General features: G+C 53.2%; 2 protein-coding genes across 2 annotated transcripts; both read right to left on the bottom strand.

The window, feature by feature from the left end:
* Positions 1-39,887: 39,887 nt before the first annotated feature.
* ASS1 (argininosuccinate synthase 1) lies at positions 39,888-91,951 on the bottom strand. The gene is made up of 15 exons (XM_027556579.1): positions 91,847-91,951; positions 84,070-84,179; positions 81,846-81,914; positions 80,348-80,536; positions 74,113-74,169; positions 72,086-72,160; positions 68,836-68,906; positions 68,593-68,623; positions 63,491-63,581; positions 60,745-60,829; positions 60,172-60,236; positions 51,034-51,165; positions 45,763-45,919; positions 41,348-41,413; positions 39,888-40,173 (listed from the first exon to the last, which is right to left on the bottom strand). Exons 2-15 carry the CDS (start codon positions 84,172-84,174, stop codon positions 40,128-40,130), a joined length of 1,239 nt encoding a protein of 412 aa, XP_027412380.1. The 5' UTR covers positions 84,175-84,179; positions 91,847-91,951; the 3' UTR covers positions 39,888-40,127.
* A 12,507-nt stretch (positions 91,952-104,458) lies between these two features.
* On the bottom strand, positions 104,459-281,371 carry HMCN2 (hemicentin 2). The gene is made up of 98 exons (XM_027556578.1): positions 280,981-281,371; positions 257,829-257,899; positions 256,051-256,209; positions 255,098-255,220; positions 245,738-245,909; positions 244,984-245,090; positions 243,745-243,865; positions 241,046-241,309; positions 237,801-237,945; positions 237,149-237,270; positions 234,932-235,204; positions 233,918-234,059; positions 233,356-233,483; positions 232,163-232,276; positions 229,413-229,562; positions 219,444-219,632; positions 217,756-217,851; positions 217,340-217,467; positions 215,412-215,556; positions 211,824-211,936; positions 211,541-211,700; positions 210,345-210,510; positions 199,222-199,349; positions 196,368-196,622; positions 195,589-195,675; positions 190,808-191,002; positions 189,745-189,875; positions 189,275-189,422; positions 188,782-188,908; positions 187,626-187,780; positions 186,401-186,679; positions 184,436-184,717; positions 183,650-183,758; positions 183,257-183,426; positions 180,776-180,930; positions 180,227-180,323; positions 179,063-179,158; positions 177,402-177,578; positions 176,200-176,357; positions 175,054-175,177; positions 174,231-174,406; positions 172,898-172,994; positions 172,574-172,693; positions 169,964-170,125; positions 168,774-169,055; positions 167,456-167,623; positions 165,827-165,940; positions 165,325-165,411; positions 161,472-161,663; positions 159,538-159,711; positions 159,316-159,429; positions 158,663-158,805; positions 158,149-158,299; positions 156,308-156,526; positions 153,743-153,856; positions 152,937-153,124; positions 151,640-151,736; positions 150,738-150,899; positions 150,434-150,547; positions 149,460-149,662; positions 148,682-148,763; positions 146,819-146,950; positions 143,723-143,866; positions 143,471-143,630; positions 143,257-143,381; positions 142,218-142,401; positions 139,274-139,371; positions 138,470-138,736; positions 137,524-137,714; positions 136,985-137,066; positions 136,754-136,890; positions 136,008-136,149; positions 135,777-135,921; positions 134,867-134,994; positions 133,868-134,024; positions 132,920-133,041; positions 132,164-132,328; positions 130,783-130,890; positions 130,431-130,565; positions 129,934-130,068; positions 129,181-129,371; positions 127,278-127,491; positions 126,233-126,367; positions 124,868-125,058; positions 123,233-123,314; positions 119,142-119,411; positions 115,060-115,209; positions 113,144-113,281; positions 112,903-113,024; positions 112,311-112,548; positions 112,115-112,177; positions 111,880-112,002; positions 111,093-111,227; positions 109,536-109,664; positions 108,673-108,990; positions 107,426-107,545; positions 106,497-106,623; positions 104,459-105,289 (listed from the first exon to the last, which is right to left on the bottom strand). The coding sequence occupies exons 1-98, from the start codon at positions 281,234-281,236 to the stop codon at positions 104,944-104,946; spliced, it is 15,225 nt and encodes a 5,074-aa protein (XP_027412379.1). The 5' UTR covers positions 281,237-281,371; the 3' UTR covers positions 104,459-104,943.
* Between the last annotated feature and the right edge of the window lie 3,686 nt (positions 281,372-285,057).

The raw sequence follows: 285,057 nt of genomic DNA, 5'->3' as shown, positions 1-285,057 counted from the left end.
AGCTCACGCTGGGAGCCTGGGTGGACCAAAGAGGAGGAGAGGAGACTGAGAAGCAGAGGCCTGGCCCTCCACTTTATCCACCACCATCCTCATCTTGGTCCCAAGGTGGCTGCTTCTCTGTCTGTGTTTGCACATCAGGTTCTCCGTGAGGGCTGTTAACCAAGGGGGCGGCAGAGGAAGGGGACCCTGGAGCTGCTAGACTGTGTCTTCCTCCGACAGACTCTGGGTGGGGCCCATGAGGAACAGGCCAATTTGTGAGCCCCAGAACCCACTGGTGAGTAAGGCAGGCCCGGCTCTGGAGCGCTGGTGCTCGGGGAGGAGATTCAAGGGAGTGGGAGAGAAAGACGCCTCACCCGCTCAGTGCTTCCTCTGTAACCAGGGTGCGCATTTAACAAAGCTCAAGCCAAGATGCAAATCCAAACTGCAGTGAGGAATTGCCTCACACACTGATCAGAATGCCCATCATTAAAAAGTCTACGGATAACAGATACTGGAGTGGTTGTGGAGAAAAAGGAATCCTACACCGTGTTTGTGGGAATGTCAACTGGTGCAGTCACCATGAAAAACAACGTGGGAGTTCCTCAAAAAACTAAACATACAGTTGCTGTATGGTCCTGCAATCTCACTCCTCCAAATGTATCGAGACATAACTAGAATCCGAAAAGATCTATGTACCTCAATGTTCATGGCGGTGTTATTTACAATAGCCAAGACATGGAAACACCCTAAATGTTCATCGACAAAACAATGGATAAAGAAGATGTGCTGTACATACATACATATGTAGACACACACACACACGCAGTGGAGTATTAGTCATAAAAAGAATGAAATAATAGCATTTGCAGCAATATGGAAGGACTTAGAGATTATCATACTAAGCGAAGTGGTCAGAAAGAGAAAGCCAAATACCATATATCACTCGTATGTGGAATCTAACATACGGCACAAATCAACATCTACAAAACAGAAATAGAACCATTGGCATACAGAACAGATGGCTGGTTGCCAAGGGGGAGGGTGTTGGGGAAGAGATGGAGTGGGAGGTTGGGGTTAGCAGACGTAGGCTTTTATGTATAGAATGGATAAACAATGTGGTCCTACTGTGTAACACAGGGAACTATACTCAATATCCTATGGTAAACTATAGTCAACAAGAATGCATCTCTACATATAACTGAATCACTTTGCAGTACAACAGAAATTAACACAACAGTGTTAAGTATAGTTAAAAACTGTACTTCAGTTTTGAAAAATTGAGGGCTTCCCTGATGGCTCAGTGGTAAAGAATCATCTGCTAATGCAGGAGAGACATGGGTTTGGTCCTTGATCCAGGAAGATCCCACATGTCATGGAGCAACCAAGCTTGTGCATCCCCACTATGAAGCCTGTGCTCTAGAGCCTGAGAGCTGCAACTCCTGAGCCCACGAGCTGCAATTCCTGAAGCCCTCACACCCTAGAGGCTGTGCTCCGCAACAAGAGAAGCCGCCGCAATGAGAAGCCTTCACGCTGCAACTAGAGAGCAGTCCCCACTTGCCACAACTAGAGAAAAAAGACCCGTGGAGCTCCGAAGGCCCAGCACAGCCAAAACTGATAAACAAATAAATAAATACAATTACTTCGTTGTTCAGTCGCCAAGTCGTGTCAGACTCTTCGTGACCCTGGGGACATAAAGCTCGTCCCATCTCACCCCCCTTGCTGCTTAAAATGCTCTCATGCCCTCTCCCCACCCCCCACCTCCACTCCCCAGATATTGTCCAAGATTCTGCAGGATCTGGCCTTGCTGTACCACAACCCCACCCTTACAAACTCCCAGCACCCGCCTTGCTGAATCACACGCACATCTCAGAACATGTTGTTTCACGCTCTCCACTCATATTAGTTTGCCGCGGCTGCTGTCATAAAGTACCCCAAGCTGGGTGGCTTCACCAGCAGCAATTTACAGGCTCTCAGATCCCGAGTCTGGAAGTCTGAGATCAAGGTGTCCACAGGGCTGGCTCCTTCTGAGCGCTGTGATGCCGAACCTGTTCTCTGCCTCTCCCAGCTGGTGGTTTGCTGGCAAGCGTGATGTTCTTAGGCTGGTAGGAGCCTCCATCTAATCTCTGCCTTCATATTCACATGGCGTCTTCTCCCTGTGTGTCTGTCTGGATCATATAGGATGAGGGTCCCCTCCGATTCCGGGGTAGCCTTACCTTAACTAATCCCACCTGCCAGGACGTTATTCCTAAATAAGGTCGTATTCTGAAGAACTAGGGGTTAGGACTTTGGCTTATGAATTTGGGGTGGCAACTCAACTCTTTAAAAAAAACTTTTTATTTTGTATTGGAGAAATTCTGAAAGAGATGGGAATACCAGACCACCTGATCTGCCTCTTGAGAAATCTGTATGCAGGTCAGGAAGCAACAGTTAGAACTGGACATGGAACAACAGACTGGTTCCAAATAGGAAAAAGAGTACGTCAAGGCTGTATATTGTCACCCTGCTTATTTAACTTATATGCAGAGTACATCATGAGAAACGCTGGACTGGAAGAAACACAAGCCAGAATCAAGATTGCCGGGAGAAATATCAATCACCTCAGATATGCAGATGACACCACCCTTATGGCAGAAAGTGAAGAGGAACTCAAAAGCTCTTGATGAAAGTGAAAGTGGAGAGTGAAAAAGTTGGCTTAAAGCTCAACATTCAGAAAATGAAGATCATGGCATCTGGTCCCATCACTTCATGGGAGATAGATGGGGAAACAGTGGAAACAGTGTCAGACTTCATTTTTCGGGGCTCCAAAATCACTGCAGATGGTGACTGCAGCCATGAAATTAAAAGATGCTTACTCCTTGGAAGGAAAGTTATGACCAACCTAGATAGCATATTCAAAAGCAGAGACATTCCTTTGCCAACAAAGGTTCGTCTAGTCAAGGCTATGGTTTTTCCTGTGGTCATGTATGGATGTGAAAGTTGGACTGTGAAGAAAGCTGAGCGCCGAAGAATTGATGCTTTTGAACTGTGGTGTTGGAGAAGACTCTTCAGAGTCCCTTGGACTGCAAGGGATCCAAGCAGTCCATTCTGAAGGAGATCAGCCCTGGGATTTCTTTGGAAGGAATGATGCTGAGGCTGAAACTCCAGTACTTTGGCCACCTCATGCGAAGAGTTGACTCATTGGAAAAGACTCTGATGCTGGGAGGGATTGGGGTCAGGAGGAGAAGGGGACGACAGAGGATGAGATGGCTGGATGGCATCACTGACTCGATGGACGTGAGTCTGAGTGAACTCCGGGAGTTGGTGATGGACAGGGAGGCCAGGCGTGCTGCGATTCATGGGGTCGTAAAGAGTGGAACACGACTGAGCGACTGAACTGAACTGAACTGATACAGATACATGTAGCCATTCTCCCCAAACCCCCCACCCATCCAGGCTGCCGCATAACACTGAGCAGAGCTCCTTGTGCTATACAGTAGGTCCTTGTGGGTTATCCATTTTAAGTATAGCAGTGTGACCATCTATTCCCCAAACTCCCTAACTGTACCTTCTCCCTGTCCTGTCCCCCGGCAACCGTAAGTTTGTTTTCTAAGTCTGAGAGTCTGTTTCTGAAGTTCATTTGTATCACTGCGCACAATTCATCTCTTACCACTAGACTTTGCCCATGCTGTTCCCTCTGTCTGGAATGCCCCTCCCTAGCTCATCTGGCAGGCTGGTTCCATTTGCTTCCAAACATGGCCTCAAGCGTGGCTCCTTGGCGAAGGCTTCACAGTAGCTGAGCTGGAAGCGGTCCGCCCCGTGCTGTGCCTCACTGTCCACACGGCCGCCAGCGAGGACATCAGAGGCTCTGTACCATCCTGCTCTTGACCTGACTCCCCCAGACTGTCATTTCCTCCAGGGTAAGGATTGTGCCTGCTGACCTTCAGGTGTCCAGCACCCTGGCAGGATGGGCACAGAGGAGGAGACCCTGGCTCAAAGCCCACTGAATTAATGCACACATCAAGAGGGAAATAAAGACGAGAGAAAAGATGAGAGAGATGGAAAAAAGTGGCTGCTGCTAAGTCGCTTCAGTCGTGTCCGACTCTGTGCGACCCCACAGACGGCAGCCCACCAGGCTCCCCCGGTCCCTGGGATTTTCCAGGCAACAACATTGGAGTGCGTTGCCATTTCCTTCTCCAATGCATGAAAGTGAAAAGTGAAAGTGAAGTTGCTCAGTTGTGTCCGACTCTTTGCGACCCCATGGACTGCAGCCAACCAGGCTCCTCCGTCCATGGGATTTTCCAGGCAAGAGTGGAAGTGGGTCAAATCAGGTCACCTGTCCCCTCGGGCCCCTCTGAGACCCTGAGAGCTTCCCGTGGTTCTGATAGAACCTCAAGAATCAGTGTGGTGTTTGAGGTCTGAATTTTCTCAAGTGGCTGGTTGGGATCAGGGTTGGGGGGTTGCCTAGAAGACAGTGATGGGGGCCTAAGGTGGTAGAGGTGGGGAGGTGCATGGGGGAGGGGTGGGAGGGAGGCTGGAAACCTACCAGGCCAGGCCCCACTTCTGCCAGAAGCAAACCACAATCCTTAAACACTCCTCAAACAAATTTATGATGTCAATCTGGTTTTGAAATAGTAACAATAATGATAAATAAAAAGAGTGAGCGGATGCAAGAAGGAGGGAACGGGGGATTCAGCCAGGCCCCTCCCCCGGGGACACCGAGGGGGGAAGAGCACATGGAAAAAATTGAAATTAGTTGTGACAGCTGAAATTCTCTGCTCTGCAGACGACATTTGACAGGGTACTTAAAAAAAATAATAAGAAAAGGGAAAGTGGATTGGGCTGCTAGGGGAAGGGGGAGGTGGGGGATTTCAAGTGACACAAGACGCATAATTCAAGCTTCTTAGATTGCAAAAGCTCTTCTTACCTAAGGGGCCTGCTGCCTTTATTTTTATCCAAATGGCTCAATTACCGCAAAGCCCCACAGAGAAAATTACGGATGTTTGCCTCTATTTTTCTCCTCTTGTCTCGACAACTGTAGATATTTTGTTTTCCTTCTTTCTCTCGCGCTTTCTCTCTCGCTCTCTTTTTTTTTCTCCAGTGGTCGGGGTTGAAGAGAGAAGCGGGGGTGTTCAGATGGGCTAAGGGGCTGGAGATTTTTGAAATTGCTCCTCCAAGCCTGCCTCTCTCTCTCACACACACACCCCACAGTCTGAGGCCACACCACAGCTGGTCTTTGTGTGTGGCCATTTTGACATCCGTCCTTCCCACCTTTGACCGAGTCCTTACTGCTCCCTGATCCTCCCTGGGCTTCTCTCCCTCCTTGGCCTCCTACCCACCGCGGGTACCAGCAGCTTCCTTGGGCCTCTCGGCTGCCCCGTGGGCACCCTGCCTTGCAGGTCCCCTCTTAACTCAGCTATTTCCAGACCCTGCAATAGACACACGGAGGCGCCGAGGTGCCCATTTTCCAACCTTCTTATTGGGTCTCCATTTGTCATTTTTGGAATTGGCGCATCAGGGAGCCAGGCCTGGAGGCTGCAATGCTCCCACCTGTCTGCTCTGAGCCCTAGAACCTGCTGCCAGCTCCAAAAAGCTCTCTCTGGGGCTCTGGGAGGTCCAAAGGCTGATATCCGAGCATATGGCCCAGGATCCTGTGGGGCAGGGGGTGCATATGGGGGATTGTAGCTCTCATTTGACCTGTCACTTGCCTGGGGGCCTGTGCCTCCCTCTCCAGCTCACTTCCCCAGCCTTAGTTGCTCCATGGCATGTGGGCCATCCTCATCAAGGACTCAGCTTCCCCTCACTCATATCTCCCTTCCCTGGTCTGGCCCCTGCCACCAAACCAGGACCATCCCTTTCCTTGACCCTCTTCTGGTTCTTTGACCTTGGGATAAGCCCTTCATTGGCCTGGCTTAGGGATAAAAACCTCTCACCCTCCCCTCCCTGCAAAAGCCCTGCTTCCCTCCAGCTTCATCACAGTCTCTCCTTCCCTCCCTGTGCTTTTCTGCCCTGGGCCTTTGCAGCTGTGTCTCCTTCCACCTGGCTTGCTCCCTGCTCATCTCTCTTCACTCATCTAACTCACACTCAGCCTCAAGAACCCCTGAAATGTTACCTCCTCCAGGAGCCTTCCCAGCTTACTCCTGTCTGCCATCAGGGTCAGGATTAGGGTTAGGGTTAGGGGCCCTGCTCAGATCTCTCTGTAACCATGTGGGAGTGACTCAGAAAATCCTGAACAGCAGCATGGACCAATCAGATGGGCCCTGGCCACAGTCCTGTAGCAGGGACATGGAGGCCCCAGGCGGGCAGCCTTTTACCCTTTAGTTGAAGGGCTTGGTGAAGCACGTGGGTTCCAGGGAAGGGAAATGGACACAGAATTGTCCCCATAGGTCAGCCACCATTCCTGCCAGTGGCCGTCAGCTTGTCTGTCCCTGTCCAACATGGCTGTCCACCCACTGGTCATTCTTGGTTTGACATCCACCACCTCCACCTCCATGAGATATAAATCGGGTGAAAACAGCTCATGCTCCCTGTTGCACCTGCAGGTGTTGGATAAATACTGGGTTGGCCAAAAAGTTCATCCAAGTTTTTCCATAAGATGTCATGGAAAACCTGAACAAACTTTTTGGCCATTCCAATAGCTGTTGATGTACGGAAAAGTCATCGGGACCAGTCCCCTTCTGGGGACCCCTGATTTCTGTGCCCATCATTCCCCTCCTACGCTTGCCTGTGGGCGGCCAACACATGAGCCAGTCCAAGCGGAACAGGACATGGTGGGACACGCGACATTGTGGTTGTACTTCAAAGTCAGAGGACCTGGATGCAAATTTCAGCCTCAGAGCTCTCTCTGTTTGGGCGCCCTTGGGCAACTGATTGACCCTCTGTGCCCTCACATGTAAATGGGCAGGGAAATGGTACTGTGTGTAAGTTACTTAACACTTTGTGCTGGCTTATAACATTTGATGATTGCATGCAGGCTAAATCGTTTCAGTCATGTCTAACTCTTTGCGACCCCAAGGATTGTAGCCCACCAGGCTTCTCTGTCCATGGGATTCTCTAGGCAAGAATACTGGAGTGGGTTGCCATGCCCTTCTCCAGGGGATCCTCCCAATCCAGGGATCAAACCTACGTCTCTTATGTCTTCTGCACTGGCAGGCAGGTTCTTTACCAATGGTGCCACCTGGGAAGCCCATTTTGATAACTGGATTAGCTTATTTCTTATTTTTTAATCCTCTTGTCTTCCATAATCAGGAGGGATTCCTGGCTGATTCTTGCTTCTCTCTCCAGTCCACCATCTGCTTCTCTATTCACTTGGCGCGTATTTACTCTGTGTCTGTTACTTCCTGGGTGTGAAGACACAGCAGTGAGCAAGTAGAGTGAAAAGTCTGCCACTAGCAGTTGTGGTCCACGAGCACCCATCACGTGTGGGATCTGGGCTGTTGGCTTCACGCAATGTTTCATTGACTCCTCTCTGTGTCTCTTGATGGTAGAACCTATGATTGCTCCCATTTTATCGCTGGAGAAACTGAGGCTCAGAGCTTGAGCAATTTACCCAAGATAGATAATCATCTATCAGATGAGACACATCAATGTGTCAGAATTGAGATTTGAACTTAAACCCTTCTGAAGCCAAATCCTGAACTTTCCTCCACTCATCTGATTGAGCCACTCCTGAATGTATAATCCTCTGTGGCCTCCATACTCCTAAACTTGGCCCAAGTGTCCAGCCAGGCCTGACCCCTGCCTTTATCTTCTCCCTCAAGTCTCTCCTGTCCCCTTTGAACTCCTTCACTCTGGCTGGATACCTCCCTCCAGCCACACTGATCGTTCAGCTCCCCACACAGACCTATGGCTCTCTTACCTCCTAGCCTTTGCACATGCTGTTCCCTACACCCAAGAACACCCTTCCCCTCTGCTTGGCTGGTTAACATTCCTTCTCCTCCACGTCCCAGTCAGACCTAACCTCCTCAGGGATGCTCTCCTCTTCCCCCTGAGGCTTTATTTATTTTTGGCTGTGCTGTGTCTTTGTCGCTGCTCTGACTTCCTCTAAGTTGCAACAAGCAGAGGCTACTCTCAGTTGCGGTGTGGGGGCTGCTCGTTGTGGTGGCTTCTCTCGTTGCAGAACTTGAGCTCCAGGGCGAGAGGGCTTTAGTAGTTGTGGTTCTTGGGCTCTACAGCACAGGCCAGTGGTTGTGGCACACAGGCTTAGTTGCTCCAAGGCATGTGAGTGCTGGAGAAGGAAGACTCTCGAGAGTCCCTTGGACAGCAAGGAAATCAAACCAGTCAATCCTAAAGGAAATCAACCCTGACTATTCAGTGGAAGGACTGATGCTGAAGCTGAAGCTCTGATATCCTGGCCACCTGATGCAAAGAGCCAACTCATTGGAAAAGACCATGATGTTGGGAAAGACTGAGGGCAGGAGGAGAAGGGGGTGACAGAGGATGAGATGGTTGGATGGCATCACAGACTCAACAGACTTGAGTTTGAGCAAACTCCGGGAGACAGTGAAGGACAGGGAAGCCTGGTGTGCTGCAGTCCATGGGGGCTGCAGAGTCGGACACGACTGAGTGAGCACCAACAACAATAACAACGATATGTGATCTTTCCGAATCAGGGATTGAACTCATTATCTCCTGCATTGGCAGGCAGATTCTTTACCACTGAGCCACCAGGGAAGCCCTTCCTGAGACTGTCATACTAACTGGCTAATCCTCTGACTCGCCTGTGTGTTCCCGAGGTCAGGGTCATTTGTTTGCCTTTGTCAAAGTTGTATCCTGAGGTCATAGCACAGGGCCTATCTGGCACACAAGAGGAACTCAACAATATTTGCTGAATCCACAAATCGATGAAAACTTGCAGAAGCCACTCTCCCGGCCTCCTCTTCTCACCCAGATACTGCAAAAGTCAGCTGTAACATAAACACAGGGGATATTTTTCATGAGAGATGAAAACGGCAATTGTTAACAGACTTACTGACCGTATATAAACTTGATGTATCTGGGGAACAGGACTGAACTTGAGCATTCCACTAGAATAAGGGTTTGAATAATTTTTTCCCCTTTAGAAAAGTAGATGTGGGACTTCCTGGTAGGCCAGTGGTTAAGAATCCACGTGCCAATGCAGGGAACACGGGTTCGATCCCTGATATGGGGAGAGCCCACCTGCTGCTGAGAAACAGAGCCTGTGTGCCACAGCTACTGAAGCCTGGATGCTCTAGAGACCGTGATCTGCAACAAGAGAAACCCCCACAATAGAAGCCTACACACCACAACTAAAGAGTGGCCCCCACTTGCTGTAACTAGAGAAAGCCCACGCGCAGCAATGAGGACACAGCATGACCCAAAGAAGCAATGAATAAATAAAAAAAGAAGATGTGGACAACCCGGGAAAGATTGATGAGCTCCCTCTTGGAGAGAATATTCCATAAAGGTGTGCCCGTGTTGACACCCTTTGTAGGGAGTCCAGTGCTGAGAGGCAGAGGCTCCTGCAGAGGGGAGCACAGTCCCTGATCGTGGTGCCCAGGTGGGTTACCACCGAGCTCCATCCAGCATCCCTGCCTTTCGCCAGGCAACCTGCTGCAGGGTCAGACTTGCTGGAACCACTGTGCCAAACCACGTAGCCAACTTCTTGGGTTGGGGCTGGTTGAGACTTCCAGCGGGGCCCCAAGACATCAGAGGGTGTCAGGAGGTGACTTGCATAGGAGAGGAAAAAGAAAGTGGGGGACTTTGGGGCTGAGGATGAAGAGCAGAAGTGTGGGGGCAGCAAGGGCTTCTCTGGGACCCAACCCCCCAGCCCAACTATCTCCAGGAAAGGCCACAAAATCCACAGATGCTGGTGTGAGCGACTACAGCGCGGAGCTGAGGACAAGACCAGGGCTGCTCCTTTGGGACTGATGTGAGGGAAGGTGGACCCCCAGAGACAGAGCAGAAGGACCCCTCATGTGACCTGCAGCGCAGACATTCGGGCCAGCCTCCAGTGCCCCCATTCTGGGATTGGAAGTGATGGCCCACCATCAAAGGCAGGGAGGCGCCCGTAGACACCCACAGGGTCACCGCAGAGCTGGGGCACACAATTGGGAAGGAGGGACAGCAGAGGTGTCTCCACATGGAGCCCAGGTGTGGAGTCACCGGGTTCTCCCAGAGGCTGGGTGGTCCAGAACTAGGGTGGCGGGGGAGGGGCCCGCTGGGCCGCTGGGGTCTCCGCTTGCAGGTCCCGGGCCTTCCCATGGAGGAGTCAGGAGTCAGAGGGTGAGCACGAGGCCAGACTAGACCCCAGCTCCGAGTGGTCCACCTTCCTTCCCCTTCCGTCCAGCACAACCTCCATCCTTCCTCCTTCTTAGAAATGCTGCCTGGCCGACCTGAGGAGGTGGGTGCCCAGCCTCAGGTGGGCACTCATGGCTGCTGCCAGCCCACCACCCTGACTTCTGCTGGCCATGAGTGCAGACGCTGGGGTCACAGGCCTTGGGTTCGAGTCCTGCCTCCACTGTGGAGTTGCTGTGTGTCTTTGGCAACTGACCTCACTGCTGAGCCTCAGTTATTCCACCTGTAAAATGGGTGGTTCTGAGGATTCAGAGGGACGCGGTATGAGGGGTGCTTGTCACAGAGCAAGTGCTGGGGACTGGGGACTCGCGGTGGTTTATTGGGGTTATTTTTCCCCTCTGGGAGGCTCTGTCCCAGGCAGCCACTGCCCAAATCAAGACTGGACATCCAGGAGACTTCCCTGGTGGTCCAGTGGTTAAGACTCTTCGCTCCAATGCAGGGAGCCCAGATCAAGGAATTAGATCTCATACACTGCAACTGAGAGCCCTCATGCCATAACTGAGACCCAGAACAGCCAAATAAATACATATTAAAAAAAAAAAAACACAAAAAACAAAAAACAGTGGGCATCTGCCCTGAAGACAAGCTACAGGGGATAAATTTACATCTGGCTTGTGGCCACAGGCACAGATCAAGTTCAAGGTCAAGGGGCAAAATCTCCAGACCCAGAGAGGGGCACTTGTGCCCGTTACAGGCAGAGCCAGGACGAGGGTCCAAGGATCCTGACCCCAGTCCTAAGACACGGCATCCCTAAGACTGGAGCTCCTGAACACACCCTCTCTAGGGCCTGGGGCAGGGAGGGTTAAGGGTGGGGCTCAACCAAGGTTTTTGAAGAACAAACAAACCATAAAAATCTGGTCCTGTCACTCCCAGCTGAAAACATCCTGCAGCCTGCTGGAGCGATTTCAGACATGTTTGCTGCAGAACCCTTCAAAAGGAACTTTACACTGAAAATCTAAACTCATGACCAATGAAAGCACAGCTTCGCTACCCGAGACCAGGGGTGGGGGCTGGGGCCACCTCCCTTTGGTTCATCTTCTTCCCGGTTCCTGGGGCACCTCTGAGGAAGCGCTAGAATTCCAGGGAGCTGTTTGAATCAAGTTCAAGTTCAAATGCCTGAGCACAGTGTATAAGGCATTCACGGTTCAGGCTTACGCGCTCCCCACTCACCTCACCTCCCAGCCTTCCCCATGTGCATCCTGCAACGATCAGAACGGCCCATGGTTCTCCTGCCACGACTGCCTCGCACCTTTGACCAGCCCTACACGCGGTCCCCTCTACTTTCAATTCTTCCCACCTGTTTCCTGTTTGTCTCACTTCTATGCACCCTTCAGAACTCACCAAGCATCACCTCCTCCAGGGAGCCTTCCCGGGGCCCTGTACACGATGGCACTCTCCTTCTGGTCCTGCACATGCCTTGCTGAGAGCATTTATCACTTGCCTTGTACTGTTTCTGGGTTGTGCCAGGAGGCGGTCTGGTGTAGGAGCTCAGAGCTGGCCCAGGAGCCTCAGAAACTTGGATTCAAATCCTGACTCTCAGCTCATCTGCTGTGGTTCCTTGGGTAAGTGTCCTAACCTGTCTGAACTCAGTTTTCTCATGTGCCAAGTGGGAGTAACAACGACAGCCACATCCCATGGCAGACAGGAGGAGCAGATGAGCTAGAGTGGGCAGAGAGTGTGGCCTGGTGCACATGTGCTCAGTCCACGTGGATTGAGCTGAAGGGCAGCCACCCTTCCTGCAGGCGCCCAGGGAGTCCTTGTTGCTATTGTTTAGTCACTTGGTCATGCCCGACTCTTTGCGACCCCATGGACTGTGGCCCCCAGGCTCCTCTGTCCGTGAGATTTTCCAGGCAAGAATACTGCAGTGGGTTGCCATTTCCTTCTCCAAGGGATCTTCCCAACCCAGGGATCAAACCTGCATCTCTTGCATTGTCAGGTGGATTTTTTACCACTGAGCCACCGGGGAACCTGGGGAATCCTACTCGGAAATAGTAGATGCTAGGGGTGGGGCCACAGTGAGACAGAAGCTGTGGATCTGCCCTCACGGAACTGACAGTCCAGGCAAGGCAGCAGAAGTCTAGACTCGAGGCAATGAAATAATGCAACACCCGTTAATCACAGGCTGAGAGGGTTGAGTCCAACTTGGCTGGAGCATGAGTCTTGGCCCAAAACAGACGCTTCATAAATGCTGAAATGAAAAGAGTTGAGTTCAACGGAAGGAAAAAGTACCTAGTCTAGAGAGCATGTGTGGGGAGCAAGAACTTGAGAGGGGCCTTAGGGGGTGTGTGCTGAAGCCAGGGAGTCCAGGCAGGGCTGGGGGGCAGGTGGGGAGCACCCCAGCTTTATTCCAACTCTGTTACAAAGGACTCGAGGCTGCTCCAAAATCATCCCGTTGTTTCTCTCTTCCCTCTGCCTTTCTGTATTGTCTGGATGTTTTTCCTTGAGCATGTGTTACAGAAAAAGCAATTAAGTTATTTTCATTTGCAAGATTTTTTTTCCCCTGAAATCACATGCACCAAGGACAGTTCAAGTTTTCAAAGCAAAAATAGAGGAGGCATCAGGAGCGATGATGAAGGGGGCGGTGATTATACCAGGAACCTGGAAAGAATGAGTTATTTTGACCAATGGTTCATTTTGACTTTGAGCTTCCAAAGACAAGGCCCAAAGGGAAACCGGCAGAAGTGGAAGATGGGGTGATAATAATAGCCAGCTCCTTGCAGTGCAGAAAGGCAGCTGAAAGAAGCAGGGAATATACAGCGGCTCCAGTTTGCTAGGCACTTCATGGAAGCCTTGAGCCTTGCTGAATCTAGCCTATGGCCTCCTGGGGTGGGTGCCACCTCCATCGTCACTGTGCAGATGAGAGAACTGAATTTTGGAGAATCCAGCATCCCATCTGATGTCCAGGAGCAGTAAGCTGCTAAAAGTGGAGATGCTCAGACCGGAGCCCACACCCTCCGGGAAAGCTGCAGGTGGAGGCTGCAACCTGGACCGGTGGACTGGGCGATCCCCACACGCAGGCACAGTGGGGGAAGGACCGGCCATCCGCACGCCCCTGGGCCTGACAGCTGCAAGCCAGCTTCTGGGCCTCCTAATGGAGTCCTGATACAGTGCATGGCAGTGACAGTTGAGCCCAGAGATAGCAGGGTGCGTCATGTCTGTCTGACAGAAGGGACAGGTCACCAGCAACCCTGTAATCCTCTGATTTCTGCAAGGCTGCTGCACTTAACCCCTGCCTCTCCAGACTGGGCAGTGGCCACACCAGCCAGTGGCCAGTGAGTTGGGGGTCCTGAGAATCCAGAGCGGGAATACTGGCTCCTCCTTCTTCCCATCCCCAGGAGGACCTTTCACTCCCACTGCCCTTCCAGTGCTTGCTCGGGCATTTGGAGCAGAAGGAGAGAGCCCTGTCTCTGCCCTCAACCCCTACCTCCCAACTCCTTCTCCACCTGGAGGTCAATCAGGGTCTTTGAAAAAGAGAAATTTCATGAGAATGTCTTGCTGCCCTCATCCCTTCAGTGACTCCCCATTGACCTCAGGATAAAGTCAAGCTCCTTATGGTGTCCTGCAGGCTCCCTCCAGTCCAGCTCTTGCCATTTCTCCAGCCTTTCCCTGGACTCCTTTCTGGTCCTCCAGTTCAGCCTTGCCTCAGGGCCTTGCATATACCATTCCCACCAATGCCGACTGTGATCCTGCCCTGCTTCACCTCTGCCCTCACGGTGTGCCGGCTCAGCTTTCATCCTTCGGGTCTCAGCTTAATTTGCTTGATTTCCTGAGACTGGGTCAGGGTGCTGTGTAACCAGCAGCCCCAGTCATTCAGACCGTGATTCTCTGAGATCCACACAGGCACCACCTCCGTGAATTCTCGCAGCATCCGTGAAGGCTAGGCATTGCAACCATCCTGTTTTCTCCACCAGGAAGGTAATGCTCTGAGAGACTGGGGCTACAGGTCACACGGCCAGTCTGGAGCAGAGTCATGATTCGAACCCAGGTCTGTCCGAGGCCCTGGAGTGCTCCTCCAGGCAGACTTTGGGAGCTGGAAGCCACCTTAGATGACACAGTCCAAAACCCTCCAGGGACGGATGTGGAAACTGAGTCCTAGAGAAGGGTGATGACCCTCTGCCACCCCAGGGGTCCCCTAGCAAATTGGTGGGGAGCTGGGAGAGCACCCTGGCCCAGGCCTGTATTCTTCTCTGTCCCCCATCCAATGAGCCTTGCCACGTCTCTCCTAGAGGGAGCCTCTGGGGGCAGCAGCAGAGAAGGGAAGCGATGCCCCGGCTAGGCACCCTTCCCCAGAAGCTAGACTGGAAGCAAAGAGGCTTCTCAGAGAGGTGCCCTGCTCACTCCTCCCCCAACCCTGCGGGCAGCTGCTTAGCACAATTAGCCAACAAGTGGCTGTTTTGTGGAGTTACTGCTGATGTGTTTTAAGTGGCTTTCTGAGTGGGAAATGTTTAGTAGGAGAGTCAGGCAGACAAAAGGAGAGCGAATGCATTAGGTTTTATCGGTCTGTTTTGCACACATCTGACATCACTCTTTGAAGCAAGTTCTCTTTAGCCCTGGGAGCATGATAAAGAGACAAGAGGGAGAGAGTGCAGACAGGCAGACACACTCGCTCGCTTGCGCACGCACCCGTCCTCCTCCGAGTGGAGGCATAATGGCCGGAGACATTGGAGCGAACTGTCCGACAGATGGGGCCCGCCCTGCTCCGGAGGAGAGGCTGGGGGTGGCAGAGACAGTCTTCAGGTGAAACAGAATAACTGAATTAGCCAACCATTGTGCGCTGAGACGGTAATGCGTCTGCCGCTTCCTAATGGCCACCCAGTTGCTAGAGAACGAAACCTCTTCTGATCACGCAGCCGGTCCAAGGACAGAAGTCACCGCCTCACTGCCGAGAGATGGCAGAGGAGGGAGCGGGGAGGAGGGAGCCCTCCTTCCCCGGGCAGGGGCTGGGACAAAGGGTCCACCTCCTGGCCACTTCATTGATGAGGCTTCTGCTCTACTTTGCTGAGAAGTAGAGAGCAAAGAAGTAGGTACCTGTGTGGGCGATGCTGGAGTCGGGAACTGGGGTCCCGAGATCAGGAAGGCATGCGGCAGATAGGCTATTGACACAAGGGTAGGCAGTGAGGTATAGTCTGGAGTTAAAGCTGCTTTCCTTAACCTCAGTTCAATGCAGGCATCTTTATTACTCCCCCTTTCTCCCAGGTCTTGTTTCTTAAAAGGAGAGGATTTGATTTTACCCGTTGTCCATCTATTCATCATCCATCCAACCACCTACCTGTCCATCCATCCATCCAGATGGACAGTCGTTCCTTGAATAAGTATTTTTGTTCAATAAAGGTTAAAGACATTTTCCTTTCCTCTGCGTACATCTCTGAGGACTGAGGTTACATACACTTTCTTACCATCATTCCTTTTTCATGGTGAGTTCTTTCCCTGGAAACCCTCATCTTTCTATATTTGTTTATTGACATTTTATCTACTTTCAAAGCCCATTTTGCATGCTAGCTCCTGGGTGGGGCTTTTTCAGATTCACTTGTCTCTATCTGAGTTATAAATCATTTAGTAAGTATGTTTTGAGCCCTGATTCAGGGTCAGGCATGCTGCTAGGGGCTGGGAATATTGAGTGAATGAGAAGCTTATAGGTTAGCAGAGGGCAGATGATGATTTAAAATCCCAGATAATTATTAATTACAGTTGTGATGTGCTATGTGGAGGAGCTGCATGGGCTGTAGGGCATCTTGGTGGGGGATCAGGAAGGCTGCCTGGAGGAAGAGAACCTGTGGGGAGGGCTGGAGGGGTGGGTCAGGAGGAGAGGCATGGGGGACACTGAGAGCCTCAGGTGGGCAGAGAGAGGAGGAAAGGAGATGTCTGGGCAGCAGAAGAGTAGTGAGAAGGCTCTGAGGAGAGAGAGAGAGCCCTGAGGAGTGGGAGGGGACACACTGGGGGCCAGTGAGCCCATGTGAGCCTGGGCACAGGGGTGAGACCAGAAGGGGCCTGATTCTCCAAGCCTCAATGGTAAATACTGGAGTTGACAGAGGGGAGGATGAAGGGAGGTGCCAAGGACAGTCCTTGGCCAGGAGGAACTGGGCATGGAGGGGAACCCAGTCTGGACTGGGAACCTATTGGGCTGGCCTATTGACCTATTGATAGAGGAGAAGGATGCTCTTTTTTACCAGAAGCAAGGATTTCATTCAACTCACTGATACCTTCCTGCTTCCCCGGTCCTTCACCCGACCCCCAGTCCTCTCTTCTGGGCCGTCTTCTGCTCTGTCCATTCCCGCCAGCCCTGGTCAGAAGCTGGAGGACGGGAAAGGCATCGTATGAACAAGAAGACTGAGAGACTGACTTGCAGAGCAGGCAGGTTTGGACCCCCCCACCCCGCCCCTGCCACTGCTTAAAGTTCCTTAAGTTGGATAAACCATCTTCAAGGGGCCCCCGGAGAAAGACTGTGCCTCCCACAATGTTTCCTGCAGGATCACTTTCAGCAGAGAGGATGACTTCTCCCTTGAGTAAAAGATAGACTTTCTTTTTTTGCTCTTTATTTTTAAATTTACTTTTAATTGGAGGCCAATTGCTTTACAGTGTTGTGTTGGTTTCTGTTGTACAACAGTGTAAATCAGTCATAAGTGTACATATATCCCTTCCCTCCTAAATCTCTTTTTTTTTCCCCGCAGACAGCAGGGACTACTCTTGGTTGCGGTGCGTGGGCTCTAGGTGCATGGGCTTCAGTAGTTGTGGCCCGTGGCCTTTGTTAGTTGCTCTGGCGCACGTGGGATCTTCCAGGATCAAGGATGGAACATGTGTCCCTGAACTGATGCTTATCCACTGCACTACCAGAGAAGTCCAAGCCTCTTTTTTCTCTTTCTCATTACAGTAGTAATATGTTCTTGCTGGAAAAAAAAAAAAAAGTTGAGTCACAGAACTCAACAGACACAGAACCTTGGCCCCCCCTTGGCTCCGCCCTTCCCCCCACCCCCACGCCCAGTCCATCAGCTCATCTTGCTGTCTCCACCTTCAGAATCAATCCTGACTCCAACACCGGCCACCCCCTCCATCCTGCTGCCTGATCCAAGCCCCCTCATGGATCTTGCAGACCCGGCAGTAGCATCCTAATGGTCTCCAGATTGAGCCCCGGCCTCAGGCTCTTCACTCAGCGGTCACTGGAGACTGTGCCTTTGAGGGCAGTGGTGCAGCGAGGAACCACGACGCATCTCTGCCTAAAAGCCTCTGGTGCCTTTTGTCTCACTCAGAGCAAAAGCCAAAGTCCTCATGTCTGTCCACAATATGCTATGTGACCTGCCCTCCATCTCTCCTCTCTCCACCTGCCTTCCTCCCCTTCTGTCCTCTATACCTCCCTTCCCACTAGCAGCTTCCTCGCTGCTCCTTGAACCCATGACCGCACCCTCACCTCAGGGCCTTTGCACCTGCTGCTTTGAGCATCCCTCCCCTGCCTCCTCCATCTGGAGGTCTAGCTCAGGTTGCTCTCCAAATGTCACCACTTCAGAAAGTCTTCCCTCCCAGCCTTGTTTAACAGTAACCCCTTCCTGGGATGAAGGGAGAGGGAAATGGGGAGTTCTTGTTAATGGGCGTAGAGTTTCAGCTTAACAAGATGAAAACAAGCTTAACAAGTTCTGGAGGTGGATGGTGGTGACAGTTGCATGAAAATGTGAAATGCCACCAATCTCTACACTTAAAAATACGAAGAAGGCCATAAAAAAGGAAAAGGATAGTGCCATTTGCAGAGACGTGGATGGACTTGGAGATTGTCATGCAGAGTGAAGTAAGTCAGAAAGAGAAAAGCAAATATCGTATAACTCATATCATATAGCTTATATGTGAAACCTAGAAAAAAGATCCAGAAGCCCATGATGTTAATGGGGTCTCTCCTTTCTGGCTGGACCAGAACTGCCAACCTCTCCCAGCACTGCTGGATTTCAGTGTCTGTTCCACTCCCCACCCCATAGCAGCTGCTCTCTGGAAGGACTCAGGCAGTCTTGTCCTGAGCTTGTACAGCCCAGATCACTTGCTTAGAAACCCATTACTGCCCAGCAACATCTACTCCAGCCCCACAGATTCCAGCTGCTTTAGCAGTTCCGCATTTTGACCTTTCCCTCCCCAGCTCAGGGGAATGGCTGTATTCAGCTTGCACCCCAGGTCTGTGGTATGTGGTTGGGGCCCTGCCTCCCAAGGCTGAGTGAGTGTGGAGCTTACCTCACAGGTTTCCCTTCTCCCAGGAATTTCAGCCTTGCACTTCCTGAAAATAGCAGCCTCATAAATTTGGTCCAGGGCTACCCAGGTGGCTAATCAGTAAAGAATTCGCCTGCTGATGCAGGAGATGCATGTTTGATCGCTGGGTGGGGAAGATCCTCTGGAGAAGAAAATGGCAACCCACTCCACTTTTCTTGCCTGGAGAATCCCATGGCCAGAGGAGTCTGGCGGGCCACAGTTCCTGGGATCCCAAGAGTGACATGACTTAGCGACTAGACAACAACTACATATTTGATCCTGTTTTACAGATATTTATGGTGGGAGGGCTAGCTGATACCCATTACTCCACCATGGCCAGTAGCAGATGATTGCTAGCAGTGTTATTCGTTTGCTTCTTAAATATAATTTTTATTTTGGAATAATTTTAGCTCCATGGAAAGGTTGCAAAATAGTACAGAGAGCTCCTCCATATCCTTCACCCACTCCCCCTGGAGTTAGCATTTTATATGCAACCATGACACATTTGTCAAAACTAAGAAATTGTTGTTAGTCCAATATTATTAAACTACAGACGTAGATCTGATTTTTACCAGTTTTCCCATTAATGTCCTTTTACTACTGTTCTAGAATCCAGTCCAGAATCCTACACGCTGGTGGCTCTGTGTGAAGAGCAAACACCTGGGAACGACAGAAATAGCCCTATCAACAGAACTTGGGCGGATAAATCATGGTACAGTCATGTAACGAAATATTATGCAACGAGATGTGGGACAAATGCACACAAACGACTATGACTCAACCATTAAGAAGAAGGAAATAATGCCATCTGCAGCAACATGGATGGGCCTCGAGAGTGTCACACTGAGTGAAGAGAGCCAGACGGGAGTTGGAAAAACAAATATCGTACGGTGTAGCTTATGAGGACTCGAAAAGGATTATGCAAATGAACTTATTTACAAAACGGAAACATACTCACGGACTTAGAGACCTAACTTATGGTTACCAGACTGGAAGGGTGGGAGGAAGGGATAGTGAGTTAGGGATAGAGAGGGAGAAGGGAGTTTGGGATTTCCATATACACATATATCAACAAGAAGGACCTACCATATAGCACAGATGAACTTGGTTCAATATTATGTAGCAACCTAAGTGGGGAAAGAATTTGAAAAAAATATATCTATACATATGTCTGACTCACTTTGCTGTACACCTGAAACTAACGCAGCGTTGTTAATCAACTATACTCCAATATAAAATAAAAAGTTAACAGAGAAAAAGGTACTATGGTAAGAGTGAAAAGAAAGAAATTATTATACAGGCAACTACATGGATAAATACCGTAGACACAGGGTTGAGTAAAAGGAGCCTGACACAAAGAGATGCTGATTCCATTAAGGCAAAGTTCTACTTCATGATGATAGAGGTCAGAACAGTCATTACCATCTTTGGCAGACAGACCCCAGGATGACCCCTGGGGTTTACTCCTGTACAATCCTTTCCCCTCGTTTGTGGGTGGGACCAGTGGTTTGCTTTTAGCCAGTAGACTATGACAAAGGGGGAGGACTTTTGTGGATGAGGTTAAGGTCCCAAATCAGTTGGATGTCGAGTTCCTTTTAAGGGTGGGCCAGACTTAATCAGGGGAAAGCCTTAGGAGGAGAGATTCTCCTGCCGGCTGGAAGAAGCAAGCTTCTGTGGTGTGAACTGCCTGCGCGAGGCCACGTGGCAAAAGCAGCCAAAGCTGATGGCCAGGAAGAACACAGGGACCTCGGCCCTATGGCTGCGAGGAGCTGAAGGCTGCCAACAACCATGAGGTCTTGGAAGACAGCCCTGGGATCCAGAGAGGAAATGCAGCCTGGCTTGACACCCTGATTGCAGCTGCGGGAGACCTTGAGCAGAGGACCATGAAGCCATGTCCATTCCTGACCCACAGAGACCACGAGATCACAAATGGATGTTGTAAGTTTGTGGTCATTTGTTATGCTGTGATAGGTACCTAATATGCCCTTGGAAGGATAGTGACTGGGAGAGGGTATAAGGGGCCTTCCAGGATACTGGACATGTTCTATATCTGGATTTGGGTAGTAGTTATACAGGTGTACTAAGTAGTAAAAATTCATCAAGTCCACTTAAGATTTGTGCAATTTACCATATGTAAAGTGAAAGAAAGTGAAAGTCGTTCAGTTGTGTCCGACTCTTTGCGACCCCATGGACTATACAGTCCATAGAATTCTCCAGGCCAGAGTACTGGAGGGGGTAGCCTTTCCCTTCTCCAGGGGATCTTCCCAGCCCAGAGATTGAACCCAGGTCTCCCACATTGCAGGTGGATTCTTTACCAGCTGAGCCACAAGGGAAACCCAAGAATATTGGAGTGGGTAGCCTATCCCTTCTCCAGTGGATAGCCTATCCCTTCTCCAGTGGATCTTCCCGACATAGAATCAAACCAAGGTCTCCTGCATTGCAGGCAGATTCTTTACCATGTGTAACTTACACTTAAATTAAAAAAATTTCATTGGTGAGCACAGTGGATGACTAGCCTTGGTTTTCTCTCTCTCCCTCCACCCACCCAACACCTTCTTTTATCTATCCAGTACTCAGAACCACCAAGCCTCCTCCAAGTGTCAGACATCCCCTCTCCTATCTCCCTGTTAGTCACTGCTTGCAGAAAAATCTCACTTACTCAGGTGCCATTTAGAGAGCAGAGGTGGAAGCTCTTTTCAAGTGACCATCTTTCCAAAAATTTAAATTGAAACATGTCACCCTTCATCCGAATCCTCTAGTAGCACGAGACCCTGAGTGATTGGGGTCCTGCCCAACCTACCCCCTGCCACCAACTGGGCCTACCCCGGTCTCACTGCTTCCAGGACCACTCTCCTGCCTCTTGCAGATGGAATCTATTTTGTTTTTCTTCTTTGTTTGGCTGCGCCACGTTTGCAGCTTGCAAGATCTTAGTTTCCCAATCAGGGATGAACTCCAGGGCAGTGAAAATGCTGAGTCCTACCACTGGATTGCCAGGGAATTCCCTACTTTGTGTTTCTTTAAATAAATAGCTATGTGCTGTTCTGAAGTTACTTCAAATACTTTTGGACACAGGTAGGGTATCCTCCCCGCTTCCCCCAACCCCCCTCTTCCCTCCCTTCTATGTTCATCTTTAGGCTCTTTATTCCGGGTAAAGATCTTAACGTGTACACATGTCGCCCCTCCCAACCTCCTTATTTAACTTTATGAGACCAGCACCTCTCATACCTTAACATGTATGCAAATCAGCTGAGGACCTGGTTAAAATACAAATTCTGATTAGGACATCCTAGGGAAATGTGCCCCTAATTCTGTTTTCTAGTAAGTTCCTAGGTGACCCTTTTGGTCCCTGAACTCTGCTTCATGTAGGGGGTTGGAGAACCACTTCCTGCTGGTCCTGCTGCTGGATGTAAGGGTCCCATGATGACTGAGGAAAATTTGGCCTCCTGGGCCTCCAACTTTTGGTGACCCTCCTCCTGAAATAAGCCGCTGTTTTCTCTCGGGGAGTGAGGAGTCTGAACACAGGCTGGCTTGATGCCTCTGGCTTCTGTCCTTGGAGGGCTGTTTTAGCTGAGACAGAAGACTGTCCTTGGGTCTGACTTCTATATGTAGAGTCAAGAGTGGGGAACTCCATGCCGGTGGCACTTGGATCCATTGTGGTCTGATTCGAAGGTTTTAGGAGAGACAAGCTTGGCCTTCTGAAGTGCCAGTGACACCCCAAATGCCAGCACAGCCACCTTTGCCCACAGGAGATGGCAGAAGTGCTGAGCAGGGAGAGGAAAAATCAGAGACCTCTTTGAACTTGGTCTGTGACCTTGAGGAGCCCTCTGAGCCTCAGTTTCCCCATCTGAAACCTAGGTGGCTGGACTCAGCCATCCCCAGCTCTTAAAGGCTCGTGCCTGAAACACTTTGGTGGACACGCCTGGGGTTGTCCTGCGCCCACACGTGCACGGAGACCTCAGCTCAGTGGCTGTCATGGTGGGGTTTCCGGGGTGGGGGTAGTCCCTCTCTGCTGTCCTAACTGAGCCACTTGGGGCTGTTTTCCACAGCACCATTGATCCAACTAAACCAGGGAGATACATTACATCTCCTCCCGAGGTCAGGGGTTGGGCAGCCCAGCTGGTAAATCGCCCAGGGGCAGTGTTTTAAAGCCCTGCTCCATGTTTTGGCTCCTTGGGACCTAGCTTGGGAGCAGTGAGGCTTGGGGGAGGTTGCTGAAGTTTGATATGGCTTTGGGGACTGGCAGGGGCAAAGGGCTCCAGCCAAGGGAGGGACAAATAGATCGATGGGAAACTGCCATGACCTCATGACCTCAGAGATGGCTTCAAACCATGTTCTTAACATGCCCTAGTAAATCTGGGGGTGGGTCTACGTTCCCTGGGGACAGTAGGGAGTACGAGGACAGGGGCAAGGGGTAGGAGAGGCAGGAGATGCTAGGGATGCTTAGACAATGGCCCAAGTGGCTAGATGCCCAGCCTCCTCGGGCAGCCCGGCCTTGTCTGCTCTCCTTTGTCCCGTACAATGGGGGCACAGCACTTTACAGTTTGCACAGAATTCTCCACGCCCTGTCCTTGCTACAGCAGACTCCAAGGGGTGGGGGGAACATGGCCCCATCTGACCATGGGGAAACTGGGCTCAGAAGGGGCTCAGCTTCCTGGTCGTAGAGCTTTTAAGGAACTGCGAAGGGGCCAGTTTGGGGGACAAAATACAAAGGCGTCTGGACAGGTGGGGGTGAGGCTCCAGAGGCTGCTGAGGACCAACTTCACTCCTTAAGGAACCACAGGAGGGTGTCAGCAGTGGGGAGGGAAGGGGCACGGCATGACGCGCTTATTGCTTTGAAAAGCTCTCAACGAGTGGGTGTGGAGAAGGCTTGCATGGGCCTCTGGCGCTGGCGTGATGGACGACGGGGCTTGAACTTCTCTCCCGGCCCCCACCATCTTCCTAGGTAGTCGCACCGAAGTTGCCGGAGTGTGACAGACCTGAGTCCCATCTCTGCCCTTGGCTTGTTCCATGGATGTGGGCAAGTGACTTCACCTTACAGTTTCCCCAGCTTTACGAGCGTGCAAGGTTTAACAGCACCTGGGGCGGAGCATTGAGGATGGCTGCTGTTATCACCCCATTTCCCCTTCCAGCGGCCTCAGTGGTCCTCCCCGGGATGCCTCAGAGCTCCTGGCCTTGGACTGTAAAGACATCACACCTGCAGGTCCCTGGTGGCCACACGATGGGCTGTGAGCACAGATGCCATGCAGAACAAGGGGGCTTCTGCCCCTCTGCTTCCCGGTGGTGATAGCTTACGGTGAACGTTGTCGGATTCTTCATCTCCAAAGAAGATTTAGCTTCGGGACCAGGGACCAGGCTTGATCACGCAAGAGCTTCTGTGTAGCAGAGTTTTATTAAAGGATAAAGAGGGCCAGAGAAAGCCTGTGACACAGACATCAGATGGGGACAGAGAGTGCCCCCCCTTGCCAGTGTTAGCAAGCGAGTTACATACTTTATAAATTGGTTATGACGATAAGTCGAAAGAATGTCTCAAGGTTGTAAAGATTTTACCAGACCCACTCCCATAATTTACATTTTAAGATATTAGGACTAGTCAGAAGGTTTCCGGGAAGGAGAAACTGTCCTCAAGCAGGATACAATGTTGCTATATAATGGTTAGTACAGAGTTTCAACTGAGTTGTTTGCTGTATAATCATCAGTTCCCAGCTTAAAGAAAAAAACATTTTATGTGACTAAGACTAAGGAATGTAGAGGGAAAAAAGGCATTTGTCCTTTCCTCCTCTTAGAGAACTCCAGACCCCTCTCTCCTCCTCAGGGACCCCAGGCTTCTTATCAGCCTGCCTAGGAATTGACTCTCTCAGCAGCACTAACTGTCCTTGCTGGACCCTGCAGCCCCCCCGGGTGAGGTGCATCTGGAGGCCAGTGGGCGCCGGTTTCAGCCTGGGCTTTGCTACAACTGGCTCTGCATTGCATCGCCTTTCTGTACCTCAGTTTCCCCACCGGTACAATGACTGGTGTTTCCTCAAAGCAACAGGCCCAGTCAGTCACCCACAAGGTAAGTAAGGATTTTGCATGTAGTTACATCAGACCCCATTGTGATAAATATACTCTCCTTATAATTCTCTTCCATTTCTCTCAGTATGTCAGGGAGACTTGGGTTGGTGTTGATTTGTCTTCAGTGCCTTAAAAAAAAAACTTTTCATTTTATATTGTAGTAGAGTTGATTAACAATGCCATGAAAATGTTGGGTGTACAGGAAAGTGATCCAATTACACATATACATGTATTGATTCTTTTCCAAATTATTTCCCCATTTAGGTTGTTATATAATACTGAGCAGGGTTCCCTGCATATACAGTAGGTTCTTATTGGTTATCCATTTTAAATATTGCAATGTGTACATGTCAATCCTACAAACGCCCTACTATCCCTGCCACCATAATCATAAGTTGGTTCTCTAGGTCTGTGAATCTATTTCTGTTTTGTAAATAATTTCATTTGCATCATTTTTCAGATTCTGCATGTACGTGATATCACTGGTATTTGTCTCTGTCTGGCTTACTTCACTCAGTATGAGAATTTCTAGGTCCATCTATATTGTATTGCTGCAAATGGCATTATTCATTCTTTTTAATGGCTGAGTAATATTCCATTGAACATAGGCTTAGCGCCTTTTGAAGCTTTGCTAAACTCACTTTTAAAAAATGTTTGAGTATTAAAGCTTTTATTAAAAATGTGATAAAATACACAAAACACAATTTACCATCTTAACTAATTAAGTGTACAGTTTGGTGGTGCTAATGATCTCACTTTTTGTCAGAGAGAACAGAGTCCCTTAAAGATGAACTGCTGCTGCTGCTGCTGCTGCTAAGTTGCTTCAGTCGTGTCTGACTCTGTGCAACCCGATAGATGGCAGCCCACCAGGCTCCCCTGTCCCTGGGATTCTCCAGGCAAGAACACTGGACTGGGTTGCCATTTCCTTCTCCAATGCATGAAAGTGAAAGGGAAGTCACTCAGTCGTGTCCGACTCTTTGCGACCCTATGGACTGCAGCCTACCAGGCTCCTCCATCCATGGGATTTTCCAGGCAAGAGTGCTGGAGTAGGGTGCCATTGCCTTCTCCTAAAGAAGAGCTAGTAAGTAGATAATAGCAGTAAGTGGGTCCCTGCAGGAGGATGACCAGGTGTCCTCCTGATTCTTCTACCTGGTGTGTCCACAGATGGAGCTGACGTGTGGCTTCTCCACCCCACTGCTGTCGTCTGGCGAGCAGACCCAGCTCAGCTGGGAGGCACGGCACTCAGGGCCTGGGCTGTGGCCTCAGACATTCTTGGGTTCAGATCCTGGCTCTGCTTCTCCCCAGCTGGGTCCCTTTAGGCAGAGTCTAACCTCTCTGCCTAAAGAGGTTGCATCCATATCTATAAAATGGGACTGCCCTCCCCTGCACAAAGGTGTGGACCTCAGAGGTAAACCCAGGGAGGAATGTCATGGACATCATGACCATGGTGAATATTAACTGGGGCTAAGCAGGGATGGACAGAGATGCTGCTGGAGGAACTTCTTTCTTGTTCTCATCCTCACCTCCAGCCCGCCAAAGGGTGGCTTAGGGCATAGGCCTTTCTTTCTCTTTAAAACATATTTTATTTAGTATTTGGTTTTGGCTGTGTTGGGTCTTCTCTGCTGTGCAGGCTTTTCTCTGGTTGCGGTGAGTGACGGCTGCTTTCTCGTTGTGGTGCGCAGGCTTCTCATTGCCGTGGCTTCTCTTGTTGCACAGCACAGGCTCTAGGCATGCGGGCTTCAGGAGCTGCGGTTCCTGGACTAGAGCGCAGGCTCAGTAGTTGTGGCACACAGACTTAGTTGCTCCGTCGCACGTGCGATCTTCCCGGATCAGAGATGGAACCCACGTCCCCTGCATTAGCAGGCAAATTCTTTATGAGTCACCAGCGTGCACAGGTCTTTCCTGAAGCTCCTTTTCATTTGGAAGGCTGCCCTCCCCGATGGTCTGCTTCCACCCTGATGCTTCCCAGGATCAGAGAAAGGGAGTGGGGATCTGGGTACAGGCGGCTCAGCCTTACCTGCCTCCCTCCTCCCAAAGGGCAGGGGCTGCACAAAGGGCCATGTCACTGACCAGTGCCATGGAGGGAGCAAATTGCAGGGGTGGGGAGGGGGGACCGGCATGCCTGAGGAGTCCGCTTGTCCCCCTCTGGGGCGGGGCTTTGACAGGCTGTACCCTCCCAGGGCAGTTGTCAGTCCCTGGCCTCTTTCTGCATCTGCGGCCCCAGGAGTCAGGCCTGAGGCTGCTGCCCGGCCCGTGTGCCAGCCTTGGCCGCCCGCTTCCCAGGAACCTGCCCCGGGACACAGATAAAGCCGCCTTTCAGAGCTCCGTTCAGGCTGCTGCAGAGGGCTTAGGGCAGAGTGCTGGGGTCCTCCGAGCTGTCACACAAAGCCGCCTTGTTGGGAAGGCTCAGACAGAGCAGGGACCGTGCCCCCCCTCCCGCCCCCCATCCAGGGAGACGCTGCCCCTAAGGGCACATGGGGCCAACATGCTCCCAAGGGCAGGGCAACCAGCCTCCTGAGTCCTGGACGCAGGAGGGAAGGGAGGATGGGGCTAAGGGGCTCGGATCTCTGAGAGCAGGACTCTTGGGTTTGGGGATGCTCTTCTCAACCATGCGAGCCACCCATTGTTCTGGATGCTGTTAGAGCAAACCCAGGGGCCATGGAGCCCTGGGCCACCCGGCTGCACCCACCTCCTCGGCCCTCATTCCTTCACTCCTGAACCCACTCAGCCCTTTCAGATGCTTGAACCTCCAGGGTACGTGCTGTTCCCTCTGCCTGGAATGCCCTTCCCTGAAATTCTCACATGGCCGCCCCTGCTCGTTGTCCTCGGAGGCAGCTCGGACCACTGTCCAACATGATGGCTCAGCAGTAAAGAATCTGCCTGCATTGCAGGAGATGCAGGTTCGAGCCCTGGGTCATGAAGATCCTCTGGAGAAGGAAATGGCAACCCACGCCAGTGTTCTTGCCTGGAGAATCCCATGGACAGAGGAGGCTGGCCGGCAACCGTCCATGGGGTTGCCGAGAGTTGGACATGACTTAACAACTAAACCACCACCAGCACCGTTCCTCTGGGACAAGGAGGTAGGGGGTGTCTTCAGGTATGTCCTTGGCACCTAGAATAATGCAGAGCCCCTAGGACATGGGGAATAAATAGTCATCGAATAAAAGCAGCAGCCCATCGAATAAAACAAAAAGCCTTGTTTCTGACTTACCTTACTTACCATGTGATATCACACACTAGAATCTAAACTATGACCCAAATGAACCTACCTTCGAAACAGAAACAGTCCCAGACCTGGACAGCAGACTTGCGGTTATCGAGGGGTGAGGGTGGACGAGGGGAAAATGGGTGTTTGGGGTTAGGAGACGCCAACAGTTACAAATAGGATGGGTAAACGGCAGCGTCCTCCTGTGTAGTGCAGGGAACTAGATTCAATAACTGGGGATGAAGCATAATGGGAAAGAATATTAAAAAAGTATGTATGTATGTGTATAACTGAGTCACTTTGCCATGCAGCAGAAATTAAAGCAGCATTGTAAATCAGTTACACTTCGATACAGATTCTTTTTTAAAAGAAACGAGGAAGCAATCGTATTCCCCCAAGAGGGATCACCTGGCGAGTGGAGGCAGTGCCCAGCGTGGAGCCCACCTGTGTTTATTTCCAAAGCTTTCCTGGGGCCTCACAGTCTCTTACCCACTGCTGTAAGAGGGTCACCCTTGGGTCACTCCCACCCTGAGAAAGGGGTGGACCCCTACGCCTGTCTCATCACCCCCACCCCAACCTCTGAGTGGTGCCGAAGGACTAGGGGCTGCCTTGGCTGCAGCCATGGTGGGGACATCTGTCTTCACGATCAGGGCCTGGCAGGAGCAGGGCGAGGCCCCAGGGAAGAACGCTGAGAACAAACGGAGACTGGAGCCGGCCTGTCCTGTGCGCCATGGACATAAATAAACGATCACACCAGGCATAAACAGCCGGGCTGGGAGTTCTGGAGTCCGCATGGCGATTTCTCAAACCTCAGGCAGGAGTCGGGTCAGCTGGGGTCCCAGATGGGAAGACCTCCTGTGTTGCAGCCGCTTCATTACCGTCTTAACTGAGTGGCCGGCTGGGTCCCTGGGAGCCCCGGTGGGGGTGACTAATGTCGTGATTAGTCCCAATTGGTGCCTGTGCCCACCCCGGAGTCAGGGTGTGGGGGGAGGAGCCCAGGAGGAAGCAAGTGTGTGGTGGGGTGCTGGTGGAGTTACCATCATTAATAATAACAGAACGAGGACTTCCCTGACGCCCCAGCGGTCAAGACGCCAGGCTTCCACTGCAGGGGGGCGCGGGTTTGATCCCTGGAAGCGGAACTAAGATCCCGCTTGCTTCGCAGAATGGCCGAAAAATAGAAGGTAGTAATAATAATAGAACGTGCAAGCACATTGAATTGCTTCAGTTGTGTCCGAGTCTGTGCGACCCCATGGACTGTAGCCCATCAGGCTCCTCTGTCCATGGGATTCTCCAGGCAAGGATACTGGAGTGGGTTGCCATGCCCTCCTCCAGTGGATTTTCCCAACTCAGGGATCGAACCCTCGTCTCTTAACGTCTACCTGCACTGTCAGATGGTTTTTTTTTTTTTTTTTATTCCACTGGTGCTACCTGGAACGGAGAAGGCAATGGCAACCCACTCCAGTACTCTTGCCTGGAGAATCCCAGGGACGGGGGAGCCTGGTGGGCTACTGTCTCTGCGGTCACACAGAGTCGGACACGACTGAAGTGACTTAGCAGCAGCAGCAGCAGCTACCTGGAAAGCCCAATAATAATAGAACACCAGTTCTCATTTCTTGGACAGTTACCAGGGGCCTGCCCTGTTTTAAGCTAAGTGTATTATTTATTCCTCAGGCCAGCCTCAAACAGTAAGTACGATTATTGGGCCCATTTTACAGATGCGGAAACTGAGACTCAGAGAGATGAAGTAATTAGCTCCAAATCCAGGTCCACCTGAGTTCTAACTGGAGTTTGCAACCACTGTGCCCTCCACTGTCACCATGGGTCTGCCGGGAGCACTCCAGGGCCCTGGAACCTCTGTCCCTCTTCCTCAGGGAGGCTGGTAAGCATGGCCAGTGCAGCTGAGTCTGCAGAGTCCTGGTTAAACACACAGGCACTCGGCCCCTCCCAATCCGATGGAGGCAAGGTGGGAAATGAGGAACCATCACAGAGCCCATTTTACCAGGCCTCCCCTTCGGTAGATGCAATTGGCCTCTGTCTCTCCAGGCCTATGGTTTTCAAATTTCAGCAAGCATCAGAATCACCCAGGTGGCTTGTAAAACAGACAAGAAGGGCCCAACTTAGGAATCCGCCTATTTATCAAGAAACATTGCACCCCCTGTGGCAAAACACAGCTCCAACATTTCAAAAATCAACAACAAAATGAGCCTGGAGTCCTTTCTCGCCTGGGCTCATCTGGAACTCAGACAAATGGGCTGGAACCACGTCTAAAGTTCTGATCTGACCTCACTGAGATTTCCTGGCTGTCACCCGCAGGGACCCTGGAGCTACATGGAGAGGATGCTGGAGTGGCTTTCACAGCTTCAGGAGCTGTAAAAAGGACATTTGAAAAGAAAGGGAGGAAAAACAAAAGAAAAGAAAGGGAGGGACTTCACCTTCCAATGTACAGGATATGGGTTCAATCCCTGGCCCCGGAACCAAGATCCCACTGGCCAGAAAATCAGAACACAAACAACAGAAGTAACATTGTAACAGATTCAATAAAGATTTTAAAAATGGTCCACATTTTAAAAAAAATCTTAAAAAAAAAAGAGAACCCAGAGGTTGTGAAATCCAAGTCCTTTGTTTTACATTTGGGGAAACTGAGACCCTCAAAAGGTTAAGGAATCTGACTAAGTCCACCCAGCAACTGAGTGGCAGAGTCAATTCAACAGCTTTCTAGGACATCAAGCTGCTTGAGGCAACAAGCGTCTAGGACTACACCCCTCACCAACCCCCTGCCCCCCAGAGGGTACTAACCTTCTGCCGAGTTCCCGCTGATGCAGGTGAAGCTGCTGATGTTAAAATTAAGATCAGTTGCTGGGTGGACTTGGATTCCTTAATCTTTTGGGGCCTCAATTTCCCCCAAACGTAAAACAAAGGGCTTGGATTTCACAACCTCTGGGTTCCCTTTCTTTTTTTTTTTTTAAAGATTTTAAAAAAAATCTTTATTGAATTTGTTACAATGTTACTTCTGTTGTTTATGTTCTGATTTTCTGGCCATGAGGCATGTGGGATCTTAGTTCCCTGACCAGGGATTGAATCCACACCCCTTGCCTTGGAAGGTGAAGAAAGGGAGGGACTTCCCTGGTGGTCTAGTGGTTAGGACTTCTTAGTCCCTCCCTTTCTTTTCAAATGCCCTTTTTACAGCTTGTGAGTCTGTGAAAGCCACTCCAGCATCTGTGTTAGCTGGGCTCTGTGTTAGCTGGGCTGATATTTTCCAGGACCTGGCATGGCGCCTGGAATATAGAAGCTGCTCAGTTAATGTTTTTGAAACGTGCCCTTGAAGGTCATCCACAGCTGTGGGCGAAACAGACACAGCCCTTATTTTCATGGGGCTTACAGCCTATCAGACCTCTGTGGCTTGTGAGCCAGGGTAAGGAAGGTGGGGTAGTGGCTCCTCTTCTCCAGGGGAGGAGGCCGATTCTCTTCCTCCTCACCCCTCTATACCAAGACCTTGGCTTCAGTGATCTAAGGTCAGATGGGGAATGAGATGTGTAAAGCAGGGGGAAGCATGAGACATTGGGGAGCGGTAGCGACTATGGCCAACAGTGATGGCATTTGAATCTTATTTATTCTTTTTAAGAAGCATTGAGCCAGACAGTGGAAAACCCTGACATACCTAAAGGCCAAGTATGGCCCAAGGCTGTAGTTAGCCGTGGCCAGTGTGTCGTGTAGTACTGGATCAGGAGTCTAAAGACCAGAATCTATTTCTGGCCCTTGGCTGACTGACTGAGTCACCCTGGGTGAATCACTGGCTTCGGTCTCCCCAGATGTGCCCAGAAAAACAGGATTAGGGTCACCTTCGAGGCGTGCCAGGAAGCTGCCGGGAAACCAGGACAGATGCCAGCAGGCAGCGAGGCCGCTGTGGCTTTAAAAGTGCCTGGACGGCCCCGGGCGGCAGCAGCCAGTGAGCAGCGGCAAGGCCACCTGCAGAGCCCACCACAGCTGGGAAGATTAGTCTCTTCCACTAGACAACACCCATTACCATGTTCCAATAGCCATCACTTCCGCTAGGAGGGCTACAGATGAGATATCGATTGCACTGACCCCAGGAGAGCCCTTTCCCCAGCCTGAGACGCGTGCAGATCAGCTCGGCGCCTGGCTGGCGGCTGCCAGGGCCTTGCTGCCTCCTCCCTGTAGCCGCCCCGGTGCTCGGGATCCAGGGGAAGCCAACTGTGGCCCCACCAGGTGGGCTGGTTTGGGCTGTGGCCATGGCCTGAGCTCCATGGGCTCTTGGCTTTCAGGAAAGGGAGTAGGGAAGGGTGCAGTTCACGTGAGCAAAGGTGTGAAGGTGGGAAAGGACAGTCAGCAGAGAGTCTCGAGCGTAAGGTCTGGCTGGGGTCCCGGGGAGTGGGAGAAGCAGGGGGCCAGGCTGCGGGCGGGGGCGGGTGCCTGATGCCGCCATTTGGGCAGGCAGTGCCAGCTTTGGGACCAGGCGTGATGCGACCCTGATCTCCTTTGCTCTTTGAGGGTCCAGCCTCCGCTCCAGGCAGTCTGGCCTGCTGGCAGCTTCTGTTGTCTGTTCCTCCTCCCTCTGTTTGGGCACTGGAGCACCAGAAGTGGAAAAAGGGATGCCCTCCATCCGGGTCCCAGAGGTGGCTTGGTGAGGGCAGAAGCGGTGTCCTGCCCCCTCCCTGCCCAGCCCGCCATGCTGTGCCCCCTCCCCAGAATGGGGCAGGGAGCATGGTGCACTGGGAGCTGGAATGTCCCAGGAGAAATCAGCTGAGAGTCACAGGCAGGTGCAGCCTCCTTCACCCAGTCACCCATTCTTGGAATCCTGCGGGGCAGGAACCAATCACAACGCGGAGCTCTTATCGGACAAGCAAGATGCCCTCGCTGACCCCCGGTCATCCAGGGACGCTGTGGTAGGGGCAGCCCAGGTGGCTTGAAGCTTTCTTATTTGCCCAACATGCCCCCATATATTTTGAAAAGAAGGAAGGTGGGCTTCCCTGGTGACTCAGTGGTAAAGAATCCGCCTCCCAATGCAGGAGACACAGGTTCGATCCCTGATCCAGGAAGATCCCACATGCTGCGGACCAACTAAGCCCACAGCACAACTACAGAGCCTGTGCTTTGGAGCCCAGGAGCTGCAACTCCCGAAGCCCTCACACCTAGACCCCGTGCTCTGCGACAGGAGAAGCCACTGCAATGAGAAGCTCGTGCACCATATCTAGAGAGCAGCCCACGCAGCAGCAAAGACCCAGAACAGCCAAAAATAAATACATAAATAAATATTTTTTAAAAAGAAGGCAGGCATTCTTCTTTCCTTTTTTTTAACCCTATGGTTTCCACCCATCTCATCATGGAAGGCTTCTAGTGCACTGGGAAGATTGCATAGCTTTATCTGGGTGATGGTTACACAGGTCAATACATAGGGAGAAATTTATCAAGCTGTCCATCTCAGATATATGCACTTCTGTGTGTGTGCATGTCTATGCATGTCTACACATGTGTATGTGTACATATAAATGTGCACATGTATAACATTTATATCGGAGAAGGCAATGGCAACCCACTCCAGTACTCTTGCCTGGAAGCACCATTTAAAAAACATTTTTTTTTAATTTTTAAAAATAATTGTATCTATCTATTTTTGGCCGCGCTGGGCCCTCGTTGCTGATGGGCTTTCTCTAGTTGTGGTAAACGGGGGCTTCTCTTCCTTGTGCTGGCTTCTCTTGTCGCAGAGCACAGGCTCTAGGTGTGTGGGCTTCAGGAGTCACAGCGCGTAGGCTCAGTAACTGTGGCCTATGGGCTCTAGAGCACAGGCTTAGTTACTCCAAGTCACGTGGGATCTTCCCGGATCAGAGATCAAACCCGTGTCCGCGGCAGACGGATTCTTTACCACTGAGCCACCAGGGAAGCCCCGGGTGGGTACTACTGTTACCCTGCTCTTATAACCGAGGATACTGATGCCAGTAAGAAATACTAAAGAAGTCACCCCAGGTCCCTAGTTAGGAAGTGGCAGAGGCAAGATCTGAACTCAGATCTGTGCAGCCTCATTCCCCTCCGCACCCTTCTCTCACTCTGATGGTTGTGGTGCCCCCACAGCACGAAGGAGAAAAAGAAAGGGTCTTCTGAGCTGATCACCCAGGGCATGCATGAAGGGCAGCTTTTATTTGCTTTGACCAGATTCCATGATGCTGCAGTGCCTCTGCGTGGAGCGGTGACTGACCAGGCTCCAACCCTGATGGCCCACTGGGTCCATCAATACCCCAGGGAAAAGGGCCCATTAAGATCCTATCCTACAGGGTCTTCCCGGATGGGCCAGTGGCCGAATCCGCCTTCCAATGCAGGGGATGTGGGTTCTATCCCTGGTCGGGAAACTAAGATCCTGCATGTTATGGGGCCACTAAGACCAGGCACTCAGCACACTGAGTCCACAAGCTCTGGATAATAGAAATTGAACAAAACACAAGGGAGAACTATTTTCAGACATTCGACAATGGGGAGTCCAGTACTGCGAAAAAAGAACGAACAAGGTGAGACCTACTATTGCCGAGCTTTGTGCCTGAATATAATCCCCAAACTGCAGAATGGAGAGGAGAGGCAAAGAGTCTAGTGAGCTTGCTAGGAAGGCAGATGGGGTTTGAGGGAGACCAGGACAATTAGAAATTATGGGGCTACTCCTCATCTCCCAGAGAAGAGGGAGCTACTGAGGGAGAGAACTTGGCCATCTGCATAGAGTTCAGCTGAGACTTGGGCAAGTGCAAATCTCTGGATGCTGAGAAAGATTGAAGGCAGAAGGAGAAGGGGACAGCAGAGAATGAGATGGTTAGAGCGCATCACCAACTCAATGGACGTGAATCTAAGCAAACCCTGAGAGATTGTAGAGGACAGAGGAGACTATCGTGCCACAGTCCGTGGGGTCGTAAAGAGTCGAACACAACTTATTGACAACAACAAATCTCCCCAAGTACAGCGTGAAATCCCATGAGCATACATAAGAACAATTTTCAAGGGAAAGAAAAATTACCAGGAATCTCATAAAGGACTGGAAACTGTTTGCTTCCTCCAGCTAGAGAGGAGAGACCTCACTGAATACAAGTCATCAAGTAAGAACCCTAGAAAGACTACACCTTAGAAGCAGAGCTAAATTATCTCTAGAACAAAAACTAGAGCTGCCCTAAAAGAACCTAAAAACAAATCTTTGAAGGCTCAAACTAATCTGCACGCGTGCGGGCTAAGTTGCTTCAGTCACGTCCAGCTCTTTGTGACCCTATGGGATTCTCCAGGCTAGAATACCAGAGTGGGTTGCTGTGCCCTCCGCCAGGCAAGCTAATCTATAAGTAACTAAACTGCCTTCTCTAAAGAAGTCTGATACTCTTCAAGGGAATACAAGAGAATCTGACTAGGCAAGGCTACAATGCCCAGTGTCAATATTTTTAAATTATGAGCTATACAAAGAGGTAGAAAAATCCCATAGTTAAGAGAAAAATCAGTCAATAGGAGCAGACCAAGCAGTGACAGGAAAGAGAGTATTAACAGAAAGGACATTAACACGGCCATTATGAATTTGTTCCGTATGTTCAAGGGGGTAAAGGAAAACATAAGTTTGATGCAGAGAGAAACTGGATATAAAAATGACTGCTGTACGGATGAAAAAAAAACCCTGAAGTGAAAAAATACACTTGATGAGATGAATAGCAGATTTGAGAGTATAGAAGAAAGATCAATGAACTTGAAAACACAGCAGCAGACACTGCACAAAATGAAGTTCAGAGAGAAAACAGACTAAACAAGAAGAAGAATGCCCCGGGTCTCAGAGATTAGGGAGCGATTCAAATGGTCTATGATATGTATAATTAGAGACCCAGAAAGGAGAAGGAGGGTAGACAAACCAATTTGCAGAAAAAATCTGCAAACATTCCAAATTTGATAAAAATCCACAGGGTCAACTCAATGAATGCCAAGTTGAATAAGCATAAGAAAATCATAACAAGGCCTATCGTAATCAAATTGCTGAAAATCAGCAGAAAAGAGAAAGCCGGAAAAGTGGGAAAGTGTAAAGAGGAACAACAACAGCAAAAAGCTTTTGGTTACTTTGATCAAGAATAAGGGAGGGGATTTCCCTGGTGGTTCAGTGGTTAAGAATCCGCTTTCTAATGCAGGGGACATGGGTTTGATCCCTAGTCAGGGAACTAAGATTCCACATGCCATGTGGCATTTAAGCCCACATGTTCTAGAGCCTGCGCCCCACAACTAGAGAGAAGCCCATACAGAAGATCCAACACAGCCATAAAAAATTAAACATTAAAAACAAGAAGGGAGGACAGTCTACTGTGTACTGGGTGCTATGCTAGACCCCTGAGCCCTACTAATACTTACTAATGCTCTGCTCTTATCTGTGACTCTGTTCTACAAGTAAAAATAAATGTTAACATATGTGGTAAGTAAAAATTCTCTGCGTGTCTCAGCAATCCCTGAAAAAATAAAAATAAAAAGAATATGGACAGACACAAGTCACCAAGGTAAGTAAAGAGGAACATTACTATCGATCCTATAGACAGTTAAGGGTAACAAGAAAATACCTCGAAAAGGTTTAATACCAATAAAATTAACAATCTAAATGGAATGGGCAAATTCCTCAAAAGATATGAATTACCCAAAGTTGATCAAAGAGACAAATGGATGACAGCAGTGCGTGCGTGTGCTAAGTCACTTCAGTCGTGTCTGACTCTTTGCAACCCTATGGACTGCAGCCTGCCAAGCTCCTGTCCATGGGATTCTCCAGGCCAGGAATACTGGAATGGGTTGCCATGCCCTCCTCCAGGCGATCTTCCCAACCCAGAGATCGAACCAGCATCTCTTACGTCTCCTACACTGGCAGGTGGATTCTTTACCACTAGCATCACCTGGGAAGCCCATGACATGAGTAAACCCAATATAAATCATAGAAACTGAATTTATACCTTAAAAGCATCCAACCAAAAACCACTTCATGGCAAATAGATGGGGAAACAGTGGAAAGAGTGGCTGACTTTATTCTTCTGGGCTCCAAAATCACTGCAGATGGTGATTGCAGCCATGAAATTAAAAGATGCTTACTCCTTGGAAGGAAAGTTATGACCAACCTAGACAGTATATTCAAAAGCAGAGATATTACTTTGCCAACAAAGGTCTGTCTAGTCAAGGCTGTGGTTTTTCCAGTGGTCATGTATGGATGTGAGAGTTGGACTATAAAGAAAGCTGAGCACAGAAGAATTGATGCTTTTGGACTGCGGTGTTGGAGAAGACTCTTGAGTCCCTTGGACTGCAAGGAGATCCAACCAGTCCATCCTAAAGCAGATCAGTCCTGGGTGTTCATTGGAAGGACTGATGTTGAAACTGAAACTCCAATACTTTGGCTACCTGATGCAAAGAGCTAACTCATTTGAAAAGACCCTGATGCTAGGAAAGATTGAGAGCAGGAGGAGAGGGGGATGACAGAGGATGAGATGGTTGGATGGCATCAGTGACTCAATGGACATGGGTTTGGGTGGACTTTGGGTGGACTCCATTGGCGATGGACAGGGAGGCCTGCCATACTTCGGTTTACGGGGTCTCAAAGAGTCGGACACGCTGAGTGACTGAACTGACCTGAAATGAAAAAACATTCTAGGCCTGGATGGCTTCCCTGGTGAATGCTATAAAATATTTATAAAGAAATATTACCACTCTTACACAAGGATAAATAGAAAACACACACCTTTGTTATTTTTTAATCTTTTAAAAATGATATTTGACTATCTAAAGAAAAATAGCAACATATTGTGGGCCTTTGTAGAAGCAACGCATATGACAACAAAAGCACAAAGTGAAATGTTTCTAAGATGGTATACTTTTATAACATCCTTACATTACACATGAGATGGTATAACATTCATGAAGGTAGACTAGATAAGCTAAAGATATATGAACATTGTAAACCCTAGAGAACTCACTTTAAAAAAGGCAAAAGGTTTAGCTAATAATAAGCCAACTACTAAAAATGTTCAATTCAATCCAACAAAAGGCAGGATAAAAATTTAGAACGGAAAAAAAGAAATCTACAAATGAGAAAGTGGGCTTCCCTAGTGGCTCAGCGATAAAGAATCCGCCTGCCAATGCAGGAGCCTCAAGTTTGATCCGTGGGTCAGGACAATCCCCTGGAGAAGGAAATGGCACCCCACTCCAGTATTCTTACCTGGGAAACCCCATGGATTGAGGAGGCTGGTGGGCTACAGTCCACCAGGGTGCAAAAGAGTCAGACACGACTTAGTGACCGAACAACAGTATAAATGAGGAAAGGTTAAATAAGTTATGGATTAATGATATAATGAAATGTTATGCAGTGGTTGAAATAATTTGAGTTTTTGATGTAGAAAACTATGATATAAAGTTAAAATTAGGTAAAATACTTGCTTTTAAAATACTTTTAACCTAAATAACTCTACAAAATATTTAATCATAGAAAAATATGACTGTGAAGAAATACACTAAGTATAAGCAGTGTTTATAATTCAGTGGTGAGATGATTGGTGATAGTTATTTCTACAAGGTTTTTTAAAGTAAGACGCAGCCCAATGATGATTAAGGATATAAACACACAAGATTTTGGGGTCAGCCAGGCCAGGGTTCGGTTCCTGGCTCTGTCACTTGCTAACTGACTGAACGTTGCCAGATCAACTTCTCTGCATCTCAATTGCCTCCTCTGCCAAACACACTTAAAAGCATTTACCTCAGTGCCATTTGGGCTTCCCTGGTGACTCAGATGGTAAAGAGTCTGCCTACAATGTGGGAGACCCAGGTTCAATCCCTGGGCCAGGAAAATCTGGAGAAGGAAATGGCAGTCCACTCCGGAATTCTTGCCTGGAAAATCCCATGGATGGAGGAGCCTGGCAGGCTACAGTCGATGGGGTAGCCAAGAGTTGGACACGGCTGAGCAACTAACACACATACAGTGTCATTTTGAATTTTTAATGAGATAAGGTGAATAAAGTGTGTAGCCAAGTGTCTGGCACAAAGCTAAGATTCATTGAGGAATTCATTTGTAACTTTCATAAAAAGAGTAAAAAGTTTTAAAGACAAATTTTCTTTTGAAAGAAACCCTCATTAACAAAAGCACTGGGGGTAGAGGTCAGAACCAGGACAGGGTTCAGAACAACCAGCACTCAAACCTTCCCAGTATCTCACCAGTTTAACTAAGTTCTAAATAGTAATCAGTTGTGAGAAAAACAGTGTCTCAGAGAATCCAAGTTAAGAAATGCCACCAGCTCCCACCATACCTACCAGAGCATTGTGGTATCTGGGATTCTGTATCTGGGGTTCTAAACCAGAGATTCTTGCTTCCCCTCACCTCCCTCTTGCTTCCTTTTCCCTCTCTGCTGGTCCAAGCACAGGGCATCCCACCATGTTTAAATTCACTCCTCACTTCTGGCCGTTTCCCCAGGCCCAATCCCTGGGACTGAGATTCTGATTGGCTCAGCTCTAGTCAGGTGTCCAGCCATGGTCCAATCAAATCTGATCAAGGTGGGTAGAGTCCAGTACAAACATGGCGGCTTTGGGTTCCTGGTTTGGGGAAGAAGGATGGAGGGAACCTTGCAGGCTAGATGGACTATCCGCCCCCAACCCCACCTCCAAACCACCGCCAAATTGTCTGCAGCTGTCCTCTCTGCTCAAGCTTTTCTTCTTACTCAAGTTCTTCCTCCTCCATGATGTAGACTACTCAAGGCCACCCAGCCATGTTAGGGGGGAAACCTGCTGTGGCCGGTCATGGCCACCGTTCCCAGGAGTTCATTGTTGGCTGTGGGCTGGACTGCCCCCAGCTTTGTCACTTAAGCTCTCCTGGGTTTCCCTGGCATGTGCCACAGGGCCACAGTTGCTAACAAATTGCCAGGCTACTGGGCTAGAGTCTGACCGGGGTGGTCTCTTCTGGATTCCATGGTTTTTGCTAAAGAGAGGGGTCAGTTCTTCCAGGTAAATGGGTTCTCTGGCAAAACGTGGCCTTCGGCAGCACTTTAGTCAGAAAACACAAAGGTTGGTCTAAGAAAAGCATGATCTGCCACACACACACACACACACACACACACACACACACACACATTCTTACCCCTCTCTCTGCAGAAATAAAGAAACAAAAGACTAATGTATAATTTTTTTTTAATTCTCCTCACTGCAGCCCCCCGCTCCCCGCCCCATCCCTCCGTCTGTGGACCACTTCTGTGGGCTACAGGGGACTATTGGAACAAAGCTGAGGCCTGGCACCCCCACTACGCTGCCAGACCCAGAGAACAAGTCACAATCACAAATTATCACAACAATTAGCAGCTACACTTGGGAGATGGGTAAAGTGAGGCGGCCCAGCTCTGCATTGTCAGCTGGTCTATTTGGCGGTGACCTTGTTCTGGAGGCGATGATATTCCTTCAGCCTGTAAACCAGATTCAAAACAAAGGAAAATGTAAATTAACAATAACAACATGCACTCAGTTCAATTAATTCAGGCAGAGCCGGGGTGGCGGGGGGCAGCTGTTTGTTAAGACGTGTGTGAAGTTCTCTTTTTATTCTCCCTCTCTCCTCTCCTGCCCTGGCCCCTCCTGCCCTCCAATCAGGATAATGTAATTAATTTATCTTAGGGGGAAAACATTGCTTGTCATTGTTGCAGACAAAGCGTTTAACTGGCGATGGGAGAAGTGAAGAGGCCATTATGAAAACCCAGTGTGTTTGGAGCCATTTGAAAGGGTTAGAGTCATAAAACACAGGGTGAAGGAGCCGGGGAGGTGGAGGTGACGGCCTGCCTGGATTCGATGTCTCTCCCGGTCTTGGCTCCAGGGACGGGAGGCTGGCTCTGGGAGAAAGTGGGTCTGTGCTGAGGGCACATTATCAGGGAAAGGAAAAAGACTCGTGCCTTCTTTTTGACCCCGTTCCCCCAGGAGAAGGAAGCTAGTGATTAAGAACCCAGAGCCTGATAGACCGGTTGCCAGGCACCGTGCCCTTCCTGGGCACCAGGGTCTGGGTGGAGTGCTTGATTTCCATGGCCTGGACTTGAACTTCCACCACACCTGTGAGGCAGGTATGGTTAACACCCCTACTAGTGATTTCCAGAGGTTTGGAAAGGGTCTGAACCCAAACTGCAGAACCAGGACTTGAACCCAGGTCTGAGTGGCCTCAGTTGGTGTGTATCACGCACCCTGGGCCATGGAGATCCGTGTCTCCAGTTAGACCTGCATGGGGATGAGAAGGCAGGAGTTGGTGACCTTCTGTGGCTCCTTTCTACCTCTTGGCTGTCTCCCTTGCTAAGCTGCTCGGGAAAGGGGCTCCTGGTGGAGTCCCTGTGGTTGGAGAGGATGGGAGTGAGTGTCAGAGGCAACTCAGAAACCCGGAACTCAAGTGCCCGGGACTCTGTTGCCCTTGGCTGTCAGCAAGTGTGCCTTCCGGTCCTGCGGAGGCTGGGTCCAGAGCAGGCACTGAGGATGCTGTGGTTGAGGGACAGGAAGGTGGGGCTTGTCTAGGGCACAGCAGTGGTCAGAACACTGAGGTCCCTTCAGAGCTGGCTCCCCACACCTGGAAGGTCTGAGGGCCCATCAGGGGCCAGGGCTTCTCACCTGAGGGAATTGATGTTGATGAAACCAGTGGCATCAACCGGCTCGTAGTCTCCCTGCACGTTCATGCTGCAAAAGAGTGGGAGCTCGTCAGCATCCGGGGGACCCCAGCCTCACAGACACCCAGGTGTTTCCTGTGTGGATCCAACCCTGCCTGCACTCTGGCTCTTCACTGTTTTCCTTCCGGTTCGGGGAGCCCTACCCTGTCCCGGGGCTGGAGAGCAGGGAGCCACAACCCTGCCATGCAGATGGGCGGGCTGGGTCCTGGCCCTGCCAGTGCCAGCCGGGTGAACTCCTGCCACCAACCAGAGCACTGCACCCGTACCCTCAGGACACGCATCGGAGCCACCTCTGCCCTCAGGGTGTCCAGGAGGAGCTGATGATGTTCAGCGGTCTGAAGGCCTGGGAGGCCGAGGTTACACACCAAACAGCCTCAGACATGCGTGACGGTGTCCCACAAGCTGCAGGGAGGCCCCAGCCTTCAAGATTTGCCCACGAAGCCTTTTTGACCTTGTCTGCCCAGTGAGTGAGACTGAGTCTAATCCATCTTCAAACCTGGGCACCCACCCCATGCCAGCTGGTCGTGAAAAAGGCACCGTCAGCTCCCATTGCCCTCAGCAGAACAGATTTTTTTTTGTCCCCATATACAGTTTCCATCGATTCAACAGCCTTCCTCTTTTGATTGTTCTCGCTTAGCTGCCCTTCGGAACCCTTCGCAACCACAGTCGTTCAGATCCGGTCACCTGGTTGTGCATCCTGGCTCCACCCCCAGCACAGACCTTAGGGCAAATGTTTTTGCTTTTTGAGTTCCAGTCTTTCATTTGTGAAACAGGACCTTCATCGTTACCATTTGTTGTCATCGTTGTTTAGTCGCTCAGTCATGTCCGACTCTTTCTCGACCCCATTGTAGCCCTCCAGGCTCCTCGATCCACAGGATTTCCCAGGCAAGAATACTGGAGTGAGTCGCCATTTCTCCTCCAGGGGATCTTCCGGACCCGGGGATCGAACCCCACATCTCCAGCATTGCAGGCAGATTCTTTCCTGCTGAGCCAGCAGGGAAGCCCCTCCAGCATTGTCACGGGCTCCACATAAAATGATGTAGCTGGCATCTGGTAAGCACTCAGTGCCACTAACATCATTCATTCACCTGTTCATTTACTCAGGTATTTATTAAGCACCTACTACCCGCCAGGCACCGAGCCAGATGCTGAGGAAACAAGGACCTGGCAGGAGCAGCTCCCACGTGGAGGGGCGGCGGGTGCAGACATAAGCAATCAATCACCCACCTGCCCTCGATAATTTACTGGCTGTGATCCGCTCTTTGAGGACAAGTTCAGAGTGTTGTGGCCTCACATCTGACTCCACCAGGCCACCCTCTGAATCCCCCCAGGGGAAGGGGTCCCTCCTGTTTCTCACGGGGCCCCTGTTGCATCCTGCCCTGAATTAGCCCCTTGTCTTCATGTCTGCAGAACTCTAGCCTCAGGATAAAGTGGTCTCAAGGTTCTCACTGACAAGGAGGTGGCCTGCCCCCTCAGAACCCTTCTCCAGAGAGGTAAGATGGAGGGGGGGGTGGTGGGGGTTTGAGGGGTGGGGGGAGCTAAGGGGATCTGCTGTTTTTCCCAGACCCCGAGGCTGTGCCTTTGACTGGCTCTTTGTGGACTGTGGGCTTGTACTGTGGGCTTGTAGAGCATCAGGGGAGGTTAAAAAAAAAAAAAAAAATCATTGTAAACTGGAGTCTCTGCACCCGGCTGCACTGTGGCTTGTCGGGACGCGGGCTCTGGGCCTCCCCCCACTATGCCCTCGCCCTGACCTTCACGGGACCTTGAAGCTGGCACATGGAACTCCCACGCTCCCTCCTTTTCACCTCCACCGGCTCCTCTAGGGCTCAGGTGGCCAAAGTCACCAGGAGCCGATTAACAGGAAGCGGAAAAGATTCTAGGGGGCTGCTGCTTGGGACCCTTCCCTGGGCAGGGAGAGGCTGGACCAAACTAAAGCATCGGCCTCCTGGAATGGCTTTTACAGATGTTGCTGGGGTGATAAAGCTTAACACGAGCCCTTCCTGAGCCACCCACCCCCGGCCCCCACCAACCATCGAACAGACTTTGGACACCTGGCCTCACTCCTGCTCTCCAAGTTGCCTTGCCCCTTTGGAAGAGTCCCTGTATTCAGCCCAGGGAGAAAGCAGGGCCGGATCCTGTTCCCCTTCTCCCTGGCTGGCCAGCCATCTCTCATGAGTCAAAACAAACTCTCCCACCCTCTTCCCCCAGACTGGCCCTTCAGACCACCCCGGCAGTCCCTGCCAAAGAGAAGCCCACCTCTGGGACAAACCTGTCCCACCAGACTGCCTAAGAGTCCCCGAGGTGTTTCTCGGGAACTGAAAAACCTCTCTTAAAATACTGAAGTTTGGGTGGTGTGGTGGTGGGGGGGTGCACTGTGGAAAAAAGAGTTTACAATGAATTTTTTTTTTTTTACCTCCCCTGACGGTCTACAGAAAACCTCTGTGCTTTTATTTTTGTTCATTCGAGTGGCTCTGACCTGCTCTGTAATTACGTTACTTTCTACCTACTGTGCCGCGGCATTTCCAGTTCTGCTACCTCTAGGGGCTTCCTCGCCAGTCCCTGTGACGCTGTCACTCAAGGGCTTTCAAGTCAGCGATGTAGAAATCAGAAAGAAAAGGGAAATGGTCGGAGACACAGTGAGAATAAATGCTCCTGCTTTTCTCTCTTTTTTTCCCCTTTCCCTTTTTACTTTATTCATTTAATCTCCCCGAGTGAGACTGTAAGGCTTAATGAAGGGTTGGACAGATTATTAGAGGCTGTAGATTTGGAGGGGGAGGGAAGAAAGAGCCAGAGAGAGAAAGAGAGAAGATAATTTGACATTTACCCCGACTGATCTAAACTGATTCGGTTATATTTATGGCTTATAAAGTGTTTAGAAAGATTGAAGGGGGGGAGAGAAGTGCAACATGGCAAAGAGAACAGAGAGAGAAAAATAATATTGACTGCCAAACAAAACTCGTACTTTAATTCCTGACTGCCTTCCGGGAGGGGCCACACAGGGCCTGGGCCTTGCATCAGGTGGGGTTGCCTGTCCCCACCTCTTGTTTGACCAGGTGACCTCCAAAGGGGCCACTTGGCTCCATGGTCAAGGCCAGTCTCTCATTCAAGATGCAAACACAGGTACAGCTAATAGGCACCTGCTAAAGAATCTGCCTGCAGTGTGGGAGACCCAGGTTCGATCCCTGGGTCAGGAAGATCCCCTGGAGAAGAGAATGGCAACCCACTACAGTATTCTGGCTTGGAGAATTCCATGGACAGAGGAGCCTATTGGGCTACAGTTCATGGGGTCACAAGAGTCAGACTCAGCGACTAACCCTTTCACACTTTCACCTTTGACCCAGCCTGCCAGGGCTCCCCAACCTCTCCCACAGCCATTCAGCTCCCTCACCCTGACCCATCGCGGGAGGCAGCTCTTCAAGGCTCCCTCCTGGCTCCCTCTCACCCAACTCTGTTGTTCCCCTTGGCAGTCTCCTCTTGGCCTTACCACCCAATGTCTTCAGCCTATGTTTCTCCTTAACTCTAGCCCTGTGTGTCCAACCGCCAACTATAGTTCTCCTGGCCCAAATCTCAAAGAAAACTAACCCTCAAGATGTCCAAATCCCAATGCGTGATTTTCTCCCATTCTCTCAACTCAGTCATTGCCATCAAAGTCTACCCAGCGGCTCATGCTGGAAAGCCTGGGGTGGTTCTGAACTTTTCCATCTCTCTCCCCATCCAAGCCCTTTTAATTCCACCTCCTAAATATCTGCCAAATCCATCTGCTGATCTCTATTCCCAGATCCAGCAGACTGGTCCAAGCCTCCAGCAGGTCCCACTGGGAGGCCTGTGTCCATCCCTGCCAGCTCCCACCTCGCTTAAATCCAGAGCAGCCAGAGAGGACCAAAGCCACAGTCCTTTACAATCTGGCTCCAGGGCCCTCCCACCCTGGAGTTCTTCTTGTGCCATGTTCTGGGTTCTTCCATGACTTGGACTCTCTGCACAGGACAGTCTCTCTGGAAATGCTCCGGCCCTGCCTCTCCCCCTGGTACACTCCTTTCTTTCAGAGACCAGCTCAGAGATGACTTCCACAGGGACGCGTCTCCCCACCCGCGTTATTATACCCAGCCCAGGTATCCTATATCTCTGGGTGGTCCAGCACCAGCTTCCCTAATCCTACACTCGGATGATCCTCTGACTGGGGCTTTCTCCCCATCTAGCCTGTAAGTTCCACGAGGACAGAGGTGGTGTGAATGCTCTTCGGGACTGTCTCCTCCACACCTTGCACATGCTTGGGAGCATCCTTGCTGAGAAAGACAGTGAGAGGAGATGCTGCACCCGAGGGTCTGTGCCCAGCTGGGGGCAGGGGTGGGAGGCACCTACCTCACGAGCTCCTCATTGTAGAGGGACAGTGGGGACTCCCGGCCAAGGATGTACACCTGGCCCTTGAAGACGGACACCTGCACTTTCCCTTCCACGCGCTCCTGGGACTTGGCAATGCAGTGGCGGACAAATTCACACTCGGGGCTGTGCCAGAAACCTGTGGGGAGGAAGAAACAAGGGTGCCAGTGAGGCCCGCTGTGTTGCTGCCCCAGGATGTGGACGGAACTGGATCCACATGGGGCCCCGTCGTGGCAGACGTGAGCCTGGGAGGGAGGCAGTCCTGTATCTGTGTTGTTCAGTGCGGAGTCCCGGCTCAGTGTGCACTTGTAAATGACCACACTGAGGAGCAAGCCCAGCTGCCCAGTCCTGTGACCTTGTAGGGTTCTGTCCCAACCCCTGCTACAATGCAGTCACCTCTCAAGGGTCAGGAGGAGGGGTTTTAACCTACTGCTTCATGCCACAGATATTCAGGGAGCTCCAGAGGTCAGGTGCTGGGGAGACAGCGGTGAAGAGACCCCCATCTTTTGCCCATGGGGGCTCAGTCTTCTCAGGGCAGCGGACTGATAAATTAGGCAGAAGACCTCAAGTAGGACTCAGATATATGTCACCGAGTGATGGGGGTGCCCAGCTGGGTGGTGGGTTTGGGGTCAGCAAGACCAGGTGTGTGGGGCCTTCACCTCTCTGTGCCTGTTCCCCCATCTGCTAAGGGGGAATGACCCTACCTTCCCCCACTCCCAGGGCCAGCAGGCTTATTGTGTGGAGGCCATGGACTCAGGACTGCTGTGAACACTGGGCCAAGAGCCAGGCAGAGCCCCACCCCTCAGGATGGGCAGACCCCTTTGAAAAAAGTGCCCTGTCTTTGACCAGGGATCTAACCCATGCCCCCTGCATTGGAAGCTTGGAGTCTCAACCGCTGGACCACTAGGGAAGTTCCTGGACTAGCTCTTTGAATCCTCCCAAAGAGTCTTAGTCTTGGGGCTAAATTTCTCTTAGCTTCTCTCTTTTCTGTGCGAGGAAGTTAAGCTCAAGGACTTGAGACTTTTCCCCGATCACACAGGCTGCAGTGGTGGGGGCTGGACCTGACCTCAGTGGGCCCGAGTTCTAACAACTCTGCCTTGTATGATTGTCTTGCAGCTTTGCCGTCTGTACCTAAAACAGGCCCGAGGTGCCTGAGAAACGCATTGCACCCCCTCCTCCCGCCCCGAATCCCTCAGGCCGGGGAGGGCTGTGTGTTCAGTCCCGTCTTCCCAGGGTCTGGACAGTGGCTCCTCTCAGTCTCTGCCGAGGGCAGGGGGGCCATGATCGGGGTTGGGGGAGGGACAGGGCGAGGGGTAGGATTTCTCTGAAACGGAGCTGGAAAGGTGAGCCCACCTGGGCAGCTGCGGGGCCAGATGGTGTGTGATCTCCTGCCCTGATAAAGGGTCAGGTCAGCCCCAGGTCTGTGGCTATTGTTGGAGACTCAGGCCTCCGGGGGCACCTGCTGAGGCTGTCCGTGGGAATGGGGAGCAGGCCCTCCCTGTGATGGGTCCTTGCAGACTTCAGGGAGGGCCGGGCAGGGAGAGAAGGGGTTGGGTCCTCCCTCTCCTATGCTCACCTCCAGCTCCACCTTGGCAGGCCGTGTGGCCTCTGTGCTGTACGTAGTCTCCTTGTTTGCACAGTGAGGTGCTACCAACCACTCTCTAGGGGCTGTGGGGATTCAGTGAGCACTTCTGCTTTTGAGATCTGAATGTGGCCTCTGCCGGTCCTCACTGTATCCAGGGCGACAGACACCCGAGAAGGAGAGAACCTTTCCAAACCACACAGCACGGTCCGGAGTGCTCCTGCCTGTAGCCCAGACTCCCGTGGGAGGGGACACTGAGGGCCATGCACCCCTCCCTACCCCGTGCCCCAGTGGCTCGGCCATCTTTCTAAGTCAGGGTAACTAGCCCATTAGGTTCACAGGTTGGAAGAGAGGAAGCGATGTAGCCAGATAAGGGGGCAGAGAACCCAGTAGGAGCTCCTGGGCTTTTATCTCAGGTCTCCCCCGCTGCCTCCACAGGGGTCTTGCGCTCAGGTTTCTCTTCTCAGCAGACCCAACCCAGGGTGGGGGTACAGTGAGCCCTGAGAACTGCCCTGGGGAGACCCTGAGTGTCCCAGGCTGGGGGTGCATGGTGGGTGGGGCTGAGCCAAACTCTGTGTTAATTAGGATGACAATCCTCTGTGTATTATACCCATTTTACTGTCGAAGAAACTGAGGTGAGGGGAGAGGTGACCTACACCCCCTAAATGGAGGGGCCCTGAAGCTGGGGTCCTGCCAGGATGACCCTGCGGGGTGAGGCCCATGCCTGGTCCTGGAGGGAGGGTGCCTGTGCAAACTTCATACAGCCACATTAGGAAATTTGAGAATGGCGTGAGAGGAAAGACAGTGGTCACAGAAGCTGGGGCAGCTGGGAGTGGGCCCGAGACAGAAGGGCTTTCTTGGGCCTCAGTCTCCCCGGGCCCTGAGACCACAGTGGCTCCAAGAAAGCCAAGTGCCAGAGCAGAATGATAGATCTTCAGGGGGAGCTAGACAGAACAGAAGGGATCTGGCCCAGTGCCCCTATCTTACAGGAGAGGAAACTGAGGCTGAGGGAGGAGACAGATTCAAGATCTACCCAGCCAGAGGCAAAGCCTTGTTCTCCTATGTTCACATTCGGAGACCACGTCAGGCACTCTCCTAGAGGCTTTGCCAATATCTATGCAATGCATATGTGCTAAGTTGCTTCAGTCGTGTCCGACTCTTTGCAACCCTATGGGCTGTACTCCACCAAGATTCTCTGTCCATGGGATTCTCCAGGCAAGAATATTGGAGTGGGTTGCCATTTCCTTCTCCACGGGATCTTTCCAACCCAGGGATCAAACCTGTGTCTCTTGTATCTCTGACATTGGCAGGCGGGTTCTTTACCACTCATGCTACCTGGGAAGCCCATATCTATGTATTGAGTCCTCACTGTAAGACAGGCAGCCTCATCTCCACTCTTCAGAGGAAGAAACCGAGGCACAGGGGGCTTAAGGAACATGCTGAAGCTGAACCCCACTCTCTAACATTTATGCATCCCTAATGAGAGAAATCCTATCACACAGCCCTTCGGAGCTGTTGAGGGAACAGGCTGGTGCCGAATGCCAACCTTGACATCTATGGGGGCCTGGACATCAGAGGCACCTGGCTGAACTTAATAACAACTACCTGGCAGGAGCCTCCACTCTGAGGTTTCATTTCCTTTGAAACCTAATCACTGTAACCTTTGGGGATTTAGGGGGCTCAGTGGGTGACAGCAAGGACTCAACACAGGCAGCCCAGTGCAGAGGCACCAGCCCCTCAGCTGGGGGCCAACCTGTGCCCCAGACACCCAGGGTGGGCCTGTACACGCCAGTGCCCCTTGGTCACCCCTCGCAAATGGGCTCAGCCCACCTTCCCATCCCCCAGCATCTACTGAAGTGGCCGAGAACTTGGCCTCTGAAGCCAGCTTGTCCTGGGCTCCAAGCCACGGCTCAGCAGCTCTGAAACCTTGGACAAGCATTTTCATCTCACCTCTGTGCAGCTGAGATTAGGTAATACCCGGTTCAGGGCTGGGCAGCAAGAGTCGGCAGCCAATCTTGTGTGGGGAGCCTGGCAGCCTGGTCCCCGCTCAGCCCCACGGACGCCCCAGAAGCAGCCTCGGCCAGGTGCTGTCCCCCATCACAGCCTGCCACAGCTTAATGACTCTCCCACTTTGTAACCAAAATCCACCTTTCAGCATGGAAACCCCACTGAGCACAAGAGTCTGCAGGAGACAATGGTATTTAAACACCTGTCTGTACCTGGGAAGAGGGGGGCCCTGGGGTTTCAAAGCTGCTGGGAACAATGGGAGGGAAAAATAATGCCAGCCAATAACCACCATGTCGCCCTGAAACCCCGTGATGAGTTATAGCTATTCCAAGGTTTCAGAGGAAGTGAAACCTCCAAGTGGAGGACCAGTGGAAGAGGTGAGACTTATACCAGGCTGCTGCTATGAATATTAACTTTCCCGAGGTCCTTCTGACATCTAGGCTCCCAGAGAACGGCAGGCCATCCTCCCAACAGCTGAGAGGGTCTGTTATGACGTGATTTCTCAAATTAGGGAGATGTGACTGTTATAGAATAGGGTCAGCCCTTTCTAGAAAGGGCCAGATAGTAAATATTTTAGGCTCTATGGGCCATGTAGCTTCCCTAGCTACTACTCAGCTATGCCAGAGCCGTTCCAAAGTGGCCACAGACAGCAACATGGACACAAATGAGCAAGGAGGTGCCAAAAAAACTATTTGTTGGTGTTTAGTTGTGAAGTCATGTCTGACTCTTTTGTGATACCATAGATTGTAGCCTGCCAGGCTCCTCTGTCCATGGGATTTTCAAGGCAAGAATACTGGAATGGGTGGGCCATTTCCTTCTCCAAAAAACTATTTATGGATGCTGAAATTTGAATTTCTTATGATTTTCATATTAAATGAAATACATATTACTTAAAAAAAAATTTCCTCAACCACTGAAAAATGTAAAAATTGGTCTTAGTCTATGGGCTGAACAAAAACAGGCAACAGGTTGGATCTGCTCACTCCTGTTACAATGTCTGGGATGGATCTGGAGTCAGGAGGCCTGGTCAGATGGCAGATGAGGCATGGAAACTCAGTCTCCTCACCTGTGAAATGGGTATGTGTGGCCCTGGTGGCTTCTGAGTGGGGATCTGGCCCATGTAGTGCTCAGACCCTATTCTTGGTCAAGGTAGGCTTTCTCTGGCTTGAGGCAATTCATGGAGTGGCTCTGGGTTCTGCCTGGAGACAGGCTGACCTGAAGTCCAGCCCAACTTGGCCACTTCCAGTTGGGTAATGCTCTATAAGTTCCCTTTGCCCGGAGCCTTGGTTTCTGGCTGCAGCTCTCTTAGGAACTTGGGGGAGGGGGCCCTCCGGGATGGCTCGTGTCCCCACATGGTGCCAGGTACCCGGCACATGCTGAATGAAACTTGGCAGGATGCTGCCCTGGCCCCCTCTGCAGTCCCATGGGCTGCAGGCAGCAGAGCAGCGAGACGCCCCCGGGGAACTGGCGCGCTTCCCTCAAGACCTCATGAACAAGGCAGGTCCCACAGTCCCCTCCTCGCTCCTTGCCTCCTGCCCTCTCTCCAGCCCTTTCAACCTGCATCTTCCAGGCTCTAGCGCAGGTGGCAGTGGGTAAGTTGGGACTGGAGGAGGAGGGTGCCCCTGGGTCAGGGAGGGGAGGCAGCCCCTGCAGGCTCTACGCACCCGTGTAGACCAGCTCGGCGAATTTCAAGCCGAGGCCTTGCTTGATTTTGCGCACTTCCCGGTCCATGGTGAAGGCCTCGATGTCTAAATGAGCGTGGTAAAGGATCGTCCCCGCTGGGGTCTCGTAGATACCTAGCCATTTTTCCAGGCAGGGGGAAGAGAAGAAAAAAAGAGAGAAACGCATGAAACCCAAACTGTCAGCCAATGACAAAAAAAAAAATAATAATAATGACTCGTCTGACAGGAGACAAGCCGGTCGGACCCATTCACTCCCAGCTTGCTGCAAAATGCATCTGCCATTATGTTCACGCTGGGGCCACGACAGTCCACTCTGCGGCTTGCGGAGAAAATGTCTAGATGCCCCCCTTTGCAGAGGCCCTCAGATGCTGGAAAATGACAGGGTTTCAGAGCCGTTCCCCCCTCCTCCCCAACTCATGCCCACCGGCCCGCAGCTGAAAACCTGTAATTAAACCGATTCTGCTGGAGCCCAGGGCCCTGAACGTCCCTTCCTGCCTTCCCCTAGGGAGCCAGGGGAGGGGACGGCTGTTCACACACATGCACACGCGTGGACACGTGTGCACACACATGCCAGTTTCGGCTGGCGGCTCCCCTGCAGCCTCGTCTTTGCTGAGAAATCCTCGCCACCTTGGTCAACTCGGGGCTGACCCCACTGTACCGATGGGGAAACTGAGCCTCCTGGGGGGAGGGACGTAGCTGGAGTGGAGCTGGGGACGGTCCCTGAGTGGTGCTGTCTGCTTCCCTGTGGACCAGCAGGTGATGAGACCACACCTGGAAGGTCGCGGGAAGACGGTCTTGACCAGCGTCCTCCCCATCATCTCTGGCCTGAATCTTCCATCTGCTAAACAACCTGCTTGGACCACACCACCTCCTCGTGACAAGGGGGCTCCTGGCCCTGCGCTGAGTGTGGCCCTGGGAGGGAGATCTGATGAGTGGGCACCATCCTAGGTTTGGGGACACTGAGGCACCAAGAGGTGGAATTGGCCCCGGCAATCCTGGCAGTGTAGCCCCATGAGTCAAGTTCGGGTGAGCACCTTGGATAAACCTGCCTTGTGTCTGCTGTCCTGATGAAGCGGTCATAACCCTCCCCGACGAACGCCACCCCCAAAAGTCCCTTTCTTCCCACCAAATAGTGTTATGGCGTTAAAGGGACAGAGTTTTGGTTTTCCTCAAAATTTACGTGGTCATCTTTCCACAGGAGGGATTCATACGCCCACGTTCATGGCAGCATTATGCACAAGAACCAAAAGGTGGACGCAATCAGAATGCCCAACAATAGATGGATGGATAAACAGAAGAGATATTTCCATAGTGAAACATTCAGCCTTAAAAGGAAGTCCTGATACATGCGAAGACAGGATACATGGAAATCAACCAGAGACAAATCACCAAGAGACAAATACTGTGTCATCCTGCTCACGTGAGGTTCCTAAGAGTCCAGTTCATAGAAACCAAATGGAAAGCTGGGTGCCAGGGGCTGGGGAGGGGGAGAGGGGAGCTGGTGTTTAACAGGGCCTCGCTTTGAGAAGACGAAAGAGTTCTGGAGATGCAGGCTGGTGCTCACACAGCAACATGAATGTTGTCCTTAATACTACTGAACAGGACCCTCAAAACAGTTTAAATGGTAAGCTTTATGTTTTGTGTTTGTTGTTGTTCAGTTGCTAAGTCATATCCAACTCTTTGCAAACCCATGGACTGCAGCATGCCCGACTTCCCTGTCCTTCACCATCTCCTGGAGTTTGCTCAAATTCATGTTCATTGAGTCGGTGATGCTATCTAACCATCTCATCCTTTGCTGCCCCCTTCTTTTGCCTTCAGTCTTTCCCAGCATCAGGATTTTTTCCCAATGTTTTGTATATTTTACCACAATTTAAAAATGCTTAAAAACAAAAAAACCAAAAACCAGAAAGGAAGAGATTGTTTAAACTCTGAAGTCCATAGGGGACATGACCAAGGTTGTGTCTGATGTAAGTAGCCAGAAATTTTCTCCTCTGAGAACTTCTCTGGTCTTTAATCTAAGTCTGGGAATCCATAGAAATGTCAGGGCCCATAACGATGGCCTGTATTTTCCTAACTCAGCTGCAAACTCAGGATTCAAACATCCTTAGGCGGAAACTCAACATATACAATTAAAGACGAGGTCCAGCTGTGGGGAGCAGAAGTCCCCCTGCAAACCCTGGACTCCACAAGCGGTCCTTAAAAATCCTGATTTGGCACAACACACCCATTTCACAGATGGGGAGACTGAGACCTGCCTCTGAGTTTTCCATCTCTGCACTTGGTTGCCTCTTAGGCCTTTTGCAAAGTGATCCAGTGCTCACCAAGCATGAAAGGGACACCCAAATCTGAGGTGCTGTGGCCAAGAAAGAGTGTTCCCAAGGCTCTGAGGTGTTCCAGAGTGGAAAAGAGCCTGTCTATGGGGAAGCGGGTCTCTTATCTGCAAACCCCCCACATCCTGGGGTTCGGGGACATGCGCAGAGAGGCAAGGCGTTGCTAGGACACGCTGGTCCTGTTTCACTCGTGTGCCTGCAGCTCTTGGGCCACTTCTGCTGTCCTGAATCAGTTGTGGGGGTAAACACAGCTGTTTCCCCGGTAGGAAAACACCACCATCCCTCAGTTCACGCAGCAGGCCCAAGCCCTCGACTCCCCGGGGAGCGCCTCAGGCCCTCACCACCCCTCATCATGACTCTCATAAACACAGTTCAAACCGGCTCTGTCATCCGCGTCCACAAACTGCCTCAGAGACACAACCCCGAAGGAGCTTAGAAGGGCTGACGAGGTGGGAGACAGGTGGGTGGCTGAGAAAACGACAGCGTGAGACTGGGGACACTGGACACAGAACGCCTGTGAAAAGCAGACAAGCACTCAGCACAGGCTCTGGGCTGGCGCCTTCTGGGGACAGTTGTTCAGTCGCTCAGTCATGTCTGACTCTTGGTGACCCCACGGACTGCAGCACGCCAGGCTTCCCTGTCCTTCACCATCGCCCGGGGTTTGCTCAAATTCATGTCTGTTGATTTGGGGACACTAGGGAGCCATAAACAAGTGGCTTCCGATGACCCCAGGCCACTGAGAAAGGCCTGATGTTTACAGCAGTCTGTTTACAATGTTAGAGGGCTGCAGAGTTTTTGGAAACATCTACTTCCAAAAAAAAATAAAAAAGACAGAAATAACCACAAGGTAAAAGGGGCAAGCTTTCAGTTTTTCTAGAAACTTTATCACCAAGAGTCACCAACAGCAAGATAATGGCAAAGCCTTATTTGTCTTCTCATTCTAGCAACTCAATATATATATCTAGCAACTCAATATATATTTACTATATACCGGGCTTCCCAGGTGGCTCAGGGGTAAAGAATCTGCCTGACAATGCAGGAGACGTAAGAGACACAGGTTCGATCCCTGGGTAGGGCTGATCCCCTGGAGGAGGAAATGGCAACCCACCCCAGCATCCTTGCCTGGGAAATACCATGGACAGAGGAGCCTGGTGGGCTATAGTCCGTGGGGTCCCAAAGAGTCAATCAGGTCCCAAAGAGTCAGAACTGAACTCTACATACTAGGAACTCAGTATTTACTGGACTAGAAATGGGCCTTCTAATTCTTCCTGATTGTTACTTTTGCCACATTTTGGAAAAACCCAGAAACTTTCAAAGCCCGTTCTTACACACACAGTCACAACGGCAGGCCAAGGGCAGGAGCTGCCCTCATCTTTAGCCCCTGGGGAACCCAGCTGCCTCCTTGCTCTCCTGTCCACACCCGGCCAGCTGAGTCCAAGCTGTATTCGTAGATCAGGAGTGCGGCCCAGAAGTCCCTCTCAACTTATACCTTTACAGTTGTTCAGCGCAAGTCACTTCTGCTGTGTGACCTCGGGCTGCCTCAGCCCCCTCTGTGGCCTAGGCAACCTGCCTGTAAGAGGAGAAGGTGGCAAGTGTCGACTGCTCTTTTGCCTAAGTCCCACTGAGACGCGCCTGAAGGTGAGCACCCAGACACAATGGCCCTGGTGCGCATGCGGTTTCATTTCTGGAACGCTGTAGCCAGCTCCCTAGCATCACCTCCCCACAGTCCAGAGACGAAACAGGACCAGTCGCTGGCAGGGTGAGAGGACATCCATGCTTTCCATCAAGGAAGAGCTATGACTTGTCCTAGCCCTCGACCCCCGTTGTTATTTAGTCACTCAGTCGTGTCTGACTCCTTGTGACACCATGGACTGTAGCCCGCCAGCCTCCTCTGTCCATGGGATTCTCCAGGCAAGAATACTGGAGTGGGTTGCTGTTTCCTTCTCCGGGGGGTGGGGGGGGGTGTCTTCCCAGCCTGGGGATTGAACCCGCATCTCCTGCATTGGAGACCAGTTCTTTACCACTGAGTCACCTGGGAAGCCCCTGTCCCCCACCACCACCCCCAAACTGCGCCATCAGAGCTGTCCCCAGGAAAAGAACAGAGAGTGTCTGGTGGACAGTCACCCACCGCTGAGCCCTCAGGACCAGCCACACGACCGTCAGCCCTCCGAGGGCGCTGCGGGAGGAGTCATAGGCGAGAAGAGAAGCCGCAGCCGTGAAACACACCAGCACAATTAATATTCCCGTTCCTTGCCTTAGAAGGTGTTAAAGTTAATTGTGACTGATCAAAAAGCTTGTTTGCAGGTTGCTGTTGTCGTGTGTGCGTGTGTGTGTGTGTGTGTGTCTTAAAGCTTTCCTTCTCCTCTCCACAGGGGTAGGGGGTACAGATGATTTCTGTGTATTTCTTCTGGGGAAAAAAATGACTTAAAAAAAAAAACCCAGTGACAGAATCCTGATGCTTAAAGACTATGGATTTGGGGCTTTTGACAGTCGGCATACAAACCACTGCGCAAAAAGAAGGAGGAAATGACAGCTGAGTCTCGGTGTCGCTGGGGAAGAGACAACAGACATCTTCCGAGTGACACGCACAGCGGATTCAAGTGTCTATTTTCATCTCCCCGTGTTTACAGGAAAAAGACAGAGGTGTCAGCGGTTCTCTGCGGAGCGGCTTCAATCACACCATAATTACTGCCGAGGAGCGGGTGGGGAAGAAGGGCGAGGAGCTGGGGGGCGGCCGGGGTGGGGGGAGAGTGGACCGAGGAGGAAGAGGTGGGAACCAAAACAGCTGCAGCCGCTTAAATTTTTCTCATCTGTTTTCCCGAGGCTGCCAGGTTAGCCCAGAAATTGAGCAATTTGGCAGAACTGAGTGGGATCGGCCAACTCGGTCGGAGGTTCGGGTGGGGGGCGGTGGGAGGGCAGAGGTGGAGGTTAAGGCACCTGGACCACTGCCTCTGGTCGTTTGGGTAAGCAGTGTCCAGAGGAAGGGATTCAGAAAGGCCAGGGGAGGGGAGCTGGGCTGGAGCCCAAGAGCTCCCCACTTAGATCCCATGGCCAAGAAGAGAGGCAGTTGCCATGGTGATGGGGAGGCAAGTCCCTGTGGGTTGCTAGCCTTCCTCTATGCTCACGGTGCCCCGCGGGCCCTACCCTGGGAATCAGGGTGGGCCTCTGATGCTGGCCACTCCGGGCTTCTGGGAATGCGAACACCTTTGCCTCACAAGTCTCCCTCCAATCTGGAATGTTCAGTCTGAGCGGAGACTCTGGGAGGTCTGGAGAGGCGGGCGGCAACTCGTAAGTCTTTCTTCGCCAGAAAGTGATGGAGTAAGGAGGAAGTGAGAGAGGAGGGGAGGATGCGAGAGAGATGGGAAGGAGTGAGGAAGATGGAAGAGAGTGGAAGGGAGGAGTGGAGGGGAGAACAGAAGGCAGGTGAGGAGGCGAGTGCGGAGGGAGTCACCGAGGGAAGCGGCAGAGGCGAGACCCATGGGGCCGGGCTGGGGGGAGAAGGTGAGGGACGAACCAGCGCCAGCTCCTTCTCAGCTTCCCTCCTGCCTGCCTCGCCCCCCTTCTCCTCCCCACTGATTTCATTTACTTCACTTAATTAGCCCCCCTCCAGAGTTAAAAAGATAATGTGATAATGACGATGTGAACAGCCACAATACAGCGAAAGCTACTCCATCTGCGGCTTCCCCAGCCCCCGGCCTGCTGACCCCATGGCCCCAAGTGCCACTAACCTGGCCACCCCAGACCTGATACATTAGCACTGCCAGCTTCCTACCCACCCACCCTCCCCCAACCCGGCAAAAAAAAAAAAAAAAGCCTTTAACCAATTTCAACTCTAAACTTTGTAAAATCAATACAAATGACATTTCCCCCTTGTACATCAACCTACGAACAATAGCACCTTCCTGCTCTGCCCTCCATATAATTGACAATTAACAGCTTTTCCCCTGACCGTAGACCTAATAAAAGTCTCGTGGGCGAACCGACGATGTCTTCCTCTATTGCCCCTCTTTCTTTCTCACAGTGACTTATTGGGAGTGGAGAAATAAAAAACAAGACCTCCCCCTAAAATTAAGAAGCAACTTTCTTTTCTCACTCCCCAAGTCAGAAAACAGGCAAGGTAGAACTTGCAGAGAGAGAGAAGGTGAGATCCTCTAGCATGCCCACCTTTGCCGGTGGGAGTTGCAGAGCCGGAAAGCAACTTGTCTGAGGATACACAGCAAGCAACTCTCAGGCTAAATGCTATGCTTTTAGAGAAAGCCCCTCAAAGGTGCACACGCAGTGCTTGCGCAGAGTGAGGGCTATGCTCCAGGAATCTTCACCTCAGGTGGATGGTAAGAAGCAAGGGAGTTGGAACTGAGCGCTAACCTCATGGCTCCAACCTTCAAAGTTCAATCTGGGAACAGGTAGGAAGCCTACCTCCAGGCACGGCACCCACTATAGGTCAACACAGAGGTGTTCAATCTGCCCAACAACCCATTTCATGGATGAAGCCTCTCTGAAGAGGCTACGTTGCTTTCCGAAGGGTGATGGAGCCAAGGCAGGCAGTCGAGTCTGGTGCCCAAGCCTGGCCCCTGACACCCGCCCTTCCATGCGCCTCTGCCAGGCCTCCAGGAGGCCGGCCAGCCTCACACCTAAACCACCACCCATCTGGCCACTTGGGGCTGCTCCTGCCACTCACACTGGAAGGCTCCCACTCCTTTCTATCCCACCTTCTTCTACCAGGTAAAGTCTATCCTTCTGCCACCTCTTTCAGGATGCGTTCCCAGAATAGTCCAGTCCACTTGGGTGCCATTTCACAGAGTGATCTCAGGCGATCTGTCCATCGTCAGCACTGTTGATTTACATCCACAATCAGTGATGCCTGCCTTGGACAGAGAAGGGACACGATCGTGGTGCAGACTGGACAGTTCCCAGAGGGCAAAGGCCGCCTTGACCCTTTCAGCATCCCTATGGGACTGCTGCATTCAAGAAGCTCTTCCACTGGGCCAGTTCCTGCTAACATACATGGGCTAGAACCCGGATCTACCCCAGTGCAGAGTTCAAGCCCTCAGCCCTCCACCCCATGCCTCTCTGGGACTCGACATTAGTCCTGATCCTACCACCAACGTGGCTGTGATTTTGAGCCTTGGTTTCCCCGCCTATAAAGCAAGGGCGCTGGGCTCTGGCTCGCCGAGGTCCCTCCGGAGTCTGCCTCAGATAATTTGCGTTGTGCTGCCTCCCAAGGGCAAAGTGAGACAAAAGGACGTTTAATCAGATGTTGGTATAGGTAAGACACAAAGGTAAGAGAGGGTACAAGGGAGCAGCTAATTAGTAATATTGTTCTCCACAAGGTCTTCTGAGACTTTCAATTAGGTTGTTTTTCACAGTAATAGTCTTGTCAAGGAGGGAAAAAAAACACACACAGGAGGCAAAGCCACGTTGCTTCCTTCTTCCCCTTTTGAGATAAATTCAAACAGGTCAGAACCAGAATGATCCAACTCCTGTTCCAACGCCTGCCACATTGCACCTGCAGAAACTGAGCTACCAAGTCCAAGGTCATCAGCCAGGAGCTGTGAACCTGAACTCCATGTGAGAGCCCTGGCATCCTGCCTCAAGGACCAATGCCCTGACCTGAAATCTGCCATCAGTTCTCTTTGGATTTTAGAGTCTCAGTGAAAAACATCCCGAGGGACAAAGAGCCATGACCTTGGCCTGGTTTTCTTTAGCTGTGCCGTCTTTTTAAATTGACCTTAGCAAAGCGAGCTGAACACCTGCTCACACAAGGGACCTTAATCCCACCACCGGTACTCTTAACGGCTGGCTTGCCCCTCCCTCATGGAAGTCAGAAGCACGCACATCACTTCATCACGGGGGACATGAGATCTCCTCAAACGGGATGGGGGTTGGGTGCAGTCGAGACGACCCGATGAGGGACCGAGAGGGAACCATGGGCTCTGCACCTGCTTGGGGACCAGCCTCACCTCCTTCCAGGCCCAGCCAGAGGTGGATATGGGCCGGGCAGCCACTCAGCACCAAGGCAGAGCCCCACCCCAGCATCATGCAAAAAGTCCAGTCCTAAAGGAAATCAACTCTGAATATACATTGGAAGGACTGATGCTGAAGCTGAAGCTCCAGTACTTTGGCCACCTGATGTGAAGAATCCACCCACTGGGAAAGACCCTGATGCTGGGAAAGACTGAAGGCAGGAGGAGAAGGCGGCAACAGAGGATGAGATGGTTGGATGGCATCATCAACTCAACAGACATGAGTTTGAGCAAGCTCTGGGAGATGGTGAAGGACAGAGAAACCTGGTGTGCTGCAGTCCATGGGGTTGCAAAGAGCCAGACACAACTTAGCGACCGAACAACGACCATGTCATGCTCATGTCATGAGACAGGCCCTCAGGCCCTGACTGGCTCATAGCGCCCACCCCTGGCGAGATTCCCACCCTGCCGGGCCCTCTGGCCTCCTCAATGTCACCTTAATGACCACGAAATCGGCCCTACGTGGCCTGCCTCTAAGCCTGGCTGACCCGCCGCCCAGGGCATTGGAGTGCCTGACCTCCGGGCCCTGGGCCCGCCTCCTCTCTCCTCTGTACCTCTCCCTGCTCTGGGGACAGCTCTTCTCCTGATGCCATCAGAAATCAGTGGCCAAGTGTTCCTCATCCCCACTTCACATAAGGGAAACTGTCTGGCAGGGTGAAAGGACTTGCCCAAAGTCAGCCTGGGAGTAGCAACGCTGGAACATGATGGTGGGTGTCAGGGGCCTCTGGGAGCCGAGCCATGCCCCCAGGGGTGGCGACCAGACTTACCCCGGGACTTCATCCCGATGAAGCGGTTTTCCACGATGTCGATGCGGCCCACGCCGTGCTTGCCACTGTGAGAAGAACCATCTGGTCACTGGGGGCCATGTGCAGGGCGTCAGGATTCAAGACTCAGAGGACATCTGAGCCGGGTGAGTTGTCCAACCACCCATTGTACAGGTGGGGCAACTGAGGCCCAAGGAGGGAAGGGATTGCCTGGGACGCACAGCGAGCTCAGTGTGCAACTTCCGTCACCCCCACCTGGGCCTGGCCTGGCGTGGCACCCAGCCTTCCCCACTGCTCAGCTGTCCTTCTAGCCTGGTCCCCAACCCAGCTGAGACCTGGAAAGGCTCAACTGGACCATCCCCGGGGGCAGAAGATGCTCTGGGGTTGTTCCCTTCTAAGGCCCAGGGCCACCGGGACTCTTGTACAGAAGCAAAGGGCCCTACGCCTATAGGGCTGGTGCCAGGGCTGACTGCAGGACGCGGGCCTGTCCTCCTCGGCCCCTAAGGCTCGGGCCGGGGCCACCAGCCACAGCGGTCCAAGCAGGGGCTGGCCAGTGTGTTCCCAGCAGACACTCACGCGACTTCATTCAGGTACAGGAAAAGCTCCAAGGCTGTGCTGTGGGTGGTGCCATCCCCGACGTTGGTCACCTTCACGGGGACCCCTAGGGCAAGAGGAGAGGGCAGGGGGCCCATGGTCGGAGCTCAGCGGAGGAGTCTGTGGCTGCCACTCCACCCTCCCCCTCCGCCCGCAACGCCTTAAATGGATGTGACAGATATGGACTCCAAATGACTCCTTGAGAAGCCCAGTGCAGGTTGAGGCCTGCTGGGGAGAGAGAAGGGGCGAGAAAGCCCCCCAGAATGAAAGGGAAAATGCAATAAAAACGCTCTCCCCCACCCTTCCCATTCTCTCTGCCCCTTTTGCATTTAGGGGCTGTGAAATTGGAACCAGGCCCTGAACTAATTGAATTTCACGCTCCGCCATTGTCTTACGATGGAGGACCTTCTGTCCCACCAGTTACCGGGGGGCCCGCCTGGCCGAGGTGTGGCTGAACTCACACACACACACACACACACACACACACGGCCCCCTGCCGCGTCTGTCAGGCAGACCCCCACGCCCCGACCCCGCACCCCAGATCGGGGTGAGAAGATGCCTGTTTCAGCCGGCGAGCTTTTGGAGGCGCCCGTGAATTCTGAGAAGTCGGGTCTGGGGCGGCAGGAGGAAGGTGACCGCTCGGGAGGGAAGTCAAGGGGGTGGCGGGAGGGGGGCGGTGGGTGGGTTCGGGGTTGACTTTGAATAGCAAGGGGCACTTTCTCGAGCAGTGTGAAATGAGCAATAAATGTATTAGCGGCCTAACAAGAGAGCTGTAACAGTGACAAAGAAAAGCTGTTCAAAGTTGGCGGCTAATCTCCCACCCATCTGCCCAGCTCATTACCATGGAGCCAGCGATCGGATGCCAATCAGGCCTCAATAGCGGCTTTCGAGTCTTTATTAGCCGGGCGCCGCTTGGAGGGGCTTCGCTCAGGGGCTGTCAGCCTGGCCATTCTTAACCCCCATTTCCAGGGGTTTTATAACTTGGTTGTAAATTGCTATTAAATGTAAGTCTGCCCAATAATGAACCTTAAGCCCCTCTGCCCACCGCCCCGCCCCCACCCGCCTCTCCCCTCTCAATTCTCTCCCTCCGGTCCTATTGTCGTCCTTGCAGGGCCTTGGATGAGGCCTGCCCCCAGAGACGAGCAGACATTGCTGCTGCCGCCGCCGGAGAAAGCCTCTTAGCCTTTAAAATAGTTAATAATTAGATTAAAACTTCAAATAAATTAACTAGAGAGTGAATGGGGAGTCGTCAGGGAGGGTTCCTCCGTCTACTTTTTTTTTTCTAGACAGTCCCCAAATCATTAAAATGGATCACGTTTCTTCTCGGGCTCAGCCCTTGGGGCTGGCCTATCTATTCCTAGAGGAAAAGGGGCCCAGAGCTGGTGTCCAGCGTGCAGGACCGTCTGTGGCCTCCGGCTTACCTCCCACCCTCACCGCTCTCCCCGGCTCCAGGGGATCTGTGAGGGGTGGGGTGCGGCCTGGGTGTACCCCTCATCTTCTCAGAGATGATGCTCAGAGGCCCCACATCCGCACGGCCCTGGGTCACAGAGGGTGGGCATAAGACGGACTCAGTGCTCCAGCTGACCTTAAGGGCCTTAGACTTTAAGGGCTTTTGGTCCCCAGGGGGCCTGACACTCAAGTGTCTGAACTGATGGCAGAGGTGGGGCCAGAACGATGAAAACGCCCATTGGCGCAGCCAGGCCCTTGAGAAAGGCCAGGAGGCCAATGATTAAAGTACCACCATGCTCAAGCACCTATGAGCATCATTTCTGTGGCCTGTTTTACAGGTGAACAAGCCTGAGACCCAAGGTCACACTAGCAGGGGGGAGCTGGGATCTGTCTCTGAGTCCCTCTCCTTCGGCCCCATCCCTGCCTGTGGCTGGAAGGACCAGCCTCCCTGCCTGGAGTCGCCCCCTTCTTGGCTCCTCCAGCTCCTGCCCAGCGCCACTTCCTCCAGGAAGTCTCTCCGATTTCTGCAGCCTCCTGGAAAAGTCCTCTCCTTGGACATCCTGAGCCCTCACCCTGAAGCAGGTCCTGCTCCTTCCATTACCCAGCATGTCTTGCCTTCCCCTCTGTCTTCCAAGGCAAGGTGGGGGTGGGGAGGGTGTCTCTCATGCCAGGCTCAAGGCCGGGCTCTCAGGCCAGGCCAGCAAACATTCATGTTGGTTGCAGAGAAGATGAGGAGGAAATCAGAACACAAGCGAGTGTGGCAGCAGCTTTGAACCCAGGGTGGGGAGGTAGGGAGATGCACCAGGCAGCTAGCTTAGGAGTAGCTGTGGGGTCAGAGGGGACCCCCAAGGCTGGCTGTCCTACTGGGTGAGCACCTCCTTGGTGACCACTCCTGCACCAGATACACCCCATCCAGATCTCACTCTGTACCGTGAAAACACAAGGCAACGAGTGCTTTTATTCCCAGTTTACAGATGAGGAAACTGAGGCCCAGAAAAGTGGAGTGACTTCGCCAGAATGCTTCCTCCAGACCTGGTGTCCACCCACCAGAGGACAGCCGCTGGGGTGTTTTCCTCCCAAATCTGAAGGCTTCCATGGATCATGCCATCCGGGGAGGGGGTAGCTGGGAACATTTGAAGACCCCATCTGAAGCCTGGCTTCCGGGAAACACAGGAGGAATACAGAAGGCTCATGCCCAGGGGGCTCCCAGGCAAGGAGGGGCAAGGAGCCAGGGCCCCAAAAGTCCACTACGTGGAGTCCTGACTGGGCAGGCACCTACCTTTCTTGAACTCGATCTCGAGCATGTCCGGGCTGTTGGGGGCTTTGGCCGGGTCCTGGGTCTTTGTGTAGAGGCCTGGAGGCGCTTGGTTCTGATAAGACAGAAAGAGGTTGGAGGACAGTGTGTCTGAGCCGAGCTGTGCCAGGTCAGTCTCTTGCAGCCCTCTCCAGAGCCAGGGTCCTGCTGGCACTTGCCATCGGCTGGCCAGTCCAGCCAGCAGGCCGGCCTCCCAGCCCCCCTACCTGGAGCCAGCCCCACTTGCCAGGGGCCTGGGAAACAAAGGGCTCGAGAAATCAGACAATTTTTCCCCTCAACTTGATCTCATCTTTTTCTTCGACGCCCCCACAGCTGGAGGTGGAATAGCAGGAGGAGCCAGTCAGGCAGGAAAAGCGTGACTTTGGGGGAGTGAGGCACTAGGTGGGCTTCCCGGGAGCGGGCGTGGGCACACCCGCGCTCTCTCTCTCTCTCCTCGGCACCGGGAATTGGGGTTTATTCTGCACTGACCGCAAAGCTAATGACTGTGCCTGACCCCAGCAGGTGCTCCGGCAAGGAGAGCCGTCCCTGGGGTCCCCGAGGTTAATACACACAGGGAGAAAAGAGAAGAGTGAAGCAAAAACCCATTTGAAAACACATCAACCTTTATGTATATTTTTTCTTGGGCGTGTTGGAAATTGGGCCTCTTTCTCGACTCGATGCGGTGGTGGAGGGGCGGCTGGCTGCCTGGAACTCCCTAGGTCCCCGCCCCACCCCCACCCCTGCAGGCTGCGGCTTGGACCCTTGCCATGATGAGGCCAGGGGGGCTCTTGGGCCTGACTGCTCAAGTCTGTCCCGTGGGCATCCCAGGGCCCAGCTGTTGTCCACCTGCTGACATCCTGGGAAGTGCAGTCCCTTCAATCCCTGGCTGTCAAAAGCCTGCAAGCATTCCCATGTCACTTTGCATCTGCAGTTCCCTTTGCGTTTTCTGCAGCCCTGGTGGGTGAGGTCAAGAACTGTTTCCCCACCTCCTGAGGAAGAACTAGAGGCGGACAGGGACTGTTGGGGCTGTGACGTAGGCTGTGTGGGGGTGGCGGAGACCACATGGCCCAGGGCAGGAAACCCATGAGGCCTTGAACAGTGATGTGATAGATTTCAGAGTGGTGGAAAACACCCCAGAGCCGGGAGTCGAGATGTCAGGCTGTGACAAGTTGCTTTGCCTCTTTGAGCCTCAGTTTTCTCATCTGTAAAATGGGTGGGGAGGGGGAATGATACCTGCTTTTGACTGCCTTGGGCTTCCCTGGCGGCTCAGACAATAAATCTGCCTGCAGTGTGGGAGAACCAGGTTTGATCCCTCAACTGGGAAGATCCAATGGAGAAGGGAATGGCTACCCACTCTAGTACTCTTGCCTGGAGAATCCCACAGAGGGAGGAGCCTGGCAGGCTACCAGACACAACTGAGTGACTAACACTTTCTTTTGACTGCCTTACAATTTAAATACATAGACAGTTTCTATTTCTTACTGGACATGAAAGTCATCCAAGAAGGTGCCAACTAGGGCCTGGTGCCCTGCAGGTGACAGGATGACTGGAACAGCCTCCTGGTGACACCTGCCTCGGAGAAGAGCTGCTCAGGTGGGGCAGAGAGGTGGGGCCACCGGGACCCCTGAGGTCACTCCCTGCGGTTAGGATGACCAACCATCCTGGCTCCAAACTCGGAGACCCTCCCCCCACCACCCAGTCCTGGGCAAACAGGGACAGTGATCCTTCTAGCTTTACTCCTGGGCTCAGATGGGACTGGGAATAAAGCCCTCGTGCCTTCAAAGCTCCTCCGAGGCCAGCTGCCATCCCTTCCCGTTTCCCCTTAGCGGGCAGGAGCAGGGACCCAGAACAGACCTCCAAGACAGACCCAAGGAGGGGTGGGGGGCCTCCTTGAGGACCTCCAGCCTGATGGCTCCATGGACCAGGTTGAAAAACCAAGGCCAAAGAAGCCGCCTGTCCCCATCACGCCGCCCCGCCACTGGCCACCCCCCACCCCCACCCCTGGTGTGGGAGTCAGACTGAGGACTCTAGAACCCCCGTCCAGTGCTGTTTCCCGCCCCCACCCGCTCCATGAGAGACAGCACGAGGGATACGGTCAGAGACGTGCCCGGCTCCCCAGACCTAACCAACCGCCACCTTCCCTGGGACCAGGGCTATCCTCGGCCAAAAGGCAAAGTGAAACCAGGGCTTGGGGCCTTTGGGTGACCAACAGGACTTCACAGGTCCTTCCCCACCTGCCGGGGGCTCCTCGCTGACTGTCCAGCCCGGGTTGAACTCCGAGCTGCCTGCCAGGGCTGAGACCCCAGCCCCTCCATCTGAACTCGCCTGCCTCCCACCTCCACCCGCACTGGGTCTTCAGACTCGGACCTGGGGCTTGTCACTTTCTCCTGCCGCACTGGCCGCGAGCACTTAACCGGCCGCGAACACCGCGAGAATGGGACAGGATGAGAGTGCGTTCGGGAGGAGAGGGGAGGTAGGAAGACCAGGCGGGTCCAGCATCCCCACTCTCTTTGCAGTGGGAAGCAGGACACCCTGACAGCACCGATTAAATAAAATAACTAAATAGAAATAAAGTGACATTTGCTTTGCATTCCGAGGTGGTGGCTCACGCCTGCCTTCTTTTTACTCTGCCTTCCTAAAAGCCCAGTTCAAATGACAAATAGTTTGTTGCTGAGTATCAATACCACCTATTTATCCATCCCAGCGGGAGGGCTCACTTCCAATGTCATCTTGGGTTGTGGGGGGGTGGGGGTGTTGGGGGAGGGAAGAGAGTGAAGGAAAAAAAAAGGAGAGAGAGAGTTGGTGGGGAGGGAGGGGGGATGGGGAGAGGGCGAAAGAAAGCATGAAACAGGGCTGAGAAGGAGAAATTGGAAGCAAATGGCCCATGAAGTAAACCATGATGTAGAGGCATGATCGATGCGGCAAATGGTTTATTCATCCATCAGATATGGCGGGCCGGCGACTGAATGAACTCTTTCACTGTGGGCCGTATGAAGTTAAAGCAAGTAAATTTCTATCTTTCTTCGCATTAGCTGCCTCATTGCCCTTCAATCAGCCCTCATGGAGGCAGAAAATGGCTCCACCATCTGCCTTCAAACCCTCCCCTCGGCAGGTCTCAGGCTTTTTTTGGAGCGGGGGGTTGGGGAGGGAGGGGGCCACTGGTTCCCTGAGCTCGGTCTCCCCAGTGCCTCCAGAGGGGGCCAGGGCTGCCCAGCGTGCAGAGTTCCTCCCCTGTGGGGAGTAGCACCTACCTGGGGCCCTGGGACCTACTGGTGGCAAGGGGCTGCCCTGGCCGCCACCTGCAGCAGGGCAGCCTGGGAAAGCGGAGCTGGAGTGGGCCAGCCCCTGGGTCCCTCGGCCTGGCCCTGCACGTCTCAGCAGGAGTGTGGTCTCCCTACTTCCCCTGGGAGGGCAGAGCAGAGCATCCACTCCTGAGGGAACCTCATCTCCTTCCTCCCCCAAAAAATCTTAGCCGGCCGGAGGAGGGAGAGTGGGACCCCTGGTTCCACGGCTGAGGCCTTGGGCCCTGTGCCAGGACAGGCCAAGGGCTTTCACATCCCAGGAGGCAGGTATTGCCTTGTCCAGCTGTTTGCTTAAGAAGCCAGAGGCTCAGAGATGTTGGGTAGCTTGCCCAAGGTTGCACAGCCATAGAAGCAAAGCCAAGATTCAGACCCAGATCTCTGGGAATGCACTCACCTTCCCACTTGACTAGTGGGTAGAATCCTGAAAAATACACTGGCTAGCACTTCCTTGTCCATGCACTGGCCTCATTAGAAAGGAGGCCTGAGAGGGGAAGGGACCTGCACCCTGCAGTGAGGTAAGAGCGTCATCATAGGCCACAAGAGGAGCCGCTGGGCTCTGTTCAGCCTCCCCGAGCCCCCTGGGCGCTGACTGACTGGCTAATTAGGGGTGGCTGGCCTGAGTGTCGTGGGGTCAGCCAAGCATGAACTGGAAAAGCCTGTGACCAGCAGGCAGCGGCCTTGTGGGGCCATCAGCCCCCAGGGGACGAGGGTGTGGGCTCTGCTGAGTGACACGGCTGGGCTGAGGGCCGAGCGGGTGGGGAGGGGAGGTGTGCGGGCCATTGGGAACCAGAGGCTGCCGGGAGGGCGGGTCATTCCTCTGGGCCTCAGTTTCTTCCCCCAGGACATGAGGAGGTTCAGAGCCGAGGAGAATACAGACCCCAGGCTTGGTTCCAGAAACAGCCCCTGGTACAGGTTAGGTTATCACCAACACCCATCCAGAGGGCCCGGTCCCCACGGGGAGCTCTCCCCAGGACCAGGCTCACTCCACCCTCGCCCAAACCATCCTCTCCAGCTGGCCTTCCTAGATCCTGTGCCCCCCAGCACCCCCCCGCCCTGGCCCAGCTGCACAAGGGCCCCTGCCCACCCCCAGCCCACCCCACCCCCAAATCAGCCAGGGAGTGGAGGCAATCCCTGGGGGGACAAAGAGATTTTTTTTTTTCTTTCTTCCCAGGATAGAGTTCATCCTGCCTCCCCCATCTCCCACGGTGGGTAGGGGGAGACACAAAGGAACCCCTCCACCCCTCCAAAAGAGAGAAAAACCTTAACTTCAAACAGGGCCCCGAGGTCCAGCGGGAGGCAGCTGGGGAGGCTGGGGACCCGGGACCAAGGCGGGCGGGCTGGCGGGTACGAAGCCCAGGCCCAGACAAACGGGTCCTGAGGCTCCGATCTGTGCCACCTCCCCCTGTGGCAGCAGCCGAGGCAGCCCAAGAGCTGGTGGGCACAGACTGGGCCCTCCCACAAGTGTCTCATCTGCCTAATTGCTTCTTTATTGTCTCACAATCGCACTCTCCGTTCCCTGAAATATTTCCTTCCCCTATTCATCGTGGCAGCAATTAAGAAAAAAAAGAGCGCCAGGGAGGGGGGAGGATCTGAAAAAACGCAGTGAGGAGTGGGCAGGCGACAGGGAGCCCAGTGGGGAGGGTCGGGGAACACAGGCAGGGCTCAGCCCCAGCCCCATGCTCGGCCCCCCGTGAAATTTCAAATTAGGCTACAAACACACCAGACCGCGTCGGCACGGAGCAGCCACCACCAAAAGACAGTGGGCTCGGGGGAACGGGGGATTACCTTGGGGTTCTCCAGGATTCCAGCCTCGTAGCTACAGGGGAGAAAGAAGGAAGACAGAGGAGGGGAGTCAGTGTGGGAGGAGCAGAGGGACACACCAAGAGGCGGTCTGCCCTCCCTGAGGTCGCTGGGCTCCGTCCATGAGGGTGGGGACCACAGGTCGGTGGGTCACCACTCCAACATGACCCAGACGGGTGGGTGCTCACCGAGGCCTGGCAGAGCGGTGGACAGGCAGGTCCGTCTTACCTGATATGCATCAGGTTCTCGTCCATGCTCCACGGGTTCTTGGGGGTGACTGGGACAGGGATTCCATGTTGCTGCAGATAAGAGGTTAAGACAACACAGGTAAGACAGTGTTGGCACGAGGCAGCTTGAGGGACACGAGGGTCAGACCTGCTTGCCTCAGTTTCCTTTCAAAGTCAAGGCACCCCCAAACTCTGGCTCCCAGGCCAACAAGACCCTGGACCGCCCCCTGCCCCCACGTCTCCTTCTCCCCACCCCAGGCTGGCCTGGGGAGTCATGGCCCCATTTCTGAACACGCCCAGGCAGAGACTCTAAGACCTAGTGTCTGAGACGCTGTGGAGTGCATGCTGACCTTGGAGGTTTCTTCCAGAAGATTCTGAGTCCACACTTCAGGTGCTGAGGGTCTCCCAGCACCGTCCGTGGACTGCCACCCTATGAGCTGGGCGGTGGAATGGACCCAGCTTTCATTGTGGATTTCAACCAAGGCACGTGCACCCACGGGGGTGCTTAATGCTCACCCAAGGAAGCAAGAGGTGCCCACGAGAGCCTCTGGTTCAGGACACTTGTTCCCAGGGTGTGGCTGGGCACTTCCTGGGCCCACGTCTCCCCTGCTGCCTGTGGTTACCACGTACACCACCCTGCAGCCCTGCAGAGGAGTAACCCTCCGTCTGATGACGCTTTGCTTCCCAAATGATCCAATTCTTTGTTTAGGGGGAGACCCCCTGGAGACCCTGGGCCTGAAAGGCTGTGGGTGACACGTTGAAGGTCTTTTGTATTAAAGACATATTTGCTCCCTGAGCTGTCCCTTGCCACCCAGGCTGACACCTGGTTGGATCCAACACAGTATACCATCCTGCTCGCTTCTCCCGGGTTTACCGAGTACAGAAGACAGTTAAGCCAGCCTAGCCCAGCCCCTCTAAACTAGCAAGACTTCCGCTCTGCCTCCTAGGCCCCCCTTTTCAGCACCTCGCCCAGGTGGCTCCCACCTGTCTCCACTAGCAGTACCCCGTCTTTCCGACAGCTCTCTGCCCTGGCTCAGCTCATACCCACAACTAAGATTCTAGAGGCTTCCTCCAGGGACCTGCTGTTTCCTTCACCACCACCTTAAAATTTCAAAATAAATTAGGTTAAACCTTCTGGATATTTTTCCAGCTTTACCATGACACTTTGTTTTTAAAGCAACAGCCCACATCCACTCAAAAACCTGCACCCTCTTCAGTGGAGACCACACGGGCGAGTGGAGCACTTCACTTCGCGGCTGATCAATGTCGGGGGCTGCTTGCCGCCCACAGAGGTGCCCAGAGTCAAATCCACGTGATCGCCCTGTGCTGTCTCCAGGCAGAGGAGGCCCGGTGTGGGGACCATGACCCTGTCTGTGCCAACTGGGCTGAAATCCCTGCAGAGGAGACTCCCCGGGCAGGGGGCTGGGAAAGCCAGTGGGCAGGTTCCTTGGAGGCTTTCTTCTGCGGGGTGGTTTGGAAACACCCTGGCCTTTTCTCTCTCCCACTGGGGCTCTGCTGGAGCAAGGAGAGAAGAACAGGACGGGCAGCCCTTCCTCGGCAGGGAGATACACACGAATGCCAAACACAGGCCCTCAACCAAAGAGGCTTGTTTCCCCTCCCTTCTCTGTCCGGAGCTCCCCGCCAACACACACACCCACGCCCCGGAAACTCTGGACGCAACTGACAACAGAAAACAAAACCGCCTTTCGCGTGTACACAGACGATGCCCCGCTTTCCGGACCCGACCTTGCGTGTTGGCTTTAAAAGAATTACGGTGACAGTGATAAGGATGGGGTGATTCTGAGCGGTCTTCGCGTTGGATGATGGATTTGGGTGGGGGGAGATGGAAAGTGATACAAATGCATGTTTGCCACGAGTCTCCCTATAACACCTTGCGGCCTGGGCGACTTAACGGATCTCGAAAGCGGGGGTTTTTCAAAGCCCCATTGATTTTTGTCTCAGCTGAAGCAGCTGCGTGGCTCTGAGTTTTGGACAGTCTGGCTGCTGCTCAATTATTCCGGTCACTCCCGGGTGCAGAGACACTGCCATCATTCTAGAACGTGGTCAGATTTTTCAGAGCTCAATTCTGATACCAGCCTCTGAGGGAGGCTCAGTGGTGGCGACCCAGACTCTCTCGCCAGGGCAAACTTTCCTGTTTAAAAGGTTATTTGAGACAGAAGCTGAGCCAAGAGCCTTGGGACAAACAATGACTTCAGAAATTCTGGCAAAACCCAGGAGCTGCTTCTGCTCGGGAGCTTCTCAGAAACGAAGAACAGTGTTACGGGTCAGCCCTTTCTCCAACCACGACTGCTGGCGTGAGAACGGGGATGGGCCGGGGCTCCAGATTCATTATTCTTCAAGATAAAACGTGCTTCAGATTCTGTATATCCTCAAGGAGACCAAGGAGAGGAAGAAAGCCTCTAACCCCGTTCCCTTAATAGCTCTGCTATTTGAAAATTTGTTTGGCAACATATGGGCTTGCTCTTGTAAACTCCCCTTTTAATAATAAAACAACAGATGGTCGAGGAGATCTTTCCTCCAAGCTCTCCAGGTCTTAATGGGATGCTGGCAGTAGGGGCAGGGCTGGGTCCCCGCCGCGTCCCCTGCCACGCGGCACCTTGGCTGCAGCAAGAGCTCACAGCCAGCCCCAGCGACTGCTATTTAAAAACCCGAGCAATTTTCTGGTGCGTGCACCAGGTTGCTTTCCCCTGTCTGATTGATTGAGGCTGTTTGTCAAGCGCTGCCATCGAGTCGCTAAAAAGAAAGGTACCCTGGGGAGTGGCTAAGGATCTTGATGCAAAACTTCTAATCTGTTTTATTGCAACTTGTACTTCAAAAAGGGCTGGTGCTGCAGAAGTCTTTGTCTGCTTCTGGCCCTCGGAGCACTTACCTGCTTCTGCGAAAGCACCGGGGACAATTAGTCAGGTAATTAGGGGCAGAGAACAGCCTCGCTCACAGGCCCCGTCTGAGTGACACACACTGCAGAGGTGGCAATCTGAATGGGAAGTGGAGGGGCACCAGTGCCCTCCCGCTGGGTGGACTGGGGCGGGGTGACCTGAGAGATGCTCAGTCCTGGCGAGGACCACAGTTAGTTCTGTGGGGCCGGCCCAGGGAATAGGTGCTGGGGGAGGGCACCAGGGCTGAGGTTTGGTCCCCAGGCGTGGGTACCAGCCCCATCCTTGAGCCTTTGGAGGGACGTGCCTGGGGGGGCAGTTGACGAGGGCCGGGGTGATGGTGGAGTCCGGCCTTACCTTCGCATACTCCATCAGATCGTTGCGGCCCTGGAAGCGGTTATAGAACTCGGGCATCCTCCAGGGAGCGATGACCTGGACACGAGACAAGGAGTCAGGCCTGCTGATTCCTCCAGGCGCTGAAGCTGCAGAGCCCACCTCTCTGATAAGGGGCCTGAGGGTCCACCGGTGACCTGGGTGGGGGGTCTGTGTAGCCCACGGGAAGGGCTTTGGGCAGGGGACCCCATTGGGCAGGGGAAGGACGTGGCCTGCTACCCCAGAAGGTGGCTTGGGAGAAAGCTTGAGTTCCACGGCAGAATGGCTGGGTGTCCCCAGGCAGGTCCCTATCCTTCTGGATCTCGGTCTCCCCAACTGAGACACGAGGGTTTGAACCAGACAAGCCTCAGGTTTCCTGATGCACCCCTGTCCAGAGGTCCAGAACCGCCCCCACTCCTGGTGACTAAAGCCACCCAGCCTGGCCTTCCAGGGGCTCAAGCACATCCTCCGACCCACCCCTCCTGCCACCCTCCCACCCCTAGGGCTGTTCTGGGTCGGGGAAAGGAGGGGAATTGGAGCCTGATTGGAGGCACAGAACTCATCCTACCAGCCTGGGGGTGGGGGGATGGTCAGGGACAGGTCCCCCAAGAAGAGCCCCCACTCAGCCTTGGACTCAGCCAGGCCTCTGCTCAACTGGGGGTGGGGAGGTGTCATCTAGATGGAGAAGCTGGTTTGATTTCTAGGCTGGGGGTGCCGGTGGGGCTGGGGTGACTGCGCCCCCCCACCCCAAGTCCTGGAATGAGCAGAGCCTGGGCGGACCACCCTCTGGCCTCATCCTGGTTCCCAGAGACCTGGCGCCCCATCACCAAGCCCCATTCCACCCCTGGGCTTAGCTTCTGCAGACAAAGACCCAGAAACCAGACACCCTGGCCCCCCAAGTTGCTGTGGGAACAGAGAGTGGGGGTCAGGCCAGAGCCCAGGCCCACACGCCTGCAGCTTTAACAGGCAGCTACTGTCTGGGGGGCTTCTCTGCCTCCTGGTGTTTGGGGTCAAAGCAGATCACTAGAGCTTATTACTGCTCACCTCCGGGCCACTCTTACCCCCTAAGCAGCTGCTGGCTGGTCGGTTAAAGGGGCAGAGAAAGAGGTTCCACTTAAAAGAAAAAAAAATGAAAGCCCTGAGGGCCCCTGCAGACTTGGGAAGGGCACATCTTTTGTAGCTTTAGCCAGAAGTGGCCGCAAAGAAGCTTGGAGCCACGCCCACCCACATTGTCCAAAATGGGAGCCAGGGGCCACACGTGGCCACGGAGGCCCGAACTGTGACTGGTCCCGGTTGTAAGTGGAGAGCACACAGCGGGTCTTAAAGACTTCGTACCGAAAGAATGTAAAATATTTCAACATCGATAACATGTTGAATGATACCATTTTGGATATATAGGGTTCAATAAACATGTCATTAAAATGACGTCACCTGTCGTTTTTCATCTTGGTTTTTTGACGGGGCCACTAGAAAAATTGAAATAATCACCCTGAGACTTGTGTCTGCAGCGCGCAGTGTAGTTCTGTTGTGGGCTTTGTTCACTAGACGCCCAGAGGCCTGGGCCTGGTTTTCCCCATCCCAGGAAGGAATCCAAGAACCCGGGGTCAGGGTTCAGGCAGCCGGGGAGGAGGGGGCCTGAGCTGGTGGCCCCCCGCAGGGGTGGAGGGTTGTGAGCAGCCCTGAAATCAGCCCAGAACGGTCCTAGTCCACACATGGGAAGGCAGGGCTGGACCCACAAGGATGCTGCTGGAAGGGCAGCCTTGTCTTTCTGTCCGGTGCCTGACCTACCCAGGCGCCGGGGGCAGCCTCTCCGGGAAGGATGAACGGTCAGGGACAGAGTGCTGTCCCCTGCGGCTGGAGTAAGTGAAGGGAGTGTCCCATGGAAGAAGGGCACCACCCGCCACAAGGCCCCTGTCTGGGGAACCTCCCAGGGAGCCCCGCTCCCTGCTCTCCCCACCCTGGGCCTCAGCCACCAGCACCCACCCTTTCAGGGGAGAGAAGCAACATCCTACCTTGATCTGTGGGGCCAGCGAGTAGCAGGTGAGCTCAAACCGGATCTGGTCGTTCCCCTGAAACATACAACGGGGATTTCAGGAGCCACAGAATGGGGACTGGTTGGGAGGGTTCAGGGGAGAGGCAGTGCTGGGCGACCTTCGACGGTGCCCCCTGGGTGCTCCTGTCTCCGCACAGGCTCTCCCCTCCTGAACTGGGTGCTACAAACCTGTCTAAAAGATGAACACTGGGCTTTCTTGGAGCGGGCTTTCTGCCCTGGACTCGAACCCGGGTCTCCCTGAGTGCAGAGCCGAGCTGTGCGGGCACACGAGTGTGCAGGATGTGTATGCACAAGATGCCCATGTGACAGTGAGTACTGAGTTGCGACGATCAGGACCTCTGTGTGCGCTGGTGTGAGGGTGCGTCCGTGGCAGGTAGGGGATGTAGGCAGGGGCTGAAGGCCACAGCGTGCATAGGCATGGGTGGGTGTGTGCCTGGGACGCGACAGGGCACGCACATGGGTCATCATGTATGCCCGCTCTTTGGCAGGGTTGGGGGGCGCATACACCTGCTGGGCTGGAGGCCTGGCTCCGATGATACCTCAGGCAGCCTCCTCGAGGTTGCCACGCCTCAGCCTCTTCCTGCCTGGCCTCACCAGCCCTGAGATCAAGCTCATTTCCGGGGGTTTCATGGCGTTGTGTCCACTGAACTGGGAGCCCCCTCTCCTCTGTGAGCCTTGGGTGTCTCATCTATGCAGTGACTGTTTGGTAGAGGGGTTGGATGCGGATGACCACCGAGGCCCTTTGCTTCTCTGCACAAACGGGTCCGGAGGTAGGAGGGGCTTGTCCAAGGGCACAGAGCCCAGCCCAAGTCGGGGCACGGGGCCCCACTGCCCCATCCCCCTCGGGTGAGTGGTCCACGCCCTCTCAGGCAGGAGGAGAGGGCCCAGCCCGCCAGCCCTGGAGACAATGGCTTCCAGCCACCCGCCTGCCCCCCATCAACTCGGCGGCCTGGAGGGAGGCTTAAGCGCTGTGGAAATAACAGAGGGACCTCTCGCCTACTGTGAAAACTGCACGGGCGCAGCCAGGCAGCGGCAGGAATAACATGTTATTTTCCAGAGTCTTGTCAGGCGACGCGGAAATACTGGTTTCAGCCCCTCTCCTCGGAGCCAGGAGCCGAGGCTGCTCCTCTCTGATCGCTCCCCAGGCCCATGGGCCGCGCCAGACCAGCCGTCCCCATTGGCCTCCGTCCGGTCCCTCCAGTGAGGGCCTACTATGTGCTGGCTTTCCCACGGGAGAGCCACCTGGCACCAGCGGGGGGTTTCTAACCCTGTTTTGCAGATGAGGCGATTCAGGCTCAGAGAGATGGAGCCGCTTGTCCAGGGACACACAGCCAGAAGGCACCAATCCCACTCTGACAGCTCACTGTCAGGTCATGGGGCTGAGCTCCATACACAACTCCACAAATCCTTACACAGCAGCGCCCCATTATTATCCCCATCTCAGAGGATGGCGTTACCGACTCAATGGATGTGAATTTGAGCAAACTCGGGGAGAGAGTGAAGGACAGGGAAGCCTGGCGTGCTGCGGTCCATGGGGTTGCAAACAGACACAATTGAGCGACCGAACATCGAATAACAACATGGATGGGAAACTGAGGCACAGGTGGTAATGCCCGCCCAAGGCCCAGTGGGCTGCACAGTTCCTGGAGCAGCGGCGGTGGTACTTGATTAGAGGCAGGCTTACTTTAGACTCGTAAAGCATATGGTCTAGTGTTGCATATCATGGTGATTATTCCTCCAGGGCTTCAGGTTTCCCCAGCACAATGGTGGCTTGTGCTTCCCTGGACCGGCATGTCGGGCTGGGGTCTGCCTAACAGGATCGCCATGGGGACACCCATCTGTTCCTGAGCCAGATGCCCTCGCAGGAGCCAGAGTTGAAAACTCTGTCCCAGACAGGCTCCAAGACCTGTCCGGTCCTTCCCCTCCCTGACTCCAGGACCCCCAGCCCCAGGGAGGCCCTGGCAGGTTCCAGGGGGCCAAGGGGGGATGTGTATCACGTCCTGCACACCCGCCATGTGTCCACGTGCACACACACGTGTACAATGCAGGTGCTGTGCCCTCGGGGACCGCACGGGGCCCTCCCATCTGCTCCCGAACGAGCCACACAGATGGCGCTGTCTACACAACTGCTGCCCACGGCCCTCCGGCTCCTATTCCCAGGCCCCTCTTCCAAAACCAGGGGAGGGAGGGAGGAGGCTCGGGAAGGGCCACCCCAGCTCCCGTGCAGTCCCCGAAGGGCTGTGAAGGGGCGGGCCCCAGCCCTCTCTGCACCAGGTGCCACCTCGGGCCTCTGGGTCTTTGCACAAGCTCTTCCTGCAGCCTGGGGTGCCCCTCCTGCTTGACATCACTGCTGACTCCTGTTCCCTCTGACGCCTCAGGGCCACCATTACCCCTTGCTGGATTAGTCCCTGATACGAGCTTCTGAGGTGGCACTGGTGATAAAGAACCCGCCCGCCAATACAAGAGATGCAGGTTCGATCCCCGGGTCGGGAAGATCCCCTGGACGTGAGCATGGCAACCCACTCCAGTATTCCTGCCTGGAGAATTCCACAGACAGAGGAGCCTGGCGGGCTGCGGTCCATGGGGTCACAGAGTCGGACACGACTGAACTGGCTTTGTCCATATGGACATCCCAGGGCATGGAGGAAAGCCTGTGCTGGGTAAGGGTTCAGTGGGTGGAATCAGTGAGCCAGTGCAAGAGACAGGCTGGAATGAGGGCCCGAGGCCCTGGGTCTCTCCACTGCCCAACTTGCAGAAAGTTCGGCTCAAGTGTCCCATGTGGATCTGACTCTGGGTTGCCAGCCTTCCGCAGGCTGCCTCGCTCACTCTGGATGCTCATCTCATGTGTTCAAGTCACTGATGCCCCCGTCCCGGGGGGTGGCAAACAGACCACCAGCTCCTGCAGGTGGGTGGCCCCTCTCTCCCCAGCAACCCCATCTCGCGCCTGGCATCCTCTGGAACCCTCCAGGCCTCCCTGCTCCTTCCCTGTAGCTTCCCTCTTGTAGGCAGCTATCTTCAGAGGCTGCTGGGGGCTTTCCCAGGTCATGTAAACAAGGGGAAGCCAAGGCATGGGAGTAAGTCATGCCCATCAACCCCCAGAAGAGATGGGAGTTGTTGGGGTGGAGGGCAGACAGGGACCCCCCGTCCCCTGTGGCCTTCCTGCTGCTGCTCTTGGAGCCCCCCAGTGATGTTTAAAATCTGTCTCTCTAATGGACACTGAACTGCAGGACTGTCTCCAGATCTCCAGAGACCACAAAACTACTGCAGACAGTATTCTTCTCAGAACCCAAGCCCTGCAGGACCAGAGAGGGAAACAGAGGTTCCCTGCAGGGTCAGCCCAGGAAGGCCTGAAACATGAGCCTCTGGTGCCCTCTTGTGTCCAAATGGAGCAAAGCACACAAGTGCTGGCAGCTGTTTCCACCTGTGGGCTTACGTGCTCAATTATGTCTGGCTCTTTGCAACCCCACCCACTGTAGCCCACCAGGCTCCTCTGTCCATGTGATTTCCCAGGCAATACTGGAGTGGGTTGCCATGTCCCCCTTCAGTAGCGTCTGACTCTTTGTGACCCTATGGACTGTACCCCGCCAGACTAGCTCACAGGTAGCTGGGAATGGCTTCCCAGGTGGCATAGTGGTAAAGAGTTCATCTGCCAACCTCGTCCCCAACACGTAACACTTCCAGACCCTGCCACCATGGCACCATTGAACTTAGGAAAGTTGGAAATGCCACAGACTCTCTTAAAATGAAATTGGCCTTATTTTAAAAATAATGAACCTAAGCTGCTTTGATGGGCTTTCCTGGTGTCTCAGTGGTAAAGAATTCATCTGCAGTGCAGGAGCCCTGGGTTGTTTGATCCCTGGGTCAGGAAGATCCCCTGGAGGAGGAAATGGCAATCCACTGCAGTATTTCTTGCCTGGAGAATCTCCGTGGACAGAGGAGCCTGGCGCGCACCCCACCCTTCACAGATACGCACACAAGCTTGCTGACTGAGCACCAGGCGAACGAGTGAGCTTCCAGACACACGAGCCGGTGCCGCCTGGTGGAGTGGCTGTTCGGCAAGACCACCCCCAAACGGCGCCTCGTCCATCATAATCTGAGTGTGACTCATTGTCACACTGAGCCAGGGGCTGCCCCCTCCACCCTGCACTGCCTCAGGTGGGGGGCTGCATCCAGTCTGGATGTGTGTGCTGGAGCACCCCATCCCTGTTGGCGGGGTGTCCGCTGAGAGCTCAAGAGTCTCCAGTGTGTGCGTGTGTTGGTCGCTCAGTCATGTCGCTCAGTCGACCCCATGGACTGTAGCCTGCCAGGCTCCTCTGTCCATAGGATTCTCCAGGCAAGAATACTGGAGTGGGTTGCCATTTCCTTCTCCAGGAGATCTTCCTGAAACCTGGATCTCCTGCATTGCAGGCGGACGCTTTACCACCTGAGCTACTAGGGAAGCCCCAGAGTCTCCAGTAACACCGCCCAAAGGCCGCTGGCATGGTTAGGAATTTTGTGTCTTGAGTCTGCCACCTGCGGGATGGAGTGCTGAGGGCTTTTCCTGTTTTATACCCCTAGGGTCCCCCTTCTGTCTGCCCTCCTGCACACAAGGGCTGGAAGGAGAAGGTGTATCTCAGATTGAACTATGTCCCCACAAAAGGTAGAAAAAAGAAAGAAAAAAATATGGTGAAGCCCTAACCGCCCCCCACCCCCACCCTCAGCCATTCAGAACGGGACCTTATTTGGAAATAGAGTCTTACGAACATCATCCAGTTAAGATGAGGTCATTAGGGTGGGTATGACTGGTGTCCTGGGATAAAGGAGAAATTTGGACACAGAACCAGACATGCAAGGGGAAGACAAATGTGAAGATGCCCAAGGAGATGGCGCGTGGACATGGAGGCCTGGGGTGGTGCACCCACAAGCCAAGGATGCCAGGGGAGAGCCTGGAACCCTTTCCTAGCACCTTCAGGGCGCCAACACCTTGGTTTTGGACTTCTGGCCTCCAGAGAGGCTCCATTCCTGGTGTTTACACCTCACAGTCTATAATGCAGTCGCCCTGGAAACGAAGACAGGGCCTCCTCTCCACTTTGCAAGTGAAGAAACTGAGGCTCAGCAAAGGCAGGGGCCTTACTCAAGGTCACACAGCTGGGACTCAAGCCCTCTGGGAATGGGTGGCCTCCTGTCCACCGCATTGCACAGTGACTCCCGCTGTGACCTTGGCCAGATGTCCACCTCAGAACATATCCTGCTGTTCAGTGGGATATTATGTGCTGAGCTCACACTGGAATACTTCTGTCTTCTGTGTGATGACGTCACAGACTGGACACACAGTAGGTTCGTTTCTTTCCATCTGCTTTCAGTTTCTCGAGATAGATGGCTTAGTGAATTTTATCTTTTAAATTCAACCTTGAAGTTTTCAAAATCAGATCTATGCAACACGTTATTAAGAGGGATTTCCCTGGTGGTTAAGAATCCACCTGGCAATGCAGGGGACTCGGGTTCCATCCCTGGTTGGGGAACTAAGATCCCACATGCCACAGCCAACTAAGCCCTTGCTCTGCAATGAAGACCCAGCGCAGCCAAAAAAACCAAACACAACAGAGACATCTATTCCATTCCTGCCCCTTCCACTCACTGTGGAGAGTTTTCACTGAACTTTCCAGTATTTCTTTCTTATGCAAAATGTAGTATATGGCATCATGCAGCTGTGCACCTTGCCCTTTTTCGCTTACCATGTGCATTCTGGGTGATCACGCTCGTTCCTTTTCATGACTACATTGCATAGCATTGTGTTATTTATGCAGCCAATCCCCTATGTATGGATATTTGATGGTTTTTCATCTTTTAAAATAGTTTTGAAATACATAATACTGGGCGTGAAAAAAGAAAAAGATGAGCCTGAGCCTCAGAGGCAGATTTGCAAAAATGGGGTGACACGGCTTCCACCACAGCGGGAACATGGGAGACACACTTGGGTCGCAGAGTGGAGCTGTCCCTGACTCGCTGCTGGAAATATTCCTCTTAGAGTGGACGGGCCGGTGTGTGCACATAGTCCCCTTAGTCGTGCTGGGCGGGCCAGTCTGTCCACGGCACAGCAGACTGTTCTGGGCGGGAACCAACGATTGTCCGAGGACCGCCCATCAGGCCCCGCTGCCCACTTCCCCCTGGCAACCCCCCTCCTCACCCTCTCCAGCCACACATGCTGGCCTCACCTTTCCTGTGGCGCCGTGAGACACATACTTGGCTCCTTCTCGCTGGGCGATCTCCACCTGCTTGCGGGCGATGCAGGGCCTGGCGAGAGAGGTGCCCAGGAGGTATCGGTCCTCGTACAGTGCGCTGGACTGGATGGCCGGCCAGATGAACTCCTCCACAAACTCTTTGCTGATGTCCTCAATGAACACCTGTGGGAGAGCAGCCCATGGGAGGGAGCCTTGGCAAGGACAGGGCACCGTCAGAAGACAGAGTCTCCGATGGCCTGTGTCTAAGGCAGACGCAGCTAACAGGGTGGTCTTGAAAATGCAGTAGAAGACAATTCACTTTTGTTAAATCTCGATTCTTGAGTGCATGCTATGTCACTTCAGCTGTGTCCGACTCTGTGACCCTATAGACTATAGCCCACCAGGCTCCGCTGTCCATGGGATTTTGCAGGCAAGAATCCTAAAGTGGGTTGCTATGCCCTCCTCCAGAGTCTTCCTGACCCAGGGATTGAACCTGCGTCTCCTGTGTCTCTTGCATCGCTGGTGGATTCTTTACCACTGAGCCACTGATGAAGCCCCAACTCTTGAATACAAAATATGATAAACACACACGAAGCATTTCTGCTGCATGCCCAAGTGAGTTGCTAGCTAAATTAGCCACTCTTCTCATAAACCATCATTCATACTTGACTGAAGGACTGACAGGCAAAACAAGATCAATCAGACTTGGGTTTTTGGCCACGATTTGCATAAAAATGAAGTGACCCTGTCACTTCAAGGAAAACTGAGTATTTGTTGCCAGTGATAAAACTCAAGCTTTCCAGCAAATAAACTAGAATTATGGAAAACTTGTATCTGACACTGTGAACTTGACAGCTTCCTAATACTTCTGATGTGAGTTTTATTGCACTTCACAGATACTGTGTTTCCTTCGTACTGTGAGCTTACATGAGCAGGGACCATGATGGCCATGTTCATCTGATGGCCCGCTCACTGATACTGTTGAGTGGATGGAAGGATGGGAGGGTGGACAGGTAGATGGATGAGGGGTGCACAGGTGAATGGATGGATGAGGAAGAGGTAGACAGATGGGGAGGTGGGATGGGGAGGTGATTGGGTGCAAGAGAGGCTAGGAGAAACTAGAAGATGGTTCACACAGCAAAGTGAAAGTCGCTCAGTCGTGTCCAACTCTTTGTGACCCCAGGGACTATACAGTCCATGGAATTCTCCAGGCCAGAACACTGGAGTGGGTAGCCTTTCCCTTCTCCAGGGGATCTTTCCAACCCAGGAATTGAACCCAGGTCTCCTGCATTGCAGGCAGATTCTTTACCAGCTGAGCTATAAGAGAAGTTCTCACACCAACAGCGGAAGGAATTGACCTCACACTCTTGGAAGCAAGAGGACCAACTGGAAGGGGCGTAGGAGGCAAGGAGCTCTGGGACAGGGACCCCCACAGCTGACCCCAACGTGTCAGATCCCATTTCCAGCCCCAAACCCTGCCCACACTTGGTACCTTTTTGGCCCCGAGCTTCAGCGCCTTCTTCCTGGCTTCCTCAAAGTCTTCCTTCTGGCCGATGTTGGCCTGACGAGCAGAAGCAGAGAGGACCCATCAGCCCAGGGGCAGAAAGAAGAGCTGAGAAGAATGTCACCGCCACCTCGCCCCACCACCCGAGGTTGAGTCCTGGGCAGGTGTCTTTCACACACAACCGTCTTCAGATGATTTCTTTGGATGGCTGAGGTCACGTAGGAAGGAGAAAGGACAAGAACCAGGGTCTGGGGATGCTGTACTCCTTGGAGCTGCCTGAGGCTCTGGAAAGCAGTTTCAAGGAGCTGGACAGGCTGAATCTGGGCCTGTGCACCTGGGCTGTGGGGTTGCAACATTCACTGTCACTGCACTGAAGGTCTAAAGCTGCCTTTGAACCCATCAATCTTTTCCCGAAATTCCCCCAAAGCCAGTACAAAGGTTGGCTTGTCAGCAGCTGCCAGATTCCCTGCTTACTGCCCCAGCCAAGTGCAGCAACTTGATTGCCCCGGGCACCAGAGCCGGCGGGAAGCAGAGGCCCAGGCTAGGAGCGCCCAGCTGTCCCCCTGCTGGAGCCCGACCTCTGGTTCCGACAGCCCCATCTAGACACAGTCATGTTTTCTGCTGGCTACACTGTGGCCTCCTGCCCAGACCTTGACCCTGGATTCTGCTCAGCAGATTCCAGAGTGTTCCCAGAGTCCAGCTGCAGGTGCTTTTTCTGAGGCCACTCAGCTTTTAAATCTGCCTGGTGATAGTCTGGGATCCGGACCACCCATTGGTGCTGCCATGGCTCAAAGCACACACTCCAGGCTCTTTGCATTCACTCAAAGTCACCGCTTGCTCTCAGCAGGGGGCTGTGGGCCAGACACCTCCCCTCCCTGGGCCTCACCCTCACCCTCCACTTGAGTGGCGTGGGGTCGGCACTGTTACCAGTGGTAGACTGACTTTAACTGCAAACCATTCTTGACAAGAACAAACTTCTCCTGTCCAGTGCCCCCTCCTCATTTCCTCTGGGAACAGAACCTTCTCTCCTGGGACCTCTTTCTACAGGGATGCTTATGAGTGCTAAGTCACTTCAGAGACCACGTGGACTGTAGCCCGCCAGGCTCCTCTGTCTGTGGCGTTCTCCAGGCAAGAACACTGGAGTGGGTTACCATTTCCTTCTCCAGGGGATCTTCCCAACCAAGGGATCGAACCTTCATCTCTTACATCTCCTGCACTGGCAGGCAAGTTCTTTACCACTGTGCCACCTGGGAAGCCCACACACAAGGATGGATGAGAGCAGGTGTTTGCTGCTCACTATAGGGACAAGCCTCCAAGGGAGCACCATACTGACAAATGAGTGGTGAGCAGGCACTCGGGCCAGTGAATGAGTGTTCCCTTGGCCTTTCCATCAGAGCCTCTGGGGAAAGCTTTCCTTTCTCTCAGAAGACTAGGGGATGATGAGAGCCTTGCCTGCCCTGTGGAGAGGCCAAGAATGACACCAAGCCGAGATGGAGGCAAATCTGGATAAGCACCTGGATTCAGCCTTGCCTGAAGCCATCTTACCCTGGCCTTCTTGGTTATATGAAAAACTGATTTATGTTGGTTTTCTTTTTTTTTTGGTTTTGTTTGGCTTAAGCTGGATTTCTAGAATTTGCCAGTCTTATGGAGAAAGACTCAGAGGTTATGTCCAGGTTTATCAGAAGTGAAGCTGGTTTGATTGGGCATATCTGCTGTGGACCCTGGATGGGGGAGTGGCATCTTAGTTAATCTATTACCTGTGGCCTGTGGCCTATTTGCTGTTCCAGAATTAGGTGATCTCCAATCATCTACCTTAGCCCATGTAGGAGCCTAGATCTTTGCTGAATTACTGAGGGCTGCAGGAAAGGGGAAGTTTCTGTGACTTTCCATGGTCTTCAGCAGACCCGAGCCAAGCCCTTGGTCCCTCCCTGGACAGGCTGGCTTAGCAGCTCCACCACACTCACTCCTGGCGCCCCCACTCCCGCTTCAGCGAGTGCACGGAGAGCCAGCCTCCTTTATGCTCTGGGGGGCACATCTCAGACCTGGGGGACATCAAAGGAGCTCACTTAACAGATAGAAAGATACAGTAAACAAGAATTTATCTACAGATTAAGACAGGCTTGGGTGAGGGGGCAGGCTTGGATTAGTAACAGCGGGCAGGTAGGCAGCAGGGCCAACAGGTAGAAAGACAGACACGCCGGGCGCCCCTCACCAGGTAGGCAATGACGTCATAGCCTTGCTCCTTCAGCCACACGAGGATGCAGGAGGTGTCCAGGCCCCCACTGTAGGCCAGAACCACGGAGCCTTTGCCGGACATCGTGACTGGAGGGAGACGAGAAGGAATGTGAGTGACCCAGAGGCAGCCCCCCACACCCCGCCTGCCAGCCCCTCCCAGCAGCTCCCTCCTGGCCTCAGGCACCCTTATCCCCCAGACAAGCCACCATGGGGTTCAGAACAGGATGTTCAGCTGTCATCAGGTCATCAGCATGAGGAGCTGACCCTTCATGCAGCCACACCTCTTTCACCCCCCTGCCCATCCCCACAGACCATGCTGGGGCTTGGCAGGGGGAGGCATGTAGCCAATCTCCCACCAGCCGGAGAAGAAGACAAAAGACTGAGCTGCTGGGACCGAGGTCAGGATGCCAAGGTCGCAGTGTCAGGAGACGGGAGGGGCCGTCTCCTGAGTCTCAGGCAGCCCACACATCTCCTTGCTAAGCTGGGCCAGGGCAGGGCATGGCCCTGGGAGCCTCATACAGATCACCCAGCACCCCTACTCTGACCCCAGGAAGTGGGAGTCATGCCTGCCGCTGGGGAGGCAGAACTGAAGCTCGGAGAGGTAAATGGCTAGCTCGAGGTTGCAGAGCACACGTCTGTGTCTGGCTCCAGAACCTCAGCTCTTCCCAGGAGGCAGGGCGCCCTCTCGGCTCTATGGGGGACAGGATGCTGGGGGCAGAGCCCTGCCCCCACCAGACCTCTTCCACCTGGGCCCAGTGAACCTTCACACAAAGGGGTTTTTGGCTCTTTTCAAATGCAATTTCCTCTGAGAGGGGAAACACAAGCCCTGCACCCCCAACACCTCAGAGAACTCAACTCCAGAAAGATTAGTTGGGAGGAGCTTGGAGACCTTCCTCTCCCTGTGCAGAGGGGGATCCAAGGCCCAGAAACTGTCTGTCCCTGTGTGCTCAGTTGCGTCTGACTCTTTGCGACCCCGTGGCCTGTTGTCTGCCAGGCTTCTCTGTCCATGAGATTCTCCAGGCAAGATTACTAGAGTGGGTTGCCATTTCCTATTCCAGGGTATCTTCCCAACCCAGGGATCGAACCCACGTCTCTTGCGTCTCCTGCGATGGCAGGTGGGTTCTTTACCACTAGAGCCACCTGGGAAGCCCATAACTCGTAACTCCGAGGCCCAGAGGGAGAAAGTAACTGGGTGTACAGATGACAGATCTGTCCTTCCCAGCAGGACGGTGTGTTCTCCCACCAATCTCTCCCTCTCCTCAGCTAAACCGAAGTTTCCAGAAGGTACCAAGGCCTCCTCACTCCTTGCCTTTGCAGCCTCTGTTCCTTCAGTCCAGAAGCCCCTCCCAGAAGCCTCAGGCTACATTCGGGCTTGCCCTGCTTCCCTTGCACTCTCCATGAGCATAGATGCTGTTATGTGCCCACTTTGCTGAAGAGGAGATTGAGGGTCAGAGAGGCAGGGTCACTTGCTTGAGGTCCTACGGTCAGCAGATGGCAGGGCTAGATTTGGATCCAGGCCATCTGGTTCTAGCCTCTGTGGACACGGTCCCAGCTTCCTGCACTTACAGGGAGCGTGCTTGTTTCTGGTGGGAGTATTTACACTAGAGACTGACCAAGGTCAGGGTCCTTAATAGATGCTATTGGGAAAAACTGTGGATACCTCTGCTTTGATCCACGTAAGCCCAGAAGGGGTGTCACCTTGCTTCCAAGGATGCAGGCTCCTGCATCCTGAAGGGGCCTGGAGGTTTGGCAGCAAAGCGGTCACCCAGCCCTCTGCGGCAGAACACAGCCCAACTGAGGGGCAAGAGCATTCATCCTATGAACTGCAGCAGCTGCTGCTTAGTTACGAAGTCTTTGCAACCCCACAGACTGTAGCTCACCAGGCTCCTCTGTCCATTGGATTTCCCAGGCAAGAATACTGGAGAGGGCTGCTATTTCCTGCTCCAGGGGATCTTCCTGACCCAGGGATCGAACTTGCGTCTCATGCATTGGTAGGCGGATTCTTTACCGTCTGAACCACGGGAAGCCCTATGCCATATGCAGTCCTGGCATCTCACCAGACCGCCCACCAGCCAGTCCCAGGGCTCACATGTCCTTCCTGCCCCTAGGACTAGGAAGGGGAAATATCTCACAAACAGTGAGGTTGGAGGCAGTTCTGATGGATAAATATCCAAGACTCCCCCTTCAGTGGGCATTCATTCAACCACCTGCCAGGCAGTCCCAGGCAGGGTAGGGCCAGCAGATGTGCCCATGGCAACCGTAGCCAGGCAACAGGCCATCTGGGAGGGAGGGAGGCAGGAAGGACTCAAGGTAGGAAATGCCTGAGGTTGAAAGAGTAGATTGTCGCTTCCAGACACCTTTCTTGGCCCAGTGGCTGGGTGACAGCAGAGGCCGTGAACCCAGCGTACCCAGCCCCTGGACGCCCCTTTGGGCAGCCTCGCTGAGCAGGGAGACTCAGGACCCCCAGAGCCACCTAGCTCCTAGTTGTGTGCCTGTGTGTGCTGGGGCTGCTTGGGGTGAGGAGAGTAATGTTGCATTATTTGTACAGCTCTATTGAGATATAGCTAACCATAAACTGCATATAGCTAAAAGTGTGCAATTTAGTAAGTTTTGGTGTGTCTACACCCATGAAATCACCACCACAATCAAGATAATGGACGTATTTGTTATAAGTGACAGCCTGCATTTGTTTCATCCCCATTTTAGAGATAGGGAAACTGAGGCTTGGGTTAAAGAACTTGCTCAAGACCTCATTTGACTGCTAAGTGGCAGAGCCCAGATTCAAACTCAAGTCAGCTAGACTCAAAAGTACAAGGCTACCCTCTCTGGGGTGGGGTGGGGGAGGGCATGGATCCCTGGGACAAGGTGTGGGGTCTGGGAAGCTGCTGGTGGCCCAGACAACCCAGAGTGACAGGGAGAGCTGATGTGAGCCCAAAACTCACCCAGCTTCTAGGGGTCACCCCCACTTTGCCAACCCCCAAAGGCCCTGGAGCCAGAGGATGGGCCCTGGAGTAGGGGAGGGGCGGCTCCATGGAGGCAGACCACCTGTGACTGTCTGGTTCTGCCTCAGTGACTGTCCCCCCGCACCGTGCCCTGCGAGTGTGGCCCATCACAGCACAGTCACGATGCACTCTGCCCCCGCCACCCACTGTGAGCTCTGTGGAGACAAGGACCATCTCTCAGTGGCTGGCAGGTGGCAAGCACTCAGAACAAGGCTGCTGATTTTGCTATCTGGAGGCCTGCTCCTCACCTATAAAAATAGAGGGTTAAAATCCCCTCCACGTCTGGAATTCCGTGCACGCTGTCATCTGGAAACTCTCATCCGGAAACTCGTGAACCTCTTCTGCTGGCCAGGCCACAGGCGGAGGGCCTCAGCCTCCGGGTCTGAACCTCGTGATGGAATGTGTGCACCCTGGAGCGTGTGCCTGCAGGCAGGGATGTGTGTGTATGTGTGCACAAGTGTGCCTGCATTTCCCCAGGAGCATGTACCTGAGACTGCATGCGTGTACCTCTGTCTACACACACACACACACACACACACACACGTGTGTGTGTGGCATGTTTGGGCCTGCATGTGTACAAGATTAGCAGGGCAGGTGGGCTGAGAACATGATGCAATCTGACACTGGCTTTGCTCTTGCCTTCCTGCTGAAGCTCTCCCCTTCCCCCACCAGCAAGGTCCCGGCAGCCTGCTTGCTGCAGAAACTAAAGGAAGCCAAGCAAGCAAGGAGGCCTCGGTTTAGGGGAGGAGGAGTGGAAGAGACTAGGGCAGAGAGCAATGGCGGGTTCTCCAGACCTGGAGTCCAGGAGCTGAGAGCAAGAACAGCCCATCCCCCCACGGAGCAACTGTGAATTTGATAAGATTCAGAGAGGAGCCCAGAGCCCAGAGCTGGGCACCACGCCTCTGCCCACTGAACTCTCCTACCACTGACGGGCAAGCCCCTCACTCTCCAAGCCTCAGTATCACCATCAGCACAACCACCTGAAAGTCCTTCTGGTTCTGACACCCCAGGACACAGGGCTTCCTGCCTGAGGACTCAGCCATCCTCCCAGCTCTGGCCTCGCAGTTGCCCCAACCTCCAGGGAGGGCACAGGGTAGGTGCCCCAGCTCCCAGGCACACGACCTCTGCTGAGAACACTCATGCCCCTGGTTTTCGGGGCCAGTCTGGCCAATCGGCTGCCAAAGAGGGACACCTGGGAAGGGAAGAAGGGGGTCTCGTTCCAAGATGCCTGCCAGCCTGACCTCAGTTGGCAAGGCAGTGGACATTCTCCAGGGCTCCAGCCAGAACCATCCTGCCAGCTCCCAGTGAACGAGCCTGGCCAGCCAGGGCAGCTGCTCAGAGCTAGGAACATTCATGTGGCTCTGCAGCATCAGAGCTAGGATGACAAGAGCAGTTACTATGTTTAGTGCCACACGGGATCATTTCAAGGTGGGGCTATTATTACCACCTGTTTACAGATGATGAGCTGGGGCTCAGAAAAATTATAAGACTTGCCCAGGTCTCAAGCTAGCAGATGGCAGTGCTGGGGGATGGAAACCTACGCCGTCTGCAGACCACCTGCTCTTTGCTGCTCTCTGTCCTATACGCTCTGGCCTCAAGGGGACCACAGACTGTCTTCTCTTCACTTTACTTGTCTGTTGTTTAGACACTCAGTTCCTTCTCCAGGGGATCTTCCCGACCCAGGGATCAAACCCATGTATCCTGCCTTGAGCCACCTGGGAAGCCCATGAATCACCACCAATCACCAATTTTCTTTCTCTGTATGTTGTGGCTACAGCCACCTGACTCTTCCTCAGGAACCCCTCCCTCACATTCTAACTCAGTTGAGCTGGGTTCTCTAGTTTTTAAAAACGTTTAAAAAATATTTTTGGTTCTACCTAAGCCATAGAATTCTCTCTGACTTAGGGGTTTGCTCATTTCAGGATTGCAACTTGAACCATTTGGCTGGCTGCCGTCATTCATGTCTGATAGAGCCAGGCTGCAATTCCACACTTTGACCAGGAGGTGCCGCTATCAGGATTCAGCCTGAATGTTCGGTTGATAAATTCAGCTCATTTCATCTACAGACTTGGTGAGGCACAGAGAACTATTTCTGTATCTGATGGATGAGTTGAGAGCATTGCGGGTGCTCTAGGCTACATACGGAGCTGGCTGTCAGCTGCAAATTCCTGGGGCCTGAGGATCGATTCAGGAATGCTGGGCTTTCTTGGGAAGACCACCAGCGCTCCAGCAAACTTCTTCCACCAGGGAAGAGGGGTCACCGGGGAATGCCTTGACTTAGCAAGATTGAAACTCCAGTTTTGATAAGAATGTCTGGAGGCGGGAGGTAGGAAGATTAAGGAGACCTCACCAGGCCCTGGTGACAGGCACTCACTCAAACCCTCTCCGAACAGCATTTGGTTATGGAGCAAAGGTGAGTTCATTCATTTGTTTATTCTGCTCTGTCAAAATGCCTTTGGGTACCTGGCCTATCTCAAGTCAGGGGAGGGCATCTGCCACACAAGGAGCCAAAGTCTGGAAGATCAACTTTGCCCAAAGTGTTTCAGCAGAAAATCAGGGCCTTAGACCCTGAATCCCAGAGAGGTTATCTCCCTCCACGTGGATGCCCACAGGCAAGGCTCTCACTTTAGAGGCTGTGTGTTCAGCGTTCCTTCAGATGAAGGCATCTGGCAGTCCTGGCTTGCCTCCCAGGACTCACAGGACCAAGATGAGATGGGGTGCTAGGAAAGCCCTTGCATAGCAGGTGAGTCTGGGATCGCCCCCCACCCCCAAGTCAGGTTCCTGGGGCCCTGGGCCCAAGTTACCATCCCAGCCAAGGGACCACACAAGCCCAGGGGAAGCAGGCAGCTGATGGGAGCACAGGTGGGTACTCAGGGGAGCTCAAGAGTGTGCTAAATGGGGGTCTCTCTCCTTTACCCACCCCAGGCCTGGCCTGGGATCTAGGTGCTCAGTGGGCAGGATTCACCAACTCACTCTCGAGCACTCAACAGAGCTGGTATTACTTGGCATAACCGAGCAGGACTCAACAGAGCTGGTATTACTTGGCATAACCGAGCAGCTGGCTCCACCTGGGGCAGCCCCCACCGCTACAGTCTCCCTCCCCCACCAGAACCTAAGATAGGAGGGCAGGGACCCCCACTCCTGAGCCCCTAGCATGGGAGCACCAAGTGGGTCACTCCCCAGACAGTGAGCAAATGGACCCAGGACCTGCTCTCAACAGTATGCACCCTCCTAATTTTGGGGGGCTACCCTGGGACATGTGGGCGGACTTCCCAGGTGTCGCTAGTGGTAAAGAACCTGCCTGTCAATGCTGGAGACCTAAGAGGGTCAGGAAGATCCCTTGACGGAGGGCATAGCCACACACCTCAGTATTCTTGCCTGGAGAATCCTGTGGACAGAGGAGCCTGGCAGACTGTGAGTCCACAGTGTCCCAAAGAGTTGGACACAACTGAATCTACTTAGCAGGCACGCAGTGGAAGCAGGGAGTCTCAGGCACTGGACTTCCAGGGATGTCCCCTAACAGTACACATCCTGTTACTGTTCCCTGAGCCCTAAACCCGTGTCAGCCGAGACGAACGGAGAAACTGAAGCTTGGGAAGCTGCGAGGCTGACCCAAAGCCTCACCCAGTCGTGGGGTTGTGCCTGCCTTCAGGGCTGGGTCTGCAGGGGCCCAGAAACCGGCCCTCTCCTGTCCCTCGTCTGGGCGTGGAGGGGAGGGATCGAAGCCCAGGACCTATTTGATCCATCCCTGGGGAAAGGACAGGTTTGTTCCTGCCCGGGAGGAGCAGCCAGACGGCGCTGTCGGGAGCAGACGCCCCCACTTCGCAGAGAGGAACACTGAGGTGGTGGTCGGATGGGGGGGGGGGGCACTGAGGTCACGGGACCTCCTCAGGAAGAGCTCTGGCGGGCTGGGAGAGGAGTTTCCTCCATTTCAGACTTTCCTTCCCTGGAGGGCGCAGCCGCCCAAGGGGCCAAAGGCAACAGCCACCAGGACGGCTGACATTTCCTGCCGAGCGGCCCCTCCCACAGTCCGGTGCCAGCCGGAAACCGGGCACCGCGGCCGGCGAGGCGGCCGACCCCACCGGCCGGAGAATGCAAAGCCCTTTCAGAAGGCAGAGGCGGGCGACCGATCGCCCCCAACCCCGCACCTGCGGAAGAAGGAGCCCAGCCACACCCGAGGCCCCCCGGGGCGGGCTGCCTGGAGCCCCCGAGCCCACCCGCTCGGGGAAACTGAGGCGGGGCTGTGGGAGGGGCCAAGATGCCCAAGCCCCCGGGGCGCGCGCGAGGGGCCCGAGGTGAGGCTGGCACTCTGGTTCTAATTGAGACAGAGACGGCGGTCAGAGCGGGGGCAAACAAGATCGGAAACCGCACCCCCCCAACACCCTCCGGGTTCCCGAGGTTCTCCATTTGTGGGGTTCGCGGCATAAAGGAAATTGGATCAGAGAAGGAAGAAGATCCAGAAAGGACCTCGGCCCGCAAAGGCGACAAGTAACCCGACCTGCTCCCCAGCACCCCCCCGCCCCGGACTCACGCCCTGGTCCCATCCCCGCGGCCCCAGGGAGCCAGGAATCCTGTCGTCCGGCGTTTAAGCAACAGGAGTCGGGGCGTCCGCCCCCTTCCCTCCGGTCCGGGTCCGAACCGGGGTCTGGGCGGGGGGCGCGCGGTCCGCTCCGCCTCCTCCGCTGGTCCTCGGAGGGATCCGGGCAGAGGGCGACCTAGGCTGGGGAGTGGGAAGGCGGGGGGCCTCCTTACCGGGTGACCAGCGGCGGCAGCAGTCGGCGGAGCAGGGCGGGTTTCGGCGCGCATCCCGGGTTATAAGCTCGGGGCCGGGGGGCAGGGCCCGGGGGGTGGTGGCCGGGGGACAAGGCGGGGGACCGTGCGCGCAGGCCCCGCCCCTGGGCCCGGCCCCCTCGAGAAGCCGCTCAGCGTTCGCGGCCACCTGCGGCCGGGGCGGGGCCAGGCGCTTCCTTCCCTCCTCGCTCCTCCCCCTTCCCTCCTCCCCCCTTCCCTCCTCCCCCCATTCCCACCTCCCAGCCCACTCCTCCTCCCGACAGGTCCCCCGTCCTAGCCGGAGGCTCTGACCGTTCCCGGCCCGCGGGCTCGCGGCTCCCCTGGGTGCGGCAGTGGCTGGAACCCGCGCAATGGACAGGGTGACAACCCCTCCTGCCAGACTTGCCGCCTGGTCAGTGGGGAACGCAAAGAGCTTCGTCGTGGTTGTGGAATTAAAAAAAAAAAAAAAATCCCTTAGGCTCATGAGTTTCAGGCCCATTTTTGCCCAGTGGAGGCCTTGCTGCTAAGTCGCTTCAGTCGTGTCCGACTCTGTGCAACCCCATACATGGCAGCCCACCAGGCTCCCGCATCCGTGGGATTCTCCAGGCAAGAACACTGGAGTGGGTTGCCATTTCCTTTTCCAGTGCGTGAAAGTGAAAAGTGAAAGTGAAGTCGCTTAGTGGTGACCGACTCTTAGCGACCCCATGGTCTGCAGCCTACCAGGCTTCTCTGTCCATGAGATTTTCCAGACAAGATTACTGGAGTGGGGTGCCATTGCCTTCTCCCCGCGGCCTTGCTACAGACCCACAATTCCCTCCCTTCCCTCCACTCCAGCCCCCAGCGAGCCCACTGTATTGGTGAGAAAACAGGCGGAGGGATGGTCCTAGAAGGTCCTAGCTTCATCCTTCAGTCCAGGGTGGGTCCCTGGCTGTCTCCCCAGAGCCTGGCACCTGACCCGAGCGCACCCAGTAAAGAGTGGATAAAAAAAGACTGGCTCGCTGCTAACCCATTAAGCAGAAGGGAAAATTGAGGTGCACAGACGCGAAGCTTCTTGCTTGCAAAATAAACTGGCCTTCAGAAGGTTCTGTGTCAGGAGTTTCTCAGCCTGGTTTTATAGGCCCTGAAGCATTAATCACTGGAACCGCAACCCAATAAAACAGCGGGTCCCAACCTGTCAAAGGCAACGCCTGGGTTAGGACTGACCCCCAGAGGGCAGCTTCCCAAGTCCTCCCTGCCTTGGACCCTTCTAGGGGTGGGAACCCTGAGGCAGCTGTGCTGGGTTAGCCATTCAGTTGTCTTGGAAAAGAGGTAGGGTGGGGAGGGGGAGGTCATGGTAAGGAGGTTGCCCTGTCCCAGACCCCTTCCTGCAAATAAGAAGCAGTCAGAAAAGGGGAGCCTTGGCAGAGAGGGGTGAAGGCTTAGTCACTCTCAGCTCCTCGGCTCGCTGGTCCCCTACCCACCGCCCCACACTCCAATCAGGTCACCCAGGCACATCAGCCAGTTGAGTAGCTGTGAGTCCTTCAGGAGGGCGGAAGCATCAAACCAACTTACTAGCAGAGCTGCAGCTCTCTGTACACCCTCAGCCTCTGGTACCCAAATCCCACACGTGGCTGTACGTGAGTTCTGTGGGGCTAGGCAACTGGGGTGAGTTCTGTGGGGCTAGGCAACTGGGGTGACTTGAGTCACTTCCTGCAGGAAGACAAGTGGTGGAGTTCTGTGGGGCTAGGCAACTGGGGTGACTTGAGTCACTTCCTGCAGGAAGACAAGTGGTGGCTGGGTCCCCTTAGCCCGTTCACAGGGCCACCTCTGGGCCTCACAGAGCCTCTGGCCACAAAACAACACACCCTCAGGGCTCATGCAGCCTTGGGCGGTTCCTCCCCCCTGCAGCCTTGGTTCCTCACTTGTACTGCCTCCCAGACCAGGGACCGAACCCATGTCCCCTGTAGTGGAAGTGCAGAGCCCTAATCACTGGATCACCAGGGAGTTCCCTCTGGCCTGTCTTTACGTCTCCATCCTCTGACTTTGTGCTCCATCCTTGTTTCTTCCTCTAAGATGTCACTGCCCCTCAAGAAAATTGGGGTGGGGGCGTGGATGGATGGGGGCCCCCCTCTGTGGAGCTATTACAGAAGAAGTGGAGGGGAAACTGAGGCAGCCAGATCTAATGTTCTCCCAAACTCTTCAGAGTCATAGTGGCCCCAGAGAGAAGCCCCAATCCCCGGCCCTTAGGAAGAGGGTGGGGTGGGAGCTGAGCCCCTCCAGTCTAGGATGGATGGGTGGGGGGGAATGGGGGTAGAAGAGAAAATAAGGTTAACAGTCCTGAGGACGTCTGGGTAGACTTGGGACATAACCACAACCCTCGTGGTTCTCACTAGATGCTTTTTAAATCTTTGATTGACTTTTGTATTTGGCCGAATACAACTAAGACTTTAGTTGCAGCACACGGCATCTTTGTTGCAGTACACGGGCTTCTCTCGAGGTGTGGCACGCAGGCTTAGTTGCCTGGCGCCACGTGGGTTCTTAGTTCCCTGACCAGAGATCGAACCTGCGTCCCCTGCATTGCAAGGCAGATTCCTAACCACTGAACCTCCAGGGAAAGTGAAAAGTGAAAGTGAAAGTCGTTCAGTCGTGTCTGACTCTTTGCGACCCCACGGACTGTACAGTCCATGGAATTCTCCAGGCCAGAATACTGGAGTGGGTAGCCTTTCCCTCCTCCAGGGCATCTTCCCCACCCGGGGATCAAACCCAGGTCTCCTGCATTGCAGTCCCCCTTTAAAAAAAAAATTAGCTAAGCACTTTTTTATGCTTACATTCACTTGGTTTTCATCCTATATGAAGTCACTTTTATTGTCATCCTCATTTTACAGACAGGAACCTGCAGCTCCGAGTGTGATATCTTCCCCAAGGCTACACAGCATGTGAGTGGCAGAGCAGAACTGGAATCTGGGGTCTGTAGCTCTGGCCCAAACCCTCTGCTCTAGCTCAGGCTTAAGTTGAGTTGATAGAGGAGCCAGAGTCTTGGTCCCAGGGCTGTGGGGACGTTTACTCCTGCTGCAGAACCAGCTGCAGCCCAGGGCACTGTCCCTTCCTGATGAATAGGCAGGGTGCTGTGAGGAGGGGTGAGGTCACAGCCCTCTGCGAGGAAAAGAGAGGCCCGACTGCTAGCAGGGGCCCTGCCCTTGGAGCACTGGGTGGATGGCTGCAGAGGCACAGATCAAGGTGAGAATAGACTGAGCTTGGACGGCTCATTTTCCCGTGTTGTTCTAGCAACATTAGTTGAAGAATTTCCTTTCCCTATCAAATTGTGTTTAGCACCTTTGTTGAAAATTAACTGACTGTATAAATGTTGCCCGATTTCTGGATTCCTTCTGTGCCACTCCTCTATTTATGTACATCCATGCCAATACCATACCATCTTGATTGCTACAAGTTTACAGTAAGACTCCAAGTCAGATAATATAGATCTTCCAATTTTGTTTCAAAACTGTTTTGACTGTTCCAGGTCCTTTGCGTTTCCATTCAAATAGTAGAAACAGTTTGTCTGTTTAGGTAAAAAGCCTGCTTGGATTATTGTTGGGGATTTGCAATAAATCTGTTTATCAGCTAGGGGAGAATGGACATCTTAACAATATAGAGTTTTTCAATGCATGATCATGGTATAGCTCTCCATTTATTTATATCTCTGTACATTCTCCAACATTAAAAAAAACCTTAAAACTGTTTATTCAGAAATATTTGTGGTTGTTATACTTTGGCCACCTCATGCGAAGAGTTGACTCATTGGAAAAGACTCTGATGCTGGGAGGGATTGGGGGCAAGAGGAGAAGGGGACGACAGAGGATGAGATGGCTGGATGGCATCACTGACTCGATGGACGTGAGTCTCAGTGAACTCCGAAAGTTAGTGATGGACAGGGAGGCCTGGCGTGCTACAATTCATGGGGTTGCAAAGAGTCAGACGCGACTGAGCGACTGATCTGATCTGATCTGATACGAGCAAAGAAGGAGAAACTCAGGCCAGTCTACAATTTGAGATGATATTCACTTGTGGTGAATCAAGTTTTTGTTTTAAACCAGAAGTGTATCTCTGAGATAATGTTGAAATACACTGAGTCACAAAACAGTTCCTTTATTTGATGTGATATCTCAGTTGAGAATCTTTTAAGGATATAGACCAGTAGGACCCAGAGCTAGAAGACCTGAAGTTTCCCTTCTGAATGTCTTTTCGTGTGTTTGTTGACTATCTGCATGTCTTCTTTGCAGAAATGTCTGTTTAGATCTTCCACCCATTTTTTGATTAGGCTGTTTGTGTTTTTTTGTTATTGAGCTGCATGAGCTGTTTGCATTAGTCCCTTGTCAGTTGTTTTGTTTGCAGATATTTTCTCCCGTTGTTCTGAGGCTTTTCTTTTCATCTTGTTATGGTTTCCTTTGCTGTGCAAAAGCTTTTAAGTTTAATTAGGTCCCATTTGTTTATTTTTGCTTTTATTTTCATTACTCTAGGCAGTGGATCAAAAAAGATACCGCTGTGACTTATGCCATTATGTATTCCTCTAAGAGTTTTATGATATCTGGCCTTACATTTAGGTCTTTAATCCATTTTGAGTTCATTTTTGTGTGTGGTGTTAGGAAATGTTCTAATTTCATTCTTTTACATGTAGCTGTCCAGTTTTCCCAGCACCACTTATTGAAGAGACTGTATTTTCCCCATTGTACATTCTTGCCTCCTTGGTCAGAGATTAGGTGGCCATAAGTGTATGCGTTCATCTCTGGACTTTCTACCCTGTTCCACTGATCTATATTTCTGTCAATCACAACTACAATGAGGTGTCATCTCACACTGAAAAACCTACAAACAATGAATGCTGGAGAGAGTGTGGAGAAAAGGGAATCCTCCTACACTGTTGATGGGAATGTAAATTGTTACAGCCTTCCCTGGTAGCTCAGCTGGTAAAGAATCCACCTGCAATGCAGGAGATCCTGATTCAGTTCCAGGGTTGGGAAGATCCTCTAGAGGAGGGCATGGCAATCCACCCCAGTATTCTTGCCTGGAGAATCCCCACAGACAGAGGAGCCTGGAGGGCTACAGTCCATGGGGTTGCAAAGAGTCGGACACGGCTGAACAACTAAGCAACTAAGCATAGCACATCTACTATGGACAACAATGTGGACGTTCCTTAAAAAGCTAAAAATAGAGCCATCGTATGACCCAATCATTCCACCCCTGGGCATATATCCAGATAAAACCAGAATTCGAAAGGATGCACGCACTCCGACGTTCATTGCAGCACTATTTACAGTAACCAGGACATGGAAGCAACCTAAATGTCCATCGACAGAAAAATGGATAAAGAAGATGTGGTACATATATACAATGGAATATTACTCAGCCACAAAAAGGAACGAAATAGTGGCATTTGCAGAGACGTGGATGGATCTAGAGATTGTCATACAGAATGAAGTAGGTCAGAAAAACAAATATTGTTAATATCACTTACATGTGGAATCTAGAAAAATGGTATGGATGAACTTATCTGCAAAGCAGAAATCGAGTCGCAGATGTAGAGAACAAACTTATGGTTACTAAGGGGAAGTGAGGGGTGGGATGAATTTGGAGGGGGGTGGGATGAATTGGGAGATTAGGATTGCCATATATACATATATACAATGCATATATGTGCCATATATACACATTGCAGGCGGATTCTTTACCAACTGAGCCACAAAGGAAGCCCAAGAATATTGGAGTGGGTAGCCTATTCCTTCTCCAGCAGATCTTCCTGACCCAGGAATCGAACCGGGGTCTCCTGCATTGAAGGTGAATTTTTTACCAACTGAGCTATCAGGGAAGCCCCCATATATACACTGCTGCTGCTGCTAAGTATATACACTACTATGTATAAAATTGGAGGAGGCAATGGCAACCCACTCCAGTACTCTTGCCTGGAAAATCCCATGGATGGAGGAGTCTGGTGGGCTGCAGTCCATGGGGTCGCTAAGTTGGACATGACTGAGCGACTTCACTTTCACCTTTCACTTTCATGCATTGGAGAAAGAAATAGCAACCCACTCCAGTGTTCTTGCCTGGAGAATCCCAGGAACGGTGGAACCTGGTGGGCTGCCGTCTATGGGGTCGCACAGAGTTGGACACGACTGAAGAGACTTAGCAGCAGCAGCAGCATGTATAAAATAGATAACTAATGAGAACCTACTGTATAGCACAGGGAACTCTACTCAATGCTCTGTGTTGACCTAAATGGGAAGGAAATCTAAAAAAAGAGCTAAATGTATACACATAACTGATTCACTTCGCTGTACAGCAGGAACTAACACAACATAGTAAAGCAACTGTATTCCAATAAAATTAATTTAAAATAAAAAGGATCCCTGCTGCTGATGGACTAGGTGAGTGTGGACATGCTCCATTTGGGAAAGAATATGTGGCTATCATGAGGAGCAGCTGGAATCTGGAGGAGGAGACAGAGCTTCTCAGGGCCACAGGTATGGCTGCTCCAGAGCCCAGCTCTGAGATGGATATTTTATTGGGCACCTTGGATAACTTGCCAGGTGGAAGTCTATTCTCAGGCAAATGCCCAAGTCTTTCATTTAGAGAAGAGTAATGCCTGACAGGTTGGGGCATCTCTGATGGGTGGTACAAAAGTCCTCATTTTCAACCGGAGTGCCAACAGATCCATCTTGACTCAGATGTCTGGGCATGTTTTATAGTTTTTAGTGTGTGGGTCTTGCTTCTTTCATTAAATTTGTTTCTAAGTATTTTAAGGTTTTTGATACTATTGTAAGTGATATTTAAAATTTTATTTTCCAATTGATTGTTGCTAATGTATAGAAATACAACTGATTTTTGTATATTGGATTTGCCTCCTGCAACCTTGCTAAATTTGCTGATTAATTTTGGTAGACTTTTGTAAATACCTTAGGGTTTTCTATGTGGACAATAATGTTGACTGTGAACAGAGACAGTTGTACTTCTCCCCTGTGTTATCTTTGTGCCTTTTTTTCTTGCTTTATTCCAACGGTGAGGACCCTAGTACAGTGTTGAATAGAATTGATCTGAGTTGATATCCTTCACTTGTTGATGATCTTTGGGGATCATTCATTCAGTCATTCACCATTGAGTATGATGTTAGTTGTAGTTTTTTATTAGGTGAAGAAATTCACTTTTCTGTTTTTGTCATGAGTAGGTATTGAATTTTGTCAAATGTTTTTTTCTGCATCTATTGAGATGATCATATAATTTTCTCTTTATTCTGTAAATGTGGTAAATTACATTGATTTTCAGATGTTAAAGCAACCTTGCATTCCCCAAATAATTCTATTAATATCCCGATAAAGTTTATTTTTAAGAAAAAAAATACTAATGGATTAAAATGATTTCTAAAAAGACTCTGATGGTCCCCCATCCCTCTTAGGATAAAATCTAGCACCCTATACTTCCTTTTCTGCCCTCACCCACACACTCCAGCAGCACTGGCCTGCTTTAGGTGTCTTCAATATACCAAGCTGTTCCTTGTCTTATTGTCTTTGCACACACACACTGTTCGTTGGGGCTGCTTCTCTGACCCTTCCCTTCCTCCCACCAGTTGGTCCCTTGTCATATGCCGCCTCTCACGTTGGTACCTAGTAGACACCTAAAGTCCCCAGTGACAAAATGCAGGAGCATGAGGGCTCTGATCTCTTCTCCCCCTCCCCACTGCTGGTTTTATTTCCCCCCCCCCAATATTTATTTATTTGTCTGGCTGCATCTGGTCTTAGCTGTGGCACTCAGATCTTCATTGCATCATGTGAGATCTTTCATTGTGGTGCACAGACTCTCTAGTTGTGACGCACAGACTCCTCTAGCTGTGACACACAGACTCCTCTAGTTGTGACACACAGACTCTCTAGTTGTGGCTCGGGTTCAGTAGCCTCACAGCATGTAGGATATTAGTGTCCCAACCAGGGATCAAAACCGAGTCCTCTGCATTGCCAGGTGGATTCTTAAGCCCTGGACCCCCAGCGCAGTCCCCTCACTGCTGTTGTCTTAGATCACCATCCCTTTGCACCTGTACCTCTGCAGGAGACACCTCACCTGTCTTCCTGCCTATGCTCACTGCACCTTCCACATTGCAGCCAAGGTGGCTTTTCTAAGGGTCAGCTCTGACTGTTGAGGTCCATTGTCTGAACTCATGCTTAATGGCACGCTCAATGGACGTGATCTTGTTAAATCCCCCGAGAAGCTATGAAAACAGATGCAGCTTGTGACTGTAGAGTAGGTCCTTCTTGCCCCCCATCTCTCCTCTGAGATGGGAGAGCTCTGCATGTGCAGTTCATGGAGGGGCCTGAGTATGTAGAGACCCCAGCCCTGCACTCTGCGACGATCTCATGGTTGGCACCAGAAGCTACTTTGCTGCCGTCCGGATCTGGGCACTGGCCCCAGGAACAGGGAGTGCCCTCTGGGCTGGACCCCGGGTTGCCTGTCCCCGCCTAGAGGGAACACGGAGTCCGGAGTGGATTCTTGGAAAAGCTGCATCAGGGAGTTTAATGAGTGACCTGCAGGGCTGTTTTCCACCCCTGATGGTTTAGAACAGCCTCAGAGGTCAAGCAGCAGCAGGAGGCTGGGCAGCTGGATGTGGCTTTGGCCAATGGCAGCGGCAGCTGGAAAAGCAGAGTGGAAAACACCCCTCTGGGGCCAGCTGAGCTCCCTTGGGAGGCACCTCCTCCCCTTGGCGATCATTCTGCGGATGAGGGTGGAGTGGGAAGCACCGGACTCAGCATCACAGCCTGGATTCCAGGCCAAGTCTGCCCCTGGCTGGGGTAGACTTGGAGCAATCGCTCCCTCTCACCTGCCTCTGTTCCTGAGCTTCAGGGTAGGGGATAGGAGATGGGGGTGGGAGGAGGTCAACGGAACACACCCTGCTGTGGCAGCTCCTGCGGTCTGGAGCTGCTGATGTCTCTCCTCTTCATCCTGCTTCTGGCCAGCCCTCTCCTTCCCACCCGCCTTCCTCGGAGGCTGGAGGCAGGGGAGCCTGGAGGCTGCGCTGAGTCCTTCTCTTCCCCTGTGTGCTGTGTGAGCTTGGCCGAGTGGCTCACCTTCTCTGAGCCCCCCCTTCCCTCATCTGTGAAATAGACATACTACTTTTTTTTTTTTTTTCAATCTCTGGAGTTCCTGGGAGAATTAAATAAACTCAGGTCTATAGGGCACTGAACAGTCAACAAATACTTTGACAAACACGAAGGGCCGGTGTGAGTCTGGGGAGAGGAGGCGGGAGAGAGCAGCAGTTCTCACCACTCAATGCCACGTCCCCAGGATCGACCCTTTCATGAGCGGCCAAGTCCCTGACTCCATAAAACATTAACAGCTCAGCAAAGGGCAGGGCTTAAGTTGTGACCCGTGGCCCCTAGGGTTGCACAAAAAAAAGGTTGTTCAGTCCAAGGATAGTCTTTACAGGTGGGCCCTGGACAAAGCGGGTATGAGGAGGAACTGGGAAGCTCCTCCCTCCTTTCTTCCCTCATCCCTGGACTCTCTCACCAACCCGGCCTCAAATTCCACCATTGGCAACTTCTGTGCTTTAAGCCAGCAATTGGTAAACTATGGTTCCTATTTGTTCTCATGAAGCCTGCAGGCTAAGAATGGTTTTTGCATTTGTAAACAGCTTAAAAAAAAAAAAAAGACTGTTCTGTAACACATGAAAATTGCGTGAACTTTAAAACCTAGACAGTATATTAAAAAGCAGAGATGTTGCCAACAAAGGTCTGTCTAGTCAAAGCTATGTTTTTTTCCAATAGTCATGTATGGGTGTGAGAGTTGGACTATAAAGAAAGCTGAGCGCCCAAGAATGGATGCTTTTGAACTGTGGTGTTGGAGAAGACTCTTGAGAGTCCCTTGGACTGCAAGGAGCTAACCAGTCCATCCTAAAGGAAATCAGTCCTGAATATTCATTGGAAGGACTGATGCTGAAGCTGAAACTCCAATACTTTGGCCACCTGATGCGAAGAACTGATTCATTTGAAAAGACCCTGATGCTGGGAAAGACTGAAGGCAGGAGGAGAAGGGGACAACAGAGGATGAGATGGTTGGATGGCATCACTGAATGAATGAACATGAGTTTGGGTGGACTCCGGGAGTTGGTGATGGACAGGGAAGCCTAGCATGCTGCAGTCCATGGGGTCACAAAGAGTCAGACACGACTGAGCGACTGAACTGAACCGAAGTTAAAACACAAATGAAGTGTTATTGGAAGCCAGTCACTCCTTCTCTGTGTGTTGACTGTGACTGCATTTGCAGGGCAATGGCCAGGGGAGAAGTTTAATGTTTTCCCCAAAGCCAAAATGATTCACTATTTGGTCCTTTATAGAAGATGCTCACAGACCCCCAGTTCAAGAGAAAATGAAGGATTAGTTGCTCAGTTGTGTCTGACTCTTTGCGATCCCACAGACTGTGTATGCCAGGCTCCTCTGTACATGGAACTCTCCTGGCAAGAATACTGGAGTAGGTGGTATTCTTCTCCAGGGCATCTTCCCGACCAAGGGATCGAACCCAGGTCTCCTGCATTACAGGCCGATTCTTTACCATCTTCAGCCACCAGAGAAGCCTGGTTCAAAAGAAACAAACTTTGAAATTGGGAGTACCCTGGGGAAGATTCATTTGGGGCTGTTGGTGGGAGTCCCAATCTAACCACTAACCAGTCACCTATCAGGCAAGGGACTAGGCCCTGTTCCCTCCGAGTGTCCTTTTCTCCACCTATAAAATGCACGTAGAGACTCCTCTGTTCACCCCAGCCTGGCTGGAAGGGCTCTGTTTATGAAGTCTTATCTCCATACATCCCTTAGTGGGAAATAACTCTGCTTTTCTTGTTGCCCAGATGAGAGGCTGGGGGTGCTAAGGAGGAGGTCAGTGTCACACTGACCAAAGGGAGCTGGGACAAAGGACCAGAAGCACATGGAAGAGAAATGGCCTCTTTCTGCCAGAGGCTGTGTTTAGGGGCAGCTGGCACAGAGCGATCACTGAGGCAGGGGGCTGCGGGCAGCCCAGGCAGGAGGGCAGGGATGGGGGGAGCTCGAGGAACAGTATTGCTGGGCTTCTGACAAATCCTCTCCCAGCTTACTGGAGACAGGTCCATACAAACACAGACATTCCAATCGTGTCCCTCACCAGCTTACCCTGTCGAAGCCAAGACCCCTACAGGGGCCCCACAGGCCCCCAGAGTCTGCCTGACCCTCTTTGGTTTCTGATCATACTCCACAGCCCCCCACCCCTCCTCCCGCCGAGCTGCCGCATCCTTCTACCTGGGGTGGGGGGACACCCTGGTATTTGTCGTTCCCTCTGCCAGAATGCCCTTCTGCCGACTTCTGCACGGCTGTCTCCCTCACCTTCCTTGGGTCTCTGCTCCAATGCCACCTACTCAGTGAGGCCTACCCTGACGGCCTGTTAAAAATTGCCCCCTGAACCCCCACCGTCCCAGCTGAGTTCTTCTCCCCAGCACCCTCGCTAACTGACAAATACACGTTTCACTCACTTCCTTGCCGTCTATAAACCTTTGCCATGAGAACATAAGCTTCACGAGCACAGGAATTTTACGTTCACTGTCTGGCACATAAGTAGGACCTAATGACTCTCTAGTGGATGATGAAATGATCAAATGGCATTAATTCATTAAATACGTCGACTTAAAAGTATTTACAACCTAAAAGTTGAGAATTATGTTTTATTCAGTGGCAACCCTTGGGACTTCAAGCCTGGGAGGCAGCATCTCAAGTTAGCCTGAGAAAACTGCTTGGAGGAGGCGAGGGTAGGAGCCAGGTTATACAGAAGTTTTGCAACAGAGGGCAGGTATGCTGCTGCTGCTAAGTCGCTTCAGTCGTGTCCGACTCTGTGTGACCCCATAGACGGCAGCCCACTAGGCTCCTCTGTCCCTGGGATTCTCCAGGCAAGAATACTGGAGTGGGTTGCCATTTCCTTCTCCAATGCATGAAAGTGAAAAGTGAAAGTGAAGTCGCTCAGTCGTGCCCGACTCTTAGTGACCCCATGGACTGCAGCCCATCAGGGGGATGCCATTGCCTTATTACTGTTAAAGGAAACCAGATGTCCCAAGTTAAGGAATGGAGTGTTTTCTACGTATGGGAGGATGCAAGGCTCACTGAACTCAGTCCTTTCATAGGCACCTCAGCCACCCGGGGTCAGTTTCCTGTGCTTCCTTGGGGCTCGCCAGCTCACACTGGAGGGCTGCCATCACTGATTGCGACATCCTTGTTTAATGATATGGCAGAAATATTCCATTCCTCAAATACAGTTAGCAATTATTTTTAATTAAGAATTACTCTTTGCTACCAGGGATAGCTGCTGTCTGTGTGATATATCTCCTTCTTCATTTAATTATCCCCACAGCCCTGGGTTGTGGGCACTCTCATATTTTCGTATTTTTGGCTGAGGACACTGCGCCCAGGGCCACCCTATCCGTAAGGAGCCTGGGCTCCATTGACGGGGAGGGCCGCGTTAGCTCCATCTCACCAGGGGACTGAACCACCAGGACCTAAAGGGTGGTGGTCTCCCTCCCAAAGCCCCTCCTTACCAAAGCAACATAACTGGAGGAAGAAGCCAAAGTGGTAAACACAGACGTTTTTATGGTTTCCATACACACACCCGGTTCAGGATGACAATGCCAGGTATGGGGGGTGACAGCGGCTGCGGCCCCCGCTCCCCTCAAGCATCTCAGGGCGCTGTGTCCCCGCCCGGGGTCCCCTGCGGCTTGCGGAAAGCCCGCAGAAGCCCGCCAGGCTTCATTTACCCAAGCCTGCCTGCTGTCTTCGCCACCTAAGGACAGCGTCTGTCACCTCCCTGCTGGGCTCCACCCCCACGGCGGAGGAAGCTAGGCGAGCTCGGATTCTCGCTGTCCTGGGGTCAAGGCTGCCGCGCCGAGGCGTGTTTGCTGAAGGTCTCGCTGACGCACGGGGACAGGAGAAGATGACGTCGCTTGCCACGGCTGGGTGGCATGGGCAAGGGCACCACCTGGGTGGCGGGGGGGCGGGGGCGGGGTCCAGTCCTCTCTGGCCCCCATCCCCGGAGGTCGCTGCCCCTGCCCGCGGCCCTCAGTAGGGGTAGGGGGACACGGCGATGAGCAGGACGAAGACGCTCTGGTGGCGCGGCGCTGCGGCGCGCACGGTGAGCCGGTAGAGGCCGGCGCGGGTGAGCGCGCGGCGGGTGTAGATGGCGCCATGTCCGGCGCGCAGCGGGCGCAGCGCGAAGGGGCTGCGCGGGTCGGGCTCGAGCACGCTGAGCTCCGTGCGGTTGGCGGGGATGCCGGCCTCGGAGAAGGCGGCCAGGCGGGCCACGTCGTGGAGGGCGCGCACGCCCAGGGGCAGCGGCAGCAGCTTGTACTGCAGCGTGGACGGGCCGCCCGAACTGCAGTCCTGTGAGCAGCGCCGGAAGCACGTCCTGCGGGACAGACAGACCGACCGACTCCGGTTTGCCATCCGCGTGCCCGGCCGCCCGCATAAAGCAGACTCCACCCCCAACTCCCGCAGTTCAGCTGTGAGCTGCCCGACCACCACCTCGCGCGCCCCATGCCTCTACAAGCGTCACTGTCAGCCCATTTTAGAGAGCAGCAAACTGAGGCCTCAGGAAGCCAGAGACCTGCCCTTTCCCACCCGAACAGGTCCCCCATCAGTGATAAGCCCTCTAGGCACTCCGGAACCCCAGAACTGGCTTTGGATTTGCAGCAGGGTAAGGGGGGCTTCTCTTGTAGCTCAGTTGGTAAAGAATCTGCCCGCAATGCGGGAGACCGGGGTTTGATCCCTGGCTGGGGAATATCCCCTGGAGAAGAAAATGACAACCCACTCCAGTATTCTTGTCTAGAGAAACCCATGGACAGAGGAGCCTGGTGGGCTACGGTCCATGGGCTCGCAAGGAGTTGGACACGACTTAGCAACTAAACCATCACCACCACCAAGGGGGTTCAACCTTGCCAAGGGTGCCCCCCTCCCCCCACCACCGGCTCCAAGCCTCAGCCTAGGCTTCGTGATTAATAGAGCCCCCGGCAGGTCGCCACCCAAAATCCTTGCCCTGACAGCTGCATCTCTTGCCAGCCAAGGTCCCTTCGTCTGTGCATCTTTATGAGTATCTGTAGCCACAGTGAGAGACCTGGAGGAAATGTGTTTCGTGTTTGTGTGGCTGTGTGTGAGTCCTCAGGTTTTGCCTGTGGTTCTGGGTGGAGTTTATGCGCCTGCGCATGTGTTCCTGTGTCCGCTTTCCTGAATGGACTCACGTGTTCCCATGTGTCCCTGTGTGTCCATCGCCCAGCACCCCTGCCTCCCAGTTCTCTCCCGGCTCTGGCCTCTCCCTGCGCTCCGTGCTTAGCGGACGCAGCGCTGTGCAGGAAACGATAACCGTTCAAGTGAGTTCACATCCCAAATAGCTGCAGGAAAAGTGTTTTCCTTGATGGCATGTTGCCCTTGAGCTCAGGAGCCCCGCCCAGGAGTTCTGGCAGGGTTGACCCTCTGGCCCTTCGAGGACCTCTGGCCCGAGACAGGGCCTTCCTGGAGAAGGAGGAGTCGGGCTCTCCAGGAGCCAGAGTGTCCCGCTGCCCAGCTCTTAGCAGACCATCTGCCCACACCCCCCAACCCCCAACCAGCTCAGCCCTTACCCGGGGCTGGAGCCCTGCCGGTAGGTGGCGGGACACGGCGTGTCCACACACTGGTAGCTGCCACGGGTGTTGAAGCACATCTGGCTGGGCCCGCACTCGATGCCGTCCTCCTCACACTCGTTGATGTCTGGGCAGGCAGGTGGGTGAGGAGAGCAGGGTGAAGACATGGGGCAAAGGAGAAAGAGCCCAAGGCAGGAGCCAGGGAGGCGTGGAGGGGAGGGGTGGGTTAGGTGGGAGAGCGATGCCCTCAGAGGACAGCAAGGTGGGTAGCCCCTTGCCTGGTCCCCAGCTGACACTGTGACAGCCCAGCTGGCAGGCCCCTGGCACCTCCCCTTTTCCCCAGGTGGGCACTCTGGGGACCGCTGAGCCTGGAGCTGGCGTAAAGAGGCTGAGGGAGACAATTGCCTTAGGACCCCGAGAGGCCACGGCCGGTGATCCTTCTCTGCCCCCCATCCCCGTGGGAGCCCCACCCTCTCAGAGGCCATTCGGTGACCCCCACAATAGAGTGAGGCACGAAGACTAGAAGCAGCAGCTTGACCCACTGCAGAGCACCTTAGGGGAAATGTGCTGGCCTAGGGCTTAGAGGGCTTCCCTTCTACTCCCAGCAGCCGCCGCCTTGCTGAGCATGGGCTCTGTGGCCACCCTCCTCATCCAGACATTTATTGGAGGGGCCGTGTGAGCCCCACCTCGCCAGGAGGCCAATACACAGAGAGGTGAAGCGAGTTGTCCAGGGACACACGCCCAGCTATGTTCAGAGCCTGTCCACAACAATTTCTTAGCTCCCGCTGGGATTGTGGGTGCTGCTCTGGCTCTGGCCACCTGGGTGGGGGAGGGCAGCACGTACCCCCTCCCTGCCCCTCCATCACAGGAGATGGTTGAGAGGGGACTGGAGAGAGCAGACTGGGTGAGAGACGCCCCTTCCTGCTCACCCTGGCAGTTCTTCCCGCTGGGGAGGAGGCGGTAGCCTGCAGGGCAGAGGCACTGGTAGCTGCCCTCTGTGTTTCGGCAGGCGTGTTGGCACAGGTTTCTCACGCGGCACTCGTCCAGGTCTGGCCCCGGGGCGGGGTAGGGGTTGCGAGCAGAGAAACACTGAGTCACAAATACCCAGGTGGCCGCACGCCTGCCCATCGCCAGGCTCGGGACAAGTCAGGGAGATCCCCTGCTTAGGCACCAGGGATTTCTCCCTGCCATGCCCCTTTCCTGGTGGCCCAGACAGTAAAGCGTCCGCCTACAGTGCGGGAGACCCAGGTTCAGTCCCTGGGTCCAGAAGATCTCCTGGAGAAGGAAATGGCAACCTACTCCAGTATTCTTGCCTGGAAAGTCCCATGGATGGAGGAGCCTGGTAGACTACAGTCCATGGGATTGCAAAGAGTCGGACATGACTAAGCGACTTCACTTTCATGCCCCACCCAACCCTGGATGGGGAGGTTGGGAGAGTCCCTGGGCTCCATGTGCACCAAGCCATGGGGTGGGTGTCGGGGGCAGATAGCGCTCCCAGGACAGACGGTTCTGTCCAGGCAGTGATGCTGAAATACACCTGCCTTCCATGCCTTCCCCTGTCTGCAGCCCAGCGCCAACCTGCCTCCACACAAGGGCCCTCGACCCGCATGACTCTGTAGCACTCCCCAGTCCCTGTTGACCTTCTCAGGTCAACCTGGACCATTCTCCTTCCCTCCCTGACCGCTTCACCTCTGCGCACCGGAGGAGAGTTCCTCCAAGTGGGTTCCTGGGAACACTTGCCTTCCCTCTGGGTAATGCGAACGTGAAAGTCACTCAGTCGTGTCTGACTCTTTGCGACCCCATGGACTGTATAGAAATTCTCCAGGCTGGAATACTGGAGTGGGTAGCCTTTCCCTTCTCCAGGGGATCTTCCCAACCCAGGGGTCGAACCCAGGTCTCCTATATTGCAGGCAGATTCTTTACCGGCTGAGCCACAAGCGGTAAAGAAGTCCTGCAGTCAAAGGTTTGGAAAACACTCCACCCACTTTGGAAGCCCCCTGCCCACTGGCACAGCCGGGGTTCCGAGAAACCATGTAGTGAGGAGGCAGCCGTCTGCCTGCATCGCCATCCTACTTGCCTGCACCCTGGGTTTCTGAACACGGGCGTGGTGCCCACACGCCCAGCCCGGGGGCCTGAGTCAGCACAGCGGGGTGTGTCCCGCGGGGTTCATTCTTACCTGTGCAGACGCCGTTCTGCCGGATGAAGCCGGGCGGGCACCAGGCCCGGCCCATGCTCAGGGCTCTGGGGCCCGGTCGGAGGGAGACCCAGGCGTGGTAGGACCCTCTGGGCTTGGGGCCACGGGCCTGCAGCCAGGCCACCAGGGGGTCCCGGTGGCTGACGGTGGTCACGTTTGGTCCACTGCGCTCCAGTGGGGTGCAAGTCTTGCCATCGCGGAGGAGAGTCTGGCCCGGTGGGCACAGGCAGCGGTAGCCGCCCTGGAGGTTGTGGCACTGGTAGGCGCAGGGCCCGGGCAGCTGCAGGCACTCGTTGATATCTGGAGGGGAGCAGGGCCAGGCCAGGCACCCAGGCGGCTCAGAGTTGTGCTGCTCCGCCTGGCTCTGGCCATCTCTCTTGCCCTCCAGCCTTTCCCAGAATCCAGCTGCCTCGACCCCTGCACACCAGCCTGCCACCAAGCCCTCCCTCTCCGCACCCCCAACCTCCTCTCCCCTTCCAGGATCTAGTGCTCCAAGAGGTTCCCATGTCCCCCAGCCCCGAGCCCCAGACCCCACGGTCCCTTAATGGGTCCCTCAACACTCCTCCCTTCGGCCCCCAGGCTCATTCTTGGCAAAGCTTCTCTGAGACCCACCCGCCTCTCACCACCCTCCTCCCACTCCTAGGCCCCCAGGGAAGGTGACCTTGCTGGGCAGGGGGTAGGAAACAGCAGGCGAAGCACAGATCAGGCGTGTGCTGGTTGCACACTTGGTTTTGGCTCCTATTTCTATTCACTGAACTCAAGTGTCATCCTTGTTATGATGGCTCCCTGCCTGTGAGCTGGGGGTGCCGACCAGGGTCCCAGCGAGGGGGTGGCTCTCCCCGTACCTAGGCAGGGCAGGCCGGGGTCCTGGACCTGGTAGCCCCTGGGGCAGCCGCAGCGGTGCCCGCCTGGGATGTTCTCACAAGTCTGGTTGTAGTGACACTCATCTGTCTGCTCCAGACACTCGTCCACATCTGGAAAGGAAGGAGCAAGGGTGGGCCGGGTTGTGGGGCAGGGGGACGGTTGCTGAGCCCAGAGCCCCTCTCCCAGGACACATCACGCCTCTTAACATCTGGGCCTCATCCCTGTCTCCTTCTTCAACTTCAGTGCCAGCTGGTGGAATGCCAGCCTTTGCAACCACTACGTTTAATTATACCAGGTTTGGAGGGTAAGAAGGGTCTGGGTTCAAAGGAAGGAAGGGGCTTAAAAGGTGGGCTTTGGAGGCACGGGGCTTCCCTGGTGGCTCCGACAGTGAAGAATCTGCCTGCAATGCAGGAGACCCAGGTTCCATCCCTGGGTAGGGAAGATCCCCTGGAGAAAGCGATGGCAACCCACTCCAGTATTTTCACCTGGGAAATCCCATTGCCTGGCGGGCCGGCTACAGTCCATGGGGGTCATAAAGAGTCAGACACGACTGAGTGGCTTAACGCTTTTGGACGCAGAGCCCCAAGTTTGGACTGAACTCTGCCATGTTTCTTGATCCTTGAGTCAGGAACATCCCTTCCCTGAGCCTCAGTTTCCTCATCTGTAAAAAGGGGTCACGACAGGACTGTTTCATGGAGTCACGGGGAGAAAACTGGCTCATGCACATGAAGGGTTTAGGACCCTGGTGTATGGGCAGAGCTCAAAATATGGTGAGAAAGAAGGAAGGGAGTGCAGGAAGAAGACAGGAGGCAGAGAAGTCCTACGAACAGTCACTGAAATGGAGTGACTGCCTCTTCTGAGTCCAAACTGATCATACTCTCCCCACTCACCGATGGCCTCTCTCGGAGAAACCAGAAAGAAAGTGAAGTCGTTCAGTCGTGTCTGACTCCGCGGCCCCATGGACTGTAGGCCCCATTTTCCAGGCAAGGGTACTGGAGTGGGTTGCCATTTCCTTCTCCAGGGGATCTTCCTGACCCAGGGTCGAACCTGGGTCTCCAGCATTGCAGGCAGATGCGTTTACCGTCTGAGCCACCAGGGAAGCCCAAGGACCCAGCATTATGAAAGCCTAGAATGCTAGGGCAGGAAGGACCCTAGAAGTCACATATCCAGGGCTGGCACCTAGGTTTCATCTCGAAGGGCAGCTGCAGTAGTCACTGAAGCTGGAGAAGCTGTGTTAAGGATGCAGAGGCTGGACCACGACCCATGAGGGGAGATGGTAGCAGAGGTAGCCTGTGTTTGCCATCCCTGACCTGCCCCCTCTTTGTCAGGCAGACAAACCTGGGGCCCAGAAAGGAGAAGGGTACTTGCCAAGGGTACGCGGACCTCCTGTGCCCAGCTCAGGCTTCCTCCCCAGCCTCCCTGGGCTCCAGCTTCCCTGAAGGCCCAGCGTCCCAGTGACACACGACAGGCCCTCTGCTGCGCCCTGGCAACGACTGGGCTCCCAGGAGCAGGACAGTTCAGCCCCCTGGCCTTATCACCTTCACAACTGGCTCCATCGGCGGCCACCCGGAAGCCAGGCCTGCAGTCGGGCAGGCAGTGGTAGGACCCCAGCAGGTTCACGCAGCGCTGATCCTCTTGGCAGAGGTCGGCCTCCCACGCACACTCGTCCACATCTGGGGGCGGGGGGCGCATGAACGCTTGTCCCCAGGCCCAGCCCACCCACACAGGCTTTGTCCCCCCGGGCCCAGACGCCCCTGGCACGAGGGTCCCTGCCCCTCCTGCTAGCACTGGCCATCATCTCAACACCCCTGGGAGCACAGAGCCCACCCCAAGGGGCCCTGGGCCTTGGCCTGGGGCGTCTGAAGTGAGGCTGCAGACAGTGCCCTTTGGGTGCCCCAAAGCAGACACCCGGCAGTGCCAGGCCCCACTGGTGGGATAGAAGACACAGGCGGGGCATCAGTGTCTAGACCGCAGCTCACGGTCAGCTTTGTCATCCAGCAACTTCGATAAGAGGGGGGCAAGTAGAACAAGAGGGAACAGGTGGGTGCCAGCTCACTTCCAGTTGACCAGAAATGCCTGCTGAGGGCCAGGAAGGCTTCTCAGGGCATGTATATCTTTGAGGAACCCCTTCACCCCCAAGTACTTGAGCCTCCCTGCTCCGAGGCCCTCAAAACAGCAAGTTCTCTGTGATAAGAGGGCATTGGAACCCCTCAGCTCACGTTCCCTGAGGGGTGTGCCCCCTGGCCCAGGGTCCAAGCCCGGAATCTCCCTGCGCGCATCTGGGCCAGGTCCCCAGCGAGCCTCTTCCCCTCGGGGGCCGCTCACCTCTGCAGGTCCTTTCGTCCCTGGCCAGGGCGAAGCCAACCGGGCAGGAGCAGGAGAAGCGGCCAGGTGCATTGTGGCAGGAGTGGGAGCAGGGCCGGGGGCTGTCGGAGCACTCGTCCCTGTCTGCGGGGAGGGGAGGGGTCTGACGGTCCGTGCTCCCAGGCCCTCCCGCCAGCTTGCCCCTCCTAGGCCAGGAGACCTCCCTCGTCCGTGCCAGGGAGGGGAGGGTGCTCACCCACACAGAACTCTCCCTGGGCGTCCAGCTCAAAGCCCTCCGGGCAGCCAACCTCATTCTCTTCTGCAAGGCAAAGGGGACAGGCCTTGAGTTCACGTGGGCCCCAGGGCCCAAGGGGCCTGGTGAGAGATGGCCCAGGCTCATCTGGGGGCCCTGGCTGGGGCCGTGGGAGCTGGGGAGACTGACAGGGCCTCACCAGCTTGCAGAGCCGTGGAGAGCTGGAAGTGCAGGGCCTCGGCCTCGGGGTCGAAGGCCGAGCTGATAGCGGAGGCCCGCAGGTGCTGCACCAGCTGGGGCTGGGGGCCCTGGGCCGCGCTGTACCGGATGCTGTGGTTGCAGCGCAGGAACGAGCGGAGGCTATCCTGCAGGAAGCTCTGCGTGGAGCCCACGAAGAGCCGGCCGGGCCCCGTCTGCACATACCGCTCCTGGAAGTCCTGGGCGGGGTGGGGGGTGGGGGGACAAGGACATCAGGGTACCAACTTCCAAGGGGTGAGGGACCCTCAGTCCCCAACTGGGGGGCGTGGGCCTTTCAGCTCTGCTTCCAACCAGCTGGGCTCCCTCGGGCTCTCGGGGAAGCTGGACCCAGAGCATCTTCCCACTGGGGGGCTGGTCCTCCCCTAAGTCCAGCCAGGCCAGGCTCAGCCCCTGCTGGGGGTCCAGGAAGGAAAGTGGCTTGGCTGCTTGTGGGTGACAGTGGTGGGGGTGAGGGGCATAGGGACAGGACCTCCCACTCTCTCTCACCCACCCCACCTGCACACCCCAGGGCTCGCCCCGCTCCCCCCTACAACCTGCACTTGCAGATCTGCATCCGCTAGGCTCTCGGGGACGATGCCATTGACCACCACATCGAGGAGCAGGAGGCCGTTGGGATCCAGGCCCCGGGCCACCTGGGTCATAGTGAGCAGCTCCCCTGCAACCCACCCAACCCCCCAAGGCTGGAGTCACCGTGGGGGAGAGGCCCAGGGCTCAGACCTCAGCCCCACCCGGCCCACCTCCGGGAAGACCACCCCCACCCAGCACCCCGCTTACCTGTGGCAAATTCCACATGTGACTCCTGCTGGAAGCTGCCACCCGTCAGGGAGTGGCCGTTAAGGGCGTCTCCACTCTCTCCAGCCAGGGCCCAGTAGATGGGGGCGATGGTGACCACGAGCACCCGCATCAGAGGCCCTGGATGGGGGTGGACACACAGGCTGGATCCTAAGGGCAGCTGCTCTCCCGCTCAAGGTCTCTCTGTGGCTCCCTATTGCCCCAGTAGGAGAGATCGGTCCCTTCCCCCCACCGCCCAGGCCCAGCTTTGTGATTACCTGGGCCAGAACCTGGGAAGTGGTGAAGACAATATCTACTACATGGACTAATTGTGAAAATTAGCAAAATATATTTATGCAGAGAAGTCTATTTAGTATTCAATTGAATTCAATAAATACTCAGGGCTACTGGGTCACCACAGAGCCCAGAACAGTATAGACCATCACTGTATACATGCCGGACCAAGTTGAAAATTAACCAGGTCTCCTAACTTGTAGACACCTTCCATAAGAGCCTGGGAGACACAGGATTTTTCTAAACCACTGACTTGGAAAAAGGAGCCAAAAAAAAAAAAATTCCTGGACAAGGATTCACAGATCTCTTATGAAGCTCAGCCTCCTCTTGGGGCAGGAGGGATCTGGGACTGGGGGAAGGGGGAACCCTGCTGGCTTAGGGCCAGGGATGGTCCAGCTTCTCGGCCAAACTGCTGGCTCAGAAGAGGCGCAAGAGGGCTGATGTTCACGGGAGCTAGCTGGACCCCCCTGCCTGGGAGCAGAACCTTCTTGGCCTCTTTGTCTCTGCTTCCACTAAACAGAGCCTGAGCGCCTGGCCTGGAGCCAGAGGCTTCTCCATAGCTCCTGCTCCTGCAGCTGGAAGAAAAGCAGCTGCATCTGGGCTGTGTCTCACTCGCTCTCTACTGACAGCAAGCAGCCTGGAGTGACCCCCTGCAGCTCCGCCCTATTCCCCCCAGCCAGGGCTGACACAGTCTGTGGTCAAGGGCAGTGCTGGAGGGGCTGCTTGTAGCAAAACCCCTTTCAGCACGACCCTCTCCCCGCTCTGGACCCCCATGAGGGGATGTAGGAGCCCCTGGGCTGGGTGAGATGGTAGGGTCTGTTACAGCAGCGTTTATAATGTCTCTCCAGAACATTCCATCTGCGTGCATGTGTGCTAAGTTGCTTTAGTCATGTCCCACTCTTTGTGACCCTATGGACTGTAACCCGCCAGCCTCCCCTGTCTGTGGGATTTCCCAGGCAAGAATGCTGGAGTGGGTTGCCATGCCCTCCTCCAGGGGATCTTCCCGACCCAGGGATAGAACCTGCGTCTCTTACATCTCCTGCACTGGAAGGTGGGGTCTTCGCACTAGCACCACCTGGGAAGCCCATCTGCTTAGAACACACCACTTTATGAATCTGTTTGTGAGTGGACATTTCTTGATTCTCCAGGCCTTCTAGATAATTTTATTCTCTACGTTCCCCATGTCTGTCCCCTCCATCCTGAATCCCTCACTTCTTACTGATGATCCCTCGGCTTCCCTGGCAGCTCTTGCCTTAACAGTGGAGAAAACCTCCCACGGCAATCAATGGGGGCAAAAAGGCACGATCTGACCCTGCATTCATATAAACCTGGTCATTTCACACTCTGTCAGGCTGATTTTTTAAAAAAATATATCTGGCTGCTCCAGGTCTTAGTTGCAGCATCCAGGATCTAGTTCCCTGACCAGGGATCCAACCCCGGCCCCCTGCATTGGGGGCGTAGAGTGTTAGCCACTGGGCCACCAGGCAAGTCCCCCTTGGGCTGATTTTAAATGCAGTTTATTTTGTTTGGTTGGGGGCTGTGGGGTGGGAAGGAAGTGGTCCCCACCTCCACCTACTTTGGTTTGGATTCAGCTGGAGTCAGAGGGTCTTCTGGCCCCCACTTACCCACACTTGTGGGGATGTGGCTGATGCTGCTGTGGATTGTGGGGACCCCGGAACGTGCCTCCTGTTGCACGCTGGTGTTGAGGACGGCTGCACCAAATTTCTGGCCGTTGATCACCCCGATCATGCTGCCCCGGCTCCCCCGGGGCTCTCCTGTGAGGAAGGAAGAGAACGAGAGGGACACTATCCGCCTCTGTGCCCTCAAGGCTACGCAGGTGCTGTTGTCCATTTTCCTGAAGGAGTAACCTGAGGCTCAGAGAGAGGCAGGGACTTGCTCAAGGACACACAGCTCGTGGGTGATGAATTCGACACCTAGGGGGTCCTGGCTTCGAGAGAGACGGGGGGCATTTAAGAGGAAGCCCTTGCAGAGATGGTTCCAGCTTCTCATTCCAACACCTTCTTGAAAAGCTGGGCAAGTCAGGCTCCCATGCCACACTGGAGTTGGTTCCTCTATAAAATGAAGAGGTGGGACCACAGATGTGCCAAATACCTGTTGGGTTCTAAAATGCCAGGTGATGGGGGGTGGTGGCTGGCACACCGGAGGAGCCAGGGTGGAGAGGCAGGGCACCGAGCCAGGAACTAGATGCCACCACCGGAACGCCTCCCATTCCATCAGTGTAGTCCTGGCTCCAGCCACCCTGCCGCTGGCCCCGCTGGGGTGGGCTGGGTTTCTAGCAGCCGCCAGGCAGTCTGCTGGCAGACGCTCTTGAACACTAATCAAATGGACGGTACGGGCACAGGGGGGTGCTTCCTCTGCCTAATGGGCCAGCTGTCTCGTCTGGACAGATGGCATTCCAGGGGGCAAGAGAACAGAAGCTAGTCTGACTCTCCACTCACCAGCCCTCAGGGGAAATTAACAAGAAATTGCCAATGATCTGTCGAAAAAATAACATAAAACACTCAACTGCCAAGATCCTAAGTGGGTAAATCAGGGGGCTGGTTGATTTTGGATTCCAGGAAGCAGTGCCATTGCCTGCTGGGGTTTGATGAGATTTGATGCCCATCTGGGATGTCTCCTGTCAATATCTGCAGCTCTGGGGTTTATCGGGGGAATAGGGAAAGGCCATGAACCTAACCCTGGCCTTGTAATAAGGGGGCAAGGAAGGAACTGGGAGCAGCAGGTAAAACGGCAGCACTATGGCCCTGGCAGCTGTAGAAGGGGACAGAAACTGGAGGCCAGGGATGACAAGCCACTGTCAACTTCCTCAGATGCGGGGTGACTCAGCAGCTTCTTGTCCCCCACAAGGCCAGGATGCTCCCCCCATCCTGGAGAGGGGTAGTGGGCCTCAAAGCCTTTGGACATCTTTTACCTAGCAATGTCTCCTGAAGGAGTGTATCCTGTAGAAATATTCAGGCCAGCACACAGAGATGTGTACTACAGGATGGTTTTCAGAGGGGAAACTGGAAAAGAAAAACCTGTTGCTTGTTTAATGAAGCCAACAGCAATTATGTTTTAAAAAATGTTCCTGTGGGACTTCCCTGGTGGTCCTGGGGTTAAGACTCAGCACTCCCAACTCAGGCAGCATGGGTTCAATCCCTGATCAAGGAAGATCTCACTGCCGTGTGGTGCAGCCAAAAAAATTGTTTTCTATTACAAATGAAAATGTTCCTATGAAATGATATGAAACCATCACAGGTGTGGACTAGGCTTACTGTCACGGAATATTGTCTGTAATAGAGTAAGAAAGATGGCAGTTTGTAAACACAACTTGTACATTTGAACACATTTGTAAAAAGAAAAAAAATGTATATCTTTACATTCAGAGAAAAGGGTACAAATATACACCCCTAATAATTACCTGAGCTATTTCTGATAACTGAATTATCAGAGATAACTGATCACTATTTTTATCTTCATGGATTTAAAAAAAATTTTCTGGCCTTTCTACAGTTAACATATATGAGTTAATATAATAATAAAAATTAGTTGTTTCCATCAAAAAAGTAAGGAAGCTGTTATGGATTGAACTGTGTCCTCCTAAAAAGATGTGTTGAAGTCTTAATCCTCAGTACCTGAGCGTGTGACCTTATTTGAAGATAGGGTCTGTACAGAGGTAACCAAGTTAACATGAGGTCAGGAAAGTAGGCCCTAATCTGATATGCTGCTGCTGCTAAGTCGCTTCAGTCGTGTCCGACCCTGTGCTACCCCATAGACAGCAGCCCACCCGGCTCATCCGTCCCTGGGATTCTCCAGTCAAGAACACTGGAGTGGGTTGCTATTTCCTTCTCCAATGCATGAAAGTGAAAAGTGAAAGTGAAGTTGATCAGTCATGTCCGACTCTTTGCGACCCCAGGGACTGCAGCCTACCAGGCTCCTCAGTCCATGGGATTTTTCCAGGCAAGAGTACCGGAGTGGGGTTCCATTGCCTTCTCTGAATCTGATAGGACTGGGATCCTTATATAAAGGAGAATTTTAAGACAGACATGAGCACAGGAGGAATGACATGTGATCATAGAGGCAGAGACCAAAGTGATGCTTCTACAACCAAGGGGGTCTAAAGACTGTCACCAGGGACTTCTCTGCTGATCCAGTGGATAAAACTCTGCACTGCCTTTGTGGGGGCCTTGGGTTTGATCCCTGGTCAAGGAATAAGATACTGCAGGCCATGTGATGTGGCCAAAAAATCAAAATCAAAATAAAGACTGCCAGCAAACTACCAGAAGCTAGAGGAGAGGGCTGGATAGATTCTCTGTTACAGATTTTAGAGGCAACCAACCATGCTGACACCTTGATCTTAGATTTCCACCCTCCTGTGAGATCATACATTTCTGTTGCTTCAGGCCGCCCAGTTTGTGCTATTTTGTTATAGCACATTCAGGAAACTAACCCAGAGGCCATGTGAAGAGCTCTGTGGTTGGGGTGGGAGCTTTTCAACAGGACAGGGTAAGAACTGAAATAAAGGGAAGGTCTGCTCAGACCTGCAGTTGCTCTAGAGACAGCATCTGTGGCTGGGTGTCAGAGAACCACTGGGTTTTCAGAACTGCATGTGTCTGTGTTCCATCCCCTGCAGGAGATGAGGAGACCAAAAAGGCCAGAAAGAGTCCCACTGTTGGTTGGCAGTGGGTTTTGAGTGGGTTTTCAAGTGGTCAAGTGTCGATTCCCAATCAAGTCAGTGAGGAGGTGCTGCATGGAGAGGTGCTCTGTGGAGAAGGAATCTGATGTTGTGGGTGGTGATAGATTAGTGATGTCTGCCATGGACAGGGACAGAGCTACAGAGCCACAAATATGGAGTATTTCCTACAGATGCACAGAAAGAATATATTTTGTGACTTTCTTTTATGCAATCTCAGTCATTTTAGTGCAGTTTCTCAGCATAGTCCTTTACCAAATTTTAAAGTTTGATCTGACCTAAAGGAAACATAAGCTGACTGAGGAGACCTGAGATGTCAGGGTTTAGTTACAGCAGGAGGTAGCATCCATTACTGACCACCTACCACGGCCAGGCAGAGCTTGGAGCAACTCTAATTCACAGACTTCACCACAACCCCCAAGGTGGGCACCATGGACACCCTTGCTTTACTCTGCCACATTATAGGATCGTGTGTGCCCAAAGGGGCTTTCCAGGTGGCTCAATGGATAAAGAACCCGCCTGGCAATGCAGGAGATGCAGGCAGACGCAGGTTCGATCCCCGGGTCGGGAAGAATCCCCTGGAAGAGGGCATGACAACCCACTCCAGTATTCTTGCCTGGAGAATCCCCATGGACAGAGAAGCCTGGTGGGTTACAGTCCATAGAATCACAAGATACAACTGAAGCGACTGAGCACGCACATGTTCAATCCTTTGTGTCCAATCAAAGCACACCAGTGAGTGCCAGTTAAGCTGGAAGGGCTAGGATCCAAGACGAGCGGCAAACACCCAGCATTTCAGAGCCTCAGTTTCTCCAAGTGTAAAGGGTAGGGTAGACAAGATGACCATTAAGGCCCTCTGAGCTGGTTCATTCTAAGTCTGTGACTCCAGGCAAAAAGAAGAGTCAGGGAGCTGACAGGATATTGATCCAAGAGCCCCCCAAGCAACACACAGATCCCCATCAGGCAAGGGATCCCACCCCCATCCATGAAGACCTGGGCAGGGGTGCCCCATACCTCTCACGACCAGGAACGCCCGGGCTGTGGCAGAGCCCAGGAGGTTGTGAGCAACGCACTCATATGGGCCCGCATCTCTGGCCTCCACTCGCTCCAGCCACAGGCTCCCGTCTGGCAGGGTCTGGAGCCGCTGGCTGGCCCGCACGGGCTGGCCCGCTCGCAGCCACTCCATCGTGGGCGCCGGCTCTCCGGAGGCCTGGCACCGCAGGGCCACAGAATCCCCAGATCTCACTGTCACGTCCTGGGGCTTCACCTGGAACACCGGGGCACCTGCAGGAGGCCCAGGACAGCTTTCAGGAACATTTCAGTATTTTTGCACACAGGCTCAGCGCGCAGATATTGAAGGTTCAGTTCTAGACCATGGCAACAAAGCAAGGATCACAATAAAACAAATCACGTGAACCTTTTGGTTTCCTAGTGCATACAGAAAGTATGTTTAGGGAATTTCCTGGCAGTTCAGTGGTTAAGACTCCACACTTCCACTGCAGGGGGCACGGGTTTGATCCTTGGTCAGAGAATTTAAGGTCCCGCATGCCATGTGATGTGGACAAAAAAAAATAAGAAGGAAAAAAAAGTTTACACTATATACTGTAGTCTTAAGTGTGCAATAGCATTATGCCAAAAAGTACAATCTATATATCTTAATTTCAAAATAATTGATGACTAAAAATGCTGACCATCATCTGAGCCTTCAGTGAGTCACAATCTTTTTGGTGGGAGAGTTTGAACTAGTTCGAGAATCATCATAATGTGACCCAGAGATACTAAGTGAGCCAATGCTGTTGGGAAAGTGGTGCCAGCAGACTTGCTCGACGCAGGGCTGCCACAAGCCTTCAGTTTGTAAAAAATGCAGTATTGGCAATGTGCAATAAAGTGGAGCACAATAAAACGAGGTGTGCCTGTATTCAAGTGGCCGGTATTCATTCAGACAGACTAGAAAACACGGAGGCAAAGCACCCTCCCACTCTAATACTCGTTTCGGAGTATTTCCTTCTTGACAGTGTTTCCTGATGAGAATGTGCTCAGATCGCCCTTCTTTCTCTTTCTTCTTCCTTAATTCTATAACAGATCATAAGGACCTTTCCTGGCATTCAATATGCGTCTTTAGTGACCACTTGGTGTTCCTGTGTGGGCAGGTTACAATTTGCTGAACCGGGTCCCTATTAGAGGACATTGAGCTTGTTCCCAGCGAAGCCCTGCCATCTGCTAGAAGTGCCTCTGCTTGACACCAGGGTACACGGCAGACGTGGACTCTCTCACCCACAGGTGAGTGGTTCTCACGAGTCACGCCCTGATCCTCAGGTTTCTCCTCTGAAAATAATCATTCCTGTCTACTCACTACTACGGACCCCCTAGAGCGGCTAGAATGAAAAGGATGGAGAATGCCCAGTGCTGGTGAGGCCCAGCCAAACTCTCACCCTGCAGGGGGAGAAGCTGTCATCACCACGGAAACCGTTTGCCAGCGTATTTGTTTCCCGTGGCTGCTGAAACAAATGGCCACAGACTGAATGGTTTAAAACAGCAAAAATTTGTTCTCACACAGTTCTGGAGGCCAGGAATCCCAGGTTAATTGTTTCAGGGCTCCATGTGAGGAGCTGTTCCTTGCCTCTTACAGCTTTCGGGGGGCTTCTGGCAATCAGTGGCTTGAATCCCGTAGCTGAATCACTGCACCATCTACCTCCATCTTAACATCTTATTCCCTCCTCTTGCTTCCTCCCTGTGTGTGTGTGTGTGTGTGTGTGTGTATGTGTGTGTGTCTCTCTCTAATGCCCCTTTGCTTCTCTCTTACAAGAACACTTGCTAGCATTCAGAGCTCACCAAGATGATTCAAGACAACCTCCTTATCTCAAGATCCTTAACTTAATTGCATCTGCAAAGATTCTTTTTCCAAGTAAGATAATATTACATGGGAAAAGGATCCGACCAAGAAGAGATACGTGTATATGTATAACTGAATCACTTTGCTATACATCTGAAATGAACATAGCACTATCAATCAACTATATTCCAATATAAAATAAAAAGTAAATTAAAAAAATAAGAATCACAGGTACTGGAGACTAGGATGTGGCCGCATCTTCGGGAGCCACGTGTAGTCTCCCGCAGCCAGCACGGCAATTCCACTCCCGCGTGTGAATTTTCTCACTTGAAAACCTGTGGGGACTTCCCTGGAGGTCCAGTGGTTAAGACTCCATGCCTCCAGTGTGGTGTGGGTTCGATCCCTGGTCAGGGAGCTAGGATCCCACATGCCACGCAGTGAGGATAGGAAAAAATTGTGTAAAAACCATATAACATAAAATTTACCATCTTGCTCATTGCTAAGGACACAGTTCAGTCGTGTTGAGTGTATTTGCATTTCGTGCAACTGTCACCACCGTTCACCCCCAGAACTTTTTCATTTTGCCAAACCGACACTCTGTATCCATTAAACACTAAATCCACATTTCCTGCACCCAGCCCTTGGCCCCCACCGTCTTACTACCCGTTTCTATGAATCTGATTACTCTAGGGATCTCATACAATTAGAATTACATAGTATCTGTCTCTTGGTGACTGGCTCATTTAACGTAACGTCCTCCAGGTTCCCCCATGCCATAGCATGTGACAGAGCTTCCTTCTTTTTCAAGGGTGGGGCATTTTTAATGTGAATGGGTGGATTTTATGGCATATAAATTGTGTGTCAATAAAGCTATATTTTTTTAAAAGGCAAAGCTCTGGACAGTGATTCCCTTGGGAGGGGGGTAGAGCCCGGAAGGTGGCGTGATGGGGGGAGGGTCTGGGAGCTGACACTGCTCTGGTTCTGGATCGTGTGACGAACATTCACTGAGCTGTGCTCTTGCAACATGTGCCCTCCTCCTTGTGTGTTAATCTTCACACAAGAGTTTCATTAAAAATCCCTATTTATTTCTGTTTTGTAAATACATTCATTTGTACCATATTTTTCTGATTCCACATATAAGCAGTACCATATGGTATTGTCTTTCTCTAATTTACTTCATTCACTATGACAAGCTCTAGGTCCATTCATGCTGCAAATGGCATTATTTCATTCCAGAGTTGGGGGGAGGGGCAAACTGAGAGATGGGGATTGACGTATACACACTGCTGCTGCTGCTGCTGCTGCTAAGTCGCTTCAGTCGTGTCTGTGCAACTCCATAGATGGCAGCCCACCAGGCTTCCCCATCCCTGGGATTCTCCAGGCAAGAACACTGGAGTGGGTTGCCATTTCCTTCTCCAATGCATGAAAGTGAAAAGTGAAAGTGAAGTCGCTCAGTCGTGTCCGACTCTAGCCACCCCATGGACTGCAGCCTACCAGATTCCTCCGTCCATGGGATTTTCTAGGCAAAAGTACTGGAGTGGGGTGCCATTGCCTTCTGCACATATACACACTACTACATGTGAAATAGATAACTAACAGGGACCTATTGCATAGCAAAGGGCACTCCATACTCCATGTGGGATGACCTACATGGGAAAAGAATCTTAAAAAAGAGTGGATATATGTGTATGCATGACTGTTCCACTTTACTGTACAGCAGAAACTAACACAACATTATACTAGTAAATCAACTATACTCCAATAAAAACTTTTAAAATTCCTATTTAGACTGTTTCATAAGGTTATTTTGAGGCTCACAAGGTGCTTTGTTAGTTATAAGCTGCTTGGCAAATGTAGGAGCTGTCATGATCATCTTGGTGACAGTTTTGAGTTCTTCTTTTTAACTTTTTATTTATTTGGCTGTGCCTTGCAGCATGTGGGATCTTCATTGCCCAGCCAGGGATCAAACCCATACCCCCTGCATTGGAAGCGTGGAGACTTAACTAGCGGACCACCAGGGAAGTCCCTTGAGTTCTGCATAACAGGTTCCCCCAGGCCTGGCTGCTGGGTACCCAGGACTCACCAGCCTCTGATTCCCATCCCATGTTGCAGAGACAATTCATGGGACTTCAACTGTGTGTTCTGAGTAAATATTCAGACTGGCCTTCCTGTCCCATCAGACAGCCACAGCCTCAGCACAGCTGCCCCCTGAGGACTCCCGTCACCTAGTGCCCCCCGCCCAGGGCCCAGGACATGTGGGCCGGAGACTCACTCTGCAGCGCAAGGACCACCACTTTCTCCACCGCGCCCAGCTCATTCTCTGCCAGGCACTGGTACTGTCCTGCGTCGTCCATCTGCAGGCAGGCACAGGAGGGGGCATGGAGTTCAGGAGAGGAGGGCGAGGGTGGTGGGGAGCATCTGGGGACAGCTGGACACAGGAAGGGGCCCCTGGAGCAAGGCCCACCTAACCGGGAAGGAGCTGAGAGCCCAAACCAGCCAGGGGCCCACGCATTCCATCAGCTGGGCAGACGTGGCCGCTATGCTGTAGAATCCAGAGAGGAAACCCCTGCCCTTTCATACTTGCAGCTTAAGGGTGGTGGCGGTTCATGGCTCTAAGTAGAGCCATATGCTGCCAAAGCATGCTTGAGATCCACCTCTTCTAAATTACGTACATTAAAGTATTATGACACCACAGCACATTATTAGGGATGCCTTTTTAAAAAAAAAAGTTTGGGCAACACTGAGTTAGAAAGAACAGGTTTCTGAACTGCAGGCTCCTTGGGTGCACAGCTGCAAGACTTCCGGGGTAGGAGGGAGGGTTTGCAGCACTTCCTGGCCCTGGTGAAAGGGAAGACTTCGTCCTAGGATATCCATGACCACGGCAATGAGGCAACTCGGGAAGAATGCTGGCTCAGATTCACTTCCGAGGGGCAGTACCGCCATGAGATGGAGCTATGGGCAGCCAAGGCCAGGGTCCACACCCAGAAGATCATATCCGGGAGGCCACTCCCAAGGGACTCTAAGCGGGAGGCATGGCATGCAATTAAGAGTGCCGAGTTGGGCGTCAGTCCAAGATGAGACTGGCTCTGGCTCCCCTGCTTAGCACCTTGAACCCATTACTAGAGCATGACCATGTCTCTGGAGACTCAGTTTCCTCATCTCTAAAATGGGGATGATAGGATCGTTGTAAGCATCAAATGAGATCACACTTACTAAGTGGAGGCACAGTGCCTGGCCCCACAATGTAAATATGCAGGTCACGGAAGCCCTGTCGCTGCTACTGTAGCTGTCTTGATACCAGTCTGAGACAGGCTCCCAAATGAGTGAGATCAAGGACCTCTAAAGTGAGTCCATGACAGCCCCGAACTGTGGGTTTCTGCGCAGCCACTGGGACTTGGGACACAGAAGCGAAGGTGAGCAAGCAGAGACTGCCTCTGAGCTCGAGGTTTTGGAAACATCGTGGAATAGGAATCAGGCTACCTGGGGTGGGGTCTTGACTCAGGTGCTTATTGACTGGGAGCCTTTCTGACCCCAGTGTCTTCATCTGTAAAACGGGGCACTCTTATCTGCTTACTCTGCTCCACGGGGTGGTTGTCAATTATATGTATTAGCATTACCGAGGGGCCAGTCACTAGCAGATACCTGGTGTGGGTCATCTCACTGCACATCTATGAGGTGGGACGATTATTAGCCCCATTAAATGGATAAGGTGATTGAGGTGCAGAGAAGTGAAGTCATTGGCTGGAGGTCGCCCTAGTTAGTCGGGGGAGAATCTCTGGGTATGGGCAGGAAAGTGCTTTGTAGACTGTATCAGGTGGTGCCAACCTACTGAACAACTGTCTCGGGCCATCAGACAGAGCAGAGGTTGTCCTGGGTGGCCCCAGCCCAGCCCCGGGCCCCGCCTTGCCTCCGTCCTGCGGATGATCAGTGAGCCATTCTGCAGCCGGTGCCGGAGCCGGCCGCCCCGCAGCGGAAGGCCATCTTTGATCCAGTAGATGTCAGGCGTCGGGTCTCCACGGACCACACAGTCCAGCCGGATGCTGCCTCCAACGGGTTCCACCAGGTAGGAAAATGACTCCCCTTGTAGGACAGGGGCCTCTGTGTCAGGTGACATCAGACAGGGGCTCAGAAAGGAGGTTCCCTTTAGGTTAAGCCTCCCACGAATCCATCCCCAAAGGCCTGCCTGCCAGACCCCAATGACCCACAGAGGCTTCTGCTGGTTTGGCATGGCTGTGTAAAGTTAACGCATTTGGGATAGCAAACAACTTCCGTGTCATGGGTCAAGTGCACTAGCTTGGCAGTGGCTGCCAGGAACACCGTGCTGAGAAGGATTTGAAGCTGAGTGGGAATAGTGCTACGATTGATTAGTGATGCCTGAGACAGGCACAGGAGGCGAGAAATGGTATGAGTGTCATATACTCGTAGGGTACTTTGGAAAACAAAGACGACATGATCATTAGGACACCTCTGTCAGACACAGCAACACTAAGACATCTCCGATCCTCATTCCACGCAACGCTTAAACCACTCTTGGCTGCCCTGTGCCGGTTTTCACCCTTGCTGTTTCCCGAGGTTGAATCTACCAACAGTAGAGTCCTGGTGCTGTGGGCAGCTCAATCTGTCCATTGGGCCCCATCCTCCCATCCTAAAGTTGAGTCTACAAGTCATGGTGCCATGAGGGTTACTGGGCTGCTCCTGGGGGAGAAGGGCTGTTGGGGGGCAACTGGAAGACTGGCGAGATTCTCACCCTCCCACACTTACCCTGTTCAGCTGAGGGTAGTGCTGAAGGTCAATGGGTCAGATCTCATTCTACCTACACTCGGGGCATCTGGGCATGCTAAGCCACTTCACTTGTGTCCGACTCTCTACAACCCTATGGACTGTAGCCCATCAGGCTCCTCTGTCCAAGGGCTTCTGCAGGCAAGAATACTGGAGTGGGTAGCCATGGCCTCCTGCAGGGGATCTTCCTGACCCAGGGATTGAACCCTCATCTCTTAGATCTACCTGCATTGGCAGGCGGGTTCTTTACCACTACTGCCACCTTGGAAGGCCCAAGACATCTGGGGAGGGTAAAAAATACTGATGCTGGGGCCTCGTCTTTACTGGTCAGGTGAAATCTGGGCCTCGGGGTTTTATGAAATCCCCCAGGAGATTCCAAAGCCCAACCAGGGTGGAGAGGTACTGATTCAGAGATTAGGAGGCTGGTTTCTTAGAAAAACCACTAAACTGGGTCAGCAGAAGTCTGGAGAAAGACCAGGGGGTCACTCCCTACCCTTCACGTGGACGAAGCTGACCGCCTGCACGCGGCCCACTCTGTTCTCCGCCCAGCAGACGTAGGTCCCGCTGTCCTCTCTAGTGACTGCCACCCGCTGCAGCGTGCTGCCCCCGTCCTGCTCGGACACCCCTTCTGTGGCAGAGAAAGAGACGCCCCGTGGAGCTCCAGGCTCAGGGTGCCGGGACCTCCTGCCTGGAACACTTAACTCGGGCCTGGGTATCCAGCAGGTGCTTCATGAAGGCCGTGTCCCTTTCCCTGCTGGAAGCCTAAGCAAGTCAGACCTGATGATGGCAGGCACAGGCCATGTTAGAGGATGCAGCTGAGGACCTGCCTTTTCTCATTTTCAAGTTCACGCTGAGTTTGATGAGTGGCCCGGGTTAGGTCTTTGGGGACCTATTAACACAAGACACTTGTAGAGATGATGCCATGATTTACATACAGATAGGTGCTATGGCCAGCCTTTGATTTCCCTATCATTAGACACGTCCCTACATTAGGAATAAGGGCAAGTGCTTAGCAACTCATCCATTCAACAGACACTTGTTGAGCACCTACTCTATATACCACGGGGCCTGGATAGACCTTGCTGTTGCTCAGTCGCTAAATCACATCCGACTCTGTGACCCCATGGACTGAGGCATGCCAGGCCTCCCTGTCCCTCACTATCTCCCCAAGTTTGCCAGGTTCGTGTCCATTGAGTCGGTGATGCTATCCAACCCTTGGGCCTCCCAAAATAGAGCCTGAGGTGCAGGTGGAAGGAAAGAGCCCCCCAGGAAAGGAGTTTGCTGAGGGGTTGGGCTGGAGCTTGGTCCCTGTTCCTGGCCCGGAGGTCTCCAGGGTTGAGTCTTTTTTGCAGGCGGCTTCTTGTCGGATCTGACCTGTGACTGGTCACGTAGGGCCACGTGTGTTTGCCCTGTTCCCCCAACGCAGGGCCAAGTCTGGAGACCCAGAACCCACAGGCTGACTGGCACCCTCTTCCCCATCCTCCTCAACCTCCCAGGGTCCCGGGTCCCTGTCCCGCCCGCCCCCAGCAGGCCGAGACCTGTGACCAGCCGGTTGTTGACGGTCCAGCCTATTTGGGGTGTAGGGCTGCCCCTGGCCGCACAGTGAAGCCACAGCCTGTCCCCGAGGCGCAGGCTGCGGTCCCCGGGCAGGGTTGTGAAGACAGGCAGGGCCAGGATGGTGAGATGCACTCGGCGGCGGGCACGGCCCACGGCGTTCTCAGCAGTACAGGTGTAAGTGCCAGCATCCTGGCTCTGTGGGCAAAGGTACGGGTCAGCCTGAGATCTGCTCCCTCTCCAGCACTGGCCAGCATGTTCCCTGGGGACCTGCTCCCTGGAAGGTTCCCTTGGACCATGCTGCCCAGAGAGGCAAAGTGACTTGCCCCAGGTCACACAGCTGGCAAACGGCTCGGCTTCACCGTTGCACCTCCCTGCCACCTTCATATGGCTAGGCACTGGTTTTCTTTCTGTGGGCCGTGCCATGTGCGGTTTGCCGGATCTTAGTTCCCCACCCAGGGATGGAACCCGCGCCCCCTGCTCTGGGAGCACAGGGTCTTAACCACTGGACCACCAGGGAAGTCCTGGCTATGTGCTTTGATGAAATAAGTTTATATTTTAAGGCCAGGACAAGAAAGATAAAACACCAGATTCTCTCTCCGTGTCTTTTTGGGCCTCCCCTTCCCCTCCCTAAAGTGCTTTACTCATTAACCAGACCTCCTCAAAGACGGATGTGCATGCTTGGCGTAAAGACCAATCTTTTTTCTTTCCTCTGATGCTAGCAACATAACTTCTTAAAAGAAAAGCATTCTTTTACAGCTCTCTAAGCGCGTCACAGTGACTCGCTGCTCACTTTGTATGTGCTTACCTGGAGTATGTGTCTTTGGTGAATTTTATCTACAATACCTGTATCTCATTTTGATGTATGTTTTTTTTGTCCTAAAAATGTATGCGACTGTGTCTTTGATGTCTAACAGGTCCCCTGGGTTATAATCCTCAGTTGGGCTCAAATAAAATTCCCTTTTTAAAAAAATTCTTCATTTGATTGTTTATTGAATTTTCAGCCTTTATCATCCAGGCCTGACCACACACTTGTAACAGTCACTATTTGCTGAGCACTTCTTATGTGCGCAGGACGGGACCTGAGCTCGCTCATCCATCACCCCTGAGGCCAGTCCTCTGAGAGGAGACGTCCCGACGGGGATCTCAACAGGGCTCACCACTGCACATCTGGTTCCCTGTGTGGCAGGATCCCTGGCCCTGAGACTCCCTTAGGTTTGCCCACCCAGCAGCCAGCCGCCCATCTGACTGGAGAGCAACTTTTCTTCATTATAGCACATGATGCATGCTGACAGGGAAAGGGGGCCCGGGTCCCGTTCACGCCCGTGGCTCGGGTTGAGAACAGTAGGGGCAGTTTGGGGACATGAAGTCATTGCCACGCATCCCTCTCCCTCCCTCCAGGGCTCCTTCCCTCCCCAGGAACTAGCCACAGAGGCCCTGATTCAACTCCATCCTGCCTCTTGGCAACAGCGTGTCTTGGACACCTGGGTACATGCTGAAGCTGTTTCCTCATCTGTTCTTGTTTAGTCACTAAGTTGCTTCTGACTCAGACCCCGCGGACTGTAGCCCACCAGGCTCCTCTGTCCATGGGATTTCCCAGGCAAGAGTACTGGAGTGGGTTACCATTTCCTTCTCCAGGGGATCTTCCTGGCCCAGGGATCGAACTTGGGTCTCCTGCACTGGCAGACAGATTCTTAAGCACTGAGCCACCGGGGAAGCACTTCCTCATCTGTAGCGGGGGTGATAATACCTGCTTGCCCAGATTCTAGGATTGAGAAGCTGCGTGGGGCTCAGCACAGAGCATGACACACAGTCGGTGCGCAGCAGGCGTCTGCTGCTCCTGCTGTGACTATCATCTCCCTCTGCTCCCAGGGGCCAGACCCTCACCTTCGAGTTTTTCACCAACAGCTCCCCGGAAGGCTGGATGGTGAACTTCCCCTTGGCTCCGGACACAGGCTGGCCATCCTTTTCCCAAGTGACCTTAGGCTCGGGGCTGCCGGTGGCCGTGCAGGGCAAGAGGGCGTGGGCACCCTCGGTGATGGACAGGTCGGGGAGCCCAGTCTTGATCGCGGGCGGGACTGTGCAGGGAAGGGGAGTCTGCTCAGGAACTGGGGCTGGCCTGGGGTGGCTTGCCCCTGTCCCAGTGCCCTTGGCACTTGGCACACCCTCAGCCCCTTCTTCCACCTCACCTGCTGCCTTCCCCCTCACCCCCGACTCCGCTGTCCCCTGGTCATAAGCCATTGCCCGTGGTCTGGCACAACCTGGGGATTTTCTTGCCTTTGGTGAAGCTGTGATGCAGTGACCCCATTCACACACACGCACACACAGGGACTAACACCACAGAAATGACTGTTGCTACTGCAAAGCAAACGTGAACGAAGAGCAACCAGACTCGTTTCCCATGAGAGGTCAGAGGAAGCAGAGAGGACCGGAGTTTCTGTCTGAAGCCAGACCTTGGGCACGAAAATAGGAGATGTGTTCCTTGAATTCCTTCTAGAACCACCAGCCATGCTGGAATAGGCATGGACGCAGGGACATGCCCCACCTGGGACCAGAGCCAGGCAGAGACTGGAGGGGCTCTCAGGAGTCTCAAAGCCCTTAGCTCACTGGGATTCACTTTGGTCACCCCCCCGGGCCCACCTTGCACCACCAGCCGAGTCTTCCCCACGGCACTGCCTGCGCTGTTCTGGGCGAGGCAGAAATAGTTCCCAGCATCCTCTGGGCTGACATGGATAATCCGCAGCTGTCCACCGGGGAGGACCTGGGTACCGGCCCCTGGATTTGGTGGGGAGGAATTGGGAGCTGGTGGCTGAGGCAGCAGGACCCTTGGGGAGGGCAGGAAGGCTGCTTGGGTGGTTTGGTCTGACCAGGCAAGTGACTTGCTGTGGCCACAGGCTGACTGGGGGACAGGGTAAGCCTGGAAGCTGGACCCAGAGCCCATCTGGGCTGTCCCCCTCCTCAGTCCCCCATCCCAGCCTCTGAGCGCTCAGGCAGAATGAAGGGCTCTGGGCTGGTGAGGGAAGACAGGAGGGCAGGAGGTGAGTGCCATGCCTCTGGGCAGGGCACGGGCTTTCCAGACCTCTCTGCAGGAGTGGGCAGCCCCAGGACAGGAAGGAGGACCCCAAGAGGGGACTCACCTGCAGGCACACTGAGCCCCTCCTTCTGCCAGGCGATGCTCGGCCGAGGGATGCCCGAGGCCTCGCAGGGCAGCAGCACCTCCTCCTTGGCCACCGCCCAGACCACACTGGGCAGTGGCTTCACCACGGGGGAGGCTGCAAAGGAACAGGGCAGCAGAGGTCCCTGGGGACACCTCCAACCGGGGGGGGGGGTCTGAGCACCAGAGAGAGAGGCTTCTAAAGGGAATAGGGGGCTCCGGAAACCTCGGAACGGAGGACGTAGGCAGGCTGAGTCTTTTCTCCCAGAGAATCCCCTAGCCCTCCACCTGCTCCCTGCCTCCAGGGCACGGCTGTCTGGCCCGGGGATGCTTACCTTGCACAGTGAGGACCACGTGCTTGTGGGCCATGCCTGCAGCGTTGCGGGCCGCGCAGGTGTAGCGGCCAGTGTGGATGGGGAGGGCCTGCCCGATTTCCAGGGCCCCTGTGGGTGGGAATGGGGCACAGAGAGGGATGAGGGGACCCAGAACGGACATCCCAGGGAGGAAGCCACCTGGGCTCTTACACATCCCACCCTGGTGTCGCTGTTGCTGGCCACTCAACCCGCCTCCCCGCCCATTTGTAAGGAGAATGGGGGAACCTGGGCCTGCCTCTCTCCCTGCCCAGAGCGTAACATGGGAAGGTCCCTTCTGCTCTCTGCATCTTCCAGTCTCTGGGCCAGGTGTACAATGTAGAATCACACAGAATGATCTTTAGGCTTTTCTAGGTGTGATGTGCCTGAATCTGCCACTGCCCCACCTGGAATCCCTGGCCCACCTCCACCTTAGCAAGGTTCCACAGGCCTTCACCCTGCTACCCGTGTGCTCTGCTCAACATTTGCCTCCTTCAGGAAGCCATCCTGGGTTACCACCTCCTCTGTCCTCCCTTTGCCCTCTCTCCCTCAGTGCTGCTCAGTGAACACCATTTTAACCTTCCCAGGCTGTAAGCTGCACCTTAAGAGTCAGGTAAGGTGGTTTCTAAATCATCCCCTGTAGACCCCTGAGGGCCTCCTGAGTGGGCAAGGGAAGTGAGGCCCGCCTGACTCTGGACTACTCTGCAGCACCCACCCCAGCTCCAAATGGAACCAGAACCTAGCTTCTCTCATGTGTCCGGCTTCCTCATAGCCACTAGTCAGAAGGAAGAGGTCTATTGCTTTGAAAGAGCTGGACAATTACAGATCTGGCCAACGGTTCACATACTTTAGGATTTCCCTAACCAATCAGCTAACAAATACATTTAATTTGGAGAATCCCCGTAAAGTTGCCAACTTTTTATTTTGACAAGCAGACACTTAAGTCACATCTACTACTACTTAAGTCACATCACATCTACTTTCACCTGAATCTCATAAAAACTTTCGACCCCAAATTATTAAGAAAAGCACGGTTTCAGGATAAAGAACAATTCTAATGAGCTAAAACCAGCTGTATGAAAACTCTCACATAGCTCTTATCGTTCTCATTTTGTCATTAAGCAGCACGGATTTACCAGCTAGCATCAAGGACCGACTGATGAATATCAACACTCCACTGATTGGACGGGGAGACTCAGAGAGGGTCAGAGGGTTCTCCCAGGTCACACAGTGAGGGAATGGCAGAGTCGGGCCAGAACTTTCCATCTTGCGCAACCACCAGGCCCCAGGGGGCTGCTTTCACGGCCTCTGCCTGGGTTCTTTAGTGTCCCCTCCGCAGAGGTCCACGTGGCTCAGCCTTACTCACCTGAAGGAGACACACGGTAGCCGTTGCCTCGCACCCCCAGCCGGGTGCCTGCTTTGCTCCAGGACACGACCGGGGCTGGCACACCCGTGCTGTGGCATGTGAGGACCACGGGCGCCATGATGGTCGCGGTGAAGTCTGTCTGGTCGTCGGCAATGGCGGGAGGCACTGAAACACAGGTCAGGGCTTGCGGTCCCCTGGGGAACGCAGAGCCCTGGGGCCAAGCGGATGAGAAGGACAGACGGACCCAGACACAAGGGCACAGCAGGGATGAGGTCTGAAGGAAGAGCAGGTGCGCCTGGGTGAAGGGAAGAGTGTTCACTGCAGAGGGAACAGCATGTGCAAAGGCCCCGAGGTAAGGAGCAAAAAGCTGAGCTGAACCTGGGGGTCAGCAGGGCTGACTTTGTGAGCCCAAGTGACACTGAGCTTTCTATCCTGAGGGCAATGGGCAGCCATGGTGGGAGGGGCTTTTATCTGGGGTGATGACAAGGTCAGATTTTGGTTCAGAACATTCTGGATTTAGGGAGAAGCCTCTCCTACAAGCTCCCACAGGCTGTGCTGGAGTTGGGTTATGTCAGTGTGGGAGGGAACGATCAGAGAGGGCTTCCTGGAGGAGGTGATTCAGGAAGCAAAGAGAGACTCGGGGGAACCCTCAGGTCCTTGCAGGCAGAGAGCGCCCAGGAGAGGGAGACACTGTCCTCAACCTTCACCCCTGACTGTGAATTTCCCATAAGCTGTCAGCCCTGACCCTGAACTCACCATGAACCGTCACCCAGTAGAGCTTGCGGGCCTCGCCCACTCCATTGCTCACCACACATTCAAACAGGGCTGAGTCCTGGGGGCTGGGATCTTCAAGGAGCAAGGCATTGGAGGGCAGGAGTCTGGATGGACAGACAGACAGTCACCTGCTAAGTGACTGGCTTGGCTGACCTGAAACCAGCCGCCATGGCTTCCCCGCCTGGGGAACTTGGAGGCAGGGCATGTGTCTCCAGACTGTTCCCCTTCCCGTCTTTGGCCCCCAGTGCCGACTCAAAAAGTTTCTCCTAGAATTTTCCACCTTCTAAGGTCTAGCTGTTGAGTTTGTGGGCGTTTTAATGTCTGCGCCTGGGTTTCTCCATAACTCTAGAACGTTTTCTAAAGTCACCACCTAGGATAACTTCTGCAATACAACCACATCCAAAGCCCTGATTAGAACTGCTTGTGTCCACTGAACGCCTGTTTCATCACAAAGCTCCACGATGACCCGGCACCTAATACAAGAAACACCTGGTGAATTCACTGCTGAACCGGCTCCCTCAATCCTCCCAGGGATCTGTTCAGGATCACACTTGAGAAACAGGGAGACCAAGGCTGCTACAGGCACTATACGGGTTCAGTCTCAGCCAGCATGAACTTAAGCTCCTAGGTGGGTTTTGAAATAGTGACTGAAGTGGTTTCAAAGGCCATATATTCCCCATTTGGCTGTATGTCCCCAATGCCCCCACCTCCTACCGAGCATCTCCTGTAAAGACCTCCTTGCCCCCTGAGGTCCGGACACAAAAGTTCTGGTGCTGGCTTTGGTGAGTGAGACCCAAGCACGTCCCTACCTCGGTTCTGACCCAAGCAAGTCCCTACCTCAGTTCTGACCCAGCTCCCCGTCTGTGAGATGGGCAAGCCCTCTTCCACCCTGAGGATCTCACAAAGTCCCTGGAAGGACCGGCTCAGCACCTGTAGGCGCCCTGCTGCAGGCGGAAGTCCAGCTTCTGTCCGTCCTTCCACCAGGCCACGAGGGGCTTGGGGGAGCCACTGGCCTCACAGGGCAGTGAGGCTGGGGTGTAAGCGGTCAGGGTCAGGTTGGAGGGGCCGGGGGCGATGGCTGGAGGCTCTGGGGAGAAAGCAGTGATCAGGAGACAGGGTGCGGAATGTGGGCAGGGGCAGGGGGTCTGGTGGGGCTGTGCCCAGAGATGAAGTCGAGGAGCAGGGTTTACTCTTATCCCCTTCAACCCATCCCCGAGGAAGCAGGGACCGGGAGGCAGGAGAAACTCCCCGCGTGGGTCTTCCAATGGGCTCCCAAAGCTGGGGTGATGGGACCTTTGCTCACCCTTGAGGTTGGCTTCTCCCTAACTACCTCTCCTTGAATGGGGCCTCCAGGGCAAAATTCCCCAGCAGCCTGCCTGAGGCCAGGGCTCAGCTGCCTCCACCAAGGTGATCAATCAGATTGAAGAGCAGATTAGAGCTTCTGGCTCAGTGATTCTGAGTGTGATACAGCTTGTACATCTTTTATCACTCAATATAATAGTACAGTAGTAACTGTTCCCTGGTGGCTCAGATAGTAAAGCGTCTGTCTACAACGCTGGAGACACAGGTTCAAACCCTGGGTTGGGAAGATCTCCTGGAGAAGGAAATGGCAACCCATTTCAGTATTCTTGCCTGGAAAATCCCATGGACGGAGGAGCATGGTAGGCTACAGTCCATGGGGTCGCAGAGTCGGACATGACTGAGCGACTTCACTTCCTAGTAAGTGTATATGTTTGCATAAAAATAAATATGCATCTTTGAGTATACACACTCAAAACTTTTAACCAATGGGCTTCATAGTCAAAAAAACATTTGGAGGCCATTGCTCTTGGCTCCTGACAGCTAGGATGACCCAGAAGCTAAGCAGGACCTGGCCCCGACAGGGAGTGGGTGCTGAAACAAAAAACACACCTTCCCTCGTCTACCTACCAAAGACCTGGAGGTCACGACCCTGCCGATCGGAACCTGCAGGGTTGGATGCCAGGCAGAGATAGTGGCCAGCGTCCTCGGCGAGGACTGGCTGGATCCTCAGGGAACCTTCAGGCAGAACTTGAAACCTGGAACACAGGGAGGGGACCCCTGGTTGTGTCTCCAGCAAGACCCTCCCCTCGGTCCCTCACTTTTCCAGCAAGAAGGTGCTAGCTCAGGAGTCCTGCAGGTTTAGGCCAAGGTTGGGGTGGGGTGGGGGTCACGGCCGTGGGCAGCAACCCACATGGCAACCTAGAATCAGAAAGGGTGAGTGGGGCTGCTTCCAGCCTTCCATGCTCCCACCTTGACCCAGCCTCTCCCCAAGAGCCAGCAGGCAATGGTACCCCCACTCCTTCTGAGAACAGCCTCTAGATCAGATCTGGCAACTGCCCTTTCCTAGGGGCCATGTCTGTACTCTGTGATCCCACCCATGGCCACAGCCGATTGGACGGGGGACAAACACGCCCCGCAGGCTGGGCCAATGGAATTCTCTGCCCTGGGAATTTGGAACTGGGATTCACAGACAGCTCTCCAGGCTCTGCAACTTGTGTGAACAGAGGAGTTATAACTTGGGTGGTGTGGGAGGCTGGTGGGGAAGCATCCCTAACCTGTTCACAGAAAAAGAAGGTATAGAAAATTGATCTGAGGGACAGAGAGGCCTAAAACCTGCACACGGAAACAGAGATTAGCAAACAAGAGTCAAAACCAGACACAGACAGACAGACAGGGGTTCTCAGGCCCTGAGAACCTGCCCTTGGGTTCTGAGAAGACCCGTGTCCTTTCTGCTCCAACTGCCCAGGTGGGCTTCCATTTACAACCTGCAGAGAGGTACCTGAGCCCCTCCCTAAGGCCCTCCCTTGCCAGCACCCACCTGGTGCTCCCGGGATCGAGGGGGACCCCGTCCTTCAGCCAGCTCACGAGGGGCTGGGGGACACCGTCTGCCTGGCAGGGCAGCAGGGTCGTCTGGTTCACGGAGGCGTTCACTGTGGGTGGTCCTGACTGGATGGCGGGCACCGCTGGAGGAGGGGCACAGAGGGAGCGGGTGTTGGGAGTCCGTCACTCTCCGGACGGTGGGCAGGGCAGGTAGGGTAGGAGCACTCACTGTGGACCTCCACGTGGAAGGCCAGGCTGGTGCTGCCCGCCGCGTTTTGGGCGGTGCAGCTGTAGTCGCCGCTGTCGGCCGTGCTCAGGGCCTGCAGCTGGAGGAATCTGCCCTCCTCGGGGAACTGGGTGTGGGCATCCGCCTGGAGAGACCCCCCGCCCCCGGTGGCAGACCCTCATCAGTGCGGGGCTGGCCCTGCCCAGCCCCCTGGGCGGCAGGGTCATGGAACCAGTGGGACTGGCCCACAGCCCCTGCACTTGTGCCCAGCTGAGGACTCTCTGGGGAAACAGGCTCCTTTGGGAGGGAAGGGCATCCTCCCTGGAGCTCCGCCTTCGGGCCTGTTGCAGGGGGCTCACGCTTAAAGCAGGAGCTGGAGCCTCCCTCAGATCTACAGTCCTTGAATCCACAGCTGCAAATGGGCCGCATTTCAGGGGTGAGCACAGAGAACTTCAGGAAGGGGCCCCAGGCCACACAGTCACGAGGCCTGGCTCAAAGGTACAGTACAGATAGGCATCAAAAGTCCTGGGTGCAAACCTTAGCCTTGTCTCAGTGGCCCCATCACCAATATGAGGTAATGATAATATAACAATTTAACAGGGTGGAGATATAACTTAACAATCAGGAGAGCAGGTATGCACAGTGCTGGCACCAAACAGGCTCCTGGCACCTGGGAGCCAGTCTGCCCAGGGTCTGGGGCCCGAAAGGGACAGAAGGCAGTGCCCCAGGATGCCCAGCCTGGCACCCACCTGCAGCAGGACGCCTTCTCGGTGCCACTCGATCTCCGGTGCTGGGTCTGCCTCCACCGAGCACTCTAGAACCAGCTGTCCGGGGGCCAGGCCAACCACAAAGCGGGGGCCATGGGACCCAATGACATTTGGGGGGGCTGGTGGGGCAGGCAAAGAGGGCATGAAAGATGAACTCACCTCTGCCTGTCCCATCCTGCCTTCCTCTCCTGCCCCAACTCTGGCACCCCATACCTTGAACTCTTATCCGGAAGCTCTTCTCAACTTCTCCGGCAGGGCTGTGGGCCAGGCAAGTGTACAGCCCAGCATCGCTCACCTGGGGATGGAGCAGGGTGAGCAGCTGCCTCTGGCCCCAGCCTGCCTGGCTCCTGACCTGGCTTCCCACTTACACAGCTAAGGGCCCAGGATTCAGACTCAGGCCTGTTGCCTGCCACCCCACCTTTGCTAACAGCCTGTTCTCCTTTCTGGGACTTTCCTTCCCTTTTACTGCCTCGCCCTTATTTCAGGGCTAGGGCAGAGCTCATCTCCTCCAGGAAGTTCCCCTGGACTGTACCAGTTCTTTTCTGGTTGGGCTAGGGATTTATCTGGTTTCCGCATCAGCCTTGGGTCAGACCTGACTGGGGATTCCCAAGGGCATGGCCCCGGGCCAAGGGGATCATCTTCATATCCTCACACCCCAAACAAAAGTGGAGCTTGGCCGAACCTTGCCTAGTGCTGCTGGGCCCCGCCCTCCCCTCTGCAGCCTCGGCCCATGGCAGCTGGGGCAGCCGCACCTGCACACCCTCCACCCGGAGCACCCGCCTGGCCCCCTGGCCATCCTCTGGCCAGCTCAGGGCCCGCCCATCCTTGTGCCAGGTGATGTTGGGTGTGGGGGTGCCCCGGGCATCACACAGGAGCTCCAAGGGGGTTCCAGGGGTCAGCAACAGCTCTTCAGGCTGGTCTGAGTCTTCGATGTAGGGGGGATCTGCAAGACACCCCAACCTGGCTCAGCCTTGAGGGCCGTGCCGGGAGCACTGGGAGCTGGGGCTCGTCCCCCCCGCCACCACCCAGATGCTGACAGCAGATGAGGCTGCAAACAGGCAGTGGTGATCGTGTTACTGCTGCTGCTATTTAGTTCTTCATTCGTGTCCGACTCTCTGCGACTCCATGGACTGTAACCCACCTGGCTCCTCTATCCATGGGATTTCCCAGGCAAGAATACTGGAGTGGGTAGCCACTTCCTTCTCCAGGGGATCTTCCCAACCCAGGGATCAAACCCGTGTCTCCTGCATTGCAGGCAGATTCTTTACCACTGAACCACCAGGGAAGACCTGGTGATGGTGTTGGAGGGTCCTAAAAGCATCAGACCGTGGGCTCGTCTGCCTGGGGCAATTATCTGTGCTTTAAAACCAACCAGGAAACAGTATGAAGGGAGATGCGTCTTTTCAATGTGGCACAGCTCTTGCAAAATCTTGTGCTTGAGACCCAGAGCCCCGAAACCTCAGTGGCTTTTTTCCTGCTTTACAAGATTTGGGTGATGAGACGGGGGGGACACAGTCCCAGGGGAATGAAGAATCTGGGCCCCCAGCCACTGCAGCCAGGTCAGCAAGACCTGTTCCCTAAGCCCCAAGCCTCTGGGGTGCTCACCTCCCTCACCACCTTCTCCATTGTGCCCCCCACCCTGGGGACCCCCTGCCACCCCCAGCCCAGAAAAGCTGGCCCTGGGGGCAGGCGACTCACCCATCACGGTCAGCTGAAAGTGCCTCCTGGCTTCCCCCGCCTCGCTCACAGCCACGCAGGAGTAGGTCCCCGCGTGCCCCGCTTCCGCTACCTCCAGCAGCAGGCCAGGCCCGTGCTCCAGGCTCTGGGGCAACAATGGTTCCCCGTCCTTCACCCATGACACAAAGGGCAGGGGGCTTCCCCGGGCTTCACAGGGGAGGAACACCAGGGAGCCACGGACCACTGCCACGTCATTCTGAAACTCGGCCGGCTCCAGGACAGGGGGCACTGTGCAGAGCCAAAGAGTGAGCACGAGTCAATTCATTTGATGCCAGGTGGTCCCTGGACCTCTGCACAGACTAACTATTGGCCAGAGTGCCCTTCTCCTGGTCTATTCCTTCTCATCTCCAGTCCATAACTTAGACCTCACCTTCTCTAGGGAGACTTCCCTGAAACCCTGAGGCCAGGTGAGGTGCCCCCTCAGTGCTCCCTGGGATCCGCCCCTTCCCCTGGCATCACCAGTCGCCTGGAATTTTAATTGTCTTTCTACAGAGCTGTTTTCCTCATGGGCCTCCTAGTGGCAGCGGCCACCTCTGCTTACTGCCGTATCCCGGGGCCTGGTGAGGCCCTGGCACCCTCGTGTCCGAGAACCACTTGTGAGATCAATGAAAGAGTGACTGAATGAGCCAGAGGCTGAGTGTGTGCCCTGCCTTGACATCCCTGAGGGCCAACCCTCGGTTCCACTCAGAGGGGAGGGGCGGGGACAGGGCCTTGATTCTCAACCCTGAGGCCAAAGGGCCTGGTAACCCACCCCCTGCTCCGTACCGAGCACCTGCAAGATGAAGTGCCTGTTGGCCACACCTGCGGGGCTCGCGGCCACACAGGTGAAGGTGCCCGAATCCGCCAGCTGCACCTGGGAAATCCTGACGCCCTCGAGCAAAGGGAGGGACGAGAGTGAGGCGGGGAGAAAGAGAGAGAGGGACTCAGACCCCATTCTCTTCCATCCCATCCCTAACATCTCACCGGCCAGAGGGCGGGGCTCTGAAACATACACCTGACCAGGTCCTGCCTCTGTTTAAACCCCCAGGATGAAGCCCAGACTCCCCACCTCCACCCCTGCTGCCTTCTCTGCCCACCTCACTCTGCACCCAGACTTCCTGCTTCCCAAATTTTGAAGCTCCACCATCCCTCCCCAGGGCAGCCTGCTATTCCCACCCCTTTCTTCTAGACAATTCCACTCAGCTTTCAGGACTCATCAGACATCTCTACTCACTGTTTCCACTGCCTGAACCCCACTGTCTGTTGAATCCCCTTTCACCCTGACCACTCCTCCTGAGTTGCCTTTGTCAATGTCCACAGTGACCCTGAAATGTCTGTTATACCCGCCCTAATGCTGGCAACCTGGGCACAGCTCACACTCACTCCCTGGGGACTGCAGCCCATCCTGGCTTCCAACACCACCTGTTTGCAGACCATCTCCAAGCGCCTATTTCCTAAACTCCCAACTAGAGTATCCAGTGCCTGGTTTCCATCTTTCCTTATGTCCAAGAATCTCTCCAACCAACATGTGTGAAGAGAGCCCAGGTCTCAACCCTCAACCTGCTCCTTCCACTGTGGACCCGTCTCAGAAAATGGAAACTCAGCCTTCCAAGTTTCCGGATAAAGATCCCAGAGCCCTGCTCAACTCCTCCCGCCATCTCTCCTCTCTCCACGACACCACCAGCTGGACCACTGCCATCACCCCGTCATGGGGCTCTGACCCAGGCCCCCCCATTGTGTTTCCCCTAGATTATGACTGAAGCCCCAGAACACCCTCCTACTTAACCCTCAGCCCTACAGTCTGCCTACGGTACAGTCTGCCGTCCACGCTGCAGCCTAAGTCACAACCCCCAAAGAAGTGAAAGTAGAAGCTCAAGTGGATATGCGTACTACGATGTCCACGGCAGCATTATTCACATTTTTCAGCATTATTCACACAACTGCTGAAATGTGGATGCAATCCAAGTGTCCAAGAGTGAGTGGATGGATAAAGGAAATGTGTTCTACACATACCGCGTGACATTATTCAGCTTTAAATATCAGGGTGGAAACTTTGACGCAAGCTACAACATGGATGATCCCTGGGTCGTGAAGACCCCCTGGAGGAGCAAACGGCAACCCACTCCATTATCCTTGCCTGGGAAATCCCCATGGACAGAGGAGCCTGGAAGGCTCCACGGAGTCACAAAGAGTAGGACACACTTAGCAACTAAACAACAACATGGACAAGTCTTGAGAACATGATGCTAAGTGAGATAAAGCTGTCACAGAGGACAACTATTGCGTGATGCCACGTACACGAGGGACTCAGAATAAGGCAAATTCACAGACGGAAAGTGCGATGCTAGGTGCCAGGAGATGGGGAGGGGTGGGGAACTGGTGTTTAATGGCTCAGAGCTGCAGTTTGAGAAGAGGCAAAGCTCTGGAGAAGGACGATGGGGATGGCTGCCCAACAGCGTGAGTGTCCTCAGTGCCCTGGACAGTGCACGTAAAAACGCTAGATTCTCTTTTATGTGTTCAGTCAGTTCAGTCGTGTCTGACTCTTTGTGACCCCATGGACTGCAGCATGCTAGGCCTCCCTGTCCATCACCAGCTCCTGGAGCTTGCTCAAACTCATGTCCATTGAGTCAGTGATGCCATCCAGCCATCTCATCCTCTGTCGTCCCCTTCTCCTCCCGCCTTCAATCCTTCCCAGCATCAGAATCTTTTCCAATGAGTCAGCTCTTTGCATGAGGTGGCCAAAGTATTGGGGTTTCAGCTTCAGCATCAGTCCTTCCAATGAGCACCCAGGACTGATCTCCTTTAGGATGGAATGGCTGGATCTCCTTGTAGTCCAAGGGACTCTCAAGAGTCTTCTCCACACCACAGTTCAAAAGCACCAATTCTTTGGGGTTCTTTTATGTGTATTCTACCACAGACGCAAAAGTCGAGCCACATCACGAGGCTTCTCCGCTGAAAACCTTTTCAGGGCTCCCCTTCTCTCCTTAGGAAAACCCAAGTCTTTTGAAGCACTTACAAAGCCCTATGTCGCCTGACAAACCTTCCCTTCACCAACCCTCCAGCTCTGTTCCTAGAACGCACAGCCACATGCCCACCTCAGGGCCTTTGAACCTGCTCTTCCCGCCTGGGAACTCTTTCCCGTGGAATCCACTCATCTCCCCTTCTTACCTCCTTCCACATCTGCTCAAGTGTCATCTCCTCTGAGTGCCTGCCACCGGCCACCCTAAAATTGTGCTCTCCACGGGCACTTCCTACTCCCTTACCCGAGCACACATCTCTTGTGACATGTCACTTTTATACTCGCTTATTTTCCATCCCCACAACTGCAGGAGCAGAGGCTTTGTCTTGCTCACTGCTCCACCCCAGTGCTCTGGAACGGCACCTGGAACAGCAAGCACTCCAGAAGTGCTGCTGAATGCGTGAAGACTTTGCTCAGGCACCTTCTTCCAGGAAGCCTTCCCTGATTTCTCCTACCAGGGCTAGGCTGAGTCAGCTGCAACCGGATGTCATCACCCAGATCTGTGCCTCCCCTACTGGGCTGTGAAAACCTGAGGGCAGAGGCCACTTTCATTTCTGGAGTTCCATTTGGGTCCTCTTGTTCCCCTCATCAAAAACTTCTATATGTTTATATTATTTTCAGTCTAAAAGCCATTCAGTTGTGTTTTTAAGCAAGCTGCTTGAGCAGGATGTCTGGGGTACTGGCTGGTGGGCTGGGAAACCACTGCCTTACCGGAGGGTGCGGCCAGAGCTGTGGAGGTGGGTGCGGTGGGAGAGCGGAAGGGGCAGGCCGTCCTTGAGCCAGCTCACGTGGATAGGCGGGGAGCCCCGGACGGGGCATGCCATGCTCACCAGATCACCAAGCCTGTGAACCAGGGTCCCCGCACCCTCTGGCCCCTGCTCGATGGTGGGAGGCACTGATGGGAGGGCAGAGAGGAAAGAAGGAACAGTGATGGGGTCAGAGAGCTGGACCATAAAGAAGTCTGAGTGCCAGAGAACTGATGCTTTCGAACTGTGGCGCTAAAGGAGACTCTTGAGAGTCCCTTGGATTGCAAGGAGATCCAACCAGTCCATCCTTAAGGAAATCAAACCTGAATATTCATTGGAAGGACTGATGCCGAAGCGCCAATACTTTCACCTGATTCAAAGAGCTGACTCATTGGAAAAGACCCTGAGGCTGGGAATGATTGAAGGCAGCAGGAGAAGTGGGCAACAAAGGATGAGATGGTTGGATGGCATTGCAGACTCAATGGACAATGAGTCTGCCCAAACTCTGGGAGATGGTGAAGGACAGGGAAGCCTGGCGTGCTGCAGTCCACGGGGTCGCAAAGAGTCGGACACGAATGAGCGACTGAACAACAACAGCTAGGGGGTCAGGGGAGGGGAGGTGGGCTCCCCCCAGGGAAGTCCCAGCAGATGGCACTGATACCTAGACCTCTGCCACTGCAATCAGCACGTGGCGATCACCACGTGGTCCTGGAGCCACATCTACTCCCGGCAAGGATGACACCCCCGGTGTCTCTCCTTTATCCCCTGACTCGCTTGCTGTACACCTGGAGCAGTTGTGCCCCGGCCTGGGGATGAGGCAGAGGCCCAGAGAGGCCAGACGGGCCTGGCTCACAGAGGGGGCTTGGATAGGGGTTCACCAGGTGCCCCCCACCAGGGCCGTGTCTGCACCCTCCAGACGCCCCAGTGGAGGCCCCGTGTTGGCCGGGCTGCTGCCATCCTGGGACGGCTGGACTGCCTGCCGCTCCGCGCCCTTGGCCGCTCACCCAGCACATTGACGGTGTAGAGCTTGGCGTCCTCGCCGGCTGCATTGTGAGCCACGCAGGTGTAGGCACCCGAGTCTGAGGCCGTCAGGTCCTTCAGCACCAAGGAGCTGCCATTCAGGTAGAACCTGTCACGGGGAGAGAGAGCCGGGAGGCAGTTGTGTGAGGACATGGAGGCTCACCGCCTGGGACGGGGAGGGTGCCGGCCAGGCCTTACCAGAGGTAGGGGCCCACGCTTTCATCCAGCGGGCTGCCATCCTTCAGCCAGACCACATATGGGGGAGGCTGCCCGTCGACCTCACAGTCCAGCTGCACGTCCTGCCCCTCCAGGACGCTGTGCTCCTGAGTGGTGCCTGAGCTCTGGATCCGGGGGGCCACTGTGGCAGGGGCTGTGGTGAGGCCCTGGGGCAGAAGCTGGGGCTGGTGTGGGGGGCGTGGGACACGGGAGGGGCTCAGGGTGCGGACATACCCAGCACGGCCACCACGAAGTCCTTGTGGGCCTCAGCCTGGGCGTTCTCAGCCACGCACGTGTAGGTGCCAGCCTGGTCTGGCTGCAGGTGACTCAGCTGGAGGCGGCCCCCCCGGGAGACCACACCACGTGCCATGCTGCTCTCTGCAGGAAGGAGGGGCAGGCCTGGATGTCACCTGCTCAGACCCATCGCCCCAGGTGCCACCACTGGGCCCAGACACAAAAGCCACGTGACTCCCTGGGAGGGTGCTTGATGCCCACTCACAAGGCTGGAAACACCCCAGGAACCCTTGAATTACCCACCCCTTTCTTACGCTCACGGGGAAACTGAGGCCCAGACACATCACAGCCTTCCCCAGCCTGGGCGCCTTAGATTGCGTCAGTCCTTATAACCAACCCCTCCATACACCCTTCCACTGGGGACATTTCTCCCCAAGGGATCCCACTCCCTTTATTGTCTAGGACTTGCTCCTTTTCCTGTTGACTCTCAGGCCCAGCTCATTCCCACCTCCTTTCCAATTTTTCCCTCTGCCCCTGTGGATCACGGCAAACCAGCCACTCACTGACCTTGATATGAGTCAATCGAGGGGCTCCTCTGAGACTCTGCTCAGGCTGCACACCCCCCCAGACTGGAATGCTTCCCCCTTGTGTTCTCCAGTGGCACCTCTGCCCCAAAGCCTTCTCCAACTGCACCAGCCCAGGCTGATCTGCCCTCTCTCAGATCCTCATCTGTCCAGCCAGCCCTTCAGCACAAAATGTATTGAGCAACTACTACAAACCCAACAGCGAGTTCAGGAATCAAAGACGGGTGAAATGTGGTCCCTGTCCTCAAGGAGATCAAAATGCCTCAGAGACAGTGACACAGGCACACACCCGTGTGCCTGGCCCTGTGGAACCCTGACGGAGCCTGGAGAGACGAGGCCAGGCTTCTGCAGGAGGTGAGTCTCAGCTGAGACTGGAAAGTGGGTCTGAATCAGCCAGGTGAAAGTGGACGTGGTTCCGGGAGCCCAGGGTGGGTATTTCAGGAAAGAAATGGCATGTGCCAGGAGCTGAAGGCCAGAGAGAAGAGAGTCCAGAGCAATCCACCGCTAGGCATATATCAAAGAAGGAAAGCGTGCGCCACGCACTTGTACAAGAACATTCACCGTGTTATCCCTCACAGCCAAAGGTGGAAACAACACGAACATCCATCGACTGGCAGATGGACAAAAAACGTGATAGATTCACACAGTGGAACGTCCAGCCACAAAAATGAATGAAAAAAAGACTTAAAGAATGAAGAATGACATGTGCGACAACATGGATGAACCTTGAAAACACGGTGCTAAATGGAACAAGAGGCCACGTGTTGTGTGATCCCACATGTTACATGAAGCGTCCAGAACAGGCAAATTTATAATGACAAAGTAGGGTAGGGGCTGTCTAAGGCCAGAGTGACTGCGAGTGAAGGTGATGGGTGAGGGATTTCCTTTGGGTGATAAACATGTTCCAAACTTATAAACAGCAAGGTCCTACTGCATAGCACAGGGAATTGTTCAATACCCTGTGATAAACCATAATGGAAAAGAGTATTAAAAAGTATGTGTGTGTATATATATATATATATATATATGCATGCATGCATGATCAGTTGTGTCTGACTCTGCACCCCATGGACAGTAGCCAACCAGACGCCTCTGTCCAAGGGATTATCCAGGCAAGAATACTGGAGGGGGCTGCCATTTCCTTCTCCAGGGGATCTTCCCCACCCAGGGATCAAACTCACATCTCCTGCAATGACAGGCAGATTCTTTAAGATTCTTTACCACTGAGCCACCTGGGAAGCCACACACACGCACACACACACACACACACATAACTGAATCCCTTTGCCATACAGCAGAAATTAACACAACATTGTAAATCAACTATACAACTATACTACAATAAATAAGGAAAAATAAAATATAAAGTTAAAAAGTGTTCCAAAATTGATTGTGGATATGCTGTGTGAATATACAAAAAACAACTGAATTATACATTTTAATTGGGTAAATTGTATAGTATGTGAATTGTATCTCAGTAAAGCTGTTATTGAGAGAGACAGACAGACACAGGCATATGCAAGGAGCTGAGAGCAGCTAGGTCCATCTGGAGCACGGAGCAGGATGGAGGGGGGCTGGCCCTGGCCAGTGGGCCCTGGCCCTGAAGGGCCTCCTGGGTTGTGGTCCTGAGGACTTCAGCCATGGAAGGATTTTCAACAGATAACTGACACGCCCAGACCTGCCCTTTGCCATCCTTTCTGCCCCAAAGGAGCCTGCACTGAGGTCCTGGACGGGGTCCAGGAGATGAGTGTAGGGGCTGTGCCCTCACCCAGGGGTGTGGGCCATAGGGGCTGAGATGGAAGAGGCTAAGGGGTGGAGAGCAGGGCTGGCCCCAGAGATGTTTACATTGACAAGAAGAGGCACCTACTGACTAATGGGCGGGTGGGTTGGGGGAGAGTAAGAGTGGGGCAAGGATGCAGACCTGGATGGAGGTGACCAACAGCTGGGCTAGACAGAGCTGAGGTGCTGGAGGAGGAGCAGCTTTGGGGGCCACTGTGGAGCCCAGGCTCAGGCCAGCTGTACCCTCAGCACCCACTCTGAGTTTCTGTTCTGTGGACACAAACACAGGAGCCACCAAGCCCCCATGTGAATGGTCCTCAGTGTTGGGATTTCAAGGCCAGCAGGGCTGAGAGACAAATGGGGGAACGGATCAACAAGGTGCTGCCGGCTTTTGATTTTGCCAAGCAAGTGAAGTTACAAACCCAACTATCCCCTTCTGCTTTCATTGCCATTTCATTAAATAAAGAAACTTGTTGCTGTTTTAGTCGCTAAGCTGTGTCTGACTCTTCTGTGACCCCGTGGACTGTAGCCCGCCAGGCTCCTCTGTCCATGGGATTTCCCAGGCAAGAATACTGGAGTGGGTTGCCATTTCCTTCTCCAGGGGATCTTCCCGACCCGAGGATCTAACCTGTGTCTCCTGCATTGGTAGGCAGGTTCTTTACCACTGAGGTACCAGGAGAACCCCAAACAAAGAAATACTTGGCAGCAAAATGATAAGGACTGATGGACTCACCGACAGGCATCCTGTCCTTCAGCCACGTGACAGCAGGTGCAGGGACCCCGGTCACGTCACAGCTCAGGACCAGGGGGCTCCCAGCCACCCGGCTCACCATCTCCGTCTCTGGGTTCTCAAACGTCGGGGGCACTGCAGGAGAGAAGCCAGATTCCCAGAATCCTATGACTCTGCCCCCTACTTCCTTCCTCTCGGGCCGATCAGGGAGGCCTGAGAAGCACTTCCCTGTGCTTAGGAGCTGACATTTTATGTTTTGCCATTGATGCGGATGTGAGTTGTTTTATCCACAAACGTAAATACAACCAGCAGCTGACTATTTCCAAACATTTACAAAGCAGAGCCCAGAGGGAGAACACTTAGCCCAAAGATGGTAAATATGTGACTATTGCACCAGCAGGCGTTAACCTATGCCAGGGCAGACATCACTAATCGATCCCAACACTCTCTCCTGCTCAGCCAGCATGAAGTCACGCACCACAGGCAGCCACTGCCAGTGAAACACAGATGGCTGTGCTCAGGATGAAACATCTTCTCTCTCAAGGACCAGACATTGCACCCTCTCCCTGTTCATCAAGGTGGCCATCAGGAGAAGGAGCTATGAGCTTTGAGCAGCAGCAGACCTGGTATCAATAATTTTCAACACTGGTATTCAGTATGGTCAGGGTTGGATCCATCCACTGTCCCGGTGGTACAGAAGCTGAAGGCTTTGGCATCTGTGGCAGATAGCTGGTGTCTCTCTACCTGTCCTTCCCATCTTGCACAGGGTCACTCGGGCAGAAACTACATTTCCCAGTCTCCTTTGCAGCTTGCTGTGGCCAGCTGCTCAAGTTCTCTATGTCTGCTCATTTCTGCTTCACCGGCTGGTATACAATGCAACGTGTGTATGCTGAATCACTTCAGTCGTGTCTGACTCTTTGCGACCCCATGGACTATAGCCTGCCAGGCTCCTCTGTCTGTGGGATTCTCCAGGTAAGGATACTGGAGTGGATTGCCATGCCCTCCTCCAGGGGATCTTTCTGACTCAGGGATCGAACCTGAGTCTCTTACGTCTCCTGCATTGGCAGGCAGTTTCTTTACCCCTAGCACCACCTGGGAAGGCCCAAAGATGGAATGCAGACAGGGACAACCCTCAGCGAATGGGAGATCAATACGATGGAAGGATCTTGGTCCCTAAATTAGCATTTGGTAAGTCCAGAGCTACCCTCCAGCCCAGATGCTCACTTCTAGGCTTTTGGATGAGAGAGGTAAACTTCTCTCTTCCTTGATGCACTATATTTTGGGGTCTTTTTGTTACACAGCTGAGTCTTTTCCCTAACTGACACAACATCTGACCACAAGAAAATCTGGCCAAGCCTTCATCCCTTGCTTCCCTAGGCAGTTCCGACAAGCTCTCCCTTCACCCCCAGCTTGAGCCACACCCAATGAAATGCCCATCTATGTTCCATCTTGGGCTGCTAGGGCAGGTGCCTTAGGGTTCAGGTGGGGATGACATGGTCCCAGGACTCCGAGGGTCTGATCTCTTAGGGCTCTGTCCCAGTGCTCCCATCCTGGGCCCTGTGCCCAGCCATTTCTAGACACAGTCATGGCAGACCATAGATGGAGCGCCTTCTGCATGCTTAACAGGCAGGTCCTATCTTCGGCTCCTTTTACTGAAGGTAAATCCGAGGCTCAAAGGGACAAGGTCACTCAGAGCAAGTCATCAGTGGAGTCCTGTTCTGATCCTGCTCTTTTCAATTCCAGATCTTGTGCCCTAAACACTCAGCAACACGCTTCCCTTTGCAGTCACTGCCCTTCCCATCCTTGGTAGCTCCATGTGCTGCCAGCGGTCCCACAGTGGCGCTCGCAGGCTGGTCCCCAGCTTACCCTGGACCGTGAGGCTGAAGGCCCGCATGGCCTCCCCGGCTGCATTGCTGACTCTACAGCTGTATAAACCTTTATCCGACACCTGGGACAGAGAAAGCACGTGATGACAGTGTGCATGCGGCTGGGGTGGGCTCCCCAAAACCTCCAGGCCCCAGAACCTTCCAGAGCAGGACTCTCCAAGTAAACCGGTCATGCCTGGGAGGCCCAAGGGGAGATGGGACCTTCTGGCCTTTCCCAAATCCTAGAGATGCAGGAGGGATGAGAGAAGGTGGGTGCAGAGGACCCAGACCTCACCCTTCCCTGGGTCTGCGTGTCAGCTGAGCCAGGGGGAGAAGGTTCCCTCGCTGTGGGGATGGAGCTGAACCCGGAGAGGGGAGCCCTGGGTACAGTTCCAGAGGAACAGCGAATATTCACCCAGTGAACACTTGTGGGTGTCTAATCCACACCAGGGACGGGGGTGGGCAGGTGGAACCGAGTCCCCGGGAGTGATAACCAGAGGGGCCTGGAGAGGCTTCTGGATCCCGGGGAAACAGGCAGGTGGCAGGGCCCGGATCTGCTTGAAGTCGTTCTATGGCTCAGTCCGAGCCAGACCTGGGGTCTGGTGCCCTTTCCGCATCTCCCGCCTCCAAGGCTGCTCATCACCTTGGACTGGGGTTCTCTGGGCCGAGGAGGAAGCAGGCCCCACATCCTGCCACCCAGCTGCCCGCCTGCCCCTGGCACACCAGGAGGTGACATCTCCAGGGCTGCCCAGGGCCGCCTGCACCTCCAGACAGCTCACCTGGGCGTCCTGGATCTCCAGCCTCTGCCCACCCAGCAGAGCTTGGATTCGCTCTGGCAGGACCAGGGGCTGCCCGTCCTTCTGCCAGGCCACAGTCGGCTCGGGGAATGCGTCTGTCTCACAGCTCAGGACGGCCTTGTCCCCTGCACTCACCAGGACCACATCCTGGGGTCTGCTGGGTGCCTGCCGGAAGGTGGGGGGAACTGGGGCAGGAGACGAGCCAAGTGAGGGGCCGAGGCCTTCCCCTGTCCTCCCCAACATCCCTGCAGGCTAACCATCTATGGAGAGAAAGGGTCACACAGCAGACCCCACCCCAGGGGATTGCACTGACCCCGGGGGCTGGACTAAGAGAATCCAGGCCAGCACGCCGAGGACCTGCTGGGTGACCTGGGAAGTGCCTCTTGGCCTCTCTGGGCTCAGCCTCCCAGTTGGGGTACACGTGTGTTGAGTCACTTCAGTCGAGCCTAACTCTTGCGACCGCATGGACTGTGGCCCGCCAGCCTCCTCTGTCCATGGGATTTCCCAGGCAAGAATACTGGAGTGGGGCTCTGTTTCCTCCTCCAGGGGATCTTTCCAACCCAGGGATTGAACCCGGCATTGGCAGGCGGATTCTTTACCAGTGAGCCACCAGGGAAGCCCTGGCACTGGATTAAATGCTCACATACCACCATCTAATCCTTAAACCAACCATCACCTTATAGTGATGGGAGACTCAAGGCTCAGAGAGGAAGAGTGACTTGCCCAAGGTCACAGAGCAAGGAAGCACACAGCTGAATTTCAAACCCAAGGGCGTCCGAGTCTAGTAACCAGGAACGTAACCCCACGGTGCCCCAGACACCACTGCAGCAGACGGCACGGTGTGTCCCAGGCTCCCCCGGGGCCGGCTGCCCCTCTCCTGACTGTGCTGGAGAAGGGGTGTGAGGGTGATGGAAGGAGTCGGGGACAGTGCAGGTGGGGGGACAGATGGCACGTACCCAGCACGCTAAGCTGCACCAGCTTATGGTCTCGGCCGGCGGCGTTGAGGGCCTCACATATGTACATCCCAGAGTCCAAGAGCTGAACCCGAGTCAGCTGCAGGGTGTGGGTGCCTGCGAGGGGTGGTGGTGGCGGGTCGGGGGGGAGCCAGCGCTTGGCACCAGTGAACAGGCCCCAATCCCCAGACCCTACGCCCACAATCCTAAAGCCCTCCCAGACCCCCAATTCTATCCCAGATTTGGGGAGGCCACTCAGCTTCCCCATAGAGTCTCCGAGCCAGGCCCTCAGCCTCAGTTTACGCACCAGGCAGGAGGAAGATCTCTTCTCCCAGGGAGAGGGTCCAGCCGTCCTTGTACCAAGTGACCTCGGGGCTGGGGTGAGCACGGACGTCGCAGGGCAGGGAGACGCTGCTGTTGAGGGTGGCGGTGATCTGCTCCGGGTTCAGACCTGCGATTCGTGGCGGGACTGTCCCCGCGGGGCCACCGAAATAAAGAAAGACGTGACAATACAGACCGGCAGGGAGCCGACGGCCACAGGGTGACACATGGGGCCTTCTGGGGCTCCTGGCACTTCAAACCAGCTCCTGTTCGTCTTCCTCATCTTGTAGAGGAGAATGCAGAGCTCAGAGATCAGAGAGGGAGAGTCATTTTTCCAAGGTCACTCAGCTGCTCAGTGGGAGGGCCAGAATATCCATTCAATTCAGGCTAAGTCCTAGACCTGAGTGCCCAACGCTGTCATCCCTCTGCCCCTGAGGCCACAGCTGCACTACGTCTGGAGCCAGAGATCTCAGCCCCTAAGATGCACATATCACAGGAATGCAGAGGTTGAGAGGGTCGACTCTGGAGGCAGGGAGACCCCCACTGAGTCTCCGAGCCTGTTTCCACGGCCCTAAAATGGGGCCCACCTCTCGGCTTTGAGCCCAGGAAAGTAAGTGCCCTTATAGTAAGTGATCAATAGTGGTGCTGGAAAGACCTTGTTCTTCTGAGAGCCTCCGAGGTTGCTTAAGATGGTCTAGTGGCCAGGGTCCTCCAGAGTTCTCTGTCCTGGGGTAAGGCTGGCACAGACCGAGGGCCCAGGATGCTGGAAGGACCGCAGCACTCTGCCTGCCTGCCTGGTGAGCCCACAGAGCACGCCAGGGCCAACCCAGAGGACCAGCCCTTGCTCATCTGGGGAACCCGCGGGGGCTGCCCACTCGCCCGGCTCACCTTGCACCCTGAGTGTGAAGAGCTTCTCCGTGGAGCCCGCTGGGTTCTCGGCCACACACATGTAGCTGGCGGCGTCAGCCACTTCCGCCGTGGAAACCTGGGGGTGCATGTTGCCAGCCCGATGGCTCTGGGCCCCCCAGGAACCGCGAGGGCTCCCTCCCACCCATCCCAGGCACGGCCGGCACCAGGTGGAGCCCCCTCAGAAGACCACCTTTGTCTACACGGAGCAATGCTTAGGGAGGTCACCCCACGTCCAGCCAGGGCTTTCTGTGACATTCGGGGCTGTGAGGCTGACAGATGAGTCCCTGTAGCAAACTGGGTGATGACAATGGTCCCCTCCCCAGCCCCGAGAAGGGTGCTCTGTGCTGTGCTGGGCTCCAGGGGTCCTGTGTAGGGGTGTCTGGATGTTGGGGGCCCGAGGTGCTGCCTGAGGTTCCAGGTGCCCACACGGCTCTGTGAGCATCTGATGGCCTTCCTAAGGAAGGCTGCCCTGTGCCACGCTGGCTGTGGGTGTGCCAGCCTCTGCTCCTTTTCAGGGGCCACGAGCAGCCCTATAAGGCTTCTCACATACGATTCTTCAGTGAATTAAATAATTAAGTAAAAGTGAAAGAAAGTGAAAGTGCAAGTCACTCAGTCGTGTCCGACTCTTGGCGACCCCATGGACTATACAGTCCACAGAATTCTCCAGGCCAGAATACTGGAGTAGGTAGTCTTTCCCTTCTCCAGGGAATCTTCCCAACCCAGAGGTCAAACCCAGGTCTCCCTCATTGCAGGCAGATTCTTTACCAGCTGAGCCACAGGGGAAGCCCAAGAATACTGGAGTGGGTTGCCTATCCCTTCTCCAGGGGATCTTCCCAACCCAGGAAACCCTGAATTAAATCCCAGGGGTTCCAACACACTTCCAAGCAAAGAGCTTCAGGTGATGGCAGTTCGTTGGTCCCCAGACAAACAGAACTGAGTCACTGCAGCAGCTATCTTTATTTATAATTTATTTTTTGATCTTGCCACAGGGCATGTGAGATCCTAGTTCTCCAATCAGGGATCAAACCCATGACCCCTTGCAGTGGAAGCACTGGAAACGCAGAATCTTTTTTGCTTTTGTTTTTAAATAAGTATTTTTTAAAAAGTATTTTTGGCCACACCCTGCAGCATGAGGGATCTTAGTTCCGCCCCCCAACCAGGGATTGAATCCAAGCCCTTTATGGGAAGGAAGGCAGAGTTTTAACCACTGGACCACCAGGGAAGTCAGCCACTGCCTTTAGCCTGAGCAGGGGTTGGGGGGGGGGGTCGCCCTGACCTGTAAGATTCGCCCATTTTCCAGGACCTGCAGCCGTGGGCTTGGGGAGAAAGGCAGCCCATTTTGGAGCCATGAGATGGTGGGCGCAGGGTTGCCCAGGACTGGGCAATGCAGGCTGACGGTGCTGTTGGCATTGACGGTCACCTCCTCTACAAGCTCCTCCGTTTCACCCAGGATCACAGGTGGAGCTGGGGGCGAAGAGGGTGAGAAGCGGGCAGCCTCCTTGGGAAAGGCCCCAGGAGGAGCAGGGCGTGGAGACGAGAGGTCTTGGTGCCAGGTGCTAGCTGGGGCTCCTTGAACCCTGCCCACCAAGCCCTTCTGAGCCCTGGGACAGCTAAGAAGTCTAGGGCACAGAGAGGGCTATGATTCACTCAAGGTCACTCAGCTAGCAAGCAACTCATGTGTGCTGTCACTCAGCCGTGCCCAACTCTTTGCAACCTCATGGACCGCAGCCCGCCAGGCTCCCCTGTCCCTGGGATTCTCCAGGCAAGAATACTGGGGTGGGTAGCCATTCCCTTCTCCAGGGGATCTTCCCAACTTGAGGACGGAACCCACGCCTCCTGCCTTGCAGGCGGACTCTTTACTGTCTGAGCCACCAGGGAAGGCCCAGGAAGCAGCTCACTTGGAATCTGAACCTAGTCCAGTCTGGTTTCAGAGTCCGAGCTCGAAAGCCCTGCATCATCCATTTGGAGAAAGGCAAGACTACGCCTGCTCTCTACTTGGGCCCCCTTCTGGAGGTGGGGGGCCCTCACGGGGCCTTAGACCTGAGCCTCCCCCACTGCCCACCCCCAGGCCAGGCCACTCACTCAGTACCAGCAGCTCGTAGTGCAGCCAGTCCTCGCCCACCTCGTTGGAGGCCTTGCACGAGTACCTTCCCGCATCCTCCGCCCGTACCAGGGGGATCTGCAGGACCCGGCCTCCTGCAGGGACACGGGGGAGATAGAGGTCTGAGCAAGAACCAAGAAACCTGCCCTCTCCCCTGGAGGAGATCTGGGACACATCACTGCCCCACTCCCCCCACATAACCTGTGACATGCAGAGAAGCACCTGCTGTGCCCCGGTCACGGCACAAGAGGGCCAGTTAAAGCACAGTAATGGCTTGCTCTGCACCAGGCCCTGGGCTGAGCATTCCCCCAGCCTCTGACTCTGTGTGTTGTCACAACTCCCATCTTACAGATGGAAAAACTGAGGCTTCCTAAGAGTACTTGGCAGGGCTGAGCCCAGCTCCTTGATGAAGGCAGAGAGAAGAGGCGGAGAGCTGGGCACATGTCTGGGCAGAGGCTCTCAGGAGGCTGGAGTGGTTGGAGGTGGGGGCTCTTGAGGGGCATCACCTGGGACCCTCTGCGATCGAGAGCCAGCCAGGGCCAGACTCTGGCATCAAGGGGGCTGGAACTTGTGTCTAGCAGGAGTGGGGTTTGGGTGACTGTGCGCTCAGAATCCTGGGCTGGGGGGTGGCCAACCCAGAATGTGATGGGCTGTGAGTAGGATTCGAACCAGGGGCTCATTATATGCAGAGCCAAGGGGTGGTAGCCTGGACTAGGGAGGCTGTGGCCATGGTCAAGGGAGGGATCACTTAATGTGTGAGATTAATCTATGATCAGGGCCAGAATTAAGATCAGCTGTGACTATGAGCACTGTGTGCCCAGGATTAGGGGTTCTGTGGCCAGGGCAGAGACCAATGGTGGGACTGAGGGTCAGCATGTGACTGAGCTCTTTGTGTCCCCAAGCCAGAGGGCAGTGGCCATTTAAGGGGTCAATTACATCTTTCCGTAAGCCCTGCCTCTCCCAGATCTCCAAGGGGTCGCCTTCTTTCACGAGCACCAAAGTCCAAACCCTGGCATGGCTGTTCGCCCTACAGCCCCCTCATTCTTCCCTCCACCACCAGCGTCACCGCTGACCTGCGCCTGGCCGGGCACCGCGTGACCGTGAGCCGGGCGACCACCCCACCCGGGCTCTGTGTCTGGGATTCCTCCCAGTCCTGGACCCCTCCGCCCCAGGGAAGCCAGGCGTTTCTAAGCCCCATCCCCAGAGCCCTTTAATTCAAAGCCGTCCATAAAAAACTATTCTAAGATGAAGCAGTTGTTTAGGCAGGAAGCAACCTAGATGCCCATCGACTGATGAGTGAATAGAACACATGTGGTACATAAACACAATGGAATATATACTCAGCCATAAAAGAGGAAGGGGTTGAGTCAGTCCTAGTGAGGTGGAGGAACCTAGAGCTTGTTATATACATAGTGAAGTAAGTCAAGAAGAGAAAAACAAATATAGTATATTAACGCATATATGTGGGATCTACAGGGCTTCCCTGGTGGCTCAGACGGTAAAGCGATCCAGAAAGCTGATACTGATGAACCCACTTGTGGGGAAGGAATGGGGACGCAGATGTAGAGACTGGACTTGTGGACACAGTAGGGGAGGCAGGGAGTGGGGCAAATGCAGAGAGTAGTGTTGGCATAAATACAAAATGTCCATGCGATGGAGAGCCGGTGAGAAGTTGCTGTGTGGCGCAGGGAGCCCAGCCTGGAGCTCGGTGATGGCTTGGATGGATGGAAGGGGGGAGGGGAGGAGGCTAGGGAGGGAGGGGTGTACTCTATGATTATGGCTGATTCGCGTTTCACATGGCAGAAACCAGTACAGCACTGCAAAATTTTAAAAAATTTAGATATAAAAAAAGAAAAAGTGTTTATGTTTTTAACAAAAAAGCAAATAACTTTTAAAAGTTTCTTTACCAAATGAGCTATCAGGGAAGCCCAACTTTAAATAAACAAATACGTAAAGCAGGAAAAAGACAGAAAGAGGTCACATGACAACCTAGAGGGGTGGAAGGTGGGAGGGAGAGTCAAGAGGGAAGGGACATGCGTATGCTTACAGCTGATTCGTGTTGATATATGGCAGAAACCAACACAGTGCTGTAAGGCGACTATCCTCCAATTAAAAATAAATAATTTTTTTTTAAGGTCACATGAGCCATGATCTTGGATCCTGGGTGGGCATCAGAGCCCCATGAGAGCTTCTTCAACATTTGGGGTCTTAATAAAGGAACTGCCCCCTCCCCCCGGAAAAAGGGGCCAGGACATTACAGATCTCGAAGCCCAGAGGTGGGCGTGGTGCAGACGAGGACCTCTGTTCTAACCAGAGGCAGAAGGGGATCCTGTTCTTGCCTTCAAACAGGTAAAGGACTTCTAGCCCCAGTTTATGAAAGGCGGCTGAGGTCCAGAGTGGTCACATGCCCTGCCGGGGGTCAGACAGCAAGCAGCAGGCAGGAGACCTCAGGCCGCACCGAAAGGCGGAGGCGACCAGCCCTGGTGTGGGTGTGACCCTGGTGCCTGCCTGTAAAGGGCCCGCTCTTCCACGCAGCCCTGGCCTACCTTGCAGAACAGACACCCCGTCCTCGATGGAGAGGGGGCGGTCCCCTCTGTACCAGGTCAGCTCCGCGGCTGGCACCGCATTGGTGTCGCAGTACAGGTAGGCAGGGTTGTTCTCCACGATCTCCCGGTATTCCGTCACCCCACCCCGGGCCTCTTCACCCCAGAACGGGGTCTCAAAGTCTGCAGTGGCATCAGCCACCTTCTGGAAAATGGGGGGTACTGGGGAGCGGAGGACAAAGCCGTCAAGACACACCATTGAGAGATGGGCATGAACCTCTGTTCAGAGATTCCCGTCCCAGCCTCCCCTAGGCAGGGAAATTTCATCGATTGAGCCAATCCCTTTCATCAAAGCAGTTTTTTTTAAATGATCTTTTTTCCTTTATTATCAGCTAATTTTTTTTAAAGATCTTTTTTTTTTCTGATGCAGACCATTTTTAAAAAGTCTTTATTGACTCTGGAAAATTCTGAAAGAGATGGGAATACCAGACCACCTGATCTGCCTATTGAGAAATTTGTATGCAGGTCAGGAAGCAACAGTTAGAACTGGACATGGAACAACAGACTGGTTCCAAATAGGAAAAGGAGTTTGTCAAGGCTGTACATTGTCACCCTGTTTATTTAACTTATATGCAGAGTACATCATGAGAAACGCTGGACTGGAAGACACAAGCTGGAATCAAGATTGCCGGGAGAAATATCAATCACCTCAGATATGCAGATGACACCACCCTTATGGCAGAAAGTGAAGAGGAACTAAAAAGCCTCTTGATGAAAGTGAAAGTGGAGAGTGAAAAAGTTGGCTTAAAGCTCAACAATCAGAAAACGATGATCATGGCATCAGGTCCCATCACTTCATGGGAAATAGATGGGGAACCAGTGGAAACAGTGTTAGACTTTATTTTTCTGGGCTCCAAAATCACTACACATGGTGACTGCAGCCATGAAATTAAAAGACGCTTACTCCTTGGAAGGAAAGTTATGACCAACCTAGGTAGCATATTCAAAAGCAGAGACATTACTTTGCCAACAAAGGTTTGTCTAGTCAAGGCTATGGTTTTTCCTGTGGTCATGTATGGATGTGAGAATTGGACTGTGAAGAAAGCTGAGCGCCGAAGAATTGATGCTTTTGAACTGTGGTGTTGGAGAAGACCCTTGAGAGTCCCTTGGACTGCAAGGAGATCCAAGCAGTCCATTCTGAAGGAGATCAGCCCTGGGATTTCTTTGGAAGGAATGATGCTAAAGCTGAAACTCCAGTACTTTGGCCACCTCATGTGAAGTGTTGACTCACTGGAAAAGACTCTGATGCTGGGAGGGACTTGGGGCAGGAGGAGAAGGGGATGACAGAGGATGAGATGGCTGGATGGCATCACTGACTCGATGGACGTGAGTCTGAGTGAACTCCGGGAGTTGGTGATGGACAGAGAGGCCTGGCGTGCTGGGATTCATGAGGTTGAAAAGAGTCGGACACGACTGAGTGACTGATCTGATCTGATTGACTCTGTTACAATATTGCTTCTGTTTTATGCTTTGTTTTTTTGGCCAAGAGGCCTCTGGGATCTGCCTTCTTGGACCAGGAACCCACACCCGCTGCATTGGAAGGGGAAGTCTTAACCACTGGACCATCAGGAAAGTTCCCTGATCACCCATATATTACAAAGGTAAAACTAAGCCCTGGGGGGCAGTGATGTCCCGGTCCACCAGGGCTCTTGAAAGAGCCCAGGCCAGGGTTCGGGGGGCCAGACGTGCAGACAGCGATGAGAATAGAGCCCTCCTGCCAGGCCGCCCCAGAAGCACTGACACCCCCCAAGTCCCACTGACCCCCGCCCCGTGGCCCCACACACCCTGGATGAGCACGTTGAAGTCCTGGTCATCCTCGCCGGCCACGTTGGTGGCCACGCACAGGTATCGCCCAGAATCGGAGACCTGCGTGGGCTGGATCTGGAGCAGCCGTCCTTCGCCGAGGATGCGGACACGCTGGTTGGGGGTCACGGGCTGGAGGAGGAAAGAGAGGGGACAGGGATCAGGAATGAGGGCTAGAAAGCACCCAGATGAGTTACTTCCATTTTCACATGGGTTTTAAAACACCACATAAAGTGATCAGAGCACCCTGACAATTCTGTAACACCAGACCCACAGAACGTAAAAATTAGAAGAGAATTCAGTGAGTGAATATAGGGTTTCATGCATGTGAGACTTGTTTTCTATAAAGAGTTGAGCTTCTTATTAAAATATAAAGGATGGGGCAGGGCCCAGGACAGCTCTGGGGCCTGCTGCTATGACTGCCTTTTCTGGAAGGTTCTGCAGATGAGGGGGACCCAGACAGAATCTGAGGCCGCCAGGGGCTCCTGAGCTCACCTGTCCGTCCTTGTACCAGCTGATGGTGGGCGGGGGCACAGCCCAGGACTCACACTCCAGGGTCAAGGTGCTGTTGACCTTGGTCTTCACTTCCTTCATGCTGACCTCCCCGAAGAGGTCATCTTTGGAGATGGAAGGGGGTACTGAAAACCATAAAGGAGTCTGAGGAGCAGGCCGGGAGAAGAGGTGCTGAGACCCTGCACCCCCCAGCCCCTAAGCCCATCCCAGAAATGGAGGGGGCTGTCTCTCCAGAGCAGAGGAACAGGGAGGCTGGTAACCCACCCACTCCTGGGGAGAGATGGTTATGGGACAGGGCAGGTCTGAGGCAGGGGGATTCCTGGGGTGACCTCTGGGGACCCTTCCGGGAGTACCAGGTCTCCAGCTGTGGGCTACCGGTATTATTGCACCACAGTTCAAGTGGCAAAAGGAAGCCAGGACTGCTGTGGGTCTAGGCATCCACGTGACCCAGTCCTAACTCACTGGTTCCCTCCTCCTAAGTTCTAGGCCCTAAATGGACCGAGCTGGCCTGGCTGGCCAGGGGCCATCAGAGGGGACATGTCACATGAAGGTGCCTGGGGTGTCAAGTGCAGCCCCGGCACTCCCGGGCAGCCTCCTGCCCACGCAGCCGGTGCCCTGGCCGGTCCCTGACTCACTGAGGACTTCCACGTGGTAGTTCTTCATGGCCTCGCCCAGCTCGTTGGTGACCACGCAGGTGTACTGGCCTGCATCTTCCTTCTGGGCATTCAGAATCTGCAGCCCGTGGGTGCCTGCTTGGGGTAGGACAGCGGCCAGGGTCACCCCTGGCTGCCTGCCTCTGACCCAACCTGGTGACATGTTACCTCCTCCCCTTCCCCCCATCCCCTCGAGGGCATCACCTGGGAGCAGCTGGATGTTGTTCAAGGCCTCAAAAGGGACCCCGTCCTTCATCCAGGTGATGGTGGGGGTGGGAAAGGCCCGCGTCTCGCAGATCAGAGAGATGGGGTTGTTGATGGTCACAGTCACCTCCTCGTCCACGCTGTCCTCCGTCACTCCCAGGATGGTGGGAACCACTGCAGTGGGGCAGGGGGTGCGCTCCTGAACAGGGATCCCCCACCCTGGGCCCGAGGACCCGGAAAAGTCTGAGACCCTGGTGCTGGGCTTCAGTGCTGTTGCTGTTTGTGTTACACAGATGGGAAATGAGGCTCAGAGGAACCACGCCCTGTGCGGCCAGACTTCAATTCAGGCCTGGGTGGCCCAGAGCCCAGGCTCTCCCTTACTAAGCCATATCATAGGGGAAGCTGGTCAAGTCTGCCTCTATTTCCCCAATAAGCTCTTAACATCCATGCGTGTGCAGGCTCAGTTGTGTCCGACTCTTTATGACCCTGTGGACTGTAGCGCGCCAGGCTCCTCTGTCCATGGGATTTCCAGGCAAGAACACTGGAGTGGGTTGCCATTTCCTCCTCTAGGGGATCTTCCTGACCCAGGGATCAAACCCCTGTCTCCTGTGTCTCCTGCACTGGAAGGCGGATTCTTTACTACTGCGCCACCTGGGAAGCCCCTGTTAACATCCAGACATCTACTAATTTTTCCACAGTCTTCCCAGTTCTGTGTGTGGTTCCAATTTGTACCCTGCTCTGAGCAGAGGTGGGGGTGGAGTTTTGTTCTCTGCTGAGTAATATAGCTCTGCTTTCATGGGTCCCCAAATATTCTCTTTCAGCTCTTGCTGGGGACCCTCCTTTTTACCAACAGCAGTTTATTTCATTTTTCATTAATTAATTTTGGCTGCTCTGGGTCTTTGTTGCTACGTGCAGGCTTTCTCTAGCTGTGACGAGGGGCGGCTAGTCTCTGGTTACGCTATACAAGCTTCTCTTTGCGGTGGCTTCTCCTGTAGCAGACTTCAGACTCTAGGGTGTGCAGGACAAGTAATTGCAGCTTGCAGGCTCTAGACCTCGGGCTCAGTAGTTGTGGCACACAGGGTTAGTTGCCCCCAGGCCATGTGGAATCTTCCAAGAGCAGGGATCGAACCTGAGTCCCTTGCATTGGCTGGTAGATTCTTAACCACTGGACCTCTAGGGAAGTTTTGTGCGTGCTCTGCATGCTAAGTTACTTCAGTCATGTCTGACTCTTTGCAACCCCATGGATTGCAGCCTGCCAGGCTCCTCGGTCCATGGGATTCTCCAGGCAAGAATACTGGAGTGGGTTGCCATGTCCTCCTCCAGGGGATCTTCCTGACCCAGGGATCGAACCTGGGTCTCCTGTGTCTCCTGCATTGCAGATGGATTCTTTACCACTGAGCCATCTGGGAAGTCCTACCAATAGCATTTTGAGAAACAGATCTGTCTAATCTTCTAGAACCCTGCTTCTCCTAATGAGACAGTTCATGCTGATGGCTCTTGGGAGAATGACTGCCTGGGTGTAAGCCCCCACCCTGAGGCCTGGAGTCTTGTCACCTCTCTAAGCCTCACAGCTTCACTGGTGACCGGGGGACAAGCACATCTCCCACCTCCTAGGATAGTCAGGGGACGCCTGTGGTCCAGTGGTTAGGACTCTGCCTCCCAGTGCACAGGGCTTGGCTTCGACCCCCAGTCAAGTAACTAAGATCCCACGTGCTGCTCGGTGCCCCCACCCCCATTCAACTAATCAGGCCTCTCCACATGCCTGGCTCGTGGTAGGTGTTTAGCCAATATACCCACTGTTGTTACTTTTGTTGTTGCTGACATGGAAGAAACAAAAGTAAAGTGCTTTGTGGGAAGCTGCCTGTAAGGAGTTGGTCACGTTGGTTTTCCCTTCTGCTTGAACCTAGGGTCACCAGGAGATGTTTGGCACTTACCCAGGACGCTAAGCTGGAAATGCTTGGTCTTCTCCCCTATGGCGTTGGCTGCAACGCAGGCGTAGTGGCCCGCACTAGACAGGTTGGCGTGGAGGACCCACAGGAGGGCTCCATCTGGAGAAACGTGGTGGGCGTCTCCACTAGCTAGGGGTTGGCCGTCTTTGAACCATGTGACCTTGGGCTGTGGGTGGCCTGTATGCAGAGGGGAGAGGCAGGTGAAACGATTCAGTAGGTTTTCACCAGGTCAAACCAGAGGCCAGAGGCAGCTCCGAGATGGGGTGGGAGACATCGTTCTCCATTTCAGTCCAGAGGCCCGTGTGGCAGGGCAAGACACAGAAGCAGCCGTCAAACCTGGCCCGGACCCTTTCCTATGTGATTCGGTTACCGTTTCCTTTCCCAGGTTGTGGGCAGGGATGGCTTGGTACAGACAGGCAGGACATAAAGGCAAATTATTCTTTCCATCCATCCATTCATCATCCATCCATCCATCTACCCACCCCACCCCATCCATCCATCCTTTTATCCATTCATACATACACACATTCACCCATCTGTCCATTCATCCATCTATCCATCCATCCATCCATCTCTCCCAGGCCACAAGCATTAATGGGAGCCTACTTTGCCAGGCACTGGGGGAACCATGGTGACAAGATAGTCCTTGGTTCTCATGGAGCTCAGAGCCTGGCTGGGGTAGACAGATGTCACAAGGCCACTCTGGCCCAGTGGAGTCAATGCTGCGACAGGGGAACACTAGGACCTTGTAGGAGAACAGCAGAGAAATGACTCCAGAAAGAATGAAGACACCCAGTGACTGGTGATGGAAGCAAGGTCTGATGCTGTAAAGAACAGCACTGCATAGGAACCTGGAATGTCAGGTCCATGAATCGAGGTAAATTGGAAGTGGTCAAACAGGAGATGGCAAGAGTGAACATCGACATTTTAGAGATCAGTGAACTAAAATGGACTGGAATGGGTGAATTTAACTCAGATGACCATTATATACACCACTGTGGGCAAGAATCCCTTAGAAAAAAATGGACTAGTCCTCACAGTCAACAAAAGAGTCTGAAATGCAGTACTTGGATGCAATCTCAAAAACGACAGAATGATCTCTGTTTGTTTCCAAGGCAAACCATTCAGTAGCACAGGAATCCAAGTCTATGACTCTACCAGTGATGCTGGAGAAGCTGAAGTTGAACCGTTCTATGAAGATCTACAAGACCTTCCAGAACTAACACCCAAAAAAGATGTCCTTTTCATCATAGGGGACTGGAATGCAAAAGTAGGAAGTCAAGAGGTATGTGGAGTAACAGGCAAATTTGGTCTTGGAGTACAAAATGAAGCAGGGCAAAGGCTAACAGAGTTTTGCGAAGCGAACACACTGGTCATAGCAAACACTGTCTTCTAACAACACAAGAGAAGACTCTACACATGGACATCACCAGATGATCAATACTGAAATCAGATTGATTATATTCTTTGCAGCCAAAGATGGAGAAGCTCTAAACAGTCAGCAAAAACAAGACTGGGAACTGACTGTGGCTCAGATCATGAGCTCCTTATTGCCAAATTCAGACTTAAATTGGAAAGTAGGGAAAATCACTAGACCATTGAGGTATGCCCTAAAACAAATCCCTTATGATTATACAGTGGAAGTGACAAACACATTCAAGGGATTAGATCTGATAGACAGAGTGCCTGAAGAACTATGGACTGAGGTTAGTGACATTGTACAGGACACAGTGATCAAGGCCATCCCCAAGAAAAAGAAATGCAAAAAGGCAAAATGTTTCTTTGAGAAGGCCTTAAAAATAGCTGAAAAAAGAAGAGAAGTGAAAGGCAAAGGAAAAAAGTAAGATATACCCATTTGAATGCAGAGTTCCAAAGAATAGCAAGGAGAGATAAGAAAGCCTTCCTCAGTGATTAGTGCAAAGAAATAGAGGAAAACAATAGAATGGGAAAGATTAGAGATCTCTTCAAGAAAATTAGAGATACCAAGGGAACATGTCATTAAATGATGGGCACAATAAAGGACAGAAATGGTATGGACCTAACAGAAGCAGAAGATATTAAGAAGAGGTGGCAAGAATATACAGGAGAACTGTACAAAAAAGATCTTCACGACCCAGATAATCATGATGGTGTCATCACTCACCTAGAGCCAGACATCCTGGAATGCAAAGTCAAGTGGGCCTTAGGAAGCATCACCATGAACAAAGCTAGTGGAGGTGATGGAATTCCAGTTGAGCTATTTCAAATCCTAAAAGATGATGCTGTGAAAGTGCTGCACTCAATATGCCAGCAAATTTGGAAAACTCAGCAGTGTCCACAGGACTGGAAAAGGTCAGCTTTCATTCCAATCCCAAAGAAAGACAATGCCCCAAAATGCTCAAACTACCACACAATTGCACTCATCTCATACGCTAGCAAACTAATGCTCAAAATTCTCCAAGCCAGGCTTCAACAGTACGTGAACCGCGAACCTCCAGATGTTCAAGCTGGATTTAGAAAAGGCAGAAGAACCAGAGATCAAATTGCCAACATCCACTAGATCATTAAAAAAGCAAGAGAGTTCCAGAAAAACATCTACTTCTGCTTTATTGACTATGCCAAAGCTTTTGACTGTGTGGATCACAATAAACTGCGGAAAATTCTTTAAAAGAAGGGAATACCAGCCCACCTGACCTGTCTCCTGAGAAATCTGTATGCAGGTCAAGAAGCAACAGTTAGAACTGGACATGGAATAACAGACTGGTTCCAAATCGGGAAAGGAGTACATCAAGGCTGTATATTGTCACCCTGCTTATTTAACTTATATGCAGAGTACATCATGCAAAATGCCGGGCTGGATGAAGCACAAGCTGGAAACAAGACTGCTGGGAGAAATGTCAATAACCTCAGATATGCAGATGACACCACCCTTATGGCAGAAAGTGAAGAGGAACTAAAAAGCCTCTTGATGAAAGTGAAAGAGGAGAATGGAAAAGTTGGCTTAAAGCTGAATATTCAGAAAACTAAGATCACAGCATCCAGTCCCATCACTTCATGGGAAATAGATGGGGAAACAATAGAAACAGTGAGAGACTACTTTTTTGGGCTCCAAAATCACTGCAGATGGTGACTCCAGCCACGAAATTAAAAAACGCTTGCTCCTTGGAAGAAAAGCTATGACCAACCTAGACAGCATATTAAAAAGCAGAGACATAACTTTGCCAACAAAGGTCCTTCTGGTCAAAGTTATGGTCTTTCCAATGGTCATGTATGGATGTGAGAGTTGGACCATAAAGAAAGCTGAGCGCCGAAGAATTGATGCTTTTGAAACACGGTGTTGGAGAAGACTCTTGAGAGACCCTTGGACTTCAAGGAGATCCATCCCAAAGGAAATCAGTCCTGAATATTCATTGGAAAGACTGACGCTGAAGCTGAAACTCCAATATTTGGCCACCTTATGCAAAGAACTGAGTCACTGCAAAAGATCCTAATGCTGGGAAAGACTGAAGGTGGGAGGAGAAGGGGACAACAGAGGATGAGATAGTTGCATGGCATCACCGACTCAATGGACATGAGTTTGAGCAAGTTCCTGGAGTTGGTGATGGACAGGGAGGCCTGGCGTGTTGCAGTCCATAGGGTCGCAAAGAGTCCGACACGACTGAGCAACTGAACTGAGCTCTGCAGTCAGATGAGTAAGGAAGAGTGTTTGTGGCAGAGGCATAGAGAGTGAAAAGTCCAAGATGGCAAGGGACACCCTGCAGGGAACAGCAGGGCAGTGGGCAGGCACCCCAGATCTCTGAAGACCCCTCCTCCCACAGCTGCCTCTTCACCCTCCTCCAGTCCGCTGTGTGGCCCTTACCTGAGACGTTGCACATCAGGTGGGCCATCTCCCCCTCGGGGACCTTGACTGTGTCCTCCACGTCCTCCTTCTCAATACTGGGAGGAACTGTGAGAAGCAGGGAAGACAGACGCTCACTGACCAGGCTGAGCAACCACGGAGCAGGAAGCCAAGCGCCCACTGGTTCTGTCTTCCATTCTCCATTCCCTCACACCTGCTGCCATGGGGCAGGGGATCTAATAAAAATTTGCAGCTGGCTGAGGCAAATACCAGTGCCGCTGGGAGAAGGCCCCAATCAGAGGAAGGCAGTTGGGTGGTATTGAAAATCTTTGCCCCCTTTCATCTTGGGTTGATTCTGGCTGTTTCTGGAAAGTTCTATGGCAGCCTCAGAAAGAGGCTGCTGATGAGGCAAAGAAGACAAGGCTTGGTCTCTCCCTCCTGTCTGTGCTGGGTCCACTCCCAGAGGCTCGCAGGCTGGAAGGAAGGATGGGTGGGCGCCCGTGAGAACCACGCGGTGACGTACCCAGGACCTCCACGCTGAAGTCCCTCCGTGCCTCCCCAGCCTCGTTGCTGGCCAGGCAGGAGTAGAGGCCTCTGTCCTGCTCCTGCGCCCGGGTCAGCTTCAGCATCCAGCCACCTGGGAAGCGGGAGAGTGGGCTCCAAGCACAGCTGCGAGCAGCCTTCTGTCCCCAGCTGAACCCAGGCTGCCCACTGCGAGGAGGAACACGCTGGGCATTATATTTAGATGTTTATGCGTCTGCCTCCCACAGTGTTCCATTCCTCAGAGAGGGAAACTGAGACCTGGAGGGTCAACAGATGGATGGAGCCCTCTGGACATTAGTCCTTGCTGTTGTTTAGTCGCTAAGTCCTGTTGTTTAGTCGCTAAATCCTCCTCCGGAGGATTTTTCCAACCCAGGGATCAAGCCCTCATCTCCTGAATTAGCAGGTGAATTCTTTACTACTGAGCCACCAGGGAAGCCTGGATATTAGACCTACGCCAGGGTAAACTTCTCTTAAGCTTCCCGGGTGACTCAGATGGTAAAGAATCTGCCTGCAATGTGGGAGACCTGGGTTCAATCCCTGGGTTGGGAAGATCCCCTGGAGGAGGGCATGGCAACCCACTCCAGTATTCTTGCCTGGAGAATCCCCATGGACAGAGTAGCCTGGCAGGCTACGGTACATGGGGTTGCAAAGAGTTGGACATGACTGAGTGACTAAACACACATAAGCACGGGGTAAACTTGACCCTGTCCTAGTAAGAAGACTCTGTCACCTGGCTACCCTCTCTTCTGTGGATTGACTAGAGCTGAAAGCACAGCAGTGGTTTATGTAATCCTGGCTCAGATCAGAACCCCATTCTACTCTGATGGACCTGGTGAAAGTCCACCTTCTCCCAAGGACCTCTCAGAGGTGAACCAATTCCTCTCAGGGGAACACAAGGATTTCCTAAGACCAGCCCAAGGAAAGCAGATATACAGGACTTGCCATCACGGCTACTCCTGTACCCAGGGCAGACATCACTAATCGATTACCACTCTCCTTTCTGCCAGACCCAGATGCAGTCTCTGAATTCATCTCATCCGATGAATACTGCAGCCCCTACCAAGTGACAGGAAGTGATACACGAGGGGAAATTACCATCCCAGCTTGGGCTGCATGGAATAATTGATGGGTCATTGAGGCCGAGCCTCAGTGGGCCTGGAAGTCCCTGCAAGATTCTGATGGGATACTGCCTCCTGAGCCTCAGTTTCTCCATTTGTATTCCAGCAAGAACCATCACAAACCAGCTTTGTGAGGAAGATGAGTATTCAGAGGAGAAAGTGCTTGGACCAGCATTTCTAAAGTTTGCTACAGCTCTATGGGAGGTTATATAAGCTCTGTGAGAATTTTTTTTTTTGGCTGCAGGACTTATCAGAACCTTGACTATGCAAGTGATTCTTGTGGGTCTCCAGGAAAATCGAACAGGAAGCCTTTTCCAGACTTATTTAAATCCTTATTTTTTTTCCTGGAGCACCTCATCTGACCAGACTTTTGGGGTGCACTCTTGGGAGACTAATAGCTGAAACGATTATCCCAACCATGCCGGGCAAGGCAGGATCAGAGATCACAGGTACGTGATGGACAGAGGCAGAAGCTGAGTTTCAGACCTTACCTGCTAAGAGGTAGGTGTTCTCTCCAGGGCTGACAGGCTCCTCCCCTCGGAACCAGCGGATCCCTGGTGGTGGGATGCCTGTGGCTTCACAGAACAGTGACAAGGGGCTGTGCAGGGTGGCTGTAACATTGGTCAGTGGGCCCAAGTCGCCAATGAGCTCTGGGGGCACTAGATACAGAGAAGCCACATTCGGGATGCAAATGGGTGCTGTATGCTCTTTCCTACCTCCCCACTGGCCTCCCCAAGGATCCCCGACCCCCAGTCTCAGAGCTGCTCCCAGTGAAGGGGGTGAGTGGTGGCCACATGCTGGTCTCTGGCATCAGGCTGAGGCCTCAGTTTCCCCAACCCCTCAGAGGAACACCAGGAGAATCCGACAAGGACATGTGTGAAGCCCTTAGCTCAGACCCTGGTATGGAGCAAAACTGAGCAAAGGAGACAGAAATCAGAGCCACGGGGAACACAGACGGGACCCCAGACCCACACAGTAGAGTCCCATTCAGAAAGGAAGCCCCACTCTATCAGGCAGGGACAGGTCGGCGAGGCCTGGGGTCCCAGCAACGCTGGAGATATGATAAGAAGGCCTTCCCTAAAGGACCCCTGCCCACCTCTCTCCTTGTCTCTTCCCACTCCTCGCCTCCACCCTGAGGTATGCAGTAGGAGCTCAGTAAAAGACTAGAATCAGGAGGCTGTTCTAGCTACTCTGCTCCAGGCCTCTGCAGAGTCTGTTCCCTCCGTCCAACACTCTTCCTCTTACCCCAGCTCCTGATGAACTCCAACTTAGCCTTTACATTTCAGCTTTAAAAGTCACCTCCTACAGGAAGCCACCCTGACTTCCTAAGACAGATGACGGTCTAGCTGATCTCTTAGGGACGCCCAAATCCCAACATCACACACGAACCATGCGGAATAAAGACTGCCCAGAACAGAGCAGGAAAACAGCAAAGGAGAGAGAGAGTGAGGGACTTCCTGTGGTCCAGTGGCTAAGACCACAGACTCCAAATGCAGGGGGGCCCAAGTTAGATCCCGGGTCAGGGAACTAGCTCCCACATGCTGCAACTAAAGATCCCACGGGTGGCAACTAAGTTCTGGTGCAGCCAAATAAGTAAACAAATAACTTTTTTAAGTGGGGGGAGGGGAAGGGAAATGAGGGCTATTTGGAGCCGGTCCTGATTTTGAGAGCAGTGTTCGCAGCTTCCGCTGACAGCAGCATTAGCCAGAGGCCTGGCTCCTGGCAGAACAAGGAGGTGGCCCCCGGAACTCGGAGACGGAGGCTGCCTTGCCGCTTCCTGCCCTCCTCCCGAAGGCTGCGGGTCCTCACCGAGAACGGAGAGCGAAAACCTCCGCTCGGCCCTCCCGGCCTCGTTCTCGGCCACGCAGCTGTAGCGCCCGGCGTGGGCAGGCTGAGCCCGCTGCACGTGCAGACTCTGGCCGTGGTTCTGGAGCCGCAGGCCGGACTCGGGCCCCACGGGCCACCCGTCCCGCTCCCACGTCACCCTGGGCGCGGGTTTCCCTGTGGCGTTGCATTCCAGGCTGGCTTCCTCGTCCTGAACCACGGACACATCCGCGTAGGGCTCCAGGGGGCCGGCAATCCGCGGGGGAACTGGGGTGGGGAGAAAGCAGGTCGGGGGTGGGGGCGGGGAAGGGGGCCGCCGGGCACCACGCCTCAGGCCAGGCTCTGGGCTCGCCTCCATCTGGCATGTGTACCCCTGCCTCTCGCTGGCCGTGTGACCTTAGCCAGGTGACCTCACCTGTCCGGGCCTCCACTTTACATCTCTATAATGGGATCACCACGGTACCCCGGCCCCCTCTCCCATACCCTGGGAATCACGGGAGGGCCTGCCGTTTGGACAATGAGCTCACAGCACGGTCCTGAAGATTTGTAAGGACTTTTCTTCCTTAGAAATCAGGGGCTTCTAAACAGTTGTTAGGGCTGGGGGTGGGGGTGGGGGATAGTTCCACAGGTGGGATTCTCCTCAAGACGTTGGACGGCAGTGTTCTTGGTTGTATTTTCTGCTGCTGCTGCTGCTAAGTCGCTTCAGTCGTGTCCGACTCTTTGCGACCCCAGAGACGGCAGCCCACCAGGCTCCTCTGTCCATGGGATTTATTTTCTAGAATGATTTATATAAGGCTGAGATATTTAATTTTATCCCGCATAGGATAGGTAGATGGAGACTTGAGTTTCCATCACATATAGGAATTTTATATCAATTTTACATTTCTTTAGTTTCCAGCTGTTTCAAGCTGTCGTTTCCTTTTTCTCTCTGGGCCATTGGGGGTCTCTTGGCATCAAGCTGCTTGCTCTCTCACAGTCAGGAGCTATAAGAAGCTGACTTGGAGGGGACAGTTAAAATGGCACTAATCTAAAGTGGGACAGGAGAATCCAGCTTCTGTCTTTGCTTGGGTTTTGGGGGGTGAGGTCTGCCCTGCCAGGGTGCCTGGTTGCCCACCCTTCAGGCTGACCCCTTCCAGCCCCTTCCGCCTGGTCCAGGTCATCCCAGTCCGACTCACCATACACCACCAGCTGCTGGTCCTGACTGCTATTTCCAGCCACGTTGCTGCACTCACAGGTGTACGTTCCCTCCTGGGCTGGCTGGGCCCGTCCCAGATACAGCAGCCGCCCCACAGCTGACACCTGCGCAAGGCTGACCCCCTCCCCGGGCAGGGGCTGACCTGGATGCATGAGAAAGAAGCCCCTGGTCCCTAGTCCTTCCACCTTGAACATCTGTCCTCCCATCCATCCTGGCCAACTCCTGCTCATCCCACAGATGCCCACTAAATGTCACCTCCACCAGGAAGACTTCCCTGAGCACCAAATCTGATCCCAGAATCCCCTCTGATAACCCACAACTCTGAGCTTGTCCCCAACCCAGTTCTACCTACAGGTGGCACGTCTGAATCCTTCCCTGGCCTGGGCTGTCCTGGAGGGAAGACTCTGCCTCACTTTCCCCCTGGGGTCCTTGGAGGCTCTCCGGGGCCTGGCATATATTAAGGCTTAGTGAAGGCTATTGAGTAAATGACCCATCTGTCTAGCTACAGTGGTGAGGGAGGGAGACCAAGCAACAGGCACGCCTGGAACCAAGGAGACCCCAATGATGCAGGGAAGGATTTTGTAAGCCTGGAGGCGCTAACTTTCATCACCCTGCACCTGTCACGGAGGAGCAGCCCTCTGGACTCCCATCATCCAGCAGCACGTGTCCCAGCCGGGGGGAGGGGCCCGGGTGGCCACACGACACGCTTCCTCACTCTTACATTCTATTCTCTGTCCACACTCTCTCCCCTGGTGATCTCGGCTTGTCACTTCCGGATTTATTCTTAGCCCAGACCTCTCCTCTGAGCTCCGGACACCTCTGGCTGACTGCCCATTTAACATCTCATTGGATGTCTAACAGATCTGAAAATTAAAATGCCGCAAACTCCCAGTCTGACCCCGTAAACCTGCCCTCACAGCCTCTCTATCTTGGTGATGGTAGCAACTCTCTCGATTGCCAGGCCAAAACTTCCAAGTCATCCTCGACTCCTCATTCTCCTTAGCCCCTCATCCCAGCCATCAGGAAATCCTGCCAGCATTGCCTCTGAAATGCATCTAGAAGACTATGGCCGCCTCTCAGTACCTCCTGGCTACCCACCTAGTCCAGGTGCCAGTTTCTCTTGCCTGGAGTCCTTGCGGAAGCCCCCTCACTGGCATCCTGCTCCCACCCTTGTTCCCAACGGTCTGTTCTTATCATGCTGGCAGGAACCTGCTAAGCACAAACCAGATTGTGTCTTTCCTTTTTCCAGACTCCTAAAACAGCGCATCTCACTCAAGGTAAAAGCTGGGATCCTTACAACAGCCTTGGACCCAGCCATCACAGCTCATGTGACCGTCTCGAGCTGAATCTGCTGCAGCCCCGCTGACCCCTCTGTTGTTCTTCAACCACACCTGACTCACTCCTGCCCCAGGGCCTTTGCATCTGCTGTCACCTGCCTGGAATGCTTTTCCCTACAGTCGTCTCATGTTCATCCCTCACCTTCTTCATGTCCGCTTGGTCAAATGTCCCTGACCACTCAACTTAAAATTGCAAATCCCACCATTCCCCCAGCAGTCTTCTCCTCTTTCTTGGCTTATATTTTTCTCCATAGCATTTATCACATCAGGTATTAAGTCATTTACAGGCACACCTCAGAAATAGCACAGTTTCAGTTCCAGACTTCCGCAATAAAGCAAGTATCAAAATGAAGTGAGTCACATGAATTTTTGGTTCCCTGGTGCATATATGTTGATACTATAATCTGTTAAGTGTGCAATATTGTGTGAAAAGAAAACAATGTACACAATTAAAAATATTTTAAAAAGCTAACCATCATCTGAACCTTCAGCAAGTCATAAACTTTCTTCAGTAGTAACATCAGAGATCACTCATCACAGATCACCATAACAGACTTAATAATAACAATGAAGTCATAAATACTGTGAGCATTATCAGAATGTGACAGAGACCCAAAGTGAGCAAATACTGTTGGAAAAATGACACCAACAGACTTTTTGGAGGCAGGGTTGCCATAAGCCTTCAATTTGTAAAATACATAACACCTGTGAAACTCTAAACACAGTGCATTAAAACGAGGTATGCCTGTACTCGTTTTTCACTTATTACCTGACTGCCTTGATCCACTGATGCATTTCTAGCACCTAGAATGATGCCTCGCACAGACAGGCTCTCAATAAATACTAGTTAAATGAATGAATTCCAAATATTCACTGAGCATCTCTTTTGTACCAGGCACTGCTAAGCCACTGCTGAATTCCCAGACAATGCCTCCCGGGGCTCAGGGATTCATGGAGGAGCAGACACTGAGGGACTAAGGTGGGTGACATGAGAAGTTAACACAGGGGCGGTGTCAAGGAGGTCCTCTCCCTAGACTGGGAGGGAGGTCAGGGAGGGCTTCCTGGAAGAAGAGACATCTGACGGGAGGCCCTGAGATCAGTCTAGCTCTCACTGGCTGAGAAGGGGCTGGAGGGGCGTGGGGGGCTTCTGTAACCAGCACCTGCACCCGTCTCCATCTCAGCCAGAGTTGGAAGCAAGGGCAGGGAGCAGCCTCCATGGGTGGGGCAGTGAGCCTGGGGCTCAGCCAGCCTACCGTCCTTCTTCCAGGAGATCTTGGGGAAGGGAACGCCCCGACAATCACAGGAGAGCCTGGTGGGGTGCCCCTCAGTCACGGTTAGGGTGCGTGGCTCCCGCGAGGGGAACACTGGAGGGACTGAGTAAAAACAGAGCAGAGGTGAGGAGGGCAGGAAGCTGGGGACTGGGTGGGAAAGAGGCCCCGGGGAGAGGGCGGGGCGGGGGAAGGCTGTGTCCTGGACCCATTCAAGGCAGCACCGCCCTCCGCCCTGGGCTTGAGAGCCAGCCCTGACAGACGCAGCGGGGAGGGACCCCAGCCCAGCCCAGCCCGGGAGACCCTCACCCCAGACATTGAGGTTGTAGTGCTTCTCTGAGCGGCCCACTTGGTTCAGCGCCTCACAGGTATAGCGGCCCGTATCCCCCACCTCGGCTCTGTCCACCTGGCCAGGAGCAAAAACCACCCATCAGGGGTCCAGCGCAGAGATGGTGCCACATCTGTGTGACCCTGGGCCCGTCACTTTCCCTTGCCGAGCCCACGCTCCCACCTGGAACCTGGGGGTTGACAAACCAGTGGTAACACCCGCTGTACCTCCAGCACCGGGAAGTTTCTGGGAGCCAGGGGCTTGGTGGCCCTGCCAGCCTCACCCCACTTCACATCCATAGCCGTGTCCCAAGGGGCAGGCGGAGGGGGCCCTGTCTCAGGGGTCAGAGGAGCCGGGCTGTGGCTTTGAAGAATGAAAGAGGAAGGAGGGGGCAGTATTCCAGGCAGAGGAAGCCAAACTGAAGGTGCTTGGAGTTAGGAATGATCACATCACAAAGTGCAGGGGGCTGGGGGAAGGAGGAGCCGGCTGGAGCAGAGCGTGCTCCCCAAAAGCTTGGAGCTGTGCCCCCTTCCCCTAGCTTATGTGGATGAGCTGTTCTCTGGGGCAAGTGGGTCCACACAGGCACTCTCTGGAACTCTCCCGGCCAGCCCAGGAGAAAGGTGTCACCGTGCTCACAGGTGAGAGACCTGAGGCCAGAGAGGTCCAGACAGGAGGTGCCTGCAACAGTCAGGAGGGGCGGGATAAAGGTGAGATCTGGGCTCACTCTAGATGCCCCTTGACTTGCCGGGCCGGATGAAAGGCCTTAAATGCCCAAAGGCAAGAAGGCTTTCCAGCAAGGAGTGAAAAACGGGTGGAAAGCTTTGGGGGGAGGGAAGGGGCTGAGAAAGACTGATGCTGAAGCTGAAACTCCGATACGTTGGCCACCTGATGGGAAGAACTGACTCATTGGAAAAGACCCTGATGCTGGGAAAGATTGAAGGTGGGAGGAGAAGGGGACGACAGAGGATGAGATGGTTGGATGGCATCACCGACTCAATGGACATGAGTTTGAGCTGGTGATGGACAGGGAGGCCTGGTGTGCTGCAGTCCATGGGGTTGCAAAGAGTTGGATATGACTGAGTGACTGAATTGAACTGAGCTGAAGGGGCTGAGAGAAGCTCCCAGGGCTCAGTCCTGGGGCTTTGCTCTCCATCCCAGTTTGGCTGGAAGCAGCTCTGCTGGGTCTGGGGACTGGATGGGCTGCCAGTCGAGATGAGCTGAACTGATGTTGGAGGATGCGTCCCCGCCTGCCTGGGTCAGGGCTCAGCTCTGCTCATGGTGGGGCCCTCCTTGGTGGCCTGGGAGGCCGCACACCTCCAGCAAGGCCTTGTCTGCAGAGAGGTAGATGCCGGGCCGGGGCTCCAGGGGGCGGCCGTCCTTGCGCCAACTCAGCACAGGAGGGGGCACAGCGTGGCTCCGGCACTCCAGGGCCACGGACTCGTTAGCCACGACAGACACGTTCCGCTCTTCTCCGAGGATGCTGGGGGGCGCTGCGGGAGGGGGCGGGGTGGAGGCTGTCTCAGGCGGGTGAGTCGAGTCACGTCCTGAGTCAGAACCTCCCCCTTCCAGCAGCCAGGAGCAAACACGGGGTCGGGGAGGTGCCGTGAGGATGGGGGCCACCCCCTGAACTGAAGCCCTCTGCTCCTCCCCTCAACGACCAGCAGAGGAGACCCCAAACCTCAATAGGATGGTGGGTTATGACGTCAATATTCTGAATATGATTTTGTACTTTACTTTTATAATTTTTTTAAAAAGAAACTTTAATCTTTATTTATTTAAGGTCTTAGACCAGGCCATGCACAGCATATGGGATCTTAGTTCCCTGATCAGGGATCAAACCCTTGCCCCCTGCGTTGGGAGTGCAGAGTCTTAACCACTGGACCACCAGGGAAGACCCCTGATTTTGTACTTTAGTTGTATCAGATGTTACCACTGAAGAAAGGGCCCACCAGCCCACCTGTCCATGACAGGGGAGTTCATAGTTTAAGACATGGCTCGGGGGGGTCCGATGGACCCCTACATGAAGGCAGACGCAGTCTCAGGACAGACCTGGCACATCCATCCCCTGGGGATGCCCCAGCCCCACCGTCTTGAGCCTCCAGCCCGCACCCGGCAGCCTCCGGGGCCCGAGACTCACTGTGGACACGCAGGACGACGTCCCGGCGGTCCTCGCCCACTGCACTCACGGCCACGCAGGAGTAGCTGCCGGAGTCGGAGACCCGGGCACTGGCCAGCATGAGGACCCGGCCCCCAGGGAAGACCTGTACCCCAGAAGAAAGTCCACGGGTGATCCGTCCCCTTCACAAGCTGGCATTGCTGGCAGGTGCGCCTGGGCAGCTGCCCAGGCCCCCAGAGCCCCCCAGCAATGCACTGGAAATGCGAGGCATACCCGAACCTCAGAACCTCTGCTGGCTGGTGGGCAATTCTATCGGCCCTGAGAAAGGGTCCCCTGGGGAGTAGGGCTGGGGCTGGGAGCCCTTAAGATATGGCCGGTCCCCAGGTATAAGATACACAACAGATTTCAAAGGGTTTGTACCAAAAGGAGAAGGTAAGATGTCTGGTTAATGATGTTTTATAATGATCACTTGATACAGTGAAGCTTTTTGAATATACTGGGTGAACTAAAATGTATTTTTTATACAGCAGTTTTAAAAATATTCCCTTTTTATATAGCCAAAGGGTATCCTGTTTGTTTGTTTCTTTGTTTATTCATTCATTAATTTTGCCTGCGCTGGGCAGCTTGCAGGATCTTAGTTCCCTGACCCGGGATCAAACCCCTGGCCCTTGCAGTGGAAGCATGGAGTCCTGATAACTGGATAGTCAGGAGATCCCCTAAAATGTATTATTAAAATTGGCTTCACCTGTGTCTTTTTACTCAGTCTAATGCAGTTACTAGAAAATTGTAAATTATATATTTGGTTCCTAACATATATTACATTAACATTATGTTATGTTCAGTTCAGTTCAGTCACTCAGTCATGTCCGACTCTTTGCGACCCCATGGGCTGCAGCACGCCAGGCTTCCCTGCCCATCCTATGCATAATGCAATGTACATTATGTTACACTACGTTATATTATGATTATGTCTTATATTGGTGGTGGGCCTTGTTCCTGGAGACCACCTGGCCCCGACTCCTTTTAGCTGCTCTCCCTCCTCCCTGCAGCCAACCGTCCTGGGCCATCACTGTTGCCCCCCCACGGCGGTCCCAGGCCCTGACCTGCATTCCCAGCATCTACTGAGGCACCAGAGAGGTGAGCTGGGCCCCCCCCACCCCCACTGACCTGGAGACCGGCGGTCCCTGCAGTGGACACGGGGTTTCCATCCTTCAGCCACATCAGCATGGGGCTGGGCGCCCCGGCGGCGTCACAGGTCAGCCGCACCGGGCTGTGGAGCAGCACGGGGCCTGGGAGGCTCGGTGGCAGCGTGATGCGCGGGGGCACTGCAGGGCGAGGGCGACACGGGGCACGGGTTGACCCCGCTGAGGGTGAAGCGGGCAGGGCCCCTGGCCGGGCACCCCCGCAGGAGTGCATGGCCACTGATGAAAGCTCAGGGACAGCGACTCCCAACACGGGCAGGGCACGCCCCGGGTCTCGAGGTTGCTTGTTTCATCCTTCCGGCCCCACAGATGGGAAACTGAGGCTTAGAGAGGGCCAGTGGCCTGCCCAAGGTTGACCCACCAGGAGCTGGCAGAAGCAGCCCTTGAACTTGGGCCTCCTGGTTACCGTGAGGTCATCATCATTGCTGATGGTGTAGGGGTCACAGGGGTTGAGAATGCCTGTTAGGGTGATCAGTGATCTTTGATGTTACTATGACTCACCCAAGGCTCAGATGATAGCAGTTTTTAGCAATAAGTCCTTTTTAATTAAGATATGTCCATGTTTTAGACACAGTGCTATTGCACATGTAACAGACTACAGTACAGTGTATATAGGACTTTTCTATGCACTGGGAAGCCAAAAAAAACTCATGTGACTTGCTTTATTTTGGTATTGCTTTATTGTGGTGGTCTGGAACCGAAACTGCAATATCTCTGAGTTGTGTCTATACCCAATAAATGTGGTTGGATAGAAAATGGACAGATGGAGGAATTGATGTTTGAACAGAAGAACGGTTGGGGGATGGACAGCTGGATGGTTAGATGGGTGGGTGGGTTAGATGGGCAGAGAATTGAATGGTTGGTTGAATCGATGGATGGACAGTTGGGTGTTTCCATGTGTAGATGGAAGAATGGATAGATGAATGGATGGATGGATAAATGATAGGTGAAAGGAAGGAAAGATAAATGAAAGGAAGCATGGATGCATGGATGATTGATGGGTGAATGGATGATAGATGGAAGATAGGAAGGATGGATGAATGGATGAAGGATGGGTGGTGGATGGAAGAAGGGAAGGATGGATGGATGAGAGATGGAGGAACAGACAGGGACAAACGGATGAGCAACAACTCTGGGGACAGATGCCTTTAGTCCTGAGCAGCTCACCATTGACCCGCAGGCTGTATTGCAGCTCTGTGCTGCCCACCACATTGGACGCCACGCAGCGGTAGCTCCCGGCATCAGAAAGCTGGGCTTGCTCAATGAGAAGGACTCTCCCATCAGTTGACACCATCGCTCTGTCCCAGGCAGAGATAGGCTGGCGGCCCTTAAACCAGGAGATATCTGGAGAAGAGAAGAGAGATGCAAGGGTCCCTGCCAGCCTTTCAGAGTGTGCCTGTGTCCTGTGCATCCGAGGGGGGCTTCCAGGGTGCCCATATGGTGCGACTTTATTTCAGGCACTGGAGAAAGCCTGAAAGGAAGATGGATGGGAGCAGAATATGGCAGTTGTCTGAGATGGAATCGAAGGCAGAGAGGGACACAGGCTGGAGCAGCCAGGAGCGAGAACAGTCAAAGCCAGCCTGGCCCCTTCACATCTTACTCCTGCCAGGAGACCACCCATGAGGCAGATCTTTAAAAGAGAATACAGTACACCCCCAAACAGCAGGCTCATCATTATGGATGGACTGTGAATAGATACATGGACCCCAGGTTCATAGCAGTGCTACTCACAATAACTGAGATAAGGAAATGACCTAAATGTCCATCGACAGATGGGTGGATAAAGAAGACATGGTACATATATACAAGGGAATATTACACAGCCATGAGAAAAGAACAAACCAATGCCATTCGCAGCAGCATGGATGGAACCAGAGATTATCACACTAAGTGAAGTAAAGACAAATACCAGAAAGAGAGAGACAAATACCATATGATATCACTTATATGTGGAACCTAAAATATGATACAAATGAACCTATCCATGAAACAAAAACAGACTCACCGACATAGAGAACAGGCTTGTGGTTGCCAAGGGGGCACAGGGGAGGGAGAGGGATGGAGTGGGAGGCTGGGGTCAGCAGATGTAAGCTATCATGTATAGGATGGAGAAGCAAGGTCCTACCGTACAGCACAGAGAATTATATTTAATATCTTATGATAAGCCATAATGGAAAAGAATATTTATAAAGAATGTACATATATGTGTACAACTGAACCACTTTGCTGTACAGCAGAAATTAACACAACATTGTAAATTAATTGTACTGCAATTAAAAAATAAAGTTAATAAAGAGATTATAAATAAATAAGGACCGACTGTATCTTCAACTTGCTTCCATCCTGCCAGGGCCCATGCCAGAACAGGGTTCCCCCACGGCAGAGGGCCAATACCTCCAGGGCTCACTACCCTAGGCAAAGCAGGGTTGCCATGGTTCTGATGGGGGACAGGAAATGTATCGTCTTCCTAGGCCCATCCTGTCTGCTGGGCATTTACACCCAGTCCCAGCTCCCAGACCTTTCCTAAACTGCTGGTCTAGAGAAGATTCTCACCCTCCAGCCTAGGGCAGCCCCATGAATCCACGAACTCAGCAGAAATCCTGTAGGTTTGTTTCAGACACCAGGGCAAAGGCTCTGGGCCCTGGTGTATAATGGGCATGAGATAAAGAGCTGTTGAGAAGGACAAGGGGAGCGTGGGGGAGGGAAGGGGAAGGTCTGCTGATTTCATCCTCAGCCAGAGCAGTACCTGGAGCCCTGGCTGACCTCTTCAGATGGGAACTGGGGTTGGCTGGAGGTGGCTTTCAGACAAGGGGAGGGGTCTTACTTACCAGGAGGGGGCACGCCGGAAGCCAGGCACTCCAAGGTCACGGAGGCATTTTCTAGCACCGCCTTGTTGACCAGACCCGGCTCGATGTTGGGAGGCACTAGGGGAGACAAGGAGATCCTGGCTTTCCGGGTGAGGCTCCAGGCAGCTCATCTCAGCCACCCTAAGACCCCTCCCCAGCCTTCCCAAGGGGGCCTGGGCAATAAGGCACCCCAACAGCTCACGTTTGCTGATTAAGGAATCCCCTCCTGCCCAAGAACAAAGGCCCTGGGAGGCAAGCTTTATTTCAATCATACAAGGATGACCCTGGCACCCAACACCCCCCTCCCCCCAGGAGCAGCCAGCATCAGGCACTGTGGCGAGGTGGACCCCAGGGACCCCAGGCAGTCATGAGGGGTGACAAGGGCAAGGATGTGCCCATATACCCAAGGACCTAAATGAGCCCTCAAATGCATAAAACAAGCAAAGATACAAATGAAGGAGAACAGGCTGTCCACTGAAAGTCTAACAGAAAGCAATCAAAAGGAAGGCTTCCCTTGTGGCTTAGTGGTAAGGAATCCGCCTGCCAATGCAGGAGACATGGGTTCGATCCTGGTCTGGGAAGATCCCACTTGACATGTAGCAACTAAGCCTGTGTGCCACAACTACTGAACCTGTGCACTAGAGCCCGTGAGCAGCAACTGCTGAGCCTACGTGGCCACAACCACTGAAGCCCACGTGCCCTAGGACCCATGTGCCACAAGAAGAGAGGCCACCGCAATGGGAAGCTGACCGCAACTAGGGAGTAGCCCCTGCTGGCCCGCAGCTAGAAAAAAAGCCCATGCAACAAGGAAGAATCAGACAGCAAAAAATAAATAGATAAATAAAATTATATATGTATATATACACACACATATATAAACAACCAAAAGGGACCACAGTAAATGACTTTCTACTTATTTTATCTTATTGGCTGCACTGCATAGCATGTGGGGTCTTAGTTCCCCAACCAGGGATCAAACCCATGCCCCCTGCAGTGGAAGCGTAGAGTCTTAACCAGTGGATCACCAGGGAAGTCCCATCAACATCTAAAGTTAAGTATGTGACATTGATTTTAGGACCCCCAGCCATCTCGGACCTCTAGCAGTGGCCCCGCGGGCCCTCAACCACCCAGTCATAGTCCCCTTACCTAACACCCTGAGCATCACTTCCTTCCTGCTCTCCCCGGCCAGGTTAGTGGCGACACAAGTGTAGGTGCCTTCGTCCTTCAGGTCCACCTTCTCGATCTGGGGGGACAGGAGGAAGAGCAGGTGTGTAGCAGGGAGGTGGGCAGGGCCCGGGGTCAGGGCAGTCAGAGCGACACTGGGATATGGTGAGGGGACAGGCTACCGCTGACCCCAGGGCAGGAGAAAGTGAGGATGGGCACAAGCTTGGTTCTGGGGTGGAGTTCTGAGCCCTGCTTTCAGATTCCAGAGGATTCCTCTGATCTTGGGGGCTACTCCCCTCCCCCAACTTTCTCCCTCTGGCCACCCAAACTCTGGGGACATGGTCAAAGCTAAGGGCTCCCTTCCTTCTTCAGACCCAGCACCCCAGTGTCCACTGAGCCTTTCCAGGATAAATAGACATTGTTTGTTCTGCCCTCAGGCTGCCAGGGCCCGTCTTGGGCCCTCCAGGACCCTAAAAAGCAGCCACTCCACCTGTGCAGTTGTCCCACCAGCCCTGGGGCCCTTGCACATACCTGCAGGCTCCCCCCTGAGGCTGCCAGAGCCACCCCATCCTTCCACCAGCGGAGGCTTGGGGTAGGCACCCCAGTCCCTGCACATCGGAGGGTCACAGGCTGCAGGAAAGGGGCTGTGATGTTCTCACCCCCAACTATGACCACCGATGGGAGCTCTGGGCAGAGGAGAGGCAGGGAGGCCCAGTCAGGTTCAGGAGGGGTGCAGTGGGCACCCAGAAACCTCCTCAATGCCTGGGTAGTGAGGGAGTGGCCTTGTGGGGCTGACCTCTAGCTTCCTCCCACTCAACCCTCCAGACACCTGGCCTTGTGGGGAAGAGCACTAGGCTGGGAGCCAGCAGAGCAGGTCTTTCCCTTTGAAATTCTCCCATCCACCATCCATCATCTATCATCCATCATAGATCCATTCATCCATCCATCATCCATCCATTCATCTATCATCCATCCATCCACTCATCTATCATCCATTCTTCCATCATTCATCATCCATCCATCCATCAACCATCCATCCATCAACCATCCATCTATCCATCCACCAACCATCCATCCCTCATCCATCTATCTAACCATACATCATCCATCCATCCATCAACCATCCATCTATCCATCCATCATTCATTAACCATCCATCCATCATCCATCTATCCACAATCCACCATCCATCCATCCATCTACCATCTATCTATGCATCATCCATCCACTCATTCATCCTGCATCCACCCATCAACCATCATCCATCCATCCATCATCCATCTATCCATCCATCCATCATCCACCAACCATCCATCCATCCACTATCTATCTATCCATCATCCATCCATTTATTCATCCATTCATCCATCATTCATCATCCATCTATCATCCATCCAACAACCATCTATCCACCCATCATCTATCATCCATCATCCATCCATTATTCATCATCCATCCATCCATCTACCATCTATCTATCCATCATCTATCCATTCATTCATCCATCATCTATCCATCATCTATCCATCCATCATCCATCCATTCATCTGTCATCCATCCATCCGTCACCCATCCATCCATCCATAAACCATCATTCATCCAGCAATTCATCATCCATCTATCCATCCATCAACCACCCACCCATCATCCATCCATCCATCCATCATCCATCCATCCACAATCCACCATCCATCCATCCATCTACCATCTATCTATGCATCATCCATTCATTCATTCATCCTGCATCCACCCATCAACCATCATCCATCCATCCATCATCCATCTATCCATCCATCCATCATCCACCAACCATCCATCCATCCACTATCTATCTATCCATCATCCATCCATTTATTCATCCATTCATCCATCATTCATCATCCATCTATCATCCATCCATCAACCATCCATCCACCCATCATCTATCATCCATCATCCATCCATTATTCATCATCCATCCATCCATCCATCTATCCATTTACCATCTATCTATCCATCATCTATCAATTCATTCATCCATCATCTATCCATCCATCATCCATCCATCTGTCATCCATCCATCTATCCATAAACCATCATTTATCCAGCAATTCATCATTCATCTATCCATCCATCAATCACCCACCCATCATCCATCATCCATCCATATGTGCACTGTGCCCCTCACTGCACTAGGCACAGGGACACAGAAGAGAAAGCTCTGTGCTGCCTCCAGAGCTCCCAAGCTGGGCAGGAGAGATGAACAACCAAACAAGCAATGGGTGCTATGGTCATGAAGGGCTGAGCAGTGCAGATTATAACCATGTTGGAATCAAGGAGGGCTTCCTGGAAGAAAGGAAGATCTAAAAAGACAGATCTAAAAGATAGAGAGGAGCTAAGCAAGCAAAGAACCCCTCTCCAGTACTCTTGCCTGGAAAATCCCATGAATGGAGGAGCCTGGTAGGCTGCAGTCCATGGGGTCACTAAGAGTCAGACACGACTGAGCGACTTCACTTTCACTTTTCACTTTCATGCATTGGAGAAGGAAATGACAACCTACTCCAGTGTTCTTGCCTGGAGAATCCCAGGGACGGGGGAGCCTGGTGGGCTGCTGTCTATGGGGTTGCACAGAGTTGGACACGACTGAAGTGATTTAGCAGCTTAGTAGCAAGCAAGCAAAGAAGACTATTCCAGGCAGAGGAAACAGCATTTGCAGGCTTGAGGTAAGAAAGCCAATGTATTTAAAGAGTTGAATGAAGTTTGGTGTGATCAGTATAAAGAGAGCAAATGGGGTAGGAGAGGCTGGGGAGAGGGTTGTGGGCCTGTGGACTGGGGAGATATCAAGTGTAGTGAGAAGCTGAGCCTCTGCTCACATCCATGTCTCTTTGGTGAACTGGGGAGTCCAGCCCAGAAGTGCCATCCTGAGAAGACCAGCTCCCACCCTGCCCAAGTCTACGAGGCCTGCCAAAGGCACAGAGGACCATGGCCCTCTGGCTTCATGCCCCCTAGCCCTGGAACCCCAGGCCCCCTCACCGTGCACAGACAGCTCCACCTCGGCTGCGGCCGTGCCAGCCTCGTTGGTGGCCTGGCAAGCAAAGAGACCCGCATGGCCCAGCTCCACGTGGTCGATGTGCAGAGTGGTCCCCTCCGAGGTCACGTGGACCCCAGGCAGCTCCTCGGCCGGGTGGCCATTCTGCAGCCACCTAGGGCATGGCGGTGGGGGATAGGTCAGTCTGAGGCCGGGGAAGGCGGGGCGATGGGACAGGCCAAGAGTCAGGCACATCTCTCTCCTGCTCTCACGTCCCTGGCTCTGTTGCCTCCTTCATACATATGAGAGGTGGAGTATCTCCCATCCCCACCCCTCCAAGCATGCTCTTTGCCCACCCCCCATCCTCCCAGTTCTGGCCTCCACCACCCCATACGCACTGGATCGTGGGCACCGGGGAGCCCGAAGCATAGCAGGGAAGGTACAGGGACTGTCCCACGAGGGTGGTCACCTGGCCCAAGCCTTCAGCCACCAGGAGCTGCGGGGCAACTGCAGACAAGAGCCACCGCTGGGTGTCTGGAGTTGAGAAAATGCCAGCTTCCAGCCCTCCCAAGTCCCTGTGCTGCCAGAGGAAGGCCCAAGCTCCACCTCACCCTTCAAGTCTCCCCATAAGTGGCTCCTCCTCCAGGAGGCCTTCTAGGACCACCCAAGTTCGGTCTCCCCATCAGAGTGGTCTGTTTATTCAGTGTCTGTCTTCCCACCAGACCCAGGGCTCAGGAGTCCCATCTGCCTGTTCCCTGACTTATCTCAGAGTCAGTGGTGGGAAGAAACAGGCAAAAGCCCCGCCCACCTGTCCTGGGACCAGCGCCCACCACCCAGCTTTGGACCTCAAGGAGTTAGTTCCCCATTGAGCTCCCATTGACCAGGAGCATCTCCTGGAAGACAAATGTCCTTCTTCCAGGGGTGGTGTCCTCCACCCAGGGGTCCTCCACCTCCACCTAGGTGGTGACCCAGCCCAGAGTCCTGGGAGGGAACAGGGACCCTTGAACCTGGGAATTAACCCCATCCACCCGGTAGCTCTGAAGGGCCCCCGCCCAGGTCACAGAGACCTCATCTGTCTCAGGCCCTGGTCACTTCTCCCCCAGCTTCCACCCCCTCCGCACACAGCCAGAGTGCGAGGAGGGGCCCCCGGCCCAGTGATGTGGACGGGGCAGGCCTGGGCTCACCCTGCACCTCCACGGAGTAATGCAGCACGGCCTCCCCCGCGGGGCTGCTGGCCACGCAGCTGTACAGGCCTCCGGACGCCTCCCCCAGGCTCTCCAGGCTCAGCACGCCACCGCCCGCCCCCAGCCACGTCCCGTTGCGGTCCACCACGGGCAGCCCCTCGTGGTACCAGGAGACAGTGGGGGGTGGGTAGCCTCTGGCCACACACTCGAGGGTCAAGGGCCTCCCGGCCACGGCTTTCACCACTCGAGGTCCTTCGCCAGTGCCCTCGATGGTGGGTGGGACTAGGGGAGAGACAGGGGGCTGTTCAGGGGCCAGTAGCCCAGTTAAGCCCCTCCCCGACCTCACCCCATGTGAAACGCCTCCTCCCTGCTCTGCTAGCTGAAAGCCCTGTTCAGACCTCACCTCCTCCTCCGAGTCTCCCCCAAACCCCTGGCTGGAAGCACCCTCTCCATCCTCTGTCCCTTGGTGGCAACCCGTGCCCACCATTGCCCCCTACTCTGCCTGCATCTTCTCTCCATGTCTTGTTCCCCCCACGAGCTCATCTCCCGCAGAACACTCATCTCTGCGTATCCCCAGTAGGTCTCCATATCCACTGAACCCCAGATGACGGGCTTCCCCTGGCCCAAGACCAGAGCTTCTGCTTCTACTGGTCCCCTTCTTGGTCCAAGGAAGTGAGCCGACCCTAGTCCAGATGACCCAGCCTGTGGGGGCTCCTGACTCAACCAGGGATGGCCAAGTGGGTAGCTCGGGAGGGGGGCTTCTCTCTTCCCGTTAGGGAGGGCCCTCCAAGTTGCTAAGCACATGGAGCCATTGCTAGGAGACATTGGCAACGAAGGACCAAGGACGGGCTTCTCAATCTTGTGTGGGTCACAAGCCCCACTGAAACATAATGAAAACTCATGTGCATTTCTTGTCAACTTCCAGGAGATCCTCAGATCCCTGAGCTGGCAGCTGGGCTCACTCTCGGAGGGGGCCCCAGACCCCAGACACCCCAGCTTCCCTTTGGGGTCCCCAGGGCTCCAGCACCCAAGCCGTTGGTGTCTTTGGGGACCGGAGCTCTAGAGCTGACCCTTCAAGAGGAACCACAAGGACCCTACTGGCCTACATTCTGCCCTCTCAGACTTCACCTGCTCAGACCCATCCCTGCCCATCGATACACACCCTGTCCTCTGAATTCTCTGTGCGCCCTCAGAGCCAAGACCCTCCACGCAGGCCAATGCCCAGGTTAACAGCACACCACCTATAGTTAGGGCTTTCCTGGTGGCTCAGACAGTAAACGATTTGCCTGCAATGCGGTAGACCAGGGTTCAATCCCTGGGCCGGGAAGATCCCCTGGAGGAGGAAATAGCCACCCCCAGTATCTTGCTTGGAGAATCCCATGGACAGAGGAGCCTGGCAGGCCATAGGGTCGCAAAGAGTTGGACACAACTGAGCAACTAACCCTTTCACTTTATCTATAGTCAGACCCTCTCGGTGTGAACCAGGTCCTCTCACCCCCTAGCGGGAGGACCTGGGTCAGTCCCAGAGCCCACTAGACTCACCCATGAGTTGGGGGACCAGGGCCCTAGTCCCTGAGATGAAATTAGCTGTTGCTATGACAAGCCCTGGGGGTCTGGACCACAGTAAGTGATTAATCAAGAGCAGTTAGTTATTAGTGGTGGTTTTTGGGGTCTGGGTGCAAGTTTCTGAAAAGCCCTAAATCACGAGGGGAGACCTGATTTCTCCACTGGGCTCTCCCTGGGCCCCGACACAGACCCGTCTCCTGGCTTAATTTCTTCTCTAGCCAGGGGAGGTTGGATGAGATGACCCTTCTCCCCAGGATAACTATTCAATCTCATTATCTTGGGCCTCTGGCTGCTCCCCTGGCCCACCTTTGGAGCCAGACGGAGGCCACCGTGGCCCAGAGTCCTCCCACCACTCACCCCAGCTGACCCTTGCTCCTGCCACGCCCCCGGGCCGCTCACCGTAAACCTCCAGCCGGGTGGTCTTCTCCACAACCCCCACAGCATTGCTGGCCTTGCAGCTGTAGGTGCCAGCATCTGAGCCCTGGGCTCGCTCCAGCTGCAGCTGCCGGCCGCCTCTGGTGTAGACCACCTCAGTGCTGGGGACCAGGGGGTCACCATCCTTGAACCAGGTGATGTCGGGCGTGGGCACCCCTCGGGCCTCGCACAGGAACCACACGGGGTGGCCCTCCATGACGGCCACCTCGCTCGTCTCGTTGGAGCCCCAGATGGTGGGGGGTGCTGAAAACAGCGGGGGCGAGAGAAGGTCTCAGGGAGGCTGCCCAGCATGGAGGCGGCTGGTGCACCGCCCCTTGCAGCGCCCAAGCCCCTGCCCGTGGGTCACAGCACCGCACCCGTCACAAGCTTCCGCTGCAGGGGGCGGGGAGGGGTGGGGGACTCTGGGGACAGATGGGAGAGGCCAGCTCGGGACATGCTGACGTCGTAGGCGAGCCTGGCCATTGCAAGAGGTGCAGGAGGTGGGGCAGGGGCCGCAAGTCAGGCTCTGGATGCCCCCACCCCCCGCCTCTAAGTGGCTGCATGACCTGGAGAGGTCACTTTCTCTGGGGTTCAGCCTCCTCATCTGTAAAATGAGGGGCTGAACTGGATCAGGGGTCCCACAGGGCAGGTCACACACCACGGGTGGTACCCAAGAGGACCTTGGGACACACGGACATGCACCTCATAACAGAACTGTTATGCCCTTCCCACATCTCCTTCTGGCCCAGTTATGACAGAGGACAAGGTGGTTTGGTGCGTCTGGTTCTTAATCTTTCTAGCACTTTCTATCCTGCACTTTCTACCGCAGGCGGGCAGCTCAGGCCTCAGGGGTTCCAACATCCCTCTTTGGTGGCATTTGTTTTCACAGCTTCCTCCCACGAAGGCCAAGCAACCCTGGTTCCCACTTCCCTTTGAAATAGCCAACATCCTTTTAGGTAACTGGGTTTCAGTGGAAAGAAAAGTGATTTGATTTAAAGAAATGACCATCCAGAGTGTACCACGGATGGGAGGACTTGGGAAGCTCCGATGGGGATGATGGGATTTGGGGAACGTTTCGGATTCCCTCTGTCTGTCCCCCTCTGGTTTTACTGGACTGGGGGCAGACTCCTCAGAGACTCCCATTTCTGCCCTCACCACCCCTCCACACAGTGGGCAGCCCGTGGTGATGACGGGAAGGGGCTGGGCTCACCGTGGATTCTGAGCTGAAAGTCCTTGGTCTGCTGGCCAGCCGGGCTGAAGGCCACACACTGGTACCAGCCCTCATCTCCCAGGTGACTGTTGGTGATTCTGAGAACCTGGCCATCCTCCTGAAGCTGGACACGAGGCTCCCCCAGAAAGACAGGTCTGGAAAAAGACGGTTGAGAGAAGTAAGGCCAAGGCGCCAGCAGGGGCGGGCTGCACAGAGGGGGCCTGCTGCTTGGGAAAAGGAAGACTGTAAGACTCACAGTCGCTGAAAAGTACCAACAGTCAAGTGCCCATCAATGGATAAATGGATAAACAAAATGTGGTCCTTCCCTACAATGGAATATTATTCAGCCGTTAAAAGGAATGAGGTAGCGTGGTTGTAGCATGAAGGAACTTCAAAAGCTGTGTGCTAAGGGCAAGAAGCCAGACACGAAGACACATACCATATGACTGCAAGAAATTAATACAAAATAGAGGAAATTCCGTAGAGACAGAAAGCAGGTTAGTGGTTGCCAGGAGCTGGGGGCGAGGGACAAACAGACGAGTGACTGCTCATGGGTGTGGGGTGTCTTTTGGGGGTCATGAAATATTCTGGAACCAGATAGAGCTGACAGATTGCAACCCTATGGATGTACTACGCATACCAAATTGTGCGCTTCAGAATGGTAAAGTGAAGGTGAAGTGAAAGTTGCTCAGTAGTGTCTGACCCTTTGCGACCCCATGAACTTATACGGTCCATGAGATTCTCCAGGCCAGAGTACTGAAGTGGGTAGCCTTTCCCTTCTCCGGGGGATCTTCCCAACCCAGGGATCGAACCCAGGTCTCCTGTACTACAGGCAGATTCTTTACCAGCTGAGCCACAAGGGAAGCAATGGTAAACTTCTGTTTTAGAATGGCAAACATCATATGAATACCTAAAATTTTTTTAAAAAACCTTTAAAAATACTTTTGAAAAAGTTTTAAAAGTAAAAGGAAGGCTGGCTGAGTAATGAGAAGACTCTGCCCGTGAAAAGCGGGGTTTCACCTGGGTGATCTCTGCCTGGGCCCTGGGTGGCTCACGCAATGCACGTCAAACCCCATCCCTGCAGAGTTCCACCTCCCCAGAGGACCCCCACACGCACACTCCATCCAGCCCCAGCTGCCCGCCAGGGGCCACTCACTGCCCGTCCTTGGTCCACTCCACCTGGGGTGTGGGGACCCCCGAGGTCCGGCACTCCAGCTCTGCCCCTGCGCCAGCCAGGCCCACCACCTCCTGGGCAGCCTCGGCTCCAAGCACCGAAGGTGGAACTAGGGTCGAGAAAGGGTTGGGAGGGAGGGGGCGGTGAAAAAACTTCAGGTCCTACAATTCCTGCCTGCCCCATGGCCTTTGCCTGTGCGGGTTCCCTGCCTGCTCAGCCTTCCCTTCTCCCACCCGGCCCTCGTGGGAAGCTCCCCAAACCCCTGGCCAAGCATCCCCGGCTCTGTGCATCCTCAGCACCTGCTTTGCCGTTTTGTATCACATGGTTCAACAGCAGTGACACAGCTGTGCCATGGGCCCCTCTGTGCCCCAGCTTCCAGCAGGCAGTACCCACCCACCCCCACACACACGCCTAACAGGAGAGGGCTCGCAGGGCCAGACAGCCCTGGGAGCTGGGGGAGCTCCGCCTCACTCACTGAGCACGAGCAGATCGAAGTCCCTCTGCGCGGTCCCGGCCTGGTTCTCGGCCCGGCAGGAATAGAGGCCAGAGTCGCCCTCCTGGATTCTGGGAAAGTGGAGGGCCCGGGCTCCATCCAAGAGGCGGTGGCTGCCCACGGCGGGGATCTGAGCAGAAAACGCCCGAGGAAGCTGATGGGGGGAGGGTGGTCCGGCCACCCCCTAGTCCCCAACAGCAGTGAGGAAACTGAGGCCCAGGGAGCTGGTCAGTGACTGGAATCCAGAGTAGTGCTGTGCCCTCTCCACCATGCAGCCCTCCAGGCTTCATCGTGGGACCCCCGTGGCCCTGGGCCCCCAGTGCGTCCCCAAAGACACCTGTCACCTTGCCACATCTCCCAGCCACATCTGGTTACATGCAGGAACCCGTCCAGAAGGCCTGCACCCTGTCCATATCCCACCCAGAGCCCATCCACCCCTGGGGGACACCCACCTGCCGCCCGTTCTTGAGCCACGTGATCTCGGGGGCCGGGAAGCCGTTGGCATCACACTCCAGCGTCAGGGACTGCCCGGCCATGCCTGACACGTTAGCCCTGCGCCCATCCTCCCGGAGGCTGGGGGGCACTTGGGAGAAGGAGAAGCAGAGGAGCCGCCCCTCTGCAGGTCAGCCACGGCCAGGGACCCCATTTGGGCCATTCTTCCTGGCCTCGAGGGTGGTCCTGACTCCCCCACTTCCCCAGCTTCTGGGCTTCCAGGACGCCCATTCTAGACCCTGGCCGTCAGGAGCCGTGTGGACCTGGGAATGGCCATGGCGGCCTCGCCCTGGGACCTCGCCCTAGTCGAGCCCAGGAACTCTCTACTTGCTCTGACGTTCAGCTCTCCAAGATGCGGGAGCCATTGGTTCCATCTAGTTCTCCACCCAAATGGTTGTCATGGTCACGAAGGAGGGGACCTAGGGGACCACCCCACCCCCCACCCATGGAGTCAGAGCCTCTCTGGGTGGGGCCTGGGTATGTCTTTGAAACAAACTTCCCAGGCAAGTCATTACAGGACAAGTGGGTGTGGCTGGTTACAGGGAGGCGGAAGGTGGTTCCATTAGGAGCCCATTATTAAAACAGCTTCTCTCACCCTCTCTGTGAGCCCAAGTTGAGGGAAGCGCTCCCCTCCCCCTGCACACAGCACCCTGGATGAGGGGGCCGGGTACCAGGGAGACACGTGGGCCTTGGGAAGTGGGCATATGAGCCTCAGGTAGTTTCAGCGGCTTTAGTGGGAGGTGGGCTTTGACCACTGGTGAGCATTCTAAAGAAGATTCACTCCTAGCCCATTTTAAAGTCATTTATGGAATTCCGGGGTCTCTTACACTGTCTCCATGGGGGGTTCTCTGCATGAAGAATGCACTCTCCCAACAACACCCTCAAGCCCTCCCTGACAGGCACGAGGGACAGAGGAGCAAGGACCTGTATCCTCCGAGCAGTGAGCTCTGGGCCAGGGAGCTCACGCGGCCCCAGCCTGGCACCCCAGGTACCATCACCCCCAGCTCTGGGGTCCCTACTCACCATGGACTACCAGCTTGGCTCTCCTGGATGCGGAGCCCGCCTCGTTGGTGGCCTGGCACTCGTAGTCTCCGCCGTCGGAGGGAGAGACGGAGGCCAGGAACAGAGAGCCTTCATCCAGCACCGCCAGGCCGGGCCGGTCACGCAGCGGCTCGGACGACGGGCCCTTCCGCCACGTGACCTGCGGCTTGGGCGTCCCTGGCAGGGCACCGGCTCGTCAGGAGCAACACCCTGTCTCCTTCTCGGTCTACACCCTCACTGCCCCCACCCCCCGCCCGCCCAACCCAGGCGCAAACATCCCTGACCCTCCAAGAAGGGGTCGCCTCAGACTCCTCCTGGCCCCCAGGCTGGAAGAGCCGCTCCTAGAGCTGCAGGTGCCCCACACCCAGCCCCTCCAACCCAGGGCTGCGCGTCCACCCGGCCTCCCAGCGCCCCCAGAAGCCAGTTCCCTTCTCAGAGGACCCACCCCGCCTGGAACTGCACCCTCACGGGCACTCCCACCGCCTGACCCTACCCAGCGTCTTCCTTTGCCCCCACCTACAGCTTTCTAATGTATATAAGATGCACTTTTTTTTTTTAATGCTATATATGTATTTTTTGGTCTATTGTCTGTCTCCCCCAACAAAGTCCGGGGTCTCTGCTTTGTGCCCAGCTGCAATCCCAGCCCCTAGCACCCGGTAGTTGCTACAGGAAAGAAACCAGCCCTCCATGCTCAGCCCTGGTTTCGTCCCATTGGATCATCACATAAATGGTGGAGGCCCCAGCTTGGCCTGGCCTGCACTTCCCCTCTGAGGCACGAGTGGGCACTGCTGGCCACACACCCCTGCCCCATGAGAGTCCCAATCGCCCAGAATGCCTTTCTCCATCATCCCCCACATTGCATTGTCCAGAGTCTGGCTCTGCCACCGGACTGTCGGCTCACAAGGCCTGGCGCACAGTGGGTGCGAGATATAAACGGCCGGGGCACACAGTAGGTCCTCAGATCAGTGTTGAAGGCATGACCCAGTCTTCCAAGCAGCACATGTGCCCAGGAGGCAAGGCGCCCAGTGGTCACAGCGGGGCTTGGGTCCCGTGAGCCCCAGCTCTGCAGAGGCGCTGAGTGACCTCAGGACAAAAGGCAACCCTTACTCACGGCCCTGCCCGCTGGAGCCTCACCTCCCTTCCTGCCTCCATCAGCGCCCAGGAAGAGGGCAGCCTGCAACACCTCTGTCACCCCCATCGGGATCACAGTCATCACCAAACACCGTCATCATGAACCGCACCGCCACTTCCTCTGCCCACTCCCCTGGCAGCTCAGGGCTCTTTACAAACACATTCTGCCTTACTTGCTCTCTTATCCTTGCTGTTGCAAGGAGGGGTGGGCCACCTCACTGGGGGGGGATGGGGAGGGGTGACATCAAGAGGCGGCAGGTCCATGTTCCCCTGGTGATCCAGTGGTTAAGAATCCACCTGCCAATGCAGGAGACACGGGTTCGATCCCTGCTCCAGGAAGATCGCACATGCCGCAGAGCAACAAAGGCCCATGCACCGCAGCTACTGAGCCCACGTGTCAAGAGCCCGTGCTCCGCAGCAAGAGAAGCCGCTGCAACGAGAAGCCCCTGTGCTGGGACTGGAGGGTAGCCCCTACTCGCTGCAACGAGAGAAAGCCGGCATAGCAACAAAGTCACAGTGCAGCCAAAAATGAATAATTAAAAAAAAAAGATGTGGCACATTCAAAGCATCCGGGGTGTTCAGGAGGCCCTGCCTGAACAGTACCGACAAGTGCTGGGGACTCTGCCCGCTGGCCGTCTCAGAAACGGAGGGACTGCGGCCACCCACACTCTGTGATCTTTGGGCTACTTAATCCTCTGTGCCTGTTTTCTCATAGGCTCCTCTGCCGTTTCCTCTGTGCCTGCCTAGAATGCTCGTCCAGGTGACCCCCTGCCAGGGTCCCACTCCCCAGGGTGGGGACACGTGTGTGAACACACAACACACAAGTACACCCCACAAACACACACATGCCCCTCCCAGTGCCTCATCTTCTCCAAAAGACCCCAGCCCATCCTCCTCCCCCTACCCAGAGACCAGGACCTCGGAGCTGCTGGCCTGGAGGGGCATTGCATTTTGAACCCTGGAACTGTTTTTTTTTAATGCAAATGTCTAACCCCTAAACAAGCTCTAACCACTGAACTCCACCACTGCTCTGAATGAAGACTCCAGGGACTTGGGGCTGTTGCTGAAAATCACTCATTTCGTCTCCACTTTTAAGGGGGTCGAGAGAGGACCGGTGATGTCCCAAATCACCAGCAGGTTGGTGACCAGGCTCCTGGCCTCTGCAGCACCCCACAAGGAGGAGGCAGATGGTGCCCCTCACTGTAGGGGACCAGAGCTCCCAGGGGACACAGCCGGGTGCTCAGGGCTTTCTCCTTTCGACATCAGAGCCCCAGGTCGCATGGCTGATGAATGCTAGTGCCCAACAGACAGTCACCTGCTTGAAAGGGAGAAGGCCAAGGGCAGCTGGGCAGTCGGGGAGCGGGGAGCAGGCAGTTTTAATGAAGGAGACTTGGATGATGCCGACCTGGCTGAAGTTAGGCCCAGAGGACGCCCTGGCTGACCAGAGATGATGCTGGGGTCGTGGGTGGCCGTGAGGCATCAGAGAAAGAGGTGGTGGTTGGTGGTCCCACGTCCCAAGGCCCATTATTGTTGTTTAGTTGCTAAGTCGTATTTGACTCTTTGCAACCCCAAGGACTGTAGCCTGCCAGACACCTCTGTCCATGAGATTTTCCAGGCAAGAATACAGGAGTGGGTTACTATTTCCTTCTCCAGGGGATCTTTCTGACCCAGGGATTGAACCTGCATTTTCTGCATGCGTCTATATCGGGACTCCCTGTACAAGAGCGACCGAAAATTTTTTTAATTTATTTTTTTAGGCTCCAAAATCACTGCAGATGATGATTGCGGCCATGAAATTAAAAGACGCTTGCTCCTTGGAAGAAAAGTTATGAAAAACCTATACAGCATATTAAAAAGCAGAGACATTATTTTGCCAACAAAGGTCCGTCTAGTCAAAGCTATGGTTTTTCCAGTAGTCATGTATGGATGTGAGAGTTGGACTATAAAGGAAGCTGAGTGCCGAAGAATTGATGTTTTTGAACTGTGGAGTTGGAAAAGACTCTTGAGAGTCTCTTAGACTACAAGGAGATCCAACCAGTCCATCCTAAAGGAAACCAAGCCTGAATATTCATTGGAAGAACTGATGGTGAAGCTGAAACTCCAATTCTTTGGCCGCTTAATGAGAAGAACTGACTCATTTGAAAAGACCCTGATGCTGGGAAAGATTAAAGGTGAGAGGAGAAGGGGCAACAGAAATTGAGATGGTTGGATGGCATCACCGACTCGATGGACATGAGTCTGAGTGAACTCTGGGAGTTGGTAATGGACAGGGAGGCCGGGCGTGCTGCAGTCCATGGGGTCGCAGAGAGTCAGACCCAATCGAGCAACTGAACTGAACTGAAGTGTGCGCGAGTGCCCTAAACATTCCTTGCTGTTACCAGATACTAACACAAGGTGGCGGCCTGCTCAAGAGCGAGACGATGGTCCGTTCAGGTGGTCGGCGCCCAGGGCTCCAGTGTTTAGTCGCTCAGTGGTGAATGTCTCTTTGCCACCCCATGGACTATAGCCCGCCAGGCTCCTCCATCCATGGGATTCTCCAAGCAAGAATACTGAAGTGGGTTGCCATGCCCTCCTCCAGGGGATCTTCCTGACCCAGGGATCGAACCTCTGTCTCTGGCCTCTCCAGCATAGCAGGCAGATTCTCTAGCAGCTGAGCTACCATGGAAGCCCATGGCTCCCACCTGTCTCCTACCTGCCCACCCCTCGTCCCTTTCCAAGGACTTCCCCAGGCCCTGAGCAACAAGGAAGTGCAGTGCCAGCTGGAATCCATTTTCCCAGCTCCTGCCAGTCTTCCTGTAAGCTGTCACTTGCTCCCCGAACACCCAGACGCCTCCTCCCCAAGAGATCACTGTCCACCTACAGAGGAGACATTCAGGCCATCTTGGTCCAAAGCCAAAAGAAGCAACTCGGGCTGGCACCCACTGGGTGCCACTGGGAGGCTTCACGGATGGTAGAATCGCTCCACACATTCAACACGTTTCCCCAAGCCCCTACTGTGTGCCAGGCATGGTGCTGGGACCTAGTGCTCCTGCAGTCCATGGCAGCCCTCTGTGGAGGGGCGGGTGTGACCCCACTGGACAGCTGAGAAAGCTGAGGCTCAGAAAGGACACGTGACCTGCCCGGCACTGGGCAGTTGACCAGGGGTGGCGATCTTGACCCCGCACGGTGCTGTCGCCGGAAGAAGGCCCCCAAGGGACGGTCTGCCCAGAACCCTGTGGATCCATGCTCTGTGAGAAAGTCTGGGGCTGGGGGAGAGGCCGGAGCCACAAGCCCTGATCCCAGGACCCCAGGGCCTTCCTCAGCCCCAGTGTTACACCCCCTGGGCACAGAGGGACTCAGGGCTTAACAGGTACGGAGCTAGGGGTTAAAGCATATTAGGTCATCTTCCGGCTGTGTGACCTCAGGAAAGCTGCTTACCCTCTCTGAGCCTAAATTGCCCCTAATGAAAAAGAGCTAATGCTAATACCCATCCTATAGGGATGTGGATGGGATGAAGTGCCCGGCATGGCAGGCAGAAGTGGGGACCCCATAACCCTCCATACCCATGGGCACTGCCTACAGTGAGTGACCCAAGGCACTGGAATGTGGGTGGGTTTTCTCCCCCGCCCGGCCCGCCCAGGGCCCAGCCTCACCTCTGGCAGGGCACGGCAGGCTGGCATTCTCTCCTGCTACCCTCTCCAGTAGGCCACTGGTCTCATCAGCCCCCCAGTGTGGTGGCTCTGGTGGGAAGTGATGTAGCCACACTCACACCCCCAAACCCAAAGCCTGGCACTCCCTCCCAGGAGCCCAGGGCCTTGGGGGGAGGAAGCATTCCCTTCAGAGCCTCAGCTGGAATAAGGGGTACAACCCCTGCACCCCAGCCCTCAGCCTCAGGGCCGAGGCGTCAGCTCACCCCCCCCGCCCCCCACAACCCAGGGCGGTCCATTGAACAGCCTTTAGGGCCACACACGACCACCCCGGGCTCAGGGGTGAGCTCGGGCATCCGACCCCTCCAGCAGCAGCTTTCTGCGTATGTTTCAGATTCATCAGAGCAAACAGGCTAGCCCCAGGGATCCAGAACTTTCTAGGCACCAGACACTTCACATGCATTCTCGCACTGACCCCTCACATATTATTAGACACATTTTATGGGGTCAGAGAAAGTAAATGACTGGCCGATGGTTGTCCAGCTGGAAAGTGGGACAAGCTGGCCTCAGGCCCAGGCGTCTGCTCTTCAATCAGCAGCCCCAGGGCGCCTGCAGCCCACCCCGAGGAAGGAACCCCGCCCCCGCAACCCGGGGCTGGTGAGAGCTGCCTGATGCGGCCTCAGGTCTGGGGGGAAGAAGCTGTCCAACAGCTCAGAAGCCCAGACGGCTGCAGGGGCTGCAGAAGATGGGGGGCCGGGGAGCTCTGTGGGTCGGGGGCCACTCACCCAGCACCCTGAGATCCAGCTCCCAGGCGTCTACCCCAGCGCTGCTGGACGCCTCGCAGCGGTACGTCCCGGCGTGGGAGGTTTGGATGGCCGCAAAGTGGACGGAGCCCTCGGGCCCCTCGCCCTGCAGGGCCACCCCATCCTTGGACCAGGTCACCTGGGGCTCCGGGCTGCCCTCAGCCACACAGTTCAGGTCCACGGCTTCTCCCACTAGCACCTTCAGGACCCGCGGGCCCGGCTGCACCTGGGGGGGCACTGACAGGGCCATGGGGAGGGGGGTCAGGGCAGGGGCTCGGGGTGTGGGGGGACGCAGAGCGCAGACCCACAGAGCAGGTCCGGCCGGCTCAGGGCTTCACACATCCCTGGGTGTCACCAGCCCGCAAGGGGGCAGGGGGTGATCTGAGGCCTATTGCGCCTCGGTTTTCAGGAAACGACATTGGGCCGCCTTGTGTGGACCCCTCCCCCTCCCAAGCGTGAGTGCCATCACCCTTTCCCCTGAACAACCATGCTCTCATCGAAGAATGGCTCCTGCATGCTTGGCTTACTTCCCCACCCCACCCCGGGCTTGCCCCCAGCACCATGTGAGAATCACCAGCTCGGTGTGGGATGGGGACACCAGGGCCTGGGGGCAGCAGGCATGAGCGGGAGGCTTCAGATCCTAGCCCTGCCCCTCAAGGTCACAGGACCCTGCGTTGGCCGGGGCCTCAGTTTCTCCTCCTCACAAAGATGCCCCGGGTACAACAGGCCATGGCACCAGGGCGGCCAGCATGGAGCCTGGTCCACAGTGGCGCCTAAAACGTAGCGGCTTAGACCCACTCTCGGGGTTCCCAGGTCCCTCTTTTCCTTTCCCTGGGGTGGGGTGGGGGTGAGGGAGATGATGGGTTTCCTTTCTTCCACATTTTCTGTTTTCAAGTCACTTTCCCATCCTCCATCCCAGTTGGTCCCTCCCACGGGGGGGTGATGCCATGCCCGTTTTGCAGATGAAGAAACTGAGACTCAGAAAGCTTATGTGACTTGACCAGAGTCATCCACTTCATATTGGCTAACCGGAGCTGGATCAGCCCCAAGCCTGGGTCTGGATGAGCAGGAATCCAAGTGGTTTCCACGCAGCCAGACTGGGTGAGCCTGGGAGAATTCTCAGAGACTTGGAAAAGTGTCCTGGGCCCTCAGGGGAAGTTGAGGACACCCACTCCCTTCCCAGCTTCAGAGGAGAATCCCGAAGATAAGACCATCCATGGGATCTGGCCCCTGGGCAGAGATTGGCTCCCCTACCCCCAGCCCAGATCCTCGCTGTCCAGGAGCAGAAGCGTGGACAGGGTGCCTACCACCCCCTGAAAACACTCACAGTTTCCACTGTGCTGAGTACCTGAAGTCATCAGTACCCTTACTATGGGATAGGCGTTATTGCCTCTACTTTATAGACAGGAATGGACTTCCCTGATGGCTCAGATGGTAAAGCGTCTGCCTACAATGCAGGAGACCCAGGTTCGATCCCTGGGTTGCCAAGATGCCCTGGAGAAGGAAATGGCAACCCACTCCAGTCTTCTTGCCTGGAAAATCCCATGGACGTGGGTGGTGAGCTACAGTCCATGGGGTCGCAAAGAGTTGGACACGACTGAGCGACTTCACTTTCTTATAGACAGGAATCCAAGGCTCAGAGAGGCAGAGCAGCTGGCCTGAGGTCACAGAGCCAGTTGGTGGCAGAGTCAGCATTCAAACCCGGCTCCGTTCGTCCTCCTGCCCTGCTTCCCTGTCTCTCTCCTGTGCTGTGCTGTGCTTAGTCGCTCAGTCGTGTCTGACTCTGTGCAACCCCACAGACTGCAGCCCTCCAGGCTCCTCTGTCCCTGGGATTCTCCAGGCAAGAATACTGGTGTGGGTTGCCACACCCTCTTCCAGGGGATCTTCCCAAACCAGGGATCGAACCCAGGTCTCCCGCGCTGCAGGCGGGTTCTTTAACATCCGAACCACCTTCTCTCATACGCTCATGTAAACACACAGCAAAGCTTTGAGCCCCTCCCTCTCTGAACCTCAGTCTGTCCACCTGTAAAATGGGGAGTTAAGCTTAGAGCAGGGGTTGGCTCTTTCTGGAACGGGCCAAAGAGTAAATATCTTAGGCTCTGCAGGCCAGATGGTCTCTGTCTCAGCTACTAACTTTGCCATTTCAGCGTGAAGGCAGCCACAGACGCTACGTAACCGAACGTGTTTGGAGGCGCTCCAATGAAGCTTGTATTAATGGACACTGAAGAACTGAGTTTCATATAATTTTCATATGTCACATTATTTGCCTTTTCTCCCCCAATCATTAGAAAACGCAGACATCATTCTTCACTTGTGGGCCGAATGAGAACGGCATGTAGGCGAGGAGTAGCTAGGGCTGTGGTTGGTGGACCCGGGTCTCAGATGACTCACTGGGGCTCTTGGAGGGGACAGGCTCCCCGCCTCTTTGGTGGAGTGACTCCACTGGGTGGCTCCTGTGAATGGGACCTGTACCCCCCAGATGAATGCCCACTCCTGGGCCCCCAGCTGGGCTGGGACCCAGAATCCCCCTGTGGGTCGCCCTCCCAACCCCTAAGTCCCTGCCGCCTTGGGGTCCCACCCTCGGTTCTCAGGGGGGAGCTCTGAACAGCCTGTCCAAGCTCAACCAAGGGGTTCAGGAGAGGGGAGAAACAGGGGTGGGGAGAAGGAGGGACAAGACTTGAAAAAGACAGGAAATAAGGTAGGTGGAGCGCACACTGGAGGGCCATGAAAAGGTGAGAGAGCCTGGCATGGGGATGGGGAGGGACACCAAAAGGCCCGAGAAAGATGGGGGCAGGGGGCCACGTGGTGAGACGGAGGGGGCCAGCCAGGGCCCTACCTTGCACCCTGAGGATGTAGTACTGAGTAGCGGACCCGGCAGGGTTACTGGCCGTGCATTCGTAGAGGCCGCTGTCACTGACCTGGGCCTGAGCCAGATGCAGGGAGCCGGGCGGGAGGAGGTGGTGCCTGAGGAAATGAGGGACACTGGTGAGACCCCAACCAACCCCACATCTGCTGGAAAGGTCTCATGACCCAACCAGTTGCCTCCTCCAGGAAGCCAGCCAGGACTGAGGCAGTATCCACCACCCACCCTTCACCGTTCCCCTGCCCTGCTTCCAGCTCCCCAAACCACCAGGCCAAGGCCAGGTCCACTCCAACTGGTGTAAGAGACAAAGAGCATTAGGCTAGGAGTCCGCTGGCTGGGTTTGACTTTGAACTCCAATTTTGAGCTGGGTAAAGCAAGTCCCTTCATCTCTTGGAGCCTCTGTTTCCTCATCTGTAAAATGGGTACATTAAGGAATGCTGTGACTGGGGCTGGTGAACAGGTTCCACGTGGGCTCAGTCCAAGGCCTGGTACCTGGTCACCAGGCACACCCCCTCTTCTAATGCACACACCTTATCCCTCAACCCTGCCCTGAGAGGCGGGGAAGAGGCCTCACTTGGAGGACCCCTGGATTCCAGGGAGAAGCTGCAGGCCAGAGGCCCTCTGCGTCTAAGGGTCAGGCTCACCCAGACTCCGAAGCCTGTGCTGTTTGGTGTCCAGGTATCCGGTGCTGGGCTCTCAGGAGGAAGCTGTGAGGCTCCCCCATCACTGCCCTCCCCACTCCAGCCCACCTGCTGAAGTCACCTGGCCCCCATCCCACAGAGATCTGGGACCCTCAGCCAGGCTCCTGCAGCTGGACCGGACCCCAGGGGACCCCCGCAGACATGATATCACTGGCCCATATGTGCTGGCTCCGTGTAGCCCCTGCCCCCACAGAACTGGGAGGGCAGCTGCAGCCCCTGGCCCCGGCTGGCCCTGAGTGCAAGCAGCCAGCGTAGGGGTGGGGCCCCTCAAGGGCCAGTCCCTCCCCCGCCTGTGCTCATCAGGGTCCAGCTGGTCTCCAATCCCGGTCCCCACTCCCCTCTCAGCTAAGTCTCAGATTCCTCCTATGCAAAACAGGGATGACAGTAGTCCCCCATTTACTAAGCAGCTGCAAGCAAAGTACTGGGCACACACTTATCCACCAGGTCGATATTGTTGGCAAATTCACTCTCTGTGCAGTCTCGGGCCAGTAGCTTTGCCCTGCAGGTCCTCTGTCTCCCCATCTGTAAAGTGGGGTTGTAATCCCCCTGCCTAGGAACCCCCTCCTCTAGTTTGTCCTGAGCGTCCAGCGGGCACTTGGGGCAAGTTCCCTGAGGACAGCTGTGAGTGATACACCAGCTGGTGGTCTCTGGAGCCCGGGCACCGGGCTGGGGCCAACTGGCTCCGACCGTGTTCTGCCATGTGCCTGCTGTGTGATGTTTGCTAAGTCGCTCAACCTTTCTGTGCTTTGGTTGTCTCCTTTGCAGGGCAGGGGGAGATAAGACAGAAGTGGTGCTTCTTCCTCATAGAGTTGTCCAGAGAACTGAAGACCTGATTCACACCCCTGAGCCTAGAACAGTGTGAATGTGTGCTTAGACGCCCGGTCCTAGCCCGCTCTTGGCGACCCCACGGACGGCAGGCCGCCCGGTTCCTTTGTTCTTGGAATTCCCCAGCAGGAAATCTGGAGTGGTAGTCATTCCCTTCTCCAGGGGATCTTCCAGACCCAAGAACAGAGACACACTCAATGAAGGTCAGCTGTTACCATGGTGACGACAGTGACATTACAATATGCAACATAATTTTGCGTTGTTTAAAACTCATATAAATGGCAAAGTGTATATGTGTGTGGGTCCAATTCATTCGTTTTTCGCCGTTGCATAGTAGTCCTTTGTGTGAGTTTACCGCACTTCATTAATTAGTTCTCCTTTTGGTGTACATTTAAACATCTAGATTTTTTCCTTTCCTCCAGCCCTGCTTTCCTTCCTTTGTTCTTTCTTTCACCACCAGAGCTCTCTGCACACTGACGTGTGTCCCCCAGGCATAGGAGCCGGCCTCCTGGCCATACCTAGGCTCACACACAGTCAGCTCTCACAGAGGCCATCACCTCTTGCTGCAGGGCAGGGCTTCTTATCAGAATTTTCCAGCCACATGCAAAACAAACACATTCCCAGGCCCCAGCCAGATTTAGGGGGGTGGAGGCTGGAATCAGGGTTGTACCAAGACCCTCTGGGGTCCACCCCTTGGGAGCAATGCCCCGGGACACATGGAAGTGCCTCTGTCCCCCAAAAGTGACCTGGAGGAGCAGGCAGGAGCCAGGCTTTGACAGCAAGTGCCATCGCCCCCAACCATGCCCTTTGGGTGGAGGACTCCCTCTCCCCGAGTCTCAGTGTCCTCACCTGGGGTCACAGGATACTGTGCGTACGAAGTGACATGATGCACACGAAGTCCATGGTCCCTGGGACATAGTAAGTGCTCCATACACAACCCCGCTGTTAGTAAAAAACCCACCCCCAGTGTGTCCATGTGCTCGCTCCCAGCCCCCAATCAGTAGGTCCCTCAGTCTTCCAAAGTGGAAGAAAAAGGAGCAAAAACACCACACAGATGTCTGTTTGTCCCAGTGACAAGTAAACATCTCCCCTGCACGGCTCCACTCCCCTGGCTTGGCTTTTCTCATCCACCGTGGTTGTGTTTTGTTTTTTTTTTTTTTTAGGTTAAATAATGTCAACATCCAACAACACGAGCCAAATCAGCGTGAGGCTGAAACACACACACTTAATCATACTTGGGGCGGTGACATGGCTCCCTCGGGGACTTTATTGTGAACCTCGACTAGCCAAGCAGGAGCCCCTGCGTCAGTGCAAAGATGTCCAGGCTGAGCACCAGAGTTCTGGGTCCAAGGTCCTATTCTGCTCTAGACATGCTGTGCAACCTCAGACAGGGCAAGCAACGTCTCTGAGCCCCAACTTCTTCATATTTGAAAAGGCAGCTCTGGACTCCTTTTATCTCAGAGGTTGCCTTCTAGTCCTTCTTAGAACTTTAGAGACTAAAGGACCTCTTGCTCCTTCCCTCATCAAACCCTTAAAAGGATAGGAAGTGGGAGCTTCTGGGGGAAAAAAAAAAAAACAATAATGAAAGAAATTTCCAAAAGTGGAAACAATTCTCAACAATAAAAGAGGCCTCTCGTCTTTCTCACGATGAGCCCCAGGTCATTTCCTAGAAAGGGAAGCTGCTGCTGCTGCTGCTAAGTCGCTTCAGTGGTGTCCGACTCTGCGCGACCCCATAGACGGCAGCCCACCAGGCTCCCCCGTCCCTGGGATTCTCCAGGCAAGAACACTGGAGTGGGTTGCCATTTCCTTCTCCAATGCATGAAAGTGAAAAGTGAAAGTGAAGTCACTCAGTCGTGTCCGACTCTTAGCGACCACATGGACTGCAGCCTACCAGGCTCCTGCTCACTATATCACAGAGGAGGGGATGGAGAGAAGGGAGACTCCATCTTATAGATGATCAAGCTGAGACCTCTAGAGACCCCTCCATCGCAGCTTTCACCACACTGGCCTGTGACCACCCGTCGCCCGTGGGCCCTTAAGAGGACACATTTCCGTCCACCTTAGCTGCCTTTGTACCCCCAGACCCTAGCCCAGACCTGGCACAGAGCAGACCCCACTCAGACCAGACTCAGGACAAAGGTGTGGGGCCTGGGATGCATCAGAGAGGACCTGGAGGTCTGGGGGTTCCAGGGCAGCCCTTCTGAACCACCCAAACCCCATGCCCCTTGCACGCTCTCTCCACGTTCCCAAGGCTCCCTGAGGTTTGGGGGCTACAACCTCCGGGCACAGGGATGGGCACGGGCAGGGGCAAGGTGGGAGGAAGCGGGGAGAGGGCTGCCGTGTGCCGAGTGCATGTGGTGTAATTAGCAGCAGACTCCCATCGCAGCGAGAGCAGCCAGATGGCTCCAAGCAGCGCCCAGATGAAAACACGGAGAGGTTCGAGGGGAATTTCCTGTTTATGACATGCACTGGGCTCAAGCCTTCGCTGCTGGCTGTGAGGTTCACACAGCCACGCAGATGGTGGGGGATGGTGGTGGGGAGATCCACCTACCCTGCCGGGTCCCCCTGGCCCTGAGAGCTCCAAGGGGAACATACCTGCCCGGAGAGACCAGAGGGCATTGGGTAGATAGTGCCAATCCCAGGCCACACCTTTGCTGCAACCCAGCTAGGGGTCCCCTCTCCATGCAGCTGCCTCTGCTGCCCATGGCATTTATCACACCTGCAGCCACCTGTCACTCTCTGATGGCTGTGTGGGGGGAGGGGCCAGGAGTGCCCAGGTTCCTGCCATGTCCCTGGCCCTTAGCACAGGCACTGGCCCATAACAGGTGCTCGATAAATATTTGATGGCAAATCCCAACTGTCCCTGTCCCCCCACCCACCCCTCCCCCGCCACACACACACACCTTCCCACCTTCGCTCACAGTGTTTCCCACGCCCCATCCTGTCTCAGCACTGCTCTCCTGCCCCCCAGGTCCCCTTCAAGGCAGCACAGCCTCCAGCTCCTCTGGGAAGCCTTCCCTGATGAGACCAGGCAGGTTAGTTACACTTCCCCTGCTCTGAATGCTATGGAACCAAGTTCTGCCAATTGTTCATTCATTCACTGATTCACTCATCTGACAAAGAGCCACTGGGTTCAAGACGGGCCAGCTGCCGCTGGGGCGGAGTGAATGCCCCCGTCCTCAGGTTGCTGGGAGTCTGGGTGGTTTGCCCAGTCCCTCTTGCTGGGTCCCATGCTTGTCCTGCTGCCCTCGTTTCTAAGCGGTCCATCCACCCTCCTCTGCGATCAGAGCCTTCTGGGAGGAGGTTGTCAAATGAATGAACAGCACCTGCCACAGAACCGAGCTGGCCAGAGGCTGATCCTCACCCATAGTGCACAGCAGAGCTGGGCAGTGCTCAACAGATCCCCACTGCATGTCACTACATGCTGGCCACACATCTGCTGAGCCAGGGCAGGGTCTGAGCCTGGGGACAAGGACTGCCCCCCTCCCCCTCAGCACCACTCAGCCTGAAGAGCACCTTCACCCATCCACAGGGGCCACTCTGACCTTCAGGCATATCATAGACCCTTGTAAGGAAGTTCCAAACGGAAACCCCAAGCTGGAGCAATTCAGGAAGAGGGGCCTGACACCAACCGAAGGGCCAAGCGAAATATGTGAGCACGGGGGTAAATGCACGTCCCCCGAGCCCGTGAAACATAAACCCTGAGATGGCTTATAGGTGACGGCTGTCAATACTCAGACGCTTCCTGTGACCGCTGTGGAGCTAAGCACTTCCATGTACACTTGAAACTCCCCAAATCCAAACCTGCAAGGCAGGCAGATCACCCCAAGGCAGGGTTGATCCTGTCATCTCCCCTTTCACAGAGGAGAAAACTGAGACCCAGATGGATGAAGTCGTGCTGTGCACGGCCACCCAGACACCAGGCTAGAAATCAGCATGAGTTATGAAGATCCAGCAAGGTAAAGACCCCCATGGGGAGGCCCTGGGCAGTCCCTGCCATGCCATTGGCTTGCAAAGGGGAGCAGCTTTTCTCTTGGATCGTCAGAACCCAGTTGCAGCCCCCTCCCCTCCTCTGAGCCGGGACGGGGAGTGAGTGTCCCACCGCCCTGCAGCATCCCTGGACGCTCCATTCTTTCACTGTTCCCTCCCCTCCCCCCTCAACACGGCTGGCTTGGCCTTGTGTGGATCCTGGCCGGCTGCCCCCGGGAGCCAGAGCCGGAGCCAGGAGCACTTGCAGCTGTCCCAGCTACGTATCAGAACCACAAACAAACATTGTTGCCTAGCAACACCGCTTCGCCCCAGCATCCCCAGGCTGAGTCAAGGGATCGGAGCCACTAGGCGCTCTCTGGCCACTATTGCCTGTTCAGCTCTTTCATTTCTCAGATGGGAACACTGAGGCTCAGAGAGAAGGAAAGGTCTTGTTCAAGTTCACTCAGGGAGCTGGGGGCACGGCTGGGAGGGTACTCAAAAGTCTTTTGCCACCTGACATCACACACAGCTTGGACCCGTCTTCTCCATCCTAGGCAGTCCTGGGCACAAAGATGCTCAATAAATCCTGTAGACTTCAATTTTGACTTCACAACTCCAATGGTTTTTTCCCCCAAATAGCAGTCCCACAGGGTAAGAGGCACCCGGTGACCATTCCCAGCCTTGGACTCAACCCTTGGTTTTTGGGGCTCTACCCCAAGGAAACGATCCAGGAGATAAAGAGAAGCATTTGTGCAAAGACGTTCCAACAGCCCCATTTATTATCACCAAAAACTGGCAACAGCGCATCTGCCTCAAACAGTGGAAGAGCTTAGCAACCGTGGGAGCTGAATGCCCGGAATGTTATTTTGCCCTTTAAATGAAAAGCAATGATATGGGTCAGGATGAATCTAGGAAATGGGTAAATGTGGGAAAATGCGGAAAAATCAGTGAGAGCAGGATAGAAGATGCACTCAGTTTAACTCTCTAAAAGCATCTATAAGAATATGTTAGAAGGGGTCGTGGACACAGGCGGGTGGTCTAGAGTTTCAGGGGTATTCAGGTTCCTACTACGTTTTCTTTCCATTAGGACTTTCTGACTCAGGAGGTCAAGGCTCCTTGAGTTCAGAATATTCTCTAAAATCTCCAGAGAAAGCAGTGGCCTGCCTGACCTTGGCCCAGAAGCCTGATGTGTGTGTGTCCACGTGTTCTCATGCCTGCCTCTCTGGTGTGTCTGTGTGCCTGTCCATAAATGTTTGCATCTGTGTCTATGTCACAGCTGGAATCAAGATTGCTGGGAGAAATATCAATAACCTCATATATGCAGACATGCAGATGACACCACCCCTACAGCAGAAAGCAAAGAGGAACTGAAGAGCCTCTTGAAGAAAGTGAAAGAAGAGAGTGAAAAAGCTGGCTTAAAACTCAACATTCAAAAAACGAAGATCATGGCATCTGGTCCCATCACTTCATGGCAGATAGATGGGGAAACAGTGGAAACAGTGGCTGACTTTATTTTGGGGGGCTCCAAAATCACTGCAGATGGTGATTGCGGCCACGAAATTAAAAGATGCTTGCTCCTTGGAAGAAAAGCTATGACAAACCTAGACAGCATATTAAAAAGCAGAGACATTACTTTGCCAACAAAGGTCCGTCTAGTCAAAGCTATGGTTTTTTCAGTAGTCACGTATGGATGTGAGAGTTGGACCATAAAGAAAGCTGGGCGCTGAAGAATTGATGCTTTTGAACTGTGGTGTTGAAGAAGACTCTTGAGAGTCCCTTGGACAGCAAGATCCAACCAGTCCATCCTAAAGGAAATCAGTCCTGAATATTCATTGGAAGGGCTAATGTTGAAGCTGAAACTCCAATACTTCGGCCACCTGATGCGAAGAACTGACTCATTTGAAAAGATCCTGATGCTGGGAAAGATAGAAGGCGGGAGGAGAAGGGGACGACAGAGGATGAGATGGTTGGATGGCATCACCGACTTGATGAACATGAGTTTGAGTAAACTCCAGGAGTTGATGATGGACAGGGAAGCCTGGCATGCTGTGCTTCACGGGGTCGCAAAGAGTCGGACACGACTGAGCGACTGAACTGAATTGACTGTGTCTATGTCAGTGTGCATGGCCATGTGTCTGTGTCTCTGTGCCTGTCCTTGTGTATTCATGTCTGTGGGTGTCTGTGCACATCTATGTGTGTCTCCACACACACACACGTGTGTGTTAGGGCCCTGCCCAGGAGAGGGAAAAGTCAGGATTCTAGTTCCCCACCCTCCATGGCTTCTGTTTCCTCCCTCAGTGTGCTGCGCATTGACCCTGCCCACCCCACCCACCTCCAGGATGGCCAGCAGAAGAGGGCAACCTCTCGCCCAGATGAGGAGGCCTCAGAGGCTCAGCCACACTGTGGAATTCAACCCTGATTGCACCAGAGTCACCATGGAGCGCCAGCGCTGGAGGTCTCCTGGTGACCCTGACCACAGCCCCTTGGCCAGGGTCGGCACAGGATCAGGAAAGAGAGGCCCTGGGCAGCCCTAGTAGTTCAGGCCTCCCCCTGCCCTCTATCAGCCCAGGACAGAGGACAGAGGCAGACGACAGAGGCAACTGCAAAAGAGGGGCGTGGCTCAGCCAGGCAAAAGGGGTGTGGCGGAAGAGGGGCGTGGCTCAGCCAGGCAGAAGGGGTGTGGCGGGAAAGGGGCGTGGCTCAACCATGCGGAAGGATCTCAGGTTCTGGAGGCAGATGGTCACCCACGACTCATCAGAATACGTTCTGAAGCAACTAGAATGCCAGCTTTGAAGCTGAGCCTTGGTGGGACGGGAGCGGCAGCATGTCCCTGGGAGATGGAAAAGATGGAGGAGGAAGTAGGGAAGAGCAGCGGACAGCAAGGCCACCCACTCCCCAACACCATCACTGTTTCGTGTGTGCGTCCCACAGGTTTTTGGTGTTTTGGTTTTTTTTTTAACTTTTTATTTTATATTGGGGTATAGCCGATTAACGATGCTGTGATAGTTTCAGGTGGACAGCAAAGGGACTCAGGCATAGGTATACATGTATCCATTCTCCTCCAAATTCCCCTCCCAGCCAGGCTGTCTGGTAACATTGAGCAGAATTCCCTGTGCTATACAATAGGTTCTTGTTTGTTATCCATTAAATGTAGCAGTGGGTCCATGCCCATCCCAAACTCCCTAGCTATCCCTCCTCCAGACATTTGCCCTTGTGTGTGTGCCTAGTCACTCAGTCGTGTCCAACTCTTTTCAAGCACATGGCTGACCAGGCTCCTGTGTCCATGGGGATTCTCTAGGTAAGAATACTGGAGTGGGTTGCTATGCCCTCCTCCAGGGGATCTTCCCAACTCAGGATCAAACCCAGGTCTCCCGCATTGCAGGCGGATTCTTTACCAGCTGAGCTACCAGGGAAGCCCATCCTCGCCTCATGGGTTTTTCAAATCTGCATTTTCTGGCTGAATGGCCATGGGACCAAGGGAACTGTGTGTCTGGTAAGAAAACTGAGCTCTATTCTGTTCGGGGAAGTTGTCGGATGCCACAGGGAGGCCCAAAGAAGCACAGGGACACAGAACCCGCGAATGAAACTCAGATACAATCAAAAGTCAGGGAAGTTATTCACAGTTGCCAGCAAGAGGACACAGACCAAGTGTCTATCAGCTGGTGAATATATCGACAAAAGGCGGTCCATCACCACAACAGAATACTATTCAGTCATAAAAAAGAATGAAGTCCTGACACCTGCTACAACACGCAGAAACCTCAAAAACATGGTTCTCAGTGAAAGGAGCCAGACGCAAAAAGTCACATTGCTCATGATTACATTTATGTGAGCCGTCCAGAGCAGATCAATCCAAAGGCAGAAAGCAGATGAGTGGTTGCCAAGGGCTGGGCTGGGGTGGGGAAAGGATGAGAAGTGGCTGCCAACCAGAGTGGGGATATTTTCACGGAGGAGGGTGCTGGAAATGTTCTAAAATTAATTGTGATGATGGTTACACAACTCAGAACTTACTAAAAAAACATATAATTGGAAAGCATGTGAATTATATCTCAATAAAGCTTTCTTATTGAAAAAACTTGGTGAGAATTAAATGGGATAATAGATATGATGATGATAATTTTTAAAAGCTGGAAATGCTGCTTTAGTTTCCAGCAGCAGCAGGAAAATGATATCAAAGGGTGTGATTTTCCACCGCTCACAATGCACCAAACGTCGCACACTCATCACTGTATCTTGAAAGCAGGATTTAAACCGTGTCCACCTTATGGACGGAGAGACAGGCCAAGAGGAGCCAGGGGCCACCTGAGGCCACACGACTAATACATAACCAGTCAGCATCTGCACGCAGGTCTGATTTAATGCCAGAGTCTTTGCCCTTCACCCCAGCCCCAACCCCGCCCCCAGGCATATTCTGCCTCTTCATGTAGGTGAACTCCCGGAATCTCATAAATCTCAAGAGCAAGCCATAAGCCAGCAAGAAGTGGAGGGGGCAAGGGAGAAAGAACAGAACAAAACTCTAGGATTGCAAAAGCAGCTTTCCCAGATTTATGGCTCCCGGCTGATCTATTAACGTATCACAACAAGGAGGGGCGAACAAATGGGAATTGCGATTCTCCATTTCAGTAACAAGCCAGAAACAAACAAGCACCCGCCGGCGGCTGTCCAGCCAAGGAGCCAGGACCGGGCTTTCTGGGGAGAGAGGCAGGTTCCTCTGGCCCCCACTGCCACCCACGACACGGAGCCGCCAAAGACCCCGGAGGGCATGCGGGTAGGGGCGGCACGGAACCAGCCCCGTCACAGACCCCAGCAGCATTCAGGTGTGCAGGCTTCCAGGACTGGGAGGGTCACCAAACAGATGTTCGGAGATGCAGAGCCCTGAGTGTGGGTGTTGGGCCGGCGGGGGGAGGCTGCACCGCAGGCTGCTCTGAGACCTTCTCCATCTGGAACGTCTCAGAGACCTCTCCAGGACTGATGTCACCAGCTGGAGCTGCCCCCTCGCCCCACCCCCACCCCACGAGAGTCAAGGGCTCCAGGAGTTCTGAGGCCTTCTTGTCGGGAACCACCCTGCCCTTCCTCCCTGTCTGAGGGTGGGGGTTTGGCCTGGCTTTGAAGGACAGCCTCCTTCCTCTCCCCCCAACTCTCAGGACCCCTGAAAGCCTGGCTGCCAGATACCAGGTCAGAGGAGCAGGCAAGGATGGAGAGCACGTGTCTTGCCCAGGAAGGCGGTCCCAACTGAGGTGTTCCAACTTTGCTAGCTGAGTGACCATGAGCAGCTCACCCCACCTGGCTGAGCCTCATTTCCACTCAGGTAGCAAGGGCTGCTGGCAGATAGGAGGCGCTCCTGCAGGCACCGCCTCTTGGCTGTGTGGGAAGGGCCATGTGCATGTTATTTCAGAGGCCTTGCTCCTCTAAAGGGCATCCAGGCTCCCTTAGAGGCCAATGGGTGAAAAGCACTGCCTGTGGAATCAGTTGCGTATCCCCCCCGGGGGTGTCCACAGGGTCCCACACACACCAGCTGGGTCACTGGACACCTTGAGGCCAGTTTCCCCAAGCATCAAGCTCTGTCCACCCCCAGACCCAAGGCCACGCAGCTGGGGTTACCTGTCGGTGATGGGCAGCATGTGGCGGGAGTCCTTGGTCCAGGTGACCAGTGGGGGTGGAGAGCCCTGGGCCTCACAGTCAAGGGTCACCTCATCACCAGCCTTGGCCGTGATCCTCAGAGGCTTGTCTGCTTCGTGTGACCCATTCACAAGGATCCTGGGCTTGGCTGTTGGTGGAAGCAGGCAGGGAGTGTGAGCAGGGTGGGAAGCCATGGGATGCAGCCCACAGAGGACCAGTGTGGCCCCCCTAGGAAGCTGAGGTGGTACTGCCACCCCAGACGTGCAGAGGAGGGTGGGCTCTGCTGTATCGGGAGAGCATAGGTTTAGGGTTGGACTCAGATCCGATGGTTTCCCCCAGCCACCCCTCCGCCTGTCCACCCCACCCTCCTTCTGGAAGCTCATCTCACTTTGCTGACCCCAGCATGGTCCCTCCTGCCCCAATGTCTCCGTCCCTCTAGCTTCTCTCCATCCTGCTCCACTTCCCCGGGGGCACTCTGGCAGGTTCTTTCCTCCCTCCTTTCTCTCCCTTCTTGGCCTGGATCATCCCATTTATCCTCAGGAATAAATGGGATTAACCATCAGCTGATGCCCAATCTCCCTCCGTGCTTGGGGTCCAAGAGGAACCCTGGCTCCAAACAGTTCAGTACACAATTAATTATTTAATGGCAGTTGTGATGGGCACTAAGAAGGGAACATTCCAGAGAGTTCAGCCTGAGGGATCAGAAAGCACTGAGATCTGACCAATGGGAGAAGTCAGCGGACCAGGAGTGAGGGAAGGGCATGCCAACAGAAGGAGCCGTGTGTGCAAAGGCCCTGAGGTAGGACAGGTCATTTAAGAAATTGAAAGGTGGCCAGAGGTTCTGGGCACTAAGAGTCAAAGAGTCATGGAGAAAGGTGGGCACGGGGGCTGCTGAGGGCTGGGAGTCCGGTGTAGGGCCTTGTGTCTTCCCCAGGCTTGTTAATATGAAGGTCTCTCCCTCTCCCCATCCAGTTCTGAGCTGGAACCACTCTTAGAGCATGGCCACACTGCTGGGGACAGTCCTCAGAGGGAGGGCAGCTTTGATCTTCAGACAGGAAGAATTTAGAGGCAGGGCTGCTGACAGGGTGCCAAGAAGATGCAGGGGAGGTCAGATTGAGCATGCCCCTGCCTCCACACCTGCCCAGCCCCTCTCCCAGGACAGGGGTGGCCTCACTCACTGTTGACAGAAAGCCGCATCTCCTGGCTGGAGAAGCCCACTGCATTGGTGGCTGTGCAGACATAGGCCCCCGCGTCCTGGACAGATGGCCGGGGGATGACCAGGGTGCCGTCCTTGCTCACGTTGTAGTGGGGATCCCTGGAGGCCAGGGCATTGGTCTCCTGCAACAGAGTCAGAGGTGACATCAGCAGAGCCCACCTCCCATGGCAACTTGCATCGCTCCTCTCCCCATGATCACTGGGCCTACCTCTCTGGTTACCTTCATGGTAACAGGCTTCACCTACCTTGGTCCAGGTGATGGTGGGGGTGGGAACTCCTGAGGCTACACAGGGGAGAGAGGCTGGAACGCCTTCATTGGTGATATGGTGGGTGGCAGTGGGCTGGATTCTGGGTGGCACTTTTAAAAACAAACCAATTTCATAAACCAGAGTTCACAGCAGCATTGTTCACAATAGCCAAAAGGTGGAAACAATCCAAGTAGCCATCAGAGGGTGATGGATGAACAGAATGTGATGTGTACGTATGGAATATTATTCAGCCCTAAAAAAGGAACAACCGTCTGATACATAGTACAACATGGATGAACCTTGACAATATTACGCAAAGTGAAATAAGCCAGACACGGAAGGACACATACTGTAAGATTCCACTTATGGGAGATACCGTAAACAGGCAAGTTCATGGAGGCAGGAAGCAGAAGGGTGGTGGCCAGGGGCTGCGGGAGGGGAAATGCAGAGTTGGTGGGTACAGTTTCAACTTGGGAAGTTGAAAAAGTTCTGGAGATGGATGGTGGTGATGGTTGTGAAACTGTGTCCCATGGAGTTAAAAACCCATCCCCAAACTGAGCCCCATGGGGTTAACAATACCAGCAACTAGCAGAAATTCTTGAGCTTATCTTACAGCCTGCTGCATACCCTTTTGCTTGAGCCTGCCTTCACTGAGCAAGCTCGCTTAATTGTTTCATTGCAAACTGCATATCCTCCAAGCTTCGTGTAGCCTAAACAACAAGATGTTTGTCTGAGTTGTTTTCCAGGGAAACAACTGGAAGTCAGCTGTGTTTAGTTAGAGTACAAGCCAGCTAAGACTGCTCGGGACCACTGACCCTAAAACTGTGTCTACACAGGTGTCTGATAAGTGACTTTTTGACATCAGAGGGCCAAAGGCCCCACCCTCACGTCACGCTAGGCATCCCCATTTTTGGACCTGCATCTCATGGAGAAGCAAGTCAGCCAGGCACACCCGCACAGAACACTGATGCCCTCGCCCTTTCCCTACCTGCGGTCACTTTTCCCATGCCTTTGGCCACCTCACGCGAAAAGACCCTGATGCTGGGAGGGATTGGGGGCAGGAGGAGAAGGGGACGACAGAGGATGAGATGGCTGGATGGCATCACCGACTCGATGGACGTGAGTTTGGGTGAACTCCAGGAGTTGGTGATGGACAGGGAGGTCTGGCGTGCTGCGATGCATGGGGTCGCAAAGAGTCAAACACGACTGAGCGACTGAACTGAACTGAAGACCACCCTACTTCTTTAATAAATATCCTAAGCCTCTGGCCGTTGGGGAGGCCAATCTGAGACTTATTCTCCTATCTTCTCACTTGACTGCCGTGTGAACACACCCTTTCTCTGCAGCAAACCTCAGCATCTCAGTGTTCTGGCTTGCTACGTTCTGGGCAAGGGTCTTCCCAGATGGTGCTAGTGGTAAAGAACCCGCCTGCCAATGCAGGAGACATAAGAGACTCAGGTTCGATCCTGGGTCAGGAAGATGCCCTGGAGGAGGGCATGGCAACCCACTCCAGTATTCTTGCCTGGAGAATCCCATGGACAGAGGAGCCTGGCGGGCTATGATCCATCGGGTGGCAAAGAGTCGGACACGACTGAAGCGACAGCACGCACGAGCACGCATGCTGGGCAAACAAACCTGCTGGCACAACAGCGTGAATGCCGCTTATGCTACTTAATTTACGCCACTGAACTGTACACTTTAAAATGGCTAAAACGGTAAGCTTTATATCATGTATATTTTATCATGATTTTTAAAAATAACATTTTAGCAGGAGAATACAGCTGCCACTGCTGTAAATTCGTGTCCCAGACAGAGGGCAGCCTGTGTCTAGGAACAAGTTGTGCCGTTTCTTCACTGTGGGGATTCGGATAAATCACTTAATCTTCTGGTACCCGTATTCCTTGATCAGCAAAAAAAAAAAAAAAGCTAAATTAACCTCAATTCCCTGCTCAGTCTCTGGGGATGGACAGATGAGAAGTGGCAGAAAAGAATGTTCACAGGACACAGTGAACTTGAAAACAAGTGCAGAATCCATCCTGGGAACCATCCAGATTTTCAGGCATTAAAACGGGGCAGAGCAGAGGGGTGGGGATTGTCTGCAGGAGCAGGGGAAGGGAATCAGGCATGGAGAAATAAGACCCAGGAGGGAAGGCCAGAAGCCAAGGGCTCTGATGGTAACACTAAGTTCCTTCAGGGGAATGCCTTTCTGGATTCTCCCAGGTGGCCAAAGCCTGCAAGTCAATCAGAATTTGTTGAATGGAAGTGAAATGAGCCAGGAGAGCAGAGCTTGATCGCTACTCCCACAGAGGGGGCTGTGTGTAGGGCAGGAATTGACGGGGAGGCTTTCAGCAGAGGCAGCCCTCGCTGATGCTATGAGTTGCTGAGTTACCTCCGTCTTGGAGCCTCAGCTTCCTTAACTGCAGAGCGTGGAGGCTCTTAAACCCTCCACTTGGAGCGGTTAGGAAAACTAACATGCGCAGACCCTCTTAGAGGTCTGGACGTGGCACATACCCCACCTTTGGTCACTGTATTTAATTGGAAGTATACAGAGACAGGACAGTTGGGTTCTAGACCCAGCCTCCTTCTCAGCTTCGGTTTTCCACTACTAAATGGGGAACGATGAGTTCTTCCCACTCATCCCTCAGGGGTTTAATAAAACAAGTCAAACAAACAAACAAAAAGAGGATATTGATGTATGCGGTGAGTGAAAACATAACTAACTGGAGTTCAACTTCTTGTTTTATGTTAAAAAGAACCTGGTTGGGTGGGGAAGGGAAGCAGGGACCCTCCCACACTGTGGATGGGAAAGTAATTGGGCAAATACACGAAAAGCCCTAAAAAATGTGCAGTCTCCGCGAGTCAAAACTCAATTCCACATCAATAGTGTATCCTAGGGAAAGACCTGGGCACATGGGCAAAGGTGGGGCATCAGGACATTTATCCCCAGGGGTTCACGCAGAGGAGACACTGGACAGGGCTGGGGGGGCAGGTAAGATACACCTGGTTCATCCTAACAGGGGACACGCAGTCGGAAACCAATGCTTCTGAGTCTTCTTAGCAGAAGACATGCCATATATTGTCACAAGAAGCACTCGGGTTATAAGACAGTCATATTACTCCAGTTGGTTTCTAAATATGTCTATGTACATGTATATGAAGAATTTATACATATTTATATATAGAATATACATCATGCAAAAATAACTTACATACAACACACATAAAGAATATTTATAATGTAACTGTATATGTACATCTATAATATATAAACGGGTATAAATATATATACAGTGTGTATTGCATATATGTGTGCATGTGAAGCTCATGTGTGTATAAAGTATGAAAGATACACAACAAATGTAAGATTATTCCAGTTCTTCTTAGTTATTGGTATTATAGAAGGTTGGTTTTGTTTTGGAGTTTTTTCGCTTTTAGGGGGAGTTTTTTGGTCCAGACTTTAAATTTCCTACCATGAATATGTACTACGTGTGCAAGCAATCTCTTTAAACAAGGTGTTCAAAATCAAGTTCCCCTTGGGCACCTCCACCCATCCCATCCTGCCTCCCGCACCAGCCCGGGACTCACCCTGGACAACCAGCTGCACGTCCCTATGGTGAGAGCCGGCCGTGTTGCTGACCACACAGCTGTACCTGCCGGCGTCCTCCAACAATGCCTGGTCAAGGTGGAGGCTGCCGTCTGCCCGGATGGAATGCCGGCTGCCCGGTGGGAGCTGGTGGGGGCGAAGAAGAATCAGCCTGGACCAAGGGCTCCACTCAGAGCTGCTAAGAGAACTCCAGAAATCTCACTGCCCACCAGCTCAGCAGGGAACAGCCTGGGTAGAGAGGCCAGGGGCTTGCAAAGAGGGTGGGGAGCCTGGTGGTGACACTCCCATCCCTTCCCGGATAGTCATGAGACCCCACAGACCCTCGGGGTCAGGTGGATCTGACCCCCAGCATACCCTTGACCCCGCTCACCCAAGGTCCACCAGTCCAGGGCAGGACACCTGACCCAAGGGTGCTGAGAGGAGCCCCTCCCGGGAGGGTAGGCTTGGGGTCAGAGCCTCCACTGGAGCTCCGAGGCCCATGCGCCCCAAGGCCACAAAGAGGAGGGATAGCCCGTCCTTGGGGAGAGAACCGAGCCACGCAGAGCAAAGCGGAGGTGCGGCTGCATCAGCTGTGGTCCCAGAGAGAGCGGCTCCTGGCAGCTGGCCCGGTGTGTCCCCATCAGGACCAGGGTGGGGCAGGGGAAGTGGGTCCAGAATGGGGCCTGGGGCCACCTCTGCAGAGATGCTCAGCCAGTCCATCTTTGGTGAGGACCATTCCGCCAAGTGAGTCCGCTCTGGGATTCCCTGTCTCTGTCCCTCGAGCCTGGCTGCACATTCTGCTCTTGGGTTCTGGGAGAGGCCGCTGGGCTGTCTTGGGATCCCTTGGGGCTGAGTGAGTTTGAGGGGGCTTCTGCTGTTTGCTCCTGGCATCTGGGCAGGTGCAGGCCCACTCAGTGTCCCCGCTGAGCTAAAACAGGCTCTGCATCTCCGGTCACTCCTTGTCCTGGCGTGGACGAGGCCCAGGGCCACTCGTTCCCCTCATGCCCATCGGATTCTACTGTGGAACCCTCCTCCTTGCCCCAGCCCGTGTGCCCAGGCGGGGTCCTCCTCCTGGTGATCCTGCAGAGGGGTCACCCACGTGTCAGCCTCCACAAAGCCTGCCTGCTCCGCGAGTTGGACACTGTCCGTCCAACTGCGTTAGGGGCCGGGACAGCAGGGACGGGCCCAGTAGTCTGGCCACACAGTTGCTGCCTCCCCTGGGTGTCCAGCATCTTCGGGGGTGAGGGCACCTTTTTTATAACTTCCTGGGCACAAGGACCTCAGATGTCTGAGGACAGACCAGAGAGGGAAAGGAGAAGTGAACGGAGAAGGGAAATAGAGGGACCCAGGTGGCTCAGTGGCAAAGAATCCACCTGTCTGTGCAGGAGCCTGAGAAAGGAAGATCCCCTGGAGGAGGAAATGGCAACCCTTCAGTACTCTTGCCTGGAGAATCCCATGGACAGAGGAGCCTGGCGGGCTACAGTCCATAGGGTCGCAAAGAGTTGGACACGACTTAGCAACTAAACAACAGCAACAACAAAGAAAACCAAATTGGTGGGAATGGGTGAAGCAGCCACTGTGCGCCCAGCAGTGTGCCAGGCAGCTGGGGCAAATGCTCTGTTGCGCAGACCTTGTCTCGGTCCTGGAACCATCAGAAGGGGGGCGATGGACAAATGCCTTGTGTCTGTGCCCCCACTAAACTGCTGCTCCCCGGTCGCAGCACAAATGAAGCACAAGCTCCTCCGGTCAAGGACTCGAGAGCGTGAAGGGTGCTATTAGTGCATTATCAGAGAAAGTTCTGGAAAGAGGCATGGAAGGGAGAATACACTCCAAAACAGGGGAACCGCAAAGCGGAGGCCAAGGTGTGAGGGTGACAGCTCCTTCCTCCCCACAACACTGCCCGCGGCACCCAGAGGGGCCCAGCACTCACAGGCATGCCGGCCTTGAGCCAGCGCCGCTCGGGGCGGGGCCTCCCAGCCAGGACGATACAGGGCAGGGACACCGGCTGCCTCTCCAGCACCCGGACGGTGGGGGCGCTGCTGGCGATCTGTGGGGGGACTGCAGGGAGAGGAGCCGGTGTCAGTACACTGGCTTCCCGTGGGAACCAAGGCCCTCAGTCCCCTGTCTCCCCCACAGGGAACCCAGAGAGGCATCAGGATTGGGGATCCCAAAAGGGTCAAAGGGCACACTTCCTGGGGCACACTACCCAGAAAGTAGGGGTCCAGATGCTCCTCTAGGAGAACCTGGCTGTGGACACTCCTGTCCCAAAGGATGGGCAGCCATGGGGGCCTTCCTGGGGGGCCCAGTGTCCCCACCAAACCCCTCCTCTCCAGATCCACCACGAACCATGTCCAGTCACGAGGAGGTAGGCCTCCGCCTGGACCTTCCCAAAGACATTTTCAGCTTCGCAGACATACAGGGCCTGGTCTTCAGGGACCACACCTGAAGGGCAGGAAAAGGCAGACCTGACTGCCAGAGCACATCCTGCCTCCAGCCCCCACAGGCTCCAGCTCCCCAGGTGCCAACAGCGCCCTTGGCACAGCCCGGCCCTGCAGAGGTCAGGCAGGAGGGCTGGAATGGCAAGGAGGAGAAGGATAGGGGATACAGCTGGGCCTTGGAAAGGTGAGAAGGCCTAGGCTTGCTCACGTGTAGAATGGGGATTTATCAATAACTGCACCTTGTAGTACGACTAGGAGGGATGAATAGATGATGCGATTATAGTGCTCAGCATGCGGCCTGGCACAGTAGTGAAAATGATGGTGATGATGCTGGTGATGGTGGTGATGATGAGGGTAATGATAGTTATGATGGTGGTGATGGTGCTGGTGGTGGCAAGGATGGAGATGATAATGATAAAGATGATGGTGATGGTGATTATCAAGGTGGTGACGATGGCGATGATGATGATGGTTGGGATGGTGGTGATGGTGATGGTGGCGGTGATGGAATTGATAATGATAAAGATGATAATGAGGAAGATGATGGTGACGATGGTGGTGACAATGATGATGGTGATGATGATGGTGAGGATGGTGATGGTGATGATGGTGGTGGTGAGGATGGAGATGATAATGATAAAGGTGATGGTGATGGTGACTATCGAGGTGAAGATGGTGAGGATGGTGATGATGGTGGGGATGGTGATGATGGGGGTGATAATGGTGATGATGATGGTGATGTTGATGATGATGGTTAGGGTGGTGGCGGTGGTGATGATGACGGTAGTGATGGTGATGATGGTGCTGGTGATGATGGAATTGATAATGATAAAGATGATAATGAGGAAGATGACGGTGATGATGGTGGTGACAATGATGATGGTGAGGATGGTGATGATGGTGAGGATGGTGATGATGGTTAGGATGGTGATGTTGATGGTGGTATTGATGGTGATGATGGTGGTGATGGTGATGGTGGTGATGATGGTGGGGATGGTGATGATGATGGGGGTGATAATGGTGATGATGATGGTGATGTTGATGATGATGGTTAGGGTGGTGGTGGTGGTGGTGATGATGACGGTAGTGATGGTGATGATGGTGCTGGTGATGATGGAATTGATAATGATAAAGATGATAATGAGGAAGATGATGGTGATGATGGTGGTGGTGGTGATAGTGATGGTGGTGGTGGTGGTGATGATGGCAATGATGATGATGGTGAGGGTGGTGATGATGGTAATGTTGTTGTTGTTGGTGGTGGTGGTGGTGGTGATGGTGGCTATCACATAGAACACGTAATATGTGTCAGACACTGTGCTAAGGGATTTACATGTATCACTCACATAGCAGCTCCTTGAGGTGGACTGTTGCTAAACCAGGGTGGGAGGCCCTGTCACTATCACTAGTGTGACTGGTCCAGAGGAAAGGCATGACGTGACCAGAGTCACTCGGCTGGAATATGACCCTCATCACCTGACCCATGGCCAGCTCTAAGGGTCAGTGTGCTGCTCCCAGTTGCCCAGTCTGGGGGCTTAGGGTGTCAGAAGCCATTCTGTCTCCCTTGCCCACCCTCCCCCAGCCCCAGTCTCTTACTTTCAAAGAACAGCACTCCTGAATCGGGCCACCCAGTCCTGCTGCCTGGCCTGGGCCCCAGAGGCTGGTCATCTCCACGGTGCCAGGTGATGGTAGGCAGTGGGTGACCCGTGGCCCGGCATGCCAGGAGGGCGCTCCTCCCCAGTTCCACGGTGACATCCTGGGGCAGCTCCAAGAGCTGGGGCGCATCTGCAGGGAGGTGACAGTCAGCCTTGCCCAGTGGCTGGACTCGCTCAGTCCCAAGGGCACTGTTCCAAGGCCTGCCTCCTCTCCCCTCACTGGGGGATTTCCCTCTTCCAGCCTCAAGAACCTAACTCATATCCAGGGCTCCAGAGCCAACTTGAGCTTGGCAGGGTGCAGCCCTGAAGTGCTCCTGGGGATGAAGAGACAAAGCGAGCAGCCTTCAGAGGGATGAAGTCCTCAGACCCCACATGGCATCTCGGGGACCCTGCCCTGTCCAGCCATACAGGGGAGCAACATGCCTGCTCCTGCAGGTGACATCTCCCAGGAAGCCAGCTTGGAGGGGCTGCAAGTCATGCCTGACCACAGGAACCCCACCAGCTCTGAGGGCCCCGCCCCACCATGCCTTCCTCCTGGGCCACCAGAGCTTCTCTTCATGCATCTCCTGGACTCTGGCCACCATTTCCATGACCCCAAACAGCCAACTTCATAGGGAAGTTCTAGCTCATCTTTACTTCGCTACATCCTTCTCTGCTTGTTGAACATCTTGTAATAAGCATATAAATCTCTACTACAAAGTCAAAACAGGCCTATAAATAACTTGACCTTAGGCTTTATGGTCCAAATGGGGCACTGGAGAGTGAAAAGAGCCATCATAATAATTACACCAGGATAACAGACGTAAACAAGGGTGCCTGAATTATAAAAAGAATTCAAGCATCACATAAGGGTTTAGCCTTCATTTTTGCTCCACACATTTCAAACCTCATGTCCCTGCCACTGTTAATGCTTTGTAGTGTTTCTTTCAAAGATTTTTTTCCTAAGCATTGTCTTATTTTTATGATGGGGAATGGGGGTATAGAAGTAATTTATTTCCCCAAACAGAGACTCATAATCCTTTCCATGCTTCTGCTGGCCAGAAGGCGGCCCAACTCCAGACAGGTCCAGGCCCCATTCCCTGCAGCTTCTGGGCACCGCCCTCACAGCCCTGTCCCCAGACCCTGACCAGGAAGGACCCCGGCCTGTTCCGAACCCGTCGCATCCAGCATGAAGGAAAATCCTCCACCCCTTTGTTCTTGCCGTCTCTCTCCAGAAATCTCCCCCATCCATCCAAATCATGACATCAAATTTCCCTCTTGGCCTCGGGGAGCAGGGGAGTTCCAGGGAGATATAAACACAACTTGGAAAATCGCTGCAAGGAGGAAGACAGTCTTGGACCTGAGCTCAGACACCACCCGCGAGTCGCTTTCTCACTGGGGCCTGGCAGCTGCGGTGATTGAGAGTCCAAGCAAGTATCTGCTCCGGGTGCCTCAGATGGGGTCACTGGTCCTGCAAAGCCCTTGACCTGGGGATACAGCTTTCTTATTCCCCTCCCCCAACCCTGAGTAGGTAGCTCCAGGGCCAGGTACCCTCAGAGCCTGCCTCCTCGGCTCTACCCAGCGCACTGCAGGGCCCTCCTCCCGCAGGCCTCTCAGTCCCTGTTTTTCTCACGCTACCTCTTGACCCTCTTCTTCCATAGCCAAAGAGCCCCGCTTTTTCTCCCAAATGTGGGGTATTAAAAAGCACACCCTCCCTCCCACTCTCCTCCCAATCCTGAACTTCACCTCCCTCCCCAAGAAGGGACAGTTGACTTATAATAGTAAGTGACTATCACAGGGTTCTGGGCTTCCCTGATAGCTCTGCCTGCAGTGCAGGAGACCCTGGTTCGATTCCTGGGTTGGGAATATCCGCTGGAGACGGGATAGGCTGCCCACTCCAGTCTTCTTGGGCTTCCCTTTTGGCTCAGCTGGTAAAGAATCTGCCTGCAATACGGGAGACCTGGGTTTGATCCCTGGGTTGGGAAGATCCCCTGGAGAAAGGAAAGGCTACCCACTCCAATATTCTGGCCTGGAGAATGCCATGGGCTGTGTGGTCCATGGGGTCACAAACAGTGGGACATGACTGAGCGACTTTCACATCACATCAAAGGGTAGCACCTGAAATGCCTGCTCAGTGACGGGCATGATGGTGGTACTTTAGAGGCATGACTTCATTCGTGGTCTCAATAAACTCACGAAGTGGGTATTCTCGCAACCCCATTTTGTTGTTGTCATTTAGTCACTAAGTTGTGTCCAGCTCTTTGCAACCCCATGGACTGCAGCATGCCAGGCTTCCCTGTCCTTCACTATCTCCTGGAGTTTGCTCAGACTCATGTCCATTTAGTCAGGGATGCCATCCAACCATCTCCTCGTCTGTTGCCCCTTCTCCTCCTGCCCTCAGTCTTGATCTTCCCAGCATCAAGGTCTTTACCAATGAGGTGGCTCTTCACATCAGTGGCCAAAGTATTGGCACTTCAGCATCAGTCCTTCCAGTGAATATTCAGGGTTGATTTCCTTTAAGATTGACTGATTTGATGTCCTGGCTGTCCAAGGGGCTCCCAAGAGTCCTCCAGCACCACAATTTGAAAGCCCATTTTACAGATGGGGAAACTGAGGGTCAGAGGGATTAAGACACTTGCCTCAGGTGCAGTTCAAAGTCAATGGTAGGGCTGGGATCAGAGCCCAGATCCGGCTGCTGCTAAGATCCAGGCTCTCAGCTACTGCACCCCTGTGTCTCATTGGTACTCAGGGGCAACTTGGCACCTCTGTACTCTTCTCTCAGAGGTACAGTCAGCTAAATTCCAGAATCAGATCTGCCCCTAAAACTGCAACTCTGTCTCCTATGCAGCCTTCCGCCTGCTCATCACTGGAGCCTCCAAATAAGGTGGGACCCCAGAACCCTGCACACCAGACCAGGGGCCCTCCAGTCCCTTTACTGTGAAGATGGGAAACTGAGATGCAAAGCTGAGCCCACGTGGGGCCCACGCTGGTCCTGCAGCATCTGGAGGTGGGGCGGGCTGCCAGCCCCGTGCCCTTCCTAGGGTCCCATCCACGAGACTCAGCCACCTCTGCTTTCAGGCTCCAAGCCCCCTCCTCAGACTCTCAGGTGCCCCCCTGCAGGGACGGACCATGACCTAGTTCCGCAGCCCCCAGGTTTTCCCAGGAATGGCCCTGTTTGCCTCGACCTTGAGAGGTTTCCAGGGCAGGAGCTGTGAGTGCCCTGAGACAGCCAGACACACAGCAGCCGCCACGCTCTCTAAGCTCATCATCTGACAGCTGCAGTGTGTTTGCAAGGAGGCAGCTCTGTATGGAGAACCAGAAGCACTCAGGAAGAGAAAACTGCCCCATGAAGGGTGCCAGCCACCAGCCTGGGAGGGGGCAGGACAGGAGGCCCCCTGTCCTGTGCGGCCAAAGCTGAGACTTATCAACACTGATGAGCTATTCCCTCCACCCCCAGGGATTCTCCAAGGAAGTGACATTGACAGAGGTGATGACTTCTTCTTACTTGGCCCCCCGGGCAAGGGCCACCAGCCTAAAGGCCTGAAGCCTGGGCAGGGCCCCTCCCCACCCCCGCTTCACGGCCTCTGCCCTGGACACCTGTGAATGAGCCCCTTCACCACTCTGGACCTTGGATCCCCCTCCAGAAAGACATAACTGTATTCTCCCCAGTTCTAGTGCCTTAAAGTTCTAGGGTTCTTTATCATCATCTGGAGACCCTGCAACCCCCCAGTCTCCTCCACCATCCTCCCAGTTCCCATGGCCCAGAGCCCTGGGTCAGAGCTTGTGGGGATGTGCCAGCTTGGGAAACGGAGCTCTAATCAGTCTTGACTCAGCCTGGCCAGAAGGAGGGCGGGGGACCCAGGGCCAAAGACTCGGTCGATGGGCAGGGTGACCACGGGAGAGGCTGGCCTCAGGCCCTTCCCTGCTTATAGAGGGATTCCAGGGTCTCTTGGAAGGAGACAGGGCTGGGGATGGCTGCCACAGCCCCCACCTGGGAAGACCCCTTTCCCCACAGAAAGACCCTGTGGTGGAGCCTGGAGCCTCAGCTCCACTGGCCAGAAGTGCAGGATGACACTCTTCCCTAAAAAAAAAATCTTAAACTGTATTTTATGACTGTTTATAAAGACAAGCACAATCCAGGCTGGGTTCATTTTCATCTACTTATTACTCTTCATTTTTTTTTTCTCCTGATGGCAAAAGAAATGAAAATCAGAGCCCTGTCCAGCAGCCCTAAAAGGGTCATGGGCTCTGGGCCCTTGCCTGATGGAGAGGCAGCCCGGATGCTGGCCCCAGAGCCCAGCTGTGTTTCTCTCCTGCTCCCCTTGGCTGGCCGGAGGGGCTTTGCTTTCATAGACGCACACCCGCCGCCCCTGCTCACCCACCCAGCAACCAGAGGCTTCCAAGTCAGGGATGAGAAGCAGAGATGAAAATGAGCCGATGGAAAGAGGGCTGAGTGGGGACTTCCCTGGTGGTCTGGTGGTTATGAATCTGCCTCGCAATGCAGGGGCCACAGCTTCAGTCCCTGGTTGGGGAACTGAGATCCCACACGCCGTGGGCCAACAAACCCCAAGCACCACGACTACTGAGCCCACACGCCGCAACTAGAGAAGCCCGCACACCCTAGCGAAGATCCTGCGTGCCACGCCTGAGATCCGATGCGGCCAGATAAATAAGAGTTCTAAAAATAAAGAAAGAAGGCTGAGTGAACATCCATTTCAAGAGAAACCAGCAGGACGAAGGGAACTTGGGTCAGAGCAGTTTTAAAATAGTAGAAAGAGCACTGAGCTCTGGTGGGGACGGGGGCTGGGGGGACTGGGGGCACTGGGGATAGTCATGGAGCCTGGTCACCAGCCACGTGACAATCACTCCGTTTCACTCTGCCACACAAGGCCCTTGTCACCTGGCCCGGACCCCTGTACACTGAATATTTATTTCAATCAAGTCCTGAGTGAAGCACATTCTCATTAAATCTCTCAAGGGCCTTGTGAATAAGCCTCTGTCATCAGCAGCCCCATTTTACAGATGAGGAAGGCAAGGCCCAGGAAGGTAACAAGCAGCAGGCCCTGGACCTCGATCCGGGACTCCTGTCTGACAAATGCCAGGCCCAGAGGAGAGAGACCCTCGAAGGCTGGACCACAGTGCGGGCACTCCCTGGCAGGTCAGGGGAAGACTGCCCTCCTTTCTGTACCCTTTCTCTCCCCACAGCCACCGATACCTCCAGGAAGCCAGTTCCCAGCTGAACAGCAGGAAGTGGGCACAGTGCCCCCATTCTCAGCCCTGCAAGGCTCTGGCAGCCTAGCCAGGAAGGCCGCACCACAGCTGCCACCCAGATGGGCAGGAAATTCAATTTCCCACCACCGCTGCCAGGCCAGCTCTCCCCAGACACACAGGTGTTGGGCCACAGTCCACCCCGTCCCTGACCTCAAGGCCAGAGGCCACAGTGGCCCCGTGCCGCAGATGCCTGCCTCTGGGGTGCCCTCCACCTCGCCCCTCTGACATGGGGAAACGGCCTCCAGACCAACAGCTGCCAGGTGAAGGAACAGGATAAGGTAGGTGGGTCAGCCTGGGCCCCAAAGTAATAAGGCTTTGCTGAAAAGGGGTCAGACATGGAACAAAGGAGGAACGCTTGTCACAACGCCCAGGGCAGCCGTCCCTGGAGCGCCTTCTCTGCCTACCCAGAACCCACCGACTAACCACAGTGACAGTGACATCTGTCAGAGCCTTTCTTGTCCAAAGCGTTTCCTATCTCTCACTCACACAACAGCCACAGACATTTTGTAGGTGGGCAGCTCCAGGCTCAGAGTGGAGAAGCAATGTCCAAGCTCACCCTGCTGGGAGCATCAGGACCAAGTCCAGGGACTGAAAAACCCTGACCCTGGGTTCAGATTCTACCACTCCCCAGGTGTGTGATCCTGGACCAGTCACTCAACCTCTCTGTGCCTCGTTTCCCCCATCTATGAAAGGATAAAGTGGAACCCATTGCAAAGGGCTGTGATGAGGATGATAGGTTAGTACATGAAACGTGCTTAGAGCTGGCCCTGCTACAGGGCAGATTTCATGGAAGACTTATTATATTTTTATCATCAGGCCCTATGGCTTTCCACATCCACCCCACCCCACCCAAGAGCCCAGCCACACAGACAGGGAAAGTCTGAGCACATCATTCTCCTTAGAAACCTCTCACCACCTCCTCAGGACAAAGCCCAGACGCCACCGGGCTCCCTAGCCGAAGGCCGGGAGTGACCCACAGCTGGGCAGCTGGCCGCCTCGGCCTCACCCCTCCCCACCCTCAAGCCTCGCTCTCTGCCTGGCTTCTCTTGCCTGGGTGAGAGCTGCACATACTGTTCTCTTTGCCTGGAACACTGTCCCCGCAACTTGTCAATTCAGTTCAGTTCAGTCGCTCAGTTGTGTCCAACTCTTTGTGACCCCATGAACCACAGCATGCCAGGCCTCCTTGTCCATCACCAACTCCCGGAGTTTACCCAAATTCATGTCCATTGAGTTGGTAATGCCATCCAATCATCTTATCCTCTGTCGTTCCCTTCTCCGCCTGCCCTCAATCTTTCCCAGCATCAGGGTCTTTTCCAATGAGTCAGCTCTTCGCATCAAGTGGCCAAAGTACTGGAGTTTCAGCTTCAGCATCAGTCCTTCCAATGAACACCCAGGACTGATCTCCTTTAGGATGGACTGGTTGGATCTCCTTGCAGTCCAAAGGACTCTCAAGAGTCTTTCCCAACACCACAGTTCAAAAGCATCAATTCTTCAGCACTCAGTTTTCTTTATAGTCCAACTCTCACATCCATATGTGACCACTGGAAAAACCATAGCCTTGACTAGATGGACCTTTGTTGGCAAAGTAATGTCTCTACTTTTTAATATGCTGTCTAGGTTGGTCATAACTTTCCTTCCAAGAAGTAAGCATCTTAATTTCATGGCTGCAGTGACTATCTGCAGTGATTTTGGAGCCCCCCCAAAAATAAAGTCAGCCACTGTTTCCACTGTTTCCCCATCTATTTGCCATGAAGTGATGGGACCAGATGCCATGATCTTAGTTTTCTGAATATTCAGCTTTAAGCCAACTTTTTCACTCTCCTCTTTCACTTTCATCAAGAGGCTCTTTAGTTCCTCTTCACTTTCCGCCATAAGGGTGGTATCATCTACATATCTGAAGTTATTGATATTTCTCCCAGCAATCTTGATTCCAGCTTGTGTTTCTTCCAGCCCAGCGTTTCTCATGATGTACTCTGCATATAAGTTAAATAAGCAGGGTGACAATATACAGCCTTGACGTACTCCTTTTCCTATTTGGAACCAGTCTGTTGTTCCATGTCCAGTTCTAACTGTTGCTTCCTGACCTGCATACAGGTTTCTAAACAGGCAGGTCAGGTGGTCTGGCATTCCCATTTCTTTTAGAATTTTCCACCGTTCATTGTGATCCACACACTCAAAGGCTTTGGCATAGTCAATAAAGCAGAAATAGATGTTTTTATGGAACTCTCTTGCGTTTTTGATGATCCAGTGGATGTTGGCAATTTGTCTCTAGTTCCTCTGCCTTTTCTAAATCCAGCTTGAACATCTGAAAGTTCACGGATCACATATTGGTGAAGCCTGGCTTGGAGAATTTTGAGCATTACTTTACTAGTGTGTGAGATGAGTGCAATTGTGTGATAGTTTGAGCATTCTTTGGCATTGCCTTTCTTTGGGATTGGAATGAAAACCGACCTTTTCCAGTCCTGTGGCCACAGCTGAGTTTTCCAAATGTGCTGGCATATTGAGTGCAGCACTTTCACAGCATCATTGGATTTGAAATAGCTCAACTGGAATTCCATCACCTCCACTAGCTTTGTTCGTAGTGATGCATCCTAAGGCCCACTTGACTTCACATTCCAGGATGTCTGGCTCTAGGTGAGTGATCACACCATCGTGATTATCAGGGTGGTGAAGTTCTTTTTTGTACAGATCTTTTTTTGCAGCTTGTCACCTGACTGTTTCTGGGTTCAGCTTAGACATCATCTCCTCCAAGAAGCCTTCCAGTCCTCCAGTGCTGGCTCAGCCCCTCCTTGGGCATGGGCCCCGCGGATGCCACTCCAATCACTCAGTACACTGAGCATTCCAAGTGTCTGTTTACTGTCTCTCTTCTTGGCACCAAGGGCTGATGCGGTTGTATTCCCAACCCAGGGTCTGGGGCACAGGGCCTGGCCACCTGGTGACCCCGTCTTGGAGGATGGCAATGATGGAACAGATGAATGAACACTGAAGGCACCCCCAAGCGTGGGAGGATCCCCAAGCCTGATGGCACCGTCTTCCCCAAGGCCGGACCCTCCTGATCAAACGTCCCTAGGGAGCCCCCTGGCCATCCCACCCGGCCCATTCAAGCCCATTCCCCATCTCTGCACTTCCCCCGAACTCTCAGCACTTGTCTTTCCCGTCATGGCCACAGCCGACCCTCAGAGCCCCATCTGCTCTGGCTCGGCACGCCAAGGAGTTGTGCCCACAACTTCCGAGCAATTCCCAGTGCCCGGGATCCAGGCCTGGAACCAAGACCTCATGGCAATCACAGCCAAGGCCATGTTCCAGCCGCAGAAGAATCCAGACTCCTCATCTGTAAAAGGGGAATAATCACTTCTCCATTTATTAAACACCCATGACGGGCCAAACCCAGTGCTAAACGTTGTGTGTCTGATTTTACTGAACCTCACAGCCACTCAACAAAGGAGGCAGTGTGGTCAGCTCCGCTTTGTTGTCACGTAGTCGCCAAGTCGTATCTGACTCTTTTGTGACTGCAGGGACTATGGCCCACAAGGCTCCTCTGTGCACGGGATTTCCCAGGCAAGAATACTGGAGTGGGTTATCATTTCCTTCTCCAGGCGATCTTCCCGACCCAGGGATCAAACCCACTTCTCCTGTATTGCCAACAGATTCTTTACGGACGAGCCACCAGGGAAGCCCTCGGCTCCATTTTACAGATGGGGAAACTGAGGGTCAGTGACTTGACCAAAGCGTATAGATGGTCAGTGATGGAGACAAAACTGGAACTCAGGTCTCAGGGATGACAATGCCCAAGCTGGAGCCAAGCTATTTCCATGGTGGGCAATGTCCCCTGCCTCCTGGGACTCTCACACTTGAGGGGTCTCTCCCACCTACCAATACCAGGGTTGGTCCACGTGACCTATAGGATATACGATGGTATGTCACTTCCAAGACTGTGACTGGCTATAAAGACTTACTTCCCTGGTGGCTCAGAGACTTCCCTGGTGGCTCAAATGGTAAAGCGTCTGCCTACAATGTGGGAGACCCAGGTTCAATCCCTGGGGTCGGGAAGATCCCCTGGAGAAGGGAATGACAACCCACTCCAGTACCCTTGCTTGGAAAATCCCATGGACAGAGGAGCCTGATAGGCTATAGTCCATGGGGTCGCAAAGAGTCAGACACGACTGAGCAACCAAACTAAACTTTTCCATCTTGGATTCTCTCTCTCTATCCCTCTCAACTCACTTTCTCTAGGAAAACCCATGTCACGAGAAACCTTCCAGGGAAGACCATAAGGGTAAGGAACAGAGGCTTCCTGACAAAAGCCTCATACATGAACTTAAGGTGGATCCTCCAGTCCCAGTCAAGCCTTCAGGTGACCACATCCCCGACCAACATAATAAGTGCCTTCCCGTGAGAGACCCTGAGTCAGAACCAGAATCCTAACCCTCCAGGACTGTGCATCGATAGATGCTCACTGTTTTAAGCCAGAGTCTCAGGGCGATTTGTTACGCAGCAAGTGGGAGCACATACACCATCTCCCTTTAAAATCCCTGTCCCTCGTGCTCTGGATCCAAATGATGCAAACTCCCCGCTGGCAGGCTACAGGGTAGCATTCTCTCCTCCCTGCCCAGAAGTAGGGCAGGTGGCAGGGCACAGGTGGGGACAGGTGTACACTCACGTCCAACCTCCAGCCGGATTTCTGCAGAGGCGTCGCCCAACTCATTGACAGCTCGGCAGGTATAGACGCCAGCATCCCTCTCACGAACCACCGGGATCCGCAGCATCCCAGAAATGGAGTCCTCAGGGGCCAGAATCATCTCAAGATCCCCTGGACCAAAGATGAGAAAACATCAGGCAGGTACCCAGTGGTTGCCACAGGAGGCCCGGGGATCAGGCTACCTTCCTGACCCTGGGTTCCTGCAACTCCACAAGGCTGGGACCTCAGAGGGGTGTGGGTGAGGTAAAGACCCCCCCACCCTGCAATCAGGACCCCTATTGTTTAATGGGTGCAGATTTTCAGTTTTGCTAAATGAAAAGAGTCCTGGAGATGGGTGGCGGTGATGGTTGTACAGCAATGTGAATATACCTAAAAACGGTTAAGATAGTAATGGATATGTTATGCATGATTTACCACAATTTAAAAAATTTTCTTTTAAGTCAGCACCCCTGAGTCCAGTTCCCTGAGTCCCTCTGTTGGCAAAGAGTGAGTCTCAGCTTGCCCCCTTGCATGTGACAGGTTCATTACCCAAGAACGCCTCGCTTGGGTCTCCCTCCTGGGTCCCTGCCCTCTGCTCAGGGGCAGACTGAGGCTTGGGTCAGCTCTGGGAGAAGCCCCCCACCATCCCCCCTGCAGTTCTGCCTCTCTGATGCTTCATTCTCATTTCTCTTACTGTTCCCTGACTCCCACCCCTCCAGGCTCCTAAGGCCTGAGGGATCACCCTGATTTTGAACCTTTTTTACAACTTAATTTTTTGTTTTTAAAATCGTGGTAAATATACATAACACAAGATTTTACCGTTTTAAGCACTGAGTGCCCAATCCAGCGGGATCAGGTACATCCCCATGATCCATCCACAAAACTTTTTCATCTTCTCAAATGGAAGCCCTACTTATTAAACACTAATTCTCCACTTCCCCCTCCCCAAGCCCCTGGCATCCATCTTTCTCCTCTCTGTCTCTAAATTTGCACATACTAGGCATTTCCTATAAGAGATCCCACTCAATCAAGTGGAATCATATAATATTTGTCCTTCTGTGTCTGGCTTATTTCACTTAGCATCATGTTTTCAAGGTTCATCTATGTTGTATCAAAATTGCATTCCTTTTTTCTAAATTAAGGAAATTTTTTATCTTTTCTTTTAAGTTTTTACTACTTAATTACTCCATATTACAGCAAATATCTCTGAAAATGTCACAGATAAAAGATTTTTTTCTTCATTTGGCCAGTTAGAAGTAGGGGGAAATTTCTACACAATAGCTGCTATGGGCCTGATTTTTTTTTCCCAATTTTTTTTCTTTGTCATGAGAGTCAAATTAAAAAATTTAATTGTGGTAAAAAATAAAGTCATAAAATTTATTATCTTAATCATTTTCAAGCACACAGTTCAATGGTAACTGCATTCACACTGTCGTATAACTTGACTGTCATGCCTTCTTAAGGCTGAGTAACATTCCAAGGGGTGGTGTGTGTGCTGTACTCAGTCATGTCCGACTCTTTGCGACCCCATGGACTGTAGCCCGCCAGTCTCCTCTGTCCGTGGGATTTTCCAGGCAAGAATACTGCACTGGGTGGCCATTGCCTTATCCAGAGAGGATTTTGCTGACCCAGGGATCGAACCGGCATCTCTGGCGTCTCCTGCATTGGCAGGCAGATTCTTGACCATTAGTGCCACCTGGGAAGCCATTCCGCTGGGAGATCCCCCTTTAAAAAGGTGGCTCCTGGGCTGGGCTGGTAGAGCTCCCAGCCACGATAGGCAGTGACCACGCCCTGAGGAAGGAGTCCTGAGGCCTCTGCCACCACTAGCTGGTGACCACGGACAAAATGCTCAAACTCTGAGCTAACACTGCCTGTCAGTGTCAAGGTGAGGCTCTGCTGAGATCACAGGCAGGTGCTGCCAAGGCTGGAGTGCGTCTGGGTGGAAGGGGGCTGTGCTTGAGAAGGAGCCCAGGGTTCTGCCCTGGAAAGTCCAAAGCAGGACCCCTGGAACCCAGGTCCACTGATGTGGGAGCAAGAGCAGCTCCTGTCGATCAAACTCCAGCTCGGGGTCCAATACACAGAAAACCCTCTACACTCACTAACTCAGAAAAGCCTCACAACAGAACGCTCAGCACGATTGCCAGCTCTCTGATAATCACAGCATCTTCATCACCACCATTAAGGACACTGAGCCCAGGCCGTGGGCCAGGCTTGTTCTAAACAATTTGCACATATGGACTCATTTAATCCTCACACAACCAACCTCAGAGACTGTGGTCCAGTGGCCAGGACCTCGAGCTCCCAGTGCAGAGGGCTCGGGTTCGATCCGTGGTCAGGGAGCTGGATCCCACCTGCCACAACTAAAGAGCCTATGTGTAGCAACTAAGACCCAAGGCAGCCAAATAAACAAGAGAAATGTTAGGGAAAAAACAAGCTGTCTTTGATTTCCCAGCTAAGGAAGCAGGCTCACAGATGTCAAGCCACTTGTCCGAGGCCACTCACTGGGCCAGAATTCAAACCTGGGTCTATTCTAAATCCTGCTCCTGATCACAGAGCCAATCTGCATCAGTTATATATGGTTACAGGGCTAGGGGTGACGGGCGCTGCTTGAAACAGCCCATTCTCCCCAGACACCCCATTCCAAGTGCCCTCATGACTGTCCTGGAAAGCTGATCCTTCAGGCCCCCCCGCAGGCCCCTTCTGCAGGCCTTCTCCCCACCCAATGCATGTACCTCGATACCAGATGACCCGGGGCGGGGGCACCCCGGTCGCCTCGCACTCCAGCACCGCCTCCTCCCCTTTGGCAGCCAGCACCACGCCGTTCACAGCCGACACGGATGGTGGGTCTGTGTGGGGAGCAGATGGGGAATTGGGGACCAACCCATAGACTCCCTAGAGCAACAGCGCCAGTTTCCCCAGCTGGGGGAGGGGCGGAGGGGCCAGGGTGGGGCCGAGCACCTGCCTCCTCCCCACCCCCCACCAACCGGGACAGTCACCCCCAGAAAGACTCAGCCTTGGCCAGTTTCTAAAAAGCCAGTTACTCCCGGGACTAAACTCCCTTCTTGTCCTCTTTTTTTTTTTTTTTTACTTTTTATTTTGAAGTAATTTCACAAAGGAAAGTTGCAAGAATAATACAAAGGTTTTTCATGTACCTTTCACTCATATCATCAGATGTTAACATTTTTGCCATATTCATTTCCTTTTATCATGATGGAATTCTCTCTGTATTCTTTTTTTTTTTCCTAAATGGCTGAGAATAAGTTCCAAATATGATATCCCTTTACCTCTAAATACTTTAATGTATATTTCCTTTTTCTTATATATAATTTTTAAAAATAATTTTTATTGAAGTATAGTTGATTTACAGCATTATGGTAGTTTCTGCTTGCGGCAAAGTGAGTCAGATATATATACACTTTTTTTTATTGTCCTCTTTGAACCTGGTGTAAAAGGTGAAATCTTACAAGGTTCTAAAATGCACCACAGGGGCTGGCTGCCACTCCCTGGCCCCTGACTCCAGCCAGCCTCCTGCTGCTTGCAGCCCCTTGGGGACCCCAAGGGCCATACCTACCTCGAGGCTTTGGCCCCACCCTGTCTCTCTCCCTGAAACGCTGTTCCCACTCCCGTCTGGGGCAAGGGTTTGATCCTGTGTGTACGTGTCCTTTTCTGCCCAGCCACACGTCGCTCCATCACACCACCCTGCTCTGTGCTCATCCCACACCTTCACCATCTGAAAGTACCTTATTCATCTGCTTGCATTTTGCTTCCCCATTAGAATATAACCTCTACCTGGACGGGGACCCTGTATCCCAGTGTCTGCCACACAGTAGATACTCTTAAGTATCTGTGGACGAGAGGGAGAAAGGGAGGTGGCGGGGAGGCAGGACTGGGGACCCTCTTCTGCAGATGCCCTTGACCCACGTACCTGTATAGTAGAGGGTGACCGTCTCTTCATCTCTGCCAATCTCATTAGCAGCCTGGCAGCTGTAACTCCCAGCATCCTCTGGGGCCACCCCCTGAATGATCAGGGTTCCCTGGGCATCCACGCGGACTCTGGAGTCGTGCCACAAAACGTGTTCAACAGGAAGGGGCCAGTTAGGTTGGGTCACATGGGGTTGCCCAAGTCATTATTAAAAGCAGATTAATTAACAACATCACCAGTGACAGCATTTTACACTGACTGCTTGATCTGTGCCAGGCTGTGGGTTCATCACTTTTTATGTTCCTTTTTCATTCATTGGGCTCAGAAAGGTAAGGTGAACTGCCCAGGGGCACACAGCCTGAATGGCAGAGGCAGAATGCAAGCACAGGTCTGCCGGATTCTGTGGCTGGAACACCTGACTCCAGACCCACATGAGGCATCGCTGTTTCCCAAATGATCTTGCTCCTGAGTCTCAAATCATCAGGAAGAAGGCAGGGCAAATGCCACGCCCCCATTTGCTACAATTAAGAAGACTGAGGCCCAGAGAGGCCCCTGAGGCCCTCACCTGCTGTCCTCCTGCAGGGCGCGACCCTCGCGGCTCCAGGAGATGTGGGGTGCAGGGTATCCAGAGGCCGAGCAGCGGACCCTCACCTCCATGCCCTGGGAAAAGCGCTGTGACCTGGTGTGGATGCTGACCTGCGGGGCCTCTGGAGTTCAAGGAGTAGATAGGTGGGGAGGAGCTTGTCAGAGCAGCCATGTTGTCCCAGGTACCCAGCCCTGGGCCCCCTGCTCCTCCCTGAGGCCACAGACAGCAGAGACACAGGAAGGAAGGGCCCCGAAGGACCTGCATCCTTGGGAGCAGCTTCTCAGGGAACCGGGGTTGACCAGGCAGCCCCCAGGCACATCCCCAGGCCACATGGAGACCTGAATTCCCAATAGCCCCTGGTGGGAGCCTTGAGCTCCTTGAATTTCTTCTCTGAGCTGAACCCCTCCTATACCAGCAGCCTCGATATAGCCTCAGAATCTTTCTCAACACACTCTAAGCGGCCAATCCAGAGTCACTGGCGCGAGTGAAATTTGTTCCAACACACTCACTTTTACACTTGGGGGAGATAGTTCCCTAGAGAAGCAGGATCCGTCTAAATCCTGTGAACCTAAATCCCAGGTGAGTACCTGATCCAGGCACTAACCCTCTGGACATGTTTCCTCTCACTGCCTTCTCCACCTCCAGCTGGTTGGGTGCTACCCAAACCCTGCTGAGCACGTCTGATCTCTGGGCTTCCAGAAGTTTCCAGTGTCCCATCTCTGTCCTGCATATCGAGAGGGCTGGACAATGGATGTGCTCAATGGCCCGGAAAGAGGACAGGACACAGTGAAATTGGTTTGGCCGACTAGATATGAGGATGAACTTCCCAACAGTGCTGAACCACTACACTTAGGCTGGGAGGCTACAGAATCCTCTTACTCTGGAGGTTGAGAAAACTCTGGAAGGGCTGATGCTGCCTGCCAGAGCTGATGTCTGAGCAGAGGGATGGACGGATGGGCTTCTGGAGAAACGCCAGGTAGTGAGCAGCCTCACCTCGCACCAGGAGCCAGACAGATGCCCTCGTGACTCCATTGGAGTTGCTGGCCATGCACTGGTACCGCCCGCCGTCACTGGGGGTGGTGTTCCTGACCTCCAGGGATAAGTCGGCCAGCTGGGTGACTCTGCCCGTCGAGGCCGAGAGGACTCGCCAGTCCCGGACCCAGGTCAGGTTGTAGGGGGCCTCACTCAGGACCAGGCAGGACAGGATGGCGGTCTCTCCGGGGGACACGGTCACATTGGGGACAGGGACCAGCTGGGGTGGGGGGCCTGCAGGAACAGGAGCACAGGAGGCACTGAGGTGTTGGCATGGGGAGGGAGTCATCCTGCAGACCCTGGTGGCATCCAGACCCCAGAGTCCACTGTCTCCCCCAGCAGAGCAGCTCACCAGCATCTGCTCACCATGCCCGGACGATGCCACTGCACGGCCATCTCACACCCGCCCGGGGGCTGTGTGTGTGTGTGCATGCATGCGCACCTGATTTCCATACAACAGCAAACAGCAAAATTTAGCAAGAGTTAGCCCATTCTTCGGGGCTTTCCCAGTGGCTCAGTGGTAAAGAATCCGCCTGCCAACGCAGAAGACGCGGGTTCAATCCCTGGGTCGGGAAGATCCCCTAGAGAAGGAAATGGCAACCCATTCCAGTATTCTTGCCCGGAAAATCCCATGGACAGAGGAGCCTGGCAGGCTCCAATCCATGGGGTTTCAGAGTCAGACACGATGTAATGACTAAAATAAACAAACAACCCATACTTCATACCCTTTGAGGCAATAATTCCACGAGCGTCCATGCTCAGTCACTAAATTATGTCCGGCTTTTTTGTGACCTCATGGACTGTAGCCCGCCAGGCTCCTCTGTCCATGGGATTTCCCAGGCAAGAATACTGGAGTAGGTTGCCATTTTCTTCTCCAAGGGATCTTCCCGACCCATAGATTGAACCAGTTTATCCTGCATTGGCAGACAGATTCTTTACCGCTGAGCCACCTGGGAAGCCCCAATAATTCCGCACTGGTGGATAAAGTCTTGGAAATCACCCTCAACTGGAAAAGAGTAACAAGTACAGAGCTATTCTCTGTATAAACAGCAGCCAAATATGGACTAAGTAAGCCCACTGCCCCCAAAGAAGAAAGAGCTTAGAAACCCACACTCTCAATAAGAAAAAACCATTAAGAAGTGACGGCTCAGAGACCACCTGATCAGGGACGGTCTGCAGGACCTATAGGAAAAAAGCTGGATCCACATGCCAATGACCATGATATCCAATAGGGAAATTTGACTCCAGACACCAAATCAGGTTGTTGTAAGTATGTAGGATATTATCCTGTTTTTCTTAAAATGCACACATGGATAAAGATCCAAAAAGAAGTAAAGCAAAATGCTGTCAAAGTCATCTCTGGAGTGGAGGGGTCACAGGTCAGTTCCATCTTTTCTGTTGGCTTATATTTTCCAGTCTTCTTACAGGGAGCATGAGTGATTTTGAGTGGGTTTAGGAATGCAGAGTGACTGATTCCTCTATGTTCATCGGGCCCCTTTTCTTCAAGGCAGCTTTGTTGCTGTTTAGTTGCTAAGTCGTGTCTGACTCTTTTGCGACCCCATGGACTGTAGCCCACCAGGCTCCTCTGTCCATGGGATTTTTCCAGGCAAGAATACTGGAGTGGGTTGACATTTCCTCCTCCAGGGGTTCTTCCCAACCCAGGGATTGAACCTATGTCTCCTGCATTGGCAGGTGGATTTTTTACCACTGAGCCACTGGGAAAGCCCATCAAGGCAGCTTAGGTTCATTATTTTTAAAATAAAGCTAATTTCATTGTAAGAGGATCTGTGGCTTTTCCAACCTTCCTGAGTTCAATGTTGCCACGGTGGCAGGACCTGGAGGCATTAAGGGTTGGGGACAAGGTGGATGGTGGCCCTTGTAAGGGCCTGGGGGCTGATCAAGAAGTCAAGGGTGGGATTAAGGCTGGGGACTGGGAGGCAGAGCCTGAGCAGGGGTTCTCAACCTTCCTGCAACCGCAGGCCATTCATGGGGCAGACAGTCCAAACCGGAGGCCAGCACGCAGATGCAGTGTGGGCGTCGGGCTCCGGATGACGGACGGTGCCCCTAGCACCGTCACTCACGGACGGTGAGTGACGGCTGGCACACTCACCCACAGATGGGGAGAGCCTGGGAGGGAATCCTACAGGGGAGAGTCAGGACGGGCCCAAGGGGACAGACCTGTGACGACGATCTGAGTCTTTGCTCGTCCGGTCCCCGCCCGGCTGACTGCCGTGCACTCATACGTGCCTTCTTCGGCCTTGGAGGCCCGTGGAATCTCCCAGCTGCTGTTCCCTGACTCCCTGCAAACACAGGACAGCTGGAGACACACAACTGCACTGCCCCCACCAGGGTCCCCCGGCCTCATCCAGGCTTCCGGATGGGGGCTTGGCCCCCTGAATCTTGCCCAGAAAGAGGCCCCCAAACCTCTCAGAGACTGGTAAGAAGAGACAGGCAGCTAAGGACATGCAAATCCCAACGATATCCTGTGTGACTCTGAAAAAGGCCCTTCCCCTCTCTGAGCCCCGGGCTTCCAACCATAGGAGGGAAGGTCTCAGAGGGTCCTTCCTGCGCTGACCAGCACAGAACCAGGCCTTCGCGGGTTGAGTTTTCAGAATCTGAGGAAGGCCTATGGCTCCTCCAAGGAGTGATGGCCCAGCAGTGGTGAGAGCCTCAGGGACCCGCTCTCCCCCAACCCTGGCCAAGCTGGGAGGTGCCCAGCAGGATGACCAAGGTCTCAGGTGTGCCACCCACCACCCCTTAGGTCCCTCCAGGGCATCAGGCCCCCAGGAGCCCTGGGACTGGGGACAGTGGGCAGCCCTGAGCCACTCACCGAAAGTGCCTCTCCTCACCCAGCCTGGCTCCGTCCCGCCGCAGCTGTAGCCGGAAGGGGAGGGCGCTGTGCACAGAGCAGGAGACCTGCAGGGGCTGGTGTAGGTAGCCATGGATCCTGGGGGGCATGCTGACCAGGGGGGCACCTGTGGGCAAGGACCAGCACTCAGGATTCTTCCCTGCCCTCCCCCCATCAGCCTGCCCTCGACACACCTAGCAACAAGAGACCCACAAGGATATCCCACAAGGATATCCCACAAGGATAACTCAGGGGCCAGAAGTCAGGGCTTCAGTCTCTGACTTCACCATCCAGTGGCCACCGAGAACAGGGGGCATCACCTCCCTAAGCCTCAGTAAAATGGGTTAATGGCATTAGTGACCTCATCGAGTTGTGGTGAGCTGCTGGTGAGAGGTGGTGAGTGGGAAGCCCTTGGCACACGCATGTGGCAGGGCCAGCTCCTTCCATGAAGCCTCGTGGGGGTTTTATGGCTTGTGCCTCTAATGTGTCAATTGTGTGGGAGACAGAGAAGTCAAACCAGCCCTCAAATCTGATGAAATGCTCCCCAGATAGGACTCTCCAGGGGCCTGGGGAGGGCTGTGCATCTCTCGCCTCTCCTGCAAGGTCAGTTTTACTCACAATCAGTGGGCGGGAAGCCTTAAAAAAAAAAAAACAAAAAACAGCCTAGTTGGAGCATGGCTGTGAATACAGAGTTCACACGCATTTTCGAGATAAAATAAGAGATTTCCATGTAATCTCGCAGCTTCGGATGAGCCTCTGGGGACCCCCATCAGAGACGCCACCGCCTCCTCCCGCCTGACCCTGGCCTTGGGGCGGCACACGGTCTTTCCTTGGCTCTTGGAGTCACTTCAGGGGAAACGTCTGAGAACAGACCCGCAGTGTCAGTCTCGGGCCGTCTGTGCCTCGCTGGGTGATCGCAGGCTTGTGGGGAACCCTTGCGCTGCCCTCTCCCTCATCCACCCCAGAGATGCTCCGAGGGTGAGACAATGGGCCAGACCTCCTCCGAGCACAGCGCTGGGGGTGGGAGGGCGGTGGTGACATCATGTTACGGGCTCCCTGCCACGTCCCAGGGGAGAGGGGTGTCGGACCATCCAGCCACGTCCTCAGCTGTGCGCGCGGCAGCCACAGCTCACCCCCACACACTGGAAGCCTCTGGCTCCCTCTTCCTTGAGCTGAAAGAAGCCCAGGGACTCCTGGGCCCCACCACCCCACATGTCTCCAAACCCAGTGTCTTGCTCCCAAACTCCCAGCCTTCCAGACCTGGGAGGGGGGGGGGGGCCAGCAAACCAACCCTCCCCTCTGCCAAACCACACCCTTCCCGTACTCCACCCCTATCCTTTAATCTAGAGCTGACATGGAGACCAAAAGCCAGAACTTAACTCCCCAGCTCTGGGAGCCATCTGAGAAAAGAGAGAGAGATAGAGGCTGCTTTAGTCCCCCTGCTGAGATTCCTGCCTGAAAATGCCTCCTGAAACCTGCAAAGGCCAAGGCAGGAGGAGCCCCGGGGACCACAGCCAGGGAGTGGAGGCCAGGAGACTGAAGGAAGGGGTCCCAAGCCCCTAGCCCTGTGATGCCCTGCCCCATTCAGGTCTTCAAAGTCCCCCACCTCACCACGGGCATCTCAGCACCCTCTCTGCATCCCTAAGTGAAGTGGCCAGGGGAGTCTGAAACCCCAAGCACCATTGATGTGGGGTGTCAGTGTCATCCACCTCTGAGCTCCTCCTGGGTCACTACCAGCAGAGCAGGAAGCGGGCAGGAGGAGGGAAGCAAGCCCAGTAAGGAGGCTGGTACCCAGTGAACTCAGACCCCACTCCCCAGGACCAGAGGCAGATCTGGAAAGCCAAAGATGCCGCCCTGCCCTCTGGGAGCCTCCAGCCTGGATGCTGAGACCTCTGGGACACATGGGAAACCCGCAAAAGCCACACACGTGGGAAACAGCACCACACAACCAAAAGCGGGAAACAGCACAACACAACCAAAGGCGGGGGCACAAGGTGACGTGCGCCTACAGTGACATCACAGTACCAGCAGCCACGTGGAGGGGCATGGTTCATGGTTCCTACATAGTGGGTATAACCTCTGAGCATCTGAGAGCCGTCCTGCTATGTACATTAGCTTATGCAGCCCTCCGAGCAACCCTGTGAAGTCAGTGGTCTGTTTCCCGGCAATAAAATGGAGACATATCTCAGAACTGGGTGTAAGAACACAGGGAGGTCAGCTCAGTGCTCTGTGATGACCTGGGGGTGGGGGTGGGGTGGGGTGGGAAGGAGGCTCTAGAGGGAGGGGATACACGCATACATATAGCTGATTCCTGTTGTTGGACAGCAGAAACTAACACTGCATTGTGGAGCAATTAAACTTCAATTTTAAAAAATGAAAAAAAAAGATGTTAATACAGGAGAAGGTAAATGAAGAAATTTATTACTATTATGGTAACCTTGGGCTTCTCTGATGGCTCAGACAGTCAAGAATCTGCCTGCAATGCAGGAGACCAAGGTTGAATCCCTGGGCTGGAAAGAACCCCTGGAGAAGGGAATGGGAACCCACTCTGGTATTCTTGACTGGAGAATTCCATGGACAGAGGAGCCTGGTGGGCTACAGTCCATGGGGTCCCAAAGAGTTGGATACAACTGAGTGACTAACACTTCACACTTTACTTCTTCAAGATCATTTCAAAATAAAAGGTTTGAAAAGATAGATTTTTCAAGGAGTATGCAAGAGATTATAAAAAGAAACCCTTTAGACCAGGAGGGGGAATAAAAAGGAACTGATATAAGCATTTAATGAACAAATGCATGGCAAGTGCTTGGCCCAGGATTGTCCCATGAGACGTGCTCAGAATGGTGATTAGGTTAGTGTTACCATCATTATGATAATGATAGTAACTATGATTATGCAAGGGCATACTTATATTCACTAACCTGCCCACTGTTGTGTCTACAGTTTCTAGAACCATGACTGATACAAAATGAATGTTGAATGCACAGGTGGATGGATGGATGGATAGATGCATGGATGGATTTATGGATGCATAGATGACTTTGCAGTAAACCCTAGAGCTGAAAACTGCATCTGAAGCATCTCAGTATTCAGCATAATGTATTGCAGAGCCTGCAGTTTAATGAATAAACATTTCCTAATCTAATTGAATCAGGAAAGCCTTTCAGGGAGAAATGAGCCTCCAAGGGAGCCAGGGAGCTGGGGGGCGGTAGGAGTCAATTACTCACCTGGAATCACCCCACGGTAGGAAACTCCGGAGACACGGAGGAGAGGGTTTCCTTCATGGTCCTTGCCCTTCACCTTGAGGTAGAAACGCTCCTGGGGGCTGTGGAAGGGCGGCCCACCCCACAGCTGGTGGGTTGATCCGTTGGAGAGGGGCTGCGTGGGCAGAGTCAGGAGGGACCGCCCTGAGCTGTGTGAGAGCTCCACTGAGTCCAGGAGGCCCGGTACCCGCAGGCCCGTGGAGTTGATCACCAGGGAGATGGGCACGCCTACAGAGGAAAGGGCAGGGAAGGAGGTGCTGGCATCTGTGCTGGGCTCCACGAGGCTCCCCAAGCAGGGGCCCCACCCCAGAGCCATGGTTAGGGACCCAGCCTCTTGGTCCACCTTCACCCATTCCCTCACCTTCTCTTCTCTGGGCCAAGGAATGCTGGGTGGGGTGAGGAGAGAAGGGGGGTTGCTACTGTCCGTGGTCCTGAAACACCACTCTCCTCCAACCCATGGCTTCCCATGATTGTGTCACCTCTGCTGTGCAGACTGGGCGCTCACGGAGCAGAACTGAGAAAGGGCGCCCTCCTACCCCCCATTGACTCTGGTGTTGGCTGTCAGCTGACAGGCTCTGGGACAGGCCGAGGTGAGATGCAGACCCCAGTTTGGGAATGCTGACTCCTGGTGGGCTTTCCTGTGGTTTCCCTTCCCATCTCATTGGAAATGTACTTTCCACACTATCTCAGGAAAGCCAGAACTGGACTTGGGTTTCACAGTCTTTTAAGTTGATTTGGAAACTGTTAGGTCTCTCCCTTTTCAGATAGCTATTCTTTTTTTTTTTTTTTTCTCTCTCTCTCTCTCTGATCATAAACTGGGAACCAGAAGATGTGGTAGACGTGATCCATGAAATGCCTTCCATCTTTTGGGAAAAAAAAATCAAACAGTCTAGAAAGGGCATGTATAAATCTAGAAGTCCAGATTTCTTTGAAAAATCAAGTGTGTCAGTGCTGGGCTTCCTTCCCATGTTGCAACAACCAGCCAAAGGCATGTAGCAGCTGCTCCCATGGCCCAGGCCCCCACTGTTCAGTTCGCTGCAGCCTCCCCCACTCCCTGGTGCCCTGGGGTCAAGTGCCAATCATTATTTATCATTTGCGATTGCCCTGCTGTTTTTCTCACTTTAAAAAAATGTCTTGGATGGAGCCACATCTTTATCAAAAGCAGAAACCAAAGAAGGTCACATATGGCCTCCGTCACCCTCTCCACTGGGGACTGTCCCTGAGGACCACTCTGCTTTCAAACTCTCCCCCACCACCCCCATAGCACTTCACTTAGGATTTCTCATCTTTCTTGGCTTTAGAATAGGAGTTAAGTTTCTCTGCCTCCCTCCCACCTCCCTGCTATTGGCAAAGACAAACACAGAATGAATAAGCAACCCACTTTTCATTTTGAAGATATCACTGCGGGTCCTGGCAGGGAAACCCATAAGGGCTGACAAGAACGAAAAACTGAGGGCATACAGACTCAAAAGAAAGCTCTAAGGACCCAGCATGCACCATTTTGGGGGCACTATTCAGTGGTCCAGAGTTATCTTGACCTTGCCTTGTTCTTATTCAGTCCCTGGGTCCCACTCTTTAAGACCCCATGGACTGCAGTATGCCAGGCTTCCCTGTCCTTCACTGTCTCCCAGAGTTTGCTCAAACTCGTGTCTGTTGAGTCAGTGATGCCATCCACCCATCTCATCTTCTGTCACCCCCTCCTCCTCTTGCTCTCAATCTTTCCCAGCACCAGAGTCTTTTCCAATGAGTTGGTTCTTCACATTAGGTGGGCAAAGTATTGGAGCTTCAGCATCAGTCCTTCCAATGAATATTCAGGGTTGATTTCCTTTAGGATTGACTGGTTTGGCCTCCTTGTATCCAAGGGACTCTCAAGAGTCTTCTCCAGCATCACAATTTGAGAAAATAAATTCTTTGGTGATCAGCCCTTTTTATGGCCCAACTCGCACTTCCATACATGACTACTGAGAAAACCATATTTTTGACTATATGGACCTTTGTCAGCAAAGTTATGTCTCTGCTTTTTAACATGCTGTGGCCTAGTCCCTCCCATCTCTTTGTTCAGCTGATCCCAGTAAAACCCTCCAAATGGCCCCATGGCAAGAGACCATATTTCTGAGCCCTGATACTAGGAAAGATTGAAGGCAGGAGGAGAAGGCGGCGACAGAGGATGAGATGATTGGATGGCATCACTGACTCAATGGACATGAGTTTGAGAAAACTCCAGGACATAATGGGGGACAGGGAAGCCTGATGTGCTGTAGTTCATGGGGTTGCAAAGAGTTGGACACGACTTAGCCCCTGCACAACAACAGCCTGATGTTCACTGGAAGAAGTGGGGCTCTAGACAGACAAATCTTGACAAAGAGAAAGGGAAAGGAGGGTTAGGGGAACAGCCTGAGCTTGTGGAGGCCTTGAAGGACAGGAAGGAAGTTCTAAAAGTAAACGGTCCCAGGGTCACCCTGGCTGGAACCCAAAGAGAAGGTGCTAGCCCTGGGTACAGTTCACTGTGATGTGAGAGAGAGGCTGGACCAACTCCTGCAAGCCTGCTCCATAGTCACAGGCTTATGGCTGCCCCCTGGAACTGCACCCTCCAACTTCCTAAAGGTAAGCCCCACCCCTGCAGAAGGTGGCCTTGTGTCGCCCCAGGGCCCAGAGCATCGTACCTTGTAGGGGCCACTCGATAGTGTGGTTGAGGTCCAGGGAGGGCTGAGTGGAGAAGCCAGCTCGGAAGTCAATGTTGCTGATGCCCGTGATCCTGACCGAATGGCGGCCGCTGCTGTAGATCTAGCCCAGGCCCAGGCTCACATCACCAGGGTGTCTGACCCCAGCCCCCCAGCTCCAGGTGGCAGGTGGCCGACCTGACCCGGCCTGGAGTCAGCAACTGGAATTCTCCCGCCTTTGCAGACTTGTGGGTAACTCACCCACTCCCTGGGGACCCAGCACGATGCTCCCCCCATGGAAGAGGAAGAGTCCAGCTATGGCACTGCCTGAGCTGGACTCTCTAAGCAGCCCTGTCGTTCCCGCTCCCCACCCCCAACACCCACAGGTCCCCCAACCCCTGCCTTGCCTTCCCTATTGGCATGAGAGCTCTCGGCCCAAAGATGCTCCAAACCTGAAGAACAGCAGTGCCCGCGGTGCCCAGCACTGTGCCTGGCACCCAGTTGCTGTTGGTTTAGTCGCTCAGTCGTGTTTGACTTTTTGCAACCCCATGGACTGTAGCCCACTGGGCTCCTCTGTCCATAGCATTTCCCAGACAAGAATAGTGGAGTGGGTTGCCATTTCCTTCTCCAGGGGATCTTCCCCACCCAGGGGCTGAACCTGCATCTTCCAAGTCTCCTGCTTGGCAGGCAGGTTCCTAACCACTGAGCAACCAGGGAAGCCCAGCACCCAGTAGGGGCTCCATAACTGTTTGCTGATCAGCTAAAGCCATGTGCTTCAGAGACAGCAACCTGCCCCATCCCAGGGTGCTTGGCCAGGAGCCCTGCACCCAGTCCCAGGCCCCCAGTCCCCGGCAGGTTAGAACAGACTCTGCTCCCCTGCCAGTCCTGTGCCTCTGAGCCCAAGGTCACCCTAGCTTCTTCTGTGCACTCTTCAAAGGACAGGGTCCTGAACCGCGAGCCAACCCTGTCGCCCACCTCTGGACACCCGAGTGGTTTCTCCAAGTCCTTCTTTGAAGTTCCCTCACTAACCCCAAACCACTCCACTTCTGTCACTGGCACAAAGCACAATACTCCTCCTCTGATCTTGCCCCCCTGCTTCTACTGATATGCCCACATCACTGCCCACGCTCCAACCCACAGCTTCCCAGGGCTCCAGGCTTCCGAGCGCCCAGGCAAGAGGAAGACGATGTCTCAGCTTGGTGAAGCTGGTCTCCCCAACCCCAGGAAGCCAAGGCCTCCTACCTTGATGGACCACAGCCCGGAATGCTCAGGTTTAAAGGCCACGACCTTGGCAGAGTCAGGGATGCTGAGGAGCACATTGAGGCCGTCATCCCTCTGCAGGATCCTCCCTGTGGAAGCCCCAAGACCTGCTCAGCCCCCGACCCTTTTCTGGGTTGACAGAGCCCCCCTCCCCATCCCCAGGAACCCACAGCCCTCCAACCCCAGCCTCGGGCTTCCTAGAGGAACTGACAATAGGCCTTTGGGGGTACCCAGGCCTCTCCTTCCTTGAGCTCTCCATCTTCATCCCTCCCCAGGTGCTGGCTGTACCCCTGGCCTCTGGACCAGAGTACTCAGGACATCCTTGGAGCACCGTGGCACCAGGCAGTTGGGTCCAAATCATATGGAGCCTGGATGACCCTGACAAATTACCCCACCTCCCAGAGCCCCCCCACCACTTCCCATCTCTACACTGTGCCACTAATTCTTGCCCCACCAACTCTCCAGGCCACTGAAGAGAGAACCTGGGGAAGATGCCACGTGAATCTGGCAGCCCCAGGGACGGTCATCATTTTAATTCCTCTCCCTGGGCTGCTAATGGCCCCGCTGCATCCTCACCCACTGTAGACACCCTCTCTGCCTTCCACTCAGCATCTCCCTTACCCTCGGTGCTCCTGGAGTTTTATGTCCAAAATCTCCTGGCCTCCTCTCTGTCCCATCCTGGACTTTTATTTCAGTCTCAGGCCCAAGGAGGAGGCCAGCCCCGGGGTGCACGTACCCAGAGGGTCTCGGACTTCGATCTCGGGCCCTGGGCCACTCAGGGAGATGGTGACCTCCTTCAGGCTGGGGTCAAAGGGGATCTTCCACGTGTGCTCGCCGCCCTCCTCGTGGTCCGTGGACAGCAGGTGCACCTTGGAGGCCTGGAGGGCTGACTCCACCCACTTCAGCACCTGGGGGGCAGGAATGAGGGGCTGATGCCAGCAGGTGCCCATGATGCCTTGCTTGCGTCTGGCACACCGGAGGTGGGTCCCAGCAGGCTGCCAGCTGTGGGCAGCGTCTGGTCCCCTGGTGAGTTTTAGGCAGCATGCAGGCTTTCGAGGTCACTTGAGGCCGTCACAGTCCCCCCTGCCCTACACTGGACCTGATTCACACACCACTTCCCTCTTGGCCTGTGACACCTGAATGAAGGCATCCAGAGGACTCAGCTCAGATGGAAGGAGCAGAGGGCACCCCTCTGCTGGGATGAGGCCCCTCCTTCGTCACATGGCCAATTTCTATGACATCCATCACTTCCTCCAGGAAGCCCTCCTGGTGCTTCCTACACACTGATGCACCCTGGAAGTCCGGGATCTCCCCCAGGGCAACGTGGTTCACCATTCCTGCCCAAGGGCCCTCAGCCCACAACCCCTACCAGGCACCATGCTCTCTAAGTAGGACCATGTCTTTAAGCGGACAGTCTACTCCTGACCCTTATCACAACACTGAGAAATCTAATATCCTTGGTTGTACAATTGCTTATTCTTACGTTTGGGGAATTCCCTGGCAGTCCAGTGGTTAGGACTCCATGGTTTGACAGCTGAGGTCTGGGATTCCATCCCTGGTCAGGGAACTAAGATCCCACAATCCCTGTGTGTGGCACGGCCCAAAAAATTAAATTAAAATAAAAAACAATAAAAATCTTATGTTTTGGACAAGTCCCATTGAAATATCAGGAGACATATAACTCTCCAGAACATCATACTCGTTAGGCACACATTTAGAGTATGATTTCAGGAGGTTCTCAAGTCCCCTCAAAGACCATCGCCCTGCGTGCATGGACCCAGGTTAACAGTCCTGGACCCAGTCTAAGATGGTCTCTGCCTGCCTGCTAAGTCGTTTCAGTTGTGTCGCACTCTTTGTGACCCTGTGGACTGAATCCCTCCAGGCTCCTCTGTCCATGGGATTCCCCAGGCAAGACTACTGGAGTGGGTTGCCACGTCCTCCTCCAGGGGATCTTCCTGACCCAGGGATCTGACCTGCGTCTCTTATGTCTCTTGCCTCTGCAGGTGGGTTCTTTACCACTAGTACCACCTGGAAGCCCAAGATGGTCTCTACTAAGCACAAAATTATCTTGTTTCTCCAAGACTTACCACAGTCTCTAAGTCCCTGTGTTCTCTGGTTCACCCGTTCAACCTGACCCAAGATCATGATGCTCCTGACGCCCCCATGCTTGCTGGGCTGAACCCCCATCCCATGCCCCACTGGGCAGCTCCCCCCACCAAAACGCTCTTCTCTTTGCAGAAATTCCTGCCCCTTCCTTAGCAACCAACTCCTGGTTAGTTTCACACCCGTCACCTCTCTTGGCCTGGGAGCCCCATGTGGGCAGACACCCTCTGTCATGTCCCAGGCTCGGGAGCTGTGAAGGATAAGGGGTTCAGGGCATCTGCTCTCTGCGTGTGATGCAGCAGAGCACTCACCTTTTGAACAGGGTCCTCAAGCTCGCCTCACAAAGGCTCAACTCCACCCGCCCCCTACCCCAGCTCACATCGCCTCTTTAGCAATAGCTGAGCCACCCAGGTTCCAGTAAGAAAACCAAAAAAGAGGGAAGTGGGAACCTCTCCAGTTTTGAAGCACCTCTTTTCAAGCCAAGTTATGTCAAGAAGCATCTTGTGCAACCCTAAAACAGAATCAAAATGAAACATGAACTGACTGTACAACAAATTGATACCATAACCCTAGTATGAGGGAAAGGATTAGCTCCAAGTAAATCAGAAACCGAGGGATTTCACTGTACTTTCTCAGTGAGGGGCATCCTGAGGACAAAAAAGGAAAGTGCAAAGAAACCTTTATTTAGTAGTTAGCAGTTGGCAGAGGAGAAGGCAATGGCACCCTACTCCAGCACTCTTGCCTGGAAAATCCCATGGACAGAGGAGCTTGGTGGGCCTCAGTCCATGGGGTCGCTAAGAGTCGGACACGACTGAGCGACTTCACTTTCACTTTTCACTTTAATGCATTGGAGAAGGAAATGGCAACCCACTCCAGTGTTCTTGCCTGGAGAATCCCAGGGATGGGGGAGCCTGGTGGGCTGCCGTCTATGGGGTCACACAGAGTCGGACACAACTGAAGCGACTTAGCAGTAGCAGCAGCAGCAGCAGCAGCAGTTGGCAGAACTAGTTGTATTGTGATTGTGAAATTGTTTTATGTCTCCTGTGAAGAGGAACTAAAGAGCATATTGATGAAGGTGAAAGAGGAGAGTGAAAAACCTGGCTTAAAACTCAGTGTTCAAAAAACAAAGATCATGGAATCCAGTCCCATTACTTCATGGCAAATAGAAGGGGAAAAAGCGGAAGCAGTGACATTTCATTTTCTTGGGCTCCAAAATCACTGTGGATGGTGACTGCAGCCATGAAATTAAAAGACGCTTGCTCCTTGGAAGGGAAGCTATGACAAACCTAGACAGCATATTCAAAAGCAGAGATGTTACTTTGCCAACAAAGGTCCGTATAGTCAAAGCTATGGTTTTCTCAGTAGTCAGGTATGGATGTGAGAGTTGGACCATAAAGAAAGCTGAATGCTGAAGAACTGATGCTTTTGAATTGTGGTGCTGGAGAAGACTCTTGAGAGTCCCTTGGACTACAAAGAGATCAAACCAGTCAATCCTAAAGGAAATCAACCATGAATATTTATTGGAAGGACTGATTCTAAAGCTGAAGCTGTAATATTTTGGTCACCTGATGCAAAGAGCCAACTCACTGGAAAAGGCCCTGATGCTGGGAAAGACTGAGGGCAGGATGAGAAGGGGGTGACAGAGGATAAGATGGTTGGATGGCATCACCAACTCAATAGACATAAATTTGAGCCAACTCCAGGAGACAGTGAAGGACAGGGAAGGAAGCCTGGCGTGCTGCAGTCCATTGGGGTCACAAAGAGTCAGGTATGACTTAGCAACTGGACAACAACAATAACAATCAGAACTAGCCATATTGTGGTTGTGAAACCATTTTATGTCTCTTGTAGGATAAAGCAAGGAAGGAAATCTCAACCAAGATTTTTCTCTTACGGCCAAGAGACAGCTGCACGGATTTTCTTTAAATATAAATTTATTCCAAGTGAATTCAGAACCCAGTGGTTTCTAACTACTGTTTTCCACCAGAGTTCCTTGGAGAAATGGCTGATTTCGGGTCTGGGGCAGGCAATATACAAAGAAAGCTTAGGACTACTGGTAATTTCATAAAGCAAAGAAGGTCTCAAAGACTAATGGGGACAGAGAATTCCCTGGTGGTCCAGTGGTTAGGGCTCTGAGTTTTCACAGCCGAGAACACAGGTTCAATCCCTGGTCGGGGATCTAAGATCCTGCAAGCTATGTGGCAAGGCAAAAAAATAAGACTAATGGAGACATATCAGAAGGATATAGGAATTTGGGAGACTTTGAGCCTCCAAAAGAATAACAGCATAATCAATTAAACCACACTGAATTATACAATCAAAGGTTAGTCACTCAGTCCTGTCTGACCCTTTGTCACCCTGTGGACTATAGCCTGCCAGGCTCCTCTGTCCATGGAATTTTCCAGGCAAGAATACTGGTGTGGATAGCCATTCCCTTTTCCAGGGGATCTTCCCAACCCAGGGACCAAGCCTGGGTCTCCTGCGTTGCAGGCTTATTCTTTACCATCTGAGCCACTGGGGAAGCACCATGTAATCTAGATGCCACAAAAATACTCAAAAAATAAAATCAAAATTCAAAACAATAAAACCTCATTTGCCACCAATAAAAGCAAATTCTTAATTAAAGAGAAAGAAGTGTGATCCCTATTTTTTTAGTAGGAACCATGACTTCAGAGAAACCAAATCACCCCTTTGGAGAAGCAAAAGCTCTTCTTCATGGGAGAACGCCCATTAACAAATGTGGAAGGAATGATGCAACTAGGAAATCATCATTTTGCAACCTCCTAATTAAATAATTGTTTCAGGCAAGCATCTTCAGTGAATGCTAAAACCATGAGATGAAAAGCTCCTGGGGAATTAGAGCCCTAGAGTGACCCCACTGACCCCTTGGGTCAGAAAGGAAAAAACAAAGGCTTGCAATGCAGAGAGCTGGCTGTCACCACTTTAACCAACCAAACTGGTCATCAGTAACGGGGACAATCAGACATCATTTTCCTCCTGGTGTGATGTAATAGAAAACACACACAGAGCACCAAGGAAGACATACTCCTGCCACAAAGGTCAGCCTCCATCTGATTAGTCATTTAAAGCTAACTTCCAGGCTCGGACGGTAAAGAATCTGTCTGGAGTGCAGGAGACCCGGGTTCAATTCCTGGGTTAGGAAGATCTGGAGGAGAGAATGGCAAACCACTCCAGTATTCTTGCCTGGAGAATTCCATGGACAGAGGAGCCTGATGGGCTACAGTTCATGGGGTCGAAGAGAGTCGGATACGACTGAGTGACTAACACTTTCACTTCCAGTTTAGAGAGAGTAAAGGAACAAGTGGAGGAGAAACGAACAACTTAGTGACACCATAAGGAAACAATCAGACGAATCCAGAACACAGGACATTGTGTCATCAACGCCTGTCCAACAAGTCAGTGGCATGAAAAAAGGATGGATCCCCTCCAGATTTAAGGAAACTTAACAGACATCACAACCTCATAAAACGCACAGCCCTTGATTAAAACCTGATTTAACAGCTTGAGGACAAATAGAGAAATTTGAATATGGACTTGGCATCAGATGATACTTGCAAAGTACTGTTCGTTATATTAGGTGATACTATGGGTTATGCTGGAGTCTATTTTTTTAATTCCACACTGAATTATTTATGGATAAGGCGTCATGATTCAACAAAAAGTATAGAAAGAGAGAGACGTAGCAGCTGGAGCAAAAATGTGAATTGCTAAATCTAGATAGTACCTTTTTTTTTTTTTTTTACTTTTCAATATCTTTGACACTTCTCATAAAAAAATTTTAAGTAAAAATCGTCTAAAAGGAACGAGTATATCTTTACAAGTATGACTTTAAACTATACCTGAGCAACCATAGTGCTATCCTGTCGCTTGTCAGCTCTAATCAACTGGAAGTGACTTCTTGGAATGCCATTTGGAGAAATGAGAAGCCACATTCAGATTCAATTAGAAAAAGGCCTGTAATTGATTAGCAATGTTTGCCATGGATATGGAATTAGAAAGTGGTGTCTGGCATGCTACATATTGGTCATCCTTGCCCTAAATCACAGTCCTTCAGCTCTGCCTACCACATGCTCTTCCATGGAAGAGAAAGGGAACAGAAGGGAATTGGAAGAATTGCTCGAGATTTGGAAAATGACTACATTTTGATGAGACCGAGCTGAAACACATGTGCCTGGATTTTACAGCTAGATTTCAGTCATCACGGGACAAGAATCCTGTGTTCTGAAACTTTTCTGTTTTTATATTTGGAGCTACTTCATTCTTCTGTTTTTGCCTGACTTTCTAAATAATGTTTCTCTTAAAAAGATCCCACCTGTTTGGGTTAAGAAATGAGGACAAGGTTATTCGTCCATGCGGGGGTGGACGGGACATAGCAGCCAAGGCTAGAAAGGCGGACAGAAGCTGGCCAAGTGAGGCAGCTCCCCCACAGCAAAGCAACAGCTCTGTGACCGATGTCCCCTTCCCCCGGGGCCGGGCCTTGTCAGGGGTCAGGAGGAAATCATGACCGAGCAAAGCTGGCAGGAGGTGGTGGCAGCACCATTTGGCAATTACCCAGACGCGTCCCACACTCGCTACTGTGTTGCAACTGTCATGACAAGCTCTTTCTAGGATGTTTTGATGGAGAGAAGATGCCCAAGAGTTCAGGCTACTGAACCACGCAATGGAGAGAGGGCTGAGGTGGGCCAGAAGGCCAGCGACCCCATCAGGAGGCGGCCCACCCACAAGGGCTGCCCTGTAACACATCGCCACTCCGGAGCTGGGGGTGCAGACCCTCTGGCCCACAGCAAGGTCAGACCCCCGCAGGCCCAGGCCTGGGGGCAAAGCCTGCTGGACCTGGCAGTGGCTCCGGGGCTCAGAGAGGAATCTAGGGACACTCCTGAGCAGAGAGGCTTCATCAAGCAGGCTTAATGTTTATTTGCAAAGGTAATGACTTCCAGATGTCAGCAGGACCAGGGGGCCTGGGAGCCAGCAATGTGCTGGGGCTTGTCTCTCTGTCGCTGATGGGGAAGGAATGAGAGAATCTGGCGCTGCTACCCCAGCCAGATGGTTGCTGCTCAGCCCTTTACGGCAGATAAATCACCACCACCACCCCCCAACCAAGGCTCCCCCTGGACATCTGACAGCCAGAGAGGCTGAGGAAGCTGGGGCAGTGAGGCAGGGGCCAACGGGGCGGGGCGGGGGGGGTCACTGAATGGACCTCAAGAGCCAAGGATCAGAAAATTGAGGGCCTCTGCCAACTGGACATCACGGGGCACTGTCCCCAGACTCTACTTTCCTGAGAATCTTATCTCAAGAGAGCTCTTAATCTTGAGAGGGGCTCCCTGGACCCCTGGGAGTGTGTATTCTGCACTCGCTATCGAAGCACGGGGCTGGAGATCCCGTGGCCATCACTAACTCTCACTCAGGGCTCCCTCCGAAGTGTGGGTCTTCCTCCCACCCTTGCCACCATCTCTCCAGGCAAGGGCCCTCATGACCCAACTGTGAACATGAGGAAACGGAGGCCCAGAGAGGTTAAGTGCCATGCTCAAGGTCACGCAGCAGACAAGTGGCAGAGCTAGGGTGGGGTCTGAAGCCAGATGTGACCCGGGGAAGGATCCAGGACAGGGTCACCTTCAGGACCTGTGTCTCCTCACCTGTTAATTCCACCTTCCCCCCTTCCCACTGTCTGAGGGATCAGTTCACCTTTCCCCTGGTTAATGCCCACCCCCACTGGCCATCGAAGGATGGCCAAAGCTCCAAAAGACGCCTGCCAGGGGGGAAAGGATCTTCACCTTTCTCTCGTCACTCCAGAATCTCAAAGGCAGAGGAAGTTAAATGCCTGAAAGCGTGAGATCTAAGCTTGATGGATGATCTCTCGGCGCCCCACACCTAAAGCTGCCCTGGCATGAAGTGGGTGCTCAATAAACAAAGAGACGAGTGAGTGCAAAATGTGCCACTCCTGGCACACTGGACATGCTCTGAAAAGGTCAAAGGACAAACAGGCAGGGTCTGGGCACTGTGGGAGCTTCTAGCCAAGCAAAGGCACCGTTCCCTCTCTCCTGGGGGTGGAGGTTGGTGGTGACCATTGCCAAATGTCTGGGGACATCTGGAAGGGGCCAGGTACAAGGCAAGAAGCTGACAAATGATGGCGCTCTTTCCAGGGAGGGGAGGGACCCAGGCCCCTACCCAGGAGCAACCAGTCCTGGCCATTGGAGATCCCAGTACATCAGACATGTGCTGCCCAGCCAGGCTCCCACAGCAGAAGGCTGGCACCAAGGCCAGGAGCCAGGGGCTCGCCCCAGGTTCCATGCCCTGAGTGAGAGACTTGGAGAGTTCAGCCCCACACCTGAGCAAGCCGTCCTCCACCAACTCATCTGCTGCCTGGAGTCTGACTTGCCACTGGCAGGAACCCAGTTCCCGAGCAACTGCCCAGATAAGATGCACCCCCAAAACAAGGACCAAGCCATCACTCCACTCTGAAACGCTTCCCACCTTCACTTGGGCGGCTTGGTGCCAGAGCAGACTGACATGCCAAAAGAAATAAATCCTGGCGTGTCGCAAAGAACCATAAACGCCATCTGTCAACAGGGAGCGAAGGCGCTAACCTAAACACGGCCCTGGAGACGTAAATACACGACACATGCACTGGCTGGAAGCCGCGCCGCGGCAGCCTCAGAGACGCTGTTCCTCCCATTCTCCTCTTCCTCCAGCCCGAGGGACCCCACGTCATCGACTCACCAGGTGTCTGTGTCCATCCACTGACCAAGCACCTGCTCCATGCTGGAGGCTGCGCCAGGTGCTGGGGACACAGTCGTAAATGGGACCTTAAGGGCCCTGCCCTCGGGGATCTCACAGCCTAACGGCATTAAATAATCCCACAGTTGTAAAATTATGATTCTATAAAGCCCCCCAGGGAGCTTTGAGGGGGTATTAAAGGAGAATTAATCTTGACAAAAATCAAGGAAGGCGTGATTCCGCTCAGACTGGAAAGATGAGGAGCCTGGGGAGGAGGAGCTGGAAAAACAAACCGCACAAGCGAAGGCCCTGAGGTAGAAAAGACACAGGGCATTGAAAGAGCAGAGAGGCAGCAGCAGGCAAGGGGGAGAATGAAGGCGGTGGGCTGGGAGAGGCAGAACTCAGACCAGCGTCGGGACCCTCCCTGGGAGATACCGGGGAGGGACCTATTGGTCTGATTTGTCTTAGAGGATCTGGTGGGATGTAGGAGCTGGCTCACACAGGCTCAAGATGGCAGATTGCAAGCATCACTTCCCATACTCTATGGCTTTAGGACAGCAGCTTGAAACCAGCCCAAGTAGGAGCATTTACCCCAGGGAAATGAGCATTCTTGTTCCTTCCAGAGAGAGATGGTCATGAAACATTTACCAGCATGCCACTGGAAGGATGCCTCTAGCTCCTAGGGAGGAATGGACGTGCGGGGCAGCGGGAGAGATGGGAGAGATATGAGCAACTGATGGAGCCTGGAAGGGAGGAGGGGCACCTGCTCCAAGACCGAGACCAGAACACAAACACCTGGTCAGCTGGGCCATCGGCGGCCCTGCATGTCGGGCCGCAGTGTCAAGCAAGCCCCTCCCTGCCAAGTCCCCAAGCATGGCTTGCTGTCCCAGCAACACTGCCTGAATCTGACGGCCCTGGTGATCCTCCAGCTACCCCTGGGCTCCTCGACTCTGGGGAGAAGCTCCCCTTAACATCCCTACTCTGCCGAGCTTTGCTAGATCCATCCTGCTAGCCTGGACTTGCTGGGGATCCCGAGTTTAAAACCCAGGCTATTCCTTCAGGCCCCAGGCTTTTTTACTGGCAAAACTAAGGAACCTGCAGCACCTACTTTGGGGGTGATTGAGAGGGTTCTACAAGACGGTGTCAAAAAGCCCTGAGCACCAGGCCTCCTGCTGTGAGGCGAGCACTCAGCACTGGTCCTGGAAGCCAGCCGATGGACAGAGCCGCCCAGGGATGCAGCATGTCAGGGCAGACTCACCTCGGTCACCTGCTGCTTGTCCAGGTGGAACACCTGCCCGGAGCTGGTGGCAGCGATCTCCTCGTAGGCCAGGTAGCCAGGGTGGGTGCGGTCACCACAGTCCCCTGTCAGCACAAAGACCACCTAGAAGACAGACGGGCAGCCTGGCTCACGGCGTCCTCAGCCCCTTCAGGTATGAATGGAGTGGGGAGGGGGAGGCCAGACCAGGAGGGAGTGACCCGGAGGAAGCCCTGTCATCTCTCTGGGCTCGGGTGATACACCTGTGAAATGGGAATGATGAGAGTTCCCGCCCCGTGGGGGTCAGGACCGATGCAGGTCACGTGTCTGTCACAGGGCCAGGAAAACAGTAGAAGCCATTATGAAATCTACAAGGGAAGGAGTGAAATTGACTCTGCTCCAAGTGGCCCCCGGATGCCGCAGAGCTAGAAGAACCGTGGAGAACCCACATTTCTTCTAGATGAGAAGACAGAGGAGTTCTCCCGTCTAGAGAGGAGTCCCAGCTCTTGAGGTCTTCCCCAGGGATTCCTCCCTGCAACCCCCACTCCCTCACACCGCCTCCCCCACCACTCGCTGTGACAGCCAGGAGCCAAAGCCCCAACTCATCTTCCAGACCCTGAGACAATGGGTGAAGAATGACATGACGGGGAGCAGAGGCGACGCCAGGAGGAAGATGGATTGCCCAGCCTCCGACGGGGCGTGAAGAGAGCGGAGGAGTGGTGTGGTCTGTATCAAAAGCGGGCCCCCCCAGGGAGGCGTGGGCCTGGAGGGCGAGGCCAGAGCCTGAGAACACACTTGGACTTCGCAGCCCAGCTCCACCAGTGGGCTGGCCGGTGCAGCTGGCCGGCACTGGAACCCAAGCTGTGCAGGAGAAGCCCCAGTTCCACTCTCCCAGCGGGGGCTTGGGGCTGCCCTTGGAGACCCCAGCAGCCCCCGAGCCCCTGCCGGTAGCTCACCTGTGGCTGTTTAAGCTGCAGGAGCCTCAGCACCTCGTCCTTTTTGTGGTAGTCCTTGGCGCGGGCGTCCGAGAAGACGTAGATGAAGGAGCCGGGGTTGGCCACCTCCACGGCAGCCTTGATGGCCCCCAAGCTCATCTCTGGGCAGTCCCCGCCTCCCTGCAGGACAGGGCAGGTCAGCAGCTGCTGCCCACCTCCTCCACATGGGGCCCACCCTGGGAGGTGGGAGGGGGGCATCCCCTTCAGTGGCTTCTGTCCCGCCTGTCCAGGGGTCAGGCCTGGCCCGAGCCACTCGCTTCCCTGAGACACACCTGCGCCATCTATCTTTCATTCATTCACTCATTCATTCCTTCATTCACTCACTCATGCCCAAGGGACATGGTCCCTCCCTCCCATGGAGTCTGGCTGGGAGGCAGACTTTACATTAATAAACATGACACAGTTATTTAATTACCATGGTGATGAGTGCTACAAGTTGGGGGAGAAGGATGGAGCCACGGAAGCATCTAACAGGTACGCCAAAGAAGGCATGAGTGAGCCAAGGTTTGGAGGCCAGAGGGGTAGAGGGGTCTCCAGGGAAGGAGAGGGGAGGGGTGGGCAGAGGAGAACATTCAAAGCCGCCTTGTCAAGCCTTCTCTTTAACCTGCCCTGGTGCATGCCTGCATGCTCAGTCACTCAGTCATGTCCAACTCTTTGCAACTCCATGGACTGTAACCCGCCAGGCTTCTCTGTCCATGGGATTTCCCAGGCAAGAATACTGGATTGGATTGCCATTTCCTTCTCCAAGGGATCTTCCTGACCCAGGGATCAGACCCAGGGATTGAACCCAAGTCTCTTAATTGATGGGTTCTTTATCACTGAGCCGAGAAGTGATATCACTTGGAAAAGCAAACACACCTTGGAGTCAATCTCAAAAAAGCACACGGCCCTCCCTCCCCGCTCACCAGCCAGGGGCTTTCTGCCTCCCCGGGTTTGCACACCCAGCACCAGAATCAGGATGTGCACAGGGTGACCTCAGTAAATGCTTCTCCCCTTGGTTCACTCATTCATTCTGTGTGCTGGGCCCTGGGGGACTTGGCAGTGAGCTAGACACATCAGAGAACACCCTGCGTTCAGGAAGCTGGCAGGGTTGAGAGAGGCTGAACCAGGGTGTTCAGTGTGGCCAAAAAACCCAGGTGGCATGGGATGTCTGACCCCGTCTTGGGCTGGGTTTGGGGGGATCTGAATTGACCTCTCTTGCACCTTTCCTGGGGCTTCCCAGGCAGTGCTAGTGGTAAAGAACTCACCTGCCAATGCAGGAGACATAAGAGACACAGGTTCGATCCCTGGGTCTGGAAGATGCCCTGGAGGAGGGCATGGCAACCCACTCCAGTATTCTTGCCTGGAGAATCCCATGGACAGGGGAGCCTGGTGGGCTACAGTCCATGGGGTCACAAAGAGTAGGACACAACTGAGTGACTTAGCACGCAAACATCTTCCCTTAGCTGTCACATACCTCCTCCCTCCACCCCTGCATCCATGCAGTCAATAATAAGACCTACTATGTGCCAGGCACAGGGACTCCTGTAGGTACTTGGTTCACTGAATAAAGGAAGAAACCCCAGGCAGTACGGAATCTCCAGGACCTCCAAGCTGAGGGGGAGTCCCAGGCAGAGTTGGGTGGAAGGTCATTATAGGAAGCACCATCTTGGCCCCGAGGTGTGGCAATAACCTGGGCCTCTGGCATGGACTGGGATGAAGGGCACAGGGGGCCAGCAGCCAGGGGCAGGGCAGCCCACCTGCACGTAGAGTTCTCTCAGCTCCCTCTGAAACACCGCTGGGTCCGATGTGAGGGTCACCGGGCCAATATCTGTAGGGAAGACAGAGAGGACCAGATGGGCTTGACCCCCAGATGCACAACCTCCGTGGACTGGGCAGGAACTGAGAGGAACCGAGGCCTGGACCTCAGAGATCCCCACAGAGTGGGGAGGGGTGAGGGAGCAGCTGCCAGGATCAGATCTGGAAGAAAATATTCGCAAATGAAGCAATTGACAAGGGCTTCATCTCTGAAACACACACATAGTTCTTGCAGCTTAACATCAAAAAAGCAAACAACCCAATCAAAAAGTAGGCAGAAGACCTAGACAGACATCTCTCTAAAGAAGACGTAGGGATGGCTAAGAGGGTCAACAGGAAAAGATGCTCAACATCACTAATTATTAGAGAAATGCAAACCAAAATGACAGTGAGGTACCACCTCACATTGGTCAGGTTGGCCATCAACAAAAAGTCTACAAATCTACAAACAAAATCTACAACAACCAAAAAAAGACAACCAACGGTGGAGGGGGCATGGAGGAAAGGGAACGCTCCTACACTGTTGATGGGAATGTAAAGTGATACAGCCACTATGGAGAACAGTCTGGGTGTTTCTAAAAAACTGAAAGTAGGACTAACACATGACCCAGCAATCCCACTCCTGGGCAAACCCTTGGAAAAAAATAGAATTCCAAAAGATACATGCACCCCAGTGTTTATTGCAACACTATTTACAGAAGCCAGGACATGGAAGCAAGCTAAACGTCCATCAACAGAGGAATGGATAAAGAAGATGTGGTGCATATATATAATGGAATATCAGCCATAAAAAGAAATGAAATTGTGCCATTTGCAGAGACAGATTCCCTGGTAGCTCAGCAGTAAAGAATCCGCCTGCAATGCTGGAGACACGGGGAGACTCGGGTTCAGTCCCTGGGTTGGGAAGATCCCTGGGAGAAGGAAATGGCAACCCACTCCAGTATTCTTGCCAGGAGAATCCCATGGACAGAGGAGCCTGGTGGGCTACATCATATAGGGTTACAAAGAGTCAGACACAATTGAAGTGACTTAGCAGTCATGCAGGCAGAAACCAACATGACATTTTAAAACAACTATACTCTGATTAAAAATTAAAAAAAAAAAAGAATTGGACTCAAATATTCATAACAGCTGTATTCACAATAGCCCAGCACTGGAGACAAGCCAGCTGTTCATCAACTGGTGAATGAATAAACAAACTGCGGTACATTCATGTAATCAAATACCACTCAGCCAGAAAACAGAACAAGCTACCAATACAGGCAACCAGATGGATGAGTCTCACAGATACAGCACTGCACGAAAGAAGACAGCCACAGGAGAGTGCCTACTATATGGTTTCATTTATAGAAAGCTCTGGAACTGGCAGAATTAATCAAAGCTGAAATAAGCCAGATCAGGGCTTGTCTAGGGGATAGGGAGATCAAAAGAACTGTCGGGGAAGGCAGAAGTGTTCTATATTGTGATGGGAATGTGGGTTTCCCGGTTGTCAAAAGTGTAAAGCAAAGATTTGCAGTACTTCAATGGTTGTAAATTTTACCTCATTAAAAAAAAAAGAACCATAAAAAGTGACCGTTGTGGAGGGGTGGAGTGGAGTGGGGAAGGAGCTGCAGAGGAAACAAGAATGGCTGGTTTTCAGGGTATTTGGTGATGCTGGGGGATGGAGATATATCCATGTGTGTGTGCTTCATCGTGGCAGACTCTTCGTGGCCCCATGGACTGTAGCCCTCCAGGCTCCTCAGTCCATGAAATTTTCCAGGCAAGAATACTAGAGTGGGTTGCCATTTTCTTTTCCAGGGGATCTTCCCAACCCAGGGATCGAGCCCACATCTCCTGTGTCTCCTGCACTGAAGGTGGGTTCTTTACCGCTGAGCCACATGAGATACAGGGATTCATTACACTATTCTGCTTACTTTGTATATACTTGAAATTTTCCCTAATAAAGTCTTTTATTAAAGAGAAGTCGCTGAAAGCCACAGCTAACATGAGACAAGGCGACCAGTGCACAGAGAACAGAGACAGAATTCCAACTCAGCATGTGGACATGTGCATAGTGGGGGGTTTGCAAGGTGATCTGGACATCTGATTTCTTTAGGAAATAGTTCGTCTGAGTTCTTGGTGAATTCTAGTAACGGGCTACTTTTAGCTCAAGAATTCTAAATTCCAATCACTCCTGTACTTGGCAACTCGTCAACCGGCCTTAGTTCTTAGAAAACGAAGCACATGGAATCATCCGGTATTCATCCACAATTATCAAGGAAGAGTCTGGACACCAGCTTTTCTTCTGCAACCACAAGTCTGATCTCTGTATCTGGGAGTCTGTTGCTGTTTCATAGATATATGTTCATTTGTGTTGTATTTTAGATTCCACATGTAAGTGATTTCACATGGTATTTGTCTGACTTTCTTCACTTAGTATGACAATCTCTTAGGTCCGTCCATGTTGCTGCAAATGACATGACTTCATTCTTTTTATGGCTGGCTAAATATATATATATATTATTTGGCTGAATATGTATATTTGGCTGCATATATATATATTTATACCACACTTCTGCCCCATGGCCCCTGCCTCTCTGCTGTATATTTACTCACCGTGTCCAACACCTCCTTCTGCGTCTGCTCTGGTCTTTACCAAGTCTTCTCCTCCGCCTCCCTCCTTCTGAACTCTGCAGTGACTAATTCAGCCAAAACCTTGGCCTTTGACCTCAGACGGGCTTCTCTGCTAGCTCAGCGGGTAAAAAAAATCGCCTGCAATGCAGGAGACCCCGGTTCGATTCATGGGTCGGGAAGATCCCCTGGAGAAGGGATAAGCTACCCACTCCAGTATTCTTGGGCTTCCCTTGTGGCTCAGCTGGTAAAGAATCTGCCTGCAATTTGGGAGACCGGGTTCCATCCCTGGGTTGGGAAGATTCCCCTGGAGAAGGGAAAGCCTACCCACTCCAGTGTTCTGGGCCTAGAGAATTCCATGGACTGTACAGCCCAGGGGGTCGCAAAGTCAGACATGACTGAGTGACTTTCACTTGACCTCAGACAGATCTGATTGGAATTTTGGCTCCACCCTTCTCCTACCATAGTGCTTCTCAGAGCTTACTACATGGTTCCAAGCCTCAGTTTCCCCATCTGTAAAACGAGGTGTTTCTCCTCGCTGAGAACCAAGATTGTGAGAATCCAGTGAAGCCAGGCAGGGAAGCACCATGCTTGGCTCAGAACCAAAAGCTCAGCAACTGGGAGTTGGCCCTGATGAGCTGAACATACGATTCTTTGATCTTCCTTTTCTTTTCTTTAAATTTTATTGATGTATAGTTGATTGACAATGTTGTGTTAATTTCTGCTGAACAGCAAAGTGACTCAGTTACACATATGTATTCTTTTTCATATTCTTTCCCATTATGGTTTATCAAGCACTTGGTGCGCTTAGTCGCTCAGTCGTGTCCGACTCTTTGCAACCCCATCAACTACAGCCTGCCAGGCTCCTCTGTCCATGGGGATTCTTCAGGCAAGCACACTGGAGTGGGTTACCATGCCTTCTTCTAGGGGATCTTCCCAACCTGGGGTTTATCATAGGATATTAAACACAGCTATCTGTGCTATACAGTAGGACCTTGTTGCTTATCCAGGGATTCTCCTGGTGGCTCAGACGGTAAAGAATCTGCCTGCAGTGCAGGAGATCCAGCTTCAATCCCTGGATTGGGAAGATCTCCTGGAGAAGGAAATGGCTATCCACTCCAGTATTCTTGCCTGGAGAATCCCATGGACAGAGGAGCTTAGCGGGCTACAGTCCATGGGGTCATAAAGAGCTGGACACAACTGAGCAACTAACACTTTCACTTTCATATATTCATTTAAAAATACATGACATTAACGATACTGACATTTCCTAAGCACTTATTATGTATCAGCCCATGTGCTGAGATGTTGCCTGTATATTATTAGCTCACTGAATCCTCCCTCACACCCGGCAAAGCCAACTCTTACCTACATATTACAGAGGAGAAATGAAAGCCCAGAGAAGCTAAGTAACTTGCCCAAAGACAGAAAACCAGTAAGCAACAGAACTAGAATGTTAATTTTGTCATTGGTGTTCAATCACTAAGTCATGTCCAACTCTTTGTGACGCCATGGACTGCAGCACACCAGGCTTCCCTGTCCTTCACTATCTCTAGGAGTTTGCTCAAATTCATGTCCATTGAGTCAGTGAGGCTGTCTAACCATCTCATCTTCTGTCGCCCCCTTATCCTTTAGCCTTCACTCTTTCCCAGCATCAAGGTCTTTTCCAATGAATTGACTGTTCCCATGAGGTTGCCAAAGTATTGGAGCTTCAGCTTCAGCATCAGTCCTTCCAGTGAATATTCAGAGTTGATTTCCTTCAGGATTGAATATTAGCTTGCTGCTGCTGCTGCTGCTAAGTCACTTCAGTCATGTCTGACTCTGTGCAACCCCATAGATGGCAGCCCACCAGACTCCCCTGTCCCTGGGATTCTCCAGGCAAGAACACTGGAGTGGGTTGCCATTTCCTTCTCCAATGCATGAAAGTGAAAAGTGAAAGTGAAGTCGCTCAGTTGTGTCCGACTCTTATCGACTCCATGAACTGCAGCCCACCAGGCTCCTCTGTCCATGGGATTTTCCAGGCAAGAGTGCTGGGGTGGGATGCCATTGCCTTCTCCAGAATATTTGCTTAGGCCTGTACAACTCCATAATCTGAGCTCTTGACAACTGCTTCCTATGGAAATGTACATAGAAATTCCTGACACGCAGAAAAAGAAGGGAATTCTACCAACCAGAAAGCATTACTCTTATTTTTACACGTAACTTTCAAAATGTTCACGCATATTTGTAAATCTTATACAAATGTGTACTACTTATAGCAGAAGTCTGTTTATGTATAAATAACATACTCTTTTTAACTTGATTCCTTTCAGTGAACAACATATTGTAAGCATCTCTCCAGAAAGTAAAATACACCCACCCTTCAAAATCATTTTTAATGGCTACAAACTATTTCCTTTGGACTTGGTAGACTTGCCCATGTTGTTATGTTTCCCATTTTCATAATGAACAACATTATTAAGAACATCTTTGTCTGCATCACATTTAAGTGGTAGTTCCATCGTTTCCTTGGAATACACTCCCATAAGCAGACTTGCTAGGCCAAAGGGAAGGGCGTTTGTAAAGACTCTGAATACAAATTCACTAACCCCATCACTGTCCTCCTTATCCCCAGACATTCCTGCCTCTGATCCATCTATTGTCAAGGCCAGAGGAGCCACCTTCATGGCCAGTTTTGCTCATATCATCCTTGTTCAGGAATCATTGGCAACTGCTCCTTGCCTGGAAACCAAGAGAAGCCTCTGCAGTGCCCAGTTCTTTTTTCAAAACCTGATATATATAGTCTTATTTTATTTGGCTGTACCAGGTCTTAGTTGCAGGACAGGATTTCAGTTGCTACATGGCTGTAGTTCCTCGACCAGGGATCAAACCTGGCCCCCTGCATTGGGAGCACCGAGTCTTAACCATTGGACCGCCAGGGAAGTCCTAGTGCCTGGTTCTGAATCTGGGAGGCCCTGCCCCCTCCATCACAATCTATCAGAGGGAATCTCTCAGGCTCCCTGACAGTTCCCAAGGCTGGATCAGTGCTAGGCTGATCACATTGCCTCCCATTCACAGCAACACGAGAAACAGGGTTATCGTAAGTGTGCTCCAGTTGGAAGGACTGCCCTTTCTTCTGCGGTCCATTATTTCCTTCTTGGGGAGCTAAGGGTCGCTCTTTCTTCCATGGAAGGATCAATTCAGTTCAGTCACTCAGTCGTGTCTGATTCTTTGCAACCCCATGAACTGTAGCACGCCAGGCTTCCCTGTCCATCACCAACTCCCGGAGTTTACTCAAACTCATGTCCATTGAGTCAGTGATGCCATCCAACCATCTCACCCTCTGTCGTTCCCTTCTCCTCCTGCCCTCAATCTTGTCCAGCACTGGGGTCTTTTCCGGTGAGTCAGTTCTTCACAATAGGTGGCCAAAGTACTGAAGTTTCTTGGAAGGATAATAGTAGTCAAAGGGAGTTGATCCTCTCCATGGTTCTACTTGTCAAGTTAAAATGTAGGTCATCAGCTTCCTCTGGGATTTCCCCTCATTTTTCTTTTTTTTTTTTCAGTTTTTTTTTTTTTTTAAAACAACTTTACTGGGTGGAGAAAACCAAAATGGGCAGCCCTGTAGTGGAAGTTGGGGAGAATGCCAGACCTACAGTCTAAAGTCTGACTTTCCATCAAGGCTGTTCTGAGATATTCTGTACTGAGAGGAAAGAAGATTCTTTGGGGAACTGCCCAATCCCAACTCCCCCACACCCCTCAGCAACATTCCCCAACAGGAACCACCTCATCTAACCTCTGGGTGTCTCAGCCAGGGATTGTATGGCAAACACAAGACACAGGAAATTTCAGGAGCCCTGGAGGACCCCCTGGGCTGGAGATCCCTGGAAAGGACTTTACAGACTCTGTGTTAGTTTTCTGTTATTGCCATAGCAAATGACTACAAACTCAGTGTCTTGAAACAGCACACATTCATTTCTGGAGGTCAGGAGTCCTAACATCAAGGTGCTGGCAGGGCTGTGTTCCTTCCTGAGCCTCTAGGGGAGAATCTGTTCCCTTGTCTTCTCCAGCTTTTGGAAGCTTCCTGCATTCCCTGGATCATGGTCTTTGCCCTCCATCTTCAAAGCCAGTAATGTAGCATCTTAAAATAGCTTCCTCTCCATCTGCTCTGTCATCACATCTCCTTCACTTATTCTGATTCTCCTGCCTCCCTCTTAGAAGGACCCTTGTGATTACAACGGGCCCGGCTACACAATCCAGGGTCATCTCCCCATCTCAGGGTTCCTAACTTAGCCACTTCTACAAAGTCCCTTTTGCCATGACAAGGAATAGATGTACAAGCTCTGTGGGTATCTAGGGGGCATTACCTGGCCTACCTCAACCTCCACCATCCTGTCTCCTTCAAGAATGGGCTTGGACCCCTATGTTCATAGCAGGACTATTCACAACGGCCAAGATACAGGAACAACCTAAATGCCCACTGATGGAGGAGTAGAGAAGGAAAATGTGGTCTATATACACAGTGGAATACTACTCAGCCATAAAGAAGAATGAAATCACACCATTTGCAGCAACATGGATGGACATACAGATGATCATACTAAGTGAAGTAAGTCAGAAAGAGAAAGACAAACACCATATATCACTCATGCGTAGAACCTACAATGTGACACAAGTGAGCTCACCTGTGAAACAGGAGCAGACTCACAGACACAGCACGGACTTGTGGGAGGGGAGGGCTGCAGGACAGAGCGCTGGATTGGAAGTTTGGGATCAGCAAATGCAAACTATTATACATAGGATGGATAAGCAACAGGTCTACCGTATGGCACAGGGAACGATATTCAATATCCTGTGATAAACCATAATGGAAAAGAATATATCATGTGTATAACTGAATTGCTTTGCTGTACAGCAGAACTTCACATCATAAAGCAACCATACTTCAATAAAATTAATTTTTTCAAAAGAAATGGGCTTGGGGAAAAATGATTTGACGACCAACCTATGTGCCAAACATAACAATGTTGAGGATGAAGAGATCTGAAGATCCCCAGCTTTAAAAAGACAGTGAAACTGAGGCCAGAGAGGGGAAAGGAGTCCTTCAAGGTCAGGTGGAAAGATCTGGCAGAAGAACTGATTGACTACATCATGCCAACAGTGATCCCTTCTCTTGTTCATCATTGTAGACCTCCTGCCAACTTTGGTGCCTGGCACATGGTGAGTGCTTAAGAAATACTGTCCAAATGAGTTCATGAATAATCTTTATTTACTCATAACAAATCCTGTTAGAGTATACTGTTTGAGCAGCCTCAAGTCAGGACTGAAGTTTCATTTATCTTTCTATCCTACGCCCAGCACAATGCCAGCCATACAGTCAACACTCAGCAATTATTTGCTGGATGTGAAGCCTGTCTGATCCCCAGGCCCTCCATCACAGTATGCCGCTCGCTGCCCACCATTCAGAGAAACAGATCCAAAACGAGGCAGGAAACCAAAGGTGGTTATTCAGGGCATGCAGGGGAGTTGGCCGTATTAAGGGAGAGCTGGCCAGATGGACAAAAGTGTGTATCATTCCTCTTGAGGTAGAGGACAGGGCATTTTAAAAGCTCTGCCCCAAGTTCTGAACAAAGAAGGCCCTCAGGGGAGAGCACACTTGCATACACAGACACACTGATGCACAAAACTAGTCTGATTTCCTCCTTGCACTGAACAGATAATCCCCAAGCCACCTCCACGCTCTGACTGTTACTAACCAGTCCCATCATTCCAGGGCTGGACCAGCTATCAAGATGCCCAGACAGGAATGGGGACATGAAGGTCTTCTTTCCACCTGTCCTCCTTGCTGTCTGATTGTCCTCCCGCCCACCCATCCATCTACAGCTCCAGGCTGTGAGACAGAGATGGATGCCTTCTTGTCTTTCTTTGATGCTGGTCCACGGCTTTATTTTTCATTCCTGACACTTGCCGCAACATCATCACTCACCATCCCTAAGCTTCCAGGACACGGTGCTTTCAGCAGGGTGGTCATTTCAAGACCTGCCTTTCAGCAGGATAGAGTGAGGTACGAGGACAGGGCAGGATACCTGGCATGTCTCCATGTGAGTTTGCCCACTGGGAGGGCTTGCTTAAGCCTCTGTCCATCTCCTTCCCTCACGTGGTCCAGGCAGGGTTGGCTCTGGATAAAAAGCCCTTCCTAGCATGATTTGATGTGGGTGATGGTGGTGGTGGTGCTACTGCTGCTGATGGTGATGATGGTGATGATGGTGATGATGGTGATGATGATGGTGGTGATGATGTTGATGATAACGCTGATGCTGATGACACTGATGATAATGCTAGTGGTGGTGGCGGCGGCGGAGGTAGAAGTGGGTGATGACCCTAGCAGCAGTTTCAATGCATTGAGCACTTATTATTTCAGAGTTTAGCTCAGTCCTATTAACAGTTCCCTGTTAGAATTGAGGATGCCAAGACCTTGGTGAAGGTCATACAACTTTTAAGTGGTAGTTAATATCTGTACTAGTTTCCTGAAAGTGTTAGTTGCTCAATTGTGTCTGACTCTTTGCAACCCTGTGGATTGTAGCCCACCAGGTTCCTCTGTCCATGGGATTCTCCAGGCAAGAATACTGGAGTGGGTTGCCATTCCCTTCCTCAGGGGATCTTCCCCATCCAGGGATTGAAGCCAGGTCTCCTGCATTGCAGGCAGATTCTTTACCATCTGAGCCACTGGGGCAGCCCCACTAGTTTCCTGGGGTTACTATTAATATAATAAAAGATCACAAACTTGGTGACTTTAAACAACAGAAGTGTATTCTCCCACATTCCTGGAGACTAGAAGTCCAACACCAAGGTGTCAGCAGCCATGCTTTCTCTGAAGGCTCTCGAGGAGACTCTGCCCCATGCCGTCTGCCTCTTCACCTCTTCTGGTCCCAGCAATCCTTGGTGCTCCCTGACTTGCAGACACAGCATCACTCCAATCCTGCCTCCATTGTTGCAGGGCCGCCTCCCAGTGCCTCTTCTCTCCTTATAAGGACACCAGTCACATTGGATTAAGGGCTCACCCTACTACTGCATGACTTCATCTTGACTAATTACATCTTCAATTACCCTGTTTCCAAAAAAGGTCACATTTTGAGGTTCTAGGAAGGACAAGAATTCTGTGAGGACCATGTTCCATCTAGAATGATGTCCCAATCCACATAATTGGCTCCAAAGCCACCTAATTGGCTACACTGTCTCCTAGAATTATGGTGACGATGATGATAAGGAGAGCTACCATTGTTTTGATATTTATTAAGCCCTGGGATTTCTTTGGAAGGAATGATGCTAAAGCTGAAACTCCAGTACTTTGGCCACCTCATGCGAAGAGTTGACTCATTGGAAAAGACTCTGACGCTGGGAGGGATTGGGGGCAGGAGGAGAAGGGGATGACAGAGTATGAGATGGCTGGATGGCATCACCGACTCGATGGACGTTGAGTTTGAGTGAACTCCGGGAGTTGGTGATGGACAGGGCGGCCTGGCATGCTGCGATTCATGGGGTCGCAAAGAGTCGGACACGACTGAGCAACTGAACTGAACTGATTCTGTTCTAGGCACTTAATATACATTTGCAGGAAAAAAAAACATATAGCAAGCTATAGCCTCCTATTTATTATCTCTCTTTTATAGATGAGAACTCAAGGGCTAGGAAGAGAAAGCAAACTTCCAAAGATCTTACAATGAGGAAGTTGCAGAGATGGGATTCAAACCTGGGCCTGCCCAACCCCAGATCCAATCTCTCAACCACGCATGAAGCTGCAGACATTTGACACTTGTTCCCCAGCCCCTCATTCCTGTTCCTGGAGGGGAAGGGAGGTTCGTGACTGAAGGTGGGCACTTGCCAAAAAGCTGGGCAGATGTGGCGTGCAGTCTCTCTGAGCAGGGCTCGCCGGCCCCAGAGATGATTAAACCCATGACCTTGGCTCTCCTGGTGCTGTCCTGAAGCATGCAAGTCCTAGAAGCCTGGCCCGGAACCATCTCTCCATAGGGAAGTTTTTTCCACTCGACAAGAGGAGGGTGTGGAGCCTCTGGGACATGAGGATCACACACAAGAAGAATCACCCAGCCCTTCACGTGGGTGATGGATGGTCCAGCCCCTCACCCACTGTGTGCGTCCCAGTGGTCAAGGCCACAGTCAGGCACCAGAGGTCCAATCTCACAAAGATCTCACATCCAGGACTCTTCCCCGAGTCTAGAATAATGTCTAGAATTCCATCTAGAATAGTGTCCCAATCCACATAATTGGCTCCAAAGTCACATAATTGGCTCCAAAGCCACATATTGGCTATACTGAATCCCAGAATGAAGGTGACGATGATGATAAAGACAGCTATCATTGTTTTGATATTTATTAAGCATCCGATTCTGTCCTAGGCACTTTATATACATTTGCTCAGAAAAAAAATCATATTGCAAACTATAGCCTCCTATTTATTATCTCTGTTTTATAGATGAGAATTCTAGGGCTTAGGTGGGTAAAGCAAACTGCCCAAGGTCTTACAACGAGGAAGCTGCAGAGATGCTTCCCACCTCCTCGAAAGCAGCACTTAGATCCTGGGGTCACTCTGGATGTGCACATGGCCCCTCCTCCAGCTTCAGGGGCCCCATGCAGGGTCCCACTATCTGCCACCACGGTGGGCAAATTGTGTCCTCTCTCCGGAACTCAGTCCTTCCATGTCTAAAAGGCAGAGAAAAGGAAGTCTGGCCTGCTAGGACTATAACAGTTCCTGAGCCCAGGGTTAGGAACTCCCTTGAATGGACTCCCTTGAAGACACCGCTGAAGGCAGACAAGGCGGGGCAGGAAGCAACTGTGGTTCTATCCAAAGAGCTAAAGTAGCCCCAGAACCTCAGAACCTTCCTGGGCTTCCTCCTTGGCATCCAGGAGTCTAGAATCCGTGTCTCCTGAGAGTCTCCTGGGGCCCTGATCACATGATGGGTTCAGGCTCTGCCTTGAGCGTCCACATCTGCCAGTCCCCCCGTCTCCAGGGAGATGTTCAGATCGACACTCCCGCCAGCCTCAGAGCCATCATTTGTTCTATTCCCTTTGCCCACGGTGCTACCCCTGGTCCTATGTGGACCCCCTCCCCTCCCCACCACCTACACCCGGGGCTTCCCTGGTGGCTCAGTTGGTAAAGAATCTGCCTGCAAGGCAGGAGACCCAGGTTTGACCTCTGGGTCGGGAAGATCCCCTGGAGAAGGAAATGACAACCCACTTCAGTATTCTTGCCTGGGAAATCCCATGGACAGAGGAGCCTGGTGGGCTATAGTCCTTGAGGTCACAAAGAGCCAGACACGACTTGGTGATTAAACCACCACCACCGCCCCCACACCCAGCCCTTCCCCATCTCAACTCAAAGGTCACTTCTGTCTCCCCACCTCTCAGAGCAGCCCAGGCCTCTTTGTTACAGGGACTACCCAGTGGTTAATAGACCTGGGCCCTTCTCTGGGGGCCTGGCGGGATTGACTGAAGGTGCCACAGCCCAAACTGGCATCCTGCCTGGCCCATCCTTCCCGGGGAATCCCCTGGGAATCACATAGGAGCCAGTGAATTGTGAGTCTGTCAGGGATCCCTGGGGACCGGGTGGACCAAATGTACTCAGCCACCCCAGGCCTGCCGAGCAGGCAGCCTCCCCACTCTCAGACTCACCACGTCCCCATTCTCCTGCTCCTCCTCCCGGAGGCATGCCCAGCCCGCTCCTCTCCCCACACCCCTGCCCTGCACAGTCATGCTGGAAAGCTCAGGCAGGGACACGGCACTTTGATGAGGCGCCCTCAGTGACAGGGACAAGCCTGTCCAAGGAGAGATGCACTGGGGGGGCAGGTCAGAGGGCTGGATTTTCTGCTCAGGGCAAAGACTGATTTATCTACTTCATGATGAGAAGTTTGTCAATAGCAGTGTCACTCCAGGGTGACAGTATATACCGGTACACACACACACACACACACTCATATACACACACACACATTAGAGCATGTGGCAAGAAGCCAAGTCACCCCACCTCATGGGCAATTCTGCCTACTGAACACGTTCACTTTGCCTGCCTGCATCCTGGCTCCTGCCCTGGTGGCTCAGTAAAGAATCCATCCGCCAGTGCAGGAGACACAGGTTTGATCCCTGGGTCGGAAAGATCCCCTGGAAAAAGAATTGGCAACCCACTCCAGTATTCTTGCCTGGGAAATCCCATGGACAGAGAGGAGCCTGGTGGGCTATAGTCCAGGGGATTGCAAAAGAGTCAGACACGACTGAGCGACTAAACAACGACAAGAATCCTGGCTGCTGACCAGCTAAAACCACCTCTTCCCTGCGGAAGGCTGGCAGGACACCTGGCGACCCAGAGAAGATGCTCAAACTCACCCTCAATCAGGCGTATGCAAATTAAAACAGGTCAGCACTTCTCACCTACTGAATTAGCAAAAGCAGGAAGAGTAATGTCCCTGGATGCCAACAAGGTTGGGAAAAGCAGTGTCATACTCTCTAGTAAGAGGGCAAGATGGTACAGCGCTTTTGGAGGACAGTTCGCTGATCTCTATTAAAGTTAAAAATGCTCACATGCTTTAACAATGGCAATTGCAGTTCTGAGAACCTATCCAATAGCTACGCTTTTGCAAATGTGTGTGTGTGTTGTAAAGAAACTCAAAGCAACCTATTTTCCACAATATGAGAATGGCTGGATAAGTCAAGAGAAGATACATGAAAATCTCTCCATGTGGACATGGTGGGGGGAGGAGGGGGGGAATGAACTGGGACTGACATATGCTCACTGCCATGTATAAAACAGAGGCAGTGGGGACCTCCTGTATAGAGCAAGGGGCTCAGCTTGGTGCCCTGTGGTGACCTGGAGGTGTGGGATCAGGGAATGGGTGTGGGAGGGAGGTGTAAGAGGGAGAGGATATATGTATATTTATAGCTTATTCACTTCATTGTGCAGCGGAAGCTAACACAGCATGTAAAGCACCTATACCCCAATTTTTAAATAATTAATTATTAATTTAAAAAATTAAGATCCTTCCTGTAACACCTTCTGTAGTCATGAAAACAATGAGGTGGATTGGTATTTCCTAACATGAAAAGATACCCATGATATATCATGTCAGGCAGAAAAGCAGGTTGCAAAACAGTATGCATAATATCATCCTATTTTTATGTAATAAAAAAATGAAGTGTACACATGTATGCAAGTGAACGACACACACGCAGAGAGTCTGGAAGCACACAAAATTAAAGTGTTTGCATTTCTTGAGAGTAGTGTTATTAGAACATTTAACAAGCATGTGTTAAATTTGTAATTTTTTGAGGAAACAATAAGTTTAGTTGTTTACTGAAAGAGCTAAGCCTTGATGCCAAAATTTGACAAAGAGCACAAAGAAATATCACTTACTGATCACACATATTGAAATGAGCGGAGAAGCCCCAAACAAGACACTGGCAAATAGAATCCAGCTGTATACCAAAGAATAATCCCTGCTCAGTCATGGTGGATTATTAAGCAAGGAATGTGGAAATGGTTAAGAAGGAAAGAATCATATCAAGATGTCAACAGGCAAAAGATCTCACAAACATCTCAGCAAAGGCAGAAAGTCACTGGCTAATACTGAGCACCCACCCTCATTTGGCTTTTCTGGTTTGTTTGTCAGATTTCAGTTCAGTGCTCAGCTGTATCTGACTCTTTGCGACCCTTTGAATTGCAGCCCACCAGGCTCCTCCATCCATGGAATTTTTCAGGTAAGAATACCGGGGTGGTTGCCATTTCCTCCTCCAGGGGATCTTCCCAATCCAGGGATCAAACCCACATGTCCTGTGTCTCGTGCACTGCAGACAGATTCTTTACCCGCTGAGCCATTGGGTTTCATTTGTTTGGGGGGTGTTTTTTCCACCCTTGGTAAATTAAGGACGAGAGTATCTTCCTCCATCTGATGAAGAAAACTTCAAATCAAGAACCAACAAGAAAAAATACAATAAAGACAAGACCCAGTACTTAACACTGTTCTGAAAGCTCTAGCTGCTAAATACCACAAAACATTCCAAATGAGTGAAAAATTTGATTGGAAAAAAGGAAACAATATTATAATTTGGACAGGCTGTGGTTGTCAACCTAGACAACTCAAGACATTACTCCCTCAAAAAAAAATTAGAACTAGTCTTTTAAAAACCCTTTAGTAAGAAAGTTGGAAACAAAATAAATATATGAAAATAAATTGCTTTCCAACATACTAGCAATACTCATTTACAAAAAATGTAATGAAAAAAAGTCCTGGTCAAAATAGTCATACAAAACCCCGAATATTTACAGATGATCTTAAAAAGAATTGGGTGGAACTTATAAGGGAAAAAGACTACAAGTTTTCAATAAAGGAAATAAATATGCAAAAAAAAAAAAAAAAAGGAAGAGGTCTCCAACATGGTGGTGCAGAGGTGAAGAATCCACCTGCCAGTGAAGGAGACACAAGAGTCTGGGCTTAATCCCTGGGTGGGGAAGATCCCCTGGAGAAGGAAATAGCCATCCGCTCCAGCATTCTTGCCTGGGAAATCCCATGGACAGAGGAGCCTGGAGGGCTGCAGTCCATGGGGTCACAAGGAGTCAGACTCGACTGAGCAACCTAACACAGCATACACACAGCACTCCTACATGGAAAAAATTAAATTTTTTTAATGATAATTCTTCCCCAAATCAAAATTTAACACAATTCTGAGCAAAATCACAGCAGGAAATGTTGGGGGGAAGTTGATTAAGTTTTTCTACTTTTCATCTGAAAAGAATCATGTTCAAGAATATTTTTAAAATGAAGATGAATAAAAAAGAACATGAAGAAGGTCCCGGGCCAAGTGACTCTGGAAATGAGTTGCATCTACAAGACAAAAGGCAAAAGAACGGTACTCTCGTTAATAAAGTTGTTTTCCATGGGGTGCAAGTTAGCTATGCGAAAACCACCACAAATGTGCACTGACACTGAACAGCTATGTCAGTGACAGTGGGTGGTGGATGAAGACAGCCGGGGTAGTCACTGTCGGCGTGGGAGGTTATAGATAAGCAGGAGTAGATTAGCGGGATCCACGTGGTAATGAAAGAGAGTTGGAGGCTGCAGAACGAACGCGTTCAGCTTAATCTAGATACAAACGGTAAATACAGAAATAGATATAGGTACATACACAAGTTACGTATACAACATGTATCTCCTGCTCTGTCAGCTGAAGAAACAGAAGCAGTGACAACCCAGTAGCAACAAGCACACCTCGCACTCAGAGAAGTGAGAGGTGTGTGTTCAGTCGTGTCCAGCTGTTTGTGACCCCGTGGACTGCAGCCTGCCGGGCTCCTCCGCCCATGGAATTCTCCAGGCAAGAACACTGGAGTGGGTTACCATTTTCTACTCCAGGGAATTTTCCCAACCCAGGGATTAAACCTACATCTCCTGTGTCTCCTGCACTGGCAGGCGAATTCTTTACCACTGTGCCACCTGGGAAGGACCTGGGTGCTGGTGTCTAATGCTGGCATCGAAACCATCTTTTAATAAACAGAACCAGGGTTCCTTGGAGAAACTGCTAATTCTACAACTAGGACAGGAAATACGTGAGTCTGGAATAGCTTGTAGAGCCAGAAAGTAAGAAAGTGCTTTAAAAACTAGCTCCCAACAGTAAGTGTATGTCAACGGTACAGAGGCCAAATGAAAGTGCTTCCAATGATTAAAGTTGGAAAAACTTGAGCAACAAAATAAACCCAGCAGTATTGGATTACAACCCAAAGAATAACACGATGAGTCCATACTGATACATACAAATGATCGAATAAGCAAATAAATGGAGAGGAGTCAACTCTCTCATGCAGAAGATTTCCAAACAGTTTTTGTAAATACTCCACATTCACGGAGGTGGATCACATCTCCCTACTTCTTAAGTGTGGGCTGCATGTAGTGACTTTCTTCCAAAGAGGATAGAACAGAAAGGGAGAAAGAAAAGAGTAAGCTTCCATGAAGACAATCGACAACCTCGGCCAGGTGATCAAGGTCCGCGTCAACAGTGATAAGTCACACTGATGGCATGTACCCTTGACATGATGGGACGAGAACAGCCTTGTTCCTCTGTGATCTTCCTCCCATTACCCACTCTAACTGGAGACAAACACCCGGCAGATTACGACGGAGGGACAAAACATCTGGGCAATACGAAACAAAACTGTCAAGGTCATCAAAAACAAAGGTTGAAAAACACCACAACCAAAGAAGCCTAAGGGACATGGCAGGGACATGTAACACAGGGTCCTGGATGGGATCCTGAAACAGACGAGGGGAAATTTGAGGGAATCCGAATAAAGAATGGACTTTAGTTAATAATAATATTTCAATATTGGGTTGTTCCGTTTAGTCGCTCAGTCATGTCCAACTCTTTGTGACTCCATGGACTGCAGCATGCCAGGCTTCCCTGTCCATCACCAACTCCCAGAGGTCACTCAAACTCATGTCCATTGAGTCAGTAATGCCATCCAAGCATCTCATCCTCTGTCCTCCCCGTCTCCTCCTGCCTTCAGTTTTTCCCAGCGTCAGTTGAGATAAATGCACCATTATATGGAAGATGGTCATAATAGAGACAACTGGATGTTGGGTATATGGGAACTGCTGTACTATCTCTGCAATAATTCTGTAAATTTAAAACTGTTCTAAAATTTAAAGTTCACTAAAAATTTTAAACTGTCGGGACTTCCCTGGTGGGGAAGTCTGCACTTCCACTGCAGCAGTCACTGGTGTCATCCCTGGTCAGGGATCTAAGATCCTTCTGCACACTGTGGCAAAAAAGATAAAAATTAAAGTGGTCAGCTGTGAATGGATAAAGATGATACAGCATACATACACAAGGGAAACTTATTTGACCACAAGAAAGAAAGAAATCCTGCTGTTTGGGACAACTTGGATGGACCTTGAGGGCATTATGCTAAGTGAAATGAGTCAGATAGAGAAAGACAAATACTGTATGATCTCACTTATATATAGAATCTAAAAAAAAAAAAAAAAAAACCACCAAAATTCATAGAAACAGAGAAAAATGGTGGTTTCCAGGAGTCAAGGAGTAGCAGAAATAAGGAGATGTTAGTCAAAGGGTACAAACTTCCAGTTATGAGATGAATAAGTTCTGAGAATTGAATGCAGAACATAGTAATTATCACTAATAATACTGTCTTATGTACTTGAATATTGCCAAGAAAGTAGATCACAAATGTTCTCACCACAAAAAAGAAATGGCAATTATGTGACAAGTTGGAAGCAGTAGCCAGTGCTATAGTGGTAATCATTTTGCAATATACAAATGTATCAAATCAATACACTGGGCATTTTAAACTAACACAATATTATGTGTCAATTGCATTTCAATAAGGCTGGGGGTAAATTTTTTTTAAAGAATAGGAGGAAGGATTTGCCCCATTATAACCCAAATAATGAATGCAGTGTGCCCCGGGATAAGAACTGTCATACAACAGGACAGAATGGAAAGATAAATTAATTGATATAAAGTAATTTTGGATAAAGACAGGATCCAAATGAATGAAACAGAAAGGAATATCTGATACAATGTACCCTAACCATTATCCTGTTCTAGAAGAATCACATCAAGTTATTTTTAATACCATATGCTGATTTTTTTAAATCCCAGGTTTAAAAAGTAAACATAAAGAGAAAAAAAGAGAACAAATGAAAAAACCTAGAACATGTACCTAACTGATTTTGTGATAAGAAAAAAAATATCTTTCTAAGAATGCAAGTGAAGAAATTTACAAAGGGAAAAAGTCACTAGATTTAGTACATAAACATTTAAAACTTCAGAACATTAAGAACCACAAATATTAGAAGGCAAACAATCAGGGAAAATGCTACAACATACAAAACCGTACAACAAAAAGCAATAATATCATCAATATAAAGTCCTCATACTGACTGATAAGAAAACCACTAAAAATCTCAAATGGAAAAATGAATACAGGAAACGACAATTTACAAAAGAAGAAATTCACACACACACAAAAAAAATCTAGTGAACACTTGAGAACTTACTGAAACTCACTAGCAACTGAAATCAGTAGAGATCATTTTCCATCTTTAGAATTAGGGGTGGGGGCTAGATAGTATTATCCTAATCCCTAGGGCTGGGGGATTCCCAGGTGGTGCTAGAGGTAAAGAATCTGCCTGTCAGTGGAGGAAATGCAAGAGACTTGGGTTCAATCTCTGGGTTTGGAAGAGCCCCTGGAATAAGAAATGGAAACCCACTCTAGTGTTCTTGCCTAGAAAATTTAAAGAACAGAGGAGCCTGGCAGACTATAGTCCATGGGGCCGAAAAGAGTCAGATGCGACTGAACACACACACAAAAAACAAAAACACAATGCCCCTTTCCAGTTTACTAGCTGTTCAGGCTTCCCCAGTGGCTCAGCGGTAAAGAATCTGCTTGCCAATGCTGGAGACATGGGTTTGATCCCTGGGTCATGAAGATCCCCTGGAGAAGGAAATGGCAACCCACTCCAGTATTCTTGCCCAGGAAATCCCATGGACAGAGGAGCCTGGCAGGTTACAGTCCAGCGGGTTGCAAAGAGTCAGACAAGACTGAGCATCTGAGCACACACACAGCACACTAGGGTTGAGGGTAGCTGCGCTTAAACGGTCCCCTCAGAGGCTTCTGGTAGAAGTTTAAACTTCCAAAACATTTTGGAAAACAATTTGAAGAGTTGCCCCCCCACTCAGTGTGTTTATATAATGACCTAGGAATTCTGCTTCCAAAACTTTAATCTAATGAAAAAACCAAAGATGCAGACAAAGATTTACACACCAGAGTGCTTTTTGAGACATTTTAATAGAGAAAAACTGAAAACAACCTAAATTTCAGCCAAAATAAAACCATTAGCAAAAGTCTAACTCTGCCATTTGGGAACATACCATTTTTTTTTTTTCCATTAAAAAAACATTTCCAAAGCACAGGTTCTGGTTTATCTCGAAGCATGTGCCACCCAGAACCACTTGAAACTTGCCTTGCAAAGTGTGGTCTCTGAGGTTTAATGTAGGGGTTTCCTTTAGGAAGACCCTCCCAGTACACAGTCCTGGGACCTGAGTGAGTAAGTGACAGTCACTTCTGACTCTTTGCAACCCTGTGGGCTATAGCCTGTCAAGTTCCTCTGTCCATGGAATCCTCCAGGCCAGAATACTGGGGTGAGTAGCCATTCCCTTCTCCAAGGGAATCTTCCCAACCCAGGGATTGAACCCAGGTCTCCCTCATTGCAGGCAGCAGATTCTTTACCGTCTGAGCTACCAGGGAAGCCCTGAACTGTCAGCTAAAACCCCAATCTCTCAGCTCCACTTCCACCAAAGGGAATTCTACTGGCCAAGTCAAAAGACACAGCCTAACCTAAACCACAGCTCCAATCCTTGCTCAGAAACACTCAGTGTCTGCTCAAAGCCCATAAAAGGAGATCTAAGAATCCTCAGTTCCGCGGTCATAGTGAAATGGAGCAGGACGCTATGGTCCTTGCCCCCCGCCAACCCCCACCCATGTCCTCTGCCTGCCTTTTTTCTGTGGAAAAACATTAGTCAAAAATAAGTTTAATCAGAGAAGTGTGAATATGCAGAAATAAGGGGAAACAGTCAAAGGAGACCAAATAATAGTAAGGTACTCATCAAGCATAGTCGAAGATCTTTGGTTCCTTCTCAAGGTCTCTAGATAATTTTCTGAGCCATATCCTGTGAGCTGTCTTATAGATATTGAAACCCCGACCAGGTGGAGAAGTTAAGTACATGATGACCAGACTGTAGCCATGACACAAGCTGCCCCAATTCTGAGAATGTGCCTCAAAGAAATGGAAACAGACCGACCCTGGAACTGAAGATTAACCGCACCCAAAACAACCAAGATGATGCTGGTCAGAACCACCGATGACCAGTTTCAAGACAACTGTCAGAGCCGACTGTGCTGTTTCTGCATGTAGCCCCTCCCTCCATCTACAAAAGCTCTTCCCCAGTGACTGTCCCTGGTGGTGGTTGGGGGTGGAGGGGTGTCGACCTCTGGACGGACGTCCACCCTCCCCCGCCCAGTTACTGGCATCTGAAATAAAGCAAACCTTCCTTTCCACCAACCCAGCCTGTTTATTGGCTTTTGAGCAGCCAGACCCTACCTTTCGCTAACAACAGCCCGGACCAATCTCGCCTCTCCCAGCTGCCCCATCTCACCCCTCCTGCACCCAGGCTCCACAGCCACAGACACCTGCCCCAACGTGTCAACCACCACTCAGCAAGCTCCATGTGTTTAGGAAGACCTCCTTCCCTCTGTATCCCTGGCACCTAGCATCCCCCAGCATGTGGTCAAAAGCTGATCAATTTCCCTTCATCTTCCTCAGGTCCTGCTCCAATGCTGCTTCCTCAGAGAGCCTTTGATGAGTCCCCTCCCACACTAACCAACAGTCAGGAGTGGTCAGGAGGGATACCTGCTACCCTCTGCCTGTCTTATCGCCTGCAGGCTGCTGGCTCCTTGACGTGAACCCTGCCTGCTTCACACTGACAGCCTCACAAGACTGTGCATACAGCAAGGGCTCAATAAACACTGAGGTTCCCCCTCCACTGGACCTGGGGTGTCTGTAGGGAGCATGGTTTGGGAAGCAGAGATGGGAAAGGGGGGTGGGATTTTTTTGTTTTGCAGAAGATGGAGTGAAGGTTAGAGGGTCACGCATGCGCTCAGCCTCCAGAGAGGAGAGGAGAGCTTGGGGGTGGAATGAGGGCTTCCAGAAGATGATGGCCAGTGAGGGGACGGTGAAGACACTAAGGAGCCCGGAACACTGTATCCACTTCCAACAGGCTGCTCTCCTGCCCGCCAATGGAGCCAAGCATTTTAGAGACAAATATGGGTTATTGTTGTTCAATCACTCCGTCTTGTCCTACTCCTTGTGACTGCATAGAACTGCAGCACACCAGGCTTCTCTGTCCCTCACCATCTCCCTGAATCTGCTCAAACTCATGTTCACTGCATCAGTCAGAAATTATGCCAGCCTGGCAGGTGGCCTTGGGGAAGTCCTGTCCATGTCCAGAGCCTCAGTCTCTCCAATTGTAAGAGTAGGGGTGGATTAAATGATCGCTAAGCGCTTTCAATGCAGTACCTCTGGAAGCCCAAGAATGACCCAGAAAGGGAGTGAGAAAGTTAGGGGGACAGAGGATGAGCTGTGTTTGAGCTGAAGCCCCCAGGACACACCGCACACCCATGATGTCACAATTCCCCTAACCTTGCTCTTTCCTGACCTCCAGGTGGGAGCCAAGCTTCTGCTGTTCCCAGAAATCTTTCTAGACCCATGGCTTCTGGGCTGTGAGCTGCAGAGCTTTACAGAGCCCAGAGCTCCTGGAAGCGGAGGGACTCCACACTCAGCCTGAGGGCTGTAAGGGATTATGTCACACCCACCTTTTCAAAAATCTCTGATGATGCTGTGATTAATCAAGGAAAACAGGGCTTCTAACAGGGCTTCCTAGCTCATCCAGACTTGGGTGCATTTCCTCCGAACAAGAGCACTTTGTAGTACAATTCTGCAAAAAACTCTGCTATTTTTAGTTTAGTTTTTGGCTTTAGAAAGCTATCCTTCTGAACAGGGAGGTGCCGAATGGAGAGACAGGACAAAACTTTGTCAAATTAATCATGGGATCTGAGTGGTGGGCAGGCAGGTGTTCGTGTATGTTTTTTTCTCCCTGTGTTACTGTAAGTCTGAAGTTTTTCACTAAAAATGTTGGAGAACAAGCAGTCCTGCCACTCCCAAGGTTGGGAGTCTGAGCCCACCGCTCCACAGCTGCTTTCCTTGAAACTCCCCACAGTGGGGTCTCCCAGGAGCCTTTCAAGGGCACGGCCTTAACCCTGAGCTAAACGGTAGGGGGCGGAGTAGGGGTGCTGTAGGGGGCGAGGTGCTGCCCGCAGGGGAGAGAGGGTTGGGGGGGGGCGGCTGGCAGTGAGGGGTAGGTGGAGGCCACCTGGCTGCTGTTTTTCTCTCGAGAACAGGTGAGGAGCAATATGCAGCGTTTGACCCCCGAATCCCGCGATGGGAGCAAAGTCTAAGAACCCAGTGGAGGCGCGCGCGGGCCAGGCCCTGGACACCAAAGCCCCAGTTCAACATCTCAGCGAGCCTGGGAGGTGGTTCTCACCCTGTGATGCTCCGGGAGGCAGGTTATTTGCTGAAGCCGCACAGTCGCACGGCGAGGCTTTTGAAGGTAGTGCGCGCGCCTCTCCGTCACCCACCCGAGGACGCGGGCGGGGAGGCGCGGGAGAAGGGATCAGGTTCGGGGTTGCGGGTGGCGGGGTGGGAGAGGACGCAGCGGCTGCGAGGCCTGCCCCAGGTGCAGAGCGGACGTGTGGAGAAGGCGCCCCTGCCGGGCCGCGGTGCAACCGGCGGGCGTTCAGTGCGCCCCGGGCGCAGAGCCGGCGGGTGAGCTCACGGCGCCAGGGCGCCAGGCCGAGGGCGCGGGGGGCGCTACCTGGGTCGTGGAAGGGCACCAGCGCGTAGTTGGCGATGACCCGGCTGCCGCGGCTCAGACTGTGCTCCAGAATGCGCGAGGCGCCGTCCATCACCTGCATCAGGTCGTCCCACATGGAACCGGTGACGTCGAAGACGATGGCCAGGGTGGCGCCCCCCGTGGTAGGGGGCAGCGCCGTCCCGGGCTCGCCGACCACCGCCGCGGCGGCCGCGGAGACAGCCAGCAGCAGCCGCAGGAGCGGCGCCCGGGGCCTCATGCTGAGCGCGGCCGAGGGGCTGCGGCTGGCACGGTGGAGGCGCGCGGGTCCTGGGGAGCGCGACCGCCCTGGTGCACACAGCGGCCACCCGACGAGCGCTGCAGCCGGCCCCTCGCTCCGTCGCGCGGCGGCTGGTGCGCGCGGGACCTGGGTTTGCGGCGGGGTCCCCCTGCTGGGAGCCCGAGGCGGGTCCTAGAGCCCACCCCGTTCAGGGTCACGGGCCCGCCTCCTCCGCTCCCCCCACCGTGACTCAAACTTTCCCGGCCCCACTGTTCCGCCGTCCAGACCCGAGGTTAGAGGAGGACGCGGGGCGGACGGCAGAAGGGAGCTGGGGCCCGGCCAAGGCGGCGAGGGATGGGGACGCGCGGGACCCACTGGACACCTGCGCCTCCCGCCGACTGCGCGCCCCGCTGCGGGGGCAGGAGAAGGGAGCGGACCGCGCGTCCCCTGCCCTGGAGGTCTGCCCACGGCCCTAGCTTTTGTGGCTCCCTGCACTCAACCCCCTAAAAACTCTCCGACAGGCAGACGCACACGCGCACACACGCACAAAATGCAACTCCCTTTCTTTCCACAGGGATGTGTGCTTCCCCGTTGTTATCTATTACGACGGTTAATACAATCAAGCCACAGGAGTTGAGCAGCAACTACGTTGCTAAGCTTATCACATAACTACTATTTCCTCAGGGGCTGGCTGCAACCCTAGAGGCAGGCATTCAGTTCAATTCAGTTCAGCCGCTCAGTCGTGTCCTTCTCTTTGCGACCCCATGAATGGCAGCACGCCAGGCCTCCCTGTCCATCACCAACTCTCTGAGTTCACTCAAACTCATGTCCATCGAGTCGGTGATGCCATCCAGCCATCTCATCCTCTGTCGTCCCCTTCTCCTCCTGCCCCCTATCCCTCCCAGCATCAGGGTCTTTTCCAGTGAGTCAGTTCTTCACATGAGGTGGCCAAAGTACTGGAGTTTCAGCTTTAGCATCATTCCTTCCAAAGAACACCCAGGACTGATCTCCTTTAGAATGGACTGGTTGGATCTCCTCGCAGTCCAAAGGACTCTCAAGAGTATTCTCCAACACCACAGTTCAAAGCATCAATTCTTCAGTGCTCAGCTTTCTTCACAGTCCAACTCTCACATCCATACATAAACACAACCCATTTTACAGATGAGTAAAGGAAAGCTCAGTCGTTTGCCCCAAAATCAATCAGCTCTCAAATAGCAGAGACTCGACTAGAAGGATCCTAAACCCCCTGGGCCTTGCTGCCTCTGCTAAGAGCTATAAGACACTGTGCATAGGTCATCTGATGACTCCAGGTGGTGGGGCTATCCCTCTGCCCACCAGTCTTCCTGGCTCCCACGTGAGGGTTCTGGGACATAGGTGAGATGCCCGTGGTGCTGTCTGGGTCCCTGTGGCCATTCTTTCCCAGACGGGGCTCCCTCCCACCACTGCTAACCCCATGCTGTGCTCTCATGGCTTCTTTCTATGCCTCCCTCCTGACTGGCCCATGAGTCCTTTGAGGGCAGGAATGCATCTTGGTTCCCTAGATCAGCACCACCCCCCCACCCCAGTTCCCAGCCTAGTCCCTGGCTCATGGTGGGGACTCACTCAATATCGACTGAATAAATAAAGAAGAGGGACTTCCCAGGTGGCTCAGTGGTAGAGAATCTGCCTGCCAATGCAGGAGATGCAGGCTCCATCCCTGGGTCAGGAAGATTCCCTGGAGATGGAAACGGCCACTCACTCCAGTATCCTTCCCTGGGAAATCCCATGGACAGAGGACCCTGATGGGCTACAGTCCATGGGGTCATAAAAGAGTCAAACATCACTGCTGCTGCTAAGTCATTTCAGTCGTGTCTGACTCTGTGCGACCCTGTAGACAGCAGCCCGCCAGGCTCTGCTGTCCCTGGGATTCTCCAGGCAAGAACGCTGGAGTGGGTTGCCATTTCCTTCTCCAATGCATGAAAGTGAAAAGTGAAAGTGAAGTCGCTCAGTCGTGTCTGACTCTTAGCGACCCCATGGACTGCAGCCTACCAGGCTCCTGCATCCAAGGGATTCTCCAGGCAAAAGTACTGGAGTGGGGTGCCATTGACTTTTCCAACTTAGCAGCTAAGCAATAAAATAAAGGAGAAACAGCTTTCGTGGGCCTGCCCGGTTTGGAGCGCCATGGGAGGGAGCCATGGTCCTCTCAATTTTCAGTGCCTCCCGTGAGAACATTGTGCTCCCAGGACAGGCACAGGCAGCCCCACGGACCTGACGGAAGGTTCTGGTCTGTATGTGGGGCATGGTGGTAGATTTCTCCAGACCCTGACCTTTCGGAGCCCTCAACCAGGAAGAAGCCCCCCTCCTCCGCTTCTCCTCGTAACGTCTCCTGGCCCCCTCCATCTCAGGTCAGACCCCAGCTCTGAGGTTACTTCAGCACTTTGCTCTGTGACCCCAGAGCCCCCCCTGACCTCTTGTCCTAGCACTGCCCACCGGTATCACCAGTGTCATCCCTGCTCCTCCCACCCCTACCGTGAGCTCCGTGGCAGCAGAGACCCCGTACCTGCACGTGCTAGGCACCCAGGAAAAGTCTGCCATCTAAATGGGCCAGCGGGTATCGGAGAGGCCCAGTGGCTGGGCACTGGCCACGGGGAGGAAAGCGACACGTATCCTCAGGGACTCAATTCTAGACCAGGGCTAGACCAGGAGGACTCAGTTTAGACTCTTTCATAAGAAGGACTAAGATCTGGGGAAAATGGTCCCTGGGGAGCTGCCTGTCTCATGGGATGTGGTGGGAACCAAGAGTCTAGACCCAGGTGACAACAGAACTCGTGGTCAAGCCCATGGGAGGCTGAGTCACCTGAACTTCTGAACACGGGCTCTTTAAATCTCCCTGGGATAGGCTGTGGCTGGCCCCCGAGTCTGGGCAGGGCTGGGCCAGCTGTTGGAAGGAGAAGAGAGGCCCCAGCTGTGGGAAGGCAAAGCGGGACAGGAGCCAGGAGCCAGGCACGGCTCACAGGCGCTGACGTTCCAGGCCACGTGCAGGGGGACCTTTGAGGACACATACGTCCCTTGGCCATTCACTCCATGTACACCGCCTGAGCCCAGGCTGGGCTTCCGGCACTCTGCTAGGCACTTCTAGGGGAGGAAGACATACAGATGTGGAAGGCACGCCTCCTACCCTGGGGAGAAGAGCCATGTAAACAAATCATTCTGAGTCAATGAGATAAGTGCTAATAGAGGAGTGATCGAGAGCTCTGGGAGCTCAGAGGAAGGAGTGGCTGAGCCTAGGGGGTCAGAGGAGGCCACGGAGAGAGCCTGAGAAACCTTCAAGAACAAGAGGGAAGGGCATTCGAGGAGCAGGAACAGCATGTGCAAAGGCAGGAGAACACGAGAGACCCACTGCCAGCCCGTGCGACTGGAGAGCAACGGCAGAGGAGAGGACAGAGGCCAGCTCTTGAAGGGCCTCACATGTCTTACAAAGGGCACACGTAGGGGTCTCTGCAGAGGCCCTGAAGCTGTTGAAGACAGCCCTTTGGGAAGCAACCTGCTCCAGTCTGCCTTTCAGAAAGGTCACGGCAGCCCAAGTTCAAAGTGTCTAGCTTGCAGATGCCAAGAAGCCGTAAGCCTTCTCCGCAGAGGAGCTGAGAGCAGACAGGACCCACAGAAAGCAAGATGCTTCTCAGGCAGATTGTCAGAACCTTGGGACCATGGATCTGAGTCCCCAGATAGCCCGGTGACCCCGAGCGAGGAGGCCCTTGCCCTCTCTGGCTCTCATTTCCCCAAGTAGGATTCTTTAGGTGGAAGGGGACCGACAAGATGACCTCCAGTGGTTCTTGCAGCCC

Source organism: Bos indicus x Bos taurus, chromosome 11, assembly GCF_003369695.1.
Source record: "Bos indicus x Bos taurus breed Angus x Brahman F1 hybrid chromosome 11, Bos_hybrid_MaternalHap_v2.0, whole genome shotgun sequence".
Taxonomy (NCBI): Eukaryota; Metazoa; Chordata; class Mammalia; order Artiodactyla; family Bovidae; genus Bos; species Bos indicus x Bos taurus.
This window is presented reverse-complemented; position numbering and strand designations above follow the sequence as displayed.

Coding starts and splice junctions, on each gene's coding strand:
- ASS1 (XM_027556579.1), bottom strand. CDS start 84,174: ATGTCCGGCAAAGGCTCCGTGGTTCTGGCCTACAGTGGGGGCCTGGAC. Junction 63,582..68,592: donor GAATCCTGGAGAACCCCAAG/GTAATCCCCCGT, acceptor CTGTCTTATCAG/AACCAAGCGCCTCCAGGCCT. Junction 41,414..45,762: donor TACAATGAGGAGCTCGTGAG/GTAGGTGCCTCC, acceptor ACTCTTTTGCAG/CATGAACGTGCAGGGAGACT.
- HMCN2 (XM_027556578.1), bottom strand. CDS start 281,236: ATGAGGCCCCGGGCGCCGCTCCTGCGGCTGCTGCTGGCTGTCTCCGCG. Junction 136,150..136,753: donor GAGAAGGCGTCCTGCTGCAG/GTGGGTGCCAGG, acceptor GGGTCTCTCCAG/GCGGATGCCCACACCCAGTT. Junction 109,665..111,092: donor CGATGGAGCCAGTTGTGAAG/GTGATAAGGCCA, acceptor CTTCCTTTCCAG/ATGTGGACGAGTGTCTGGAG.